The sequence below is a fragment of the Meriones unguiculatus genome, chromosome 7, assembly GCF_030254825.1.
Source record: "Meriones unguiculatus strain TT.TT164.6M chromosome 7, Bangor_MerUng_6.1, whole genome shotgun sequence".
In the NCBI taxonomy this organism is placed as follows: Eukaryota; Metazoa; Chordata; class Mammalia; order Rodentia; family Muridae; genus Meriones; species Meriones unguiculatus.
This window is the reverse complement of record NC_083355.1, coordinates 1,150,718-1,391,628: the sequence shown is the minus strand read 5'-3', so window position 1 is coordinate 1,391,628 and position 240,911 is coordinate 1,150,718. Positions and strand designations below refer to the sequence as shown.

General features: G+C 47.6%; 3 protein-coding genes, 1 long non-coding RNA gene and 1 pseudogene across 10 annotated transcripts; 2 read left to right on the top strand and 3 right to left on the bottom strand.

The window, feature by feature from the left end:
• The first annotated feature begins 1,076 nt into the window (after positions 1-1,076).
• On the top strand, positions 1,077-164,594 carry Tbcd (tubulin folding cofactor D). Of its 2 annotated transcripts, none has more exons than XM_021654200.2 (39): positions 1,077-1,356; positions 2,646-2,696; positions 4,914-5,011; positions 5,985-6,086; positions 6,985-7,131; positions 7,510-7,565; positions 17,626-17,758; positions 40,084-40,129; positions 41,802-41,934; positions 44,134-44,276; positions 46,202-46,262; positions 47,396-47,470; positions 50,244-50,338; positions 85,550-85,706; positions 97,255-97,312; positions 100,538-100,567; positions 106,635-106,720; positions 117,830-117,910; positions 120,450-120,523; positions 121,214-121,331; positions 123,753-123,813; positions 124,953-124,975; positions 129,809-129,840; positions 137,769-137,831; positions 138,620-138,696; positions 139,977-140,058; positions 142,047-142,165; positions 143,959-144,050; positions 144,695-144,835; positions 150,843-150,926; positions 151,828-151,986; positions 152,060-152,198; positions 152,438-152,559; positions 154,573-154,650; positions 158,324-158,413; positions 158,952-159,039; positions 159,667-159,776; positions 161,262-161,346; positions 164,346-164,594. In XM_021654200.2, exons 1-39 carry the CDS (start codon positions 1,146-1,148, stop codon positions 164,361-164,363), a joined length of 3,618 nt encoding a protein of 1,205 aa, XP_021509875.1. In that variant the 5' UTR covers positions 1,077-1,145; the 3' UTR covers positions 164,364-164,594. The 2 variants fall into 2 exon arrangements, with proteins under 2 accessions (XP_021509875.1, XP_021509878.1); XM_021654203.2 differs by lacking the exon at positions 1,077-1,356 and adding an exon at positions 1,410-1,700.
• On the bottom strand, positions 56,551-66,176 carry Znf750 (zinc finger protein 750). Its single transcript, XM_021654204.2, has 3 exons — positions 65,618-66,176; positions 59,097-60,703; positions 56,551-58,979 (listed from the first exon to the last, which is right to left on the bottom strand). Exons 2-3 carry the CDS (start codon positions 60,521-60,523, stop codon positions 58,274-58,276), a joined length of 2,133 nt encoding a protein of 710 aa, XP_021509879.1. The 5' UTR covers positions 60,524-60,703; positions 65,618-66,176; the 3' UTR covers positions 56,551-58,273.
• LOC110558992 (small ribosomal subunit protein eS7-like) lies at positions 71,524-83,799 on the bottom strand (annotated as a pseudogene).
• Positions 158,464-218,857, bottom strand: B3gntl1 (UDP-GlcNAc:betaGal beta-1,3-N-acetylglucosaminyltransferase like 1). 4 transcript variants are annotated; one of them, XR_009592639.1, is made up of 13 exons: positions 218,661-218,857; positions 216,938-217,054; positions 216,751-216,850; positions 200,414-200,478; positions 193,629-193,694; positions 186,600-186,695; positions 178,070-178,165; positions 177,162-177,286; positions 170,345-170,480; positions 170,185-170,253; positions 169,740-169,814; positions 165,942-166,112; positions 158,464-161,828 (listed from the first exon to the last, which is right to left on the bottom strand). XR_009592639.1 is itself a non-coding variant. In XM_021654206.2 (13 exons), exons 1-12 carry the CDS (start codon positions 218,706-218,708, stop codon positions 166,032-166,034), a joined length of 1,074 nt encoding a protein of 357 aa, XP_021509881.1. In that variant the 5' UTR covers positions 218,709-218,857; the 3' UTR covers positions 158,464-161,828; positions 166,019-166,031. The 4 variants fall into 4 exon arrangements, 3 of the variants coding, with proteins under 3 accessions (XP_021509881.1, XP_060242189.1, XP_060242191.1); XM_021654206.2 differs by having other exon boundaries at positions 166,019-166,112; XM_060386206.1 differs by lacking the exons at positions 200,414-200,478; positions 218,661-218,857 and having other exon boundaries at positions 166,019-166,112; positions 216,938-217,052.
• Positions 170,488-179,442, top strand: LOC132655071 (uncharacterized). Of its 3 annotated transcripts, none has more exons than XR_009592642.1 (3): positions 170,488-170,807; positions 174,366-175,287; positions 175,779-179,442. It is a non-coding gene; the product is annotated as an uncharacterized LOC132655071 (long non-coding RNA). The 3 variants fall into 3 exon arrangements; XR_009592641.1 differs by lacking the exon at positions 170,488-170,807 and having other exon boundaries at positions 170,924-174,484; positions 175,232-175,287; XR_009592640.1 differs by lacking the exon at positions 170,488-170,807 and having other exon boundaries at positions 170,924-175,287.
• Positions 218,858-240,911: the final 22,054 nt, after the last annotated feature.

The window sequence follows — 240,911 nt, the reverse complement described above, 5'->3', positions numbered from 1 at the left end:
CACTTTTGTTTTATTTTTCAGACATTATCTGGTGTGTTCATGCACTCAAATATGTGTGTATAGGTTAGAGTACAGCCCTTGGTTCTCTTTTTCCGCCACGTGTGGACCAAATTTGTTGATACCCTACAACATATCTGTGAAGACTGCTCTGGTACGGATTTAGCCAATAGAAATTCTTTATTAGTCAGCCAGTGACCACACTGGGTGTTCGGGATCTCAGCATGACCCTGAACCTTTCTCAGAGTCAGATTTTAAGCACAAAAACCATGTTCTGGTAACATACTTCAGTTAACAACATCTGGCCAGAAGCAGAACTACAGAAGCCAAAAGCAAGGTTAGTACATTCAGAGACTTTTCCAGACCTACGGACTTTGAAGGAGCTTGTTTTCAGTATGTCTGCCGGGGGCTGTCTACATGCTAAATTTTGCGGCCTGAACGGCACTTTAATCTTGGAGTCAGTGGTGCGAAGGTCTGGGGCCCTCTTACACACTCAGATCCCGAGGCTTAGGGCAGGAGGCTTTGCTTAAGCTGTCTCAGCGCTCCAGCACTCCGCTTTCCTGGGACGCCTGTTCTGAGGTGAACACAGGCCCAGCAGTGTGCAGTCCACACCCCTTTGCAAGGACTGCGCCGGGTGGCCAGGAAGGTTCACCCTGGAACAACACCCCTCACCCCACCAGACTGCCTCCTGCTTCTCAGTCCTCGCCAACCCTACGCCCCACACTCAGGATCCACCCTCTTATGCGCACAGACAGCTCTCTTCCATTGTGGCCCTTTCTACCAGCTCAGTTTTCTACGCTGTCCACGCCAGCTCAAAACATCAGAGTTTCCGCCCCACTCTCCAGCCCAGTGCTTTCCTTAACTGTCCACACGCTCCCCAGGCAGTCTCTGCTGCCCTAATCCGTTCCTCGCCCGCTGCAAGGCTCAGAGCAGCCTCAGGCTGCACCTCTGCCCGCCTCCGCCCATTTCCTGCAGAACACCCGAGGCTTCGTTTCCCCGGCGACGCCCTCCACTGACGAGCGCGTTCTTCGCGGCCGAGCCGACTTCGCGCGAGCTGTTTTGTCCGCTGGCGCGCGCCGTAGCCGGGGTCGAAGGTCTCCGGGCGGAGCTGGCGGCTCTCGTGCGGCGCCTCTCTCCCGGTTGCCGGTATGGTTCAGGAGGAGGCTGCTGTCGGGATGGTCCTGAGCGAGGAGCCGGCTGCGAGCGCCGCGGAGGAGGACGTGGAGGATGACGCGCTGGTCCGCGGCGCCGCCCTGGAGGCGTTCGGCGAGAGTGCGGAGACCCGCGCGCTGCTCAGCAGCCTGCCGGCGGTGCACGGCGAGCGCGCAGCCCGGGAGGTGGCGGAGGAGCGCTTCCGCGGTGCGGCGGGCCCCGGGTTGCTTTCCTGCCCGCCGGCTCACCTGGGACCGCTCGAGGATAGGCAGGGCACGAGCGGGGTTGCTGAGAACCAATGCCACCTCCCGCGCTCGTGGCAGGCGAAGGGGAGCCTGGCCTGGGGGCTGTGCGCCTGCGGGGTCCGCTCTGAGGCCGTGACTCTGCAGTCACAGCGCCGGACCTCGGTTCCGGGCGGGGCAGGAGAATGGACAGTGCCGTTAGGTTTCTTTAGTAGTTCTAATTCCCCACGTTTAGGTAGGCCTTTACAGTCGTTTGTAATGGTTTTTGTCAACTTGACAAACGTAGACCCACCTCGGAAGAAAGCTCAAGTGAGTAATTGCCACCATCAGGTTGGCTTGTAGGCGACGTCTTTGCAGTATTCTCTTAATTACTGATTGATGAGGGACAGCCCAGCCCACTGTGGGCGGTACCATCCCTGGTCCTGTGGGTCTGGGCTGTTTAAGAAAGATAGCTGAACTTGAGCCTGGGGAGCAAGTAAGCAGGCAACACTCCTCCAAAGTTCCTGCTTCTGCTGCTTAAATTCATTCTTTCACTTTCCTCACTGATGGGCTGTGAAAGCCAAATAAACCCTTTCTTCCTCAGGTTGGTTTTGGTCAGTTTTGTCACAGCAACAGAACAACCGGGACAGTGTCCAAATGAGCCCTTTGATAATTATTTTGTACTTGAGCAAAATCATTGTTATGGATTCTTTAGCTAAAAAAATTCTCTCCACAGTGTTTTTTGGTTTGGAGTGATGGGGCTGTAGTTTTGGAGAAAAACTGGGTGGTGGGTTTAGTTGAGGGACTCTGAAGTGACAGGTGAGAATTGCAGAGGCAGAGAATCATTAGGTTGGGTAGAAACATTAATTTGCTGGTCTGGTTGGAAAGCAGGTGGCCAGGGTTAGGGAGATTGTAGTTCATTGGCTTTGAAGATTGCTGGAATGGAAGGGCATCATGCTTGCTTAGAGGTACGCATTGAAGACGTGGAGGGGTGGAGAGAGGCGAAAGGGGTGGGAAAGAAAATCAGTTGGTGTCAGAAGATGTGTGAGAAGAGGATCCAAGAGGAGGGTACACTGAGCAGGAGGTGTGGTCGCACTGGTGCTCAGGAACCTGGCAGGTGTTGTACAGCTGTGTAGCATCTGCCAGCAAGAAGTCAGGTGTGTCCCTGGGCACTGCAAGGGCTAGGAAGAGGGAGCGGTCCCATTAAAGTTACTGAGAGGCAACAGAAGAGTTTCTAAGGCTCACCTGATTTCACTTTCATTATTTTTCTTTTAGTAATTATGGACAAATACCAGGAGCAGCCCCACCTCTTGGACCCACACCTTGGTAAGCATAGAATCTGGTGATTTTGATGGTTCAATATTAGATGATTGTGAAGGTCCTACCAGAGGAAGTTGTCAGATGAAGTGTCCCTGGAGCAGTGTCTGTTTTTTTTTTTTTTTTTTTTTTTTTTGTCTTCCATTTGTTTTTATGGACTAGTGATAATGGTGAATTGCTGGAAGTTCAGATATCAATCTAGATTGTGTGCACATGTGTGTAAGCTTGTAAGCTACTTTCTGCTTATTGCTGTTTAAAGAACACATCTTTTCTCCTTATGAGTGTTTAGTCTGTTATTTGTGAATGGTAATTGTAAAGCAGTGTCATGTGCTTTACAGTGGTCCCATTTTTACCTCCACAGCAGCTGATGAGGTTGTCTGTCATCTCCATTCTGTAGATAGAGACACTGAGGCTCGGATTTTAGTATCAGGAGAGTGTTGTACCTGCTAGCCTCTGAGCCAGACAGCCACCATCTGTGGAGTTCAGCTGTGCACACTTGCAGAAGATTGTCCCAGCTGGGCTTGTTTTCTGTTTACATCCCCTCATATGGAGGCAGGAAGGATCATAAGACTATCACCTGAGTACCCATGGCTCTTTACCACCTGTTTTAGGCAACTCTGCCCAAATTGCAGGTGGGTCTTGGGGCGAGCCTTAGTTCTCAGCCTGTGGGTTTGCGACCCCCCCTTGGGGTCACATGTCAAATATCCTGCATATCAGATATTTATTTTACGACTCATAACAGTAGTTAAGTTACAGTTATGAAGTAGCAATGAAATAACTTTATGGTTTGGAGTCACCGCAACATGAGGAACTATATTAAAGGATCACAGTAGAGACCCATTGTTCTCTACTTTGACTCTACATTACCTTTGTCCCTTTGTCTCTGGGATTAAAGGTAGAGGGCCATTGTTCATTCTGTCTGTCTGTCTGTCTAATCTATGTAATCTACAGGCCCTAGAGTATATAGGCCAGCTCTCCAGCCCTGAAATGCCATTTTAAGTCTGTATTCAGTACTCATATTTACCAGCTTTGGATTTTAGACCTGTTTCCTTTGTCCCTGTACATGCTTTTTTTTTTCCTGCAACATTTGTTTTCCTTAGTTGCTTTATCATATATTTTGTCTAGCATCACGCCTATTTATTTTTACTATTTTATAGTTACTCATTAATGCAGATGAACGTCATCGTTGTTTTTTTCACTCTTCAGACCTGGCAGAGCTCCTTGGAGCTTTGTTCAATACACAGATTCATATGGAGGAGATGTTTTTATGAGATTCTGATGGACCTATTATGAATAATACTGCTTTAAACTTGCATGTACCATCTTTGGGTGGACATGTTTTTGTTTTTCTTAGGTGACTGTCTTTAAGGGTAGAATTTCTGGGTTGTATAGGAAACGTGTGTCACGCTGTGCTATAAAAGTTGAGTCATTATGCATCCTCCGAACAATGTCTGACATCCCTCTACTTTATAGTCTCTCTAGTCGGTCTTTGATTGTGTGGGCAAGCAGTCTCAGCCCACTGTGCTCTTACTCTGCACTAGTCAGGTTCAAATTGTAATCGTTTTTATTAAGAGCAATGACAGCACATGGTCTGTTTTGTTGGATTTTCCACATGTGTTTGAATGAAAGTTGTGTTACAGAAAACAAACAAGAACCCTAATCAAACAAAAGGAAATAAAAAATGAGGAACTGTAATTTTTGTGTATGTATTCTTTAAAATACATCCTTCATAAAGCAAAGAGTGGCCCCACCCCATAGTGACCACTAGGTCTTCAGGACCACTTCATGGTGCCCTCGGAAGACTTGCAGGACACAGATGAGGGTGTGCTTGGTGATGTGTAAGGGGCTGTTTTGGGCATTGGGTTGGCCGGGGGCCAGTAGGATAGTCAGTAGAGAAAGGCTGGAGCTCTTGTATTACATGGCTGTCATGCAACAGCCTTGCTGAACTCTCTTCTCGTCTCTGTGCTCTGTCTTGCTTTAACTTCTCCCTGTACTGGGCTTTGAAGGAGAAGGTTGTAGCGTGCATGACCCTCTGCCTCCTCTCTTTCCTATCTGCATTAGTTCAACCTAGACTATTGGTAAATCAGATCAGTTTAAACAGGCATCGTCTGTAAAACACAGGATCAGATACCAACTTTAGGTATTTTCCCTGTATTTTAAAAATGGGAGTATGTGTTAAAATGCGTAGTTTTCTTTCAGAGATGGCTTTTATCTGTTTTTCCCTAGAGTGGATGATGAACTCATTGGTGGACCTAGTACAGGAGGAGACATCACAGCCTGCCCTCACACATCTGGCTTTTAAATTTCTTTATGTCATCACCAAGGTAACATTTGTGTAGCACTGTAGAGTGGACAGATACTTTTCTCATCTAATTGCTCTAGAAGTAACCTTAAGACTTATTTCTTGGGGAACACACCTTGTGGGTTTTCATCCCCTTTTTAGTCTGTGTTGGGTCTCAGGTCTTAGTGTTCTCAGGGTCCTTTAGTTTTAAGGAAAAAGCAGAAAACCTTGATAGAGATAGAAGTGCTGCCTTTTTTGTTTTGAGACGGGCTCACTATGTAGCTCTGACTGTCCTAGAACTCGTTCTGTAGACCAGGCTGGCCTCAAACTCAAGAGACCCGCCTGCCTCTGCCTCCTGGGGTTAAAGTTCTGGGGTTAAAGGCATGCGTCACCACCTTACAGCAGTAGGAGTGCTTCTGTAGCTATAGTGTGTGTAGAGTGGGGACGAATTTACTCTGAACCTTACACCACCCCTCTGAGGAAGAAGGTCTGGGGCTGATGGTCTGCTTTTTCTGCAAGGTCCCTAGTGATGCCATCTGCTGGCCCCAGACTTAGAGATGAGGGAATGGCTGGGAGTCATCTCTGTGTGAAGTTTGTGAGTCTCAGGGAGCGTGTTTTAGCGTTGTTACCGTGTAGCAGGGTGAGGTCTTTGGCTGTTGATAGAATGCTGCATGTTTTATAGAAGAGTTACTGGGCCATTTGATATTCATAGGGACTTCGTTTTCATAAGTGTTAGAGAGTAAGCTCTGAACATGGTAGAGGCAGAAGCTTTTGGTTTGTAGCATACTTACATCTGATGCACAGTATGACTTGTCAGCCAAATTGGGACAGAACATATTTATTGAATAAAGATGTCTTTCTTGCCCCTTTGGTTTTGCTGAGTTGTGGCACAACAGTGTGACAGAATCTCCTCAGCCATTGAAGGCATAGACTGTGGTTGTTGATGGTGGTTTTGCTGCTCTGTTTTCTGATTGTGGTTTATATTGTGTATGTTCTAATGTCTTTTTATTTGGCAGGTCCGTGGATATAAAGTCTTTCTGCGTCTGTTTCCTCACGAAGTGGCTGATGTTCAGCGTGTGTTAGACATGTTCACAGGTCAGAACCCTAAAGACCACGAGGTGAGCCATCCCCAGCCCTTCCTGCTGGCGCCACTGCCACTGCAGCTCAAATTCTTTGGTTTTTATCTTAGGCTGTTTTTAAAAATTCCTTCTGCTGCTTTATCGTCTGCACACGCTGCTTTAAGTTATTCTCCTTTAGAATCTACCTTTTAGAAAGCAAAGAGCATGGCTTTTAATTCAGTGTAATTGTGCTAGGTCACCATCGTCGTCCATGGTGCCCTGGGAAGGCTCACGGGGCATTAGCTGTGCTGATTGTGATAGTGGGCTTGGAGATGTCTCAGGGCCTGTGGTAGGCATTGGGTTGGTGGGAAGGCCACCAGGGTGGTCAGTAGAGTGTGGTTGGATTTATCTCTCTCTCTCTTTTTAATTAGTAATTGGGATAGGTTCTTGTTATGTAGCCCAGACTAACCTGGAACTTACTATGTGGTATAGGCTGGTTTTGAACTTGATCCTCAGCCTCCTGAATGTTGGGATTATATGTGAGTGAATGCTTGGCAGCTTTCCTCTTTTTTTTTTTTTTTTTTTAAAGATTTATTTATTATGTATGCAGTATTCTGCCTGTATATATGGCTGCAGGCCGGAAGAGGGCACCAGATCTTATTATAGATGGTTGTTAGCCATTATGTGGTTGCTGGGAATTGAACTCAGGACCTCTGGAAGAGCAACCCTTGCTCTTAACCACTGAGCCATATCTCTAGCCCCCCCCCACCTTTTAATTTTTTGAGATCATGTTTTACTGTGTAGCCCTGGCTGGCCTGGAACTTGTTATGTGACTTGGGCTGGCTTGGAGCAATTTAACTGCCTTGCCTTTGTGGTTTGAGGAACCAGGGTATACACCATCAGACTCGGTAGCTCTGTCTGTTCTTGGAATCGTCCTGACTGTGATTTAACTCCTTAGACATGGGAAACGCGCTACATGCTTTTATTGTGGCTCTCTGTGACCTGCTTGATCCCTTTTGATTTGTCGCGCCTTGATGGGAACCTTTCCACTCAACCTGGAGAAACTCGAATCCCCATAATGGACCGTATTCTGCAGATAGCAGAGGTAACTATGATCACATGCTCTTAACAGTGAGTTTGTGCTTGTTCGTACTTAGGTTGTCTCGACGTGAGTGTTTAGTTGGATAAACTTTTGGTGTGTGCATTTATATTTAACTGAAATAACTGCTTTCAGTGATACCTCACTTTGAAACTGGGGTCTATGTAGAGGCCAGATGAACTATTCCAGCAAATCTCATTTCTTTACAGATAATGCAGACATTTATTAAGCATAATCATGATATATAAGGAGTTTTAGGGGCAATGGTTAGAGAAACGACTCATTTTACGTTAATTTTGAATATTGTGTAAATACCCCATAATTGTAGGAAGTCTAGAAAATAAAGCTAAGAATACTAAGTTGAAACGTGTCACATTCTTGCAGTCTTACTTGGTGGTCAGTGACAAGGCTCGAGATGCAGCCGCTGTCCTTGTGTCCAGGTAAGTCTGAGCTGTACGTGGCTGTTGACCGAGACGTGACTGTACGTTCTCAGTCTGTCTGTCTCACACACTTACATGTTTGGTGTGTGTCTGCGTGTCTGTTCTCGGATGAAGTCTCTCTAAGATCTTTATCCGGCATAACCCGGGTGCCCTCCCTGAGGGAGCAGATAGCTCTGGGTGGTCGTAGAGAACGTCAGAATCCGAAGTGCTCACCCTTGTGCTGCCTTGGCTTGTAGAGCGACTGGCACTCGTTTGTGACCCTCAGAGGGGGCTCTTGCTCAGTGTAGGGCTTGTGGGATTCCTTAATGTGCATTTGGGGCTTGGCTTGCCTGGTGCTGGTTTCGGGTTTAGAAGGAAACCTGCTAGGCCCTTGAAGAGAGGTACGCTTAGCGCAAGGGCAGCTGGGATTCCCCGTGAGGCAGCAGCAGTTGTGAGTTTGAGAGTCGCCTCAGAAGCAGTTGATGCTGGGGCTCAGAGACCATGGACACGCATGGATGCGGTTTGGGAATACAGTCCTCAGACAGGATTATGCTGTAGTTCGCCGGGTGAAATCCTGGGCTCTGAAAAAATCTTACAGATATTCTGTGTAGCTAAAAATACAAGCAGGAAATGGATTATCTGGGAATAAGGTGATCAGCACAGCCTGCTTGTTATGCTCAGTGAAGGCTGACTAAACCCGTGAAATCTGCAATGTTAGGATCCTTTAAACATGCTGTTCCTGGAAGGTTTCAGACGCTGGATTTATTCCCTACACCTTTCCCTAACTCCTCCCAAACCATCCTCTCCTCCTGCTGTTGTGTGACACTGTTGGGGAGACCTGAACAAATGTCTGCTCGCTCCAGACAGGGAATTAGGAATGGCAGATAAAAGTACAGATGCCCAACTTGGGCAATGAGGGAGTTTTATTGCGATTATAAGTATGGGTGATGGGCTGGAGAGATGGCTCAGAGGTTAAGAGCACTGGCTGCTCTTCCAGAGGTCCTGAGTTCAATTCCCGGCACCCACATGGTGGCTCACAACCATCTACAATGAGGTCTAGTGCCCTCTTCTGGTGTGCAGGTGTACATGCAAAACAACATTGTATACATAATAAATAAGTAAATTAAAAAAAAAAAAAAGTAATGGTGAGGGTTCCTCACAGGAGCAGAATGACCTGGTGAAAGCCTCCTCAGGAAAGCCCACTCCAGCATGGTTGACTGCTGAGGAGAACTGCGCAGCTGCAGGCAGCTCCGATCAGTCGTCCTTGCTCACGTGTGTGCGTGGGAAGGCTGCAGGACGTTTTTGTATAGGTTGTCACAGCCACCTTTCTTTAGAACGGCATGCTGCTCTACTTCCTTTCTAACATTCTGTGTCCTTTTTTGCATTAGATTTAATCCTTTTTCTTAAAAAGAATTTTTTTTTGTTGTTCAATTTGTTGTATTTTATATGTATAGGGCTTTACATGCATCTGTGTTCTTATATCATGTGTTTACATTGCTTGTGGAGGTCAGAAGAGTGTTAATCCCATGGAGCTAGAGTTACAGATGGTTGTAATCCACCATGTAGGTTCTGGAAATGAAGCCCTAGGTCCTCTTTCGGAAGAACAGTCAGTGCTCTTAACCTCTGAGCCATTTCTCCAGCACCAGTATTCTGTGTCTTGATATATATACACATATACATACTATAGACATATTTTATATATATAGTATATATATAATTTTATCTGTGAGGAAATGGAGATGCAAAACCTGCCATTCTATACTTTGTATTCCTTTTTGTTCTCTTAAACAACAACAACAAAAAACTGTGGATTTCAATGTTGCTCATACATTCGTAGGTATAGGGTAGTCCACACCCTTAAAGAGGACTGGTTTTCCCTCTTTTGGAAGCCATCAGCTGTCTATAGCTCCTCAGTTAGGTGTTGATGCTCATGAGCTGCCTCCCCTTCATGGTGTAATGTTGACTGGCTTGATTTGTGCAGGTGAGTTCAAGAGAGGAATGGTCTGTCGTCTCCAGAAGACGCACTGTGTGTGTTACAGGCATCCCGTCTGTGACTGAGCACTCCATTGATGCTTTTCCGCATTTTGATCAGTTGTGAGTTTCTGTATTAATCACTGTCATTGCACAGAGAAACTTGTGTGGTAAGGTTGAGCACTGTACTAATCTCTGGGCAGAGGTAATGAATTTAGAGGACAGTATGAGAGTGTGTCCATTTAGCAGGGTCCCATGAGCTTCCTGGCCATGAGTTCTTGACCATATTTACAGTCCAGGCATGTGTTTCCTCTTGTGGAAATTAGGAAATTAGGCAGTAAGTGCAGCCAGCAAGCAGTTGGTTACACCTGTAATTCATGTGGCTATTGTGCCTATGGGCACATCTTGCTGTTCAGGTCAGTGTTGTAGTTCACAGGGTTCAAGGCTGGGTACAATTGTTGATGACTCCTGCACCAATCCCCAGAAACCTTCATGCTGAGGGTGAGTTGTACTGGCTGTGGGCTTAAGGCCAAGTATTTAGAAGGCAGTTTGATTTCTACGGTTTTTTTTTTTTTTTTTTTTTTTTTTTTTTTTTTTTTCAAAATAGTGCTAGTAGCGCCTGTGCTTTCCCAAGCCATGGGTTATTGACATGAGTTCCTTTTTGTGGAGTGGGCCTTAAATTCATGTAGAAAGCTGTTGGTTATACCTGTACTAGTCAAGCCTTTGGTACACCAATGGTTCTACACCAGGCCAATCACTGTAGCACTCTGACAGCTGGCCAGCAAGGAGGAAGCTGCCAGGTCAGTATGGTTTGCTTTCCTATGTCCTGTGATTAAAGTGTGTGGTGTCCTTAGCAGTACAGTCCTACTGTCACATTACATTGAGGATCTACAAGCAGTGGCAGTAGCCTGTATTGTTTGGTGGGGTCTCTGGGACCCTTCCTGTCATTGTCAGGATATTGTAGCAGAGCTATTTAGACAGTAACATACAGAAAAAAGCAGGAACTCTGTTACAGAAAGATAAGGAGGTCTGGTATATGATGACGCACAGATTTAGTTTGAGCACCTAGAAGGCAGAGGCAGATGAATCTTTGAGTTTAAGGCCAGCCTGATTCATACAGTGAGTTCTATGCTAACCCAAGCTACACTGTTAAACTTGGTCATGAAAAACAAAACAACACCAAAAAGACAAGGAGGATAGAGTTTTACTCCTTATATTTTCTCATAAATTGTATGTTATTTTTACGTGTGTGGGTATTTGGCCTGCATGTGTGTCTGTGCAGTATGTGCATGCAGTGCCCTCGGAGGCCAGAAGAGGACAGTGGATCCGTTGGGACCGGAGTTACAAATGCTCATCGGTCACCACGTGGGTGCTGGACATTGAACCCCGATCTTCCGCAAGAACAGCCAGTGCTCTTGACCACTGAGCCCACGCTTCAGCTTCCAGCTTTACTCCTGGTGGCATCAGCTTGAAAGGAGCAGCTACTGTTCTCTGCTTATGTTTACTGGCCGTGCAGGGTTTATGCTTATGCCCCTGCAGTGCTGGGCTTACGAGGGTGAAGCAGGACAGTCACATGAGCTTTGGAGGTCATTGTCGGCTATTAATGCCCTCTCTAAAGAAAAAAAAAGTACCAGAGAAAAAAGCAGGTGTATTTCATACTTTATGAAGAGATGGGAACAGAAAATTAGAAAAGTCCTACATAGGAACTGTAGTGACACATTCTGTCTTTCTGTCTTTTTCATGCTGTAGTTAGACTGAACACAGGTGGCAGTCTCACAAGGCAGCATCCTGCTTTTCTGTTGGTTTTCATAACATCTGTTGACTCTGTGCATGCGTGTGTCAGGCCTGTGATTGCCTGTGTCACCTCTGTCATTAGGAGAGCATGACAAAAGCCCATTTTGAAATCTAGGTTGTTTTCTGTGGATAGACCTAAGAGGTGGAAATCTTGGGCTCCAGCGTTCTGCTGTGCAGTGCCTCTCTTGAGCCCTGGGGGTGCTAGCCAGCCTGGAGAATACCCTGGTCTGAGCTGGACCAAGTATGTCTTCTTTATTGAAACTATTCGGTTGGTTTGTGTCAGCGATATTTGCGTTGCTGGGACCAACGTTGAGAAAACCTCACTGCAGAGACGAGAGTGAGTAGCTCAAGCCATGGTGGCAGGAGCAAGCGCTGGGGGGGCTGTTTACGTGCAGTGCGCAGCAGAGAGCACCCAGAGCCCAGCTATGACGCCTCAGGGCTGCTCCTCTGCTCTCAGTGACCCCAGATGCTCTACGGCCTTTCCCTTGTGCCGTCAGCTGGGGAACAAGCGCGCGGAATGTCAGTGTGAGAGACATTTTAGATTCAAACCATGAAGATAACCAGTTGCTCAGGTTTCCCCGCTTTCTCTTGTTCTAAGCGCCATAGGCTGTTTTTGCGAATTTGGATATTTTCGCTCCATCTTTTAGTTAATTTGAATAAGGTTTTATTGACCTATTGATTTTTCTCAAAGAACCAACTCTTTGTTTCATTGATTCTTTGTCGTATTCTCTTTGTCATTTCTGTTTTATTGATTTTAGCCCTGAGTTTGAATATTTCTCGCCATCTACTCTTTTTGGGTGTGATTTCTTCTTTTTGTTCTAGAGTTTTCAGGTGTGCTATTAAGTTGCTAGACTGAGATCTTTCCATCTTAAAGTTCGATTTATCTGTCTATCTGTCTGTCTATCTATCTATCTATCTATCTATCTATCTATCTATCATGTAGGTGCTTCGTGTTATAAACTTGTCTCTTAGAACTGCTTTTATTGTGTCTCCTAAGTTTGGGTGTGCTGTGTATTTATTTTCATTGTATTCTAGAACCTTTCTTTCTGGCTTGACCCCTTTTTCCTTCAGCAGAGAGTTCTGTTTCCACTAGTTTTGAAACAGTTGTTGTTTCTGTTTGTTGGTGCCCAGCTTTAAGCAGTTATGGTCTGATAGGGTGCAGGAAGTTACTCCAGTTTTCTTGTATCTGTTGAGACTTGCTTTGTGTCTGCAATATATAGTCAGTTTTGGAGAAAGTTCCAGGAGGTGTAGAGAAGGAGGAAATACAGGGCCAAGCATCTCAGTGTGAGGGAAGGTCATCCCAACAGTTTGGGTGAAATGTCTTAGTATCCTTTAGGTCCATTTGGTGTATAAAGACTGCTGGCTCCAGCATTTCTGTGGTTAGTTTTTGTCTGGATGACTTCTCTTTGGTGAGAGTGCTGGATTGATAGCTTCTGCCAATATGTGATTCAAGTTGTAATAGTTTCTTTATAAATGTGGGTGCCCCTGTGTTTGGGGGATCGATGTTAAGAATTGAAATGTCATCTTGGATTTTTTTCCTTTGACTGTTGTGTCCTTCGCTATCTCTTCTGTTTTGTTTTGGGAGTCTATGTTAGATACTGAAATGGACGCACCCGCTGGGTATGGTGGCACAGCCCTTAGTCCCAGAACTTAGGAAGCAGAGGCAGGCGGATCTCTGAATCGGAGGCCAGCCTAATCTACAGAGTGAGTTTCAGGTCAGCCAGGGATACACAGAGAAACCTTGTCTCAGCACACACACATGCATGCACGCACAAAACAAACAAAATAATCTAAAAAACCAAATCCTCCAAAATGGCAATAGCAGGGTGCTTTATAGGTTCATTTGCTTGGAATATCTTTGGAATATCTTCTTACCCTGAGGAAATATCTTTCTTAGATTTTGAGCTATGTTTCTTGGATACAGCAGGAGGATGGATCCTGTTTTTGCTTCTATTCTGTTAGTTTGTGTCTTTTTATTGGGGAATTTAGACCATTGCTACTGAGATAGACCAGTGACTAGTGATTGTTAACTTGTTATTTTGTTGGTGTGGGTGTGTGCACATGTGCGTGGGTGCTTGTCTGCTTCCCTTTTGTTTTGCTGGTCTAAGATTTTATTCCCTGTGTTTTCATTGTTGTAGTTAATCTCTTAAGGTTGGAATTTTCCTGCTAGCACCTTATGTAAGGCAGGATTTGAAGATAAATATTGCTTAAATTTAACTTTATCGTGTAATATCTTATTTCTCCATCTATGGTGGTTGAAAATTTTGCTGCGTGTAGTAGTTTGGGTTGGCATCTGTGGTCTCAGAGTCTGCAGCACATCTGTCCAGGACGTTCTGGCTTTTAGAGTCTCCATGGAGAAGTCAGGGGTAATTCTGACAAGTCTGCCTTTAAATGTTACTTAGTCTTTTTTCTTGAAGGCTTTGATATTCGCTCTTATGGTTAGTGTTGTGATTATTATGTGTTTAGAGGACTTCCTTTTCTGGTTCAATCTATTTTGGTGTTCTGTGTGCTTCTTGTACCTTTCATAGGCGTCTCCTTCCTGAGGTTAGGAAAGTTTTCTTCTATGGTTTTGTTGAAAAAATTTTCTGGGCCTTTGAGCTGGATTTCTTCTTCTTCTATTCCTATTATTACTAGATTTCGTCTTTTCGTAGTGTCCCAGATTTCCTGGATGTTTTGTGCCAGGAGTTTTTAGATGTAACATTTTCTTTGGTGTATTTATATCTTCTATCATATCTTCTATGCTTAAGATTCTCTCTTCCATCTCTTGTATTCTGTTGGTGAAGCTTCCTTTCTGTAGTTCCTGTTTGACTTCCTAAAATTTTCATTTCCAGAATTTTCTCAAAATTTTTTAATGATTTTTTGAGACAGGGTTTGTGTAGCCCTGGCTCTCCTGAGATTAGCTCTGTAGACCAGGCTGGTCTCAAACTCACAGAGGTCTGCCTGCCTCTGCCTCCCTAGTGCTAGGATTAATGGTGTGTCTCACCACTGCCTGGCTTGTCTTTTTTTTTTTTTTTTTTTTAATTTAATTTTTATTTTTAGGTCTTGAAGAGTTTTATTTATTTCCTTCCACTGTCTGTTACTGTTTTCCTGGGTTTTGTCACGGGATTGATTTATTTCCTTTTTAAGTACCTCTATTTTCTTTACACATGTTGTTTTAAGGTCTTTTTCTTGTGCTTCAGCTATGTTGGAATATTCGGGGCCAGCTGTGGTAGGGTTGTTGGGCTCCAGTGGAGATGTATTGTCTTGGATGTTATGATAGGGTTTTTATGATGGCATCCAGGCATCTGGGAATGCAGTGATCATAGGTCAAGATGCTTGATTATATCTGGTTTTGTCATTGTTGGGTGGGTGTTTTGTTTGTTTCTGTTTCTACTTTTAGATTTTAGTGGAGTGTGATGGCTGTGTGTTGCCTGCTAGAAAATTTTCTATGGACCTGTGTGGTACTTGGAATAAAAATGGCTCCCACAGGCCTACAAGGAATGGCACTGTTTGGAGGTGTGGCCTTGTTGGAGAAGAGTGTCTCAGTCACTTCCTGTTGCCTGCTGATCCTGATAGAGAACTCTAAGCTTCTCAGCATGATGCCATGCATGCTTCCCATCATGAAGATAATGGACTAAACTTCTAAAACTGCAAGCCAGCACTAATTAAACTTTTTCCTTTACAAAGTTGTTTGTGTCATGCTGTCTCTTCACAGCAATAAAGCCCTAGGACAACCTGATAGGTGTGGTCACTGGGGGTTCCAGGTAAAATATGTTTCTGAGTATTGGGAGCTGACACTTAGGATTGGAGATAGGCTAGAGGTCTTAGGGCTCAGAGGAGGAAACTGCTTATTTTGCCTCCTTGGAATGGGGTAGACAGTGAAGCGAGGTCACCCCAGCAGGTCTGCTCCATACAGAGCCGGGGATGAGGTGGAGGGGTTGGATCTGGAGGAACAGAAGGAGAGGAGCAGATCTCCAGACAGCCTGCGTGGTTCCCTGAATCAACAAGTGCAGGGTGGGTGGTCTGAGGCCCTAGGACTTAAAGCCTTGATGGTTCTCAGGAACGCCAGGGCCTGCAGTTTTCATCTCTGGCTCTTCATAGCCTCTGTCTTGAGGTCTCAGTTTCCTACTCTTGTCTTCTCTGTACTTCTGCTGTCATTCCTGCTGCAGCCATGTGCTTGGCCTGGATAGCTGCTGATGGCTGCTGTTAGAGTTGTTGCTGTTCAAAGGCAGCTACTTTTTGTTAATTCTAGTTTCTGTTGCCGCCAACCACCAGTATTATGTGTTGAGCGTATATATTAAAGCTGGCAGTTTTTATCTAACCCAGCTAGCCCCAGATAATCGAGACAGAGGCTTTAGTCTTATTTACATTTTTTGTCCACAATAACTGAGCAATATTAGTGTAAGTTAACCCTCTAAGCTAATCTAACTACCTCCTAGCCAAAATCCCCGAGACACTTGCATTTTAAGGCTTTCTCTGCTCTAGCTGTTTTCCCATGTTGTCTCCTGGGCCTCTCCTCATGGCCAAATGTCTCTTTACCCTTCCCTCCCCTTGCTGGAAATGGAAGTGTAGCCCCTTTTCTCTCTTCTGCTCAGCTGTTGGCCTGGCAGCTTTATAGACAAATCAGAGAATAAATGGGGAGCAGTGTTTACACAACCTTGAGACAGGAGATTCTTGGAATAAGCATTACCATGCCATGTTTGGCAGAGCAGTGAGCATCTGAGTAATGCAAGGATAATCTTTACAGAGTGCACAGTGGCACTGCTAGCACTTATGGCTCTGCCTCTTTTTAGTTGTCAGTGCAGCTAGATGTTCTGGTGCTTTTGCAGCTTAGCCTGCTGATGGCTCAACTTTGCTTTTTCTGTAGCTGTCAGATTGGAAGCTTGTAATAAGGCAAGTGTCCTTTCGTTCTCCTAATGTTTAATGGTGTATTTTGCTATGGGAGTGAATCTATGTATATGAACCCTGGCAGGAAGAAGGCAGAAGACCAATACCAGACTATGTAGGTGCTGCTTGGGGAAAAGCTGTGGTCATCCACCACCTAGAATGAACAGGAGGGACACTGAGGTCGGGCAAGAATATGGACCTTAGACCCTTGGGGGTGTCCTGTGAGGTGTGGCCCATGGGAGGGGGGTTAGCACTCATCGGATGAGGAAGAGTGCCATCTGTCCACTGTGCTGGCTGTGCATGTTCTGGGAGGAGCCAGGCCTCAGTATGCTGCTACCACCCAGTAGATGCTGAGAGAGTTTGTTAACCATCGCTATCTGACTGCACTAGACAGGTGTGACCACGACTGGGATAGGTCCTAGTGTGGACAGATGGTCAGAGCACAGAGTAGAATCTTCTCTGAACTGTGGACTCATAACCTGCTGGCTGGTGCTTCATGTGACGCTCTGGGTGTTGCAGGTGGAGTACCTCAAATTGGCCCCTCTGTCCGCAGGACTCATAGCTTCCCTTCTCTGCAGACAGTTGTATCATTCGCAAAGAACCACCGTATGGCCACCTGCTGACGTCTCAGTTTCCATGCTCCTACCTGATACTGTAGTTACGACATTCATCAGACCTGCTGCCTGGCCTGCCTGGGCCCTTTGGTCCCTGGTCCCCATACTTAGAGCTATCATCTCCTCATAGCTCCTTTTCATCCTGACACAGAGCTCTCCTGTCTGATTGGTGTCCTTCCTTGGTCAGTTCTCCCCTGAAAGTGCCCTTGAGGTTGTCTTTGAGCCTTTTTTGGGGAGGCAGCACCTTCTGTTTCTTTTCTAGTTTCTCATTGTCTTCATTGTCATCTTCTCTCCCTCTCTTTCTTTCTCCTCTTCCTTCTTCCCATTTTCCTCCTCCTTGTGTATTTTCACTATTATAGGACCCGTCTAGACTCCGTGAGCCAGAGGTCTGGGCTCACACTGTCAGCTGGATGTTGGGTGCAGCGTGAGGTGGAGGTTGTGTGGCCTGTAGAGGTTGCGGTAGAGAGAGGTCCTGGGGTTGGGGTTGGCTGTTGGACAGGGTTGATGAGGATGTATGCTGAGGTTAAGGGATATATACTTGGAAGGACTTGTTGCTGAGAATTAGGTGGAAGTTCTCTGGCTGTGGTGGGATTGAAGATGTCCATTGGTTTGTGAAGCTGCTGGTTGGGTTGGGGCCCAGAAGGGAAGGAGGCAGGTGGTGAGATCTTGAGAGATCCTGATGGGGAATCAGGGCCTTGGTTTCCTAGAGAGAGGGCCATGTTCATAGGCAGCTGACCTGTTTAGGGAGGAGATGTGTGTGGTGGGTGGTGGGATGTGGGTGAGTTTTCAATATTGGGGTCTCACTGAGCATCTCCTGTGCTTGTGTTTCCCTGCAGGTTTATCACACGTCCTGATGTCAAACAGAGGAAGATGGCCAGCTTTCTGGACTGGAGCCTGTGCACCTTGGCCCATTCTTCCTTCCAGACCATTGAGGGTGTCATTGCCATGGATGGGATGCTGCAGGCCCTGGTAAGCACTGCTCCAGGGACAGCATATGGAGCTGTGGGACTGTAGAAATTGTGACTGTGCCCAAACTGATGGTTTGTCTTGAAACTGTTGGTTCCATTCACTCTACATCCGAGTGATTAGAAAGAACATGGTGGCATTCGTTTGCATCAAAGGATCGTGGTTTCATTTTCTACTGCTGTGTGCTTAGTATATGAGACTGGCCTGGAGTGGTGGCTCACCGGAGAAAGCTGAAGAACTGTGCTTCACCATTAGAGGGCAGTGGTGCCTGCAGAACTGCAGCCACGTCCTTGGGGGTTTAGTTTTGTTGCGGAGCAGCTAGTCTAAGAAGGCAGAGGGCTTGAAATCTGATCCTGTTTGGATATGAGGATTACAAAGCCCTAGTACCTAAGTTTAGATACAGACATTGGGACATACCCACTGTGCCCAGCCTGCCTATTGCTGGTCTACTCTGCCTGTCGGGTGTGTGGCCTTTTACTACTGACAAGAAGAAAAGCTCTAGTGTGGAAGCACAGAGGATGTCGCCTCGTGAACAAGGCTAGGAACCTTCTGGACCGGTATTCAGGAGGTCACAGATGGGCCCCTGGGGCTTTGTTTGGTTTAGATGGTCCGTATTCAGAAGGTCATGGTGTCTCTCCAAGGATGTTTCTAGAGTTAATGTTTACAAGGTCACAGAGGCTCTCTAAGGCCAGAGTCAGCATTCTAGAGGAAGGCATGGCTAGCTCTGTAAGGCCATGGTCCTAGGGTTTGCCATTCTAGAGAGTTGGAGATAGCCTTCTGAAACTGTAGGCTGCAGGTCAGAAGCCTCTTCCCGTTTTTCTTCAGTGGATGAGATTTGAGAGTAGTTCTTGTCCTTGTCTTTGCAGTGGAAGCTGAGAGGTCATTCAGAAGTAGGAGCCTTTGGGAAAGTTGGAAGGCAATCAGTCATACCGGCCTCATGGGTTTGGGTTTCTGCACACCTTAACGCCAGGTGGGAGGTGTCAGGGCCAGGTGCCAGTAACCTGGGAAGGGAGCAGGCCTGAGGGTGGGAAGGTGGGCAGGGGCCTCTGTGGACCCATTCCGTCTGTCTCTGCAGCTGTGTATGGCTCCTGCCTGTGGGAATGAGAAATGGGTGGTATCTCGTTATTTCCCGCTGTATTATCATTGCCTTCAGCGGTCTGCCATTCAGCATGCACAGGAAGGAAACCTGGGAAAATGAGATGTTTCTTATGTCCCGTGCTTCTACTCTGCTGTGTCACGGGAGATTAAAGTCAGGGCATGATTTGCTTGCTATGAAGACTTGTCCCTTCAGTGGGCCCTTGATTGTGTTATGTCCACAAAGCTGTCCAGCCCCCACAGCCCCTGCAGTGTGCCGCCTACTACATAGTGGCCACAGGGCAGTGGCCACCGCCCTGCAGAGGTGACCTTTCACATGTACAGAATCGTGGAGGGGGGCTTTTGTCATGAATACAGCATCCGTGGGGTCTGTCCACGCCATGGTATGTGTGTGTTCTTCACTCCTTTCTTACGGCCAGAAAATGTTTCATTATGTGACTAGTTTTGATTGTTGTGATTAATGCCACTGGGAACATAAAAAGAGTTGTGTGTGTGTGTTTTTTTTTTAAATTTATGTTTATAATTTTCTTGGGTATGTATCAGTAGTTTTTTTTTTAATGTGTGTGATAATATTTAACTCAGCAGATAGTACTGAGAGGTGTTTTATATTTCTCAGGTCATAGTATGCACTCTCTCTCTCTCTCCCTTTTCTTCTCCCCTTTTTCCTCTCCCCCTCTCTTTCTGATGGTGTCAAACCAAGACCCTTAAACATGCTAGGCAAGCACTGAACCATCTAGCTTTACCTAACCCCTGATAGGGTTTTGTTTTCTGGTTTTTGTTTTTTGTTTTTTTGCATACTATTTTATTTTTGAAGCCTCTTTTTTAAAATTATGGCTGTGGAGCTCAAGAGACAGCCCACTTTCGGCCTTTCCAGAGGCTCCTAGCTCAGGTCCCAGCACCCAAGTTGGGAGGTACACAACTCCCTGTTACTAGTCCAGGAGATCTGTAACTAGTCCAGGAGATCTGTAGCTAGTCCAGGAAGTCTGTGACTAGTCCGGGAGATCTGTAACTAGTCCAGGAGATCTGTAACTAGTCCAGGAGATCTGTAACTAGTCCAGGAGATCTGGTGCCGTCTCTTGGCTTCTGGGGGCACTTACACACATGTGGACAGATATACACAGATGTACACACATATATTCACAAATAGAAATAAATCTTTAGAAAAATTATGGTTGCCTCTACTTATCAGTTATAGTAAGCACATGTCCACATACGCAAAATAAATATTAAAAAAAATGATTGTTTTGTCATACTGATGAAATGTGAGGTTCTACCTATGGAGACATCTTTGGGGTTTGCAAGTACAGATGCATAGTCCATGCCCTGGCAGGCTTTTGTTGCAGCTGCGTAGAGAGGTTTTATTGTGGTTTTCATATTGATTACAGCAGTAGAGGTTGGTGTAAGCTGTGTCTTACCCTGAAGGATAGTGTGAGGAAGGAAGAAGGAACGATGGGCAGAGCTCACAGCTGTGTGCCCACCATGCTGTTGATTTATAAATCATGGTAGGTGTTGTACATTTGTGTTTTAGGCAACTCTGGTGAAGAGTAGATAGAAATGGTTAATTTGAAAGATTTGGGTGTAAGTAGGTTCTTGGTATTTTGGCATGAATCTTTAAAAAAAATTCTTTTTACATTTGTTTGTTGTATGTGTGTATGATGTACCTGTTGGTGATCCAAGTGCTCTTAATTGTTCAGCCCTTTCTTTCCCTCCCTTTTTCCCTCCCTCCCTCCCTTCCTTTCTTCCTTCCTTTTTTCCTTCCTTCCTTTTTGAGCCCAGGACCAGCGGCAGCAGCGGTAATAACAACAACAATAATAACTTCAAAACAACTTGTTGAAGGTTTTCTGTGTCCACTGTGTGGTTCCAGGGATTGAACTCAGTCTTTAACCTTGCAACTAACTGAGCTGTCTCGTGGGTGTGTGTGTGTGTGTGTGGGTGTGTGTGTGGGTATGTGTGTGTGTGGCCCTCACTGTCTTGGAACTCCTCTGTAGACCAGGCTGGGCTTGAACTCAGAGATCTGCCTACTTTTGCCTCTTGGGAGATGGGATTAAAGGTGTGTACCACCATGACTGGCTTCCTACCCATTCTTTCTGGGGTTAGGGATGGTGAGAAGGAGCTTGCTTTACAGCTCAGATTAACTTTTGTTAGCAAGGGTTATGAGTGTGTATCACTGTGCCTAGCTAGCAGTCTGCATTTTTGAGGGGCTTTAGGGTCTTCAGCTGCCTTACTTGCCAGCCTGGTTCAGGAGTTTCTCTGCTCTGCGGTGCTGCCCATGGCAATAGAGATTGTGGTTGGCAGGGTAAAAAGGCTTCTTGCTTAGGGGAGGTAGACGCCTGTGGAGGTGGTGATGCCCAGCCCGGTAGCTGAAGTGGAGGTCCTGGCCAGAGTGCCTGTGGCCGTTCACAGTGGCTACTGTTAGTCTAGTTTTATGTACTTTGCCCACAGCCTTTTGTTGTTTTTGATCACCTGCTTCTTGTTTCTCTGTGTAGTTCCCAGCTTTTCTGTTTCTCCTTATTTGGGAGGTGTGTGGAACATAAGTTTCGTGCGGATGCTGTAGGCTGGCTGCTGCTCCACTCCTTGCCAGTTATGCCAGTGGGTTGAGATTCCTTTTGGTGACTTAAGCCAGGTAGACATGTGTGCCTTTTATTTGGATATCTTCAAATTCCAGTGTTGAGGGAGAGAAATTCTCTCTTTTCTTTCCTCCTGAGGTGTAAAAAGAGTTCCCAGAGGCTTAGAAAGCTGAGTCTCTTAACCACCCCTCACCCCACCCCCAGCTGGGTGTGTTGGCAAGGGAGGAGAAGATGAGCCCCGAGTCTGCCGTTGGGCCAGAGTGCTTTGCTGGTTTGGCAGCAGCATCTCTGCTCTATCTGGAGAGCTTTGCCCTGAGGATGGTGAGCAATTGTCTGACGCAGACACCTGAAATCCTGGGAAGTGGATGAATGAAACTGCTGCGGCTCAGCAGCTGTGGCGGCCTCTTCTCCTGAGGCTCAGGTGCCGTGCTTGCCCACAGAAGCTTCTGAAGTCCCTGCTGCTTGGGGCAGCCTTGTCTCCGCAGTCTCCCATGGCTTCCTTTTCTCTTTGGAGGGTCACTTAGGTCCGATCTGGCTCCAGGGCAGAAGGAAGTTAGGCTCAGTGGGTGGAGCAGTTTCACCATGGGCTTGTCAGACCTGAAGGCAGAGGGCTGGGTGTCCTGTGCATGATGAAACTTGCAGGTGTATTGTGCTTCAGGATTGCATGTTTCCTTTGATGCACTTGGCTTTGTTTTTATCCACCTGTTCATTAGTGTGGGTTAGGCGAAACAGGTGAACTCTGAACAAGTCACATCGAAACTAGGATTGATTTCCCTCGAAGCATAGTCCTCTCGCAGCATTGATTCTTAACTCTTGTGGGAAGGAAACAAGTGTTTGGCAACTTCATTTCTCTGGAAGGCCCCTTTACTCTTGAATATTAGTGTTAATGCAGATTGAGGAAATTTGAGCATAGAAAACATGATTTAAAATAAAAACATTGTCACTTAAATGTATTTTACCTTTGCTTACTGGTTAATGGTTGTGTGCTTGTAGTTTTCCCTCAGATCTGAAGGTTCTGACCACTGTGGCATCTCTGCATTTCCTGCAGTGCTCATGATGGTGAAGGAACTTCTGTTCCCAAAGATAGGCTGCTGGTAGGGAAGGTCCTGCCTGTGTGAAGGGGAGGCAGGAGGTGTTTGTTAACATGGCATCTTCTTCACAGTCAAGCTTTTTCTTATTTCCTATTTTTAAATTTCCAAAATTTGCCAGGCATGGTGGCGTATGACTTTAATCCCAGTACTCAGGAAGAAGAAGCAGGCGAATCTCTGAGTTTGAGGCCAGCCTGGTCTATATAGAGAGTTCCAGGACAGCCAAGGCTACACAGAGAAAGAAAAACAAAAATCAACAAAATTGAAAATTTATTTTATTACTGACTAAAGGTGTAATTCTTACTAGACGTATGGTTTGGGGTAGCTGAGTGTCAGACACCACTTGTCCAGCATGTGGAAGCCCTGGCTAACCCATCACTGAGAAAAACAAGAAGCCACAAAATTTTACCAAAACCCAGAAACCCCACAAACCATGGAATTAGCTCTCAAGGAAGCCAAGGGCAGCAGGGTCCACAGGTGCAGGCAGTCTCCAGGAGACACGTTGGAGAGGCGCTTTCTTGCCGTGCTTAAAGGATGAAAGGATCGGGGGCTGGGCTCCAGTGACTGTGGACTAGATTACCTATGTGGGTAGGCATGAGGAACCAGTATCCTGGACTTGGCCCTGCCTGGGCCTTCAGCTACCTGACCAGCCTTCCTGGTCCTGGCCTCTAAATAGGCTTTAGCTATACTTGGATTTCATCTCTCCTAGTGGCCTGAGGCAGAGGTGTGGTACCTTGCTCTATCAGGAAGAGAAGTGCCAATCCTCTCTTGCCTAGAGCAGGTGCAGACTAACTTATCAGCACTGGCCATGCTTTTTAGACAGAGCTTAGCTTGCCATGGTCCTGTGGGCTTTGGCCTCTTTTTTGTGGGCTCCTTCGGAGCCTTGTTTCTGGAGGTGCTCAGGCTCATTGTGCCAAGGGCAGACAGAATGTCTGGATGGTTGCGTCTTGGTGCTCAGGGCAGCTTTTCTTTTCACTTTATTTATTTTTATTTATATATTTTGTGGCTGTGGTCTGGTGTATGTGCCACAGCATTCATGTGGGAGCCGACCTGCAGAAGGGATTCTCACCTTTAACCATATGAGTCCTAGGGATTGAACTCAGGCTTGGCAGCAGCAAGTGCCTTTAGCCACTGGGCCGTCTTCCTAGTCCCAAGAGTAGGGCTCTGGGTGAAGAAAATGCACGCCAGTCCGGGGATGAGGCACTGAATGCTGTGTTTCTGTAGAATCAGGAAAAAGCCCGTGAGTTAGGCTTTGAGTAGACCGTGAACAGCTTGCTCTGGCTGTGTCTGACTTCAGGTAGCTCAGCGTTTTACATAGGGGAGCCCTGTGGGAACCTGCATGTACCTGCAGGGAAGGACTCTGTAGGTCAGAGGCCTCATCTTCCTCATCCCTGTGAGCAGAAAGAAAGTGTTGTCAGTCCACCTGCTGGCGTGAGCTGGGTCAGCTCTGGAGGCTGAGGAGACCGCACTACCTTTAGCCTTGGCTTGCGCTTGTTGCCGCGGGCCTTTGGGCACCTCACGGCTCCACCTCCCTCCTCTCTCTCACTTGGCCCATGGGCAGGTGTTGCTATCTGCTTGCCCATACTTTCCTTGGCCTTTCTTCTCACATGCTTCCCTCAGGCCTTTGGCTGTTGACACCTCATGTCTGATTTGCCCTTGATGTTTGTTTCCTGCTCTCTGTCCTTGTTAGAGCCTCATTCTGTGGGCAGTGGAGTCACAGCTTCACCTCCTGCCTCTGGTCCAACCACTTGTCCTCCTTAGTTTCATGACTGTAGAAATTTGACTGTGTGTGTGTGTGTATGTGTGTATGAGTGTGAGTGTGCACAAGAGAGACAGAGACAGAGAGCGACAGACAGACAGACTCACTGAGACTAAGATTGTCTCTGGCTGTGTTCTCCGTGCCTGCTATGTTGTTTGGGTTTCATTGTCCTGTCAAGAGTGTCACTTGTCCTTCTAGCTACTCCTCCATGCTGCCTTCTTCCCGTACCACAAGTCTTCATCCTGAAGTATGGTCCTGAGTCCTTTTGCCCTCACTCAAGCCTGTTCCATCTGCTGTGCCTGGTCTAGATCTCCTGATAGGATGACAGGCAGCCTACTCTGCCCTACCTCCATGGGGTACGGCCTTGTTTGCTGGGTTCCCTGAGGTGTATGCTGTTCCTTGGTCAAGACAGGGTTCTCTGTATTTGGTAGGCTGCCCCTGGAGGGAACAGGAGGTGAGAAGCATGAGCGGGAGGGCCCACCAAGGACAGGCTGGGGTGTCCTCCTGTCCTCTGAGCCCAGAGGGTGCCAGTGAGGAATTAGACCAAGTTTTCCAAGCTGGGCAGTGCACACTGCGTCTTTCGTGCTTGTGTGTGGACTGGGGAACTCAACCAATGAAGCTTTGAACATCTTTGTGGTTGGTGACCTATGTCTGCTCATTTGGAGAAGCTGGGCCACCAGCCAGCCCTCTGTTGCTGAGTCATTCTATCACTGGAACAACAAAGTGTCTGTATCAGCTCCTGAAGTTGATTCCCCTGTGTTGAGCTTGAGCGGCTGCTGCTTTGTTCTGACAGTTGGTTCTTGTCAGCATTTAGAGAACGTTGTGGTTTGTGTGTACAGAGCAGCTGTCCTTTACACCAGGCCGTTCTGGTAGCCCAGCTTGCCAGGAGAGTTCTCCACCCCAGCACCTTCCTGCTCCCTCAGGTTGTGGCAAAGGGTCTAAGACCTGTGTGGGCCTTGGTGCTACCCCCACCACCTTGACAGTGTTCTTGTGTAATCCAGGCTTGCTTTGAATTAACTCGTCCTCCTATCTCCAGCTCTGGAGATTACAGACATGTACCACAGTGCCCTTTTTGATCCATCTAACACTTGTCAGCCAAAGGCGTTACTGGCTCCAGGGTTAGCTGTCATTGGTGCTGTGTTGAAGACGCGGTTTTTGGTACAGCTGTTCAGCCTTTCCTTCCCTCACTTCCCTCACTTCCATGTGGGGCCAGACTGACCTTGCCTGCTTTACGGAAGTTTGGGTTTTAATCTCTGCCCTCAGGTGCCTCAGCCATGCTGGGTATTTCTCCTGTGCCCAGCTACTTGGCTCTGTATGCACGGCTTCTGCCTTTGAGCCTGGGAAGCTCCGTGTTGTGGGGGTACCCTTAGTCCTGGGCTCTCAGTGGGGGGACTATTTCCGTACTTTCCCCATTTATCAGTTGATCGAGAAATGGTTGTTTTTACTTGAGAAGTACTCGAAAGTGAAATAAGTAGCGATAACACAGACTTGAGGGGCTGGATTTATCTGCCCTCCACACTGGCCATTTTCCTATTGTCTACGGTCTGTCCTATGGGTGAGTTTTCATTTTACATCTTGGAGATTGCAGTAAGTAATTGTGTGTGTGGTTGTTTTTTCTGTCCTTGCTGGTAATCTAGCACTCAAAGGCCGAGGCAGGAGGATATTGAGTTTGAGGTCATCTTGGGCTGTTCAGGGAAGAAAGACCCTGTCTCATATAAATGAATAAACAAATCTGAACTTGATGCATGAAATTCTTCTGTCAATGGCAATTCTTTCATTATATGGTAGGGGAAGGGTCCTGCCTTGCTTCTCCAGTAAGGAAAGAAACACCCTTTCCTGGAAGTCTTGCTTCGGGGATATGGCCAAACCTGGAGCTGCTCAGTTAGGTGGGTTACACCCTGAGAATTTGGCCGGATCTCGGAGTTCAGAAGTGGCCCGGAGGTAGAGCACAGAGCCACTCACACTAGAAATCTTCGGTTTTGTTTGCGCTCGCAGAGCTGCTCAGAGAGAGTGGGGCCTTGCGGAGGGTACCAGTACACAATGCCAGCAGTCTCCTTGTCGGGCAGGCGGTGCCCGGCCTGGAGCCTCTCCTGGGTCTGCCCTGTGTCCAGCCACCCTCTTCCCAGTGTCAGTGCTGCTGTTCTTGGGACAGTGAGTCCTTCAAGGCACCTCTCACTTCTCCCTGTTAGAGCCAGTAGGTGTGCTAGACCTTACATATTTGGGTGCTGCTTTGTGCTGAGAGTTTCCACAGTCCTTGAGGGAGGGGCTCTGGAGTGAACTGTCCTGGATGCCTTTGCACTGGGGAGGAAGTCAGTGAGAGCAGAGTCTCTAGTCGAGGCGAGTACCTGGCTTTGCCTGCTGCTCCGCCTGGGGTTGTGGGTTTTAGTTGTCTTTTTCTGCCTGGGTTTTGATCTCCTATGTGACATGTTTAAAAGTGCTTTATAGTTCTTTACTCTGGTTTGCTAAGCCTTTCATGATGGAGAACTTTCTTAGTGTTAAGACAAAATCAAGGAGCATCGTTTTTGCCCTGTGCCTTGTCCCATATGTGAAGTGGTATGGGTACCGTAGTGTCTTCTGGTGTGTGTGTGAGAGAGAGAGAGAAGATGGAACTCTCATATGTAAAATAAATAAATATTAAATAAATACTGTCCTCATGAGAGACCATAACAAGAGCTGTAACGAAGTACTTCAGGGACCTGTTCCTCTAAGGCTGGGCTCTGAGCCTGCTCTCCCGCTGGTCAGTGCTCCCAAGGTCTCAGACTTCAGGGACCTGTTCCTCTAAGGCTGTGCTCTGAGACTGCTCTCCTGCTGGTCATTGCCCCCACAGTTTCAGATTGTGGCTTCTTAGAGACCTTGCACATCAGTGACAGCCACACCTGAGTTCCAGCTCCGGGACCTTTCTCCACCGGCCTGGGGTGGAGTTGCTTTTCTTGGCTTGAACTTGGCAGTGCCTTCAGGGAGCCTCAAACCAGCACCTCTTGCTTGGCAGCAGGGTGAACTTGCTTCTGTGTGGCTCTTCAGCCTGTGATTTACAGGGCTTGGAGAGTGTGCCCCAGGGAGGGACGTGAGCTTGGGTGGGTAGAATGGAGGGGCGTGGTGGTGCTTTAGGATGATTACTGGGAAACTTGTTTTGTTTGCACCTTACCCTGCACTAGTTTCTAGAACAACAAAAACAGACATGGTTGCTCCTCCTGTGCCGAGAGGTGTTTTTTTTCCGAACTGTTGGTGGTGTAATTGCCTTAGTGTTGCCTGTGCTTTTTCTGAAAGCAGGTGGCTCTAGTTTGGTTCCTGTTTCATTCATCCACAAAAGTGGAGTGTGGTGTGTGTGTGTATGCCCAGGTTCTTTTGATGCTGAGAGTCACTGTCCCCAGGGTAGGGCAAGCACTGAGCAGCATTTGAAAGAAGTAAATTTTTTTAAATGAAGTATAGCCCATGCTAGCTGTAAACTTGTGGTCCTCCTGCTACACAACCTTCTAAGTGTTGTGAAGATGACTTGTAGGTGAAAAATCAAAGTCCTGTATTTCTTCTTTTTTCTTTCAGGGGAAGGTTTCCCTTTATTTTTTTCTTGGGTGCTACATGAAGAGTTGCTATCTTCATGACTTCCTCTGAATGTGTACTCTTGTGTCATCTTGGAAATCTAGCTTGAAACTTCTAAAATGGCTCAGGGTGGAAAGAGTTGGTACTATACTTAGGAAGGTACACACTGTTGTTTCTCCGTTTTCCAGGTGCTGGCAGGCAGCCAGACCATGCTGGGAGTTTGGCTTGTGTGGGGCAGGGGGCAGTAGGAGCTGAGCTAGGCATTTGCAGGCGAGTGAGAGTGCCACATGACTCTGTCCTCTGCCAGTGCATCTTCCTCCCACTGTACCAGCTTGGCCTGCTGTCTTGCACATTGTCCCTCTCTGCCCCAAGATGGCGAGCTTATGGGGCCAGCTCCATTTGTGTCTGAGGTTTCCTCGTTTCTCCTTTGGGCGTGGATTTGAGTCTCCCACATGCCGAGGCTGTCCTATGCACTGGTCCAGCACTGCTGTGTTTTGGTGCTCTTTGACCCCCGCATGAATATTCCATATTTCTGCTTGAGAGATATTGATTGATTAAGTGTGAGCTTTCTGTGTAAAATACATGGTACTTGATGTGTTTGAACTTTGGTGAAGTAACTTCTGGTTTTCTCTCACATAAACTGAATGTAGGGAAGAATTCTTTAAAATTTTTTCTTTTTAGTTATTTTTAATTACAATTTTCATACATTGCTACATAGAGAAACCCTGTCTTGAAAAAAAAACCCATAATTTATACAATATATTTTGATCGTTTTTTTCCTGTCCCCCAGCTCTTTCCTACCTACTCAACTTTATATTCTTTCTTTTCCACAACAAAACAAAAAATCTTCCCACAAAAACACGAAAGTGAAATCATAACAACAAGTAAAAGACCAGTAGTAAGACAGGAAATGCCAAAACAAAATGGAACAAAACGCCCCTTCCCCCAAATAATCCACAAAAGACCCATCATGGTTGTTTTGTGTGGGTCAGCTACTCACAGCATGGTGCCTGCTCTGGAGTGTGGTTGAGGTACCCAGCGACCTCATGGAGAGATCTGATTTCCCCTTTGCCAGCATTGTTTGTTGTTTGCAAGTAGCTCCTTGGTGAGGCTGGAACTCTGTGTCTGCTTCCCGCTTCCCCGGGAGTGATGGGATCTGTCTGGCCTGAACGTGCAGGTCTTGCATGTATGGCCACAGTCTTCGTGTTCATGTGTGTTAGCCCTGCTGTGCTGTGAGACTGTTTCCTTGGAGCCATCAGTCACTTCTGGCTCTTGTGGTAGTTCCACATTGTCTCCATTGATCCTTGATCGTTGAAGGGTGGGGCTTGATAGAGACATCTCTTTTGGGATCAAGTTCTTCAAAGTCCTTCTGTGCACATTGTCCAGTTGTGGGTCTCTCTTAGTTCTTGTCCACCCTGATGTGAGCTGAGAAGGCACTGACCAGTGTTCGAGCCCAGGGAGCAGTTCTTAATTAGATTTTGCACAGAGAATATGTCTATGTTTACCTAGCAAGGGAGCATTATAATACAGATCTTTGTTCTTTGGGAATGTGTTTGAGAATAAGGGAGATGAACTTTAGGATGGCGAAGTGAGGTGGGCACTGTTATCATTCTGCATGGACTAGGAAAGGAGATGAGGCCTAGCCTCAGCCCCTGTGGCAATGGTGGCCCCTGTTGTAGGACAGTTGTGCCCAGCCTCACTTGGGGAGACTGGCTCCGGCTTGTCTATGCAGCACAGATGGAGTATGAGGAAGCTTTACTGAGTCTTTTTTATTTTGTGTGTGTGTGTGTGTGTGTGTGTGTGTGTGTGTGTTGCTGGGAATGAATGCAGGACTTTGCACATAGTAGGTAAACACTTTACCACTAAAACACATGCACACACGCACTTTAAAGTTTGTTTTTTTAAGCTGAGTGTAGAATGAATGATGCCTGTAATCTAAGCATTCTGGAGGTGGAGGCAGGAGTAATATTAGAGGTTTCTGAGTAGCCTTGGCAGTAGCCTGAGGTCCTGTCTGAAAACAATAAACAACAGCAGCAAAATTAGAAAAAGACAAAAACAGAAAACATATTTTTTTAATTTTTCTTCTTCTTTTGAGACAGGGTTTGTCTGTGTAGCCTTGACTGTCCTGGACTCACTTTGTGGACCAGACTGGCCTGGAACTCACAGAGATCCACCTGCCTCTGCCTCCCTGAGTGCTGGGATCACAGGCGTGCGCCACCATGCCCAGCCAGAAAAGATCTTACTAATGGCCTACTTCAAAGGTCCTGCCTCTTTCCAAAGATTGTTCCCCTCAGGGCTAGCGGTGCTGCCACTGTGCCGCCATGCTGTGTGGTGTGCTGCCCGCATGCTTTCCGATTCTGCTTCCCATTACTCTGCTTCTTCAGAAGTTGAACTTAGATCTCATGACCTCCCACTTGGGTCCTTTTGCTTAGCAACATCTTTGCCTCAGCATTCTTGCAAGGAGGACCTGGAACTTTTCCTATCACCTACTCCTGCCCAGTTCCGCCCTGTCTTGACACTGCACTGTCCGGGTGGTAATGTGCACTGCACGTAACCTCTCTGGTTAGGCGGGCAGACTGTCTTCAGTGTAACCCGGCATCCTTGTCACTGAGAACAACAGTCTCCTCTCCATCCTTATCCCTACACTTCTTATATACAGGACAGATTTTGGGTCACGGGGTTTGTGTGGGGGTTGATGTCCCTTCACCGGAAGTCCCGCCTCGCTACAGGAGGTGGCGACTTCAGGCACCATGTCCCCCTCTGCTTAGGATCCTCACCTAGGGGCACCCTTTTAGTCTCCTGGGGCCTCTCCAGTCCATGAGATGGGCCCCCCTCAATTTCTGTTCTTTCTCCCAGCTTCCCCACCCTACCCATTCCTGGTTCCTATCCCTGGGCCTCTCCCTACTTTTTCTCCCATCCACTTCCCTCCTTCTGTCCACTCTATGTAACATGGTTATTCTGCACTTTATGGCTCACATCCACTTTTGAGTGAGTAAATGCCATGTGTGTCTTTCTGGTTCTGGGCTGTCTCACTCATGGTGATATTTTCTAGTTCTAGCCTGCAAATTTCATCATGTCCTTTATTTAAAAAAAAAAAAATAGCTGAGTAGAATTCTATTGTGTAAATGTGCCACATTTTCTTAGCTATTCTTTGGTTGAGGGACATCTAGGTTGTTTCTAGTTTCTGGCTATTATGAATAAAGCTGCTATGAACATAGTTGAACAAGTGTCCTTGTGGTATGGCGGAGTGTCTTTTGGGTATATGCTAAAAGAGTGGTAAAGCTGGGTCTTGAGGTAGAGCTATTCCCAATTTTCTGAGAAAGCACCATATTGCTTTCCATAGTGGTCATACAAGTTTGTACTCCCACCAATAATGGTGTTCCTCTTGCTGCACATCCTCTCCAGCATGTGCTGTCACTTGAGTTTTTGATTTTAGCCATTCTGATGGGTGTAAGGTGAAATCTCAGAGTCGTTTTGATTTGCATTTTCCTGGTGGCTATGGACGTTGAGCCTTTTTTTTTAAGTTTTATTTTTTTTATATTAATTACAGTTTATTCACTTTGTAGTCCAGCTGTGGTCCCCTCCCTCATTCCCTCCCTACCCCACCCTCCCTCCCTCATCTCCTCCCATGCCCCTCTCCAAGTCCACTGATAGGTGAGGTCCTTCTCCCCTTCCATCTGACCCTAGTCTTTCAGATCTCATCAGGACTGCGTTGTGCCTTTAAGTGTTTCTTGGCTATTAGAGATTCCTTTGTTGAGAATTCTCAGTTTAACTCTGTAACCCATTTCTTAATTGGATTATTTGGTTTGTTGGTGTTTAATTTCTTGAGTTCTTCATATATTCTGGATATTAGCCCTCTGTCAGATGAAGGATTAGTGAAGATCTTCTCCCAGTCTGTAGGCTATCCTTTTGCTCTGTTGATAGTGATAATTAAAGGAATCTGTAGATTGCTTTTGGTAAGATGGCCATTTTAACTATGTTAATTCTTCCAATCTGTGAACATTGGAGATCTTTCAATCTTCTGATATCTTCTTCAACTTTCTTGAAAGACTTGAAGTTCTTGTCATACAGGTCTTTCACTTGCTTGGTTAGAGTCACACCAAGATATTTTATATTATTTGTGGCTATTGTAAAGGGTATTGATTTCTCAGTTTCTTTCTTAGCTTGCTTATTGCTTTTATAAAGTAAAGCTACTGATTTTTTTTTTTTTGAGTTAATTTTGTATCTAGCCACTTTGCTGAAGGTGTTTATAAGCTGTAGGAGTTATCTGGTAGAATTTTGGAGGTCACTTATGTATGATATTATATCATCTGTGAATAGTGATACTTCGACTTTTTCCTCTCCATTTATCCATGTATCCCTTTATCTGTTGTCCTATTGCTCTAACTAGAACATCATGTACTATATTGAATAGATATGGAGAGAGTGGGCAGCCTTGTCTTCTTGTCCCTGATTTTAGTGGACTTACTTCAGGTTTCTCTCCATTTAATTTTATGTTGGCTATTGGCGTACAGTATATTGCCTTTATTGTGTTTCAGTATGCACTCTGTGTCTCTCATTTTTCCAAGACTTTTAACATGAACCAGTGTTGGATTTTGTCAAAGGTTTTTTAGCATCTAAGGAGATGATCATTTTTTGTTTGTTTTGTTATTTTTCGGTTTGTTTATATGGTGGATCACATTGATGGATTTTTGCATATTGAAGTACCTTGCATCCCTGCTATGAAGCCTACTTGATCATCGTGGATGATGTGTCTTCTTCCTTTTCTCTTCTCTTCTCTTCTCTTCTCTTCTCTTCTCTTCTCTTCTCTTCTCTTCTCTTCTCTTCTCTTCTCTTCTCTTCTCTTCTCTCTTTTCTTTTCTGTTGTAGGTGTTGATTAATATTTACTATTGTTGAAATGTATACACCTTGCCCTTGTTCATTCAAATGCCCTTTCTCCTCCCACTCATTTCCTGTCCTCTGGCTCCTCCTCTCTTTTCTGTCCTCTGGCTCCTCCCCCTCCTTGCTCAACATTGTGGCTAGTTGCTTTATTTTGGCCTGTTTACACAAAGTTGAGAAAGGACGTTTAGAATAAGAATCACGATGCAATATCCAGATTGAAACCAGAGTGTGTGTGGGGAGGAGAAATCAGCATTTGAATGAACAAGGGTAAGGTGTATACATTTCCAAAGAACATTATACTACCACTTTTCCTTTTCTTTTTTCTTTCTTCTTCTTGGCCTACTTGATCATGGTGGGTGATGTTTTTCTTTTTCTTCTTTCTCCTCCTCCTCTTCTTCTTTTGAGATAGGGTTTCTCTTTGTAGCCATGGCTCACTTTGTAGACTAGGCTGGACTCACTTTGTAGACCAGGCTGGCCTCAAACTCACAGAGATCTGCCTGCCTCTGCCTCCCTGAGTGCTGGGACTACAGGCATGTGTCAGTGTGTCGGGTGGTGGATGATATTTTTGATGTGTTCTTGCATTCGGTTTGCAATTATCTTATTGAGTACTTTTGTGTCAGTGTTCATAAGGGAGACAGGGTTTCTCTGTGTAGCCCTAGTTGTTCTAGAACTTATGTTGTAGACCAGCTGACCTCAAACTCACAGAGATCTGCCTGCCTCTGTCTCCCAAGTGCTGGGATTAAAGGTGTGCACAGCCACCACCTGGCTGAGTTTGGATATGTTGTTCTCTCATTTTCATTGAATTCTAGAAAGTTTAATTTCTTTATTTCTACCCTGACCCAGCCTTTATTGAGTAGAGAGTTGTTCAGCTTCCATTTGTTTGTAGGCTTTCTGTTGTTGCTGTTGTTCTTGAAGTCCAGCTTTAATCTATGGTGGTCTGATAAAATACAAAGAGTTACTTCAGTTTTCTTGTATTTGTTGAGGCTTGCTTTGTGACTGAGTATATGTTCAATTTTAGAGAAGGTTTTGTGAGATGTTGAGAAGAAGGCATATTCTTTTGTGTTTGGGCATTCTGTAGATATCTGTTAGGGCCATTTGTTCATAATGTCTAGTAGTTTCATTATTTCTCTGTTTAGCTTCTGTCTCAATGACCTGTCCATTAGCAGTGTTGAAGTCTACCACTGTTTAATGTGTATGGTTTTGCTGGAGCCCGCTGGCAGATTCGAATGGTTCTTGAGTTGGGACTGAAATTCAGTTCTTGAGGACTGAAATTAATAAACCAACAAACATCACATGGGACCTTTCCGAGAGGCTCTAGTGGAAACTAAACACCTTGCTTTAGTCCAGACTCCTTTAAGCCAGAGCAAATGCCCCTCAGGACAAATGAGTAAATTTACGAGGAAGTCAAGCAAAAGGTGTGTCCTAGACAAGGACACCCCACCTGCTGTCTCAAACAAAAGGTGAAATAGACTTGGAAATGCTTCACTGACTCCAAATGAAGGCCAGTCTTTCTGCTGAGATCTAAATATCAAAGCAAGCTGGAAGGACCAGTGGCTTCCAACAGGTCTCCCTTTTTAATTTATTAAAAATTGACCATAACTTAAGAGCTATGGAACAGAAGATTGTGCCTGTCTTAGGTTGTCTCTCTTGTATATATTTCTGTCCATCATTGGTACATGAATTCCATCCTTCATGCCCTGTCTTAGGTTGAATACACCTCAGAGAAATTTTACTTGTGTTTGGCTACTAATCTCTGCTAGGGAAGACACTGGGGATTAACTTTATGCAGATCGGCTCAGCTTTAACATTCTAAAAGACCTTCTGGAAGGTTTCAATTGGCACGAATGGGAGATGTGCTCCTAATAACAAGCCAAATCCAAAGTAACACTTTAAGTCCATAAAAGTGACTTAAAAGAGGACTCCTTTGTAAATACCAAGTCTGAGAAACATTCACAGGAACCATAGTAAAAGGCTGTTGAACAACCAGAACCATTTGAAAGCTTAAAAATAGTTTGTTAGTTTACATTGCTGGCAAGAAACATTAAAGTTTGAATCTTGTTAACATTTCCAAACAACAACACGTAAGGAGAATGTACATGGGCCGTTCGTTACAAGGCCTCCCAAGAGTTTCTGAAGCAAGCTTGTTTTGGTCTGCTGAAAACCAAAATCAGACCAAAGTCCCATAGTCAGTCTTCTTTCCCATTCTTCCTGTTTTTGTTGAGAATTCTGATTATCAGACTAATCAAGTCCAGTCACGTTGTATCTAAAAGGTTTATCTGCAAAATATCCAGTGAGCAGAATGAAACAAAGGTGAGTCAGGAGCATAAGTCCAACACAGGTCTCCATTCACTGTCAGGATAGAATTCACGATTGTCTGCAGGGGGGGAACATCCTCCTTCCGGGGAACATTTCCTGCAAATTGCACCAGTCTTTCTGGGATCCACCTGGCTCCTTCTGCGTCCTGTGGATAAACACAAATTTACCCTCTTGCCCATATTAATATGGGGTCAGGGCCTTGCCATATTCCAGTAATTGGATCTTTCCATTTTACTTGGGCCTTTCTTTTGCTGAAATAATGCCTCTTTAATATTCTTCCCATGTAGGGTGGCAGTCATAGCTACTCCTTGAGTATAAGACAGCCCAATGTCAGAACATAACCTAATATAATAAAAAATATCTCCTCTCTTCCTAAAGGGTCTCAAAGCTGCTTGGCAGGTACTGTTAGGATTCTCATAAGCCAACTGTTTTACTAATAGTAATCCAGAATTTTTATCACTTATAAGTCTGCTTACTGCTTGCATTAATCTTGCCACAAAATCTTGAAATAACTCATCAGGTCCCTGACAGATTTTAGACAGATCCTCCACTTGTCTACTTGTTTGCGGAAGTTTATTCTAGGCCTTTTGGGCAGCAGCATCCACTTGAGCATAAACTGCCACATGAAAATCCAATTGCTGTCCTGTTTCCCTATAGATCCCTTCCCCAGCAAGCATGTCATAAGTTATAGTAATTCCTTGAGCTTGATTATGTTCAGCTGTAAATCGACAGTGCTCTGCAAATTCTGATTTCCATAATAAATGATCTCCTCCTGATAAGCATGCTCTTGTTAATTGTTTTTAGTCCCCTGGTCTTGCATGTGGAGCATAGGTGTTCAGAACTGAGATGTCGTATTGGTGGACTTCTCCTTTGATGAGTGTGAGGTACCCTTCCTCATCTCTTTTGATTCATTTTGGTTGAAAGTCTATTTTATTAGATAGTAGAAAGGCTACTCCAGTTGCTTCTTGGGTTTGCTTGGAAATCTTTTTCCAGCCCTTTACTCTGAGGTTATGTCTATCTTTGTTGCTGAGGTGTATTTCTTGTATGCAGCAGATTGATGGATCCTGTTTTCATATTTATTATGTTAGCCTGTGTCTTTTTATTAGGGAATTGGTTCCATCGATGTTGAGTAATATTAATGACTAGTGATTGTTAATTCCTGGTAGCTGGATGTTGATGTTAGTTTTGTGTGTGTGGGGGTGTGGGTGTGTATGTGTATGTGTGGTGCTTCCCTTCTGGTTTTGCTGGTGTGGTGTTGTTTCCTGTGTTTTCTTGGGTGTAATTAGCCTCCTTTGGTTAGCGTTTTCCTTTTAGTATCTTCTATAGGTGTGGATTTGTGGATAGATACTGCTTAAATTTGGTTTTGTCATAGAATATCTATGGTGATTAAAATTTTTGCTGGGTCTAGTACTCTGCGCTGGCATCTGTGCTCTCCTAGAGACCATAAGACATCTGCCCAGGCCCTTCTGGCTTTTAGGATCTCTGTTGAGAAGTTGAGTGTAATTCTGATAGGTCTGCCTTTATGCTAGTTGGTCTTTTTCCGTTGCTGCGTTTAAAATTCTTCTTTGTTTTGTACATTTAGTGTTTTGATTATTATGTAGTCGGAGGATTTTCTTTTCTGGCCCAATCTATTTGGTGTTTTGTAAGCTTCTTGTATATTTATAGGCATTTCTTTTTTCAGGTTGTGGAAATTTCCTTCTATGGTTTTGTGGAAAATATTTTCTGGACCTTGGACATAGGAATCTTCTCTTCCTGTCATTCTTAGGTTTCATCTTTTTATAGTGTCCCAGATTTCTTGGATGTTTTGTGTCAGAAAGTTTTTTGATTTAATATTTTCTTTGACTGATATATTGATTTTATCAATCTTACCTTCTTTGCCTAAGATTCTTTCTTCCATTTCTTATATTCCGTTGGTGATACTTGCATCTATAGTTTCTGTTCTCTTCCCTAGGTTTTCCGTCATCAGGATTCCCACATTTTGTGTTTTCTCTATTGCTTCTATTTCCATTTTCAGGTCTTGAACAGTTTTATTCATTTCCTTCACCTATTTGATTGTTTTTTCCTGTATTTATTTCTTTTTCTTTAAATTTTTTATTTTATGTGCATTAGTGTGAAGGTGTCAGATCCTGTGGAACTGGAGTACAGACAATTTTGAGTTGCCATTTGGGTGCCGGGAATTGAACCCAGGCCTTTGGAAGGGCAGGCAGTGCTCTTAACCACTGAGCCATCTCTCCAGCCCCTGCGTTAATGAATTAATTTAGTTCCTCCTTAAAGACTTCTATCATCTTTAGAAGATTAGATTTAAGGTCATCTTCTTGTGCTTCAGCTGTATTAAAGCATGGTGTAGTAGGACAGCTCTGCTCTGGTGGTGCCATATTGTCCTGGCTCTTGTTGATAGTGTTCTTATGTTGCCTTTTAGTCATTTGGTTGTACCTGGTGCCAGCTGGGGTACCAGGGCTGGAGGCAGACATGGGTCGGAAAATGGAACACAGGGGGGCAGGTGTGGTTTACTGCTGTTTAAGGGTGTGCTTTAAGGGGGAGGGGGCTAACGTGGTTGTTCCTGGGGACCAGCAGGCCTTCTCCAGAAGGCAGGCAGAGTCCTGGGTTTTCCTGGGGTTGATAGGCTTCCTCGGGAGGGTGGGTATGGAGGCTGGAGCTCAGGGGACAGAGTCAACTCACCCATTCTGGCTGTGCGCACTTTTATGCTAATTTACACTCTTTGTGTGTTTACATGTATTTTGTGCTTATGTTCATTTGCCTGTTTGTTGAGACATGGTTCTTCCTATGTTGCTCTGGCTACCTTGGAACTTGCTATACAGACAAGGGTAGCTTTGAACTTGTGATCCTCCTGGCTCTGTCTCTCAAGTATTAGGATTATAGGCATGAGCCACTATATGTGCTTATGGTTTTCATTTGTGTAAATGTGTAGAATCGCTGTAGTACCTGTGCTCTAGTGCAAGAAAACTGGTGTTCCAGTGAGAAGAACCAGAATTCTAGTGAGGATCAGTGTTCTAGATAGGGCCACTGTTCTAGTGTGAGAGAACTAGTGTTCTTATCTGACAGAAGATGACATCCAGAATATATAAAGAACTCAAGAAGTTAAACAGCAACAAATCAAGCAATCCAATTAAAAAATGGGGTACAGAGCTAAACAGAGAATTCTCAATAGAGGAATATCGAATGGCAGAGAAACACTTAAAGAAATGTTCAGTGCCCTTAATCATCTGGGAAATTCAAATCAAAACGACCCTGAGATTTCACCTCACACCCATCAGAATGGCTAAGATCAAAAACTCAAATGACAATACAAGCTGGAGAGGTTGTGGAGAAAGGGGAACTCTCCTCCACTGCTGGTGGGAATGTAAACTGGTACAACCACTTTGGAAATTAATCTGGTGTTTTCTCAGACAAGTAGAAATAGCGCTACCTCCGGATCCAGCCATACCACTCCTAGGCATATGTCCAAAAGAGGCTCAAGTATACTACAAGGACATTTGCTCAACCATGTTTGTGGCAGCTTTATTTGTAATAGCCAGAATCTGGAAACGACCCTCAACAGAGGAATGGATACAGAAATTGTGGTACATTTACACAATGGAATACTACTCAGCAATTAAAAACAAGGAAATCATGAAATTTGTAGACAAATGGTGGGAACTAGAAAAGATCACCCTGAGTGAGATATCCCAGAACCAGAAAGACAGACAGGGTATATACTCACTCATAAGTGGATATTAGACGTATGATATAGGATAAACATACTAAAATCTGTACACCTAAAGAAGCTAATCAAGGAGGACTCTGGTTAAAATGCTCAATCCTCATTCAGAAAGGCAGAGAGGATGGGCATCAAAAGGAGAAACCAGGGAACAGGACAGGAGCCTACCACAGAGGGCCTCTGAAAGACTCTACCCAGCAGGGTATCAAAGCAGGTGCTGAGACTCATAGCCATAGATTGGGCAGAGTTGAAGGGAATCTTATGAAAGAAGGGGGAGATAGAAAGAACTGGAGGGGACAGGAACGCCACAAGGAAAGCAACAGAACCAAAAAATCTGGGCCCATCGGACTTTCCTAGGACTGATACTCCAATCAAGGACCATTCATGGAGAAAACCTAGAAACCCTGCACAGATGTAGCCCATGGCAGCTCAGAGTCCAAGTGGGTTCCCTAAGGAAAGTAAGGGAAAGAGGGAGTATCTCTGATATGAACTCAGTGGCTGGCTCTGGGCTGGGGGCAGCCTTACCAGTCCACAGAGGAGGAGAGTGCAGCCAGTCCTGATAAGACCTGATAGGCTAGGGTCAGATGGAAGGGGAAGAGGACCTTCCCTATCAGTGGACTTGGGGAGGGACATGGTAGGAGATGAGGGAGAAAAGGTGAGGTTGGGAGGGGAAAAGGGAGGGAACTACAGGTGGGATACAAAGTGAATAAACTTTAATTAATTAAAATAAAAAATATTGTGTGTGTGTGTGTGTGTGTTTGTGTGTGTGAGTAAATGTGGGTATATGCTGCCATAGTACATATGAGGAGGTCAAGAACAAATTCCGAGAGTTGGGAGAACCATTGTTGTAAGGAGCAGTAACCCAATGAGGACCAATGTGTTAGGATGCTAGTGAGAGAGAATTAGCACGAGTGAAGATGAGATTGTTCTCTGGCTGCCGCCCTCCAGGTTCATTTGTGCTGTGTGCAGAGTCTGCATGTGATGTGGCTGCCATCAGGAGCCAGATCCAGGGGTCAACTGTGGCGGAGAGTGGACCTCCTCCTGGGTTAACTAAGGTGGTGAGAGGGGAGGAAAGATTTCCATGGCCTCTCACTTGTACGGATCCTTTTATCTGTAGCTATTGGTGAGACTTTTCCTCCTCTTGCTCGTTCTGCAGTTAGGATCTGAGCTCAGAACTAGCCTCCCTTGATGTGCTCTTGATGTGAGGGCTGTTGGAGATCTGCATGCAGCTCTGCCTCGAGCTGAATCTCCTCACCTGGTGTTGGTGGTGTATGCGCAGCAAAGATTCTGGAAGATGCAATGAGTTTGTTCTGATAATGTCTGTACATTCAAACATGCATTTAAGACATGCTGTTTTTTTTTTTCAGGCTCAAATATTTAAGCATGGAAAACGTGAAGATTGTCTACCCTATGGTAAGATTAGTTTAAAGAAGAATATGTTTGTGTTGTGAGTTTGTGGGTATATAACCAAGTATGCTGCTCTTAACAGTTTTACTCAAGCATGTAAGAACCGGTAGCTTTATGTATTTGGGGTATGTTATAGCTTTTTGATTTTCTATTTTGTGTTCCTTGAGAAACTATTCTACTTATTTGAAATATAGAAAATTTCTGAAGGCTTTGTAGTGGATATCTAGGTTTTGCAGTGTCATAAGTGCCCTGATGTAATTCTGGAGGGGCCTGGTAATAGTAAGCGTGGCCTGAGGTCACCTGGGACCTTAGCAGCTTTGTTTTTCCATGCCCTCCATTGCCTCATTCCCCTTCCCTGTCACTCATCCCTTCTCCCACCACCTTCCCTTACCACCTCCTCTCATTCCGTCTCCATCATCTTCCGTCTGATCATCACAGCATCCTCTCCATGCTCTCATCCTCCCTTCCTCTCTAGCTTGCCATTACTTTATTTCCTGCCCATCACCTCCTCATTTCCCAACGAATTATCCCTACTTCCCACCCCTCATTCCCTCTTCCCATTGCCTCACCTGCCCTTTCCATCATCTCATACTCTTACTCCAGTGGTTTATTTTCCCTCCTCACTCATTCCCTCAAGTCACTTCCTCTTTTCTGTACTCTCATCTCTGATTCCCATCAGTTCATTCCCCTTCCTCATTCTACATCTGTCCCCTCTTTCCCACCTTTATTGTATCCTTTCACTCTTTCCATTGTCTTTTCCTGATTCCCCTCCCCTGTGACTTCATCACTTCATTCTTTTTCCTTCTTCCTCCCTGTCACTTCACTTTCCCTCCTATGCTCCCTCCTTTTCAGGTCTCCAACACCATTTTGTTACCTCATCCATTGTCTCCATGGCATAACCTCACATTCTTCCTCTCATCGACTCACATCTCCTTCTTGTCATCTCATCCTCCCTTCCTGTTGCTTCGTATCCTTTCCCCACCCCTCATCTTCTCCTCTTGTTTCTGTCACACAGGCCTGGCTTAATCTGCGATTTTTGTACTGGCTCCATCCCACCCTGTCTTCTTTCTTCCTCACCCTTATATGATTGGTCTCAGTCTTGTCTATTTTTATTTCAAGCCCATCTCTGAGACCTACCCTTTGCTTCTTATCCTAGGCTTTAGTTTTGTCTACAGAATGCCATTCTGTTCACTTTAGTCCCGTGCAAGGCCTTTGTAGCCCAGAGTCGCATGTGAGAGAGATCTTGCCATTATGTTCTCCTCAGGCTCAATTTCCAATTTCCTCCTGCATCATTGCCTCCATTCCAGCACAGTGCTGAGAGAGCACCCTGTGAACAAAACACAACCCAGAAGCCTTGGTACACTTGAATGACTGCTTTTGCCCACACTTATTCCTGTGTCATGTCCCCTGTCCCTCAGGCTCTGCATGATTGCTTGTAGCAAGATGGCTTCCCCTATGCTCTGGGCCTTTCCTAATTTTTTTGCTGCATGGTGAGGACACTAAGTAGGTGTCACTGTAGCTGTTGTTGGCAGATAACCTGGGGAGAAAGAGGTCTTGTGGCCAGGGCTCAGGGATTCAGGGTGGCTTATCTGCCACCTGCCTTGGGCCTGTGGGATTGGCTTGTTTCAGGGATGCATGCTCCCTCCTGCCGCATCAAGTTGTGTGTTCTTGTCTGCAGCCAGCACTGTGCTCCAGTGCCTTGATGGATGCAGACTTCCCGAGAGCAATCAGACTTTGCTGCGGAAGCTCGGGGTGAAGCTTGTCCAGAGGCTGGGGCTGACTTTCCTGAAGCCAAAGGTGGCCACATGGAGGTAAGTTAGGCCTGTGACCTTGCGTTCATCTCAAGAGGAGGGGCTGTGTGGGCTGAACAGCAGACAATGTCTTCTGCTCTCGTTTTCTGTTGGTGTCTGACTGTCTCCGGTTTTGAAGGGAGTGCTTTTCCTTTCGGCTGTTTCCTGACTCAGTATGTTCTGCTGGAGTGGCTGAAGCTTGAGTGGTGATGGAGAAGCTTGTGCGGCCTTTTTCTGAGGTGCTGCTCAGTTTTAGCTGCAGGTTGTTGGTTTGGGCTCTTTGGGACCAGCTTTCTGATAAGTTATCTCAGAGAAAACTCTATTAAAGGATTATTTAGAGATGGAAGTGTCTTTTCCTATGGATGGACACAGTCTCTTCTAATAGCCTCACATTATAGGTTTTGTTTTCTTTTTCTTTTGAGACAGCCTGGCTTTTGTAGCCCAGGGTAGCCTTGAATTCACATTCCTCCTGCCTCAGCCGTAGTGCTGGGGTTCTAGGCATGAGCCACCATGTCTAGAAGGTGCTACTGTTATTACTATTAATAGTATTTTTGTGGTGCTGGAGCTTGAACCCAGGGTTTCATGGAAGCACTCTACTACTGAGCTGCATTCACTTATTAATGTGCGTGATTTGGGAAGATTTATTTAAGTGTAGTTAAAGCCTTTTCCAAAGTGTAATGGATTCCAAAGAAGTATGTTGTGGTGTGATGTCTTACTGAGCTACCACTAACGTGTCCAGTACACACTTCACTCTAGGTTGTTTAGGCTACATTGTAATCATCTATTCTCAGAACATCACAGAAAATTTCTCAAGAGACAAAGCCAGTAGGATGTTGACACAGTATGGAAGTCGGGAAACCTAAGATCTGAAGGGTAAATGGCTAGAGCCGCTGCTGAGAAGCTGACAGGTGGGGAGGCCACCTCCTGTTTGGCCAAGGCTGTTGGACAGGACTCGCCTTTACTAGAGCTGGCTTATGTGTTCAGAAGTGTACTCAGAGACACACCAGATGTGTTCAGTTAACACACATTAGATTAATTAGATCTTGGCGGTCATGGTGGCGTACACGCCTAAAGTTAGCACCTGTGTAGTGTGCTCTTCAAGATTGTGCTATTTTTGCGGCAGTCCTGACAGTGCTGATGAATGAAATCTAATGTTGGCAGTTTTTAATCTAACCCAGCTTGCTCCAGATAATGGAGACCGAGACTTTAGTTTTATTCAATAATTTTTATGTCAGTAACTGAGCAATGTTAATCTCTTTTGGCCCTTTATGCTACTCTAACTACTTTCTAGCCAGGATCCCCTATGCTTGCATTTTAAGGCTTTCGCAATTCCAGCTGTTTTCTCGTGTATCTCCTTAAGACTGAGTGAATCTTTACCCCTCCACTGGCTGGAAACTGAAGTCCAGCCTGAGCTGATCAGCTTAGTTGACAAATCACAGAATACACGGGGAGCAGGAGCAGTGTTTACGCAGACTTGAGAATACCCATGACCATGCCATGTCCGATTGCAGCCAGAATGGGGACAGAGAAAAGAGCATTTGACTAATGCAAGGATACTCCTTACACAGTGGCATTATGCCAGCACAGTGTCTGTGGGGCAGAGGCCATGGATCGCGCACATCAGTGTCTGCCAGGGCAGGAAGCGCCTTGGTCCACATGGGCCTCTCCGTAGGGTAGAGAGCCGCACAGAAGCTGCCTTCCTGTTTGACTTCACTCTGCAGCTGAGCTTTGGCTACTCTGGCATGCTGACTCTTAGGGAGTTGCTCGGTCAAGGCTAAACAGATGGTGCAGTGGTGACCATGAGCCACGGTATCATTGATTCCCCTTGTCTTGTTCCCAGGCAAGTGGAGATCTGTTCAGGTAAGGAGTGGACCTTGTGGCCTGGGCTGAGGCCAGAAGGCTTGCAGTTAAGGATGAGGCCCTGATATCTCCCATGTGTACCCTGTGGCCAGGCTTTGCCATTACCTTCTGCCATGAAGCTTTGTTATGGAAGGCTCTTCAGGATTAGGGCATGAATCTGGTCTAGGTTGGATTTCCTTCAGGTTTGTACTGATAATATCACATCAGCAGTCTTCCTTTCTTCCAGTCTGTGTGGTGTGAGAGATTTTCGCAGGATTATGTATAATTCTCAGGGATGCTAAGATGATGACATCAGTTACCAAAAAAAATATTTTTAGGCCAGGTTGACCCTACCAAGCTAAGCTTGTATATTCTGCATAGGTATCAGCGTGGCTGTCGGTCTTTGGCTGCCAACCTGCAGCTCTGTGCCCCACGTACGATCGAGCAGAAGCCGCTGTCTCATAGATTAACCTCTGATGGTGATGAAGACTATGATGTTCCAGAGGGCGTGGAAGGTGTGATAGGTGAGTGGAGCCTACAGCAGGCATCATGCATGCCTCTCCAGGCTTTCCCTCTCTGGCTTCCCTCCCTTGTTTCTCTCCTGGTCACCTGAGACTTCACCCAGCTCACTGCCCTGACCTCTGCGTGGACACTTGCTCCAGTAGCCCCAGCTTTCCTCTTTCTCCTCAGCCCCCTGCAGTGCCTTTCTGCAGCTTGACTCTTAGGTTGCTCCCCTGTGTGTCTTCACAGACACAGGGCTCCCAGGGAAATGGACTTGGACCATGGGACTTGTGTCCCAGCCTCCACTTTCTTATCTTGTCCAAGCGTGCTTTCCTGAGGCATCATCGCAAGCTACTTTAGGTCTCCACACTTATCAGGAGTCTTGACCTGGAGTCTGTTCGCAGTCAGCCCGTCACTGTGTCCAGCCTCAGGCTCACTACTGTCCACTCACTCTTCCTGCGTTCCTGCCTCATGCTGTGTGGGACCCTCAACCAATACTTCCTGGCTAGGAGGTGCACAGCCAGCTGGCCATCTCTCTTGCATGTTCTGTCCACTCATTCTCTTTCCACAGACTTGTCTACACTGTCTCCTCGACTGCAGCGGTGTTGCTCACAAACATTTGTTCTCTGATCCCGGTGCTCCCTGGGATTCTCTTCCTTGGTTGCTGTGGCACAGCGCCTGTCCTTGACTCCCTCTGAGCCATCGTGCATTCCCAGAGTCAGGTTGACTTTCCCTGCTCCTTCTCCGTTGTTGCCTGCCTGCCTGCCTCGGCCATATTCCTTTACACTCTGCTCCCCTGAGACCACCTGGCTGCTGACTTGTTTCTTCCTACTCTGACCCTGTAGCTGGTTGTCCATGTCAGTTCTTTTGGGGTTTGCCCTTTGGCCAGCACTTGGACCATACTTGGCTTTCAGGGATACGTGATCTGGGATAACCTCACAACTGCCTTGTTGCTGATCCTCCCAAATGTCATGTTTTTCTGTGGAGGCCATCTGGGATGTTTGTTTCTTTTGACTCCCCTTCTATGGTTTACAGAAGCCTTCACCTGGGGAGCGACTGCTCCCTGATGATTGTCCTATTGGGGTGGCTCCATTTGTTAGAAAGTGGCAGAAGTGCCCTTTTCTATGATTGTTTAAAACAGTTCTTGTAATTACATTTAAAATCCAGGATTGGAGAGGTAGCTCAGCTGCTTAGAATACCTGCTGGTTTGGTTCTCAGTACCTACAAGATGGCTCAGTCATCTGTAACTCCAGTTCCAGGGGATCTGACTCCTCTTTTGACTTCTGCAGGTACCAGGCATGCACATGGGGTGTGTGTATATATGTACACACACACACACACACACACACACACACACACACACACAAAATACATAGGATAACATTTAAAATAAAACTAAGACCTCTTGAGCATTCAAGATGGCTCAGTGGGTAAAGGGACCAAACTTGACAACTCAAGTGTTATCCCTGGGACATATGTGGTGGGGAGAGAACTAGTTCCTAAAAGTTGTCCTCTAGTCTCCACATTCTTATGGTGGCATGCCCAAGCCACACATTCCTTCACTAATGTAAAGAAATAATATGGTAAGACTCTTATTTTTTAGAGAAAGGGTCTCACTGTATAGCCCTGGCTGGCCTAGAACTCTGTGTAGATCAGGCTGGCCTTGAACGCAGTAGAAATCTGCCTGCCTTCGCCTCCTGAGTGGTGGGATTTCCAAACTGTCTTTGAGGCAGTCGTTCTGCCCCGGCTTCTCAAGTGCTGAGGCTGTAGGCATGTGTGGAAATAAGATTCTCCGCATAGTTCCCACCGTGTCGTCTTTGGAGCACATCGGGTGCACAGTGGCACAGTTACTCCTACACTGTGAAGTGCAGGGTTGGTGGGATGGCTTATGTGTAAGCAAGAGGACAAAGAGGTGTGTAGCCTGTTGGTTTGTGTCTTGTCCTTACAGAGCAGCTGCTGGTTGGCTTGAAGGACAAGGACACTGTGGTGCGCTGGTCTGCAGCCAAAGGGTGAGTATGAAGTACTGAGTGAGGGCAGGCACTGGGTGAGGGCAGGTGCTGAGTGGCAGCGGGAGGAGCAGCTGTGTCGCAGTGTGCTCTTCATTTCTTAAAAATTTTACATGAGCTTTGAGAGTTGTAAATACTTTGTAGATTTTCAAATGATAGAACCATTGTCTTATAGAATGTACATTTAAAGATAATTACAGGTTGAGTCTGTGGTACATACCTTTACCCCAGCACTTGCAAGGCAGAAACAGGCAGATTGCTATTTAAAGCCAGCTGGATCTATGGAGGACATTGTAGGCCAGTCGGGGCTACATGGTGAGACCCTGTCTCAAAGAACCAAAAATTAAAAAACAAACAAACAAACAAAAAACAACAAAACAAAACAAAAAACTGAGTTAAATTGGAGCCCTCCAGCGCTTGCTGCTTGTGTCTTTAGAGACGGCCCACCCACAGCCCAAAGTGAGCTTTTGCCTCTGGCTGCTTGGTGGCAGTTTGCAGTTTACAGGAGGCAGTGTGTCAGAAACTGTCTGTTTTGGAATGATGGGATGTACAGTAGGAAAACTAGCAGAAAACGTTCTAGTTGGGATTTCTTTGGGCAGTGTGGAGAGAAGAAAGTGTGGTGTGAGGCCAACCGTAGCAGTAGTTCATTCACACAAGTCAGGTGTTTAGGTTGTTGAAGAGACTGTGGTCAATAGAAAGTGAGGCAGTGCTGTTTCTTGCTCACAGCTTTCCCTGGCGCCACAGGTGAGAAGCTCTCTTCAGACTCAAGAGGGAATTTTATTTATGTCAACAGTAGATGTGTGTCCTGCTGAGAGGGATAGACCACGCACAGTGAGGCAGGCTGGGACCTGACTTCAGGGTTCCGGCTTTTCTCTGTGCAGGACCTGGGCTGGCCTACTGTGGCAGTAAGGCAGCCGGCTGAGAGGGCCTCGGCTGGAGCCAGCAGCGATCCTCTAGTGCTCAGGTGCTGTTGTCACCGAGGAGTTCCGTGTCCATATTACTCTGGGGAAAGGTGGCCAGGAATCACCTGCCTTGTCCTTGGCGTGGTTCCTGAGCAGTTTCAAGGCTTGTCCTCCTCTGGGGAATAGCAGACTTACTCAGGATGGTAATGCTGATAAACTGCTTCTCTTTTTCAGAATTGGCCGGATGGCTGGAAGGCTTCCCAGAGAGCTGGCTGATGAGGTGGTGGGGTCTGTGTTGGACTGTTTCAGGTAGGTTGTCACCCTCAGAGGCAAACCTGTGGCTTTTTGCTCTTGTGTATTATATTTTCTTTCAGTTGAGCTATTTATAAAAAAATAAACCCTGAAGCTTTATTTTTTTCTTTTCAGGTTAAATTTGACAACTTCAGTTATCTGATATGTTGTTCAACACCATTATATATCTAAGATCTTTAGAAAGAGATGGAGTCAGTTTTGAAACCATGCAAATGTAGGTCTGAATCTTCAAGTGTAGGTTTCGGCCTGTACTGTGGGTGGGCAGAGCTTCTTAGAATGCGGGAATGTTCTGGGTCTGTGCCTCGTATTGCTCTTTCCCAGAGTGGATATTAAGATTCTCCAGTGCCTGAGGCCTGGATTTAGAGTTATGGTGAACTGAAGTTTAGCCTCTCAGGACGTTGTGAGTGTGTGGGACACATGGCCTGTGTGTGTGATGGCGTAGGGTATGATCCTGGGGCCGCACACTGCTAGTGTGCATGCATACACAGGAACCTTGGTTCTGTTTCTGTCCCAGTGAATGTTTTTCTAAGGTTACGGTTTCTTTCTGGACTTTGGAAGTCGAGGGTGGGAAGGGGCATACACCTTGTCTAGATGCTCGCTTTGCATGGCTCTGTGTTGGCAGCACCGATCTGGGCTTTCTGTTCTGTGTGACTGTGGCCGGCTGGCAGGAAGTATATCATCAGCACTTTGAGCCCTCCAGCGCTTGCTGCTTGTGTCTTTAGAGACAGCCCACCCACAGCCCGAAGTGAGCCTTCGCCTCGGGCTGCTTGGTGGCAGTTTGCAGTTTACAGGAGGCAGTGTGTCAGAGACTGTCTGTTTTGGAATGATGTGTAGTAGGAAAACTAGCAGAAAACGTTCTAGTTGGGATTTCTTTGGGCAGTGTGGAGAGAAGAAAATGTGTATAGCTTCTTTTCTCAAGATTCTGTGGATTTGTTTTAGACCTTGGCACTCCTTCCTGGAGGTCACAGGATGGATGTGCTGGTGATAGCCTGGACTTTTTGCTGGCTTCTGGGGGCAGCCAGGTCTTTTTGCTCTTCAGTTGAGCAGAGATTTAGGAAGGTCTGGGATTTCAGCATTTTCCAGCCTTCCCTGAGTTTCTAGTACTGTTGTTGCCCATCCCCCTTAGGGTGTTTCTGACATTTCCTCTGGTCGCTTAGAACTTTTTAATCCAGGTGTGGTTCCCCCCCCCAACCTTTTTACATTTTTTTCCTCTAATTTCTCTGGCACTCTGAGCCCAGACTCTGTTCCTTCTTCTTGGCTTGTAGTCTTGGTCTGATATTGGACCCTAGCTCACTTAACCTTCTTATGGGTCTGTTGTTTTAATAGCTGGAAGATACAGAAGTATATCCTGTTGTTTGTGCCTGTGTTCTTGAGAGAGCAAGGGCGTTACTACTCTTGAATCCTCAGTGCAGTTGGAGCAAGCATCCTGTTGGAGGGTTAGGATGTTGGGTCTGTGCAGAGGCCTGAATCTCCCAGCCCTTGTCCTCCAGCCGATTAATGGCATCCAGGCATTCTGTGCTTTCTCTCTCTGGAGCCCTAGGATTGGGAGCCTAGGCTCGGATTTGAGATAATAGCTTGCCCTTAGCACTTGGCCAGTGTTTCTTTCTGTGCCCCTGTGATGTGCATTTCCATGTTTATTTTGGCAACAAAATACAGAAACTTCTGAGCAGCCCTGACCAGTCTGAGAACAGTCACTCACACTGTAATAACGATAAGCCACACCCTGAAGAGAACTTTTGAATACAATGATTTTAAATATAAAATGTTATTTGGGAGACCCTATTTCAGTTGGATGCAAAATTGGGTTCTTGTAGTCCCAGCTACTTGGGAGGCTGAAGTAGGAGGCTTGTTTGAGCCTACGAGATTGTAATCAGCCCGAGAAAATAGCCAAACTTACCTCCACACCTTTGAAAAAGACCTTTAAGTGCTCGTTCCCTCCCTCCCTCACTCACTCCTTCCTTTCCTCCCTCCCTCCATCCCTCCCTTATTCCTTCCTTCTCTCCTTCCCTCCCTCCTCACTCCTTTTCTTTCCTTCCTTCCTTCCTTCCTTCCTTCCTTCCTTCCTTCCTTCCTTCCTCTGTCCCTCCCTCCCTCCCCACTCCTTCCCTCCCTCCTTCTCCTCCCCTTCCTTCCTTCCTTCCTTCCTTCCTTCCTTCCTTCCTTCCTTCCTTCCTTCCTTCCCTCCCTCCCTCCCTCCCTCCCTCCCTCCCTCCCTCCCTCCCTCCTTCCTTTCTTTTGATGGGCTGTCATGTATCTCAACAGTCTAGTCTTGACCTTAATGTGCTTGGGATGGCCTTAAACTTCTGATCTTCCTGCCTTTGCCTCCCAGGCACTGGGATTAGATGGACACAGTAGTCCATCTTATTTTATCATTATTTTAATCTCCAATGTTATTACTCAAGTAACTGGGTGCCATTTAAAGGCATCCCCCCGTTCCTTTCCGGCTAATGTCCTCTGAGTTGGATGGACTCTGCCATCTCGTGAGAGTGGACTGAGGCTGGAGGCATGGGGGTATAGCGGCTGGACGCCATGTCAGGCAGGTGTCTCTGCGCTGTTCTTGAGCTGACCTAAGTCTTTTCATTATTATTGGGTGTTGTAAAGAGTAGTATTGATGAGGTAATTATGTTCATATTAAGTTTGAGAGTCTTATTGTCTTGCCAAGAAGTAATGGTTTTAGGAAGGCTTTTGGGCCCAGAATATGGACCAGCTTGTGTTTCTTGCAAAATTGTGGGCTTTAAACCTGAAGTTGACGTTAGAATTCTGGTTTCAGTTTTCAGGAGACGGATAAAGCATGGCATGGTGGATGCCTGGCACTGGCGGAACTGGGTAGACGAGGCCTGTTGTTGCCATCCAGACTCTCAGAGGGTAAGTAGCTGAAGTGCATGGATCTGCATCCTCAGGGCCGCTGAAACCTGGTGGGCCTCCTCAGTGTGGCTAGCCATGGACACCATGGCCCCTGGTGTCCATCGTATCTCTCAGGCTTCTTTTTTATGCCTGCCTTTATAGTTCACCAATTACATCTTCAGCCTCTTGTAGCTGCATGCTGTGTACATCCTGTGTGCCGGACGTGGAGGGTTGTGGGCCCTGGAAATAGTTGATTTTCTTGTCTTTAGAACTGCTTTTGACTCTTGAAGGGTGCTGTCATCCACTGAGAGCACCGGAAGCTGTAGGGCTTGGTGCCCTCACAGCGCATTACGTTGCTCGCAGTGACAGCGTCTTGACGGGTGACATGGCTTGTGGCAGTAGTGGAGCTGAGCTTCAGGATGGACATAGAAAGACGGTGAACTCAGGCCAGCCGTTGGGTCCTGATGAGGTAGAGTCAGAGAATAAGGCTGTGGGAGTGTGCCACTAGCTGGTTGGTGGGGCTGTCTTTGTTAGTAGCTGGAGGTGCCTTGTAAGTGGAAGGGGGAGGAGTGCAAAAGAAGGGAAGATCCTCCCTGAGAGTGTGCTGCAGAGATTGTGCAGGGTGTGGTTTTTGTCCAGAGCGGTGGTCCTCGACCTTTCTAACCTTTTAATACACTTCCTTCTGTTATGGTGTCCCCAACCATAAAATTATTTTGTTGGTGCTTCAACAATATGAATTGCTGCTGTTATAAATCATAATGTAAGTATTTGCTGTGCAACCCTGTGAAAGGGTAGAACTGCTGCTCATGGCACTGGATCACCGGCGTGCCCCACCAGTGCCCAGCTCTGCTGTCAGCGCTGGGCACTGGATCACCGGCGTACCCCACCAGGGCCCAGCTCTGCTGTCAGCACTGGGCACTGGATCACCAGCGTGCCCCACCAGGGCCCAACTCTGCTGTCAGCACTGGGCACTGGATCACAAGGCCACAGAGGAAGAGGATGGATGCAGGCAGTCCAGAGGAGACTAGATAGTCTGTGGCCAGTTGGTGAGGGAGGAGAGTTCTCCCTTTCTGAGGACTAGGGAGGGGGATGGGGGAAGAGGGAGGAAGGGTGGGAACAGGAGGAGACGAGGGAGGGGGCTACAGTTGGAAGACAAGGTGAATAAATTAAAAAAATAAAAACAAAAAAATAACAAAACAAAATGCAGTTTTATTGTAACAGTTTACGCACGGCATAGTCTACCCCCTTACAGTTTATAGTGGTCTCTGGCACATGGGGTGACATCATGGAATTGAACTTGAGAACATTTTCGCTGCCCCAGGCTGAGATCCTGTGCTGCAGAGCAACCACTCTCACCTACTCTCCAGCCCTCGGCAAGCTCTGGTCCTGTTTGCTGTTCTGTGTTGCCCTTTTCAGACATTTCATGTGGGCACTTGGTGTTTGTTCTTTTGTGTCTGAACTTTGTGTAATTTCTGATGATCACGGTGTAGTGCTCCCTTCCTTTTCTGCTGATGGGGAGTCCACTGTATGGGAGCACTGCATTTTGCTTAGTCACTTTAAGAAACCATTTGGTTGCCTACATCTTACGACTTTTTGAGTAATGCTTTAATGAACATTTGTTTATGAGTTTCTGTGTAGACTTGTTATCATTTGTCCTGAGTGTAGACTTGGGAATAGCCAGATCCCTTTTGTTTGTTTGTTTTAGCTTTTCTTCTTCCTTAGACATTGTATCCTGACCAGTTTTCCCTCCTCCACTTCTCCCAGTCCCTTTCCCTACCTCCCTCTTCCCCAGATCAACACCTCCTCTTTTTCCCTTAAAAGAAAGAAAGAAAGAAAGAAAGAAAGAAAGAAAGAAAAAAAGAAAGGAAAAAAGAAAAAAGAAAAAGAAAAAAGAAAGCAAAGGAAAGAAAGAGCAGGCCTTCCAGGGATATGGCCTAACATGATATGATGAGACTGGTCTAAGCCCTCAGATGATGGCCTGATGTGGCAGCCCAGCAGGAAGAAGAGTTCAAAGCGCAGGCAAAAGAGTCAGATGCTCCCCACAGACTCAGTCCCAGCAGCCATGTGTTAAGGCCCGTCTTTCCTTACACCCTCATCACTATTTGTTTTGCCTTCCTTCTTTTTAAAACAATGATTCCTATCATAGTTGCTGTGGAATGTCAGTTGTCTTCACATGGTTTGATTTGTGTGTCCCTGATGCTGCTCCAAGGTGTTGCTAGGTGGTGGCTGTGTTTATAGCTAAGACTGCCTTGTCAGGAATTGTGGTAAGTGTGGCAAAGCCACACTGGTGTGTCAGAAGGCCCGCAGTGTTTGGGAGCAGTGGGAGGGTTTTCTAGACCATCAGGCCCATCTCATGGGGTCCCCAGGTCTTTGCGGGCAGCTCGGCTCTGGGAACCTGGTTCCTGAGGTGCTACGCACTGCTGTGCTGTGCCGTTGGGGCTAGTGCTGCGTCTCTTTGGTTCTCTGCTGTAGGACTAGCGTGTGCGTGCCACATCTCAGGACCTTCAACACCATTTATCCCGCCAGCCGGACGGTCAGAAGTGAGAAATGTCAAGCTGTTGTTTCCAGTCGTAAAGCATCATGTGGAGGAAATTAGTCAGGGATCTTTCTGTTGGGAGCTGTCCTCCTGTCCTGCAGTCTCCATGTGAACTGAGCCAGGGACATACTGTACTGTCTCCTGATGGGGGAAGTATCATGTCGGGCAAGGGTGGCAGGGACTCTGGAACCTTTGTGAAGGTGGTTGGCATTAACATTGCTCATCTTAGGATTTTTTTTAATGCTTTTCTTTTAGACCTCACACCATTCCTGAGAGTGCTCTTGTTTGCTTAAAGTCATAGCTGAGGGCACACAGCTGAACACTTGGTTTGGCTCATAGCTGCTGTATACCATAAGGCTTTCTGTCAGTTTAGCAAACATGAATAGAAAGTAAAAGCACTCCAATTCCAGCATTTGGAAAGTGGAGGCAAGAGAATCAGGGTTCCGTGCTGTTCTTGGTCACACTGAGCTTGAGGTTACCTAGACCAAGTCTCTTAAAAAGGACGAGAAGGAAAAGCGCGCATGTAGGATAGGCCTGATAGGCTTGTTCTAGGAGGGTGAAGTGCACAAGAGCATGCTGGGAGGCAACATTTGCTTCTTCCTGTGTGCGGGCCAAAGCTGGAGGTCAGATCAGCTTTACCACAGCCCTAGAGTAGACTGGCTCCATCACTGGGCTAAGTCTCAAGGAAGGACTTTTAAAGAGTTCTGCCAGGTTATCGTCATGTACATACATGGGACACTTTCACATAGATTTCCCCACACCTTGTGTCTGCGTTTGTTTTTGATCTATATTTTGGTGAATAAAGACTTGGGCCATTATTGAAGGATCTTTATTTCAAGTGGCCCAGATGTTTTATAGGGGAATGGGATGGAGGGGATTGCTTTTTAAACCTTTTTTTTTTTTTTTTTTGTTTTTTTGTTTTTTGTTTTTGTGCCTTCTGGGTGTATAGATTCCTGTCTTTCATCCAAACTTTTGATGTACTCAGCCTTGACTTTCTTCAATATTCCACCTGCCATGTTTCCCCCTCTTGCTCTGCGATTTGAACTTTGACATGTGGCTGTCAAAGTTCACAAAGGGACTCTGTTGTGTCCCTTGGGTCTCTTAGGTTCTAGTCCTCTACCTTTATTATTTTTGTCCCTGTTCCTCATACTAGGTGATTTCAGTTTCTTGTCTTTATGTTCACTGATTTTGCCTTTTACTCGTACAACATTGACTGTAAGGGCCCTGGATTAATTACTCTCCTTATTACTGTGACAAGATACCTGACAGAAGTAGTTCAGAGGAAGGGTTTATTTTGCTCATATGTTTTAAGAGTATAGTCTGTCTTGGTCAGGGAAGGCATACCAGCAGGAGTGTGAGGTACCTGGACACATGGCATCCATAGTCAGGAAGCAGAGAGAGGTGAATGCTGGTACTCAGCTCACGTCTCCCCGTTTACATAGTCTGGGTCCCCTGCTTGTGGAGTGGGGCATCCCACATTTAGCTAACTCAACCTAGAAACTCCCTCGTAGATAGACCCAGAGACTTGTCTCCTAAAGAATTCCAGACCCTGTCAGGTTGTCACACTGTCAGTCATCACACCCGCTAGAAAACCTTCGTCTCAGCTGCTGACTTTCCAATTTCAGAACTTCTGTTTAGTTGCTGTAATTTCTGTCTTTGGTTGATACTTTGAGCTTGATACGGCCTTTGGTTTCCTTTGAGCACTTTAAATGTCTTTGGTAAGTTCAAAATGTCTGGGCTGCTTCACTGGAAAAAACCCTGTGTTTGGGTTATACTTTCCTGTTCATTTTCTGCCTTGCAGTTTTTTGTTTTTGTTGAAAACACAATATTTTGAATGTTTTAATAGCATCTCCAAAAGAAAACCTCCCCAGCACAACCAGGTGCTTGCTCTTAAATGTATTGAGTCATCTGAATTCACTGTCCCAGTCACTGCCTCGTGTTTGGTTCCTGCACTCTGCCTTGTGTCTCAGCATCAGGCTTGATGTGATGGAGTATCAGTGAGCACGGGAGCTAAGTATCTTCCTTCCTTAAGCATTCTCTGGTTTTCATAACTGTTTGATTAGTTTCCAGAGTTCTGCAAAAGTTGATCCTATCAGTTTTGACCAGCCTAGCACTTCAGCACAGAGGTTCCTGTTTTGTCCCATTGCATGGTATCATTCAACAAGGAAAATTTGGATAGTATTATGACATCTACCTGGGTTCTCTTAACTAGCAAATGCCACATAGGATTAAATATGTGAGAATTTTATTAGGAAGATGCTTGTGAAAGAGATGTGCTGGGAGAGGAGGCAGGAAGGCTGGAGATGTCCATTGGCCCAGATGATACACATGTGGGGTGTCTGGCATGGTGTCTCCCAGGCAAACAGGTTTCTGGGCAGGGCCATTTGGCCAGTGCCCAGAGTTGCACTGTTGTTGAGTTTGTAGCATTTGTGCCATTTTGAGCTACTAGACACCTGAGTTTGTAAGAAAATGGAAGACTATGATGTCACACCTTTGATTTTGCTTCTGTTGTCCTTTGGAACTGTGCTTTGTGGGAGTGTCTGCGTATGTCCGTCTGTCCTTTCCTGTCCTGTAGAAGGTGGTATGGGAAGAGGACACATCACAGCAGATCACTGTTGGGATTATTTAGAAAGGGGTTTTGTTTTTTGCTTTAATATATAAATTGAGATACAGTTTACCTTTCACTTTGCTCACTAAAAATCTAATTCAGTAAATTTTGTTGTATTACTCATTTCTTTAAAAAACTTACGCTTAAAACTAGATAAAACAGAAATTTGTTGTTGTAGCCATTTCCAAGCATTTTGCTCATTGGCATTAGATGTGTTCATGATATTGGGCAACTCTTCCATGCATGTGGCTCTAAAACATCTATTCCAAACAGAGGACTTTTCTCCTGCCCCATGTGACTCCAGTCTGCTTCCTAGTTCTATGGTTTTGCCCATTCTTGGGTCTTCATGTAAGTACAAAGTATGTACAAAATTTTGCCATTTTTGGTTGGCCCATTTCATAGAGTGTAATGATCTCAAGACTCATATGTTAGTGTGTGTGCGCATCTCCTCCTCTTGTATGGCTGGGTAGCGCTCCGCCATGTCTGCCCCTCCCGTAAGCCCATCTCCTGGCTGCTGTGGAGAGGAAGCAAGAGTGTCTCTTTGAGATATGTTTTCAGGTCTATATAGTGTACCTGGCAGGTTATGTATTGATTCTGTTTAACTTTTGAAAGCTTGTTTTTGTTGTTTTGTTTTTGTCTGTCTGTAAAGTGAAGAGCTTTTACTTTTAAGTCAGTGATATGAATGTAGAGAGGTAGTGATTCGGAAACAAGTAAGACCTAGTGTACTTTTTGGTTTGTTTGTTTGTTTGTTTTTTAAATCTAGTTTCAGGGAATCCTTTTGTTTTATAGATAGAATGTCTACTCTAGTTGTCATGGGTATGCTGTTGAAAGTGAGCTACTGTCCTCGGATGGTGCTGTTTTCCATGGCGGGTCTGTGAGCTGAGGCCCACTGTACCGTGTACAGACCAGTTTCCTGGAGGATGAGCACCCCCTGTTTGGTTGAGCAGCTCATGTTTCCCCCAGGCCTGGTGGCAGCTAGCCAGCTTCTTCTTGTTGCCATTTAAGATTCTATAGGCAGTGGGTGAGCTGTCTGTCACACTCCTTCCGAGTCTTGGGGCCTGAGTGGAAGGCTGAGTTCTTATCTGGGTTAAGCATGCTAAGAGGACTTTGTAAGTGCCAGGCTTTGGGTCATGAGCATGGAGCATAATGCTTGATTGATCATTCCCCTTTCCTGAAGGCTTTTACTTATTGGGAGCAGGAAGGATCATGTTTTTGTTCTTTGCCAAACATATTGGTGTATGTTTGGCAAACGTTAAAAAAAAAAAAAAGTCAGGGTAGAAAATAAGATTTGTTGGTATTTGTTGATTTTATGTCATAAGAGAGTAAGTTTGGGTTAGTGTATGTGGTGGTTTGGATGGACCCAAAGGACTCTCCTAGTTCCTTGGATGGAAGGGGCCCCTCCTGCCTCACCAGGTTGTAACGGGGGCTGCATCCATGAGTGGGAAACCTGCAGCACTGGCCTTATGTATCCCATAACAGTTGTGAAAAGCCCTGCATCCCTTTTATATATTGTATGTGAAGTTTTGTATGCATTTAACAAGCTTCACAGTGTTTCTCTGTTCCTGATGTCATCGGAAGGTAGAATACTGGTCGGCCTCCCTGGGCATCCTCTGTTGGGGCTGGCTGGGGGCTGGGAGCTGCTGGCTGAACAAAGAGGTTTCTCAACAAGGAACCATGGATCCCTGTGTCAGTGCCTACAGCGTGGCTCTAGCTCACAGGGTGAAAGGTTGCCTTTGTCCAGAAGTAGAAGGGGGGTTACTGAGGAGGGAGAAAGGTAGAACCCTGCCCATGTAGTGTTAGTTGCCAGGTCTCCTGATCTTGTTCTCAAGGCAGCCTGGGCTCAGGCCTCCTGAGTGGTCTTTGAAAAGCCCCAGGAGTGAAGATTCGTACATGCCTGGGCTCTATGGCCACTAGCTTATTTACTGACCCCAGAAGCACTTTCTTGGTTTCATTGCTTCCTCAGTGTCAACTCTTTCTCGCTGAATGTTATGGCAAAATACTCTCAAGAATACCATAGAGCTTATGTTGGTCTTTGCTTTATGTGTTCTCAAAGTTCACACATGAGTTTATTGGAAAAATCAACATGCACATCACTGTAGGGAGTGGACCGTGAAGCTAAGTGACATCATAAGCAAGTAGAGTAAGTTGATCAGACCTTCACCAGTAACGCGTTTCCCTGAGGGAGAGAAGTTACTCATGGAGTCGCTTCTGATGTTTGCGGATGGCTTAGGCAGAGCTAAGCACAGCACTTTTTACACGCAACACTTGATGCCCAAGCTGAAGATGCTTCCGCATCAAACACATAACTGTGCCTAACAGGAAAAGAGTAAAACAGTGACGTTTTCCAGTGCTGAAAAACAGTACATGTGAAAAGTCTTTTTTTTTTTTTTGTGAACTGACCCACGCTGCTGAGCTAGGTTTTAATTCTGTATGTTTTCCTGGTGAGTCACAAACAGAAAAGCACAGTTTAATTCCTCAATCTTGGAGAGCATAAGCTACTCAGATTTTTTTTTAATAACCAGAAGTAGAAACACCTTTTAATATTTATCTTAATGTTTACAAAAAAACTGAACAAGATTACAGCCTTTTGTCTTTTTTTTTTTTTTGAGAAGAAAAGAGAAACTATTTATAAAAATTGATAAAAAGTGGAGGAAAACTGGGTATACTGGTTGGCCCAGCACGTAGGAGGCCGAGGCAGGAAGATCACAAGTTTGATGCCAGCTTGAGCAACGTGGCAAGACTGCACCTCCTCCAAAAAAGCAAAAAAGTGAGGCTGCTGCTTGGAGCACGGTGTGAAGGCATCCGTGAGGCCTCAGGACACCCGGGTTCTTCTGCGGAGAGTGAGCACTCTTGGTGCGGTCTCATTCAGCTTTGGCTTTTTAGCTCCTTGCTGGGATCTTCCTGTATCCCTTTGACTTGTCCTCTTTTGTGCTTTGGGTCTGAGGTCACACTGAGCTCCCTGGTTCTCTGTAGAACTGAGGGTGGTTCTGTCTTGACAGGTGGATTCCTGGGCTGTGCTCTCCTCCTCGCCCACTCGGACATTCCCTGGGCTGTAGGCTGCCAGCTGACAGAGAGCTACAGCTGCTGTCTGCTTCTGTTCATCGCTGCTGTCTACTGTGTGGACATCTGGGGCCGTCCTGCTGTGGACCTTGTCTTGCTGTGTCTGCACATGGCTTGTCCTGTCTTCAGAACCTTCCGTCTCAGCCTTTAGAACAGCAGCAGGTTCTGCACCTTGTGGTGGCCCGGGGAGGACAGGCCTTGGAGCCCAGGCATTACAGGGGTCCTTTACAGAGAGGTTGAGTGGCAGGTCTTGCAGCCCTGAGACGCCCTGGGCATCTGCCTGTGCATTGCCTGCATACGTGGGTCCATGAGTGGCTGCAGGGCTTGTCTCCAGTTTCTTGGAGAGATTGAGGGGGCCTATTCTGGAGTGGTCCTCTGGGCTGGAGGGCGGGGCTTCTGTGATGAGAGAGGTACTGCTCCCTATGTGGGCTGGAGGGTCACTGTTCATGGCCTGAAGGCTAGAAGAAAGCAAGAGAAATCTTAGGAAAATGATCATGTAAAGCATTTTGAGCAAGTGTGAATTTGGTGTTGAACAAAATTACATTGGAGATTTTTTGAAAAAGGAAGTTTCTTACCTTTTTGGAGACTCTGTTCTGTTGGCAGGAAGCTGAGAATGAGGACTTTCTGAACTCCTCTGGACAGGTTTGCAGGCGGTGGGGCTCTGCTCAGGCTGCTGGAGTCGCTCCAGGGTTCCTGAGGAGGCTGCTTTGTTTGAGAGGTCACACAAGCCTTCGAATGTTTGGCTTGTTTGTGTGAAGTTGGTCGGGCTTGGCCTTCCTGGTGAGCCTGTGGCAGCAGTCCCTGCTCGGGGGCTCATTTTGGCCTCTTCTGCATCCCTTTGCCCATCTTTAGAAGGATCTTTTGCCTTAGGAACTGGACTTTCCTTCTCAAATTCTGTGTGTTTTCTGTGGGAGTTTGAAAGGTTTAACTCTGAGGGACTTGAGGCTGGGTAAGCCAGGGCTGCTTCTTCAAGCAGGCGGGAGCTTTGGTCTCGTGTGATGCCCGGGACGGGTGGAAGCCTGAGGCTGTAGGACGGAAAGGCAGACTCCGGCCTGTAAAATCCATAAGGGATTGGCAGGTTAGCCTGGTACTGCTGGAAAAATCTGTAGTGGTCGTATGTTGACGGAGATGTGTTCAAGTGCTTGGGGATTGGCCCGGGATGAGACAGGAAGTGTCTTTGGTCTTGGGCCCCATAGACGGACAACAACGTGGCCTCGCACTCAGGAGTGTTCCCCGTCAGGAGGTAGGGCGAGTAGATGGCAGCCAGCCCGGGCTCTGTGTAGAAGGGATGTGGGTAGTCTGGGATTGCAGGGTGCATGTAGGGGGAGATGGCACCAAACCCCTTTGTAGATGGGATTTTATGTGGAAACTCAGGTGGGAGGAATGGGGAGCCAGCTTTCCAGGGGTAACCAGGAGTATGGAATGCAGACTTGGCATGGAAAGGGGTGGCTTTGGTGGTAGAGTTGCTTAATGCCAGCATTTCAGGAGCCTCTGTGTCTTCTGGACCTCTAAGTCTGTGCTCCCCAACGGGAACAAATGCTGAAGGCCTAACCCCACTGTCGAGGCAAGGCTGGGGGCTGACAATGGCTTCTGGTGTCATTTCTTTCTGTAGGGCTGGTTTCTGGGGACTCTTGTGGGTTCCCCGACCCGGTATTTCTAGGTTCTCTTTGGCATCTTCCTTTGCTGAGCCCTGCTGAGACTTTGGATCAAAGCTGGAGAGTCCATTTGCGAGAGACTTAGAAGTAGCTGGCTTTGAGGGGGGCTCTGTCTGGTGGGTCAGCTTAGGGTCCAACGAGCTGGATTTGGGACACTTGGGAATGCGATCTTGTTCCGACACTAAAGTGATAGAGTTTTTACAGAGGCCGTACTTCATGTGATTGAAAAGATGTGACTTCTCGTTGCATGTAAAAGGACACTGGAAGCATTTGTACTTAAATGGCTTTCCTGGGGGCCGTGGAATATAGTGTGGCTTTTTTGGTTTCCGTTCCTTTAGGAGACTCATTGTCCTGGGTGTTTGGACTCTGGTCTGCTCAGTGTGTGGTCACTGCTGACTCTTTGACCAAGTTGTGGTGACTTTGAAGGAACTGAGTCCTGGTCGTCGTCTTGCTGAGTACTTTATTTGAAGCCAGCTGCACGGGCTCAGGGCCTGATAAGGGAAGTTTCTTTCATGTGGCACCTAAAACTGTGAAGGCAGATAGACACTGGTATCAGGTGCAGGGTTAGTGGGTCAGTGTCTGCATTGTCACACTAAGGGCAGACTCGGAGCCTAGTACCTTTAGAAATCAGATGAGCCCTGCATCCTTTCTGGTCTGCTCTGTTGGTTGCCAGAATTGCCTGGGGACCAAGAGAGCACAGGGTTAAAGGTGACCCTTTGAGTTTTGGGGACCCTTACCCTGCAATCTGGACTTTGCCTTGGTCCATTTCTTTGGGGCTTCCGATAGTGTTCCGAAGCAGAGACCTCTCTGCTCTATGGGAGCAAGCGCTTAGTGAGTGTGCGGCGGCACCGTTAGTTTAGCGCTGCAAGGCCCTGTTCAGCTGTGCTGCTGCTTCGCACTGTGTGCGAGTATCAAAGTAAAAATATTTAAGACACAGGACTTCATTTACTGCTTCTAAAATCACAAATGAGAGACTGACTTTGTCAGCAAGCATTATGCTGTGTGTGTGGGGGTGGAGGTGCTCAGGTTCATAGCTTCATGCTGGGTAGACGTTCTGCTGCTGAACTGCATCCTTAGCTCTAGTGAGCAGCGTTTACGTTGGCTCAATACAAATGGGATGCTATATTTAGGTCGACTCAGTTTGCAGTGCTGTGAGGATGAGTTGCAAGCCCACGAGTGACTTTTATGCCCTGCTACTCATCAGTGCTTGGGAATAACTCACAGATTTGCCCTCCCTTCCTCGGATATGCCTTCTCAAGTGGTTGGTATTCAGGTGGAGGAAGGAAGCCACCTGTACCAGGTGTCCCTGTTGTCATACCTCACAGCGCTTCCTACGCAAAACTGAGTGCTTAGGAAGCTGCCTGCCCGGACTTCCTGGCTGACTCTGGGTGGAAGCTTGGGTAGAGCATGAAGAATTGAGGCCAGGTACCTTCATTTGGGTAGGGTATATGAAAAGGGAAAGGCCTCCTGCTAAGTAGTTTAAACAACTTAAAAATAATATTCAGTGAAGAAAAGTGTTTTCAGCTACAAAGTTTGTGAAAAACATGTAAAGCCATGCCCTCTGGACCTAGCCAGACACTTGCGTGTAAGCCATACCTTTAGAAACAGATCTAAAGGCTTAGGATTAGTCAGACCCTTGTCTGTCTTCCCTGTTCTCAGTATGCGTGTGTATAGTGGGCAGTGGGGTGGGGTAGCCAGCCGCAGGGACAGATTGTTTATATCCTGAGGGTGCGGCCTGGTTTTATTTGGTTTGTTTGTTTGTGTGTGTGTGTGCATTAAATATATGTATAAATAAATAATAGATGTATTAGATATAAAGAACTATGTATGGCACTGTGGTGCACACCAGCAGTTCTCTCACTTAGAGAAGGGTAAGGCAGAGGGTGTCAAGTTCAAGGCCTGCCTATGCTGCTTTGCAAGATTTTTTTTTTCTAAAAAAAAAAAAGGAACAAGCCCAGGAAGAGCCGAAGTGCACTGCTCCAGCTGCCCTATTACCGTAATTTAGGGCCGTTAAATAGTTGTTTGTGAGAACCATGGCTCGGTTGATACTGAGTCTACTCCCACAGTCCACTGGGAGAGTGCACAGCATCGAGAAGGAAGCACACATATTAGAGAAGACTGTCAGGTCCGTGGCCGGGAGGAAGCCAGGCTCCTGGGCTCTTGTGGAAGAGTGGGGACTGGGCTGTCAAAGGGACCTTTACTTGTGCTGCAGAAGCTACAAGGCACCCTGTCAAAACTGCTCATACTAACACTTAATAATGGCCTTGTGACTTCCCCCTCTTATTAAAAGCAAAAATGTGAAGAAATTGTCTGTGGGCCCAGCTTGTACCTGGAGTGCATTTTCCCTGCCTGTCAGGGAACCTGAGAAGCCTTGTCTGACTAGCTGATGAGGGCAGCTCGATAAGTCAGTGGGGCTTGTGCTGGCACGCTCATTACACTCTTGATTCTGAAGGCGTGAGAACCTCTGCAATTCAGGTTCCCATGGCTGTATAGGATATGTCATGGCACAGATCTGAGAGGGATGATTTCATCACTAGCTGGGAGCGTCACGATCAAAACGATGACAGTTGCAAACATTTATCGACTGTGAGCTGCTTCCTAGTTGCTAGGATGGACAGTACACTGTGTGCACTGGACAGGCTAGGAAGACAAAAGACCCCCCCCCCCCCCCGGATGAAAGGAGGTAGCAATGGGCCTTCACGGATGCAACCTTAGTAAATGCTACTGATGGTTTTGGGCAGAAGTAAACACACCGCTATGGTTAAACAGTGGACAGAGCTTAAATAAGTGCATTGTCGTGGTAAGTTTTCTTATGTCTCTTACAAGAGGCAAGGAGATTACAAATCACTGTATGTTGTTCTAAAGAATAACTAAGAAATAATTATTACTTTGTGTGTGTGAATGTATGAGTGTGTGTGTGTGAGAGAGCGAGTGTGGGAAATGCTGTCTCAAGTTTTGGGTTGAGCAGGCGGTGGGACAAGCTCCAGTGGCTCCTGTGCAGGGCTCCAGAGCGAGGTTTACACAGACTGAAAGGGAGTGAGTGGAGACACGGAGGCAGAGCTGGAGGACTTTGAGTAACTTTGGATAAACTGACCCCTCAGGATTTCACAATTGCTAATAAAAGCGGAGAGCTCGCTGCTTGGAGGCAGGTGTCAGTCGGGTGTAACTCATCTATAAAACTACTGTGTTAGAGAAGTAAGTGGGATAAAATTGATGCCTTTGTAAGCTTTTGAATGGTGGTGCCAGTCTGTGAGTAGTTCTCTGTCCTACCCAAGTGAGGTTTATGAGTATGAAGAAACTAACCCACAGCCATGACCATATCCAGGCACATAACGTCTGTGGGCACGGAGGCTTACAACAAGTCCTGTTTGGTCAGTTTATACCTGCTGGACTTTGTACTGTCTGGCAGCTGCTGGTGTTAAATATTCCCAAAAGAGCACGTTGTTGCCAAAACAGTAAAGCCTAAAACTTTGACTATTTACAGTAAGTTTGGATTTGTATTCAAAGGTGAAGCTTTTCCTAAAGGCATAAGAAGGGTATGTGGCTGTCTCTTTTTGGGGGTGGGCCTGTTACTACTTTGGGAATACATCTCTGGAAGGCTATATGTGGAGTTACGGCTGTCTGAGAACTATAGTGTTAGCATGTTTGAGGCCGACACAGTTCCAGAGGAGTTTACCTCTTTCCCTTTCACTTCCCATATGATAGTCAGGGGTTTCATGAGGGTATCTTCCCACAGACACCCAGCTTGGGCCAAGGAATTTTGGCAGAGAGCTTTCAGGTATCTTCTGTCTTCCTTGGGGAAGCCCTGTTCTCAATCATGCCTCCCAAGACCCGAGACTTCCTTCTCTGAATCGTCTTGCGATGCAGTGTAGACTCTGTACAGTAGTACAGGGGCCTGAAAACAAGTACAGTTCCCAGCTTAAGAGCTGTCCCAGTTTTCTGCCGACACACATCAGCTGTGTGACCTGAGACTTCAATATCTCTTCTATTCGACTGCTTGACTTTGCCTTTGGAAAGGGCCCTGGGCTGAGCGCACCTTCCTGCTGCCCACAGCGTGCCATCTGGGATACCTGCCCACACACTGAGCGCTATGGTTTCGGTTGGCCACAGGGTTCTGTTTGTCTTTAAAGTACTAAACTTGAGCAGATCGGAGCTGCTGGTGTCAAGGCAATAGTGAGTGGCTGGCATGCTCTAAAAGTCTCTAAAGGCCTTGCACTTACAAATCAGACACGAGAAAGAGTGATTTGAAAGAACTCTGATAGGGCACAATGGGGTAATTACAGCTTTGCTTTATAGGACAGTGATGTGACGGGCTAGGTAGCTATGTTTGTCCTGTGAGCTGACCTGCAATCAAGACGGTGCTGTAATCGTCCTCCTGCTGGTGTCCAGCTGTCTGGCACAGAGCCGCACAGGTGGAACATCGTGAAGGGCACGCTATAATTACAGCACTGTGATGTGGCGTTCTTGCACCACTCAAGGGCACGCCACTGTCCTCTACCCACGGGGTGTCGCAACAACGAGATTTGTGAGTTTTACTTCAGTCGAGCTTTTTCAGACCTGGCCACCACTCCCTCCTAAACTTTCTGTTCTTTAAGATGAAGGTGAACTTAGGACGGCCGTACCCTTAGCAGAAAGCAGTTTTCTGGAATATGTTTGGAAGAAAAGGTCCAGAGAGCAGATGGGCCCTGTTGTGTGGCACACAGCTCCCAGACCAGCACTGCACCAGAGCTCACCTTGCTTCTGTTTCCTTAACACGCCAGTCTAAAATACCAGAGAGCCTTTGCTAATACTCAGCAAACACTGGGATAACAAATGCAGGCATTTCTGCTCAAATGAAACCTGATTTGGTCAGATTTGGCCAATTATTTACTCAGTAATTTTCATACACATTTATGGGAAGTTTCATATAAGAATAACACACTTTGCCCCCCCCACCCGTGTGTAACCTTAACCAAACAAAACCTTAAACTTTGTTGGCATCTTGTTTTTGAAAGGCTTTGTCAAAGCAGCACTTGTTTTAAACTTGAAAAGTTGTAGATCGTAAACTAGAAACAAAACCCAGCATTGTACAGTTCTCTAACTATGTGAGGTTTGCCTCTTTATGTTGGATTTATTGTAGTTTCCTTGAAGAGCAGGCAGCAATGAAGCAATATTATAAATTCATATTTTGGTTTATTTTTTTTTAAAATAAATTTATAGCAGAAAAGAAGGCTTGATTTCATTTCTGAATATGCTTGCTTATATTCTTGGACTAAAGTACCAAACCCATTAGGAGTTTTGTAATTGTGCTCTGCGTCCCTAAGATGCACCTGCCGGGCTCTGAGTAACCCTTAGGGAACAGAGTAGGAAAGAGCAGACAGCAAGCGATTTACCCAGACAGATACCCAGACACACTATTGAGTAGTTTTGAAAGAAAACTTGAAGAAATCGTAAGCACTTACCAGAGGTGGGCAGTGCTGGGATGCGGAGTCTTTCTGTGCAGGGTGCTGAGGGTTGAGGAGCAGGATCTGTTCTCACGCTGGCTCGCTGGCTCGGTGAAACTGGAGCCGGCTGTTCCAGTGGGAGGGATTTAAGTGTAGGAGTTGAGCCCTCAGGGCGTAGAGATGCACCTGATATTCCCCTGCCTGCAGCTACAGTTCAAGTGTTTGCACCCACTGAGCTCCACACAGCCTCACTGAGCAGGGACCCAGAGAGCCCTGTGCCACCCCAGGCACCCCATGGGGCCCTAGACTCACTGTGTGTGGGCCCCGTGTGGGCTGCCTAGTTGCCGAGCAGTCAGGCTTCAGGATGCAGAGTATAGTGCCGCTGTGCTTGTCTTAGAAGCCTTTGCCGTTCATTAGAGACCCAGGTGTGGAATGCCCCTCCAGTACCCCGGCACACACAGCGGAGACCACACTCTATTCTGGAATACTTGTCACCAGAGACAACACTCACAGTGCTCTTGCTGTGAGGCTGGAGGAGCCTCCAACCACCTTTGCGAATTCCACCCTTCTTCCCGAGGGTTTTTGTTGAGGTCACCGGGAGACCCAGGGTGGCAAAGAGGATGCTAACCTCGCTGCCTCGTCACAGGGACCTGCCGGGACATGCCCAGGGCCTGTACTGCTTGTGGAGCTGACATGTGCTGTCTGTCATTTGGGCGTCGGCAGTGTGTACACTTTCACACCCCCTCTCTAAGCACTAACTCAGATTTTACATTTTGGAGTCCCCCCCCTTCCCCATTTACTTATTTGTTCTGAGGCTTGCACAGGCTGCAGTGAAGGCTGGAATGTAATGTCAGTTTGGGGACAGGGAAAGGATGGTGTGATGGTTGCCAGGCTCTTGGTCATATCTGAAGCTGCTGGCAAGGGCCAGAGCACCAAAACACAAGGGCAGGTTCCCTAGGGTTGGAGCACTGCCGCCCCCCCCCCCATCCCGTTTAAGACTGAAGATTGTACTTGGCTTCACCTTTGTGTTTAATTCTTTAAAACTTAATTCAGTTACATTTGTCTCATTTATACGAGGAATTAAAAACAAGTGCTTTCTTACAAGAACAGCAGTTCCCTGGGATTCCTCTCGTCTTGCTAGGTAGCAAATTATGCTCTGGCTTGAGATTTTCACCAGCTTTCTGAACAGGGCTTCTGGGCAGTTCTCTGTGGGTGTTTACTGAGGCTGTCCAGTATGGTGCTGTTTGTCCCCTGGTTGCTCTGCCTCTTTAGAGGGTTCCATAGAAGATGAGAGCCCGTGGGTATCTCAGGACTTGAAGAGAGCAAAGTAGGAGGCCAGATTGAGAATTACCATCATCCATTTCTGCTGCACTTTTGTTGTGGGGCAGCTGGGGCAAGCCGGGCTCAGGGGAAGGTTAGTAGGAACTTGCTGGATGTCTGACCCTTTCCCACACTCCCACTCACCTTTCACTGAGTATTTGTTATTTACTCCTTGATTCTAATTTGATTTCAGATATTTTTAATTGACTTGCTTAGTGGCAAAAGAGGCTTAAGTCCCCTGCCTCTGTGCCACCTCCTACATCCTCCTGGGGGCTCTCCCTCCCTTCTGTCTTGGGGACTGTACTCCTCGAATCCGTGCCACCTTCTTGCTTGGGTCAGTCCTGTCTTTGCTGCTGTATAGCTTCTGCATTTCCTTCCCTCTTCCTTCTAACTCCTGGGTGTTTTGTTTTCTGCATTTCATAGTGTAAATAATGCTCTACTCATCCCCTGAGTACTTGGACATTGATTTAATGCAGTTTTACAACGTCAAAGAAAGGTCCTCACGCAGCTCTGGTCTGAAGAGTGGCATTTAATGATCACTTCCTGTTTTAAAGCCCAGCCTTGCCACCATTTTCCTACATGATTTGGCATCTGTGGCCTGATGGCATCCAGGTGCTCCAGATTTTGATGAAGGGCAATCTCTAGCTTTATGAGATTTCTCATAAAGTCTCAGTTTCCTTAACTGTATCTTCTAACGTTTCCATGAAATATATTCGACAGGATCTCTGGTTTGATACCTTGTTGTAACTTCTCTGCGTATTTCAGTGATGATTTCTGATGGGATGGGAGGGCTTGGGGACTGTATGCAGGGATTCAACTCTGTCTCCTGCAGGGCTTGGCTTCCTTAGTGCTTGCAGTTGAAAGAACTGAGTTGATGGTAGCTGTGACCTTGGGCTTTTTATGGGTTCTGTTGGGTAGGTCAGGGAGTGGCCGGGCCGCTTTGGTCCTTCCTGGAAGGCTCTTGTGCTTGTAGCCTCCTGATGCGTCTCCTCCTGCTGAGTTCCCTATCCTCGTTGCCCTCTTAGCTTATTCCTTCTAGAGTGAAGGAAGGGGCTGGAGAGAGCTTAGCATAAAAAGCACTGGCTATTGTATCAGAGGACCCAGGTTCAATTCCCAGCACCCACCTGGTGGCTCAGAACTTATCTGTAGCTACTGTCCCAGGGATGTGATGCCCTCTTCTGGTCTCTGAGGGCACCAGGCATCGTCATACATGCAGGCAAATCACCCAGATGTTTATTTTAAAAAAGGCAGTTTGGTGGTTTTTGTTTTTACCTTTGGTGAGGTCTGAAGCCTTATGTTTGTTCTCAGTCCTCTATGTGACCTAGATGTCTTGATCAAGTTTCTGAGAGGGGGAGGGGACTGGGCGTGGCAGTTGGTCTTCAGTGAGCTCTTCCCTGTGGCTCCTTGTGCTGAGGGCCACTTGCCTCAGTCCGTGTAGTCACAGGAACGGCAGTGCACCTGATTTACCAAAGTTAGGTGAGCACAGAACGGAGGGTTAGGTAACCTCCAGGAACCTAGGCTGGGAGGTGACAGTTGCATCATGTGGCGTGGGAGGGAAGCTGTGGGGCTGAGTGCAGACAGGTGCTGTGGGGTGTAGGTAGTGCCGGAGTCCAGCCAGCCGCACCAGACCCTCTTGGCTCCTGCTCCGCAGGGTGCGGAAGGCAGCAGTGCAGTCCCCGTAGCATGGGCATTCCTCCGCGGCGTGGCATGGCCCGAGTTTCCTTCCTGTCCCTTCCATCCTTTCACCTGTGCTTCGGCTAGGCTGATAGTCTCCTTTGATGCAACTCAGGGCTGTGTGGTGTGTAAGAGGGGTCAGCATACACTTGGCCAGGCCTGGTCAGTCGTTTCATGCAGCAGCCTCTCTCACAGAACATCTTTGAAGAAGGAAGGGAATCAGTTATATTTTTTACCTCCTTACAAATAGTCAGAAGATGATTTTTATCTCTTAATTTTTTTATGCTTTTTTTTTTGTGGGGAACATCTGGAAAGTAAAAAGGAAATGGGAATTGCTTTAGTGATGTCACAGGCCTGGTTTCAGCTTCTCAGTGTCCTGTGGTGCCCCAGGGGCAGTTCTAGGCAGGTCTGTACCGGTACCATGACTGGGATAGGAGTACAGGGCCCTTGGGTGGCAGAAGGACAGCACAGCTCCTGCCCAGTTCCAGATTCCGGGGGAGGTGTACAGGGTTTTGAGGTTTGTGGCAGTCTTGTACTTCTGAGCTTTAGGAGGAGTAGCAGAAGGCCCAGGGCCTGTCCCAGGTCTTAGGAGTCTGTTTTCAGCCTTGCGTCCCTGACTTCTTTCCCATTGAAGAGGCTGTCTCTTAGGGTTTCTTAGTTTTAATTTCTTTTCAGTTAGAGTTGTAGTAGTGAGAGGCTATCCAAAGAAACAAATTATTCTGCCAAGTTCCTGAGAGTCCTGGTCTAAAGCTAGCCCTGAGGTGTTGGATGGCCCTTCCCAGCACCCCTTCATCTTCTTCCCAAGCCTCTCTCCTAGTTTATCTGTATTAAGGTAAGCCCTGGCTGGGCTGTGGAAAGCTCTGTTTCTAGTGGTCTGGACACTTTCCTAGACTTGGGTTTGGCCCTAGGCACTGCTCTTGTTTTGCTCAAAGCCAAAGGCCAGACCTGAAGCTGTAGCCCAGGGGCCCAGTGCTGCCAGTCAGTAGACAGAGCTGCTCAGCTTCTGCAGGCCCAGCAGGGCATCTGGCCAAGGTGGGGGTGATCCGCTTTCCTCCCTCTTTGCTCTTACTGCCCAGAACCTCTCCAGGATGGCTAGCCAGATGTGGGCTGTGATCACTGGTTACTGGCCAGTGGGCCTGTGCCCCATCCCACAGCCTTAGGGTCCTCACTTGCCACAAGGCAGGAGGTGGACATGTTAATGTGGCCCTTAGTGCTGCCAGGCAGACTTTAGGACTCAGGTGTGTCCAGCCTTTTGACACTGGAACACAACGTTCTCGTCTACAGAGTTCACGCTCGAGAACCTGCAACCGAATTATCCCCCCCCCCAAAAAAAAAGCAAAACAACAAGAAAACCCTCCATGTGTTAAGCAGTTTTACAGTTTTGTGTAGGGCCAGGGCTGCATCTAACGCTTTCCTTGGCCGTGCGAACTCCATAGGCTGGTTCTTGAGCATGCCTGGCAGCAGTGTCCTTGGTTTCTCATTTGAAACAAAACTAAGACTATCGTTGGGTTTCATTTACTCTGTTCTTAGTTTGGCGGTGCAGAGTTGGGCAGTTCTGGTGAGATGGGGCCGAAGTGTGTGAGCAAGTTTCAGTGTTTGTCGTCTGTTTTTCTGAGGGGGACCTGAAGGCTCGGGTGTGTGATACCATCGCTTCAGTTTTAATTTCGTTATTATGGTGATGCCACTCTGAGCTTTTATAGATTGGAGATAATTTATTTTGTTGAGTAGGTAGGTAGGACACTTTCTCTACAAGGACCAGTGAGGGTAAGTGGTCTTGCTCATGGTGACTGTGGCTGGAGGCCTGGCTGCACAGAATGTGGCCTGTGGGCAGCTTGTTCAGGGCACATGTTCTTTCTCCTGGCTCTTTTGCCTCTGAGCTGTGTGGAACTGGGTTCCTTGTGGCTCTTTAAGCACCTTCAGGGTGAATGATCGAGGGTGAAAGGCTTTTTTGTTTGTGTTTGTGTAAACAGTCCCTGGCTCTTCCCACCCCTCCTGGTGTTGGTCGGCGCCAATGCTCTGTGTCTAAAGGGAAACCTGAAACTCTGTGCAGCGGCTCGCTTTGTCTTTGATTGGGAAACTCAGTTTGGGTTTGTGAACTTGGGCCAAGTCTCAAGGATTCCCACAGTTTTCCTCACCTGCTTGCTCCCCCAGAGCAGTGCAGCTCAGGGCCTTGTCTTCTGGCCCTGCTTGGGACTTGTTGCTCTTCCAGGTGTAGCCCAGGATCGTGGTCTCCTGGGCCCGTTTGCTCTGCTCACAGCCTTAGACAGAAGGTAATCTGAACAGGGACAGGGAAAGGTGAAAAACTGACATGAAGATTTCTTTTTCCCCCTCATGCTACACATACTACTAGTATAAGAAATATGATAGTAATCCTGGTGAATAGGCAGAGATGTGCATTGAGCTCACCCCGTCTTCTCTCTCTGGCCTCTCCACAGCAGTGTGTCTGCTCGTCTGCTGTGATGCTTTGTTTGCCAAGCTTGATCTTCAGGGTTATGCTTTCTGCTTGGCTGTGTCCTGAGCCCATCACTCCCTGTCTGCTGCAGTGGTGTCTTTTACTTTTTCAAGATGGTCATTTTGATTTCCTCCTTTTCTGTGTGATGGTTTTCTTAACTGTAGCCCAGGCTGCCCTCGAACTCACTGAGATCCACCTGCCTCTGCTTCCCGAGTGCTGAACTTAAAGGTGTGTTCTACCAAGCCTGGCAGTTTCATCTTTTATTTAAATTTTTCCTGTAGTGTTCTACAAAATTGTTCTTTGGATTTGTGTATACATGTGTGAATGCCCATGTATGTGAATGAACATGTATGTAAACACAGGTGTGAAGAGGTCAGAGGACAATCTCAGGTGACATTCCTCGTTCACTTTTCTTAAAGGTCTGATCTTCATTAATTAATTAATTAACTACGAATGACACTTTATTCAGTTATTTTCTTTACAACTGAAAATCTGGGAATTCCAACTTATCCTTTTCCTGTGAGCTTTTTACACACACTAGAAAAAGTTTCACCTGTGTGCTCCCCATTGTTCTGTGCTTTGTGAGCCGGCTGCCATCAGTTTCACATGGATCCTCTTACCCACAGTTTCTCTTGGGAAGACCAAGGATGGCATTGGGTGTTGCAGTCAGGTGCGGCTTTGGGGGGCTCCTGCGTATTTTTACGAGGCTTTTCCGGGTTGTTTTGGGCAGAATTCTCCTCCGAGCAATGAAGACTATGTGCTTCCACTGAACTTTTTCTCCAATTCACAAACTAGCCAGACTTGGATTTTTCTGGAAAGATTTCAGCCAAGGAACTGGTACAGACATTATAATAGCTTTCTGACCATCATCAACTTCAGTTTCCTTGGCCACGGTGATATTGAGTTGCTGCAGCAGCTGCCCTGGAGATCTGAGTTCACCTCAAGCTGGAGCAGAGATCTGCCTGGTTTATCACCACTGGGCTTCACAATCTTGGCACGAAGCTGAACATGGCTTTGTCCTTGTGGTGCGCTGGTTTAGAAAGCGCCAAAGCTCTTGTGAGACAAAGAGATTTTATTTTTAATTTTGTACAGGTGTCTGTGGAGGCCCAGAAGAAGGGTGTTGGATGTGGAAATGGAGTTAAAGGCTGTTGGTGAGCCACTCAGTGTGGGTGCTGGGAACTGAACTTGAGTCTCATTCAAGAGTCAGAGGTGCTCATAGCCACTGAGCCAGCCCTCTAGCCTTCCACCTTGCCTTCCACCTTCTGAAGCAGGTACTCTCATTGGCCTGGAGCATCTCTGGTAGGCTAGGATGGCTGCCCAGTCTTCGTCTTCTCAGAACTGAGGTTACAGCACACACCACTACGCCTGGCGTTGTTATTATTATTAATATTATTATTATATAAACAAAACAAAACATGGGGTTCTGGGGGCTGAACTCAGGTCCTTTCACTCTTGCAAGGCTTTTCTTTACTGATGGGGCCATCTTCCAGACTCACTGAGCACTTTACAGTGAGTGATTGGGTGACATGTGGGATAGAGGATTGCACAGCCTTTGCTTCTGTCTTGTTCCAAGACATTTTTCTCAGCACAGAAGACGCCAGAGCCCAGCCATAGTCACCGTACCCTTCCCTAACACTGACAACTCCCAGTTTGTTTTCAGTATCTTGAATTAGTAAGTTAGAACTTTTGGATCAGGCTCCTTTTGCCGAATACAGTGAATTCAAAGTTCACCCGTGTTTCAGAACTTCATTCCTTTTTAAAGATGGAATGCATTGATGTTTGGGTTGTCTCCTCCTGGCTGTCACAGTTTTGCTGTGGACACTTCTACAGTAGTCGTGGTTGGTTGCAGTTTCCCTGTCTTCCCTCTAGTGCTCACCACGTGGCAGTGCCCTTCCACCCTGCTGCCCTTCACGGCACAGGGCTGTCCTACACCTCTAGTAGTTCGCACCCCAGTCGTCCTTCTGAAAAACGGAGGCCAACTTTTATGCCCAATCTGATGGGTAAGAAGGAGCACGCTGATGCAATTTTGGCTTGCATTTGTCTCCGTAACTAATGATACTGAGCATCTTCTCATGTATTTGTTGCTGTCTGTGTGTCTGTTTGGGCAAATGTCTCTTCAAGAGGTACATATGTTTTGGCTGGGTATGGTGGCAGACACGTTAACCATCTGAGCACTCAGGATAATGAGGCAAGTAGAACACACATTGGAGAACACCATGGTCTACCCAGCTGATGTCTCCAAAGAAGCACAGCTCAAAGAAAACCAGCAGCCCATACCTGGTATGTATGTGGGGGTGGAGGTGCTGTCGAGAGAGGTTTGTGTTTGAGATAGAATGTGTTTCGTGGTGACCTTAAACTTGTGGTCCACCTGCCCCATTCTGCCTCGTGCCATGCCTGGGGAGGGTATGTAGTATGGAGACTAAACCCTTGGTAGATTTGCAGGTATTTTCTGTTACCCTGTTGGTCTTTGTATACCCTCGACAGTGTCTGTGTCACATCAATCTGTAGTTACCATTCTCTTTAGTGTATTTTGTTTGTTTGTGCACAGCATAGGAATGTGTCTAAATACACGCACACATGCGTTGAGGATGGGCTTTTAACTGGACGTGGTGGGTTACACCTTTAATCTGAACATCTGGGAAACAGTGCTAAGTGGATTTCTGTGATTTCAAAGTGAGCCAGGGCTAGTGAGACCCACCTCAAAAACAAAACAAAACCCCCAAACCTTTAAAAGTGTCTTTAATCCTTTTACTATTATTTCACAATTATTTAGTTAGAATTGGCATTCTGTGTGTAATAATGTATTGTTAGGTGAAGGAAGGTGTCAAGGAAGTATGTGTCTCAGTTCTTCTTGCTCATGTGCCTCTATGGGTCATGTACATCATAAAGCCTGTCTACTTGTGTTACCTGATTTGGTTTGTTTGTTTTCGAAAGTGGATATCAGCGTAGGGCCAGACCTGAGCTGTGTATGGCGTGGGTGATACTGTCCTATTTGGCTCTGTAGTACACTCAGGGTGCCTGTCCACCCACACCTTTCTATAATTTTAGAGGTTTTGATGGTGTTTATGCCATTTGATGAAAAAAATTGAAGTTGCATTTATTTTTATTTTGTATGTCTTTCATGCAAGTTGTGTACACATATGGAGGTCAAGGGGCAGCTTTTGGGATGTTTTCTTCTAACATGTAGACCTCTGGGATAGAACTTAAATTGTCAGGTTGGGCACAAACACCTTGACCTCTCTTGCTGGCCGATTGATGTAAAATATTTTATTGAGAAATCTTGCTACGTAACCAGAACCTTCCACTTGCTGAGCTTACTTTCCCACTGACCAATCTTGTCTTCTGTGATTTCCTGGCCAGCCTTCCTGGTAGTGGAGGTGACATGTGGCCTTCTGATTTTCCTGGGGAGTTGTGCAGCTGATTTTGTTGGCTGGAGAACCCAGGGTCTAGAACTTGAGGTTAGCTGTGGCAGCAGGACGCTGAAACTGCTCCACGTAGTTCCTGGGCCCTGCATGTCTGGCAGAGCGGAGAAAGCTGAGAGCGGACCTTGGTGTGCCTTTGTGGGCGCTCCATGTGTTTGTTCTCTATTCTTATTTTTATGCTTGCCAGTCCTGTTGTGTGAAGGGCCTATTGTGAACAGATTACTGTAGCTCCTGAGACCCACTGGCTTGCTTCACCCTGGTACATTGGGCTTATGGGGATGAGGGAAGGGGCTTGAGGTGCATGTAGCCGGTAGATAGGAGCTCTTAGCTTCTACGTGGGCGTCCGGGCTTTGTCCTTGGTCTTGAGTCCAGGCGTAGTGCACTCACACTTGGCCCCATAAGGTGATAGTGACTTCAAGGCTGTGTCTTCTATGTAACTCACCCTTTTGTGGCTGTGACAAAGTGCCTGACATAAGAGGAAAGGTTTATTGTGGCTCAAGTTTCAGATAGGTCAGTCCAAGATTGGCTAGACCTGTTCATTCCTTTGGCTTAAGCTGAGACAAAATAGCATGGTGGTGCCAGTATATGGAGGAAGAAGGTATGGCTTGTCTCAGGGTGCCCAAGAGGGAGGGAGGGAGGGAGAGGTGTTTGGCCCTTAAATAGCTACCCCTTCACTGACCTATTTCCTCCAAAAGCTTCTGCCTCCTAAAGCGCCTCCTCTTCCCAGTAATGTCATCACATTAAACATCTGTCAGTAGATTAATGTATTAAGCCAGCACCCTCCTGATTTGGTCACCTTGCAGTGATTGGCTCCAACAGCTGGGAACCTAGTCTGTAATACATGAGCCTTTCCGTTTGGTTTGGACACTTCTAAACCACAATCATCCTCCTTCAGCGACTTGGTTTTCCAGAGAAAATGAGTGCAGGAAGAATGAATGTTGTACGCCTGTGAGCTGTCCCTGCCTGTGATGGGCACTCCTGCCCCAACCCAAAGCTTTCTTTATGGAGTCCCGCCGGGAATACAAGGGATGGCGGTTAGAATTCATAATTGCAGATACTAACTGAGCATCCTTTGGAATCGGTAGCCACGGCCAGCTGCTGGCAGTGTGTTGGTAGGAAGCCCGCATTCTTAGCGGGCTGTACACACTAGGCCATGGCCAGGAAAGTTGTTAGATAGGTGGAATGGCGACACCAGACCCTCTCAATCACTTAGTTAAAGGTGGGTGCCAGGCTTGAGGTTAACCATGACTAAGGACTTGCTACCATGTTAGATGTGCCCTCTGTGACCTTGGGTCACCTGCTCTTCCTGGAGTCTTGTGCATCTCTTGCAATATTGCCTTGGGTTAGGGCACTTCTCTGACACTGCAATCTCCTGGGATCCTGCTGTCTCTGAGACATCTGTGACGTTCCAAAAGGCTAGAGACAGGGTCACTGTCTTGGGCCACTGGTGGCCTGGCCCTTGGGGCTGGGGACCCTGGCTGTAAGTCAGGTAGAACTGGTCTCGACTTCCTGGTTTAGCCTTTAATCCTCCTGGACGCTGTTTTTGCTTCTTATGCTGTTGCGCTTGCCACTCTGTCATTAGCTGTGGGTGTTTCTGAGCCAGCAGCACAGCATCAGCAGAGGTGCATGCCCTTGCTCGGGCTGCATGGCCCTGCCATGCCACACCCTTCCTCCGTGGTGGCCTGTGTTGGTGTCAGGAGGCAGGTCCTTGCCTCTGGGACAGTGGCTAGGGTGGTAACAGAAGGAACCATGGCAGAGATAAAGGGAGCCAGGGAGGTCATGTTGAAAATGACCTCCAGGAGTGCTTACTTGGCAAAGCACCACTAGGATCACTTGAAAAGACCAGTGCAGTCCTGAGTGTAAACCTGGGCAGGTTTGGCCAGGCTGGAGGTTAGCACTTGAGTGTCTTTGAGAGCTAGCAGATATGCTGGCTGGCTGATGATGGAGAAGGTATTGAGTCTTTTTGTCAGCTTGGTGGCCTTTTCCTGTGCCTTTGCTGGGCGCCACTAAACTTCTGGCAGGACCTCTAACCACATCCCATGAACTTGTTTGTTGTATTACTTGTGTGTTTTGGCAGTTGTGAGAAGCTTACCCCCTTGCACTGTGTTGAAGGGTTTGTGTTCTGCTTCCCTGGGGGGGCCATACTGACCTTGCTTGGATATCCCAACTTGATTTTGTTTGGATAATACAGGATGGGGTTCATGGGGCTGTTGGCATGTCTAGTCATGCCAGCACAGAGCACAGAGAAGGGAAGGTGCAGTTGTGGAATCCCATGTGGACCTGTGTTGTGGGGCCTGTGGAACTGTGTACATACCCAGTCATGGGCAGCTGGGATGTGGCCGGTGCGCACGCTGTGTCATGGGCAGGTGCCGTAAAGTCTGTGGGGTGTTTGAGCATTCTGTCAAGACAAGAAAGATGGAATCCAAGGGACAGGATAACCCGGAAGGCTTACCTGTTTGCCTTTCAGTCCAGCATTCAGGGGAAACCTCTCATGAGCTTATTTAGGCAGAGGCCTCCAGTCATCTTGTCTAGGCTCTAAGTTTAGGCCTCAGTTGGCCTATACCTGGTAAAGGGGAAAGTGAATTGGGTGTTCCCATGGACGTCTGGCTTTTCCCGCCAGCCTCATCTGTCATCTTTTTTTGGTCGGTTGCTGTCAGAGCACCTGATGGCACTTGGATCCCGTATTTCATTTGTAGCAGCTGCAGCTCATTTCCCCCTCTTCCGAACCCACTTGTCATATGGAACAGTGTCTTGTCTATGAAGATGACTTTTCAGTCTTCTGAAAGGGCAGATAGCGAAGACCTGTTGTGCCACCTTCGTGGTAGCTGTTACTTCCAGGGTGTAGACGTGGCTGGGAGGTGGCTACCGCCTTGGACGGAGAGGTAGTTACTGCTGCCTTTGGTTGTCTGGCATGCAGGGAACACTGCCAGGGCGGGTGTGCCTTACCTGGTGAGAGAAGCACAGAGCCCTGGGGAACGTTCTGACTTCTCCCTTGTCTTGAAAACTTACATGCTCACTCTTGGTGTCTCCTAACCCTCTGGAATACATCGAGGCACAAGAGAACACTTTTTCCTCCCTCTCTGTCACCACGACCATGTGGGCTCTCACAGAAGCCATTTTATTTGTTTGGTTTTGGGGTGCGTGTGCGTGTGTTTTAAAGACGGTTCATTCACTGGCTCAGGGCGACCCAGAACTCACAGAAATCCACTTGGTAATTCCAGCTTTCTGAGTGCTGGAATTACAGTGTTGAGCTATCAAGCCTGGCCTCACCTGGAAGCTCTGCTGTGCATGCTGGGACATTCTCTCAGACATCTGTGAGTGTAGCCCAGTGGCTGTTTTGTTGGTGTCCTAGATTCCTAACCATTCACCAATGCCTTCTCCATGTCTCTGCTAATGTCTGGAGAAGGCCTCTGGCCTTTCCCTGTAGGCAGGGGCTGAGCCATGTGTATTCAGGATTCCTTTCAGAGTCTTGTGCTTTTCTTGATGCAGTTCCTTTGGGTGCCTGTAACAAAACGCCTCATTCTGAACAATTACTTTGTGATTGTTTGGAGATGGGAGTCCCAGATGAAGTAGCTAGCACCTTGTGAGTGAGACAAAGACCCCTTCCTCATATTGCTGTGTCCTTGCGTGAGGAAGGGGCTTCTGAGCTTGTGAGGCCTTCACACCCTGATCCTAGGTCCCACTGGACCAACACTTAAGTGCATATGTTTCAGGTCATGACCTTTGGAGGGACACGGATATTCTAACTACAGAACATTGTTTCCTTGCGCCTCTACTGCATATGTATCTTGTGGTTAATGAGAGGGATGTCATCGTTACATCTGCACAAATACAACCTGTGCTGGGGTCAAGGCATTGCTTGCGTATCCAGATGATATTTGGGCTGCTTTTTTGGGTGCTTCTTAGATCACTATCATCTTGTACACCCTAGGCTTCTGCTTGGACCTCAGCATGCTTTGACTTTTGTGCAAGTTACTCTTCATTGCTGTGACAGTATGCCTGAGAAAAGGCTGTCAGGGAGGGAAGGTTTCCTTTGGCTTGTGAGACCAAGGTTTCACACAGGACCAGTTGGTCCTGTGGTATGAAACAAACCATCATGGCAGGGCCATCATGATACACTAGGGCCAGAAAACAAACCCAGGAAAAAGCTGAGGCAAGACATCTAGTATTTTAAAGCATTCCCTGGTGGCCTACTTCCTCCAGCCAGGCCCCACTGGCCAGGCATGGTGAGGCCATCAGTATCCACTGCTAAAGTTAGCACCGTAGTGAGCCATTCATCTCAGAAGTCCTTTGGGGGTGTACTTAATATCCAAATCAGTAATAGCTCTCCTCCTCTTCCTCCCCCTCCTTCTCCTTTTCCTTCTCCTCCTTCTCCTTTTCCTCCCCCTCCTCCCCCTCCTCTTCTCCTTCCTTCTCCTCCTCCTCCTCTTTTTTTCTTCTTTCTACTTTGTTTCATTCTGAAGAAATTAAAGGTTTACAAGATTGCAGAGAAGTGTTCAGGAAGACCCAGTGTGTTTTTCAGAACTACAGTGTCCTAACCAGAAGGTTGGCCTCGGGGCACAGACTGTAATTAGCAGAGATTTCCAGATGGGTGTGTGTGTGTGTGTGTGTGTGTGTGTGTGTGTGCGCGCGTGTGCATGCATGTGCATGCCCTCGCACATGCATGCTCACATGCTATCGGTCCCAGATGTGACTCTACATAAACTACCCGCATAGCTGAGATTTTAATATAGTGTTACACAGGGCTTGTGTTATCATCTGCCATCTTCCCTCTGTTCTCTACTCCCATCAGGTCCATTAGGAGTGTTGTGTTTATAGGTGCCTCACACTTCTTACTAGCATTATGTGCATTTCATCTGATTCTCCAGCCAATAGGGATGCAAGTGTGTATGGGCATTTTACCAGTGTGTTTCTGTCATTGTTTCCAGAAGAATCTGCTGTACCACCCAGGAGGCTGGTATCGACGGTTGGACTTACTTAGAGTTTAGTTTCTAAAGAGCCTCCCCTAGTGAGACTTACCTGGAGTGGAAGTGTCTTCTCCTGTGACTGGCTGTCTTGTGGGGAAGCAGCTTTGGAGTGAGGGGCACTGCCAAGCTGGTAGCTGTGCACCTGCCTGTGGGAGTTTCTCATGGGATCTTCAGGACGCCTGGCTGGGTTGTGTGCCAGGTGGGCCTTGGCTCTTGGCTATATAGCTGGAGGGTTCCTGGGACCCAGATGAATGCAGAACCTTTTTCTAGATTAAATGTTGGCTTAATGTAATGACCTATTCAGTAGGTAAATCGCAGAAGTGCCCCTGGAGAGTGCAGAGCCAGGTGAGATCTGGGAATGTGTATCCTGCAGCATGAACTCCCCAAGTGCAGGTGAGTTGTTCCTGGCTCTTCGAGGGAGGCCAGATGCACTTGTGTGCACCTCTCTTCCCACACAGTTGAGGATTCCATAGGCCGGATGCTGCCGCTGCAGGTCAGTGAGGGGTCTCTGAGGCCACTCTGGCATGGCCCATGGGACATTTACCCATAGGTCTGTGGAGCTTGATGTGCTGTGCATCATTCTTCCTATCTTCAGCACATTCAAGGACATCTTTCTTGAGCAAGATAGAAGACATTCTTAAGGCCAGTACGATGGCTGGTGGTGCAAGGGGCAGGTCCCGCAGACTCACCTGATCCCGGGGGCTAGGACTGTGAGGCTCAGGCTCAGTGGGCCGGTTTCAGAGTCTGAGTACGGCTCCCCTCATAGGATGAGGTGGCTCAGAATATTGCGTGGATTTCAGCCTAGCGTGGGAGACACTGCTCTCCCTGGTATGTCCGTCTGTCTGTGGCCAGCACCTTGCCTGTTGTTGGCCTCCTGGGCTGCATTGGAGGACTTGACTTTCCATACGTTTTTTTTCATACTCTCCTCTTGGGATTGCTCAGGCCACTGTGTACCTTCATCTCCCAGAGTTCTTTATCATCGTGTTTGAATTGGGAAGGTCGACCAAAGCCTGGGGCTTGCAGCAGACATACCTCAGACCCTGTACAACCCGTGATTGCTCAGTGTGATAACTTGTTTTAGGTTAGTGTGCTGAGTGGCTGTTGGGATGTAACTGTGCGGTGATGTGTATGGGCTGGTGGTTTCTGCTTATGCACAGGATGCCTGTACAGACCCCGCAGGGAGGAATGTGGGGCTCTGTGGGTTAAATTGCTTTTCTCACCTGGAGGCTGCTTCTTCCTTAGGCAGGCTGCGTTAAACAAATGCCATGCTGTCTAGAGAGAGGGTGTTTAAATTACCTTGCTGGACTCCCAAGTTGCCAAAAGGAAGCCCTCTGGGGTATGATATATATATTTGACATGCATTTGCAGTGTGTAATTGGAACCATGAGAAAGGTTTTTGTTCAGAGCTATGAACAGTTTCCTTATTTTAAACCTGTTGAGTCTGGAAAGCTGTTTCTGAATTTCTGTGTGATAACGATTATATAAAGGGTGAAGGGAAAGAGTTTCTTGTTCCAAATCACCATTGCCCTGAGCCCAGCTTTGTGAGTGCCCAGTGCCCTTGTAGCCACTAAAGATACCCTGGCTTTTGTTTCCTAGATCCCTGAATAGCAGAGCTGGAAACCCAATGCCTTCTTTTCCCACAGCAGAGGCTGGGCACAGCCCAGGAGGTCATCCACAGAAGTGCTACCCTAGGAGCAGCAGAAGTGGGCCCAACCTGTCTTCTCATGCCGCGTTGCTGCTCTTACCACCTTGGGATGAATCGGAGGCAGTAGTCAAGTCTGGCATCCCTATTTTTTTTTTTTTTTTTTTTTTTTTTTTTTATATATATATAGGCCCTGTCGTTGCTGTCTTTCCCTAGTTGTTCTTTCTGCAAATCAGTTCGTTTGCGGTGACCCGTATCACAGCAGCCAGCCCTGACTGGGCCAGCCCCCACTTAGCAGCCAGCCCTGACTGGGCCAGCCTGCACTCAGCAGCCAGCCCTTGCTGTTGGCTGCCTCGCGCCATGCTGTTTATCAGCTCCCGGTGTTTGCTGTGGGCCTGTGGAGGCTTTTAGTGTCTCCGCACACGGAAGGCCAGGATGCGGTCCTTGGAGATTGCTGACTGGGCTGTAGGCCACATTAGATGCAGACCAGTCAGGTTTTTGCTGGGCAACATTGGCATCTGTGGGTGGCTGTGGGGCCGGAAGCCCTGATGAGCTTTACTTTCTGCTTTTCTAAGTTAGAATTAAAGAAGAATGTAGGCATGGGAGGCCCAACGTCTTGTGATAGCTGAAGGTCCTGGCTCTGCCTGGAGATAGGCAAGATGAGAGTGGGTACTTGCAGCCTGGGACTCCCGCCTATCAGGTGAGATGGGCAGTTGGAACAACCAGGTGTCCTCCTAGGCAGTTGGTTCTCTGAACGGTAAACAGGATTACACCCTGAGGAAGTCTTTCAAGACCAGTCACTTGATTTTCTCATGAGAAGGGCTAATTTCCAAAATTATCTCACTTCAGCTGGGGACAGAAACTTGGGCATTCTGCCTGGGTCCTGTGGTGATCGAGGTTTGTACCTGCCTGTTGGGTTGCTCTTGGGTGGCACCAGACGTTTTCCTGGTGCGGTGCAGGAGAAATGTGGGGTGGGCACGGAGAATGCTGACACTGCCACTCGTAGTTGTCTGTCTGGAAATTAGTTTTGTCCTGCGGAGTGATAAGTTGACACTTAGAGAACACATTCAGATTTCCCTGAGGCCAGAGGCTCGCTGGCTGGCCTTGCCCAGAGCATCTGGGCTATGGTACCTACATGAGCTCCAGGGAGTTCAGCTGGCAATGACACCACATATATGGATACTAGCTTCCCACAGGTGCCACAGCCAATTTTCTTGACATTGTTGGCTCCCTAGTGGGCAGCCCTGTTAATTAACAGAGTTGTGAATTTGAACAACATACTAGCAAACAGCTCAGCTAGGCCTGTTTTGATAGAACAGAGGGCCTTTTCATCAATGAGATTGGATATAATTCAAGTTAAGACAATTGTAGATCTAATTCCTGATCTACAGCAGCCGTGATGGTTCTTTTTTGCTAGGTCTATATTTAACCATTAGTTCCATGTTTGGGGAAACATCAGGTGGGTACAGGAGTAATAAATAGTCGTTCAGCTTCTGTCTTGCTGCTAATCTGCTTCTTGCTCCAGAGAGTCTCCCAGGGATGGAGAGTGGAGGGGGAGGGAGGGAGAGAGAGAGAGAGAGAGAGAGAGAGAGAGAGAGAGAGAGAGAGAGAGAGGGAGGAGAGGGAGAGGAGGGAGTCTCTGGGACATACTTTGCAATGGATTTCCAGTGGAGAGGGGGACTGTAAGGCTAGTTGAGAGCTCAGTAGGAGCTGTAGGGACCTCAAGAATGACCCAGAGGAGCCAGCCTTTGTAACCACAGGTACCTCCAGCATGATGGGAGGTGGGGCTGGGCCAAGCCGTTGGAATGTGGGGGCTGTTCCTGTGGGTGGGCTGACTCAGAGATTGGCTGTAAAGAGACCAGGAATAGCTTGGCTCTGGGGTGGCTACTTACTGGGCACGGCGTGATGCCCATGACTTCAGGGTGGCCACTTATGTGAGAAAGTGCTGGGACATCTAGAGGCCGCAGTCTGCTCCAAGTCAGATGTCCTGATGCTGTGCTGTTCAAGAAGTGAGACTTCTCAGGGGGATACATCTTATTGGGGTTCTTAAGCTGGGTGACCTCAGCATCTTCATGAGGGTGCACTACATAGCATGTTGCTCCCGTAGGATGTGTGTGTCCAGGCCTCTCAGCTACCGCTTGTCCTGTACACACTTTACAGCGCCTCCCCCCCCCCCCCGTACCACAAGTATATGAACTAGATTTCGTTGAACCGTGACTACTTTTGATATTTATGTAGAACAGTCCTTAGAAGCAAAAAGGCAGAGCTTTGGTTTTATGACATTGCCAGTCTTTCAGGATTTTTTGTTTTTGTTTTTTTGCCTTTATATTTCCAGGTAACTGTTTTCTGGTGGATAATCGCACATGCAAGAGATGGGTACTTCACCCCCCCCCCCGCCCCCGAGAGTGGTGCCAACAGGTTGGGGGCTCTGAGGGTGGCATGCAGTCTTGGAAATGGTGTGCTCCGTCTGTCTCACCTTTGGAGTCTCGGACCCTTGCATGTCCTTTGTATCTGCTGCTAGTAACTGACTAAATTTTTGATTCCTGTATCTGCTGTGAATCCTGCCTTGATGGCCTTCAGTGTTTGTGTCCAGCTCCCACCGTAAGGGTGATCACAGAACCCCAAATTGTTTTGGAATCTCCTGCCATGTCATAGAACACGCAGCTGTGGACACTGCCAGACTGTGACGCTGGCAGGACGTTCCTGTGTCTCTGCTTAGGCATGGTGCTGGAAACTGAACTTGCTGGGCACCTGGGCTCTGTGCCACTGAACCGCATTCCTGGTCCTCCAGTCTTATTTTGAACACACGTAAACACCACCAGTGAGAGGCGTGTAGTGTTCCTTACTGCAGTGTAGTGTCTGTCTGTGCCACAGCAAACACACGTCCACCCACAGCCTCCTATGCACAGTAAAGAAATGAAATTCCCTTATGTGATGTAGTAAATGAGAAGGTTCAGCCTCGAGAAGTGTACCCATCTTTAATAAGCGGCTATTCATAAATGCAGGAATACACAGAACAGATTCAGTAACATTTGTTATTTTTTGTGGTGTGTGTACACAGGTGTGCACATACGCATATATACGTGTGTTTGTGGAGGCCAGAGGTAGTGTTGGGTGTCTTCTCTTTCTATAGTGTTTTTAACACGAGAGTCTTCCCCGAATCTGGAGTTGTCCCTGTCCAGCAGGCCCCAGGGATCCTCTTATCGCCGCGTCTCCGGTGCTAGGATTACAGGGGTGCAGCTCTATGCCTGGCTTTTATGTGCGTGCTGGCGCCCTCATGCTTGTGTGGCAAGCACTTTACTGACACTTCCTCAGCCCTTTTTAATTGATTTTTTTGTTGGTATATAGCTGTTCCACACAGTGCTGGATTTCATAAGGACATTTTCATCAGTGTTTTGTTGTTTGTGTGTGTGTGGTGTGTGCGTGTACGTGTGTGTGTGCTTGGGCATGCATGTGCAAGTCAGGTCAATGTCAGGTATCTTTAGTCTGTCGATGTCCATCTTCTTTTTTGACAGGTTCTCTCACGGATCCTGGAACTCATTGAGCTGGCTAGGCTGGCTGTCGGTTACACATCTTAACGTGCTTAGCTTTTGTATGGTGTTGTCTGTCTACATTGCAGACACTTTATTGACTGAAACCCTTGATTTGGTCTTACTTATGGTGGAATAAAACTTAATGGTTTAGATGTACCATATATATTTTTAATCCATTTTTCTCTTGCTGGATATCATCTAGGTCGGCTCTGTAACTTAACTGTTTTGAACAGTGCTGCAAATAAACTTGGGTGAATGTGCTGGGCACGGTGGCACACACATTTAATCCCTACACTAGGGAAGCTGAAGCAGGCAGACCTTAAGGCTGGCTTTGCCTGATTTACATAGTAAGTTCAAGGCTAGTTGTCGGTTGGTTGTATGTTTTCACTAGAACCAGAAGAGAAGTTCATGTGACCCCATCTCTTGGCTCCTGTGGACACTCAAGATGGTGAAACAGGCTGACAGTCGTATGCACATGGGGGATCTGGGGGCGGCTGTGTGTGTCTGCTCCTCAGTCCTGGACCTTCCAAGACCCTCTCTAGGCAGGCTGCTTCCTCCCTCCCCAAGCTTGCTGAAGTCTTCAGTAACTAGACTTGGGTTGGTTTCCCGTGGCTTCACGTCCTTCCTCATCTGTGAGTGTCACCGTCACTTCTCATAAATATACGGTCCTTTCTGTCCTGTGGTGGGCTTCTGAGTTTTGCACTCTCCTGGCATGACCACAACGTGGCAACCTAGCTGTGTGTGCGCTTTGAAGAACTGGCATTCCTTTGTATGGTTCTTGGGAAATTCAAAAATGCTTCTTCGCCGTTGAGCTGGTGGACTCGTCTTCCTTTCAGTTTTGTGTGGTTTTTGAGCAGATTTTGACTCTTGTGATCTGGACACATGGCTTGTCTGTGCTCCAGCCTCATGGTGTGCTGTCATTGTTTTTGTCTCCTGCCAGTTGTCACAGTGATCTTGAAGGCGCTGACCTATGATGAGAAGCGGGGTGCCTGCAGCGTTGGGGCCAACGTCAGGGACGCTGCCTGCTATGTGTGCTGGGCTTTCGCGCGTGCCTACGAGCCTCAGGAGTTGACGCCGTTCGTGATGGCCATCTCAAGGTAAAGCCTGGTGGTTGTGCTGAAGGATGGTTGTGGCACATGGCAGACATGCCTCAGACAAACATACCTCTGCCCAGAACCTGTTGGCCTCACTCAGGTAAGCCGTTCTCTACGACCAGCTGCCAGTGTCCGCATCCCTGGGCTCTCTGCTCCTCCTCCTCATCGCACGGGGCGGAGAGGGTCAGCATCCCTGGGCTCTCTGCTCCTCCTCCTCATCGCACGGGGCGGAGAGGGTCAGCATCCCTGGGCTCTCTGCTCCTCCTCCTCATCTTACGGGGCGGAGAGGGTCAGCATCCCTGGGCTCTCTGCTCCTCCTCCTCATCGCACGGGGCGGAGAGGGTCAGCATCCCTGGGCTCTCTGCTCCTCCTCCTCATCGCACGGGGCGGAGAGGGTCAGCATCCCTGGGCTCTCTGCTCCTCCTCCTCATCGCACGGGGCGGAGAGGGTCAGCATCCCTGGGCTCTCTGCTCCTCCTCCTCATCTTACGGGGCGGAGAGGGTCAGCATCCCTGGGCTCTCTGCTCCTCCTCCTCATCGCACGGGGCGGAGAGGGTCAGCATCCCTGGGCTCTCTGCTCCTCCTCCTCATCGCACGGGGCGGAGAGGGTCAGCATCCCTGGGCTCTCTGCTCCTCCTCCTCATCGCACGGGGCGGAGAGGGTCAGCATCCCTGGGCTCTCTGCTCCTCCTCCTCATCTTACGGGGCGGAGAGGGTCAGCATCCCTGGGCTCTCTGCTCCTCCTCCTCATCGCACGGGGCGGAGAGGGTCAGCATCCCTGGGCTCTCTGCTCCTCCTCCTCATCGCACGGGGCGGAGAGGGTCAGCATCCCTGGGCTCTCTGCTCCTCCTCCTCATCGCACGGGGCGGAGAGGGTCAGCATCCCTGGGCTCTCTGCTCCTCCTCCTCATCTTACGGGGCGGAGAGGGTCAGCATCCCTGGGCTCTCTGCTCCTCCTCCTCATCGCACGGGGCGGAGAGGGTCAGCATCCCTGGGCTCTCTGCTCCTCCTCCTCATCGCACGGGGCGGAGAGGGTCAGCATCCCTGGGCTCTCTGCTCCTCCTCCTCATCGCACGGGGCGGAGAGGGTCAGCATCCCTGGGCTCTCTGCTCCTCCTCCTCATCGCACGGGGCGGAGAGGGTCAGCATCCCTGGGCTCTCTGCTCCTCCTCCTTATCGCACGGGGCGGAGAGTGTCCGCATCCCTGGGCTCTCTGCTCCTCCTCCTCATCTTACGGGGCGGAGAGGGTCAGCATCCCTGGGCTCTCTGCTCCTCCTCCTTATCGCACGGGGCGGAGAGGGTCAGCATCCCTGGGCTCTCTGCTCCTCCTCCTCATCTTACGGGGCGGAGAGGGTCAGCATCCCTGGGCTCTCTGCTCCTCCTCCTCATCGCACGGGGCGGAGAGGGTCAGCATCCCTGGGCTCTCTGCTCCTCCTTATCGCACGGGGCGGAGAGGGTCAGCATCCCTGGGCTCTCTGCTCCTCCTCCTTATCGTACGGGGCGGAGAGGGTCAGCATCCCTGGGCTCTCTGCTCCTCCTCCTTATCGCACGGGGCGGAGAGGGTCAGCATCCCTGGGCTCTCTGCTCCTCCTCCTCATCTTACGGGGCGGAGAGGGTCAGCATCCCTGGGCTCTCTGCTCCTCCTCCTCATCGCACGGGGCGGAGAGGGTCAGCATCCCTGGGCTCTCTGCTCCTCCTCCTTATCGCACGGGGCGGAGAGGGTCAGCATCCCTGGGCTCTCTGCTCCTCCTCCTCATCTTACGGGGCGGAGAGGGTCAGCATCCCTGGGCTCTCTGCTCCTCCTCCTCATCGCACGGGGCGGAGAGGGTCAGCATCCCTGGGCTCTCTGCTCCTCCTTCTCATCGCACGGGGCGGAGAGGGTCAGCATCCCTGGGCTCTCTGCTCCTCCTTCTCATCGCACGGGGCGGAGAGGGTCAGCATCCCTGGGCTCTCTGCTCCTCCTTCTCATCTTACGGGGCGGAGAGGGTCAGCATCCCTGGGCTCTCTGCTCCTCCTTCTCATCTTACGGGGCGGAGAGGGTCAGCATCCCTGGGCTCTCTGCTCCTCCTTCTCATCGCACGGGGCGGAGAGGGTCAGCATCCCTGGGCTCTCTGCTCCTCCTTCTCATCGCACGGGGCGGAGAGGGTCAGCATCCCTGGGCTCTCTGCTCCTCCTTCTCATCTTACGGGGCGGAGAGTGTCAGCATCCCTGGGCTCTCTGCTCCTCCTTCTCATCGCACGGGGCGGAGAGGGTCAGCATCCCTGGGCTCTCTGCTCCTCCTTCTCATCGCACGGGGCGGAGAGGGTCAGCATCCCTGGGCTCTCTGCTCCTCCTTCTCATCGCACGGGGCGGAGAGGGTCAGCATCCCTGGGCTCTCTGCTCCTCCTTCTCATCGCACGGGGCGGAGAGGGTCAGCATCCCTGGGCTCTCTGCTCCTCCTTCTCATCTTACGGGGCGGAGAGGGTCAGCATCCCTGGGCTCTCTGCTCCTCCTTCTCATCGCACGGGGCGGAGAGGGTCTGCTCTGTGGAGAGATAGGCTCCAAACACAGCTGTCCAGGGAAGCAGATGGGCTCCAGGCCCTACTTCAGACCCGGCTGAATATTTAGAGATGACACGCATAGAGGACAGGTCAAACCATAGGTCTCGCCCATGTGGGCACAGAATGACTTGGACTGAGAGGACCCATTACGACACTCGTAGCATGGTGGACACACTGAACTACTTGGTGCCCACCTTCGGCTCCTAAGAAAGAAGCAGAATGAAGCTCACACTCAAAAAAGTTGAGCCCCTGCCGGATGTTATGTGCCAGTGCTGTATAAAAACTGAAGAGTCACCTGTGTTGAGACTTGTTCTGCATCTTTCCAAGGGAAAGGAAAAAGAAAAAAATGCTCCTGAAAGTCAGGCAGTCTACCTCTGGCACCATGCCAGAGGCATGGAGTTCCAGAGGTCACTAGTGAGACCCTACAGACCTTGAGCTACTGCCCACCCCGGGGCCCTGCCCCACGAGGTCCTGGAGTCTAGTGACCACGTACCTGCACTCTTCTTCTAGAATGCTTCCTACCCAGCAGAGCTCTCTTCTTCTCTTTACACGGGAAGTTGCTGAGTGAAGGGGAGGGGTAAGTGTAGTGCTCACAGAACTCAGGACAGCAGGACAGACAGAAGCAGCCTATTCCTATGCCTCCCACAGTTCTGAAAGCGTGAGCCAGATGCTGAGTTTTCAGGACCCCTGCAACATCCTTTTGGTGCTGCTCTCCCCCACTTCATTCCAAGGCACAGCTGGAGAAGATTCCTTCTGGACCTCTAACATGCGCCACCTGCTCTCCAAAAGGAGCTGTTCCATTTCATGGAGCATAAACATATACCAGTGGTATATGAGAACAAAGATATATGCATGTTCAAAGAGAACAAGACGTGCATGGTGGTCAGGAAGCTGTACTGTTGGTTGTAGACTTGTCTGTGCGTGGGAAGGGACAAGAGCCCCACTGTCCAGGGGCTTCTGCTGAGCCTTTGGCCCCATCTGTGTCTGTGAGCTCTGTTTCCCACTCCATTGCCCTGTGGTGGGATGCTGTGCATCCTCTGTGTGCTGTTTATGTGGCTTTGAGGAAGGTTCGTGCAGCTGCTTTCATGTCCTCATCTTCAGCTTCCTGGCAGTATATTGTGTAAGTAGCAAACAGTTCTTCTCTTGTTTGCACGTGTCCCCGAGCAGTGGCGCACCTTTCCAGTGGTGTCATCCAGTTTGGGTCTATAGGGCTCTGTCTTGTGGGTAGCTGCTGTCTTTGCTCCTTTTTTTATTTTTTCCTGACGATGAAAAGAGGTTGAGTGTTGAGTAGGCAGAGAGCCAGGTGTGACCCTGACATGGCTCTGATGAGCTGCCAGGACACTGAAGGACTGGGGCAACCCTTGGCTCTGACGTGCAGTTGTTTCCTGTTTCAAAGTAAAAACAATCCGACATATTCCGTTCAGTCTAACAGGATGCTATGCCATGTCCTTCTACCTCTTCTGATGCAGGAGGTAGGAAGGCAGGATGGCCTGAGGGAGGGAATAGGGTAATGGGAACAGGTGCTGGTCCGTTGGCCTGGGAGCATGCAGCCATGTCAGGGGGAGTGTGGCTATCTCACCGTTCTCCTTTGTTGAATGTGAGGACTCCAGGCCGTTCTGCTGCTTTTGAAGGCTAGAGGTGCAGGTGAGAGGTCCAGCCATCTTCCTCATGATTGGAAGGACCTGTGGGGCGTCTGGACCAGAGTGAAAAGCCAGGCCACACAGTTCCCACAGAGTGCCTGGCTTCACTTCATGCTGAGACCCTGTATCACAACACTGATTGATCTCTGGGTGGATTTTGTAAGGAACGAGCCATCTTTGGAAAGCATGGCTGATCGTCTGGGCAGTGGTGGCGCACACCTCTAATCCCAGCCATTGGGAGGCAGAGGCAGGTGGCTCTCGGAGCCTGGTCTACAGAGCAGGTTCTAGGACAGCCAGGGCTGCACAGAGAAACCCTGTCTCAAAAAACCTCAGAGAGAGAGAGAGAGAGACAGACAGACACACACACACACACACACACACACACACACACACACACACACACACGGCTGGTAGGCATGGTGTGACTCTGAAGTTAGCTACTGTGATTTGGTATTACGGCTGCAGGTGGGTCTTGGGCTGTGGCCTGTCTTCTCCAACCCTAGCTTTTCCCATACAGCAGTATGGTGAGGAACTTCCATTGCTGCTGAAGGAACCTTTTGCTTCAGGGTCATCCTTTACTACTCAGGGAAGAAAAGGCAGCTGCACTTCAGAGCCAAGAGTCCTTCCACCTTTCATAATCTCCTGGCACTTCATCAGAGTTGTGTCAGGGTCACACCTGGGTCTGTGTCTATCTCCTGTTCAACGTTCAACCTCTTTTCATGCTCAGGAAAAACAAAAGGCCACTCTGAGCTGGCCTGCATATGCTCTTGGCTGTGAGGTTTACTATCTGAGGACTGGAGAAGGTGGCCAGATTGAGCTGGGCATGGTCTTCCCAGAGCTTAGGTGACCTGAGCTTGCTGTGAGTGTGGGATGGCCCATGCGGGGGTGTGAAGTCCTCTTCATGCTGGGTTGAGACGTTGGGTGTGCAGTGGAGAATCTTAGTGGGTGGTGAAGGAGTGGCCTTCGTGTTATGTACAGCTTAGGCTCTGGAGTGACCCTGCATTTCCTGGCCAAGGAGTAGCTGGTGTGCAGCAGTCTCTAGCTGTAGAAACTCCTGTGGGTCTACTTGTTTCTTTGGGCTTGCGGAGTTCCGACTTGCTGACTTGTGGGACCAAGCTCAGGGGTTGCTGGCAAGTTCATGTCTGTGTGTTGCACATGGAAACTGCAGTGTCTGGCTGCTGGCAGCCAGCCCTCTCTTTCACAGATGCCTGATTCTCCTGAGCTGGCAGCCAGCCGACAGTGGTAGCTGCTACAGAGTTTCTTCTGAGAAGGCTTCTTCTGGCCCCTTTGCCCACACCTGCCTCCGATGGGCAGCAGTGCCCTTTGGAGCCACACTGCTGCAGATTTCTAGCCGGTTGGACAGGTTCTGAGGAACCTGTGCCTGGCCCTTCCTGGCCCATCTGACTCCAGGCATCAGCGGGGGAGGGCACCTGGTGAGTCAGGTGCGCCAGTGAGCTGGGGGCACGCACTACCTCCCGCCTGGAGCTCTGTGCTGTCTGAGTATCGGTCGGGTGTGCCCTGCAGACCTGCCTGAGAGGTTCGTCATGAGTGACCATGCCTTTTAATTATCAGGTTTTAAGCCCATTAATTCTGGCACATGATAAAATCTTGGTACCTTTACTTTCACAAACTCCTCAGTGGATCCTGTAAAAGTACAGTTGAGATCCAAATATAGTTCCCAGAATAATACAGAATATCTGTCAGAAAGAACCAGGGAGAGGCCTCTGAAGAGGCCTCCCGTGCCTTGGAGCTGCTGACGCAGTGGACAGCCTTGTTTAACTTTTGGTTGAAGAAATGGGATTGGTAGTTCTCCCCCGCACAGTGTTAACTTTGCCTTTGGAATTAAAAAAGATTTTAAGGTGTATTTTTATCTTTTTGAAATTCTTTCGATTGCCCTTGAAAACCATCTTTCTTTGGCTTTGAGCAAAAAGACAGGTGGAGCAGGAATGACTGTTTTGTGGCACAAGTCTGGCTTTCTGAAAAGCCCAGTGCAGCTTAGGAGCAGTAAGATGTGAATTGAAAATGAGATGACTGTATAGTACCCACACGATTCTTTCTAACCAGAAGTCAAAATCCCATCTATAGGAAGGAAAGAAAGCAAACTGTCTGCCCTGCCAGAACGCTCTGCCTGTCACCTTCCAGTGATTTCCTCACCTGAAACTCTTTTGTAAGCTGAGCTCCTGTTGACGTTTACTCCGCCCAGGCCCGCCTGTGCCAGGGGCACCTCCTGACTCTCACCTCCACTGTGCAAACCGGCAGGGCAGCGTGGGCTGCCTGTGAATGGCCTGGGATTGGCTCTGGAGGATCTCTTCCTCTAGGGCAAGATTGTCCTGAAAAAAAGAAAAAAAAAAAAAGAAAAAAAAAAAAAAAGGAAATAGCAAGCATTGCTCAAAGCTATGTCTTATTCTTCTCAGCTTCTCTGAATGGCGCAGCTTCCAGAGAGAGGAAAACTTCTGTTTTGAGGAGAAGGCCGGCAATTTTGGTCTGTCAGCCCCAGCTTTGTGCTGGCTTGGCTTTGACCCCAAAGGACGTGGTTCTGCTATGTCTTAGGGAAGTTCAGTAAGATGCATGGCTCATATTTTAATGCAATTTGCAACTTAAAAAAACCACAGATGGACAGTGAGTTATTAGTGTTCTCTTTAAAAAATTACTTCAGAATGGAAGTTCTGTATTATTTCCTGTAGAAGCAAGTGTGCTTGCTTTTGAGTGCTGCGCATATCGCACACATAAAAAATGAGTGTGGGTGATTGCTGTTCTCACTGTGTGTGCTGAGCTGAGGTGTGAGGAGAGGGCAGGCTGAAGCTTGCCGCTGTCCCTTGGCTTACAGCAGAGAGAGGATCCCTTCTGTGTTGGGAAATGCTGGTGAGCTATCACACAGCTTCCCCAGAGAAATCAAGCAGGTGGACACACCCACAAGTACCTCTCTTCAGATGGTGGCTCTCACTGTGGGTGCCAGGTGTTGTTCTTTAGGTTTTCTCTGAAGTGAGAGGCATAGTGACTTTGACTCTGGGACATCTTGCTGTGGACGACTGAGGCCCAAGTGACGGTTAGTACACATGGAAGCAGTGATCTAGGACAACACTTTCTTCTTTCTGTTTGACTAATATCACTAAACCTCTTTGCACTTGAAACTTATTTGTGTTTCTAAATAAGCCAGTCTTGTTCTGAAAGTAGGGAGTCAGTTTTAAGGATGTAGTCCAGAGACAGAGGTACGACTCGGTGGCCAGGAGTCCTAGCTGCTCTTCCAAAGGACTGGGGTTTAGTTCTAGCCCTCCACGGGCAGCTCACAACTGTCTGTAACTCCAGCCCCAGGGAATGTGAAGCATCCTCAGGCTCAGCACACATACATGTGGACACATACGCAAAAAAAAAAAAGTTAAAACATTTAGCCCAAATTGAAAGTCTTTTAAAATCTGCTGTAGTCAGGCAGGGTGGTGCACATCTTTAATCCCAGCACCGGGGAGGCAGAGGCAGGAGGGTGTCTGTGAGTTTGAGGCCAGCCTGGTCTACAGAGCGAGTTCTGGAACTCACTACACAGAAATCCTGTCTCAAAAAACAAACAAAAAACTTGTACTCATAAGTATATGAAGATTTGTTTTCATTAAGTAGAAGCGTACTTTTACTTAAAAAAGCAGCATTTTCCAGTATAATCTCTAAAGTTTGATGACACATGTAAATCCTGACGCATGCTTGTAATGTTAGCCCTTGAGAGGCTAAGGCGGAGAATTACTACTGTGGGTTCAAGGCAGCCAGGGCCACAGAGTGAATTCCTATCTTGATACCCTCCTTTAAAAAGAAAAAAAAAAAAAAAAAAAAAAAAGATTAATGAAGCAGCAACTGCCAGCATTTGCTTGAGGAAACGCTGGCTTGATGGTGTGTGAGCCATTCCTTTTCTTGCTGTGTTGATACCTGTTACATCCAGGCTCTCTGTGCTGACAGCCTGTACTGGACTCCGACTCCATGCCCCCATCTTTGTGTCTTGTGGCTCACTTTGCTTGCTCATACCTTGGAGAGGTCGGCATGGCATAGCTTGTGTTGTGTTCAGTTTCAGCAGCAACCCCACTGCCCAGAGAAGAATAGTTGTGAGGTTCCTAGACTCTGAGGAGCGTGCATGCAGGGCTCTGGGGAGCACACAGACCGGCCGGCATGGCTGTGGGAAGGGTGGCCCCAGAAGCAGGTAGGTGGCCAGGTCTGCTGCGGCTGCCTTCCTACTGCGCACGGTCCCCGTGGAGCGAGCTTCTCGTGCTGATGCTGAGCGTAGGAGAGAGGCCTACCCATACATGTGTGGTGCCCCTCAGCCTCCCATATACTTGAGAAGCACAAGGAGGGTGAGGAGGGCCCCTAGTGACGGCTCCCCTATCTCTACTCTTATCAGGTCACATCTGCAGCTGCACAGCTGCCTAGTCACCTGTGGAAAGAGTTTTAGGAGAAAAGGTGGTGTGGGCAGAGCCCTGAAACAGGGAAAGCTGACCTCATCCTCTGCTGACGTACAGCGGTGGCTCTAGCACCATACCTAGCTGAAGCCGGCTACATACCTGTCGGGGTTTTCCTCGTCCCATCCTATGCCGAGTGCCTGGAGGGGTAGAATGTGGAGAGCTTTATTTTCTGGGTAGTCTGACTCCTCTAGAGTCCACACTGGGCTCTGGCATGGTTGAAACTGGGCTCTGGTCAGCCTGCCAGGGCAGAGTCGGCTGTCTGCAGGCAGACAGTCTTGGAGCAGTGCTGAGGACGCTTGACTGGGGATTTAGGAGGTCAGGTAAAAGGGACATGTCCATGACATTGGAGAGGGCAGAGCTGTCTGGAGGGGATTGCGGGTGTTTTCTGTGTTCATCCTCTCTCTTCACTAGTCAGTGGTTCATGGCTTGACATAGTAGCCGAGGCAGGTACATGAACAGGAAATGCCAAGAGTTCAGCGCTGCAAGACCTTTCAATATCATCAGCTGGAGCCTCCATTTCCTCTAGACAGACATTAAGGAAAGCAGAAATTCTTAATTTCTTTATCTAGAAAAACATCGTTTTGAATAGCAAGGCTGTAATATAGAACAGTACTTAAATTTCCGTTTTAAGAGCATATTTAGAATAAATGCCAAATGTACTCGTTAAAAAAAAAATTAGAGTATCTTCTACTTAATGTTGACAATTTTCTATATGGACACATTGTAATGTGTCTTGATATTTCTACCCACACTCCACTCTCCTGGCAACCCTGGCCAGGCTCCTACCCACCTCCAGGCCCTCTTCTTTTTCTGCAGTCCAGCAAATCCAGTTAATGCTGAAGTGTTGGCTGCTCAGTTTGTCTGGATCTTGAGTAGGTCTTGTGTAGATAACTATAGGAGCCGTGAGCTCAAGAGTGCGATGGCCATTTCATGTCCAGAAGACAAGAGTTCACAGTGCTCTTCCTGTACTCCAGCTCTTACATTCTTTCTGCCCTGTCTTCTGAGATGTTCCTGGATCTGGGCCGGGGAGGTCAGATGTGTACACACACACCAGTAGATATTTGGCTTAAGTTCCTGGGAGACCACATGTATATAGGCCTCAGTTTTGTGACCTGAAGACTGTTCCCAAAAGCTGCTGTGATGTGTTAGGCAGAAACAGTTTAAAAATGTTGAAACGATGAGGTAGGATGAGCTCTCTGTTATAAATCAGAGTTCCCCTCTTCTTACTGTGACTTACTGGTGCGATTACCACACACCAGGAAAGTTGTGTCCCTGCCCCTCTCCTGTTTATGTCTTGGAATTACAGAGCAGCACTTTGTCATCTTCTGTTGTGCTGGTCCTCTCTTGTGGCAGTTTTGGCTGCCTGGCACATGTCTGCTTAGCACCATTCCTAAGTTCCCTTTCCCTGAGCGCAGGGTTCCAACCTCATGTGGAGGCTACTTGTCCCTGCCTAGGCCCATAGGAGGTAGTGGCCCCAGAGTGTAGGAGTGAGTGGGATAGGCCTCTGGCCTTCCACCTGGTTCCTGGGCGTGGAGTCGTGCCCACTGCTTGGCTGGCAAAGTTGAGAAGGAGTTCGAAGGACAGACTTGGCTGGCCTGTGGTCCTTAGGTCTTGCACCGTGCTGTTCCCTGAGACTCTCCCCGGGGCTCCAAGGGATGTGGGGACCTAGATGGGGAAATGCCTCCCTGGGAAGCATCTCCCTTGAGGGTGTGACCCAGAGCAGTAACTGGTGGTAGGATGCGGGAGAGCCGAGAGACAGGAGATAGGAAGGGCTCTCTAGATTCTGACAGGAAGTTTGGTACATAAGAAAGAGACTTAAAGCTGTTGAGTGTCAGGAGAGCTGGGAAAAGTTGGATTGTTGTGGTGCTGTTGCTTCTGGCTGTAGGAAAGGTTGGGACTTAATGGCTGCCTTCTCTGTGGTATTTCCATGGTGACTGCTGTCCCTGGCTGACTGTTCTCACTACCATAGCAAGTGTCCCTCGAAGGACACTTCTTTGTAAAGAAAGGCTTATTTTGACTGTGGTCTGGGTCCAAGGCCAAGAGGCTGCCTGTATTGCTGGCCCCCTTGCAATCAGAGTCTTGAGGCAACACTGAAGACTCTTAAAGGGGACAGATTGCAGAGTGTGTGGTGTGTGTCCTCCTTGTAGAGCCCAGAGGATCCGTTTTGGGTCTTCATCCTGCTGACCTCATCTGATCTTCATCATGTCTGTGTCTCTCAACCCCAGATACTGCCACTGCATGCCCCATCATGCCTCACATGGTTAAGCCCGTGGGAAATGTTGAAACCGTATGTTTGGGTGCTGCATGGGGCAAGCTGCCTGTCGGCTGCACAGAGCTCTTGCTGTTGAGTATGGTTTGGAAGGCATAGGCAGCTGGGGTGTAGGAGTGTTAGTGTCAGCCGCCCAGTTGCGACCATTTGCATACTGCCAATTCTCATTCTCTAGTACCATTCATTTTTTCATCTTGTTGGTTACACATGATCTCAGTGGGGAAAAGGCATTATTCTCCAAGGCACTGGAGGCTCAGGGTATGCCATCTAAGGAGAGGTTGCTTTGATCTGCTGTAGCCTCCTGAACTTCCTGCTTCCTGCTGCCTGTGAGGCTCACCTAGATGTCCAGCAAGTGAGCAAATGAATGAACAGTGGAAGGATATCCCATGGTCTGTGCCCATGCCTGAGTACACGGAGGTCAGAAGACAACTTTGGGTATCATCATCTGGAATTTTGCCCACCTCTTTTGAGACATGGTCTCCTGCCAGCCTGGTGTTCAGCCATTAGGGTAGATGCAGCAGTCCCCGAGGTCCTCCTGTCACCTTCCCAGTACAGGATTATAAGCGTGCACCACCCCTTCAACACTGTATGAGGGGTCTCGTGCTTGCAAGACAAGCAGTTTACTGACAGTGTATTTCATTTTAACTAACCATTTTCCTTGTTGTTACAGTGCTCTGGTCATTGCTACCGTGTTTGACCGAAATGTGAACTGCAGAAGAGCAGCCTCTGTAAGTTCGGTTGTCTGCACTGCATTCCCTTTCTGGAGGTGGGGTCCTGTATGTGGGCCCCTGTCTCCTTGGAAAGCTCACACCCCAAGGCCTCAGAGGAGATCGGCTGAAAGAACCCAGTAAAGCAGTCACCACAGTAGCACTTGTAGGGATTTACTGTGAGATTCTTGGTTTGAATCAAGCATAGGTGAATGGACTTCTATTCTTGAGAACATTGACAAACCGAGTCCAACATAAAAGAAAGGACTATGCACAAGTGGAAATTAGAACAAGAATAAAAGGTTGGTCCAAAGGTTGAAAAACAGCTACAGAGTAGTTGTACAAAAGCTAAAAAGTCACTTGACTACCTCAAAACCAAATACCTATTCATGATTTAAAAAGCACAGCCACACAGTATTTCATTGGATGCTTCATTCTAATTCGTTCTTTCTTTTCTCATTTGCCTTTTATTTTGACACTATCGAGAGTTCCCTGAGGAGTTACAAGATTTCAGTGAAGTCTGCTTACCCTTTCCTCTGTTCTCCTCTGGGCAACATCGCAGTTGTACTAAGACAGCTCAGTAGTCTTAGTCAGGACTCCTAGTTGTTTGTGTCCTGTGTGCGTGCGTCCTATATGTCAGTTCTGTGTGGCTGCATCTCACACATACCTGTGAATCCTTTACAATTCCGGCACACAGTAGTCATTGCCACAGAGGTCCCTGTATGATCCTTTTAAACATGGCTGCTTCTCAGCTGCTAGCAGCCATTAATTTACTTTTCAATTTTGTAATGCTTTTACATTGCTAAAGTACCAGTCTTTGGGACTGGAACTCTCACTGGGTGTCTTCAGTATGTTGGGAAGTTCCTGGCCATCTCCTGCCATGGGAGGATTTGTTCTTTGCCTGAGCCTTGGTTTGTTGGGCCGCTTACCTGTAGAAGGACATCTGGGTTGCTGCTGGCTGAGGGTTATTATGAGCACTTTCATGGAGTCTTGTGGAGCACAGTTTCTGTTTCTTAGGGTATATGCCTGGAGTACAGTTTCTGGGTCCCATCTTCTAACTTTGCGGGGTGACTGTACTGCCATGTGTTCTCCCCGTCTTCGCTGAGCCGTGGTGGGGAGTGCCTGGTTTTTCCTGGCCACGGTGCTGTTTTGGTTGTGCCGTTAAGTGTGTGGTGGTTTTGGTTTCCTTTTCTCCAGTGATGCTGAGTCTGTTTGGGGCGCTCCTTCGTTACCTGTGTCCTCCTGCATGAGATGTGCTTCTTCAAGTCCTAGTCCTTGTCTAATTGAATGGTTAGTTTATTGGTGAGCTTGAGAGTTCTTTATGGTTTCTAGATATTCGTCTTTTATATTGTATGTGTGTTTTGCAAATCTCTAGTCTATAGTTGTTTTCATCCTCCATAGTTTATGGGTTGTTTTCACCCTCTGTAGTCTGTGATTGTTTTCATTCTCCAACAGCATCTCTAAAACAGGTTTTAGTCTTGTTTCAGTGTAAAGGCTATAAACCACTTAACCTTGTTCCCAGCATCCTTCTGTCTTCTGTCTGTGCTAGTGGCATATTCTGTAGTGAAGTCCATGTGGTCTGTCTTCACATTGTGTTAGGTGATCTCCTAACCTCTCGTTTTCAAGATGGTTTCAGTATCAATCTGGTATTAATTTTTACTTTGTTTGAAGATACCCCTGCTTATAAGTGTTACATTATATTTAAGTTGGTGTTGTGTCATTTTACATCACCTTTCTTTGGTGTTGTCAAGGGCTGGGCAGTAGTGGTACAAGCCTTTAATCCCAGTACTTGGGAGGCAGAGACAGGCAGCTCTCTGAGTTCAAGGCCAGCCTGGTCTACAGAGCAATTTCTAGGTTAGCTGGACTACACAGATAAGTACTCTCTTGAAAAAGCAAAAGAATTGGTTGCATGGGTCTGGAGCAGTGTCTCAGTGGTTAAGAATATTGGCTGCTTTTCCAGAGGACCTAGTTTGGTTTTCAGCACCCACGTGGCAGCTCACAAGCAACCATCCATCACAACGGTTCTAGGTGACCAGACATCTTCTTTTGACCTCCCTGAACACTAGGCATGTATGGGACGCACATACATATAAGAAGGCAAAACAGTCACATATACAGGAAAAAAAGTAAATTTAAAGGGGGGGGGGTTTGGAAAAGTCACAAAATGGTAAACAGCAAAAAGCATCTGTTTTCCCCCATTTTAGAAACTCCTGAGGGTCACTTAAGGGCAAGTCACCCAATACTTTGGCCCTGCCATGAGGCTCTGTCCTGGAGATACCACACATTTTTGTCCTGGTGCTTACCAGTCCTGTGGGGTTGGTGCATAGTTCCTGGGGTCCTCTGGTTCGACATGCTCTCTTTTTTGTGCATCTGTGAGTACTTTGACCCCCCCAACCCATGTTGGAATGTCTGCTTAGGTAAGGGGTGTCTCTTCTGTTACCCCTGCGTTTCCCCTCTGCCTGTTCTCACCTCTGCTTGCTAGGATGGTGCATGTTGTGTATAGCTCTGCTCCGGCTCCGTATGAAGCTGGTGTCTACACCTGTCTCTAGACCTGGTTGGAACTCAGTTGTGGATGTTTTGGGCAAAGTTCAAAACCCTCCTGGGCAATAAACCAGGCTTGAGGCTCATTGTCACCTTGTTCAGACAGTCCTGGGTAGGAAAGTGTGGGAGGCAGGGAAAGTTGTCACCGAAGAAAGAAGTGTCATCTGTTAAAGGTTTACCTAGAAGTACTTAATTTTGCTCAAGTTCAGATGGGACATTTTCAGCCCCGATTCTGTGTCTGGCATTTAAGCCTCAGGTAGTTCAGAGAGCTGGATGGAGACAGGTGTGTCCTAGGAGGCAGTTCTGAGGGTTTGGAGATGGTGGTGAATTGTGGCCGCGGAGTTCCCAAAGATGAGCGTTTAGGAGTGGCTTCTACTTGTGGACCTGTGTAGTTTGTTCTCAGTTGAATTCTGGGACCTTCGTTGGGGTGTTAGTGTGAAAATGTGTTCCCAGTGAAAAGCCACCTTCAGGTTGTATCTGATCTCACAAATGGAATTCTTAAACTGTGGTTTTAAAGAGCACTAGGACATAAAAACAGTGACAAACCACCCTCAGGGCTCTGGTCAGCCAACAAAGAGGACTTTTATTTAAAAAGTAAAGCCATGGGTCATTTACACTGTACTGTGTTTGTTTTGAATTTATCTTCTGATGTTTAGCAGAAGCAAACCTCACTCACCTCCTGTGTTTGTTCTTTTTGCTCCTTAGGCTGCCTTCCAGGAGAATGTGGGGAGACAGGTAAGGCCACTTTATAAATCTTTATTTCTGAAACTTCCTGTAGGCTTACAGGCCGGAATCTTGACAGCTTTAGTTTCACATCTTCTTGTATTGTTGGGTGGGTAATGAATGAGCCTCACCTCAGAGCAAGCTAATAAACATGACAATTCTGACCCAAGTGCTGCCATGACGCGATCAGGGAGCACTGGTCTCCGTGCATCTTTCAGGAGACCCTGTGTAGGAATGTTTCATGCAGGGCAGGATCTTGTCTCACATACTGCTGTAGGCTGTGCATGTATCAGGCACCACGTGGCTTGTCGGAGGTGAGTCCCTGGACCCTGTAGGCTTTGGCCATTCCCTAGCTTGTGCTTGGAGGCAGTTCTGCCTCACCTTCCAGAAGCCTTGGCCCCACAGCTGCTCTTGATGTTCACTAGGGCTGTAGTTGTGTTTGGGGTCGTCTAAATTGTGCCGTTGAGTCTTGACACCCATTTATAGGCCTCGAAAGTCTTTTTGAGCCGGGGCAGTGGTGCACATCTGTAATCCCAGCACTTGGGGAGGCAGAGGCAGGCAGATCTCTGTGAGATCAAGGCCAGCCTGGTCTACAAAGTGAGTCCAGGACATCCAGAGCTACACAGAGAAACCCTGTCTTAATCCTCCCTACCCCCCCCCAAAAAAAAAAAAAAACAACTTCAAAAAAGAAAGTGGTTTTGATTCCTTCCTGTGTAAGATTCTGGAACATTTGGGGTCTGTGGTCAGTCTGGCAAGAGGCTGGAGAGAGGCTAGGGTAGTGGTTTTCAACCTGTGAGCCACTATCCCTTGTGGGTGGTTGAATGACCCTTTTCACAGGGCTCGGCTAAGACTATCGAAAACAGATACTTACATTATGATTCATAATAGTAGCAAAATTACAATTGTGAAGCAACAAAGTAATTTGTGGTTGGGGATCACTACAACATGAGGAGCTGTATTAAAGGGTTGCAGCATTAGAAAGGGTGACAACCACTGGGTTAGGGTCTTGGCAAGGGGTCAGCTACCAAGATGAGTATGGACAGGGAGAAAGAGTCTCAGGGTCCCTGAGAGAAACCAGCTAAGAATGCTCACTCTAGGGTTTTGTCTTAGAGTTTTATTGGTGTAAAGAGACACCATGCCTGCGGCAACTCTTACAAAGCAAAATATTGAATTGTGGCTGGCTTACAGTTTAAAGGGTTAGTCCATTATTGCTACGGTGGGCAGACATGGTGCTGGAGAGGTGGCTGAGACTTCTACATCTCATGAGCAGGCAGCAACAAGAGACTGTGAGCCACTAGACCTGGCTTGAGCTTCTGACCCCAAAGCCCACCCCGTGATGCACTTCCTGTGACAAAGATACACCTACTCCAACAAGACCACACCTCCTAGTAGTGCTGATGCTAAAGTATGCTGCCAATGTCTCTCTCCTTTAGCAAGGCTCCAGGGTTCAGGGTAGGATCTGGAACAGGATGTGGAATTCTAGTTCAGTTTATCTCTTGGGTCTCTAAGGTGATGGCTCAGGCAACTGATCATGACTGAAAGAAAGAAAGAGGGGAGGGAGCCCAGGATTCTTTCTGTAGGACCAGGGACTACGAAAGGAGGAAAGTTTAACCCCCCCTTCCCTCCAGGGGATTGTAAAGGGGGCTCTTTGATCTGAGGTTAGCCCCCATGTAGGAGCAGGCCGCTTTGGAGGCCTCTGCAGCCTGCTAGTTAAGTCCTGGTCTGCTAACTTACCGGTAAATTGATAAGGAAAAGGAAAGAGAAGAAAAAGTAAGAAAAGACCATTAATGCACACACAGTCAAGGGGAAGGGTCGATGAAGTAAAAAACTTAAACTTGACCCTCAGATCCCCAGTTTACAAATGAGGGTGATGATTCTTGCCAGCATCTCCTCTGTAGAAAGTGTAGCAAGTATAGGCTGCCAGTTCCATAGTGTCAGCCCACACACACAGACAGACATAGAGGCCTGTACATATTCATACACACATTCAATGGATGATACAAAAGGAGCTCTTTACATACAGACAGGCAGTTGACACACACTCATATAACATATGTACAAGAAACAGACAGATGGACATATTTACATGCAAACGTATCTATACACATGTTTTTGTATTTACAACTCATGGATGAAGCGAATTCCAGTGGGCTTCTACCCCAGTGGGCTTCCATTAATGTTTATTGTCTGGTCTCAGCTTGTATCCTTCTGAGACAAAGGAATTAAATCCTCATAGTCAGAAACGCAATTAATCACAAAAATAGATGAATTCTAAAATACAACAGGTTACATGTTTTAAAATTAAACATTTCTTGTCTATGTGTCCATTATGTAAGTTCATAGTGAGTTCAGAGTGACAAAGGTTAACAAGGCCTTAAGATTAACAGGGCCCAATATATGTCTTTTCAGTGAGGACTGACCTGGCTGCAGATTTTTCAGCTATCTCTTAGTAAGTTCAGGACAATAATTTTATCTGTTTTTCATTCTAAGAAACAAAGTAAATTTAAAATGACAGTATATAATGCCAAAAGGTGACAAGGTATAAGGAATTATGACAGAACAGTTTGAATATATTCTGACATTAAGGTTTGTACTTAATTAGACAATGCTTGGTAGTCCTATTGTTATTTGGGTTCATGGGAAATTTAAACCTAAATTTATGGTGCATACAAGGATTCATGGTGCCATCTGAAGTAAAAAATCTGTTTCAAGGCTCTTTCTATCCAATGAAGTTTATGTGTCAGTAACAAGCAAAAAAAAAAAAAAAAAAAAAAAAAAAAAAAAAAAAATCACAGAATTCCTAGCAGATTTAGTTATTCTGTAGGAGGGGGCTGAAAAAGCCACTTGGATCAATGTAGGAGTCATTATCAAGAATTATAAAATCATTCTGAGAATGATTCTGCAAGAATCTGCCTGGCAGAGAAAAGCAGTTACATCAGAGCATAGGCAATGAAGAATAGATATATTTTTATGCCATAAAATTGTGTGTGTATACACACACACACACACACACACACACACACACACACACATACACATGAAGGGTATGGGAAATAAAGGCATGGAAAGACAATCAGCATCAAGAAGCAATCTAGAGATGAGCTACCCAGGGACTTTGCTTCCTAGGTCACACCTATCATAGACAGCGCGTCGCTGGGCCACTGCCAGGTACCTCACTTGCTTGTCTCGAGTCCATTCCTGAATCATTGGCTCCTGACACCTTGTAACCAAGCATGCAAACACAGGAGTCTGGGGGCCATTCCTATTCAAACCACCACAGGTTTCTTGATAGAACGTAGCCTGGGAGCTTGTTAATGCTACAAGTGAGGAAGGCAGAAGGATGGCAAGGCACTGTAATGATGTGCAGAGTAGTCTGTGTGTGAAGGATGATGGGTTAGAGAAGCCTAGGCAAGATGGATGTGCTCTAGGTAAGGTTTTAGTGGAGTGGCTGGGTCAGAATATTGTCAGTAGCCAAGTGTTTACAGTAGAGGATGCTGGGAGTAGTGCAGGAAGTAATAGGGCTGCCCAGTGAGTGACTCAGGGGAGCTGACTCCTCCACTTGAGTTGGTCTGCTTATGATGTAGGTCTTGACACAAGATTTGAATAGATCTTGCCTGCCTGCCGTCCTGGCCAAGACCCCCAAGTGGCTAGTTGAGTGGGCTTCCCACCAGGTGTGTGTGTGTGTGTGTGAATGTATGTATGCTCTGTTCTCTTCCTGCAGCCTAAAAGTCTGTGCGGGTTATTAGCCAGGGGGCAGCTGCCATGTCTAGGTCCAGCATGAGGCCGCATGGTTCTGTGGCTGCTTGGAGTGTTCTGGGTCACATCTCTGTGCAGGTGGCCCGCCCAGATCCCAGACTACCTGAATTCAAGTGAGAAAGCTGGGGTATAGGGTGCTGAGGTCCCTCTCTGGGGAGGAGAGGACAGCCATCTAGCTAGGCAGGGTCTTTGCTTACTGCTTATTTTGGTGCTGAGTGATATGGGTCCTGCTGAGCACAATTTAGACCTCTCCATTCTTCTTGGTCACAGCCAAACCTGTGCTCCCACATATGTGCCCAGTCATGTGCTATTTTCCTGTGACACAGACTGCAGTAGCACCTTTGCTGGGCTGTGGGCTTCTCTCTCACTGTTACAAATGAGTCTGGGGTCTCCTTGGTAAGTAACTACACAATCCAAAGCATTTGCTAAAGCAAAACTTTTCATTTCCGCAAAATGGGGCAAAGCCACTCCTCCAGTAAGCAAGCACGCCTCAGGGGTCGCACTCTGCTTTTAACTTCACGTCAGGGGTCAGGGCCTCACTCTGAGTGGTTCAGCTTTTAGATCGTGCCTCTGTTACTTGGTTCCCTAATTCAGAATGGACCAGCGTTTTGCTAGGGAGAATGAAATTTGAATGTGTATCTTGACTTTAAGAATACACTAATCTGGAGGGATCTAGCCAAATGGTGTCTTTACTAATTTCCTTAAACATGGAGCTTCTGTCTTCTTTTAGTTCTATAGAAATCACATTTCATTTAAGCACACTTTTCACACCATCACACAGAAATGTGAGAAGCGAACAGAAAATGTGCAGTGTGGCAGGGCCGGGAGCCACACTCTAGTGGTCCTACTCCAGCTCAAGCTGACTTTCTGGTTCATCGTTCTCTTCTCAGGCAGAGGGTTGGGGCACCTTCCCTGTGTCTCAAGCGGGCTGTTCACAGGGCAGCGTTCGTGGAGTTGTGAGATACTGACAGGCCCCGGATCAGCTCGGGAGGGTGAAGGCCTTGAGGACGGTGATGAAGGCAGGTTTCGTGGAGGAGGAGAGTTGCTTCCTCCACTGCCTATATTTTCTATCCCTGGCTGGAGACGGTGGCTGTTCCTCTCAGTCTGTGCCTAGGGCACTCCTAAGGCAGATGTCAGCGAGCAGGAGGGTGGCAGAGCTCAGATGTTTGAGTTGGGCCTGGGCCTTTCGCTCTTCCGGTTTCCAGGTGGGTGATACATTCCATTACTTCCTTAGACTAACTGGCTTTTTTTTAATGTAGTATGAGGGCTGATTGTCACCATGGTAATAAATAGCCTCAATTTCATATAAAATTTCAGACACAAATTGTAGATTTCTTTGTTGTCATTTCTTTTTATCTGGTCACACACATACATATGCTAGAAGATGCAGCTCTGTGATGTGCTGGCTGCTGTGCAGAGGACATGCCTTGTCTTTGAGTAGATTGCTCCCTGTGTGAGTTACAGGGATGTAGAGGCAGGTGCTGGTGCTGGGTGCCTGTTGCTTTTCTTGGCTTTTGCTTCTCAGACCTGTGTCAGCTGTGTGCACAGATTGGGAGTCTCCTGCTGCGGGATGGAGCCACTTCTGGACAGTAGCTGTAGCGCTGTCTAGGCTTGGCTACGACTGTCTACATTTATATTTTTTAAGAAAGTTATTTATAAGTTTCTAGACTGTAGTTTTTTTTTGTTCTTTGTTTTTTGTTTTTTTTTTTTAACCACACGTGATAATATTAGGTAACACCAATAGTATGACAGTTTTAGGGTTGAGGTCCTATACTAGGAGGATTTTCGCTGGGTGAGGATGCAGGGGCCTGCCTCCTGTGTTTGAGTTTGGGGACTGGTGGCTGCTTTTCTTGATACTTTCAGAGGTTGGCTATTAGCCCTGAGAGTAGTTGTTTCTGTCAGCCTCATCCATCCTCATCTATCCTCATGGCAGCTAGTGAGGTGTAGGCCCTAGGCTAGGTTTCAAACCCGGGTGGGGGGGTGGGGAGTAGGGGCTTGCCTCCCGTCCATTGGCCTTCCTGCCTCAACAGGCTCTAGGGGACTGTGCTGTTATCTTTGTGAACAGAAAGGGGGACCGAGCACAGTGACCACTTCAGCACTGCGGAGATGAGTGTCTCTAGAGGAAGGACTTCTATAGCCTCTGAAACTGAAGCAGCTGGGTGTGAAGGGTGAGCTGGACTGAGTACAGCATGTGGCCAGGCAGGCAGGAGGAACTCGGACTCACCAGTGAGGCATTCCATGGGCCCAGGTGTGCGTAAGTAAGCAGTCACCTCAGTTGCTATTTCTCACCTCTTCTTTGTCCTCTGCTTTTGCTTTTTCTCAGGGTACTTTCCCTCACGGAATTGATATTTTGACCACAGCAGACTACTTTGCAGTTGGTAACATATCTCACTGTTTCCTGGCTATAAGGTAAGGATTAATGTGTGTGACAGAACTGTAATAGTCTCTCTGACTTGGGTGTCGAAAATCACCTTTTACATTTCCTTCTCCATTATGCTGTGTTCTACGTACCACTTACGTTGTAGAAGGGAAAAACTGAGTGGGCACAGTTACTGAAAACGCTGTCATACCAACTTCATACTGCTACTGGCCACGTGCTATTGCTCCTGCGTCAGTGTGCCAGGCAGGGCTTCACATCTTCGCTATTCATGGTCTTGGTTCTGTCCTTCTGGGTTGGTGCTGTTCTGCCTTGGTACCACACAGGGAATGGCCACTAGCACAGCTGCGCGTGCCCTTCTGGGGGACGGCTTTCCCACCAGGTGTCACAAAGGTATTGATCTTTTCGAGTGATGTTTTAGAGGCGAAGTGACCGTGGAGCTGTTTGTTTGTTTGTTTGTTTGTTTCAATAAAAATATGTTTCCAAGTTGAAATTATCTGATTGTTTATCAAATGAATAAGAAAGATAATCAGGCCAAGGAATAAAAATTAACACCCTTAACTGCTGTTTTCAGAAATCATATCAAATTATTTTTCCTTGTTTAACTTACGTACTAGGGAGCAGTTTCACACTGTATACTGAGGTGAAAAGGGTGTAGTTTTGTTTTTGTTTTAGGAGAATTAGCAGAAACATGCTAAGCATGGTTTTTAAAAGTTCCTGACCATTTTAAACCCTGGGGCTAGGTTTCCTGATAGTTCTACTGTGCAGAGCATGCAGAATTTACACTTCTCCATAACCAGCCTTGACAGACTTAAAGAACACAAGCAAATCACAACTAAAAATAACAGAAAGTAACCAGCCTCCGTCCCTGGAACAGTGTAACTGACCTTGCCGTCACCTGCATGCCCTTACCCTCTAGCCAGAACTTCATGTCCTGCGTCCATGTGGGTTTCTTCTGTGATTATTAGTGCTAAATGTTGTCTGTGAGGCTCTGTGCCCTTTCTCGGAGTGTCTTAGGTAAAATAACTGGTAGTGAAGTTTGAATCTGGCAAATTTTACTTGTTGCTAAGGTTTCTACAGCAGTCTAAAGCTTAAATACTTTCTCACGTCCCTTCTGGACGTGACAGAGCATGGCCTAGCCCGGCTTCAGTGCTGTCTTGAGAGCAGTCTGAAGGGCTTAACCCTATCCGAGCACCACAGACCCCCTGGCCAAGGCTACATCTCCCTGCCTGCCATTTCTCTCTCGGCCTGGGTCCTGGACGGCAGGATTCACAGGGATAGTGGCAGGTGACTGACAGCCAGGTGTGGGGCCTCAGCAAGCAGGGAGGTCAAGCATGAATATAGTTTGTCCTGGGGTCCCTGTGGTAAGTAATTTCATGTCAATTTAACACAAGCTAAAGTCATCTGAAATGAGGAAACTACAATTAATAAAATACCTTTATACAGATCTGGCTGTAGGCAAGCCGGCAAGGCATTTTCTGAATTAGTAATTGATGAGGTAGAGCCTAGCCTCCTGTGGGTGGGACCATCCCTGCACTGGTGGGCCTGAGTTCTGTAAGAAAGGAGGTGGAGCAAGCCAGTAAGCAGCACCCTCCGTGGGCTCTGCATCAGCTCCTGCCTCTAAGTTCCTTTGCGTTCCTTTCCTGTCTTCCTTCAGTGATAAATGCTGTGTAACTATAAGCTAAATAAACCCTTTGCTCCCCAGGTTGCTTTGGGCATAGTTTATCACAGCAATAGAAGCCCAAACTAAGACCGTCCCCAGTGCGCTATGCTTGTTCTGGACTGTTTATACTTTTTATTCTGCTGAATAAACACAGTCTGGAAGCTGATCCACTGGAGCAGGCGGTATTGGGGTACTAGGCTGTGAAGGGCAGAAGATGAACAGAGGCCATGAGGAAGGGAGTGGGTTCCTGCTAGGTACTGGGAGAGGGTGGGCTCTCTGCTCTGTTGAACTTGGGGCCCTGTAACTATCCTCAGCTGAGACAGGCTCCAGGCTGCTGTGGAGGAGGTGCCTTGGAACCTGGTGGTCTACTGTGTGGACCAGAATCAAAAGTGGTGGATGGTCCCTTGGGAAGACATTAGATGAGATACTGCAGCTGACTCAGCACTGTAGGTTATAGTGCTCACCTTTGAGTGTTAAGGACATCTGGTAGATTGAAGGTGCTCAGCATACGCGTTTTGATATGTTGTGATGTGTCTAAGTCTAGAATTCACACGGTGAATGACATAGTGAAGCCTGTGGCCGTCTGATGTGTGCCTGGTGGGAATTTGAGGATTCTGTCCCTGAATGCTGTGATCCCCTGTTGTGAGTGCCTCTGTATTGTGATGTCTGTGTTGCTCTGGTGGTATTCAGCTTGCTTACTGTGGTGCCTGCTGATCAGTAGTCAGGCATTTTTGAGTTTTTTATTATGAATAAAAGGCTCTTGTAAACACTTATTTAGAAATCTTTATGTGGATAGGGTAAATCAGCTCACACACTAGCTCAAATGATCCAGTTTGTTCCATATGTATTTTAATTCTCTTATGCAGAGACTAACAGCAGACTTACCTTTGTGTAGAATTGGTTTTGACTTCTCCATATGTTCCTGAGATTGGCCAATCTCTGAATATCGTACCTTTCGGAACGTTTCATCTTTGCTACTGACCCATGCTGGACATATTTTCATGTGCCTATTGGCCTTTTTTTTCCCCCCGGCGTGTGTGTGTTTGTGTGTGTGTGTGTGTGTCTTTGTGTTTGAGACAGGGTTTCTCTGTGTAGCTTTAGTCATCCTGGACTCTCTTTGTAAACCAGGTTAGCCTCAAACTCACAGAGATCTGCCTGTCTCTAGCTTACTGGCCTTTTCTTTCTTTCTTTCTTTCTTTTTTTTTTTTTTGGTGGTGTTCCTAGGCAAACGCGGGCCAGTTTTTCATTGAGTTTTATTTTTCTTCTTATATATATATATATATATATTTTTTTTTTTAGTGCAGATTTTTGCCAACTCTGCCTCTTCATTTCTGTATGTCATGTTTAGTAGTCTTATTGATGTGTAGCTGACACAAATTGCTTGCATACGAAGTATAAAGCCAAGTCTGACAGAGGAAGATAGACTGCCAGGGAAGCTGCCAGGGCATGAGCACACTGCTTACCAGCAAACTCTGTTTTTATTCCAGCTTGCTTTTCGCTTTTCTCTAATTTCCTTCCTTTAGCATGATTGTTTTACAATTCATTCACTTTATGTGTTGGGTCAGGAAGTTCAGGGGGCTGGAGAGAGGTCTCCGTGGTTAAGAGTATCGCTGTTCTTGCAGAAGATCTGAGTTAGGTTCCCAGTACCTATGTCAGAACGCTCACAGCTGCCTGTAACTCTAGCTAGAAGAGATCCAATGCCCTTTTCTGGCTTCCGCAAGGACCCACACAAATGTGGAATATGCTAAGACAGGTCGCATGCACATCTGCATGAGTACAGCTGTGTGATGAGCCTGCTTGACCTAGCCTGCCCACACTATATCTGGGCTCCAGGCCTAGTCTAGGTCGCACATCCTGTGTTCTGATCCAGTCACCTGTGTCCTCCCCACCCCAAGTCCCCAAGTCACAGAGCCTGTGTGCTGGCCTGACTTGGTGACTGTTTGAGACGCTTGGCCATCCATGCCACCTGCACACTCCCCAGGCACAGGTAGGGTAAATCAGCTCCCACACTAGCCCAGACAGGTCCAGTTTGTTCCATTTGTATGCCTTTTGCTGATTTCTGAACTGAAGTCACTCTGTTGCTCCAGTCCACCCACCAAGAGTCACCAGTTATATAGAAATGAGAATTTCCAAGATGAACTCAAGGATATAGAATTTAAAAGAACAGTCATGAACTTTATCAAAGGATTAAAAAAAGTTAATGATGCAAACATACAACTCATTTAACTTAAAGAGAATAACTGCCTCAGTGATGCCCCCAAAGCAGAAATGTACAGCAGAAGTTGATGCTGACAATTCAGGACTGGAAAACTGACTTCAGTAAAGAAATAGAAATACTGAAGAGAGCTCAAGCTGAAATGAAGGTGGAATTGTACAACTCAGTACAACTTAGAAAACCCAGAGGAAAAGCCTCACAACTAGACTAGATCAAGTAGAAGATAGAATGTTGATACTTAGAAATAAAGTAGAGGAATTAGACCACACAGGCGACAATTTTGAAAAAAATTTTAATTAAAAAAATTTTGGGTGGTACAAGTGTGTGTGGTTAAGACAGGGTTTCTGTGTATAACACTGTCTGTCCTGGAACTTGCTCTGTAGGCCAGGCTGGCCTGAAACTCAGAGCTCTGTCTGCCTTTGCCTCCCCAGTGCTAGCATTAAAGCTGTGTGCCACCACTGCCTGGACTGAAAAAAATTTTTTTAACACACTAAAGGAACATGTTGGAAATGTGGAACATCATAAAAGACAAAATCTTCAAATTATAAGTATAGAAGGAGAAGAGTTCTAGGTCAGTGGCATAGACCAGATCTTCAGGAGGATTGAAGAACATTTCCCTAAATTAGGGAAAGGCATACCCACAAAGATACAAGGAGCACACAAATACCAAGGAGATGACCGGAAAAGGAACTCCCCATGGCACATTATAGTTAATACACTAGATCTACAGAACAAGAAGGGGCTAGTGAAAGCTACAAGAGAAAACCTACAAGTTACATATAAAGGAAAACCTATTAGGATGATAGCCAATTTCTCAGTGGGAACCTTGAAAGCCAGAAGAGCCCAAAGCATGTTCTAAAAGGCCGTGGATGCTAACCTAGACTTCTGTACCAGAAAACTATCTGCCATAGTTGAAAGAGAAAGAAAAACTTTCCACGATATAAGCAGCCTAAAAGAATGCATTTTCACCAAACTTAACCTTGAGAGAGAGAGCGAGAGTGAGACAGAATATGGAGAGCAACATTTCAGACTAAAGAGAAGAATAAGACCATATATAGAAAGAACCAGTGAAGTTATAATTTCTAAAACACTAAACACACAAACAACAAAAAACAAGAAAAAAAAATCAGAATGACAGCCAAGCCATCAATACTTTTCAGTTAATAGCTAAATATTAGTGCCACTTACTTTCCATCAAAAGTCATGGGTTAGGTGAATGGATTAAGAAACAAAATCCATATTTCTGTTATTTATAAGAAACTCAACTTACTTTCAGAGATGGGAACCACCTTAAAGTGAAAGGATGGAAAGAATAAACAAATTGGACCAAGAAGCAAGTAGGTATTGCTCTCCTATTATCTGATAAAATAGATGTTAAAGTAAAATAAATCAGAAGAAATTAGGAAGGACACTTCATTCTAAAGAAGGGAACAATTAACCAAGAAGCTAGCACAATCCTAAATATACATTTATCAATTTCTTATGCACCTAATTTCATACAAAGTGTAGTGCTAGATTTCAAGACACAGATTAACTTCAACTTAGTAGGTGCTTTTAGTACCCCCTTTTCAACAGACGAGCCATGAAAATAGAAACATCAGAATCCAAATAGCATTGTGCATCAAGTGGCCCTAACATATTTCTATGTAATATTCCACCCAAACATCAAAGAATACACATTTTGCTCAGCAGCCCATGGAAGCATCTCTCAAATAGAAAACAAATCTTAAGAGATTCAGAAAATTTGAAGTAACTCTGTGTATCCTATTTAGCCACAATACAATAAACTTAAAATAGACAGCAAATGAATCTCTAGTAAATACACAGCCTCATGGTGGAGATTAAACAGTGCATTGCTGAGTGACAAATGCATCAAAGTAGAAACCAAGAAAGAAATGAAACAATTTGTGTAATTAAAAATAAAACATAACAAAACCTTGGATATATTAAAAACAGTCCTGAGAAGGAAATTTATAAGCCACCTATGTTAAAAAATCAGAGCACAAATAAATGACTTAGCCAGGAGTGGTGGTGGCACATGCCTGTAATACCAGCACTTGGGAGGCAAGGGCAGAGGCAGGCCAATTTCTGTGAGTTCAAGACCAGCGTGTGAGTCCAGGACAGCCAAGGCTGCACAGAGAAACCTTGTCTCCAAAAACCAAAACCAAAATCAAGACCAACAAAAATCCCCCATGAATATAAGAAATAAAACAACAATAATACAAAGACTAGATGAGTCTAGGAGCTGGTTCTTTGAGAAGATAAAGAAGATTGAGAGACCCTTGACCCAACTAACCAAAAGAAAAAGGATTACTCAAATTAACAGTCCGATATAAGCAGTGAAACTTTACAACAGACACCAAAGAAAGAACAGAATATCATATTTCTTGAAGAGGAATACTTTAAAAAGGTATATACTCTATTAAGTTAGAAGAATCTAAAAGTAGGTGAGTATCTAGACTCATCCAGAACACCAGAGTTAAACCGGGAGGAGATCAGTGTTTTAGTAGATCCATAACAAATGAGGAGATTTAACAATAATAATAATGATAACGATAAGCCTTCCCACTAAAAGAGGCCCGGATGGCCTCACAGCAGAGCTCTGTCAGGCTGGTAAAGGTTTGCGCTTATTCCGCGTCTGTGCACCGTGTGCACACTGATGCAGCGGGGGTCGAGAGTATCTTAGAGAGCTGAGGGCCACCGTGTAGCTGGGTGCTGAAGATGGAAACTGCCTGCCGCTAGAGCAATACATGCTGTTCCCTGCTCAGCTGTCTCTCCAGCTACTACACCAATACTTCTTAAATTCTTACAAAATAAAACAAACAAATAAAAAAGCCAAAAACAGAAGGAGCACTTCCAAATTGCTCTATGAAACCAGTAAAACTAGTACCAAAACCAGGTAAAGATACAGCAAAAAAAGAGAAAATTATAAGCCAGTTTCCCTGATGACTATAGATGTAAAAATCCTGAATAAAATACTTGGATGCAGAATACATATACATATATGTATATGCAAGCATATGCATGTGTGTGCGCATGCCTGTGTGCGTGCGTATGTGTGTGTGTGTGTGTGTGTGTGTGTGTATCCAACATGCTTCATGATCAAAGTTCTAGAGAGAGAGACTAGAGGGGACATAGCTCAACATAATTAAGACTATACGTGACATACCCATAACCAGCAACATCCTAAATGGAGAAAAACTTGGACTCGGTCCCATTAAAATCAGGGAGAGAGAGGACTGTCTACTGTCTCCACCCCCTTTCAGCAGTGCGTTCAGTGCTGTTTAAGAGGACGAGAATTAAAGGAACACAGATAGGAAAAGGCAAATTATCTGTTAGCAAATGATGTATTATAAAGAGATTTCAGAAATTCTGATTTCTAGAAATGTCAACATTTTAGCAAAGTTGGAAGGATGCAAAATCATCATATAAAAAAAAGCCTTTTTATGTACCAGCAACAAACACTCTGAGAGATTATGGAAATACTCCTATTAATAATAGCTTTAAAAATATCTAGGAGTAAACCTAACCAAAGAGGCTTCTACAATGAAAACTTTAACTCTGAAGAAAGATCAAGAAAAAACAATGGACGATTGGTAGAATTGCTGTGCTCATGGATTGGTAGAACTGATATTGTGAAAATGACGATACTGCCAAAAGGAATGTATAGATTCAGTGCAGACCCAAGCAAAATCCCCCAGATATTTTTCAGACACAAAAACATTAGTAAAATTCATATGAAGCCACAAAACTTCCAAATACCCAAAGAAATCCAGAAGAAAAAGAGGAAAAAGAAGAGACACCAGTGACAGAAGGGTTAGCACACCAGGCTTCATGCTGTATTACGGAGCCATAATAGTATAAACTGCATGGTCCTGGCACAGAACATACGTCAGCCATTGCAACAAGACAGACCAAACATGAGTACATTATAGTCATCTCATATTTATAATTATATAATTATAAATTGTGAGTAATTATAGCCATCTCATATTTTACAAAGATACCCAACGTTACATTAAAGAGACGACAGTATCTTCAACAAATGGTACTGTGAATACTGGATATATCTCCATGTAGAAGAATGAAATTAGACCTGCACAAAAATCAATTCTAAGTGGATCAAAGTGTCAAATACGAAACCTCAAATGCTGAAGCTGCTGAAAGAACACTGTATACCAAAGAACTTTGTGAATATGACTTTGTTTAGGAATTAAGGCCAGCACTTGACAAATGGAACCTTATAAAATTAAAAGCCTCTATACAGCAAAAGAAAAGATGGAAAAGTGGGAGAATCTTTGCCAATTGCACATCTGATAAGACTATTAATGGTCTGAATATATAAAGAACTAAAAATCAAGGAAACAATCCAATTTTAAAAATGGGCCATGGATATGAACAAAATAAATAAAATGCCTAAGAAATATTGTAATAGAAATGTAAAAGTGTGCTAGTCTTTAGTAGTTATGGAAATGTAAATCAAAACTACTTTGACAGTTGATTTTACCCCAGTGGCTCCAATCAGGAAAACAGTTGACAAGTGTTATGGAGAAGGGAGCCCTCGTTGACTGTTGGTGGGATTGCACACTGGCTAGGAAGTCAATGTGTCATTGATCAGGAGCCCCAGCTGTGCCACTCTCTGGGAGATACCGAAGGCTCTGTTCATACCACAGATAGGTGCTCAGCTGTGTTCCTTGCCACCCTGTTCATAATGGCTAGCAAGTGGAAACAACCTTTTCACTGATGAATGGATGATGAAAATGTGGTACAGACACACAGTGGAATTCTCTTTAGCTCTAAGGAAAAATGAGACCATGAAATTTGCAGATAAATGGATAGGAGTAGAAAATATTATCCCGAATAAGGTAATCTAGTTCCTGACAGACAGATACTGTATGTTCTCTCTGGTTGTGGGGCCTCCTTTCTAATCGTTACCTAAGAAATCAGGAAAGTGAAAAGAGACCACGGTCGGGGGAGTGTAGAAGGATCTCTGGGGAGAGGTGTGTTAGGTCACGGGGGAAAGTGGGGAAAATGTGTGGAGGCCTTTACCTGGTGAGGGGCTGGGGGGGGGGGAAGTAATCCTAAGGGTGGTTGAAAATCAATAGGGAAACATTTTATGTTTACTTAAAAATGCAAAGTGTATGTGGTACATATTCAAGGAATTTAAAGGAGGTTATACCGCTTAGTTGTAATGCTGCCTCCAAAAGTCACAGACGATATCAGCTACTTTTCTGTTGCTGTGATTAAATGCTATGCCCAAGACAACTTTTAGAAGAAAGAGATTAATTGGGCTTATGGTTCCAGAGGGATAAGACTCCATTGTGGCAGCAAGCGGCAGGCATCTCAGCCGAGAACAAGAAGCATAGTCGGTGGGGCCTTTTATCTTGCAGCCCACCCCAATGACATGCTTCCTCCAGAAGGTCACACCTACCTAAATGTTCCAGAACAGCGCTACTACCTAGGGACCAAGTGTTCAAAGGTCCGAGACCGTGGGGACATTTTTCACTCAAACTGCCTTGTTATTTAACGAAGACCCCAGGGCAGGAACCCTCATTAGTTACGGGTTAGGGAAGTTACAAGAGACTTCCAGGTGAGCTCGTTTATTGCTGCTGCCCCAGTCACCTTCTGGAACTGGAAGGTGAGACCCTGCTGCTGAAGATACAGTGCCCTTGTTGGAGTTGAGCTGGCACCAACTTGGAATGATCCTCCCTGGGGTCCAGCCTTCACAGCATCTGAAGGCACTATGCAAGCTACTAAGGGAGAAAAGCCATTAACATTTCTGTTCAGCTGAGAAGACTGTGAACCACAAGAGTGGTCACACGGCAAAATATGTGCAGGGGAACAATAGTGGCACTTATATTTTGGGGGCAATGAACAACAGTCTAATTGGACTTAAGGCCTGTTCAGTAGGAGACACTGGTACTGTCAACCTAGCCAACTACCCGTGCCTGGTGAGGTCATGGTCCTAAAGGAGAGCCTGCAACTGCCATTTTTCTGAAGCAGTATAATTCCCAACTGCTTTCTAAATACCTATCCTTATATTTATAGAGACTATAGCGCTTACCTCAAACCAAAGAAACTTCTTTTTGCAGCGGAGAGTCCATTCCAGAAATCCACAACTGGTGAAAATGTGGAGACTGACTGTCCTTGGTACTGGTCCTCAGTTGAGCTGTAGCACAGCTCATACTCCAAGGCTCAGGCAACATCATGGAAGAGGAGGTGGCAAGGTTTTCAGAGGACTAGAAGGTATTCTGTGAGATAGTGTCTTCTCTGTGGGACAGGGAAGTGTACGTTTGAAAGCTTAACAGCAGTTTGCCTCAACAAGACCTGCACCATGACACCTCCAGTTCACATTCCAGTGTAGATGGGGAAAATCACACAAGGCTCCATCTCCAGATGAATAGCTACAGGTAGTTAATGGCTGCTGGCAGGGAGAATCAGTCTTCTCCAGGAACAAGCCTCCTGGTAGGTTATCTAACCCCAAGTGGCTATTAACCCTTAAGCATATTAAATGAAACCAGCAACACTAAACTAACTCAGCAGGTTATATTTACACATATCCACCCATCAGTAATTGAAGAGGTCATGAGGTTCTAAGGAAGTTGGAGGGCAGACAGTGGGAGTTGTATGAAATTGCTTAAAAAAAAAAAACAAAAAAACCCCAAAAAACCACAAACTTAAAAAGCCAAATCAAATGGAATAGAAATAACTTTAAAACAACAACAAAGCCAGGTTTGATGGTGCACTGCCTCCAGTCACAGCGCTTGGGAGACAGGCGTCATGATCTCTGTGAGTCTGGTGCCAGCCTAGGCTTCATAGCGAGTTTCAGGCCAGCCAGGGGTACACAGTCAGACTCCGGCTTCAGACGTGAAGTCCGTTCTTCTGTGCTGTTGCGTGCCCATGGCATGGATGGGTAAGCGCTTAGCCTCCATCAGCTGCACGTGCATGGAGTGCTGCTCCAGGCCTGGTCCTGGGTCTGCTGCTGTGTGCACCGTTTCTAGGCTAATGCTCTCCTGTCTTGAGTAACTGCAGGTGCAGGGAACGTTGGGGTCATCAAGGAATGGCCAAACTATTTTTCAGTGTAATTGCTTTAGTTTTTATTGTCAAGCACAGTGTATGAAGGTCTGGCTCCTTCATGTTCTGTTGTATTTTTAATTTTTAAATAATACATAACAATTTCTTAAGAGGGATTGATAAATATATGTGTCAGTGTACCTGCTCATACTTGCCCCTTTCTATAGCTCTTAATACTTTGTTTTTCAGTGTGTTTATTGCTGGCTTCCAGGAATACACCAAGCCAATGATTGACCACCTGGTCTCCGTGAAAATCAACCATTGGGATGGGTAGGTTTTGTGCTATTGTGACTCTGAAAATTCCTTTTTTCTCCCCCAATGGGAGAAGTTTAATTGAGCTTATAAGTTCATTCGTCTGTTTTCCCATCATAGAAAAACTATTTTAAAATAATTATTTCTGAGAAGTAATGAAAATTTCAGTTTCTGTGTGTGGCATGCTTGTTACTGGTCTAGCCGTCTAGTTTCACTTCTGGAGCTGTTGGTCAGGCAAGTCCAACATGTAATTGCTCCAGAATACCCACGTCAACGTCTAACAGGGAAACTACAGCCTGGAGACGGGCAGTCTAGGCACCTGCAATAGCCTGGTCTTCCCAGTAGGTTGATTTGATTCTATTCTGATTCTGTTCGGCTTGGCCTCCCTAGGTATTTTATATGTTGTAACTTAAGAGCCAAGCAGACATTTTGTTTATTTGTTTTTGTTTTTCGAGACAGAGTTTCTCTGTGTAGCCCTGGCTGTCCTGGAACTCACTCCATAGACCATGCTGGCTTGGAACTCACAGAGATCCGCCTGCCTCTACCTCCCAAGTGCTGCAGTTAAAGGCATGTGCCACCACTGTCCAGTCAGCTGAGCAGACTTTAATGGTAGCTTTCATAGTTAAAGTGGATGGGGCCATCTTGGTATTTCATAGGTGGTTCAGTGTGTCTTCAAAGAGGAAAGGCAAGTGTGTGACTCAGAGGAAAGCAGTGACAGTGTTTTGCTACTGTCTCTAGGCAGGCCTGGTCAGTCACTGCAGTATAATCATGGTGTCCCTTCTAAATCCCAGAGTCTTAAGTGGGTCTTTGTAGTCCACTGGGGACTGTGTTCAGCTACAAAACAGATGCTGAGACTCACAACCAAACATCGGGTGATGTGTAGGGAGTCTTGTGGAAAAGTGGGAGGAAAGAGAAAAGGACCTGGAAGTGACAGGAGCTCCACAAGAAAACCAACAGGGCCAACTAACCAGGGCTTGCTGAGACTGAAGCACCAACCAAGGACCATGCAGGAACTGGACCTAGGCCCCCTACACAGATGTAGCAGATGGCCAGCTTGGGCCTCATGTGGGTCCTCTAGTAAGGGATGTGGGGACTCCATCACGCTCAGACTCACTTGCCAGCTTTTCGATCACTTCCCCCTGAGGAGACGGTCTTGCCTGCTCACAGGGGAAGAGGCCAGGTGCAGTCCTATGCAATTTGATGAGCTGGGCTGGATGGGAAAGGGAGCTCCCTGTTTCTAAGGAAAAGGGAGGGGGTTACAACAAGGATGTAAAGTGAATAAACTAAAATAAAAATATTTTTTAAAAAACACATTGTAAATATGCAATTCATGAGTTAGACTAAGGTTTTGAACTTTTGAAATCTCTGACTGATTTTCAGTTGTTCTTCCCTGTGTTTTGAGTTAGGCTTTCTGTTTAGCTGCATGTACACCTGTAAGTTTTCATCTTCCTGGTATATCTGCCATTATGAAATGTTCCTCTTTGTTTCATAGATTTTGTTTCAAGTGTGACATGATTGTGAAATGTGTGCATGGACTGTCAGCCTTCTCTTTAAAGGGGCAGACTCTCAGTGCCCTAGGTCTCTGTCTCATCTATGTATTATTCTTTCTCATTTTTTTTAAAAGATTAGTTTTAATTAACAAAATAAGAAAATAGTGAAAACATTTGCAGAGTTATGCCTGAATTGGGATTTTAGTTATGAAAAATGTTCATAATTAATTTATGCTAATTGTGATTGAATTTATATCTACAGAATGTATGTTTATATTTATATATTGTGCCAGTATGAAAAATTATTTTCAACAAGCCAGTAAATAATGTTCAGTGTTTAAAACTATAAAAAGATACACTAATGTCTCAGTAGCACAAACTGCATACTAAAATTTTATGCTTTTCTTTTAAATATGAAACCCAATTAACAACACAAATGAAAGTTTTTAAGTAATCTTTTCAATGTATTATTTTGCATGCTATTTTCCACATAAATAATATATTTTAACTAATCAATGTAAAATATTGTACAGTAGATTTTCCACTAGCCCTTTTCAAAAGAAAAAAGTACACTTTGCAAATAATGCACTCTATTACTTGAGGAAGGAAAAAATACATCACTCATATAGAATGAGTTTTTATGGTAAAGTATTTTACCCTAAGTATTCATAAAGACTAGTCAAGTGTGGTAGTGAGAAGGGGGAAAGTGTAGAACAGGAGTTCAATCTGTAACTGACTGTGGACTAACTCACTACCTTTGGACTATTCTTTCTCTTTATATGGTCCTTAAAAATATAAAAACTATCTTTAACTTAGAGCTAACAAAAGAAACCTTTGGCAGTCTTTGACACTCTGCCTACACATTGTAATTTGTGTTATCACAAGTGTCAGAATTCTTTTCCTTTTTAGTTAAATAATATTCCCTTGTCCGTGTCGATCACATTTTGCTTATCTGTTCATCTCCTGAGAGATGCTTGGGTGCTTCTGTCTCAAGGTTGCTGTGCAGAGTGCTGGTATGAGTGTGATGTGGGCATCACTCCTTACTAACAGCCACTGTTGCTTCCCAGGGCCATCCGCGAGCTGTCGGCAAAGGCTCTGCACAACCTGACCCCACAAGCCCCCGAGTACATGGCCGCTCATGGTAGGTGTGCACCATGCGCCCCTCCCCCGTGCATGCACAGCCGAAAGACGTGCTGTGCTCCTAGTGGACGAAGATGTCCTGTATCTGTTGCTGAAGACAAAGCCTAAGTCAGGGCTAAGTCAGGGTAGAGCATGAAGACAAGCGCAGCATTGTCCAGAGGCGGCTTCAGGCAGCTTCAGGCGCAGGTGCCGTCTGCACACTGACGGACTGTGGTTGCACTGCGCATGTTAAGAGTGATGGTGAATTCTAGGGGCTCAGTTGAGTTTTTGGTGCCTCGAAATTGGTTTGTACCTAGAATTTAGAACCCATTTAGCCTTTTCATCCCTAAATGTCAGAGGTCGAAGTTTTTTTGCTCTTTTTGGGAAGAAATAATGAGTGGAAGTTCTGTCACCTCTCATGAATGTGTGGGCTTTGCTCTACCTGCCACTTCCCAGCAGGTAGAGGTGCAGATGGGAAAGCCTGCAGGCGCGCAGGTTTGTAAGCCTTTTCCTCAGCTGTCCCTCACTGGGCGTCTGGGGACCTGGCTGTGTGTACGGATTCATAAGCTGTGTCCTGCCACACTGCTTGGTTGCTCAGGAGGGAGCTCTGCCCACCAGAGACAGTGGTGGTGACCCCGATGGAGGTGACTTTCAGAGGAAATGCTTGTGAGTCATGTGTTGTTCCGTGTGTCTGTCAACCCAACCCCTGCAGTGTTCCCAGCTCTGTTGTCGATGACGCTGAGTCCAGATCTGCACACACGACACGGGGCCATCCTCGCCTGTGCGGAGGTCACCTATGCCCTGCACAGACTGGCTGCACAGAGGGACAGGTAGGTGGTGTCGCCTGCGAAGCCGGTTGTAATGGTGATTGTGGTGCGGGAGCAGCTTGACTGCGCTGATGTTGGTCGTTGGTGTTTTATGTCGAGGGGGTCAGTGGTTGGGGCTGCTCCCTCTTTCAGGGCAGGGCTGCTGCTTGGCAGTCACAAGGCTTCGGGGCCACCTCTGCTATCTGCTGTCTCCTCGTCCTCCCAAGAGTGTGACCCAGACAACAAGAGCCAAGACACCTCTTCAGAGGTGGCACTGAGCAGCTCACTTGTCCCTCTGCAAGTGAGTGTGTATCTGTGTGCATGTGATGTGTACTTGTGTGCCACAGAACACACACAGAGCTCACAGGAAACACTGGGCATCTTCCTCATCTTCCACCTTGCTTGAGACAGCGTCTTGCTGCGCAGGAAGCTAGCTGCCCTGTGAGTTTCGGCTGATTCTCTGGTCTGTACCTCCCATCTGCCTGGGATTACAAACAAATGCACTCCTGTGTCTGGAGCTCTAAGCTCAGTGTATTTGACTTGTGGGGTAAAGTATTTTCTTCATCAGTCTTCTCCTCGGCCCCCATTTGTCATGTTAATAATTTAAATTACTTGAAATTTAATAATTTAAATTACTTGAGTGAGGCAGCAGTGGCACATACCTTTAACCTAGCCACTTGGGTGGCAGAGGCAGGCAGATCTCTAAGTTCCAAGATAGTCAGGGATACACAGAGAAACCCTGTGGGGCAGGGGGCAAGAGAGGTAAATTTGGGAGTTTGCCTTGAGTGTTTCTCCTCATGGCAGCATCTGTAACATAACTGCAGAGCAGAAGTGCATGCACGGTGGATCTTGCCAGAGCTTGTCGTTTCCTACGCCACTGTGCAGTTGCCTCTCAAAGGTAAGGCCTTGGTGCTAGGCGTAACCCGCCCTTCCCTTCAAGCTTGAGACCCGGACTTAGGTCATTTCCTGTTGAGTTGTGGCTCCCTTGCTCAGGTGACAGCAGATGGGTACATGGACTTCATTTTTGCCTCTCAGTCCCAAGGAATACTGGTTGTCCCTGGGCCCCAGAACGCAGCTCACATTCTCTGTGGGTGGAACGGATACCTACTGTTGGTGACCTTGCTGTATTTGGTTGCAGTAAAAGGCACATGCACCGTGGCATTCCTCAGCAGTGTGTTGTGATGGTGCAGGACATCTGAGACCCGTCCCAAGCTGTCGGCTCTCTTTGTGGCCCCAGGGTGTTAGGCAGTACGTGGTTCTGCTCAACAGCATGAGCTTTTAGGCCCCGGGGCACTGGGACTCTGTATGGGTGTGCCCAGCACCCAGCAGACCAGGTCTCTCAGGGAGCTAGAGTTAGTTACCACAGCTCTGCCCAGCAAGTAGTGGACAGTGGACCCCCAGGGTGCTGTGGCTGTGCATGGTTCACAGGTGATCGCAGACCCGTAAGGAGTTGACATGGCACAGCTCTGCCTAGGGCATGCCATAGCTCAGAAGAAAGCAGATGTTAAGTGTGAACCGTGCTTTATCCTATGGCACCATGTGAGTCAGGCAAGGCAGAGCTCCCTGGGGAGCAGCAGCCTTTCTAAGGACACAGAAGGCCCCCTGGAGGGGGTTTACCTCTTCCACGCTGTCAGCAGGAGCCTGACGTTCAGTAAGGGCACTTCTGTCTTGATCACAAGCTTGTGTCTGTCTTCAGCAAATTGACTGGAGGTCAGAGCATAAAGGTAACACTCTCAGATGCCTACCTGTGTACCCAACACAGATGGTGCGTGCACGCGTGTGTGTGCAGATGTACCTGTCCATGTGTGTATGTGTGGAGGCCTGAGATTGGCATTGGATAGGTTACCTTCCCTGGTTGCTCTCTGTGTTATTATTTGCTTATATTTTAAATTATATTTAGGGGCTAGAGACATGGCTCAGTGGTAAAGAGCATTAGCAAAAGACCCAGGTTCAGTCCCAGCACCCAGATGATGGCTCACAAACTTTTGTAACTCCAGTTTTAGGAACGCTAATACCTTCTTCTGGATTCCATGGGCATCAGTCATTCATATGGTACATATACACATACAATCTGGTAAAAATGCTCATACATATAAAAAAATGTTGAAATTACACTTACTTATTTTAGAGAGGGAGAAGCAGAAACATGAGTTTGCCGTGATGCACCTGTGGAAGTCAGAGTACAACTTGAGGGAATCATTTCTCACCTGGGACCTTGTGGGTCCCAGGGGATGAACTTAGGATATTGGGCTTGGCAGCAAGTGTCTGCACCCACTGAGCCATCTCCGCAGCGCCCAACACAGCTTTATTTAAGGCAGAAGTGGGACATCTTCAGATTGTGGGAGCATGAACAGAAGCTATCTTTCTGAGCCTGTGTACTTTTTTCTGGGAACTTGGCTCCAGCTTAACCCTTATTAACTCAGAGTCCTGTCTCACCTTCTGCAGGCCTGTCACAGACTATCTGGACGAGAACACAGTGCAGCGCCTGAAGCAGATCCACCAGCAGGTCTGTGTGGCCCACCTGGAAAGAATCACTCATCTTGGGTTGACAAGGGCATGGTGGCCCTGTGGGCTTTTCCACCATCATTACTCCTGTGGGGTTTATCTGAAATTGGTAGTTGGGCTAGCCTTGTTCTCTGGGGCAGAGTCCATCTAGCTGGGTGGGCATCGTGATCTCTGGGTCTCAGTGCAGGCCTTACCAGGAGTTCCCAGCTGAGGGATGGCCATGTGCCCTGTTTGGAGCAGGAAGGCCTTCTGGAGGGGAGGCACCCATGGACAAAGGCCTTTGGTTTCTGCCTGTGCTCCTGGGGCCTGGAATTTAATGCTGAATTTTGCACATTTGTGGGGGGGGGGGAGGCACGAAGAAAGCATGTATGGTTCTGGGATTTTGAGATTCTCAAAGCCTTCTATGACATAAAAGAAAAAAAGTAATTTAATTCTAAGGAATTAAATGTTTTGTTGTTTCTTGTAAATATTTTTCTATTTCTTACGATTTTCCTCTTTCTATAATAACAAACCGTCTTAGATCATCATGACTATGGTGAGGCTGTTTCGTTAGTTTTACATTTCTTGCTTTAAAGTGGAGCCCAGCATTCTTCCCCAGGGTTGGAAGTAAGGGCGCTCAGGCAGCAGCCCCATGTGGTGGCTGAGAATATGGAGCCCTGTGTCCTCTGACCAGGGTTCCCTGTTTCTGAGGAGCATGCAGAGCTGGCTGCTGTCTTTATTTTTGTGAGAATTACAGATCCGTGTGAAAGGTCAGAAGAGCTGATAAGTGATGTGAATGCCGAGCAAGTGGCGGATGTGCTCATAGCAGTGGACTAAGTTACTTCTGAGTTTGAAGACAGGAAACACCAGAGCCATTTGGCAGGATTAGTTTATGCCTGAGAGGCCATCGGTGGACCAGGCTGAAAGGGCACCCTCTGTGTTCATGTGTGTGCCTTAGTTTTTCAGAGATACGTACCTGAAGAACCTAAGCAAGGCCAGGCACAATGAGGTGGCCTTTGTCCTACCTTCCTGGTTGACTTTCTGGCAACTAAAAGCTCTGCTCTGTCATCCTGCCATCATTCTTGTGTTCATAATAGTCACTATTATATACATAACAAACTATTTAACCTAAATGACTGACTTTTGATTCTTTAATTTTAGCTTTGTGATCGTCACCTCTATAGGTAAGCCTACAGAATTAAAACAACTTAGGTGTTTAATGGAAATGTGTGTTGTCTAGAATAGCTTCTTCATTGAAGCACTTGAGTTACATTTGTGTGTGTGTTTGTGTGTGTAAAACATAGGCCATACGCACAAGTGGAGGTCACAGGACAACTTGTAGGCGTTGGTTCTTTTCTTCCGTCTGTGGGTTCCAGGTGAGACTTGGTGAAAGGAGCCTGTGCGTGCTGAGCTATTTTGCTATCCCTTGCTGTACTGTTAAGTAGCTAATAGCTCGCCTTCATAGATCTCACTATTGTCTGTTCACCTTGAAGATGTGCAGCTGTCACTCAGCCCAGTATTCAAGGGCACGAAGGTTGCAGCTCTTTGGTGTCTTTAGGCTTTTTTGGAAGCTAAAGTGACAGGTCATATCACCCCATATTTCACTGTGTCCTTGGCAGTTCTGTGACTGAAGGGCAGTTCTGTCCTGCCCAGATGAGCAGGTGTTGCCTCCCTGCTCTTGTTGGCTGTTGGCTCTTGGGCCCAGAGCTCTTGAGTGCTTGCTCTCTGCAGTCTTCCTTCTTTAGAGGCTGTGCAGGTAGGATAATATGTAAAGCTTTTAGGTCTGTTTTTTTTTTCTCTCTCTCTCTCTTAGTGTGTGATTTATCCATATTATTGTGTATATTATTTTCCTGTTTTGTTTTATTTTACACTGGGTCTTACTATGCCTCACTCTGTTCTTTTAAAAATACTCACTTTAATCTTATGTACATTGGTGTTTTTTCTGATGTCTGTCTGTAGACAACACATATGCCCAAGGAAGCCAGAAGGTGTCTGATTTCCTGCACATGGTTTTTAGCTGCTTCGTGGGCACTGGGAATTAAACCTGGATCCTCTGGAGAAGTAGCCAGTGTTTTTGACTATGGAGCCATTTTTCCAGGCCTGAGAACTCCTGTTTTTTGTTTTGTTTTGTTTTTTACTTAAGGTAGGGTCTCTTTATGTTGCCTTGGCTGTCCCAGGACTCACTGGGTAGATGCTGGCTTGGACTTACAGAGATCAATCTGTCCCCCGAGTCCTGGTAAGACATACACCACCACACTTGGCCCTGCCGCACTGGCGGTTCTCCCATGCTGGGAGTCTTTCATGCCTGTTTTGTTTGTTTGCTTTTGTTTTTCTGTTCCCCAGGAAGCAACGTGCATTCTTAGGGTATCATCTCAATTCATGGTACAGTATGGAATGAAACTGCTGGGCATATCAGCATGTGTCTTGGTGTACATGGGTATCCCTTTTCTTGGGTGCCTCGCGTTGGTTTTGCTGGGTCATGTGGTCGGTGTGTATTTTTAAGATACTAATAGGTTGCAAAGCTCTCCTCTGTGGCCTAACAGGACTGCTCCTCCCTTCGGGGGTGGGGAGACCAAAGAGCCAGTCATTGAGTTCCTGTTAGAAATAGTCCCTGTTCCCCTCACTTTGGGAAACCAATTGGTTACTGAGCTACCACAGGCTACATCTGAGTGGAGGTTCTAGGTTATATCCATACATGGTCCTTGGTTGAATGTCAGTCTCAGAAAAGACCCTGTGCCCAGATATATTTGGTCCTTGTGGAGCTCCTATCCTTTCCCCATCAGACCCTGAAGATACCTGATAAAACAGGATCAGATGAATGGGGAGGAGGTCCCCCCTATCAGTGGACTTGGAAAGGGGCACGGTGGAGATGAGGGAGGGAGGGAGGGACTGGGAGGGAATGAGGGATCGGGACATGGCTGGGATACAGAGTTAATAAAATGTAACTGATAAAAAAAAATAAATAAAAAAAAAAAAAGAAAAAAAAAAAAGATACTAATAGGTTTCTTCATCTATCACCCAACCCAACCCTTAGCCCTGTGTCCTAGCCTTTTTCACACCACCGTCTTTGTATTTTGCAGTGGCATACTGTAGTGATACTGTTCCTAGTTTGTTTTGTGTGTGCGATTTACGTGTCCCCAGTGACTAGGTGATGCTGAGTATCCTGTGGTGATGAGCACTACCTGTCTTCCTGTGGAGTGACCCATTTTGTCCCCCACCCTTTGAAACAGGGTCTTTTTATGTAGCCTTGGCTACCCTGGAACTCCCAGTGTAGACTAGGCTCGCCTGAGACTCACGGAGATCTTCCTGCCTCCCAAGTGCGTCTGCCACCACGTCCAGCCCTCATTCGGTTTCTTAAAAATATTCACTGTCTGTCTTGATGAGCAGTGAGAGTTCTGTATATTCTGGATTTGGTTCTGTAAGATGCAAGATTTCCCTGGTTTCCTCCCACTGTTTAATTTCTTGCTGTGTTGTTTCTTTTTTGGTACAGGACTGAGCACTTGCTGTCCTGTACTCTTGAAGTGGGAAGCCTCACCTCCTGTGCACCTTACTGACTTTTCCGCCTTTGGGAGCAGACAGAGATGTTGGGTGCATGCAGTGAATTGTGCAGTGCCTGGGGTCTTTTGAGGGGCCTCTGGGCCTGTCAGAACTGTCTGTCACATAAGTCTCACCATCTTAACCACTTCTTTCTGTGAGGACTTTGAAATGTTTTTCTTGCTTGCTTTTGTTATAGTCTGCTCCTGAACCTGTGCAGGTTTGAGTAAAATTCCTTGCCTTTTTTTTTTTTCCCAGCAGTAGAATGAAATGGCTTCCAGAAAACTTACTAAAATAGTTTAATTTGGGGACCTGGAAAGATGGCTCAGCAGTTAAGAGCACTTGCTGCTTTTCTAGAGGACCCAGTTTTAATTCCCAGCATCCATATGGCACCTTGCAACCATGTGTAACTCCAGTTTTGGGGATTTAGTGCCCTTTCATGGTCTCCATGGGCACCAGGCTTGCAAATGGCACTCAGAAATATATGCAGACAAAACACCCATTCATATAAAAGTAGTTTTCTGATCCATTTACAGTGTTTGCCTAAGGCTCCACTGTTGAAGTAGTGTGAAGATTAGGAGAACACTGTGATTTTAGTTGGAGAGCTTGTAAGCCACGGTGTCAGAGTCCCCAGACGGGAGCCTCGGCACCCCGTGTGGATGGTGGTGGCCGTGCTGCTGCAGAGGTCTGTCAGGGTGCTTCTGAGCAGTGTTGGAAGGCACACGTGCTGTCTGTCCTGCAGATGTATTAAGCTCTTTGAATAGTTTACATATGGTGATTATGCTCATCAGTTTTAATTTGTAAGATCTGGCAAACTGTGACAGAGGTATAGGCTGCAACTACCACCCTAGGGTAGACAGACTGTCATGGTGCTCGGTCACCTCGGGACCACCCCCTTGGTCTCTGCAGTCCATGCCTTTCCCAGCCAGCTTTCTGCTGCTCTAGGTTAAAATGTTTCTTCTGCTCTTTTTAATCTTCGGTTATTACATTTGTCATGATTTTTTTTTTAACATATGCAAGCTCTTAAAAATTTCTTCATTTTCTCTGTCTTTCCCCCACTTTCCCTCCTCCTTCTGCCTTACATTTACTTCCATCCTTTTAGACAATATGAGCATACAGTGCTTGCATTAATGACCTCATGTGTGGATTTTATCAGCTTGAGTATTTCTGTGTTGTTGACTCTTTTAGTGGTGGCCATATTTTCCTGGTAGTTCTCCATTAATTTCCATTTTCTGAAATTCCCATTTTTGGACTTGGTCTGTGTGTGTGTGTATAAAATTATGATTTTGTTTGAATAAGACTACATCAAAGCCTTTGTCCAAAGCAGTGCCAGCCTGCTTCTGATACACAGCTACTATGAGCATCTTGCCATGGTCCTTCCTTCCTGGCTGATGGAGCTTGCTCTCAGCCTGAGTAGATCTCAGGCGTGTCCTGCCTTCTTTCTTGTGCTTTCTTCTAGGCTAGAGTCCATCCTGGCACATGTGGCTGAGTGTCAGCCACAGTCCTCACCTGCTCTTCGTACCTATGCTGTAGGCTCTCTGGCCTTGATGGCCTCACCCACTGCCCACCCTTCTCTTTCCAGCCTGTCTTGACAGGACAGCCAGGGTTCTACTTGGGTTCACCCACATCTGCCCGTGGAAATTTCTGTGGTGGTGCTCTGAGGGACTAGAAGCCGCCATGCTGTGCAGGCTTCCAGAGTCTGCATGTATCCCACTTTCTTTTTTTTTCCCCTGGTTTCCTAATTGTTTAATGCAGATTTTGTTCGTGTTTGGCCTAGGAACCAAAGCCTCCCAAGCCAGTGCTGCTTTCTCATTTGAGCGCTTTCCATCTTCTGCTGGTAGCACTACTGGTCAGGTAGCTTCTGGCAGGCAGGAAAGCTGATGGATGAGCATTATTGTACCATGTGAAGATCATCTTGGTATTGTTGTGAAGTGTGGTTAAGTAGCATTTGGGATTTTTTTCTGTGTTCTAGGTCAGTGATGACCAACTGTCCTTTGAAACCCCAAAGGACAGGAGTCTGCCAGAGGATGGTCTTGTCATAGTGCTTTCTTTTCTTTCTTTTTTCTTTCTTTCTTTCTTTCTTTCTTTCTTTCTTTCTTTCTTTCTTTCTCTCTCTCTCTCTCTCTTTCTCTCCCTTCCTTCCTTCCTTCCTTCCTTCCTTCCTTCCTTCCTTCCTTCCTCCCTCCCTCCCTCCCTCCCTCCCTCCCTCCCTCCCTCCCTCCTTCCTTCCTTCCTCTCTCTCTTTTCTTCCTTCCTTTCTCTCTCTTTCCTTCCTTCTTTTCTCTCTCTCTTTCCTTCCTTCCTTCCTTCCTTTCTCTCTCTCCTTCCTCCCCCCCCCCAAAAAAAAATATAGCTCATACTTTTAGGAACAAAATCTCCTATTTAAAACTGTCATAGTTTTTGCTGCCTGAAGTTGTATCTATGGCTTGGTGGGGTGTTTTATGTGTAAAAGATTTTAACTGTCTATTTCCTTTGGTTTTCAGGGGTCTGGGAGGAGAGCTTATGAGACAAGCAGGTAGGTCTGGCGCCAGATGCTGCTGTCCTTCATTCCATTAGGGGGAAGCGTGTCCTGAGGCCAGGCCAGGCCTCCCAGAACTGGGTGGTAACTGTTCCATTCTGTTGGAAATCTTGCCCTTGGCTTGTCCCGGGATTCTGTGAACATGCTCCCTTTCTGCTCATGTTCTACTATGTTCAATTACTCCATTTCACAGCTCTGGGGCTCTGATCTGTCTTGCATGCCATAGGACTGGTAGCTGTGGGTGGTCAGCTGCAGATTTCTTCTTTACACTGTGTTGTAAGTGCTGCAGAGCAAGGAGTGCTTGTTTCCCAGATGGTGTCCATAGGGATTTCACAACGTAGTAACGTGAGATCCCTAGTTAGCTGAATGTGACAGCAAACTCAGGTTCTTGCTGGCTTATCTGAAGGGTATCCCCAGATATCCTGGCCAGTACTGGCCACATTGGTGGCTAAGATTCTGGTTTGGGTGGGTAGCAGGTTTTGGTGTGCTGGTTTGGCCCACATTGAGACTAGTCAGAACTGTCAGTGTCACCCTTGAACTGCCCTGCAAGTCCGGGCAGCAGTTCCAAGTGGGCTCTGGCTGCCTTGGGGGAGAGCCCTCTCCCTGCCCTCATAGCCTGGTCATCTGGAGGCTGTATACAGTCTACACTCAGAGGGCGTGGGTGTTCGGCTGTGGAGGTTACAGGCAGGTCTGCTGTGAGTCCTGCTATTACCCGTGCGGGGGTCAGAGTCTCATGCATGGGTGGTCTTCGAGAGCCCCTGCATTAGGATGGAGAGCTTGAGGCTCTCTGGATCAGTCTGAGAGCGGTGCCTGCTGCAGTGCCCTCATGCTGTTACCTCTGCCACCAAGAGCTGGCAGTTGACAGTCAGAGCAGAGCAGAGGCAACAGCACCTAGAGGCACAGGGGTCCTGACAGGCTGCTCAGTATGTGTCCCAGACTGCCTGTACAAGGGAGTGGCCAGTGCCAAGGAAAACCAGAACTGAGCCCAAGCAGTGTCTGCAGAAGTCCCATACAGGAAGACAGGATCTGTGTGCTGGATGTGCCACACTATGGAACCCTCATCCAGAGCTTCCCGAGGAAGGCAGTGAGCACGTGTATAAAATAGAGAGCACTGAGGCCAGTGGCAGCTAGAGGACTCTGCTGTGTCCGGAGCGGACATGGTGAGGACCCATAGCATGTTGGTCTTGGAGCTACTGGACATATATGTCCTGCCCCTCATAGATCTCAGCCACTCATAGATTAAGAGCTGTTTTGGAGTCAGTGGGTTAGAACTCCCCACACCGGGAAGTGGCTGAAGAAAAGCTGAGTGGGGGGTAAGGCTTTAAGAGCCTTTCTATAGCTGTCCCTGTGGCTCTCAGGTGAGGTTCAGTGGCTCCTGTGCTACCAGGACTTCTGTGGTAAAGCAATGAGTTTTTCTTTCTGTTCCTTTCTTCTGTTTGTTTGTTTTGAAGCGATACATTCAGGTTGAGTGTTTGAAGTCTGCTATCAGTGCACTGGGTAGCAGCTAGCCTCACAGTCTGGAGCTGGTTCTCACTGATGTTGCTCCTGGTGTTGCTGCCAGCATAGAGGCTTTTCTTGCATCTGAGCGTCCATAAACGGCTGCTTCTATAGGTCTGAGTTACTGGTCAGACGGTCATCAGGAGGGCCAGGTTGAGCCACACTTGTGCTGCACCTTTGGAGATTGCCAGCTGAATTCAGGAGAGCGTATCCAGTTTCAGGCACCCACAGCTGAGATGACAGGTCTTTGTTGCCTTCTGTGTCCCTTTCACACCTCTTACCTACCCCATGGGGCATGAGCCTGCAACAGCCACTTTCTTCAGATGTGCAGAGGTACCAGCTCCACTTTGTCTTACACATGTCAGCTTAGGGGTCTGGGTTTGATGGTTAATGTGGAATGCTGGAACTGTAGCCATACGGCCTCTGGCCAAGATGGGAGTGTGATTTTCTTAGATCCCTGTTAGCAAAGCAAAACAACAGTAACAACAAATTTCTTACTTTGAAACACCTACTAACTCATGGTAAGTTCCAATAGTAGCAGAGCTATGTGTCTTTGTGAGCTGCTCCCAGTGGTGATGTCTTTTGTAATACCATGTTCTTGGAGCCAGGATATGGACAGGGTGCCATCTTGCTTCCTAGATCACGGTATGATTGTTTCACCACTGTCTCATATATAGCTTTGTCTAGCCTGGATCCCACTGTGTAGACCCTGCTGGCCTCAAACTTGCACTGATGTTCCCCCATCTCCTGGGTGCTAGGATTACTAGCATTTGCAGACAGTGGGTGGCTCCTGTCACTGTTTATCTGGCGATGTGAACATCTTTTTGAAAGATTCTGTTTTGTGTTTGTGTGTATTTGTGTCAATGGTATGTGCATATGAGTGTGGAAGAACACAGCAGATCCTTGAAGGTGGAGTTATAGGAAGTTGTAAGCTGTTTGATACGGGTGCTGAGAACTCCAGTCCTTGGGAAGATCAGTAAGCATTCCTGACAGCTGAGCCACCTTTCAGCCTTTTTAACATCTTCTTATGGCATGGCCTTTTTGTTTCTTTTTCTAAGCTGATAAAATATACTTAAAATTCATATGTAGGACAGACCTCCAAGAAAAGTAATTTTAAAGATAATGAGGACTGCTGGGCACGGTGACACAGGCCTTTCATCCCAGCACTTGGGAGGGAGAGGAAGGTGGATCTTTGTGAGTTTGAGGCCAGCCTGGTCTCCAAAGCAAGTCCAGGACAGCCAGGACTACAAAGAAATTCTGTCTTGAAAAACCAAACCAACCAACCAACCAACCAACCAACCAAACAAACAAACAAACAAAAACCCGTAGAAATAATGAGGACTTGAATTCCCAGCACTTTAACCATTTCATAAACTGTTCAGAAAGAATGCTATTTACTGGGCACAGGGTGATTGTGGAACATGGGATTGAATTCATGTCAAAGTGTTCACAGTCTCTGTGAAAGGGCTTTTCATTGGATGGATAATATTGCTACTCTTGGTCATGGGAAAGAATAAAATTGTGTATTCTTGCCTCACACAGAGTCCAAACCATCTTGTGATTCCTTAAAAACTTGAGTTTGAAAAATATAACCAGAAAAATTTCAAAAAGACTTGAAGACATTATTTCTTTAACATGTTACTTGATTTGGAAATTTTCAAATTTGCACAAAGGTAAAGACAAGTGGTATGATAATTCCAGATGCACAAGTTAAACTTACTGTTTATTTTTTGGTTTTGCTTTATTAATTAATTAATTTACTTTATATTCTGATCCAGCTCCCCCTCCTTTCTTTCCTTCCAGTCCCTCCCTTTCACTTTCCTCCCCCCTTCTCAGAAAAAAGGGGCCTCCCATAGATGTTAACCCACCTTGGCATATCAAGTTGCAGTAGGTGAGGTGTATCTTCTCCTGTTGAGGCTAAACAAGACAACCCAGTTAGGGGAAAGGGATCTAGAGGCAGGCAACAGAGTCAGAGCCCTGCTCCTGCTGTTAGGACACCTGTTCTCTGAGGTAATGTCTATCTTTGTTGCTGGGGTGTATTTCTTGTATGCAGCAGAATGTTGGATCCTGTTTAAACATCCATTCTGTTAGCCTGTGTCTTTTTATTGGGGAATTTGTTCCATTGATGTTGAGAGATATTAATACCCAATGATTATTAATGATTATTTGATGTTGGTGGTGATTGTGTGTGTGTGTCCATTCCTTCTTTTGGTTTTGCTGGTGTGGACTTACTTATTTCCTGTATTTTCCTGGGTTCCAGTTTTTCTTCTAGTATCTTCTGTAGGTCTGGATTTATGGATAGATACTGTTTAAATTTGGTTTTGTCTTGGACTATCTTGTTTTCTCCATCTATGTTGATTGAGAAAATTTTGATGGGTATAGTAGTCTGGGCATCTGTGGTCTCTTAGAGACTGCAAGACGTCTGCCCAGGTCTTTCTGGCTTTTAGAGTCTCTGTTGAGAAGGTGGATGTAGTTCTGATTGATCTGCCTTCATATATTACTTGACCTTTTTCCTTTGCAGCTTTTAAAGTTCTCCCTTTATTCTGTACATTTAATGTTTTGATTATTATGGATTTTGCATGTTTTTCCCCTTGGCTTCTCTTTCCTCTCAATCTTATGACCTGAGTGGCCTGGGTTCTTGTGACCAGTGAGGCTTCAGATCTTGTTGTAGGATGTCTTCACTAGGATTTTTGTGTCCTAAAGTTGCCTCTGAGACCCATATTACCGGGAGTCCCTGGTGCCTGTGTGGCCTCTGAGAAAGCAGGCAGGGTTGTGGGGCAGGTTATGGGGTGCAGTTTACTGCTGTTGGGTGTGCTTTCAGAGGAGTTGGTGGGCATGGGTTTGGCAGGGAGCAGGGAGAATCTTCCCTGTTATCCCTGGAGCCTGTAGGCCTCCAGGAATACAGGCGGGATAGTGGGCAGGAAATGGAGCACAGGTTATGGGGTGCGGTTTACTGCTGTTGGGCGTGTTTTCAGGGGAGTTGGTAGGCAAGGCCTTAGGGCGGGGTCTTACCTGCTGTCTGTTCTGCTAGTAGGCCTGTGGGAATGCTGGCAGAGTTGTGAGGGGGAAATGAAGCCTACTGTTGATACTTTCCTGCTCCCTAGCACCTGCAGATTTCTAAAGCAGGTCTCATGTCAGCAGAGTTTTTCTGACTGCTAAGATGGCTTGGTTTTGTAGCTTTTGCATTATACCACCTAGCATAATTAATAGTACTTCCTTAACACAGAAATGAAGCAAAACATGTTGTCGCTATATGGAAGAATATATTATGTAAAAAGTTCATAGACAAATATAAATACACAGATATGAGTAATAAATGTTGATACATGTATTTCACATGTAGTAGAAAGGCTCTTTAAAATGGCCAGTTAAAATAAGTGATTTGTAGAAGGGATCTAGGGCAGGCCAGATACCGGTAAACTGGTGGTTGGGAAATGGTAGTTTTTGCATCAGTCAGAGAAGTTCATTTTTCAGGCTTTCCTCACTGAGTGGAAAGCACATGGAGCTGCGATGTGGGGCAAGGGTTTTCTGTCCTAACGACAGAAGTATGTTGGTGACAGAAACAGGCCAGGGTTGTCTCACGGAGAAAAATTGCTGTGGTTTCTTTATTGGCATTTGCAGTGTGGATTTTACTTGGAAGTATGCCCACTCTCTTTTCTGCATCCTGTAAATTTTCTGGGTTGATGGGCAGTCTTATTCTGGCAGGTGTGTGTACAGCCACTTGCTTTGCATTCAAGAGAATGGTCAGCTTGGTCCATCTGGGAGAAGAATGAACGGACTGCTTTGTATCCATATTATAGCATTTGCACATCTATGGAAGAGCTTCTGCAAGGGTGGTTCTGTTGTTGCTAGGCACAGGATCATCTACAAAGGTACCAATGCTTCTAGAGGTCTCTTTCCTGCTGGCCCTCTCGCCATTGTAGCTGTTGTGGGCCATGCCCTAGTTTTGACTCTTGTGGATCATAAGCTATGGAAAAAGATAGGCTTTACTCTGAGGGCCATCAGGGTCCCTGAGCCGCCCCTCGGCTGACTGGATGAGGGTCTACACTGTGAACACTGTGCTCTTGAGCCTGTTGCTCTGGTGCCCCAATGTGTGAAGCCTGCTGTCATGGACGTTCAGGTGGGAAGGAGAGGAGGACTGTCCCTATGTGGGAAGAAGAGGTACTTGGTGGTGGACTTAAGAAAAAAAATGTCTGTTGAAAGCATCGGGTTCTCATTTGAGGGGTGACAGTCAAAATGCAGCATGTTGAGTGGTCAGCAGAATGGTAAGGGCATGTATTTGCTTTACACTTTTTATATAGTTTTTGAAGAATTACAAATTATTCAGAAGAAAAACCACTAAACCTATTTTCATTTTAGTGTAGTGCATGTGACGAGACCAGCTGGGCTGTTGTAGCAGTGTGAGGAGGAGGAGGGTAAGCAGGCACTGGTGAACAGGGGAACAGGTATGAGGTGGGAGGGCTGAGTGGTCATTCTGGGGGCCTGTGAGGGAGCGGACCTAAGTGACGCCCTTGGGGAACAAGTGAGACGGCCCCAAGGAGCAGCCTAGACCCCTGTTTCACTGGGGCAAACCAGGTCTCCCGTGAACTGGTGGCTGGAATAGTAATTCCGGGTGGGTCAGAGGAGCTCATCTTTCAGGTTGTCTTCCCTGGTGTAAGTTACCTGGTGCAGCTATGCCAGTTGCCCCATGTGCGAAGGCGCTGAGGAGCGGGTGTGAGGAGAGACTGAGTAGTCACCTCGGGCAGGAGGTGTAAGGAGAGGGCCTGGCTGTGCCCACCTGTGTCACCTGGGTCTGTTCTTGGTCCTCTTCATTACAAGGGAGACTTCATCCCTATCCTGTTGGCTGACATGAGATTCTAGTTTTGTAGAGAAAAGAAATTGACACTTAAAATTCTTTTCTGCGTTGTCATACGATGCTACAATGTGGAAAAGCAAGTGGGAATGGCCAGCACAAGGGAGAGAGAGGCAGGTGTGTGCATCTAAGGTTGGGTGGTCAGGACTGCTGATGGACTAAGCAGGGTCCATCCGGCAGAGACTGGCGGCTCTAAGGAATGGCTGCTTTTGCTGGTCTCCCACCAGGCTCCTCCTCTGATGGAGGTGTGCAGATGCTATTGCATCTGACCCAGAACCTTGAACTGTCATTTCTGTGTAATTAAGTCCCATGCCAAACAGTTGTGATCCTACCAGTGGGTGCAGCTGTCATTTTACAATGTCAACACAACAACACAAATCAACACAACAGCACTAATAGATGACTGCATGTACTAGAACTGTAGGCTCAAACCCCATTTGGACCTATCTTGAGAGCAGTGGGCTTTATCACTCTTAATTCTCACCATCTGCAGCATGGAGCTGCCCTGCATTGTGCTTCCATAATGACCTTAAGCCTTATGCCTTTTACAACCCCTTATGTCTGTTACATGTCCAACATCCATGGGTCCCTGGTGCCCATCTGCCCCACACCCATGGATCTCTGGTGCTTACCAGCTCTGTATTTCTGAACCCCAGGTACTCACTGTCCTGTACTAGTGTGACCCAAGTGCTCACCTTCCTTATACCTGTGGACTTGAGGCCCACCTTCCTTAACACTTACGGAACCTGCTACAAACCCCAGGTGCTTACCTGTCCTATACTGTGTGCCTCTAGGTGTTCACCCAAGCCCTCTGACTATGCAGCCAATTGAGACTTTGTTCTTTGGGGAATATGTATTGGGGTCCAAGACAGGTTTGTTTCCTTTGTAGGTTATAATGTTTGTTTTGTTGTGGTTGTCCTTTTGTGAGACTGACTGAACTCAGGGCCCTGGATCAGCTACTGTTTTTGTTGCTAGTACAAAACATCAGGAAAAACAACAGTATAAGGAAGGAGAGGCTTATTTTGGCTCACTGGTTAAGGGAACAGACCCATCATGGTGGGAAAGGGAGGCAGTGAGGGCAGCTGTAGTTGTGGCTGCAGGAGTGTGAGGAGCTGTTTGTGTAGCATGTGCAGTTAGGAATGACAGAGGATGGACGTTAATGCTCTGTTTTCTGTGGTCATGGAGAGAAAACCATGGAATGGTGCCACTTCCACTCAGGGTAGGTCTTTTCTCCCTTGGGAAGCTTCTCTAGAAATCTCAGGGCTCATGCTGGGCTAAGGGACAGTTCTGCCACTGAGCTGTCCCTCAGTCATGAAAAGTGCCCTTAACCTTATGCGGGTCTCTGGGTTCACACAGGTTCTTTAAGGGGGCTCCTCAAGCTTCTGTATCCAAGATAGGTCTGGAGTTTCTTCTTCCTGGTGTCTATCTGGGGAGATATCCTGGCCAGCTTGAAAGGTGGGTGGGAAAGTAGGTGCTGGTTATGCGCTGTTTGAGATATAGTGAGGTCAGCTATAAGAGAGGCTTTTGGAAAATAATGTTTTGGGTTTTGTTTTGTTTTTTTTTCCTTTTTCCATAGTGTGCGTCTTAATAGAGAATTTGTCACTTTCCAGAATGCCCTTTAAAGGTGACACCGTTATTGGTAAGTGCTTTCCTCAACAACACAAATAATATTTCCTTACACTGTTACTCAAATTACAAAATAAGAGATGAACCTGCCAGTGTGGTTGGATGAAGGATTATAGTTGAAAGGGTCACAGCATTGGTATAGTTTGTCTTGAATTTGCTGCAGACTTCTGCCACCCTCTTCCAGAAAGAAGGAGAGGGAGTCCTTCTGGGATCCTTTATTAGCTCTATTAGCTGTGCCTCTGCCTGTCACCACTGTACCCAATCCTGGACATTCGTCCTTTAGATAGATGAAAGTCTAGATGACCAGGTACTTAAGTGGTCCTTATTGCTATACAGAGGGCAGTTCTCTTCAGGCCTGCCCTACCCTAATCTGAAGTTACTAATTTTATTAAACTGAACAGACTGAGTGTGTCTCCAACTCATTTATTGGATGTAGCTGAGTTGAAGTTGGGTGTAAATTATCAGGGACCAGGAGAGATTGTCTGAGGCAGAGATAGAAAAGGATCACTTGAAGCTTGCAACAAGCAGAACATTCCCAAACATGATGTGAAAGTCTTTGGTTTACAGGGAATGGCGTTTTTCTCATGGTGGTGGCAGCAGGGTGTTGGGGAACTGATTTTTAGCAGCCTGAGGTGGGCTTCCTCCTGGAACTTGGGCCCTCGGGCTTTTGTGCAGTCTGAAGAATATTTCTCTGGGATGCAGAGGTCACCATCTGCTGTAAGACTAAGTAGAAGATGTTTGTGTCAGTACTCAGTGTCAGCTGAGTACTCTGAGGAGGCTGTATCTTTACTCTTCTGGCAGATGGTTGGCAGTGGCTGATCAATGACACTCTGAGGAGTCTTCACCTTGTTTCAAGCCATTCCAGACAGCAGATCAAGGTATGCTCAGTGAGATTTCTTTCCCCTGTGTAGAGTGATACCAATGCTGCCTGAAGTGTCTATCTCAGCAGCCCTTTTGTGACTGACGTGTCCGGAGCACCATCACTGACTGGGCCTGTGTGATTCACACTGGGAGCCTAGAATGACCATTGGTAGCCAGCAGTTTTATTCTTTCTCACTACACTTTGTCTTGACCAAAGTCTTTTTCTCAATTTTGACAGTAATGGTTTGTTTAGGTCATGCCTGAATTCTGGTGAGCTGTCTGTTAGATTTGGAAGCTATTCATATGAAGATGAGAAAAACACAAAGGAGACACTCTTGAACAACTAGATGCTAGAGCTTATGCTCATGTTTTGCGGTCAGGTGGCCTTGGAAGAGCAGAGTTATGATATGTAACACATCTTTTTGGGCAGTAAGCTGTGATTGTTGATGTTTTGGAAAGGCAGAGATGTGCCAGGTGAGGAAGCACACTCATGCCTCCAGGAGCCCCTGACAACCCGTTTTTCCTTCTTCCTGGGTAGATTTGGAGGCCACGTGGTTGATGCTCAGAATTTTCTTTTAAAACACTATTCATCATCATGTCTCAGCAGCCACAATTATGATGCTCTTTGCTGCCTGGTTAGTACATATGGCATCCCTGTGGTGTGCTCGGGAACCTCCCCGTGCTGGTCTCCACCCCATCCCTCCTCAGTTCCTTTCTCCTTGGTTTGGGGAGGGGTTGAGCGGAAGGCTTGAATTGAGCTGGACTCACACTGTAGGCTGTGGAGGCAGGGATCCAGGGAGTCGTCATGCCGTCCCCTGATCTGAGTGACAGTGCACCTCTGTCCTCCATCAAGATCACTGGACTGAGACTGACTTCAGCTCTGTCTGTGCTACGTACCCTCCTGGGAGATGCCAGTGGTCCCTCCTATTCTCTAAGCCAGGTTCCACCAGTGCTGTCTTGACCCCTTGTCCACAAACAATACACTCCATTCCCGAATTGTTTCTTCTGGGAAGGGAAACAGTGTTTTTGTTGTATCTTAATTGTGCCATATGAGAATACACAGAAATTGTGCTTTATGGAAGAAGTACAGCATTCTCACGTTAGGTTTACTAGTACAGAGAATTTAACATTTGACAAAGGCTGATGGACTTATAAGAGAAGCCAGAGTGTGGCAATGACATACTTTGATTTTTTTTTTTTAACATATTCACTGTGCCCTATTGCCGTGACTTTTGCATTTGTAGCTGAGGTCTTCTCAGGCAGACCCTTTTTTCATTCATGTCCTCTTCTGTTCTAGGAGGTGGCTGTTTCTGCCCTGGCCGCCCTCTGCAGTGAATACTACATGGAGCAGCCTGGGGAGACAGACTGTGCCATCAGGAGTGAGTGAGCTGTATGCTGGGCCCTAAGCCGGGATCCATAGTAGAGACAGAAGCTGTGAAGCCCAGGAGGCATGGGCTGAGTTGGCCATAGAAGCAACCCTGTCTGATCACCTTTCTGGAGTTGATCTCTCAGGGCCTACCCAGCTCGTGCCAGGCAGCTGGGCTATAGGAAGAGGGGGGGTCTTGGTCACACAGTGGCCTTCACATAGCTCCTCCTGAGCTGCTGGGGTTCAGGACGCACTCTTGGATCCATATGGACAGCACAGGTGCCTCAGGGAGCATCTTCATCTCGGATCAGGGAGCTTTCCCGGGGTCTGACTTCCGAGAGACCCTGCATAAACGCCGTCGTTTGTCCAGGAGTCTGCACCTACTGGTGTGACTTTACAAAAATATAAAATTAACTTGAAGTTCACCTTCCAGCAGGTGCCGTCTGTGTATTGTGTGTCCATCTGTTTGTTCATGTGTGTACACAGAAGCCAGCTATTCGTGTGGGGGTGGGTCTTCTCAGTTCGTTTTCACTCTTTTTTTTTCTTTTCTTTTCTTTTTTGAGTTAAGTCTTTCACTGAACTTGAGGCTCACCAGTTATGCTGGCCAATGACACCCAGAGATGCTCTCCAGTGCTGGGATTATAGGCATATGCCACCATCCCTGCCTTTTTTATGTGGTTGTTGGGGATTTAAACCCACGTCCTCATGCTTAAACAGCAAGCACTGTATGGACTGAGCCATCTTCCCAGCTCCCTAGCAGACTTTTTCTTTAAAAAAAAAAAAAATCTTTTTATTTTACAGGTGTCTTGCCTGCATGTATGTCTCTATCCCTTTGTGTGTGTGATGCCCACAGGGGCCAGGAGAGGGTGTCAGCTCCTCTGGAAGTGGAGTTAGATGGTTGTGAGTCAATGACAGACTTTAAACTAGTAATTTTTACAGTATTCCTTAACCATAGGCAATTCTATTCAGAGATAGTAACATTTTATGTAGTCTGTCTTTTAAAAGAAGAGCAACAATGCCTCATTGTACTTCTCAAACAGAAAGTGCCATGTCATGCATGTCTGTTTAAAAAGAAATGGTATCCCCAAATAACCACTGGTGTACTGAGTAGGTAGACTAAAAAGAGGATTTCCCCCCACATGGCTGCTGAAGTGAACTTAGCCTGACATGTCTGAATTGAGTGTTATACTTTTCTGACCCTACATCTGAGGATGGATAGAATGTATTTCCATGGTTTCTCTGTGAATTGGTTCGGGCAGCCGGTGATGGCCAAAGTCTGACGGGCAGGACGCGGTGTCTGGCCACCTGCAGCTTGCTGAGCTGCCTTGGAGAAGAATGGAACTGGCTGCTCAGCTTCGGAATTCTCCCCTCACCCTGCTCTGAGCCACCAGCGTCTCAGTTTCTCTTTCTCTTTTGAGATCTTTGTTCCTGTAACTACATCCATGGCCCTGTGTGCTGGACCAGCCTGGTGCTCTGCTCCTCTTTTTGCCCCAGAATTGCTCAGTCACAGTCCCAAAGCATTGCCATCAGCTCGGAACTGTATTTACTCCTTTCTTAGTATTATCAGCATGCTGTGTTTATCATAAACATTTATGTTCTTAGTAAGTAAAGGCGAGAGTTCTGAGTGTGTCTGCTATTCTTATAACCATCTCAATTTATTTCTCTAATGATGAAGCCAGGTAGTTAAAATTCCTTATGAAAGCCGGGTTTTGTGGTGCATATCTATAATCCCAGCTGAGCTATCAAAGCTTTCTATCCTTGGGGAGGACAGAGCTTTGTGTGTTCAAGATCAGCTTGGTTTAAATAGAGAGACTTTGTCCCAAACAAACAAAACCTTAAGGAAACTTTAAAACCACCATCTACAATTTTTCTTGTATGTTGTGTATTACTTTGAAGTTATATCTGCATGAGAGAGTTGTTCTGGCTTGCCTGGTGCATCCGAATTGTTTCTAAGGGGTACCACTGGCCAGGGGCCACTTCTAAACATTTCTTTCTTTTCAGGGGAGCTGATTTCACAGTACCTGGCTGAGCTCCAGAGCCCAGAGGAGATGACCCGCTGTGGCTTTTCCTCAGCCTTGGGCGCCCTCCCAGGTTTCCTTCTTCGGGGTCATCTGCAGCAGGTAAGGGTGCTGATAGCTACCTGATCTGCACACCTCTGGTTGGGAAGGAATTCCAGGCAGTAGTATGTGTGGCCATGTAAGGCAGTGGCTGCTGGACCTGGACTCCAGTGTGTGTGCTAACCTGCTCTTGCAGACATGTGAGGCAGCTGTGCTTGAGTCTGTAGAGTGGGAAGGTGCCGTGGCTGCCGGGATGAGGAAACAGTCGCCTGTATGCAGTAGCTAGTGCCCTGCATGTGTCTTCAATTCTTGTAACCGTCTCAATTTATTTCCCTAATAATTAAGTTGTGTAGCTAAGATTCCTTATGAAATTCTTTGTACCTTACATGCCTTGTGTCCTGCCTTGTTTGTAGTCACGGTGGGAGGTAGGCTGGGTATAGGCAGAGGCTGCCAGCCCCATGGCTCAGCCTGGGGACTTGTGGGCTCTGCCTGAGCTTCCGAGTATATCATATATTATTGTTTTGCTTTCTTTTGGGGCACTCTTACCCTATGAAGGCAGTGGCAGCCTGGACAGAGCAGGGTGGTCTGTGCTCTGTCCTATTAGGGGCCAAGTGGGCCTCTCAGCCTTAACAGACTTCTCATCCAGCCCCTTGTGATCTGGAGAGGCCAAGAGAGATATTTCCTCTGCCGGATCCAGCATTGAAAGCAGCTGAGCTGAGAGGCTTCTATCTAAGTTTTCACCCCAGGTGACAAACGAGGCCTCTGCCTCCCTCAGTACCATTTTCTCACGCTGTTTCGTCTGCTCTGAGATTGGCCTGCTCTTTGATGTGGTCTGTCCTTCTCAGCATCCTACATCACTTTTCCTTGTCTGAGCTCTGGGCATTCTTCCTGCCTGGCTCTGGAGACTTTCCCCTTTCCCCACTTAGCTAGTCCATTAAGCTCATGCACTTTTTTTTTTCCCTCTGAATCGAAACACCTGGCTTGGTGCTGCCAACTCACCCCCAAGGTCTCCTTGCTACTGTCTGTCCCCCTGCCACACAGCTGGGATGCAAAAGGACAAACTCTCCACATAGGCTTCTGTGTGCTGGGGCTTTGATGACATTCTGAGTAGGCCTCTTTATCCTTGTACAAAGCCTAATGTAGCTGTTGTAATGACTGAGTTCGCCCTGGGGTTTATCCACTTGAAATGTGGATAAAAATGACATAGATTTTAGAATTGAACTGTCAGTTCAAGAAGTAATCGCCCTGGGCCTAAAAGGTGGCTCAGTAAAGAAAAATCACTTGCTGGGCAAGCCTGGTGATTCAAGTTTGACCCCTAGAACCTGTGTAAAGGTCGGGAGGACCAGTTCCACAGCACTGTTCTCTCACAGCCTCATATAGGCACAGCATATTTGATTATATATACACACAAACAAGGCCAGGATGTAACTATCGTTGCTCATTCGTTGCTGGGAGCAGAATCCCAACTGTCCCCTGTCCAAGATGGAAAGATCTTGTAGGGATGAGGTCAGGCCCATAGCAGTTGTGGGGGTTCGGTGCCGCAGAGGGGAGGCTGTGGGATGATCCCCTTCATATCTCCTTCCAGAGACGAATCAGGGCATGTTGTCTTATGCGGGAGGTGGCTCCTGTGAGCTGCCTAGCAAAATCCACCATGGTACTGTGTCCTACAGAGCCACATCTCTGTCTGAAATAGAAGTGTGTTGAGAGCCACACCTGGTGGTACACACAAAACACTGAGGATGGTGAGACAGGAGGGTTCTCAAGTTCAAGGCCAGACTGGGGTACTTACTGAGACTATCTAAAAAATGTGTTTACTTTGTAGCTGATACTCCTTTTTGGGACCCTCTTGCCCTCAGGTTCTCTCAGGTCTGAGGACAGTCACCTTTACTACTCCCAAGGATGTGAGCTTTGCTGAGGCCAGGAGAGACAGTTTGAAGGCGATCTCAAGGTGAGCCTCTGGCCTGGCAGGTGGGCATCGACAGGCATCACCTGGATTATCTGTCAGGACAGCACAGAGCAGAAGTGCAGAGGTGTTTCATTACTTCTCGCTTTATCTTTTCCTTTCAGAACCTTACCAACAAACATTTGTGTCTTCATCTGAAAGTCACCTCAGAAACTGAGGAACAGTAGTTTGAGGCTAGCCTTGGCAGCACTGAGGCCTTATCTGAAACCAAATACAAACTAAACCATCATGTGGGCCTTATCTGAAACCAAATACAAACTAAACCATCATGAGGCTGGCAAAGGGAGCAATGCCTGGATCTTGTGTCTTAGTGGCCTCTGTTTGTAGATGCAGTGTGTAGGGCCTGTCTGCCTCTTCTAGCTCCCCGTGGTCCTGTAAGTCCTTTCACTCCTCTTACTTCTCGCAGCAGGATTAACTTTTTATCAGGGTGGAAGACAGAAAAAGCCAGCTACCTGGCAGACTGTGGGGGCGGTGAAGGTGACTTCTCCACCTGCAGTGGGAAGGGTGCTCTGGGCCCCTAAATCTGCCCCTGAGGTGCCCATGCCATGCTGAGTGTTCCCCTCAGCAAGACACTTCAGGCCATTGTAATGTGAAGGATGAGCTCACAGCCATGCATATTTCAATTTCAGGATTTGCCAGACGGTTGGTGTGAAAGCAGAGGGACCTCCGGATGAAGTCATGTGCAAAGAGAACGTTTCTGAGGTTTATGCGGCATTGCTGAACTGCATGAGCGATTACACCACAGACAGCAGAGGGGATGTGGGAGCCTGGTATGGACAGTGTTTGTAGTATGACTCCCTTGCTGTCCCTGAATGTTCTGAGCTAAGAAAGGGCATTGAAACAGTAGGCATGAAGTCACTGTAGAAACTCTTGAGGAGCTACCTGACGTCTCAGGTGAGCAGCAATGAGCTTGTGCTTTCCTGTTCTGTTGCTCAGGCATCCATAGTCCTTTCAGTCGGCCTCACTGTCTTTCCTTCTTCCACCTGTAGGGCAAGCTCTTGCCCAGGTTGTAGAAACACCTTGTAGGAGAGAAAGCAAGGCTACTGCTGCTGCTGTGTACGTCGCCTCACGCTGTGGGCAATGTTGTGCTGAGTTCAGAAGCTTATAGAAGATGCTGTCTTGATTGTGGTCAAATCATGGAGATAGCATGTTATACCTTGTATAGGATGTTCCAGACTCTGTATTTTAACATGTTCTTCCTGCCTCTTCATTTTCCCTTCCTCTCATTCTGGGCGCTTGGCCAGTTGTTCTCCTCACATCCCATTGCCTCTCTGGTTACCCCACCTCACAGATAATTTTGAAGATTCCCCCGTGACTTCACACTCCAGAAACTCAAGCGCTGTCACATGTCAAACAGGTCCTGAAGGTCTCTTCATTTTGTACAACTTTTTGTCATTGTTGCTCTTCCTTGGTTGTGTAAATGCTATCAGCCTATGCTCTGCTCACCGACTCATCCTTTATTTATTTTCTACCATTAAGCTCCTTTGATAGTTTTAATTTCATGTAACATTGGCCATTAATTTGAATTTGCACTGGGTCTCTCCAGTTCCTATTTGTTGGCATTTCCTGTCTTCTCCTTCATTGTGAACATCTTCCTCCTCCCTAGGACAGCTCCCTCCAGGTCTGCCAGCTGCTGTGCATGGAGGTGTCTGAATCTTTGTTTAGAGACAGAGACACAGGAAGGGCCTCCATGTTACATCAGAGCCTGGAGGAGGGAGGCTTTGAGGGTCTGCACGGCCGTTTCCCGCCTTGCCAAGATCTACCCTGGCACAGCTGCAGTGTGACTCCACAGCTGAAAGACATCCCCACTTGCCTGCCTTCCTTGGCGCCTGTCTCTTAGCAAGATGCTCCCGAGGAACAGCTCCTTTGCTCTGACCTCAAGTGCTCCTCATTGGCAGTGGCGGTCTTGTCTTGCTTGAGCCTGGTTGTCTTTCTCCTTGAGAAGGGTCTATCTTCTGGGTTGTGGCATGTCATGTGGGCTGGAGTGCCCTGGACATGTCTTGGGGTTCAGACCCTTCCAGAACGTGCCACAGGCTTACCCGCAGGCAGCAGCCTAAGCTGGCATTTGAGACTGGCCTACATGTGCTAGTCACTTGGCCTGTGATAGATACTGGCAGGTCCTAGGCTTCTTCTCTGAGGCCCCCGAGTTCCCAGGAGGTCTGGCTGACCTGGATTCCTTCTTGCAGTTCAAGACTGAAATGGTGAGTGTTGAGTACGTTTTCCGTGGAAGAGGTTAACAAACATATTTACCCAGTATAGGGCACTGAAGACAGGCCAAGGAACAACTCTACCAAAGTCTAGCTTAGTGGGTTGCTGGACTTGCTCACAGGGGACAGGAAGGAGCCACTTACATGGACAACTCAAAGGCAGCCGTGTCACTGAGAAGCACTCCCAGCAGGATCGACAGCTCTGGAGACTTCTGCTTGTGGGCAGCCCTGCCGGCTGCAGTCTTCTCCCTGGCCATTTTCACTGCTTTTGTAATCTTGGGGCGGAAGCCTTAGGAATCCTGTAATAGTCTGAGCTTCCTAAGTGTCATTAGCTCCCTGAGCCTTATACATTTTGATAGCTTCCTGTGCCTCCCCCCCCCTCCAGAGCAATTTCAGTTTGGAGCCAACAGGCGCACAGCAGTGTGCTTCTTCGCGGTCTGTCTGGCAGGAGACGCAGAGCAGAGCAGAAGGACTGGTGTGGGCGTCTTCCTCAGGCCCGGCCCTCTGCGGCACTTCTTCTCTGTTAGCCCCACCTGCAGAGGTGGGCCTCCAGGGCTCTGTTACTCACGCGTCAGTGCAGAATTGCTGCTATTGAGTGGTGCCGTCCCAAACACGCTTTTGTTTTTTTCCCTTCTAACAATATGTTATATTTGTTTATTTGTTTAATCACTTCACAGACTGATCCCAGCCCCCTCCCTGTCTCCTCCTAGTCCTACCCTCACACACTTCTCCCTCTATCTCCCCCTCCTTCTTCTTAGAGAAGGGGCAGTCCCCAAAGGTTACTAGTCTGCCCTGGCACTTCAATTTGAAGTAGGACTAAGTGTATCTTCTCCTGTGGAGGCCTGACAAGGCAGCCCAGCTAGGGGAATGGATCCAGAGGCAGACAACAGAGTCAGAGACAGCTCCTGCTCCCATTGTTAGGGGACCTATATGTTGACCATATGGTGCTGCATATTTGTAAGGGCTCTCAGTTCAGCCCATGCTTGCTCTTCGGGTCAGCGGGGAGAGTGCCTAGCAGGGGAGGCATCTCTGGGACAGGGGAGACCCCTGGCAGTCTATAGGGGTGACCCTAGCTGAAACACCCAGCTGAGTTTAAAGAGACTGAAGTTGCCACCTCAGTGGAGGGAGGGGACACCAACCCACCCATAAAGCCTCCAACCTAAAATTTTCCTGCCTCCAAGAAGTGTAGGGATGAAGACGGAGCAGAGGTTGAGGGAATGGCACACCAGTGACTGGCCCAACCTGAGACCTACTCTACGGGAGAGAGCCAGCCCCTGTCACTATTAAGGACACTCTGCTCTGCTCTGCTCACAGACAGGAGCCTAGCAGAACTGTCTTCTGAGGGGCTTCATCCAGCAGCTGATGGAAACAGATGCAGAGACCCACAGCCAAACAACAGGCTGAGCTCAGGGAGTCTTGTAGAAGAGTGGGAGGAAGGATTGTGGGGGCAACAGGGGTCAGGGACACCACAAGAAGACCTTCAGAGTAGACTAACCTGGGCCCATGGGGGCTCACAGAGATGAATCACCAACCAAAGAGCAGGCACGGGCTGAATCCAGACACTGTTTTTTTTTTTTTTTAATTCTTTCATTTTTTTGAGATTATAATTATTTCTCCTCTTTCTTTCCTCTCATCAAACTCCCATATACCCTTCTCCTTGCTCTTTCAAATTCATGGCCTCCCTTTTCATTAGTTGCTGTTAATGCACTGTGTGTGTGTGTTTGTGTATGTGAGCGAGAGAGTGTGTGAGGGAGATGAGCGTGTGTGTGTGTGTTTGAGCGTGTGATGAAAGAGAGAGAGACAGACAGACAGGCTGTTTCTCCTCTTCCCAGCATTCCTTAGTTGCTTACAGTTCTTCATATAGGACTGAGCCCTCAGGGCTCTGCTGACCCAGTGCATGTTAGCATGTCTGTTGTCCTTGCTCAGCTCAGCTTTAGGTGGTGAGCCTCTACAGGAGACATCAGTTCACAGCAGAGCCCTTATCCCTCTGGGTCTCGCCGTCTCTTGGCCTCCTCTTCCGCAAGGCTCCCCAAGGCTTAGAGCCTCCCAGTGTTCTTACTGCACGTGTGCACTTGGGACTCGGCCCCACACATCTACATTTTGATGGTTGTGATTTTCTCTGCAGGTCTCTGTTGCAAAGAGAAGTTTCCTTGGTGAGGGGTGAGAATGCGCTTATGTGTGTGTATAAGGACCAGCGTTTAGAATGTAGTTAGGGCTGTGCTGGTTTAGTATAGTGGCAACTGTAGGTCCTCCTTCAAGATCCATGACTTCATAAACCCTGGATAGTTGGCTGGGTTTCCAGGGTAAGGCATGATCCTTCTTATTGAGCAGGCCAAAAGTTAGCTGCCCACACTGAAGGAGGGGGTTAAAATAACAGTAAGGAGTCTGAACAGTCACATGGGATTATAAAAAAAATCTGTAATACATCTAAGTTGGCATATAAATAAATACAGTTTAAGTAAAGCTTTCCCATTTGGGATGGCAGTTTTCTCTCCAAGAGCCACGGACCATCTACTAAACCCTAACAGCTCACGAGAAGGCCTCTTGAGTTGTTAGTTGGGGTTGATCAAGAGTCCTAAAATACTGCAGCCTATTTCTGTTGCCCCGATTGCCCCCGAGAGCTGGAAGGTAAGTCCCTGTTGCTACAGACATCATGAGTGTCAGACACAGGGCCCAGCGGCCTCTGAGCTGGAACTGACCTGAAGGCATTCTCCCTGAGGACTAATTTTCACGGAGAAGGCTCCATGCAAGCTTCCGGAGGATGGAAGTAACCAACAGCCTACCCAGCCATAGTGCCTGTGAAACGCAGCAGTCAGCATGGCATGATAAGCCTGGGTACATTAGTGCCACACACGTTGACACTCTTAAATTCAACAGCATCTAGACCCTTCTCAGAGGCTGCAGTTGTTTTTGAGTTTCAGACTTTTTCATTTATTTTCCCTGTGTTCTTCATAGTTTTCATAGACAGTTATTGTAAAGTCTGAACATTTGGTCAGTCTGTTTTGGTTGCTTCTGTTATTTCTGGTATTTGTTGGCTCTTATTTACTGTTTAGTTTTTAACTGGATGTCATTAGTTGTACTTAGGTTGCAGGTCTTTGTGTTATATGGTTTTCTTTTAGCAAATGATGATAGTGGCCAGCCAAATATCACAGAAGTGTACTCTTTTCATGACCAGGTTACTGAGAGTGGAAGGGCTTTACAGAGAGGGGTCCGCCAGGTCTGAACAGACCCGGTGGTGAAGACTGGGCTTTGTGACAATGGTCTCATTAAATTGCCCTTGCTCCCAGGACTAAGCTTAGCATCACTAAGCATACCTGTGGTGTGATTTTTACTCAGGGGCTCCTGAGGTTCAGGACCCAGTTCTTTTTCGTATTCCTGTGTTCAGCAGATGCAGCCTCTCCAATAGCTGGCTTCTGCCGTGTTGTTCGGAGCATCCATGCATCACGGCTTGAGAGGTGGCAGGCAGTGGGAGACAGACGTACACTCACTCCACGCTGTGTCTGTGTACCTATAGACCCTGGCGCTTTTCAGGCTTCCTGTGTTCCTGGCATACTTTCCAGATGTGCACCTGTGCCCCTCAGCACATGTCACAGTCTACCACTCCTTTGTCCCTGGTACTTTTGGAAGATGTCCTACCCTTCCCTGGCACTTTGTGCAGATGTTTTCCTCGCTTTATAGACCTCCCTCGCCACACCGCCGGCGCCCACTGCAGGGATGCACCCCTGTGTTTCTGCAGCACACCTTCCCAGGCTTGCCTTGTGTCCACTGGCCCTCATCTGACTTCAGAGAGTCCCCTGGGACCCTGGCCTGCACTTCTGTCAGTGAGCTCCCCTTGAAGGGCCTCATAGCGGGAACCTGGTTTAGACCATAGAGAGTTTAATTATGCAAGGATGACCTCAGGCCTGAGGGTTTGCATCTTTTTCCTAACTCTGGTTGAATGCATCTGAATCCCAGTTTAAATGGCTGCCTTTGCCCTGGAATTAGAGCAGTATTTTTTTCTTTGATAAGAACTAATGGCAGACAGTTCTGTTGAGCGGGAATGTCCAGGATGGATATGAGTGTTGGTTGCTCTCTGTTTGGGGAGAAACAGAAGTGCCAGCCTTGTACAGAGAGAGACTACAGGGGCCAGCTTCACATGGGCGGCGGCTGTGGGAAATGTCTGCGTGGTAGTGTGTGCACACGTGTGCTTTGCTGAGACTTGTCCAGTCTATCTGCAGGTGTTAAGAATGAATTCTTATGGTGGGGTGGGGGGGTCCTCTTGCTTGACAGTATGAGAGACAGCACATCCCTTGTTCCCCAGTCAAGGGATTTAAGTAAAGACTGCCAGCTGCTAGCCTTAGGCTTCTCTGAGATTTTGGGATTTCTGTAGTCTCTGAAACTTTCCCTGTGTTTGGTTCTTCTGGAACTAAGCTTGTGTGTGGCCAGTGAGTGTCTCAAGACAAATGTTTTGTTTCCCCGTCATGGGCTGCTTGTAGAGTCTATGCTTATAAGACCCAATGAGTGTGGTTGGTGGAACCAGGGCTTGGAATCCTTGTCCTAGACTGACCTTCTCATGCCTCCTTATCCACAGGGTCCGTGAGGCTGCCATGACCAGTCTCATGGACTTGACACTTTTACTGGCACAGACGGAGCCATTGCTGATTGAGGCCCACATGTGAGTATCTGAGGCCAGGTGGGGCTGCCCTGGAGTCTCCATGCCTTCTCAGACTAGCTTCTCCGACTTCGGTTCCTGACCATACACAGTCTATGGGTCATGGCCATGGTCCTTCTCCTGTTGCATGTCAGGATACACACACTTCCCAACCCATACCAGGACCTCCTTTGATCTGGCCTGTTTAACAGTCAGCTTCAGAGGGTGAGGTTGTGGGGTTCTGTAGCTGCAGTTCATTCCAGGATGGGCTAACCTCATTGGGTCCAGCCCCTGTGGTTTCAGCCTCTTCAGTCAGACTGCGGGAGGCCCTAAGTTCTATCTTCTGTGTGCCATACTGTCTTAACCCCGGCCTCTCATCCTTCCCTCACTGACCTGCAACACTGTTGCTTCTCCCTCTTGCCCCGGAGTGCATCAGCATTCACATGTGCCTATTGTGTGGCTCCTGAGGTGCTGGGCTGGACAGGATGCAGTCACACCCACCCTGTGTTGGTTGGTTTTACGTCAACTTGGCATAGATTATTTGGAATTGAGAAAATAGTCCATAAGATAGGCCTGTAATGAGTTGTGAGGGAGGTACCATTCCTGGGAAGGTAGTCCTGAGTTCTAAAGTAGGCCAAGCGAGCCATGGAGAGCAAGCTAGTAAGGATTCATTCCTCCATGGCCTCTGCTTCAGTTTTGCCGCCAGCCTTGACTCTTGCCCTGACTTCCTTTAGTGACGGAGTGTGACCTAAGAACTGTGAGCTGAAAATAAGCCCTTCCTTTCCAGATTGCTTTTGGTCATGGTGTTTTATCCCAGCAATAAAAACCCTAACCGACACCCATCCTGCTGTGGCTTCAGCAGCTGCTGACAATAGCTGAGCACATATTCCCAGGCTGGCCTCACACATGCGCCCTCTGTTTGCAGCTGTGAGCGTGTCATGTGTTGCGTTGCCCAGCAGGCAAGTGAGAAGATTGATCGGTTCCGTGCTCATGCTGCCCGGGTATTCCTGACTCTCTTGCACTTCGACAGCCCTCCCATTCCCCATGTTCCCCACCGCAGAGAACTGGAAAGTCTGTTTCCCAGGTACTGTCAGAGCTGGATCCCCTTGTAGCCCAGTCCTTCCAAGCATGGCTTTGAGGAAGTCACTTTCTTTCAGGTCTGACGTGGCCACTGTGAACTGGAATGCGCCTTCCCAGGCCTTCCCTCTCATCACCCAGCTCTTGGGACTGCCTACCTACAGATACCATGTCCTGATGGGGCTGGCCGTGTCTGTGGGTGGCTTGACAGAGTCTACGGTGAGGAGGCATCTGCTCTGCAGAACAAGGGATACAGGGAACTCTTTGCAGAGGGTTCTGTCCCAGATGTGTGCACTTTCCATGTTCACTGTCTCACCAGCCAGCACCTGTAAGACCCTCGTGTCTCTGGTGTGCAGCTGTTTCTGTCCGGCTCCAAGCATTTGCTGTCATTGTAGCAGCCCTGGGGAACCAAGGCAGCAGCCAGTCATGCTGTGCTACAATACTGCTTTTTGTTGTAGGTCAGACATTCTACACAGAGCCTCTTTGAGTATATGAAGGGGATTCAGAAGGATGCTCAGGTCCTGGAGAGCTTCAGTGAGACCCTCCTAAAGGTTTTTGAGGACAACCTCTTGAATGACAGGTGAGTGGTGTCTTTGGGCTGGGAGCTCTACATGGTCCTGTGCCCTGATCCTACTTCCACAGAGCCCAGGTTTTCCTGGGACACATTTGTCATGGTAGATGGAACGCAGGGCACAGCAGCTGTCAGGTCCTGCTGCCTCCCAGGGTCTAGCCTCAACACCCGCCTCCTGCAAACTGCGGCAGCTCATTCATTGCTGGTTCCTGGGCCTAGCACTCATCTCCAGCAGTCCCTTTCCCTTGATGCACTCTGGGCAGAAAAATGACTCTGTGTGTGTGTGTGTGTACGTACGTACATATTCAGAACGCCAAGTGAAGTGGAATGAGGTTCTAGTATGTAGCACTACTCCCCACCCATTCCTGTCTACAGTAGCCCCTCTGAGTTATAAGAAATCTGAAAGGTGACACATGAAGTCTGTGGGTGGTTTCTTGGGGTATATCCACCACACATCCTTTCTTGCTCACCAGGGTTTCCTCCTGCTCCACGGAGTCCTCCCAACTGTTCACTCCGGCAGCCACTCATCCACTGTTGGCAAAGTCAAGGAGGCGTTTTGTAGAGCTCCATTTAAACAGGCAGCACAGTCACCTTCTGTCCCGCTTGTTGCCCAGTCAGTGCCTGCTGTGGGCGGGAACTGACTCATTTGTTGGGGCACTTGATGTCAGGGCTACAGTGGACCTGCAGGAATGAATCTGTGGGTGCCCATTGCTCATCAAGTAGTGGACAACCATGTCACCTGTATTGCTTGTCAAGGTCTGTGAAGCTGCTGGCCCTGTCTGTCCCATGTCTCCCCAGCATTTGTGCTCAGTCTCTGGGGTGGCTGTTCTGTTGGATACTCAGGTGTGGGACACTGTTGGGCACCTCCTAGTGTCTGAGCTGTCCTGTTCCTTGCCAGTTGTTTAGCTGGGGCTTCCTTCCCACTGTTGTTTTGGATACTTTCTCTGCTCTGGGCATGTCCTGGTCAGATCCATAGTTTTCAGGACCCAGCTGTCTTGTGCTTAGTGGCCCATGTTGTTGGTGAGAAATCTTTGCCTAATTTGGAGGTTGTAGCCAGTCTTTGGCTAGTTTGCGGGTTCTTTTTTCCACCTGATTTACTCCCTATCACTTGATAGGAAAGAAAGGACAAAGGGAGCAGAAAAAGATAGAAATCCTTGACTCTAATAATGTCTTTATTTCTTCTCTAAGCATGACTGCTAACAACCAAAAACAGCCCCGCAGAATGACCACCAACCACCAACCAAAAACACCTATTGGGGCTCTAGCATTTATTACCCCCTGAAAAGTTCCCAGAATTCCAAATGTCACACAATTACAGAAATAATCTGCAGCTGGCAAAATCACGCTTTTGCTAGAACACAAGGCAAATCATAGTCATCTGCTTCGAAGCAGCCCCGTGCCACACACCTGGGATTAAAACAAAAACATATAATATTGCTGTGTTTTTTAAAGAAACCAGAAATTCCAGAATTCTCAGTACAGGAGGGCCTAGAGAGCTCCTCAGATGCTCTTCCAGAAGTTTCAGCTTTGGGTTCTGTCAGCGCTGCAGTCTATTTTGAGGCAGGTCTGTGTGCTTGCAGTTTAATCTTGCAAATGGCTGCACAGTTGCTCAGCACTGTGTGCTAGAGTGCTCACTGCAGTGGCCCCGCACCTTGTCAAAACCACCAAGTGTACAGGTGAACTGGACTCTGCCATCTGCACATCTCTGTCAGGAATCCTGCTCTTCTCCTCACTGTAGGCAATTCCTGAGAGAAGCCACACTGGCTCTGGCTTTGTTCTTACTTTCCATATTTTGGCATTCTTGTAAGAATTACAATACAAATACAACTACAATACTGGTGTCTGTTTCTAGGAATTTGACAAGACTCTCTTGACTCCTGTCCCATCTAGGAAGAGCTGTTGTGTTGTTAGGGGTTTCTTTTTGTTTGTTTTGAACTTGACATGTTCTTGGCCCTCACGTGGGTGGCTTTCAGTTCTTAGGTGCTTGAGTGGGTCTCATGTTTGCTTATCTTCTGTTCTCAGAGTGTCTATATCACTGCTGAAAATGTTGGACCAGCTGTTGGCCAATGGGTGCTTCGACATCTTTACCGCTGAGGAGAAGTAAGTATCTGCTCCCTTAGTGCTCCCTGTCTGGTGAAGCCTAGTTGCCCTAACTGCAAAGATTTTATTGATTTGGTGTCTCAAATCAATAACTGACTAGCTTCAGACTCATGATCTTGCCCCATTATCCTTGCATGTGCTGGGATTACCAGCCTGTGGCTACCACATCTGGCTGTTATTTTAACGAGAGAACACTTGGCTCAGGACTCGGAGAGCAGGCAGCAGACTCGGGTGAAGTAGTGCCCTGCCGCCTGGGCAGGAAGGTGGACTTGGACAGGTTAGGTGGCTCACCCAGAGCCGGTAGGCAGAGAGGACTGGAAGGTGATGAGGTTAAGATGATAAAGGCCGGATGGATACAGGGCAGTATGTGGGCTCTATTAAGGGACCTGGGAGCGTGGCTGTGCCCATCACAGCTGGACAGAGGCTACGGGGCACAGGGCACAGTAGAATCAGCTGCTTCCTACTGTGTGTGGTTTGTGGCTCCTCAGCCTCCTGTCCAGGGAGCAGGCAGCCTTGCTGCATGATCTCTCTCTCTTTAAGCCCTGGAGCAATCTAAGTGCCAGACTGGCTTCCTGTATGAGTGATACCGCCTTGGTGGTTCCTGTGAATGCCTGTGATCTTCACCAAATTCTCTCTTGTTGGTTTTGGACAGCTTTGTAGTTGATGAAGATTTCTGAGTATCTACAGCACCAAAGATAAGTTACTTAGAAACTGCCTGCTAATTTTGCTTTTGAACTAACTGGTGGATTCAAATCAACCAGTTGATCTTCCTCCCTTTTTTACTACTGTTCACTTTCTATTTGCTGCCCCAGTAAGTTCTGTGCCCAGTGGTTTTTTTGTTTGTTTGTTTTTTAATTTATACAGCACGCCAGAAGAGGGCACCAGATATCACTATAGATGGTTATAAGCCACCCTGTGGTTGCTGGGAATTGAACTCAGGACCTTTGGAAGAGCAGCCAATGCTCTTAACTTCTGAGCCAACTCTCCAGCTCCCGTCTTTGCCCAGTTTTCCTGTAATTTTCTGGTGTCCCTTTTATTTTTTATTTATTTTTCCTTTCCTCCCTGGCTCTGGGGCAATGTCTTTGTACTTAAATGGGGACCAGCATTCAGGTGAACCGTAAGGCTGGGCGCTCCTGTCTTGGTGCTCTGCCCTGAGATCTTGTATCCATCCCACATGCAGGGCTACTGTGGACCAGCTTGTTTTGCTTATAGTCTCTGGTGTCTTTGGTTTTTTTACCTGTTTGTCAAGGAGGTTAGATCTGTCTCTGCTGTATGCTGTATGGCTTTTAATCTGACACCACACGATTCCTCTGGTGTTCTAGAACCTGCTGCTGGGACAGCTTAAATGCACAGGCGTGAAGCCTGGCTGTGACACTCCTTCCACATTGCTACCTTCATCTTGGAAAATATTCTAAGGATTTGACATGTCTCTATGTCAGGAATCCTGCTCTTCTCCGGCTTAAAATTTTCAAAATAAGATAGTAGGAAAATATTTCATGATACAGATTTTAAATTTCTATTTGGTTTTTGCTTTATGGATTTAAAATTTTTGGCACACAGAAATGCAGGGCTGACTCTCATTAAATGATTGTTTTGGAAGAGCTCCTGCTTACACTCTGCTCTGACTTTGTTTAAACTTGGGATTGCAGTTTTTTGTTTTCATCATTATTTCTTTGTTTTTTGTGTGTTGGTTGCTAATAGTATATATAGTTTTGTGAAATTTCAACCTGACAAGCTGACTTTTTAACTGGGTCCAGAAATCTGTTCCCTTTAATCTTACTAGTTTTCTCATTACAGTAGTTTTCTGGTTGTTCCATGGTTTTCTTTTCCTTTGAGTAGCAAAATCACTTCCCCCATTTCATTTCCTTCGTTTGTTTGGATCATTTTACTATTTTCTATGCTCATGGATAGTGAGTTCCTGATATTATTTCTATTCACTGTGTTTTTGCACAGTTAATGCTTGAATAAAAAAAAAGAGAACTAAAAGGAGGACATGAATGCTGCTAGGTATGGTGAAGGACGTTTGTTACAGATAAAGGCAGCTTCTCTCCGTGTCTAAGACAGCCTTTAAGGGCAGAGTTACCACCCAGGTGACAAATCTCACAACTAGAAGACATTATTTCACTTGTCTCTGCTGCCTCCTGTATGTCCAGCTGTGCCCTCATGAGCAACTGTGGTCCTCTCCTCAGCTGTTCTCCTTGCTAGTGTTTTTTTCTTATAAATCATCCTGTCTCTTCATCAGTCTCTTCCTGAAGATCCCTACTTTTAAGTTCACTTATAGAATTGTTTAACACGTTTTCAGGGGCTAATTTCCATAGTTTGGTATTTCCATATCTATTGTATTACACTTCCTTCTCTGTGGCCCTGTGTCCACCAGTCTACAGTTATGACCAGAAGGTATGTCCACTCTGCATCTTAGCTGTGTCTGGGTATTGTGCTTGCAGAACAGCCTGGAAGTGAGAGAGGCCTGGGCAGAGTGGACGTTCAGCCGCTAGGACTTGAGTGTGCCTTTTCCAGGCACTGTGGGCTTTCTTGACTGCCTAGAGAGGATGTACACTGGAGGGTAGAGGCAGGTCCACACGTCTGCCTCTCCTGGGAGTGCCTTCTGAGTGCTAGTGTAATCACCCCCTGCTCCTAGATGCTCTGAATCTAGGTTTACCTCCTTGGAGCTGGGCAGCATATGGGCGTCAGGTTGGGGCCATGTTAGGAATATTTGTTGGGGTTGAGGTAGTAACTGGCTGTTACTGATCAGGCCTGAGAGTGTCTGGCAGGACAAAGGAACTGGACAGTGGCTGACCCATGAAAATGTTGCAAACAGATGTGAGAGTAAGGGAGCCATAGCAGCTGAAAACTTTCTGGCCTGTGTGTCTCTTTCACAGCAGAAATCTTTAGACCAGCAGGTGTGGCTGGGAAGCCATGGCACCTCACTCAGACAGAGATTAGGCCAAGTTCCTTGGAGGGCTCTTGCCTCTTGGGATTAGCTCAGTGGGAGTCTGTAAGGAACCCTGGTGTCTGAACTCACAGGACTTCCGAGGACCACAAAGTGTCTGTGTCTGTGTTACCTGTAAGTTCAGAAGAGCACTGCTGCTGTGCAGTGTCCTATGGGGAGGCTGGCTGAGGACAGAGTCCTTGTGCAAGCTGGGATGGCAAGCAATAGCCCTCAGCAAACAAGCACTTCAGGGAGCTAGCCAGGGAGGAGTTACAGCCCATGTGACCCGGGCCAGCCAGGGCTGAGCTGGTGGCTACGGTGGTGCACTGGCCCAGTATTGGTAGTCACTGGAGGTGACCTGGACTGTTCCTCCAACCCAGGCTTATCACATTGTTTCTTTCCACGAACTAGCTCTTGCTGGTATGGTCTTTTTTGTCTATGGTTGCTTGGTTATGATCAAATCATGACGGGCCAGGCCTGCCCCTTTCCCCCACAGGTGTTGAGTACCATGGGTGATGTGGGTAATGGAGCATCTTATGGGTAATGAGGTAGAACATCTCTTCTCTGCTGTGCATGTTGGGAACCAAAAAAAGTGGCTGAGGTCACATGGCCCGGCACCTTGGGGCCAGCTGGCCTTCAGGTCACTTGGTACGAGCAGCACCACTGTCTGCAGCTGCAGCATGTGTCATATTTACCGTGTATTCCTGTGAAAGAGCTACTTACAATAATGTTTTCTCCTTTAAGCCACCCCTTTTGTGTGAAGTTGCTCACGCTTTGTAAGGAAGAAATCAAGAAATCAAAAGACATCCAGAAACTCCGGTCAAGCATTGCGGTGTAAGTTTTAAGTGCTCCTGGGTGGAGACAGAGACAGGAGAACTTGGTGGTTCCTGGTGGAAGATAGAGTTTAATCACAAAGCTGCTTAAAAAGGGAGTGTGGGAGTGCTCATTTAGAGAAGGAAAGGGCAGACCGTTACCGTCAGCAGTGGCGGCTACGGATCAGAACAGGAAAGCTGGGTCTCCATTTGTCACTTGCTCAGGAGCCTTGCTGGCCCTGTAGCTGCCCAAAGGCCATCATAGGCTCTGATACACCTATGCTAGTGTAGGGATCTGGGACATGGGCACGTACACACGGGCACAGGAAACTGGAGCAATCACGTGAGGTATACAAACATGCGCACAGGAGAGTGTTTGAGTCTGGACACACAGGCGCACACTGGCCAGCACCCGATCTCGTGTATAGGGGAGCACGTGTGCACACATGACTGTAGGTCACACGGAGCACACTAGCGCACAGCGCACGTGTGGATATAGAGGTATGCGCATATTGGCACAGGACTCAAGGGTTACTGTGTCCTTTTTGGGTCTCCCTTAGGCTCTGTGGAATGGTGCAGTTCAGCGGTGATGTGAGAAAGAAGGTTCTTCTGCAGCTGTTCCTTCTCCTTGGCCACCCTTTTCCCGTGGTGAGTGTGCCTGCCCTACCTCAAGGCCATCTGCCTAGGACCCAGATCTGCGTGGCCTTTAACAGTGACTTTAGAAATGAACAGGCTGAGATGATGCGCCTGTGGGGATGGTTTGCAGGCGTAGGCAGCCCTGGGATTCGGCCATCAACTGGCTGGTGTTGGTAGGAATGGAATGTGGGTGCTGGCACTGGGTAGAGACGCATTGCTGAGGGTAGGGTATTATGATCCTAACAGGGCAGGGTCAGGATTCTCCTCTTTTACCCAAGAACTCTTAAAAGAGTCAGGGACCTTTACAGTGGGTTTTTGAGACAGAGTGGATGACCGCATGGCTTACCGTGTTTGCTAGAGATGTACATTACTAGAGGTAGATCAGACCTCATACGAAGTAGTTTGTCACAGGACATAAACCAGAAAAGACAGCAAGATAGACAGATTCCCTTGGAGGAGTCCGTACTGCACTTCTGACAAAGGCCGAGGTCCCTCCTCTCTGCCGCATGTCTGTGATGGCAGCAGGATCTGGGCTGGGGCCGAGTCTTTTTCCTCCTTTCATGGACCTTCCTAAGACCCCCGTGGGGCTTCCCAGGTGGTGATGGGTTTCCTCCTGTTGACCTGCTGATCTTGCTGCAGATCCGGAAGACCACAGCGAGCCAGGTGTATGAGATGGTGCTGACCTACAGTGACTTGGTAGACCCTGCTGTGCTTGACGAGGCCATGTCTGTGCTCAGCGACACAGCCTGGTAAGTGGGCCTGCCTGAGCCCCGTCGCTTCTGCTGAGAGGGGAGACCTCCCCGACACTCAGCGGCTCGGGGCTACCTCACAGCTTCACAAAGGCTTGAGGACACACTCTGGGAGCTTCAGGCGGGAAAATGTTCAGTGTGCAATTGCTTTTCTCCTCTTGTGAGCAAGGTGGCTAGGGTGGTTAACACTTCCGCTTGTCAGAAGGTGGTGGTCCTCAGTAACGAGTGTAAGGCCAGCAGAAGCCACCAAGCGGATGTCAGCAACCACAAGGCCTGTGTGGTCTCTTCCGTTTTAACAGCCTCAGAGACTTGTCTCCAAAGTCAAGAGGTGCAGGAGTGGGTGGGGGAGTACAGCCCGTTGGTGTGGGTCACAGGTTCTAGGCTGGGCCGGGAAACAGCTGTGGTCACAACAGCAAGGACTTATGACCTGTGATCCAGGCAGTGCACATGCATGGTCCTGCATGCATTTATCCGCAGGTTTGCAGATGACATACATGAAGCTGCTGATGTAAACCCACAGTCATGTGTATGTGCACATACCCACAGAACTGTCGCTTGTGCACAGGTGTGCTTCAAGCTGGCCTGTCCCGTTCTAGACACACTATTTGAGAGGCGCAGGCAGGTGGCCCAGGTTATTGCCACTGCCTGTGGACACTGTCCCTCAGACTGCTAGAGGGAGAGTGCTGGCAGACGTGCCGGGATTGACCGGGTTGCTTCCGCAAGTCAGGGCTTGTGTTACTCACGCCCGCCCCTCGGAACAGTGACATCCCTAGGAACTCATGCTAGGATGTGGCCTTCCTGCCTAGATGAGAGCTGTGACCGGGAAGCGCAGAGCTCACTTTTTCTGCCAGTAGGACCTCTGCTCAGTGCCTTCTGGGGAGACAGTGGACATTGCTTCCAACATTTTTTTTAGAAAAAGGTTTCTTTATTCTGAATACAATGTTCTATCTACATGTCCACCTGCACACTCATCCTGAGTAAGGACATCAGGGATGAGAGGAACTTCTTTGTGCTTAATAACGTGTATGCATGTGTGTCAGGGCTTGTGTGCATGTGAGTGCAGTTGCCTATGGAGGCCAGAAAAGGGTGTCTAGTTCCCCTGGAGCTGAGGTTGCAGATGGCTGTGAGTTGCCCCCTGTAGGTGCTGGGAACTCTACTCCTCCAGAGCACAGTACCTGGTTTATAGAGGAGCTGCCCTTATAACGTCTTTACATACAAAAGAAGCCATGCACAGTACCTTTCAGCCGCATTACGTCTTCTAATGAAAGCAAGCGATGGCTGAATACGTAGAGCTGCAGAGGCTTTAGCCTGAGGTAGAATTTCTTCTGGGTGAGCCCCTAAAACAGGGTGTGGCTTAGTCCTGTGAAAGAGGTTTTCTTGGTGTCTACACTGGGGGTAGGGTTTTTTGCTCCAACATCACCAGATCTCATGGGGTGGGGGAGCTGGACCATGTGCCACGGGGCACTCAGATGCTTTCCTCTTTAGGGATGCAGAGCTTCCAGTTGTAAGAGAGCAACGGAATCACCTGTGTGACCTCCTTGGCGTGCCCAGACCTCAGCTCGTTCCAAAGGTAATACTCTAGGATTCTGAGGACATATGGCACCTGTGTCATCTGCTCTGAGCTTTGGGTCCCACGGTCAGTATTCATCTCGGCTGTGAACTTTTCCAGACCAGCTGGGAGTGCTGTTTCTCCAGAGGGGGCAGGTTCTGTCCTCACAGTGTGGTGCTGGGTAGTCAGCTGTTGGAGGCCCCGTGCTGTCTCAGCGTCTGTCTTCTGGGAAAGAAGCTTCCCCTGTGTGGCAGGCGGCGTTGGCGCCCTCCTCATACCCTGCCTGGATGTATACGTCCTGTAAGGGGCTGTCTCCCTCCAAGGACACCTGTGCCGCCTTCATGGACTCCTGTCCCACTGGGGCCTTCTTGGCTGCCTGTGCTGTCTTGGCCTTGCTGTGTTTCTAGAGCCCTCGTGCTGAGGTTGCATGTTAAGTTGTGAAAGCTTCGATCTGTTGATACCTTGGGCTCTCTTCCTGTTTTGAGGCTGTCTGTCTGTAGGGACTTCAAAAAATTGTACGTATTGACTTTTTCATCCCAGAATCCTGCTCCTAGCTTCTTGCTCCTCCCACCCCTTTGTACGTGGTCTCTGGGACTGTGCAGAAGCACCAGCTGAGGGCGTCCCACCCACAAAGGGTTGGGCTCTCCACATCAACAGTAATTAAGGAACTGCCCAGCAAGCTTGCCTACAGCCTTAAACTTACAAAGGTGTTTCTCAAATGAGAGGTCCTCTTCCCAGTGACTCTAGCTTGTGTCAAGCTGCCATAAAACTAGCCAGTCCACACAAGCTTCTGAAAGCTTGATATGGTGGGAAGGTCACGTTCTGCTTCCTGTGTCAGCCAGCCCCACTGCAGCGTCCCGTGCCCACTTGGTACTTTCTTTGTACACTGATGACGCTGTCTGTGCAAACTGTACGGTGGAGGAACTGTGGGCCTCACAGCAGGTGTGCTCACAGCCCATTTCCACTTTTATTCTGGCCAAGATGGTTTTCACTCTTTTTGATCCTCTCAGAACTAGTTTGTCAGTTTAGAACTGGCCAGCTAGGTTGGCCCAGGACCATGTTGGGGTTAGAGGGAGCTGAGGTCCCTGAGTGCCCCTAGACCCCGGGCACTCACTGGGCTTATGAGTGACCCTTGGAAGGTCACTTAAAGTTGTTTGTGACTGGTCCCCAGTTCTTGGAACAGCTCAAGCTCCACCTGCATCTCCGATTAGAAAGGTCCCATGTTAGTTTAATGGGTTTGAGGTTTTCTTGAGCACTTCCTTCTGATCACCTCTCTACACCTTTTGATTTTGATTGCTGTGACAAAACACTATGACGAGGGCAACTTGATGAAAGAGAGTGTTGTGTCAGGGCTATGGTTTGAGTCGATGGTGGCAGAGCAAAGAACAGCTGGGAGCCCCTATCTTGATCCATACCCAGACAACACTGGAAATGGAATCATCTGAAACCTCAAAAGCCTACTCCCAGTTGCATATCCCCAAGAAGGCCACACTCCTTCCCAAACTGTACCACCAGGTGGGGGATAGGGTATTCAAACATGAGCCTACGGGGCCTGCTCTCACACCACTCCCTCCATCTACTAGGTCCTGTCTGTCCTCCATAGCTTACCTTCCTGGGATGGCTTTCATTCTCAGCCTGATGACCCCACCCCTGTGTCCGAGCCTGTAGGGGCACCTGGTGTCTTTTGATCAACTAGGTGTGCTGATCAAATGGACAAGTGTGTGGTCTTGCTTTCCTAGCCAGAAGCCACTGTTAGATATTGGCTGTGGTGTAGGCCTCAGGGCCTTTCCATTTGTTCCCACCCTTGACCTTGGGCTCCCCGTGGAACCTGCGTCCTTCGGGAGCCTCACGCTGAGTCCTGCAGGTGAGTGGGGAACAGAGAAACACTCTAATTGGCCAGTCCCCAGCCTCGGGTGGGGCCTGGCCTGCAGCCTTCCCAGTGCCTATTAGCGTGGCCCATGTGGCCTGTGGGCCTCCCTCCCTTGCAGACCTCGTTTGCTGCCTTGCTGCAACTTAGGAGGTGAGCCTTGAAGGCCTCCGTGGCTGGCATTCTCGGGGTTACTCAGGTGCACATAAGCAAGCCTTAGGCAGCTTTGCTAGGCTGTGTCTCATATGTTCCCTCTCGTTTCAGGGTGAGATCTCAGTTCTCTGCCATTCTGAGGAAACTTTTCAGTTGTAAAATTTTCTGTGTAGGACAGAGTGAGGCATTAGCCACACTGTCATCTTGCTCCTCCAGTCACTGACAGTAGTGCTCTGCATTTGTCTTAAGTGCCCTTTGTTAAACGTTGGGGTGCATTTTGAAGAGTAGGTGTTCCTACTCTGGACAACTCTTTTTGCCCAGTGTCCTCTGGTTGGCACTTTCGGTGTCTACGAATGTTATAGTCAAGATTGTCTTAACATCACTTAAAAATCCTTGTTAATTAGTGTTTCATGAATTCATGTTTACTGTATAATTACAGGCAAGTTTACATCCGTCTTCTTTGTTTCCCGTTTGACCTTCCTGTTTAATGTTTCCTTCTCCCTTATCTGGATTTCATTTCCTACCCTGTTGACATATTTCAGTTATTTTCTTCTGTCCCTGATTACCCTTGGGCCAGCACTCTTTCTTGACACACTACACTATCCCTGGCCTTGACCTCCAGCTGTCTGAACTAGTTTGTCTTAACCCTGTGGCCTTGGTATTTAGCTAACATGGTCTTGCTGGTCAGCTACTTTCCCCCTCACTGTTCTCTTTGCTTTGGTGATCTCCAGCTTTGTACCCTGAGCTCCTGTCACCTGTGCCATGTTGGAAGAGATTTGTATTTTCCCTCTCGTGTGTGCTAGCTCTACTGGCTTTGTATACCCAACTCTCCCCAGATGGAGCTAAGGTGTGGTCCCACATGCGGAGAGTGAACGTGAGTTTAACTGTGCCCTTCACGTTGTTGGGAAGACCTTGAACGTGTGTGCAGGCAGCCCTTAGCTATCTATAGTTCAGAGACGGTGGGGTCGGGACTGGCCTGACACTGCCATGCTCTTTACAGCCTGCTCCAGGAAGCTGAGCCATTGCCTACCTAGCTGGGATTTCCTGCCCTGAGGCTCCACAAGCTTTACCATCATGGAAACTTGGTGCACAGACCTGTGAGAACCGTGACACCTGCTGCTGGCTGGATTGGGAGGTCACAGAGAGCCGTGTGCACGCCTGCTGTGCTCTGGTGGCTTGTCACCCACATTTGCCCGTGCTGTTGCTGTTCTAACACAGTTGTGCTTTTCATTAAATCATGTACCAGAAAGCCCAGGCTCTGCCTGTCTCTGAGACTTATGTGCAGAAGGAACTGGACGACCCACTGTGGGCCCCCTCAGTGCTTCGCTGTGCTCCAGGCACAGAGATCTGGGTAGGGTGGGAAGCGCTGTGTAGACACAGTGGCAGGCAGCTCTCCTCCCAACAAGCTGAGCCAGCCACGTCACCAGCAACACTTAACGTCCTAAGTGAGAGAGATCAGAGTCCGCCCTCCCTGTGGGAATATGGATGACAACTCTGGTCCTGAGGTCTGGATCTTCTGTACCTCCCATCCCAGGGCCTGCATGCCTACCTCATGCCTGTCTCTTAGGCCCCTCTGTATGCCAGGCCTGGAGAAAGCACTGCTGAGAACTGTTGAGGCTGGAACAGAATTCAAGGTAACTGCTCATGGAGGTGAAGTGGCCCAGGGCCTCAAGCCAAGGCCTGTAACAGTATGTACTCACTCCGCTTAACACTCATGGAGCCGGACTTGACAGCACCCAGGCTGCTGCCTTTACTGGGAGTCACTTTCCAGGGCTGGGTAGACAGGGACCTGGCTCATACATCATGCCAGTCTCACACACCTCTCCTGAGCTCACCTGATGAGGCCACGTATGACAGGCATTGCTGTCAGGTCTGCTGTGAAAGAGCAGGCAACTTCTGGCAGCAGGACTAACTTTCTAAATGATTTATTTATTTTTATTACATGTAGTTACAGGCAGTTGTGAGCTGCCATGTGGGTGCTGGGAAATGAAGCAGGTACTCTGGAAGAGCAACCAGTGCTCTTAACTACCTGTCCTCTAGAATTAAATATTTTTAGTATTATTCTAAAAACAATTCCAGGCATGACGTGGAGACCTACTAGTTTCCACCAGAGCTGCTGATGACACTCCAGCAGAGCAGCGCCCCTTTCCGTGGGATTTAGTGATGAAGTAAAGGACACTGTTCCTGGCCAGCCGCCTTCACGTGCACATCCCACCCCCAGGCAACTGTTCCCCTGGATGCCTGGTGCTCTGTAAATATATACATATATATACTCTCTCCTGTAAGTTGCTTCTTGTTTGGTATTTGGTCACAGCAATAAGAAAGGTAGCTAGAATACTTGGTTTGAAAAATAAAGAGAAGCTTAGATTAAGAGTCAATTCTAGAACCCAGAACTTTTTGCACACTCCTACTTTTAAAAAGAAAACTTTTTTTTTCTTTTTTTAAATGACCAGATCGTTGGTTAAAGTTACAAACACAGGAAATTTGCTTAAAGCGGTGCCTGGAAGATTGAAGCTCAGATTATGTTGCAGAAATGAAACGGTGAAAATTAGTGCACTAAACATGAGGGTGGAAGTGGGAGGAAGTAGTGACTTACTGAAAGTTGTCTGTGAAGGGGAAGCAAGGCAGACAACAGGGCTTAGAGCCTGCAGAGGTGCTGCAGTGTAGACCCACCTGGGTGGCAGTCTCAGCTGAAGTGAACAAAGTCCTGGCCTTCCTGCAGGTGCAGTGACTTCAGGTTGTCTTCAAACTGGCCCCCTGTGAGGTCCTGAGGAGAAAAGGATCCAGCTCAGTCAGGCTTCCTCTTGCAGAGGCTCAGGGTCAGGGGCTGTGATGAGGTCACTGAATCTGCCTGCTGGGTGGCTCCCAGTGAACCGCTGCTCTGACAGGAAGAGGCCTGGAGGAGGGCACAGGCCAGGGAGGGTGGCGGCACTGCTGGCCACGGATGGGGGTGAGGGACGCAGAGGGACCTTTCCCCCTGGTGCTGGCCCTCTACAGAAGGCCGTTAAGCCACTCTCAGTGTTGCCCGGGCGGAGTCGCCTTTCCTCCTGTTAGGGGACGCTGTGTACTCTGTGCTTTCCCATCTCTGCAGGCTCTGCCAAGCGCCCACCTTCTGATTTCTCTCACCCATCATCCCCCAGTCCCCGAAGGAAGCAAGAACCATTATCTTGCTGAAGAACAGCCCACCTGTGGCAGATGGGGCAGTCTGGAAGGATGGAGGAGGGGCCATTCTGTTCCTCAAGTCAACACAAGAAGCCAGACTCTAGAGCCTTGACTCTACCTTGTCCCAACGCTACTAATGCCTGGAAAAGCAGAAATGTCCATGGTGGCCACACTCACTGCCCTTCCTGTTTCCCTCTCACTTCCCTCTGTTCCCTTCCTCATATTTGGAGAAATGTCAGGTTTGGGCCAGGATAGCTCAGAAGCCCCCCCCCTCGGGAGAATTGCCTAACCCTAACCCTGGTGAACACAACAGTGCTCAGACACCCCGAGCGTTTAACATGTTCCTGAGAGAACAAAGGGCAGCCATGAAAAGGAGAGGGTGTTTGGAGGACACGAAGCCAACGATGGTTGGCACCGGAGTTGTGGAGGACCCTGCACCCAAGTTTCCACAGCCGAGTGGCACTCAGCCTTCAGCCCGAATTCCCACAACCGCAGCAGGAAAGTTCTCCAGAAGGGTCAGACACACACCCGAGTCCCACATAGGTGGCCTTCGGAGGTATCACAGCCTGACTTCCACTTCTGGGATAAACCAGAGGACTGGGAGCTCACGGCAGCATGAGACAACTGAATGCTAGAGATGACTCCGACAAGCCAAGCCGGGTCCCGACACGCCAAGCTCCGAGTCTGCAGCATGTACGATCATATGTGGGTGCTGAGAAGCAGCAGATGTAAGAACAGCGAGTTGGAGTCCGTTCACAAGTGGCAGCGGACAGCTGTGTGTGTGCACAGTGCTGTGCTGATGTCGGGGTCTCGTGCCAGCCGGGGCCATCGGGCTGTGAGCTGCGTGGGTCTCTTCTCTGCACCTGGGCACATCCTCTGCATTCCGGTAAATCTAAAGCAGGTGGCGGCTAAGTGTGGCCTGGCGGCTAGTGCTTGCCACCTGTGTCGTCAAGGGCCACAAAACAGTTTATTTAAATAAGAAAATTCTGGAGTGAGGACGAGTAGCCCCCTCTGGTGAGCACTGGAATGTGAGCAAGTGTGAGCAGGGAAGCGGAGAGGCGGAGAGAGAGAGAGAGAGCAGGGAGCATGGCCGTCATGGCCAGGGCGCTCCCTGTGAAGAGCGCCGGCTGCCTGATGTGTGAGGCTCAGACAGATGTACAAAACAGAAAAGTTGGGGTTCCTAGTTAATCTTTCCAACAAAATAGCTTCTCATTGTATCACAGATAAATTGAGAAGAGAAGTCTAGGTGTGGATGTGGGCAGTGCTGTGTAAAGCCTGACCAGTCACCTCAGGAGGAGTCAAACTTCCACAGAGGAGAGTCAAGAGAACTTGCATGCGATCCACCGCCACTGTAGAGGCTGGGTGTGGCGGCACACACCTGCAGTCCCAGGAAGGGCGTCTAGAGCGGAAGACGCTCGGGGGCGGGCGGGCTAGGCAGTCTTGCTGAATCAGGGAGTACCAGGTTCAGTGAGAGAACCTGTCTGATGATGGTGATGATGCAGAGAGCACTAGAAGACAGCTTCAACTTCCAACTCCACCAGCACAAACATAGGCCACACACGTGCACATACGCGAAAAGAATATTCAAAACACGCAACACATCACAGGTAGGTCTGCCTGTCTCACTGTGTTGGAAGATGCTCCAAACTGCTAGCAGTGGGGACAGGGCTGAGGAGGCCCTCCACTCCCATCGCATCGCCAGCTCAATGCTGTATGTCCCGACTGTTCCCTGTTCGGCTATTAGTCCTCTGCTACCGTGTGACATCACTCTACAGGAGACACAGGCGGGCAGACACATCTCACTCTGCGGGCTCGTCCCCAGGCCTGACCCACCATAACCTGAAATGAACTGTCCCACCTGGGAACCACGGTCGGAAACACAGGCTGAAGTCTGAACACAGGTCAGACTTCCAGACCGTCTCAACAGCATGGCCCACCGCCTGCTCTCCGTGACCCAACAGCTGTGGGGTTCGCTGCCCCTGGAGCCCGAGCTGCCCTTTCTAAGGGCCCACCACACCAGCTGCTGGCAATAGGGTGACAACTCTCCTCGGGGCAGGCTGCTGACATTCAGGATGGCCATGCCCTCTCACCTGGTGGGTGGAAGGAATGCTGACTGTCCCCTGCTGGATTCAGAGGCCAATGGGGAGCAGGTACAGTTTGACATGAGTGGCTGAGGTACAGGCTCTGCTTCTCTCTGCCTCAGCCCGCAACCAGGAGCTTCTCAGTACAAAGACCCATTTTACTACAATGAGGAAGAACTGGGACCGGAAATAGGAAATCCTGACCAGCAGGATTCCACAAGGTTGTAACGGGGAGCAAGTCACCTGGACAAGACACACTGGCCCAACACATACCCCCTCCAGATTGGCCGCAGCGTGAGGGATGCTCTGCTAAGGAACGTTAGTTACGCACAGGAAAGAACTTCCTCTGAGGGACACCAGCCTGTCATCGTAAAATCAGCTATGTCAGCTGGGCGGCAGTGGTGCGCGCCTGTCACCCCAGCACTTGGGAGGCAGAGGCAGGTGGATGTCTGTAAGTTTGAGGCCAGGCGGGTCTATAGAGTGAGTTCCAGAACAGCCAGAAATGTCTGGAACAGTGTCCAGAGCAGATGAAGAAGGGTTAGCCTTGGCTCTAGCAAGAAGTGTGCTGTCTTGTCATTTTCAGCCTGGCAACAACTGTTGGAGACCCATTTCCTGGAAAGACTGTGGAATTCTTTTTAGCATTGACCACAAGTAACCTGTTTCCACAGAAGTTGCCTGGATGCCTGGCGCCTATGCCCATATGACCTAAAGCAGAGAAACCAGATGAACCAAAGAAGCGTCCTGTGGCCCCACTGGTCACCCCCAGGCTGTTACTACATGTGGGCAAGGCTGCTCTTTTACTAACATGAACCACAGCATCTTGAACGTGGCTGCTGGGCTCAGAACCAGGGTTTTCAGTGTTTAGAGGAAGGAATGAGAACAGCTTTATATACGGTGTAACTAGGTTTTCCCACCTCAGCCCTCCCCTGCAGTGCCCACAGGCCACTCCCCACCCCACAGAGCAGCAGCTGCTTCTAACCTAGCTCAGGGTATTCTTATGGCCACAGCTAACACTGGATTTACAGTGAGGGTATAGGTATATAGGTAGTGAGCTACGCCCGACGCCCATGCTTGGGTCTTGTCCTTGCTTGTGAGCACACAGAGTGGGCAGGCAGATACCCAGGAGCCCTGCACCCATAGCCAACACTCACCAACTTCACACAGATGACAAACGGCGGCCGGGCAGCTTGGAAATGCAGAATGGGGACCTTCGGCTTGGGTCTTTCCTACAGAGATGGTGCCAGCGTGAGTCACTACAGCTTTACACAGGAGCTCCCAAAGACCTGCCCTAGCCACAGCCTCTGCTCACCAGAGCTGGTGATTAGGTGGCAGATGGGAGTCTTGGGCCAGTTGGGACAGGACAGATGGCTGTACCCGAGCTCTGGAAGCCCCAGCCACCTGATGGCCACAGGAGAAACCAACTGTGGTAGGCCAACATGGAGACCCAGACTGAGGGAGTCTGTAGCCAGTTCCCAAGGGCAGGGCTGTCGTAAGGGATCCTGGAGACTCTAGGGAGCTGAGGGTGCATCTGTTGGGCAGAGCCCAAGGGAGTGTGAGGCAAAGCTGGCTGGCACGGAAGACCCTTTTCCTACACACCTGAGAGTCCTCATGGCAGTAGAAGCCCTTCCTGATCTTGTTCTCATCAACGTCACAGAAGGCCACCACCTGAGGACGCATATGAGCCAGCAGGTTACATGGTGGCGGCTGTAAGGGAGTCAGGATCGTGGCCGGCAGGATGAGGAGGAAAGGCCCCTACCTTGCGCCGGCTGGCTGCGGTCAGGCTGCGGTATAACCTACGCCCCTGCTTGCCTGCATTCCAGATGGTGAAGGACTTCCAGTGAGGCAGGACTTGTTCCTCCAGGAAGTGGACACGATGGGTCCAGATGGTCATTCTGTAGCCAAGCAGAGGGGAAAGCTAGAGTTGGCTAGATGCTGTGGCCTCCAGAGCACCTCACCCATTAGTCCTGGGGGCAGTGAGTGGCATACATGCACACTCAGGGAGGGCACCAAGTTCCAATCACATGCAAGGGAGACCTAGCCCTGTTCGCACACCTCCGGTCACAGCAAGAGGTCACCATGTAAGCCAATGCCCTTTGGGAAGCTTTAGCTTCTCACGTTGGCCCTGCTTTCTAGGTGGGACCCTGAGGACTGCAGACCGGATGGAGAGGGCCTCTCCGTACTGCCAGACCCAGCACACGTGTGGCTCCGGTACTTGGCAGGTGTGTATACACCTGTGCACACACAACGGTTCATGCAAAAGCCAATGGTTGGCACCAGGTATTTTTATCATTCTTCACCTTTTTTTTTTTTTTTTTAAGATAGGGCCAAACCTGGAGCTCAGCAATTCAATAAGACTAGCTAGCCATCAGGCTCCAGGAATCTGCTCTCCTCCCTGGCACTAGGATTACAGGTGCGTGTTCCTGCAGCAAGCACTTCACTGACAGAGCCGTCTCCCCAGGCCCAAAGTTCTAGCTGTGAACTAATCCCTTGAGCTAGAAAGTGTGAAGGGAGTTGCAGTGGACCCAGCAACCCAGATTAGTCAATACTCACAAAAAAGGCCTGGGTAAAAAGTCACGTTCACACCCGGAAGTAAACTTTCTGCCTCCGCTGGCCCTTCCCTCAGATAGTCCCAGTCGCCCCTTTCTGGACACAGACTGACCTGCTCCCAGGCAGCCCGCCCCTGCATGCAGATCTCCAGAGCTGGTTCCTTCTCAGCCCCCCTAAGCTCCACTCACCTGCTGCCCCTCATCTTAGGGCCAAGCCTTCCAATCCCGTCTCTGCCCAGACCCCAGCACCCTGGTCCTCTGCGTGGAACCTCCCTTGGACCTCATGTGTCACAACCTACATCAGAGCATGTTCTGCCTGTTCAGCATTTTCCTTAGACCTCCCAAGTGAAACTTTCTAATTAGGGTTGTGCTGAGCTCAGTGATTCTGGCAAGGGATTCCCTAGGGGTGCCAGGGAACCATATCCGTGGACCCCAGGGACCACAGGACCCCAGTCCTGTCTATGGCTGCAGTGACCTTCCTAAGGTCACAAACAGGATGCTTCAGCTCCACACAGGATACCTTGTTGCAGCCAAACCATCACCCAAGAAAATGAAGACCTCAGAGTAAGCCTTGATTTCACAACAAAGGCCGTGTGCAAGGAGCACACACGTCACAAATCTCACAAGCCAAGAAAGGGCCTCTGATTGCTATCCCTCAGCAAACTTCAGTGTGATGGTCCCAGAGCTTTAGTATGGGAACAGGAGGCAACAAGATAAGAGTCAAAGGCAAAAAAGCAAGACTTGCCTTTTGGGGCATCCAAGCAGCAGAGGGGGTCACACGTATCTGCCTAAGTGTGGATGAGGGAACTCCAGGCACAGGCTGCTCAGACCCCGTGGTATGCCAGCAAGCCAACCTCCAGCCCCATCCTGACCACAGATGTCCCCGTCCCTTTTGCCTTTAGCAAGGGCCCTTGCAAGAGACCTGCTGGGATACAGCCCACTAGTAGGGTTCATGGCTACAGATAAGAGATGGGGCAGGGTTCCTCTGTCATCTCTTCAAGGGATATCCCGTCGAGAGGGCTGCTTGTCCTCATCTGACCTTTAGAGGACTACCTGAGAGCCGGGCCCCACAGCCGTGGTTACCATAACAGATCTGTTCTGTTCGGTGCCCGAGCAAGACATTGGGTGCTGTATGTGTAAGTATGCACCAGATCCAGACATGGGGTACTGTATGCGTAAGTATGCACCAGATCCGTGTCTATATGCATAGTGCGTTTTCATGGAATGAGAGCACGTGTGCAGCGAGTGCCCATGTGCATTTCTGTGTGTGTGTGGCATGTACACAGGTAAATAAATGTGCAACAGCAGCTCCTGTTAGAGACTAGGTGTAGGTGACACACTGGTGACGTCCCACCCACACTGACTGGTTAACAGGGTCTCTCTGTGGGAGAAGAACCTTCCTGATCCTGCAGGCTCAATCTGAAGTTTATTTGCAGGATGGTGGGTTAACTGTACTGTGAGGGCACCTGGTTCCCCAAACACTGAGCACCAATGACTTTCTGCAGGAATTACAAACATGTCCACCAGGCCTGGCTTCTGAGTCTGTTAGCTCGCTAACAGAGCAGGCAATTATAAAAAGGTACACTGCAGACTCTCGGGCGCGCCATGCACTGGCCCTGCTCCTGGGAGTCCGCCTAGAGGGCAGGCCACCTGGTGCCCAGCACATCCATCTCTCCGTGCTAAGGAACCATCAACATAGGGGCAATAGCTAAGGGAACTGGTGTTCCTGGACCTCTGTGCCCGAGCCGCTGGGACTTTCTGGGAAGAGGCTGAAATATTAGACTCAACACTGAACTAGCACAAAGCTGATCGAGGGCCCTTTCCCACCCACCAGCCACTACTTACCCTCAGTCACCTTCGTGCTAATTCAGCTAGTACAGACTAGAGAGTACAGGCAACATGTGTGCCAGAAGAGGCCAAACATATGTCTGTAAGATGACACATCAGTAAAAGGACAAAGAGGAGGAAGTGACAGCAAACTAGGTTGAGCTGCTCACAAGTTTAAGGAATGTTTGATTTCCTGGAGATGGCATTCTCAGATCCTTTGGTATCTGGTATTCCACAAAGAGAAATGATGCAAATTTGGCTCATTTTGAGCTTGAAATAAAAATGACAGAATCAAAGCATTGCCACCTGAAGTCGGGGCAAATGCAACGCTTGAGCCTCAGGTTATAATTACAGCTCACAGCTTAAAGACTTTAATCCAACACAGAAACTCACGTTAGATCACTTATTTTTGTGCTGTGGGTGGCAAAGCTTACTGTGCAAACACGAAGGCGTAAGCACTGCACACACCGCCACTCTGGGCCTGCTGGGTGGGCTGCAGGTCACCACCCAGGTGGCTCCAGCTTCATGGACGACAAGGGAGGGGCCTCCCACACAAATGACCACATGATCTCCCGCTCACGTGGCCTGCAGAATAACGTGACACAAATGTACAGTGGTTCAGCCAGCCTGTAGAGTCACCAGCAGGTACCAGCAGAAGCACCGTGGTGTGGTGCCCAGACAGCCGCCACGGTGCTTTTCATTCAGTTGGCCCCTGTCAGAGGACAGGGAAATAGTGCTGTGTCTCAGATACAGGGGGATGTAACCTGGCCCGGTTTTCACAGCAGCCCCTGCTCTTGCTGTGGGTCTGTTTCACGTGCTGCCCCTACCTTGAGGTTTGATCAACTAGTGAGAAGCACAGCCTACCACTCATTCTCTTCTACAGCTGACGCCAGGACCCAGTCGTTCCAAAGCACTGAGCTGGTTTCCCTCCCAAAGCCCACAGCTTCCTCCTCTATTTCCTAAAGTGATCTTGATAAGACTGGCACAGCGTCTTCCTTGACCATGTCATCAGACACCTCAAGAAAATCCCCTGGCCCAGCTTTCCTTTGTGAATGTTCTCAAATTACTAAATTAAAATTTACGTTTCCCCTGCATATCCTGCAGGCAGAGGTTTCTGTTGATGCTCCCCTCTCCACCAGGAGTCCTGTCTGGTTAGAGGCTGGCCTCCCCAGTCTCCATGACCCCCACACCAGGGGTTCCAGCTAGAATCACCCCCACATCCTCCCAGGAGCCCACTCTTCGGGTCTCGGCTTGTCTAAGAGATGCCCCCACCCATGGTTAGCCCTCTCTCTGCAAGCCCTCTGTCCTCTCGCCTGCCCACCCTACATCTGATCCCCATCCCTTCCCTCAGCTCCCACTCCTATCCTGCTCCCTCTCTCCAACCACTTCTGTTGACTATTCTAGCTCCCCTTCTGAGTGAGACTCCTGCATCTTCTCTTGGGCCCTCCTTGTCTCTTGGCATCTTTGGATCTGTGGATTATAGCATGGATGTCCTGTACTATATGGCTATCATCCACTTATAAGTGAGTATATACCATGTGTGTCTTTCTGAGTCTGGGTTACCTCACTCAGGATGGTCTTTTCTAGTTCCTTCCATTTGCCTGCAAATTTCATGATGTCCTTGTTTTTAATAGCTGAGTAGTGATCCATCCACCATATAAATTTATCCACAATTTCTATCCATTCTTCGGTTGAGGGACATCTGGGCTGTTTCCAGTTTCTGGCTATTATGAATAGAGATGCTATGAACATAATTGAGCAAATGTCCTTGTGTGGTGGGGCATCTCTTGGGTATATGCCCAGGAGTGGTAAAACTGGCAGAGATAGAGGGAGTGTGCAACCAATGCCTGGCCCAACCGGAGACTCACTCCACAGGAAAGAGCCACACAATGAAAACTCGACACAATGGATTCACTCTGTGTTTGCAGACGGGAGCCTTGCATAGCTGTCCTCTGAGAGGCTCTACCCAGCACTGGATTGAAACGGAAACTGAGACTCACAGCCAACATTGGGCAGAGCATAGGAAGCCCTGTAAGGGGGGGGGGGGAATAGAACAACCCAAAGGGGACAGGAGCTCCACAAGACCAATAGTCCCCACTCACCTGGGCCCAGAGGGCCTTGCGGAGACTGAAGCACCAACCAGCACCATGCGTGCACTAGACCTAGGCTCTCTACACATATACCCAATGGGCAGCTTAGCCTCCCTGTAGGTCCCCTGGAAAGGGGATCAGGAGCGGTCTCTGACAAGCTCTCTGTTGCGTGCTTTTCAGTCACTTTCCCCTGGAAAGGCAGCCTTGCCAGGACACTGAAAGAGGAAGTTCACAAGGTACTGATAAGGGTGTGCTGGGGTGGGTTTTCGGGGTGAGGGTGGGGTGGAGTGTGTCACTCCTTTTCTGAGGGGCAGAGGTTAGGGTAAAGTGGGAGGGATGGAGGGGAGCAGTCAGGAAGAGAGGAGGGAGGGGGCTTTGATTGAGTTTTTAAGATTTACTTTTTGGTTAAATATCTGTGGGGCTGCTAGTATTGCTAATTCTCTATTTTATTTTGACATCAATCTTGCTAGTTTACCAGTTTCTGTTTTCCTCTTCTATCCTTGGCCTCTCCTCCTTTATCTGGGGTCTATTTTGCTGTTGTTTTACTGACTCCTGCTGAAGGCTGTAGACTATACATTTTTTCCTAATTTCCTTTGTGATTTTTCCTTTGGCTACTTAATTTTCAAATGTTAGATTTTTCAAGATACTGTAATGCTTTCTAACTTGCTGCTTTGGTTGCTAAAGGTAAAATGTTTCAGTTATGCCACTCCCTCTGTTGAAATCCTAGCCCCAGAGATAGGAGGACGTGAGGTCTTGACTTCCCAGAGAGTATGCCGCCTCCCCTGGGATGTGAGAGCACCGCAGAAAGATGCCCCTTGGGAACAACCTACAGAGCCCTGAGAAACAAGTACCCACGGACAAATGCTGCCGGCCTCGCACACGCTGTCACAGGAGACGGGGCAGTTGAGACGTCCCTGACACATCCTGTGCAACCTTAGCCATTTAAAGTCTGTTAAGACTGATTCCATGCTGAGTCCACAGCTCCGAGAATGCCGACTGAGTCCCGCTAGTCCGCAGGATCGCTGGTCTCGTCTCAGCAATTACGTGCTTCGCGTGTGTCTGTTAGGTGGCAGGAAAGACGGACTAAACCTGCACTACCCTGTGCACTTGTCTGCGGCTTCACTATGTGTCTCGAGATTCTCCCAGGACCGTCCTCTGAGCATGTTTCCTGTGGGCTGGTCCCACCAGTGCCTCCTGACAGCAACTCCTGCAAGATGCTTCTCTAATGCTGTGACGAAGTTCAGATACAAAGAGGGCAGGTTCTGTTGTACATGAACTGAATCTGGTAAATGCTACAGGCCCAAAGTCCAGGGGCCTCAGAGTCAGTGGGATGCTGGAAGCTGAAGCCTGGGTAGTAGATAGAAGATGCTCAGGAGGGAACTCCCCCCCCAGACAGCTCCACCCAGATCAAGCGCATAACCACTACCACCCTACAGCTGGAAGTACAGAACTATAAACCCATGTCTTCAGAGGCCACTTCCCCCAGTGCCCAGGGGCTATACAGAGGGGACCATCTTGCAGCAGAAACACCACTCCCTCCATAGTGACAGTGTCTCATACATGGTGCAGACTGAAGAATTAACAAGCTCACTCTTTTCCCCTTCCCACATCTTTCATCAGTGGGCCTGGAGGGCCAGGGACAGCCAAAGAAAAGTGAAAGGAGATACTTAGCTATGGAGACTCAGCTCAGCTACCCGCTGTGGCAACTCCTTCCGCCACGGGGCTTGCCAGCTTGTCAGGCCCCTCTTGGGTCTCATAGTGAGCCATGCTAGGCTTAGGCAAACGAGAACCAAGTTGAGAGCAAGCCTTCATCTCGCACAACTAGGGAAGCTGATGTTTGGCTTTGCATGGATATTCCCTGACCTCTGTGGAACAGGATACCCAGCAGCCCTGAACGACCCCTACAAGGTGACACAGCATACTCTGACCCCACCCTAACCTCCTTGGTGGCATGCCCTGTAACCCACCATTATGAGCTTCATGGAAGAGCCCCGTCTCCACCACCCTGGGCCCAGTCACATCAGTGACCCACAAGTAGTCTGGCTATCCCAGCACCCCACCTGTTCGTGGACCGTCCAGGCATTCCCAGAACTTAGTACGTTCTACTTACTCCAGGACTGAGTGTGTAGCTGCACACAGGTGGTATCGGTAGAGGAGCAGGTGCTGGTCCACCCGGAAGACGCCGCCCCCTTTCCTGAGGTGCTCATAAAAGAATAGAAGATCCTCTGGAACCCCCTGCAGACGCAAGAGGACAGCGCTCATCTCTCTGGGCGACTCCGGCTGTCACATGCTGTGTGACAGGGTGTTCTGTTGAGAGCCAAGCATGGTGGCACTTGTCGCCCCAGCTATCTGGGAGGCAGAGCTCACAGGATGGCTTGAACCTGGACACTAGTGCTCAACCTGGACGGCACAGCAGGTGTTGCCCCGGTAAAAGAAAAGAATCTGCTCTGACACTCAAGGGTGGTGTGGGGCGCGTGGGTCACATGCCTGGAATGGAGATTAGCAACTTGTTTTTCTCAGCAGTTAAGACAGACGGGAGGGTGCAGCAGAGGATAAGCTGGATGAGTCTCAAGTCCCTATTCTGCCTTAAATTCTACTCTGTGGGTCAGCAAAGGTCTGTGGGTTAACTATCAACAGAAACACCATTGATAATCAGTGGGCAGAGCGGCCTCTCAGCTGCATGGCCTTGAGACTGGAAAGCCCAGTAATGTGCAGAAGAGGGGAGAGCAAGCTGGCTTCCTAAGAGGCCTTCAGGGAGGCACTGAACAGGCCAGAGGTTTGGTGGAAGCAAGGAAGGCTGAGATACGAGGGAGTAAAGCTACCACCCACAGGGTCGTCTGTTACAAGGCTGTACTTGATCACCATGGGCAGAAGGGGGCAGTGTTGAGCCAAGAACTAGGCAATGAGCAGGAGTGCTGGGCGGAGGCTGAGTCATTTCCTGAACCCTAGCCTGCAGGCGCCCCTCCCCCAACTCAGGGGACTCCACAGAGAACCCAACTTCTCCTGGGTGGCGCTTACCTGTCCTCCTTCATCAAATGGGCCCACGTGGGAGAACCAGGCTCGTGAGCAGAACCAGGTAGGCATGATCACCGTGGGGCCATGGGAGGTGAACACCTGAGAGCAATCAGCAACGACGACAACAGGAAAGAACAGCTTGTTAGAAACAGCCCGGTCTCAGGGCTCATCAAGAAAGTGACAAAAGAGGCATGCCCCTGCTTTGCGGGAACAAGCAGTCAGAGCGCTCTACAGCGACCAGCCCATAAAAGGAACAGGTGGAAATTGACCAAGGCCACTTCCAGGTCCCCACTCTTCAGCTGTTGCTAAGCATGCGAGGGGCCTCTGCTTATGCAGGACAGTGGCGCTGTGCGCGTGAACTGACAGCGAGCACCTGCTTGATTAGCACGAAAGGGTACCAGCAGTGACTAGATAATGAAGCTTCCTAGAATGGCATAAATATCAGAGGTGACTCAAGACAGAAAATCTGAGTAATTTCTAACGAGCCTGAAACTTGAGCTTTCCCACAAAGAAAATTCCAGCCAGGCGGGGCTCTGGCAAACACTGCCAAATGCTTAGAGAACCAAACCCCTCTTTACAAGCGCGTCTGGTGACAGTTGAGCAGAGAAGCCTTTCTAAACCACTAGGTACCAAAGCCAGGGGAGAACAGCTAGTGTGTTCCTCACGAATAGGGCCGACCAAATGCCAGCGAACCGAGTCCATCTGCCGCCGAGGAGGACCATACCACGTCAGGATAAATGCACCCCAAAGACTGAGGACAAAAAGCCAAATGTGCTGAAGCACTGGGGAACCGGTGCTGTCAGAAGGATCCGCTGAGGTAACGTGACCCGGCCCGGGGCCGCACACTCAGTAAGTCTCGCCTCCGCCACTCGCCCTTCGGGGTCTCCATGCACCGGGACACACTGCGAAGTTTCCCGCACACTGCTCCGCTTCCTCAGGAGCCACCGCCTAGGCACCCTTTAACCCCCCCCACCAGAATGTTTTTATTAAAAGGCACTTCCCTGGGACACCCTCCCTAGAGCTTTCTGCTGCTGCACTTGTCACACCGGCCTGCAGTCACCTGCTTATGATTTGCCTCAGCACTGGGCCTTCCTGCAGGCAGAGACGTGTCTGGTTGATTTCTGAGCCTCGGTACCCAGCCTGCCCCTCCTGGAATAGCAAGATTTCATTCAAGAAGCTTGCATTACTTTGACTATACATGGTCTGGGCCCAGCTGCAGCTGATCCCAGGACAAAAGTCTGTATCAGAAAGGGCAAACGAGTAGCTCAATCTTGTTGGAGGTAGCAACGAACACCTGTAAGCATTTCTGAGGTGCAGTGGCATATCGATGTACACACACATGAATAAATAATAAAAAGAAAAATGTGTAAATTGTGCTCAGTGGATAAAAGTCCTTGCTCCCAAGCCTGAGGGATTGAGTCCAATCTCTGAGAACTGATGTGGTAGGAGAAAAGTCTCTCCCAAGCTGTCCTTTGACCTCTGCATGTGGGTAACAGCAGGAGCGTGCTCACACACAGAATCAACCAACCAAATCAATGTTTAAGCAACTTTAAAACCTGTAATCTCAGCACTCAGGAGGCTGGGGCTGGAAAATTAGGAGTTTAAGGCCAACCTGGGCTACATGACACTATCTAAAAAAAAAGTCAGCTCTCAAAGGAGACAGCAGGGAGGGGATGGAGCATCTCTCAAACAGGTCTGCCTTGGAAGGAGAAAAAGGGATACACAGCCCTAACTCCTGTGTCACCTGCTTCAAACACCCTGCCCTGCTTAGTGGCCCCCTTTCTCTGCTACCTCCTGGGACAGTAGCCAGTGTCTAGGAATGTCTTTGGCATGGTGATCACCTCACCACTGCAACACTCAAATCTCTATAGTGGCCGTGTCCATATGAGTGGTGGACGTCAGCTATGTGGCTAGGTTCCAGTCTGTGGTGGCTGAGCAGGCCTGGTAGCAGTGTTGACCACCTGTCTTAGTTAGGGTTTCTGGTGCTGTGAAGAAACACCATGACCATGACAGTTCTTAGAAATGAGCTGGCTTACAGTTTCAGAGCTTTAGTCCATTACTGTCCTGGCAGGCATCACCCAGGGTACAGGCAGAAATGCTGGACAAGGAACTGAGACTCCTCCATCCTGCTTGGCAGAGAGCAGGAAGAGACTGTGAGCCACCACGCCTGGTTTTGAGCTTCTGAGACCTCAAAGCCCACTCCCTAGCCCTCTCCAACAAAGCCCTAACCCTAACCCTGACTCCTAACAGTGCACTCTCTATGGACCTATGGGGGTCATTTTCATTCAAACCATTGTACCACCACACCACACCCCGGGTACAGAGATCCCTGCTAGTCTAGTTCCCACCTCTCTGAAGGCTTTTTCAGTCCCTGCTGGAGGACAGCCTCCCAGCTTCTGTTCCAAAGAAATGGCTGTCAAAAAAATAAAATAAAATGAGGTGTGTTATCTTTTCTCTCCTTTTTTTTTGGGTGGGGGGACAAAGATGTCGATTTCTTTCCATATGTCCCCAAAAGGATGTCAGTGGGCTGCTTCAGTGGGCAACCAGGGGCAGACTGCTCAGTGGAGGAGGTGCAGGCGACCAGCGTCTGGGGGGCTAGGATCCATGAGTGCCTGCTAAGTTTCTATGTCCACCTCAGCAAAGGCAAGTTCAGGCCGTTGTTAGAACTCTCCTAAGTTGAACGCCGCCCCCACGGGGAGTGGGGAGGAGCTGAACTCCGGACCAAACCCTGAAGAGCCCTGCCTGACTCCCTGTCCCACTGGCCCCTGAGGGAGACTCCTCCCCGTGGAACAAGAGCCCACTCTCAGGGCCATTATCAAGTTGTTCACCATCACTGCCCATCCAGGCTCCTGCAGCTGGAATCCTTGGGTCTCAGATTGAATGTAGGTGTCCAAAGAGACAGAACCAGAGGTTTCCAAAGCTGAAGCCCCACAGGAGAGGCCTTAGAGCCTTGAGTGCTACTCTCTGGAGCTCCTGATGAGGTCTGTGACCCAGGGGAAAGTGGCTTTCACATCTAAACTACTAGCCAAAGATGGTACACGCCTTTAACCCCAGCCTTCAGGAGACAGAGGCCTCCCTTCTCTTTCTCTTGCTTTATCGCTCATTGGACTCCCAAGCACTACACTGAAGAAAGAGCAGAGCGGACCCGTGTCTCCCCGCCGACCTCGTCTGATATTCTCTCTTGCTCGAGCGTGGCGCTCCACCTTCCCTACACTGAGGTTTGTTCCTTCTCTTACTAGTTTCTTTGCGGCTCTTTTCTTGAAGGGATGGTGGACTTGGTCCAGGCTAAGTAAGGCTGAACACAGCACATCAGTCTGTAAAATTACGCACTTACATTCCTGGCCACACAGAAATGTAGGCATATAACACACATACTGCCAAAGACACACGTACACATGCACAAAATGACTGGCTGCTGCGTGTTGGACTTGGCCATACAGGACAAGCCACGTCACAGCAATCAGTAGGGTTCTGGAGACTTACCTAGCCTGGGTAAGAGGGCAGCTCCAGTGACTCTGGCCCTTCAGTCAGGTGCTAAATTCAGAGTTTTGTTTTTGCCTGGAATTTTTGTAGTTTTTTAAGTTTGGTTTCTGACAAAACAGTACTTTCAAGGCTTCAAATGCTTTGGAAACCTGCTGGTTATTGGTTCTATTATCTTGTAAACTGCTGTTTATTCTGGGACTAATTCTATGTTTTCACCTGTTATGGTGTAAAATGTAATATGTTTAGTGGGCAAGTGAGCTGGGTCCCCAAATAGGGCTGCAACTGGGCAGCAGGTGATTCACTCTGAGCACACACATTTGAGGACCCTGCAGGATATAAAACAGCCTGACCATTCGCTTTTACCACTACAGCAGCCCACAAGAGCAAGAAAGCCGGAGAGGACCGGAGGCCTTGACCAACTCATCACTGACTCAGGACATGGTTTCCCTCAGGAGACAGGAGATGTTAGGCCTGTGACTCATTACAAGCAGCCCAAAGTTGCCCTAGACAAAACCAACCTTTGGCAGTTTCAGAGAGGTATAGATCCAAGGCATAAAACTAGTCACTCCTGCTGGTGAACAAGAGATGGGTGTCAGGCACCTAATCACTTCAGAACCTCATTTCTCTCTCTGCTACCTTGAGGACACAGAGAGGGTCATGGGTGCAGGCTTCCTGGTACCCCCAGGAAGAGGGCTCTCCACCTTACCCAGGTCGGCATCAAGGTACCTGGCCTGGGCACTTGAGCTCACTGCAACAGGGCTTCTTCCTCACAGGGAGATGAGGAGAAAGAAAGACACCCTGCTGGGCACAACAGAGTTATGGTGCCTTCCTCTGGGTCATGAAACACTTGGACCAGCTCCGTGGACCACAGGTATCACAGTAACCAGGAAAGGCCTCCCACATTCCCAAGCACAGGTGGAGCTTTAGGAGCTTTAGGAGCTGGGACCAGAAAGTTTGTAACATACATGCATGCACATGTACACTTGCACACACACAGCCATCTATAGAGCTAGAAAAATACTCTAATGTGAAATTAAAATTTCATGGTGTTTAGATTTAGGAAGACTCAGACACTAATAAAAACTTCCCTTCTCCATTACACACTGCAGAGCAAGTTTTGAACGCTCCTAGGCTGACCTAGACTGTAGTGTGCTTGGCCGGTTCCGCCTGTGTTTTACGACACTCCCCTGTAAGCGAGAAGGACCAGCACACTCAGTACTTCAGCACACGCACTGTCGAAAGCCTCTCGGGTGCTGATGCACTGCAATGAGGTAGAGACCACTGGGCTACGACGAAGTACATCCACACTGCAGGCCAGCTCTCACTGTCTCACTACAGCCAAGAAGCTTCAAATGAAAACACTGCACAAGCCTCAGCTCTGGCAGGTCAAGAGGCCCTAATGGCCTCTCATGTCTACACACAATAGGGTCCCTGGGTCACCAGACCCCACAACACAGGGATCACACCCAATGCCTTCTAAATCAGCAGTAATTTTTTTTTTTTAATTAATTTTGTTAAAGATCTTCAAATGAGTAGATTACAGAGTGGTCAGTCACGAAGAGACCTAGGCCTAGTAGTGAAACCCTCAAATTTACAAACAATAAAACTGAGCCTTAGGAAGCTTAAGGTGTCCCTGACCCTTGACTCAGGGTACAGGAATCCCTGAATCCTGACTTTCTAACAGGGATGTCCTTCATCTCTGGCCTCACAGGAGGGACAGCCCAAGCTTCTACCAAGGCTGAGTGCATGCAGGGCGACGCCTGTCAGGACCACTGTCTACGCCTGGTAACGTGTTGAACACCGTGGCCCTAGAATGCACTTCTATCTTTCCTCCTAGACTTCAACCAGATCCTGACAGTGAGCAGGATGGCCTGTTAGCTCAAAGCAATGACAAGAGTCCTTGGGAAGCCCAGGGCCAGTGTCCACAAGATGCCCAGCTGAAGCAGACGCCCAGTGGAAAGGGCCAGTCAACAGAACAGACCCTGCCCCAGCTGGCTAGGAGTGGAGCAGTGTGAAAGAGAGGGCTAGAACTGCAGCGGCAGGTCTAGAAGGAGGTAGAAGCTGCTGGCTAACTATGTCAACGTTCCGAAGGGCTGCTGAAACGGAGAAGCGATCCCCATGGTGGAAAGGCTATCCACAAGCCGACACTGCTTTACTGAAAGCTGAGCCCATGGGCATGCAGAAAGATTTTCTATGAGAGCTGAAGACTCGGGCTCTGCCAGCAAAGACAAGAAGAGAGGAACGGAGACTGTACTAGGGCCGTCTGAACCCCAGGTAGAAAAGGGTGCACACCGCATAATCATGGTAACTCCACACATTACAGCAGTTGGATCCTTAAAGGAACGGAGACCTTCGTGCTACATAACACAAGAGCAGGTGAGGCCTGGGCCCAGTGTCTCAGGAGCACGCAGTGTGCTGGGGAAGCCTGGGGCTGTCCATGACATGACCTTGTTCTCTGTAATCTGTAAAGTTTCTCAAACTTAGAAAAAAAAAGTTTACAGAAGTCATGCTCTGCAAACAGGAGAGATAAACAAAAGGGTTTGTAACGGTCTGCCCAGCCATCCCCCTGGCACCTCCTAATACTACAGTTACCCCAGTAATTAAGAGTCTGGAAGAAAGGCAGGCCCTGCGAAACAGGCAAGGGGCATATAAGGAAGCATGGTAGACAGTCAGACCCTTCCTTTTCTAGGACTGACTCTGCATCTGGGAGGACGTTACTAAGCAGGGAAGCCGCAAGCAGCAGTCCCCAGCAGGCGCCACTTACGCCATACTCGTGTGAGGCATTTACCACTGAAGCCCCTGAGCCCAGTTTTGGAGTTGCATGTGGCCAAAGACAGTCCTGACATGTTGCCACACCCTGAGGCTCTTGCTATATAAGCCACCTCAAGGCCCTGACCATTTGGGACCCTATGAGGTAGACAGGCACCCACACCACACTCTTGCAAACCACACCCAAAGCTTGGTCTCCCTCCTGTAATCTTGGAAGTAACAGGGAGGCCTATCACAAATAACTTGGACTCTCAGAAAATAGCAGGTGGCCCCAGTACTACTCCACTGCCAGAGAGGTCTCCAAGCAGGCCTGTCCATTCGTGGTTGGAAGCACCAAGACAAGTGTTGGCCTCTGACGGCTTCTGGGAAATGCCAGACCACCCCAGTTCTCCTTGGCATTGGGCAGACCCCTCTGCACAGGTCAGCTACCAAAGTCACCACAGTCCTCATTGACAGAAGAGAGCACGGGCTCCACGTCCTGGCACCACTGTGCTGCTGTCTTTCCACTTACAGACCTCTGGCATGGGACGGAGTTCCTTCTGCCTCCTGGGTCAGCTCTTTAGCTCTTCAGGACATGCACCTGTCACCTGATCTTATGCCCTCCATCTAAACTAGCCTTCCAATTTTATGAGGCATCCTCCAATAAATTTCTGGTAAATGTTTTGTGAATATCTGACCCTCTGAGAAAGGGTCTGAGTACACACTCACACACTGGCAGGGACAGAGTTCCACACGCAGTAGCTCCTACGGTGTGGCACACCCCTCAAGCCCAGCACCCAGGAGGCAGAAAAGTGGGCCTCTGTGCTTTCTGCGGCCAGCCTGTCTAGCAGCAAGTTCCAGTCAGTCAGGGCTACATAGTAAAACTCTTAAAAAAAAAAACAAAAACAAAAACAAAACCAATTAATTCAGTATTTTCTATGTGGATTTTGAAGCTTAAACCTAAAAGATATAAAGCATTCTATAGTCAGAAAAGCCACCTGGGACACCTAGGAAGGAGGAAACAGGACGCTGAATGACAAGGAAGTGAGCTGAGGAGTGGGAATTAACTTGCTAAAAACAAAACAAAACAACAACAACAAAAAAAAAACCCAAAAAAAACAAAAAACAAAAAACTTTTCCTAGTAGTATTCAAAGTTCCTTATTTCTTAACAGCTAAGGCTATTTTTATATTAACTTTTCTAGCTACTGTACAAAATAACTGTTTTATAACAGTATTTTCCCACATGTACCCCATTATTTTCTCTAGGTTTTCCTCTATCCCAATTTATTTACATAATATCTAAGCCTATTTAAAATAAAATAATATCATGCCTGCAAACTGCACTCAGGAGACTACACAGGAGGATTTTGAGTCGGAGGCTAGCCTGGGCTACATAGTAAGACCTTCTCTCAAAATAATAAAAACTTAACAAAATTAAAACCAAGTTTTCCATATACACAAAACCTAACCCTGTAGGGGCAGATTCTGAATTCAAAATGGGAGTTCACTATGGAGAATGGAAGTTTCTCACAGAAGACACAACAGTGACCCATGTCCGCAGCCACTCTGATGTACTGCACAATGGTCCCCTAGTAAGGCTGTCCTTCTACCTCCCACAGGCACAGCTCCACCAGTCACAGATAGCCCAATGTCTGACTGCACATGCTCAAGAATTCACTAAGAGTAACTCTTTCATTCAAGCCTGCATGCAGTCAGTGACAAGAATATGAAGCCAGGGCTGTGTGGCAGATGCTGGGCCTTGGCTTATACAGGAAGGATTTTTCCAACCAAGTGACAAGTCAGCCCCCTCCTTGCCTGAGGGGATGGTTGGGGATCGTACAGAGGAGCTATAATCATTGACTCATGGCGCCCACAAGTCCTCATTCAGCAGAGTTGGTGAGACCCAGGTCAGTGGCCATTAGGGGGGCCTGTCTGGTCTCACACCGGTCCACCAGTGTTACAGCTGTCCTGTCTCCTCCTGTATGCACTCTTCACCCAGAGCCACAGGCACCCTTGGTCTGCTGTCATGGCCACTCTCTGGCCACTGCGGCTGACAGTGCTATGCAGATCCCCTGGGGCACACTGCATAGAGACTGCTGCTCTTTGGATTCTGAGCAACACCACCTGAGATAGTGTCCTATACTGACCTAACCCCTTAGCACTCCAAACAACATGCTGAGCCCCAACTAGACATGGAGATGAGTGAAGATACAAAGAGCACACCCTGACACCCTGACAGGTGTCAAGAAGCTGGACGTGGTCCGAGGGGACTCAAACCTGAAGCATGTGAGCTTATACAACCTGTGTAAGCAGCTGATCGGAAGTCAACTGGTTGATCCAACGTGTGTATCGCTCTGTGGAGTCTGGCGGGTCCCTCCTCACTTGACATCCTATAATCTGTGGGGGAAAAAAAACAAATACATTTTAAGGTTTTGTAAGTATGTATGAAATCCATGGACTGGGGGCTGATTTAAGCCAAAACCCCTGGCATCAAGGGCAAGAGAGACGAGGATGCTAGGCCCACAGGCCCAGTCCTAAGGAGTGTCTTAAGAGTAAACAATTAATACTAGCCTCAGCTGGACTTACACACGACAAACAGAGTTTTCCTGCTTTGATGCAGTCAGATTAAGATGACCCAAACATAAGCTCCCAACGCCTGACTGTTTTTATCAGCTCCCTCTGTGAAGGGCTGGTAACTGAGAAGTTAGCACCAGTCACTGGGCCCCGTTCTGGGCTCCGCCTTGGGAGGCAGCACCACGAAGATGCGTTGGAATTACAAGCCCGTGTCCTCCAAAAGTGTCTTTCTGTCCAGAGTTTTCTCTTTACAAGACGGCGCCTTGATTCCCATACTTCCTTTCCAAAGAAAAGATGGTATTGTGTGGTGGTCTGAGTAAGAAAGGGCCCATAGGCTCACAGCTTTGACTGCTTGGCCATCACATACAGGTTGCAAATATTATAGCCCCAGTGAAGGACTGCAGCGCAGTCTGACGTCAGAAACTGACAGTGGAGCAAAGGTCTTACCTTATTACCACCTCAGAACCTGTCCCTACCCCAGAACGTGCCCACTTCAGAACACGTTCAGCAACGTTCCTACAATTACTTCTTGATTTCAGGCAAAAAGCACCTTGTGTAGATCGTGGAGGTTGTGTTCAGATACCATTTCACAGTAGAGGACTGGTGGTTCTGGATGTGTGGGTGGGGGCGTTATGGCAAGAGCAGTAGAGTGTTTTTCCTGGTTGGCAGGCGGCATTAGGCCCGTTTATGAGAAGCACAGACCTGGTGGGGCCTCTCCAGAAGACACTGTACTTTTCACACAGGGTCAGTTTTCCCTGGGCCACTGGTTTACACCAAATGACTCAATGTCCTCTTTCTCCTTTCCTCTCCCCGCCCTCTCTTCATTTCCTTTTATTTTTAATAGTGTCTTCCTACTAGGCTAGCCTCAAACTCGGCCTCGGCTCGTGGTTACTTGGACCACAGGTATGTACACCACGCCAGGCTAGCTCCCTCTGTCAGAGAAGACTGATGTGAGGGCACCCAGTCCTTGCATGATCCCCAGGGCTGCTTTGGGAGGCCCAAAGTCTCCTTCTGTTGGCTCATTTCTGAAGCTCATCTGAGTGCCCCAGAGCTACCATGTGAAGCTCTGGCTGCCCTTCCTGGGAAAGATGAGCAAGTAGCACCCTCCACGCCTGGCTTCCAGTGTAGCCCAGATTACAATACACAGTAACGTGACACACCCTGTCCCTATAGGACCCTGTAATCCCCGAAGGACCAAAGATGTCGGAAAGTATTTCCTAGCTGTTTCAGCGTCCATTTAAAATTAAATTGCTCTGACCACTTCCATATCTTGAGGGAGGCCTCATGCTTTCCTACCCCAGCCTGGGTTTGGGGCTTGTGCTCTTGGCTGACATGACAGTCTGGTTCTCCAGGACTTCCTCAGATGAATCCTGCAGAACAGACACTGCACAGCAGACCCAGAAACCCCCTGACACCGTGCTTCCTCTGACCAGCTGACTTCTCTCCTCACCAGGGTCACTTCTTGAACTGTCACTCAGGTTGAGAAAACTGCCACTATAGTCTCTGGGAGTGTTTTGGCTTCACATGCAAAATAACAGTGGTGGCACCGAACCTGAGGTAAAGCTCCTGTGTTCTGGGAAGAGCAAGGGTTGGCATGGTGGCTTGAATGGAAATGTCCCTAATATGTGAGGCGTTTGAAGACTTGGCCTCCAGCTGGTGGCACTCTTTGGGGAGGGTTAGGAGGTGCGCCATGATGGAGAACATGGCAGTGGGGGTGGGCACTGGGGGTTTAAAGCCTCACCCTACTTCAGGTTCACGTGGAACTGGTCTTTGCTGCTCTGTGGGCTCTTCTTTTTCCCACCCTTTATCCTTCCAGTTTCACACCCCAACACTAGATAGGAGAGGAAAAAGGATGGAGGGGAGAGGGGAATTAGGAAAACCCCTGAATCTTATTTCTTTCCTTTTGTTTCTTCTTTGACCATGGCTACTAACAAACCAAAACAACCTCCCTAAAGATCCACCAACCCCACCTATCGGGCCCCTAACATTTATCTACTCTCTGAAAAGTTCCCAGAATTCCAGTCATGCAACCACAGAAATTATCTGCAGCTGGAAAAGCCACACTTCTGCTACAGCAGGAGGCAAATCATGGCCACCAGCTGCGAACAGTTCAAAGCAGCCTCATCTCCCTACCCTGGGATTAAAACAAGAGCACATTTTAATATTTCTGTGTTTTTGAAAGAAACCAAAATTCCAGAATTCTCAAAGCTGCCACTGGCTCCCTCTCTGCTTCATGTACCTCCGCCTCCTGCGCCAGGTGCCACACCTTGCTGTGCCTCCCCACCACATGCCCTCCAGAACCAAAAGCCAACACTCGCTCTCTCTCCTAAGTTGCCCAGGTCAGGGTCACAACAAAAAAGTAACCGACACATTTGGTGATGGTGTTTAGGCCTCATACAATGAACAAGATTCTGTGAAACTGCAGTTGGGTTGAGGTTCTTCCATCACTGGGTAGACACGTCAGTGAAATTCTACCTGGGGGCAAAGCTCACACCATACTGTGTGCACAAGAGCAGAAGAGACTATCCAGGAATGAGGCTCCTGCTTGGCTAGATGGTTAAGTGGTGTACAGGAGTAAAGCTTTCACGTCACTGCGTAGAGTTTGTTGAGACTGTCCGGGGGGTGCGGTTCCTGACTTACAAAGACGATGAAGGTCAGTGAGGCTCTACCCCACAAGACGAAAGTCAGTAAGACCATAAATACAGTTAGGTGAAGTTCCTGCCTCACAGGTTACAGTGAGACTACAGCTGGAGGGACGTTCAGTCAGAGTTCAGGACTTGGATTGAAAGAATAGGAAATGCTCGCTCTGATGTCTTTTGTAGTGAGAATTCTGGAATTTTGGTTTTCCTTAAAAACACATGCACAAATATAAGAATATGTTTTGGTTTTAACCCCAGGGGTGGGGCCTGGGGCTGCTTCGCAGCAGCTGACTGTGATTTGCCTCGTGCTCTAGCAGAGGTGTGATTTTGCAGCTGCAGCTAGTGTGACATTTAGAACTTTTCAGAGGGCGTGTAAACTAGGGCCCCAGGAGGCGAGGCTTATGGCTGGTCATTCAGGGGTGGGGGTCGCAGTGTGTTAGTAGTTGTGCTCAAAGAAGAAACAAGAAGAAACAAATTTGATTCGGGGATCTCTGTCTCTCCTCTATCCTTCTTTCCAGTGATAGGGGATGAAACCACAGGGATAAAGGCTGGGAAAAAGGAGAATTTACAAAGTAGCAAATCAGCTAGAGTCTTTGAAACCCCTTTCCGGACTGTGAGATAATGAGAAATCTTACCCTGCAGAGAAAGACCCTGGGAGAGGAAGGTTGGGGGCCAACTCTTCTGTCACTGCTGTTTTCGTGCTATTTCTAAGATTGAGCTTGATTTTTGGGATCTACTGGATACTGCTGACAGTGACAGCAGACATGTGCACATCCCATGTGTAAGGACCCTGAAGAGAACAATAAGCCATACAGCATTTATCTGCACAGAAGCCACTCTCCTCCATGCTTGTGAGGCCAAACGGGATAGTACTGTCCTGTCTTTACGCTTTCCTCCATGCCTCCACTCAGAAGTCTATTAAGGCCAGCCCTTGTGGCCATTTGAGAATGCAGTAGAGCCAACATGAGGCTTCCTACACTACTCCATCCGCTCCAGAAATGATTTAGAATTAAAAAAAAAAAAAAAAAAAAATCACATTTTGAGCTGCTAATAATGCCCAGAACATAAAATCCAACAATTTCTACAGTGACTAAACAATGGAAGACTGTAAGAGTTGCCATCAGGGGTCTTCCCTTCCTAAGCAAACTGTTTTCTTGCAAATGGCTTAGCAGTAACAACAGGGTAGGAGCAGAGTGCCAACATTCATTTCATTCCTTCTGAACAAACTAAACATAATAATCAATATAGCCACCAACCAGCAAGTGCAGATTAGGACTTTGTTTTTTTTTTTGTTTGTTTGTTTTGTTTTTTAAGATTTTATTTATTTATTTCGAATGTTTTATCTGCATGTACACCTGCATGCCAGAAGAGAGCAGTAGAAGGTATAGATGGTTGTGAGCCACCATGTGGTTGCTGGGAATTGAACTCAGGACCTCTGGAAGAGCAGTCAAGAGCTCTTAACCACCGAGCCATCTCACCAGCCCCAGATTAGGACTTTGTAAACCATGAATCAGTAACCACTTCTTCTCAGGCTAAGTCTGTTACAGAGCCGACCGGTCCTAGCATTCTGAGTTATGAAGGTTGAAAGGAAAACACAACACAAGGTTCTTAACTGAAAGCTGGACAGAGTAGCTAAGAATTCAATGAAGCGGAGCATGGAAAGTCATGACCTAGAGCCGTAAGCAGTATACAAAAGTGCAAATCAAGGCTGTGTTGGAGGTTGGTCTGATACGTGTTATTGGCCCTCAAGATCTGATTACACCTATCCTTGTTGTATAAACTTGCCTAAGTCATTATACCTGATTGGTTGATTAAACAGCCAATACCTGGGCAGGGCAGAATGGGGCAGGCGTGGCTAAGGTTCCAGGGCTTTTGGGTTCAGGAGAGACTCATGGGAGAAACAGACAATGGGAAGAGAGGAGGAAGGAAGACGCTACAATGGGTTAGTGTGGAAAAGAAACCACGTGGGCGAGGAGAAAGGACTCCAATAAGGTGTGAAAAGGCCCAGATGAAGAATACAAGCAAGTACCATGGGATTATTACAACTAAGAAACACACCTGCCTGCAGAGCTTGTGTCTCTGCCCTAAGACTGTCTACTAGAAGGGGTTCTGAGATCTATGTTAAAGCTGGACATCTGCCCTATCCACAAAGTGGCTAAAGGGCCAGAAGCAGCAGCAAGGGCAGGTTGGAAAGGCAGAGTGAGGCAGGCAGTCTGAGTGACAGGGACTGATGGGGTGCATACCCTGCCTGCACCAACCCCTGGCCCCCAAGAGTCACAGAGCTGCCCAGAAACCTTTCTGCGCCACTCATGTTTATACATCAACAATTCTTCTGCACCAGCTCCAGGTACAGAAGTCTTCCGGCTCTGACTTCAAACAGGGCAGGGAACTCCCTGTCCAGGAAAGGCAGACCTGAGGGCCGTGTCAATACCCCAAGTGCCGGTGGCAAGTCCTCAGAATCAAAGGGAGGGGAAGGTGAGAAATGAGTAAAAGGTGCCAAGCCTGTAAGAGCAAACACTGTGAGCTACATTCAGAGCTCACAGAACAATGCCTGCTGGAGGGTGACCAGCTGTCCTGACCAGAAGAGGGTGAACTGAATGCCTAAAAGTATCCTTTGGGAAGGTTGTTTTATGGGCTTTTTCCTTTGAATAACTTGCTTATCAGGGCCAGTGTAATACGGAGATAAAAGCCAGTGTAGGCCAACTTGACCTCACACGGAGTCAAATGCCCTGGTATGCGGCAGCAGCCTGGACTGGCTGAGTGGCTACATGGGAAAGGGGACCACTGCATCATAAAGCAAGCAATGGGAGAGACAGAAAAGGGCAGGGGAAGAGCGAAAGAAACCCTTCTATCTGCTTCAGTGTGACAAGTGCTTTCCAAAATGATAAATGAAAAGGATAAGAAGGCAGTGAACATTAAGGGGACATAGAAAGAGAAAGGAGCCCTTCACCCAGGAAGGAGTTTGCTTGAAGTCTTTCTACAGCTGCGAGTCAAGAATTCCAGTATAATTAATAAAAATCTGTTATGAAGGTCCACTACAGAGAGACAATTTGTTTTTTTTTTTTTTTCACAGAGATCCTTCATAAGAGAATGTTAAGATACCAACAGATCGCGCTTCAGGCCTAAGCATGGATGGCCGTGCTGCACTTGGCCTACTCCTTTTCCAGCTGTAAAACTTCAGTTTTCTGAAGTTGCACAAGAGTGTAAACTTTGTTTACAGTAAGACGTGTCTTAATTTCCTATAACCTAACGTAGTAAAGCTTCCCTCAACTCTTCCGACCTATTGCTTTGCCTTATCAGTCTTTAATTCCGTTCAATATACCTCAGGAACTACTCTCTGCTCTCATTTACAAAGAGAGACTAAAAAAGAAAAAAGAATTTCTTAGAATAATTTACACATTGTAACTTCAGAAGCCACCAACATCATATGTAGAGCTACTGATGAGGTCCTAAAGTGACTCTCTTGAGAAGTCTATACCCATCCTTGGGAGTACAGGATCTTCCCAAACACTTTTCTATTGATATCCTGCCTAAATCTGTTAAAAACTCCTTAATAAACTCCAACTCTAATTCACAGTGACTTGTCCTGAAATTCTTTTCTTTAGAATTTAAGAACTCTAATCTCACTTAGTGGAGCTCTCTCAAAAGAGCTCCTCAGTCTGCTATAGGTGAAGCTGGGTTTCCAGCTCCTCCTCCCGCTGCCACTAACCAAGAGCACGTCCATCTCCAAAGGGCTCACAAACCTGGCCGTCACAAACCTCCCTGATTCGTCCACTGTAAACAGACTCTTCTTAATCCCAAGGGCTATCTCTATTAAAAAAATTACTAGTGCCAAGTGAGAGTGGTGCATGTCTTTAACCCTAGTACTATTAGGAGGCACAGGCAGGCAGAACTCTGTGAGTTCAAGGCCAGCCTGGTCTACAGAGTGAGTTCTAGGACAGCCAAGGCTATACAGAGAAAGCCTGTCTTGAAACAAACAAAAAAACAATAACACAACACAAACCAACCACCTCAAAACAAACAAACAAAACACACACACACATAAACACACATACACACACACAAACTGGCATTTCATGAAAAGTGGTGACACTACAGAAAAAGGTGTTGTACTCACACTCGTTGGGTGCTGAACAGCAGCTTCATATTGTAGCCTCACTCTCTGGGGCATCATAACATCATCCTGTATAAAGAGCACATTCTAAATTAACATCAGGCAACTCCAACACAGCACACACACAGCCTAAGACCACAACGGCAAACAGCCTGAGTCGGCAATTCAGATATCCATATGCACCCTCTTTGTCATCAAGAAAAAGCAATTAATGTGATTGGTGAGACAAAGGAAAATTCTGGCAGTCTAAATACGGCTCAGAACAAAGGACAGCAAGGACACTCACGTGCCTGTGTAAAGTATCACAGTGGTTCTCAGAGATGTTTCTGCATCAGCCAGTAAAGCTAGAGGTACAGAGAATCCCTGAGACTTAGCAAGTTCACCATCCCTGTAGAAAAGGTCCTCTACCCAGGTAAGATTCGAACAGTTCTTTCAAGACATGAAGAAACAAACTGCACACATTTCTGCTCTCAAGGTGCACTTGGTGTGAAAGCAGTCATAGCTGCTCAGATCAGTCAATCCAGGACAAAAGAAGACACGGCATCACTTCACATATTTAAATTCAAACCCTAGAAAGATTAACTGCATTATTTAATAAATGCACACATAATGAAAACAGCAAAGAAAAGTGAGGACAGTGTGGCCCTAACAGCCCACACTGAGGTCCCTTGGGCAGGGCGACCCTGGCAGGAACAGCATGGCAGGTCCATCCGGTGTCGACAATACGCAGCCCTTACACGTGTTCTGCAAAACAAGGTTCTGTGCATTCTCCACAGGAATGCTTCATTCCACAGTAAAGTAAGCTACTTTTCAGTAGCCAATCAACAAAGACTGAAGTATTTAAAGGGATGTGGGAGTAGGTGACAGGAAAATACGTCTAAAATAATGCTCAATGACTGGGGCCACCTGCCACTTTCCCGATGCTCACAAACAGATGAATAAAGGAGTTATGGTACGTGCCCAGGTGGCTGACCTGGGAATCTGGGGCAACAGATGACTACAGGGACTGAGGAGGAGCAGTGTGCAGGCAATTTCTTAGTCTCTTAGTTACCATGCTATGCAACTAAAGCCGGTAAGAAACCACAACATAATCCAGGTAGGACGATAAACAGTCCAACTCCACTGAGGTGCTCGGTAAAGGACTGTCAGACAGAGAATTGTGAAATGGAGCCAGAAGGAAGTAAAGAACTTTCCATTGCCAGCACCTCATGCGTCTGCCACGCTGCTGCTCCCAGACACTTTCTGCTCAGAGGGACCTCAGGTTTGGGCTGTTAGGGCCACACTGTCCTCACTTTACTGTTCTCATTACGTGTGCATCTATTAAATAATGTGGTAGTTCTCTTAGCTTTTGAATTTAAGCGTGTGGATACTGATTTGAGCAGCTTTAACTATGACCATGTGACCAATTACAGAAACGAGGCTATCGGAGTTATAATACAGTCCACCTTAATTTGTTACAAACACATTAAGCACACTTCTTTGTTTTCTTCCTTTTCCATATCACTGGAGGACTGTGATGCTTTGGGGAAGAGCCTGCACATGTTCAGCTGTAAGCGGCACAGCCACACCTAACCCTGGCTGCACCAAGTGTTACTGAAGGAGGCATGTACGCACGCCAGCTTAGCATAGGGTGGACATGTGATAATTAGTTGTTTTTTTTTTTTTTCAATGCAGTTTATTCAGGAACATTGAACAATCCTCGGACCCTGGGGAAAGCCAGCCCCCAGCTTAAATAGCCTCTGGGTAGCCAACCCAGGCGTGCCACGGGGGCAATGCAGATAGGTCCACATACATGGAAGCAAGCCAGATCCTCGGCCTTAGCCAAATGTGGAGTTGTTCGTGACAGAGAGCACTCACCATCGGGAAGGTGGAAGGCGGAAACCAGCTCCATCTTTAAGGCATAGCATTCCGCAGCTCTCTACAGTTTCCCCTTTTTGTTTTAGACGCATCAGGCAAGAGTAGAGGTCTGATCTCTGATATTAGAAATAAATTGGGACTTTGTACCGATGTTCATTTAGGTGTCATCCACCCAAAGAGCATCAGACCGTCCAATACCTTTTTCTCAGAGGCGGGACCTGGGGCATCAACCTGCATGCAATCAGACATGCTCTTCTCTGGGTCCAAAGCGGCTGACCCTGAGTGCAGTGCTTAGCCTCGCATCCTGAGCGTATCATTTTAGCTTTTTATGGTATCCAACCATGCTTGGGGAGAATGTCCTGCTTCAATGGCTGTAAAGGCCTGAATGATCATGGCTGCGTGATAATTAGTTTTATGTGTTAACTCGACTGCCTAACGTGGCACGATGCTTATTTTGTGAAGGTGGATCCGGAAGAGATTAGCATTTTTATCAATGGACTGAGACCAGCCCCTACTCCATGCCCACCTTCTCTTCAGCTTCTCTGGGTTCTGACTGATACAGAGGGAATTAAGCAAGACTCCAATTTTACAGCTCAGAAATCTATGCAAAAAGCACAAATGCTCAGTGTTGCTCTCATGAGCCGAAAGAATATTCAAATATGGTTTCAACTACTTCTGCTGTTGAGAGTCAGCAGCTACCATAAGAACAAAGAGAGAACAAAAGGAATTAATACACTCATTGGCCAAATGGCTGAGAAGCTAAAGAAGATGTGAACAGACACTCCATCCAGAGTGGACAGAGAAGTAAGTACTAAACCTTATATGGTGACTAGTAATATTAAATAAGCTCTGTTTTCCTGAGACCACCAGAAAGAGAAGAAAGTGACCAAGAGACTGGAGAATGAAAAAGTCTTTTTTGAAACTGAAAACAAGGGAGAACTTTGCTAACAAGCCAGGAAGCGTTACTGCAAGGAGAAGGTAACGCCAAACTGACCCACTAGCTTTTCCCTCTGTGGGCAGGCTCACTGTGCCAAGTTCACAGGAGTCAGCTGGCATTTGAAATGCAAAGTAGAAGGGCTAAGAGGCCAAAAATGCAAGATGCTGTCAGCATCAACCATGAAAGCAGACACATTCACCTCAGGGCGCATGCCAAGGAATATTACCTGGAACTTTCTTCTCACAGTGAGAGGTAAATTTGAAACATTCTACACACAATTGACATTCCTGGATATGCATAAAATTCCCAGAGGGGCTGAAATTCCACAGTTATGAACAGGGAATCATCACTGTGGAATGATGGGGCAGCCTGGGAAAAGAAACTAGAAGCATCATAGAAAGGGTATAAAGAGCCTGGGGAGACAGTCATGAGCATTTTCTGCTTTTCTAAAAGCTGGAGTTCAGTTCCCAGCACCAACCTATCAAATGGATCACAGCCAGATCCTCAGGACCCAACACCCTCTTTTGGCCTCCTTGGGCAACCACACACATTGTGTACATGAACACACGTAGACACACACACAGACACACTTGTTTAATTTAAAAAAAAAGCAGTAACTAAGAATGAAATGCTATCGAATTCTGACATAAAAATACCTGAGGAAAGGCTGCTAGTCAAGAGAACTGAGGAGAATAAAGGACAGGCTTCCAGTGAGTCTCTCCGAGCCAGGCACCCTTGAGATGACAGGGGCAGAGAGGCCTTGGGGAAACACTAACAGTGAAAACGTTAGTGACCACTGCAAACTGTGCCTGCCCCAGAGAACACGCGGAGCTTGTTCCAAGTCTTCCCGTGTTTGGTTTGGGGTGAGATAAGGACACTTAGGGAGAAACCTCCTGGTCATGTCTAACCGCTGTGAACTGAACTATGGAGGAGGAATGCACAACCCAGCCACTTCCTGAGCCTGCTCTGAAGAGCAGTGTCCAGGGATGACGAACCCCACAATACTCTGATCTGTGGGGTTTCCCCTTCTCAGCAATGCGCCTTCGACGGTAGGTGACGTCTGACACTGGTTCCCCACCTCAGGTGGTTGAGTCTCTCCGCAAAGGTCCTGTCTAACTCCAACACCTGTGGCTCCTTCTTTGAAGATCCAGATAAAACTGGGACAGAAGCCACAGAACGTCAGCATACTGGACAGACAACTCTCACGTGCTACTGGATGGCAAGGCAAATCACTGACAATCCACTGCTATTCTGTGGGCCAAGCAAAACATGCTAGTGACTATTTCCCAAAGCCGAAGCTCTCCACACATCTCCTCCGTCCCTGTCAAACTGCACATTCCCCAGACGCCTGCATAGCAGCACCATACTGACTCCCCTGACACTGCAGCGTGCAAGTGCATGCCGTGATTTCCACCTCCACAAGTCATATACTCGCGGCCCTACCTCGTCTCTCTCACTTTCTTCCATAGAACCCAGAAGAGGACGAAGGAGCTGACTCAGCTCCGCTTCTCTTCAGTCCTGCAACCCTGAAGACCTCTGCAAGGCCTTGCCCCCCAACACAACCTTCCACTGTCTGGAGGAGCACGGACCCTGGCTGTGGGCTCACAGCCTTCAAGAACATGCCCAGTTCACGTGCCATGGACTCGGATACAAATGGGGAGTTCCCAAGTAATCAGCTGATGGGCGCACAGAACACAGGGAAAAACAAGCAAAAAATCACTCTACTGGAAGGGACACAGTAAAGGACACGGGTGAACAGCCAGGTGAGGAGGCAGACACAGTGAGGTCCTCGGGATCCAAGCACAGGGCTTTCTAATCCCAGGGGACTGGGGTGAACTTTCACATGTCTTCCAGAAACTTTCCGTGCTCCTGTTTAGAGAGATTACAGAGGCTGCACCAGGCAGGTGTGATTTACTGGTCCAATCTCCAGCCCTGGTCTCCTCCCTGGCAACTGGGGCTGAAAGCGCTATGCTTTTAACTCTAGGTCTGGTTTCTGGCAGACAGCCCCATCCTGACCAGTAGCCCATCTAATTACCGCTGAGCACAAATGACATTTTCTGGGTGCTCTATTTGGATTTAGAGTATCTCCCTAATGCTGTGTGTGTAAGGTTCTGAGCTTATTACTGTAAGGAAGTATGGAAGATTGAAGAGGTGGGACCTCATTTTAATGGAGGGTTCTTTACTGGGATGTACTTCAATAGCATTTTTTAAAGACTTTTATTATTTGTCAGAGTAACTTCCATTTATTTATTTATTTCCCCAAGAAAAGAAAGGGTTTCTCTGTGTAGCCGTGGCTGTCTTAGACTCACTTTGCAGACCGAGCAGGCCTTGAACTCACAGCAACCCTCCTGGATCTGCCTCCCCGAGTGCTGGAATGACAGGCGTACACCGCTGTGCCTGCCTGTAACTTCCATTTTAAAAATGTAAGTCCACCTAAATTATAGACTCACTCACGTGAAATTTTGTAGTTCCCTGCAGAAAGCTAGCTATAAGCGAGAAAAGTAACCAAAGAGACAGAGAGATACAAGCCTCAGGTCCCAGTTCTTCCTCCCATTTTCATGTCTCTCATGAACTTCCAGAGCCAAAAGGCTCAGCATGAACAGCTTGTTTTCTGTTTTCAGTTTAGGGGAATAGCCAGCACCTGAAGGTGGAACCAAAACTTCAGGGTAAAGCACAGTAGAGCGGCGGCCCACACAGATCCTGTTCTCCAGACACCTGCACTGAGCCCACAACAGTGACATTCCTCACCTGCTTCCTAAAGCTGAAGCGGGTTCTACAGAGCCAACACCACGGCTGTGCTATAAATAACTGCACACTACAACAGATACGTCAAATACAAAAATCACACACGGTATGTGACAGAAAACTTCCTCATCCAGCTGGCAACATCTGTCTTCAGTTACTGACAAACGTGCTGTCTAAATTCAGTAAAGTCGACACATGCAGAACTTTGACTTCGAAATGTCAGCCTTGCCCAGGCAGCCCTGTGGGCCAGTCCTCCTCCTGCCCCTTGCATGGAGAGGAGGCTCCATCTCCCGGTCTATGCGTCCTCCCACCTCCACGTACCCGGAATCAACCAACTGAAACGAACTTTACTTGCACAGCTGCATACGCCAATGGCCACATCCCCACGGGCCCTGGTGTGCGTGTTTCCAAGAAGCCAGGAGCCCAACCTGTGAGATACTTTAGATACATACAAGTTGCATCTTTTGAGACAGACCTTGTTGTTTTTATTCTACCTGCGCTTCTGAGGACAGCACGATTCACACAGTCTCTGTTCATCCATTACAGCCAATTGTCCTACTCCTAAGGGCCCGTAACCGTGACCATCCTCTGACAGTCTGCTAGTATTCTTCACCAGGACTCAGCCAGCACACAGTAACTGGTTTCTACTTTCTGTCATAATGAACAGCATAAGGATATCTGCACACAAATCTTCCCCCCCAGATACCAAGAGGTGAGAATTAGGAGTTGAGGACACAAGCACTTTAAGTTCTTGAACAAAATGCACAATCATGCTGTCAAGTGGTACCAATTCACACTGTCTGAAACACTATCTACATTTTGGAAACACTTAATTTGCTTTGTGGAAGTATCTTGCTAATTTAATTTGTTTGATCACAAATTAAAATTTTAATATAACTTTGATTTGAGCCTACCTGTCACCTATCTATAAACTTCTTACCTCTACCTTCAAATCTGCTTCATGTTTTTCTCTAGTTATCATGAACTATTTCCATTTCTTAATCCCTTAAGCAGCATATTTGCTAGAATTTTGCTTATCTTAATGTCCTTTGTATTCTCTGTGGTCCTATTTTACATATTAATTATTTTTAATTAAGTGCCATGCAGCACATAGCAACAACGTATTAAACTTGACTACTGAGAGTCATAATAACATATCTAAAAACAATTTTAAGAACCTACTAAAATTCACAATAATTATTTGGTCAATATATACAAACCACTGTAAACAAAACAGAGAACTACTTACTGAATCCAAAAAGCAAAGATAAGACCCTGTGCTCTGTGCAATCGCTTGGTTTTTAGAATATCCAACTGTTAGAAAAAGAGAAAACAGCTTTTTTAGAATTCAATTTTCAACAGCATAAAGCTAAGTGTACTTCAAGAAAGCTAAGGTCATTTCACACTACTACCAAAACTTCAGGTACAGTTTTGAAGGAATGAAAAGAGGGTAAACAGAAAGCAGTGGCCATGTTTAGTGATAATATTATAGAAGGTGAAGAATAAGTCATGATGGCATCTGGAACAATATTAAAATAAAAGTGAAATATCCTTGGGAAGTGTGCAAAAGTCTGGAAGAACGCAAAGCCTACTTATGTGTGACTAGCTGCTAAATGCCTCAGCTTGAATACCTCATGAGTGGCTGGTTGAGCACTGTGGCCTGGAGAGTGACTGCCAATGTCTGCCACATCTGAGGGTGTGCACACCCAACCTAGGTCACTGCCCGAGTATGCACTGAGCATCACTACTCAGTACAGACCCAAGAGAACTTTAGCCATGATTAGTCATCCTGAAAGTCCGGAGCTGGGGCTGCCTAACCTTATACTCGACAGAAAACCAACAACAACTTACTTGACAGTGGACAACCCAGGGTTTCACACAGCGATGGCGGTGAGTTTTACCACAGTATCAAGCACAGGGGTCAGACCCAAAGAGGCAGAGACTGCAGGGGACTCAGAACTCAGCAAAGAGGTCACTCTGGGCTAAAGAGCTGGGAATGTGGTTATCCTGGATGGAGAAACCAATTTGGCTCGGGCTGTGCCTTATTCCCAAGGAAAAGATATTGAAGTGTTTAAAAAACAAAAACAAAAAAACAACCTGTTTCCTTTAAAGAGGTTACAGCTGAGTTGTAAAAGATAAAAGAAGCAAACAAACAAGAAAGTCCACAGCAACAACTAAATGAATGGTGCTGAAAAAGCATAAGAGCGTAAAAGACAAAAATCACCACAAAGAAAATCAGAGAGAACCATGCTGAATTGACACCGACAGAAAATGCAGTAGTGCATCATGCTTACAATGGAAGGACAGACCACTCTTGGAGAGGCTAACTATTAGCGATACTTTTTATACGGTTTTATTTTGGTTCCTTATGCCTCTTCCTCCATTTTCCACCACAGTCCCTTCCAACCACCCCAAGTACAGGGTAGGATGGAAAGGAGGTTAGTGGGGAGGGGAGATAGTTAGTTAGGGGGAGGTTAGGCTACTTCCTGCTGGTTAGAGTCGTGGGGTTCCTTAGAGCAAGTCCAACACTTGTTTCAGGAGATCTCCAACATCTCATCCGGCTGCATGAACAGCAACCAGGAGCAGCAGGGTGGACACCAGCAGCCGCCTTCTTTCTCAGAGCCTCTTCTCTCTCTGGGCCCTGGCATTTATTCTCTCAGAGTCCTCAGATTTAAACTATCTGCAGCTGGCAAAGAGCTCCTCTCAGAGCCCACACCAGGCAAACAGTTTGCTGCCGTGGACCATCAGAATCAGTCCCACATCCCACACCTGGGACCAAAACAAAAACATGTTTATATCCACAACAGCTGACTGTTGGGGTAAGAGGGATCAACTTCGCCCTATGGACAGGAGAGTTGCAGAGGCTCGGAGGCTAAGGGCACTGAGCAAAAAGTGACACAAGCTCAGCAGGGCGGCCAAAGGCAGATCCATTAGAGTTCAGCCCAGAAGAGGGCACTGACGGGCCTTAAGGAAGATGGACTCTGTTCCTAAAAGGGAGACCACCAATACCAGAATCACACTCACCAGATGGCTACAGTCTTGATGCTGAGAAAATTCACACAAAGAAAATGTGTAGAGTTGAAACAATCTCTTTGGTATCTGAAGTTAAAACAAGCTGAAGAGAGTTCTCAGTCCTGATGAAACACCAGTCAAAAATGCATTTCAGCCAATTCTAACAACCTCTGCTATAAGGAAGGTCTCTCCCACAGGGTCTATTAGTACAAAAGAGCTACACACACACACACACAAACAGAGGAGGGGGAGCAATGCTATGGCTGAGATGTAAGACACAAGACATAGGAAGCTGCCCCCTTCACTCATACCCCTAAGATCCAACTTCTGCAGGGTTCAGATAAAGTAGCAGTTTAATTTCCAGCATTCATCTCTAGAATTTGGCCAGTCCAAACCAGTTAGCAATGGCCCCAGATTCTGAAGAACTATAAACAAAAGCAAAGGAGAAAATGACCATGAAAGATACTGTGATGCCACCCACCCTGAGACAGGTTTGCGACCACCAGGAAACCCCAGGCATCCCTGCAGAGCAGGACAAGCATGCAGAATATATACCTCCTGAGAACCTCAACGACAGAGACATGAACACATTTTTAACAAGCACACTAACATTAACAGAACTCTATTACAAAAGTTGCTTATGGAAAGTCAGATTTCAAGAGAAACCGAATCCTTCAACTGTATAATGAAGGCAATTCTAGCTCACTGAGGATGCTACAAGTTTCTCACAATAAATCCTGTGTTTGGCAAAGACAAGGAATTTGCTCTAATATTATTGCCTTGAAGAAAGTCAAATGTTTGTGTGGGGGCTCCATGTTTGGGGAAGCCAGTTCCTTTGTGTGAGTAGCTGGTTGTCATGGTTCCAACAGGAAAAACCCAGCTCCATGGAGATATTAACATGCCTCACTCCTGGGGAGGAGCAGGAGGCAGTGGGTCATTCTGCCTTTAGCAAAAAGCCACAGGACGAAGTGTCTTTCTGTTGTTATGTGGTCCTAACCCACTGCAAATAACCCAGCATGCCTGAAAACAGAACCTTTAAACTTATGTTATGTAATGACTAAGGTAACATGTCCTACTTAAAATATCTCCAAAGAACCAGCTAAACTCTGCTGTGCCACATAGGAGTCTCATTCCCTTCCCATGACAACGCGGTGCTGTCATCTCCACCTGGGGTCCTTAGTTTTACAGTGACCTTGTCGTAGACAGAACACATTCAGAGACGATGTGACTCGGTGACAAGCAATGCAGGGTTTATGAGAGACAAAATCTGTTTTTAACGTGGAGACAAGAAACATCAGTTATCAAAATTCCTTATTCGTTCAATAAATAAAAAATGCAAAAAAATATCAAAGAACATTTAAACAACAAATTCATGTTTCAGAAGTCAAAGCATACATTCTATAGTATAGCTTTCTATTTCAATCTAAAGATAATAAAAGTAGGAAATAATGCCCAGAAAATACTAACATTTTCCAGATGCACAAGATGAAAATGGATGGAAAGAGTGCAGCCAGAACCGGCCATCATTGCTCAGATACTGTTCATCTTTGAGACAAGGTCTCTCATGAGCCTGGATCTCACTAAGCAGGCTGTGGTGCTATCCTAGGACTGGTCTTTCTCCAGACATGCCACCACACTCAGCTTTTTGGACACAGGTTCTGGGAATTAAACCTGGGTCTCCACACTTGTAAGAGAACACTTTACTGACTCAGCCACCTCTTCAGCCTGAGAAAGTAGTTTTATTTAAATTTTGTTTTAAATGTTGTTCATGATGTTCTGCTTCCTCAAACAGCAACACTTCTTAGGACTCATCTTGACAGAACAGGTTCTGCTGAGTCTTAGCAGCCCACAAGTGCTGACCTCAGCTTCCAATATCTGTCCTGTACTTCACCCAGAACAACAAACACTGGCAGGAGACCAAAAAGGACAGTAACATCAGCGCCGGAGGCTTTCAGACTGGGAGCACGTAAAGTATAAGCTACTTTCAGAAAGCAGACAATCTATGCTTACTGAGAATGGATAGAAATGTTCCTATCTTCCAAGGGTACCTCAGGGTTCTAAGACACTGAGAGCCAGTATCCTGCGCTACCTAGAGGAGTGTCTACATATTGGGGGATGATGACAGCCCTGCCCCAAAGCCTGAGAGGAGGACTGTGTGAGCTCACAGGTGACGTACACTCTAAGAAGCATCAAGTAATGCAAACATGGCAGCACAGGCCTATAATAACAGGAGGCTGAGGCAAGAGGACTGCCCGAGGCTGATGCCAGCCTGGGCACATGACAAGATGGTGAGGAAGGAAGAAGGAAGGGAGGAAAGAAGGGAAAGAAGGAAGGGAAGGAGGGAAGGAGGGAGGGAGGGAGGAAGAGAGGGAGGGAGGAAAGGAGGAAGGGAGGAAGAGAGGGAGGGAGGGAGGGACTTAAAGTATCACAGATGGTTTCAAATACAGCCAATACTGTATTTGATGCAAACAGCCATCTCTTGGCAAATAACTTACCAGCTCTACACTGGTATAAGTGTACAGCTGGTAAGATGGCTTAGTGAGCAAAAGTGCTTGCCACCAGCGCTGTAGATGTTAGTGTGGTTCTAGAACCCACATGGCAGAAAGAGAGTTACCCTCTGCCCTACACTCATACCCACTCACACTGTAAATCAGTGTTTAAAATGTTAAATTTCTTTTTATTAAAAAGAGCTCATAGCATCCATCACTAGGAGAGACCTGGCCTTGCCCTTTTCTCATCTCAAGCACTATATGAGGCACACCCTCTTCAAGTCCAAGACCTCGAAGTCTCTGACTCATCACAAGGAGAAGAAACACTAAAGGCAAATCATTTAACCTTGAAAAATTTCAAAACTGAGGTACTGACTACCTTTTACGGAATCTTTCAAAGGTAATGAGGTGATCCTTTATAATTATGAGAAAAACTATTTTGCCCCTAGAATTCTTTGCCCCGACACACTACGTGGGACTTAAGAAGGCATTGCAGACAAGAAGGAATCTTAAATACTTTACCATCTATACCCTGGCACAAAGATTACTTTAAGTAGTGGCTCCAGAAAACTGAAAAGGACATGTATGAAAAAAACATTTTCAAAGGGAAAGAGAGAGGAAACAACATGTGACCAGAAACCAGAGTAAGTGTTACTGTGGAAGCAAGATGTCCACAGCTCCATGAGGGTGTTAACATTCGGGAAATCCAGGCCCAGGGAACTGCATCTCCTTCTGTGTCGGCACCTAGCACACAGCACTGAGTCACATGTTTACACTATTTCTATAGTCTGTCTGCTGGAATCTTCCTACTGGAAAAGCAAGTAGTGCGAGAGGGCAGGAGAATAGAACCTCAACAAGCTTCAGCAATGTAACTGCTTTATAACCACAAAAGCTCCAGACGAACAGATCTTAACTAGCTAAAGCAGACATTTATCTGTGAAAAGCAGTTTTTGTCTGGGGAGTGTTTTTGGTCTGGTAGGCCTTCATCACCAAGAGGAGGGGTAGGAGAAGGGAAAGTGCAGCAAGGCCGTCTCATCCCAGACTCTAGCTGGCTACCAAGTGATCGTTTCTTTCCCTCCAGCAAGTCAGGAGCATTCCGGACTCCGCCATCATCAAGGTCTTGTCGCAGTACAATTCTAGACTTCTCACACCAAGCAAAATAGAGAAGTAAACGTTAGGAAAATAAATAAAGAATAACGTCTAATCAGGATTAAACCATCTACTAAGAAAGTCCAAAATAATGTGTGAAAATCTAAGAAGAGGTAGAGGAGGCAGTAAACTGATACAGTTGGTTAATTTCACCCCAGGATTTGAAGAATGAAAACTGGGTGACAAGATGGCAGTACGGTCAGAAACCTGACAGTACTTTCAGGGAAATCACTTCTCAACCGTACAGAACAGGAGGGACCAATCCTTCTCTTCTCCGTGAGCATCTGGAAAAGGGAAATGAACTACATGGAAGGAGAAAAGAAGGAAATGAGGGAAAGAAGAAGAGGGAGGTGAGAAGGAAGGAGGGGAAGGCAGACAGGCAAAGAGCTTCAAGATGGCTGCGGGGGGCACCACCCATAGGGGAGAACCGCAGCCAACAGCAGGGAATCATACTTACGTGAGCAACCACAGAGCCACCTGCCAACATTCACACTGTTAGAAAGGACAGAAAATCTGGAAGGACAATCACTACAAGAATGTTTGCAGAAGTCCTTCAGGCAGAAGGACAATAGTAAGACAGGAATCAGTTTCTAAATAAAGCAAAGGAGAACACTGGAAAAAGACATATGAGGAAATGTAAGAAATCGCTTCTTTGTTCATATCCCTCTCATGAAGCTGTAAACTAAATTAGACAACACACATAAGGCAAGTGTAAAAGTGTGAGGTAGTAGCAGCAGCAGTGGCCGAGGCCATGTGCAAGCAAGTGCCACTCTACAGGCCCTGACTCTGGCATACACACTCAAAGGAAAGTTGCAGAAAGTTAAAGACACACATATACTGTAGGCCCTAGGCTGACCTCTAAGATAGCAGAGCAAGGAGTCACACTATAAGCTAATAAGACTAAAGTTCTGCTGCAGCATGACAGCACGAAAACGCCCCAGAAAAGCTGCCTAGAAGTACTGACAAAACACCATTTGTGGCCTCTAAAAACTACTACTCTAAAGTATACAGCAAATGAAGAAACAATCATCAAAAGAATCTCCTCAAACTCAGTGCGTACAGTGGATATCTACAGTGTAGACCAGGCTGGCTCCCTCTCTTTCCCTCCCAGCTCTGCAAAGTGGAAGCCAAAAGCAACAGAGACATGAGGTTGGTTCTCCTGGTTCCCAGACGCAAGAGGCTATTACACTGACTCCTTGTCAACTTGACATACAAACACATCACTGTTAAGCCATAACCCTTCCTTTTTAGTTTTTCCCCAAGATCACATATTAACAGCAACATTACAATATAAATACTCCAAGTTTTAAAAATCCCACGGTCTTTAAAAATTCAGGCTCTTTAAAATAGCTAGTCTCTTTAAAATTCAAAGTCTCTCCATGGTGGGGTCCTGTAAAATCAAAAATAAATTAGATACTTTACTTCAAGAGGAAAGAACCAGAATCTGAATAGAGCAAAACTAAACTCCAAAAAAGTATAAATATCTCAGTGCCTAGTGTCTAGGATTCACACATGATGTTCTAGGCTCCTGCACAGGGCTCGGGTCGCCTCTCCAGCTCTGTCTCCTGCAGCGCACACAGCCTGTCTTCTAGGCTGTGGCTGGCTCCATCCCACTGCCGCTGCTTTTCTTGGTGATCATCTCCAAAATGCTGCAGTTCGTTGCTACAACTAGGCTGCACCTTCACCAGCAGGCACCCTGGGCTCTCCTCAGGCACACCAACCCAGCCACACAATGTCAAAACTCAGCTGCTCTCAGTGACCCCTTCATGCCTTCAAAACCAATACCACCTGGATGACTCCTACACTACAAAGTTCAGCTGCCAGCACGAGGAACAACCCGGCAAAAATCTGTACCACAGCTTCTGTATGCTGTGGAAACACTTACCCGAAGAAACACTTCCCAGAAGACATCACCTCAACGATGCTGGTTTCCTCTAATCACAGCTGATTCTTCAGCTCCAACTGCCAACACCCACTGTCCCAGCAAAGCAAAGTTTTAACTTTTTGATTCCTTTGCCAATCAAGCCCCAGGTGACCAGACACCACAGATTCTTCACATAAAATTCCCAGTGGAGTTTTCTCACCCTGTGAAATTTCACAGGCCAGGCCTCCACTGTCTGCACTGCTCTCAACATTCTCATCCTCCAAGCTCCTACAGAACAGCTCACTGAGCACTCAATCCTCAGTAGTTTTTCTAGCCCAAAGTTCCAAAGTCCTTCCACAATTCTCCCAAAACCAAAATGGTCAGGTCTGTTACAACAACACCTCATTATCCTGGTACCAACTTCTGTCTTAGCTAGGGTTACTATTTCGATGAGGAGGGAAGAGTTTATTTGTCTTACACTTCCACATCACAGCCCATACTGAAGGAAGGTGGGACAGAAACTCAAGCAGAGCTGGAACCTTGAGGTAGGAGCTGAATGCAGAGGCCATGGAGGGGTGCTGCTTACTTGCTTGCTCAGGCTGCTTTCTTGTAGAACACAGGACCACCGGCCCAAGGATGGCACCACCCACAATGGACTGGTCTGGTCCCTCCTTCATCAATCACTAATTAAGAAATGCCCTACAGGCCAGGCGGTAGTGTCATGTGCCTTTAATTCCAGCATTTGAAAAGCAGAGGCATGTGGATTTCTGAGTTTGAGGTCAACCTGGTCTACAGAGAATTCCAGGACAGCCAAGGCTACACAGAGAAACCCTGTCTTGAAAAAACAAAACAAAACAAAACAAAAAATAAAAAAGAAAGAGAGAAAGGAAAGGAAGGAAGAAAGGGGAAAAAGAAATGCCCCACGGCCAGATGTTATGGAGGCATTTTCTCAGTTGAGGTTCCCTCCTTTCGATTCCTCTACCTTATGCCAAGCTGGCATGAATCCAGTCAACACACTTCTCATCCTGACCCAGCTGCCCAGTGTGAACTAAGTCCCAGGTGGGCTGGCGAGGACTAGGAATCCCGGATGAGAACTTCCCAGACCCCTGAAATGGCAGCTCCTTCTGTCTTGGCAGTAATGTCCTTGAGAAAACTAGGGCTCTGGGTGTCCTTACCTCAGGTCACATGGCAGGCATCCCATGGTGACAGACAAGCTGAGCTGACGTCAGGGATTGCTGTCCAGCTAGCCACAAGCCCTCAGCTCCTTTAACAAGTTTGGGCAGAAAGAAGCTTCTATTATCTCATCGGCAGCACAGAACTGTGACTGGACCTTGTGTCTGAGACCATGACTATGGCAACCCTTATAAAAGAAAGCGTTTAATTGGGGCTTGCTTATAGTTTCAAGGTTTAGTCCATCGCCAGCATGGCAAGAAGCATGGCAGCATGTAAGCAGACGGGGTAGCTGAAAGTTCTACATCTAGATCCAGAGACAGCAGGAAGAAGGAAGAAAGGGACGCTGGGCCTGGCTTGAGCTTTTAAAAGCCCAAAGCCTATCCCTAGTGACACAATTCCTTTAACAAGGCCACATCTCCTAATCCCTCTCAAGTAGCACCACTCCCTAATGACCAAACATACGAGCCTATGGAGTCCATTTTTATCAAACTGCCACAATGGCCAAGGGGAATTAGGCTTAGCAGAGCATAGGCCACAAAGGCATGGACCTCACATGTAACAATGTGGTGATAACCCAGGCCTGGGTGTCCCAAAGGACTACAGAGGTGATGGGGACAGGAGCCTAACAGATTTACTACTGAAAACATTGACCTCGGAAACTATCCCTTCAAAGGGGCCTACATTTGACTGGATTAGACTCTGCAGCAATTTATGCCCCATGGTGTCATTAAACAAAAACAAAAAACTGAGCAGCCAGTGGTTACTGGAGCTGAGGGTGTGGAAAGAGAGAAGTTCCTGGTCCAACGAAGACCACTGCCATCCTAGGGAACTTGCGTCTGAGTGGGATCACTAAGAAAGTGAGCAATTCCAGCAGCAACCAGACATCCACCATCTATACCGTCATTTTCCAGCAGAACACAGAAGGCACGAGAAGAAACAGGAAAGCAAGCCCTACATTCAGGGCAAAGGGCAAGTGGCAGAAACTTCCAGTAAGAACAGCCAGACATCAGGTTTACAGCTGAGATTCAGAGCAGCCACTACAAATACATTAAATGCAAAGAAAGCTATGATTATAGAAATAAAGCTGTAACAATGTCATATTTTTCAAAATAGCACTAATAAAAATACAGAATTAAGAATAAAGAACCAAATAAAAAAATTCTAAAGTGGCAACATAGTAACAAAAATTGACTTTTAGTTGTAGACTCCAGACAACATTGACACTGGCAGAATTTGGAAACTTGAAAACAGATAAAGATTTTGCTACTTTAAGAACAAAGAAAAAGAAGGGGAAAAACCAGAGAATAAGGAACCCACTAAGCACACATGTACACATGGCGTATATGCTGCAGGGGGTGGAAAGAAATAAGCAGAAAAATTCATAGGCGACTTAACAGCCGAACCCGGCCCAGATACAGTCAAACACACAGCAATCAACACCTAGAAAGCCAAACAAACTCCATCTAGGAAAACAAACAAGTCACAACAGAGAAAAAATGCCAAAAGATATAATGAACTCTGCACAGTCGCCAGGAGGGAACGACGTGTCACTTGCAGGGTGCATTCATCAGGAGTTGAGGGGACAACAGACAGACGAGTACATGCTAAAAGAGCATTTATCAGATTGACTTTAACATACGTCTGGGTAGCCTGCCAATGGCTAACCGTTGCTTAAATTCCATCCCTGGCAAAAACATAAACACCACCTTCCCCTCCTCCTAAGGTCCCAGCAAACAGAGGTATGATGTCACCAAAGTTCACCTGGGGGAAATGATGAATTTATTAAACTTACAGAGAAATGAGTGAGGGGTTACAGGCAGGATCTGGCCTTGCACCCAGCAGCTTCCGCAGGGCTGCGCAGACGGAGGCCCTCTCCTGCTCTAACCTTCCGCCAAGACACCATTAATTAGGACAAAATTGAAAACAAGTTGTTGGGAGGGTTAGCTGGATATCTTCCAAGCTTTCCTTCTATGTGGGAGGCTCAGCTGTGACGATCTCTTCCTTCTATGTGGGAGGCTCAGCTGTGACGATCTCTTCCTTCTCTGTGGAAAGGCTCAGCTGTGACGATCTCTTCCTTCTCTCTCTTGGGAGCAGGCTCTGCACAACTGACAACGGCAGTACTTTGGCAGAGACAGCATTCCCGTACAACACTGTCCCACACTGGAGAGGCTGTGAACCCTGTCCAGGAAGCTGGCTACAGCAGTATCCAATCTGGTGCTAAAGGCCCAGAGGATTCCTAGAGAGTGTCAATCTTCAGTACGCATGAGACTCTCAGGCCGGGTTTTGACATTAGACAAGGATGGCAGCAGCAGCGCCAGCAGCAACAGGTAGGTGAACTTGCCAGGGAGCATTAAGGAGTCAGGCAAAAAGCAAAGTTTCCTTCTTCTACCTCCTTTTATGTAGCCTGCCACCTGGAGGTGCTACCCACATTCAGGGTGGGTCTTCTCACTTCAAGCAACATGCTCCAGAAAACCCCTGGCAGGCCCGTTCAGCAGCTTATCCACTGACTGTAGATCCAGTCAGTGGATAAGCAGGAGTAAGCACTGCACAGGGTTTCCTTTTCACCGCTGTGACCAAACACTCCAGCCTAAAGCATCTTAGCGAAGGAAAGGCTTTCTCCGCTCCAGGCCTCCAGGGCAGAGTCCATCACTGTGGAAGTCCGTGCAGAAACCACGCAGAGGCTTCCAGCGCAAGCCCGAGAGGACACTACGTGCTGGCTCACTCTATGTGCAGCTAGTTTCAGTACACAGCCCAGGGAACGAGCCCGCCTTCCCCGCCTGAGTTAACAACTAGGACCGTCCCTCACAGACAACCCCTTTACAGAGCAATCTGACCTGGCAATTCCTCGATTGAGAGCCCTTCTCAGATGACTCCAGCAGTGTGGCGCTGACAGTGAAAGCCACTATGACGCAGGAAGCTGCAATGACGCTAACAGCTGGCTGACTAGAAGCGAGAGGGCCGGAGGACTCCATCACAGACAACAGACACCGTCACCCAGAGTCTCCTTCTCAAAGGGAAAGACAAATGAAGACACTCCCAGATAACGCTGAGAAAACCACTAAAGTTCTTTAGGCTGAAAAGATTGACAAGACCTCAATCCAGTCAAAACCCAGAACCCAGTGAAGGCTGAACACAGCATTGTAGAAGGTAGTGTGAATGCGTAGCATTTCAACTTCCACTAACTGACTTAGAGAGTGACTGTGTAAGGAGCCGAGCGGGAAGGAGGGGTCACTTGGCATGTAGGTTTGATCCCCAGAACCCACGTAAAAGACCCAATGGGCAGTGTCTGCTAGGTGTACCTGTTAGAGTGACCTAATTTAACTCTGGCTTAGCAATCTCTGATGCACTTCCATAATAGCCAGAAGAGGCTGGGCATCCTGGGAGTCCACCTACTTCCTAAGATCACCTGACTTCTGGATAATCACCAAATGCTTCACGGTGTGGCAGAAATGTGGGCTCCAACATACATGCATGTTTCTCTGAGGGAAGGCGGTGAGGCTGATAGCCAAGAACAGCGTGTACCCAAGCCATCCCGAGGCACCTGGAAAACAACTCAGCTCTTGAGAAACAGGCAGCTTGGGGGAGTTTGGGCTTTGTGTTGACCAACGAAAAAGACCTCAGTGAGATCGAGGCTACGCTGCTGGCCAACGAGGTGCAAGCTACTCCCTGTACTGGCACCACTGCCCCTTACAAAGCTACTGTGGGGGCTTACAGCACGGGCCCAGGAACTTCTTCCTCCAGGCTTCAGGCACTAACACTCAAATTGCTGAGGCTACTACTAAAATTTTAAGTGGCATGCAGCTGATAAAGACTGGGTATCTTCGCTTTGGGCTGATCAAGCAGCAGGTGTTTAACTATGGCAGCAACCCTAAAATGATCGACACCCCAGAAGAAACTGCATTCTTGCTTCTTAGGGAAGGCATTTGCTCAGGGCCAAGTCCTGTCATCAGTGGGTACAAGTAGGTCCTGGCTTTGTCTTTAGAGACTGAGTATACCGTTCACTTTCTGAAAGGGTCAATTCTTGGCTGGTCCATCTGCACTTGTGGCCGCTGTCCCTAGGGCTGCCAAGAAGAGTTCGGAGGAGTCCCGTGAAGATAAAGGGCTTGGTCTCTGGCCATTACCCCGAAAAGCAACCAACTCAGCCAATATTCTTTTTGAGAAATGTAAAAAAGCCAAGCACAGTGTTAAATGCCTATGATCTTGGCTCTGGGAATCACAGACAGGAAGAGTGTCAGCCAGCTAGTCTTGGCCAGTCAGTGAACACCAGTGTTATATTAGGTCACTAATATTTACTATTGATATATCTTCTGGTAAAGCTTGCCGTTAATCCTAAACAGCTGTATAACCAAATCACCACATAGAGACTGGGTTTATTTAATTAACCTAATACACAATGCTGGGCAATCACTACCTCCAAGCCCACGTAGTTTCTACCATTCAGATTTCCCACATTATACTTGCTTTTTGTGAACTCTTCGGTCTGGTTCATTCTCCACAATCTCTTCTCCAGCCCTGCTCTCCTAGCTCTGCCCCCGCCCTTGTGCCTCCCACTCTTTTCCTGCCCTCTGGCTCCTCCCCTCTCCCACCTCCTTTCCCTTGCTCAACATAGTGGCTGTTTGCTTTATTTTGGATGTTTACACAAAGTTGAGACAGGTGATGCTAAGAATAAGTATCACAATGCAATGTCTGGATTGAAACCAGAGAGTGGGGAGAGAAATCAGCATTTGAATGAACAAGGGTATACATCCCAAAAGAACATAATACCAACACACCAGGGTTAGTGAGAGACCTTGTCTCAAACAATAAGGTTGAAAATGACAGACGTCTAACATGAACATGTGCACGACACAGACACACACCCTTAACAAGATTCCCGCAAACTGAATTCCACAGTCCACTAGAAAGACTGCACAGCATGACTGACTGGGACTTACCCAATGCACAAATGGTTCAACACTGGACTTCAGTGCAACACATAATCTAGTATGATGAAGGAAAAAAAATCAGCTTCTCCAATTGATGCCAAAAAAATAAAATCACTTCACAAAATCCATCCCAACTCCTTTTATTAAAAATAAGATATTCAATAAACCATCAATATAAGAGGACTTCCTCAGTTGAATAAAAAACAGTTGCAAACCCCATAGCTAGTCTCACACTCAACAGTGGAAGGCTGTAAGCTTTACCCTAGTGTCAGGGTACAGATAAGGATGCCCAAGTTTACCACGTCAAGACTTACTAGAACTTTTAACCCAATCAATTAAACAAGAAAAGGAAAATGTCAAAATCAGGAGCTAGGCATGGTGGCACATGCCTAAAGCATAATGCCCAGGATACTTAGCAGAAAGATCATGGGTTTAAGGCCACCATAGCCTGGGCTACAAGGAACACACACACATGAGCACATGAACACACGCACATGCACACACACACATCACAGTAAGAAGGAAAACTACTGCTATCTCAATTATTACATGACACTATCTTTAAAAAGAAAAGAAAAGCTATTAGTGCTTATAAACAAATTAATCAAAGCTGTTAGATCTACAGTATCAATGCTAATGAAAATGAGCAGTCCAAGAAGGAAATTAAGAAAACAATTTACCTGGTTGAAATATATATCAATAGCTGAGTGTTTGCTTGTATGTGCAAACAGAAAACACACAAAAAGCTACAATAGCTAAAAACAGGCTTCAGGGATAAGGATGCCACACAGAACAATGGAGAGCTCACGCACCTGTGGTTAACTGATGTTCGACAAGAGTTAACTTGACAGCTGGGCGGTGGTGGTGCACAGCTGTGATCCCAGCACTTGGGCAGAGGGATCTCTGAGTCTGAGGCCAGCCTGACCTATAGGGTGAGTTCCAGGACAGCCAGAGCTACACAGAGAAAAAGGGGTGGGGGTGGGGCGCACATGCTGTCGATGACTGGATATGGCCCAGTGCTTACGAGCACCAACTGCTCTTCCAGAGAACCAAAGCTCAACCCCCAGCACCCAGGAAGCTCAGTCTCCGGGAATCTGACGCCATCTTTGGCCTCCACGGCACCTCCAGGCACACTCACACAGTGCACAGACACACAAAGGCCGAACACCCATAAACACTAAAAAGCAAGGAAACGCTGAATGCTACTGAAATGAGATAACACCTACAAACTTTCCAAAAAAGATGTTTAGTCAGGGGACAAACATTTATATCAACTGAGCTGTCATTTATGAAAATTAACTCAAAATAGATTGAAGACTAAATATAAGCGCTAAAAGAATAAAAATCTCTAAAGTGAACAAAGGAGAAATTTCTTTACAACCTTGACCTAGTAATGGCTGTTTTAGATATTGACACCAAAAGACATACCATGAAGAAAAACTAAACTGGACATCAGCTGTAAACGTTTGTGTACTAAAGGAAACTGCCATAAGAGACTAAAAGGATAACTCCAAAAACATAAGAAAATGTATGTAAATATCTATCTAATAATGCTTTGGTCCGCCATATATATGTATAAACACACACATATACACATTGTTCCTACAGCTCAGCAATGAAAAGACCCAAGTAAGCAAAGGACAAAGAGTTGAATTTCTCCAAGGATACACATAGCCAGAGCGCACATGGAAGGTTCAACATCATTAACCACTTGGAAACGCAGACAGACCCACAATGAAACGCTGCACACGCACTAGAATGGCTACAACAGTAATTATAGAAGAAAATAACAGGTGACAGTCAGGATGTGAGTAAAACTGGAACCACTGGAAAGCATAAAATGGTACTACCACCGAGATGACCAGTTTTGCAGTTCTTCAACTTGGTAAATACAAAATTAGAAGGCATATGCTCAACAGATTTGAAAAACAATGTTTATATATTCAAAACAGTTGGAGAACCAGTGTTCAAACAAAAATAGTTGTATTTCTGCTACACAAATACTTGTATTGGCACCATTGATGAGAATTTTCAAAAAATGGAAGAATCTAAATGCCCAATCAATGTATAAACAAAATATAGCTCATCTGTACAACTGAATTATTCTCTAATAAGGAATGAAATATTAATATGTTACAATAGATTAATATTAATAAAACTGTGCTTAAGGAATTAAGTTAGTTATAAGAGTGCATATTATGGTTGCATTGATATTAAATGTCCAGAACTGACAAATCTGCAGACATGAACTACATCAGCGATTGCCTTGAACCAGAGTAACCCATGCCCTTAAGAGAAAGCCAGACATTCAAGATCAATGCACTAGCAGATTTGGTATCTGGTGAAGGCTGCTTTTTGGTTCACAGTGGTTATTTTTCCTTTGTCCTCGCACATGAAAAGTGTAAAGGGCTATGTGGGGCATCTTCTCTAAAGCACTAGTCCTATTTCCATTCATGAGTCTCCACCCGATGACCCATCGCCTCTCAAGACCACACCTCCTAAACCTACACATGGGTTGGGAGTGGACACAAACACTGAGACAGCAATAAACCTTTTCCAAAGAATGAGAAACTGGCTGGTGGGAGGCAGCGGTAGGCAGAGGCAGAAAGAGCTCTGTGAGTTCCAGAGAGAGAGAGAAACTGAGGCCCATTTGGTTCTCAGTGGGCAGCAGACCTAACCACCAGACCTGAAGATCACAGGGTACTTTTCTCTAGACTGACAATATGAAATCATTTAAGTTTGCAGGCTGAGCCAGGCAGTAGTGGCATATGCCTTTAATCCCAGCACCAGGGAGCAGAGACAAGCAGATCTTTGTTAGCTCAAGGCCAGCCTGGCCTACAGATTGAGTTCCAGGACAGCCAGAGCTGTTACACAGAGAAACCCTTTCTCAAAAAACAAAACAAAACAAAAACAAACAAACAAAAAACAAGTTGGTAGGTTTCTAAGAAATCAAAATTACAATCTGCTCTGTTACCTCCTCTGGGAGAAGGAGAGTCATGGCCTCCAGTGACGACAGAGATGCCGGAATCCTCCAGTTTTACCTTCCAGTTTTCAATGATGGTTCTCGACTTGTCCTGTAAGTATGACACAGCAGGTCAGGAAAGTTCCCTCAAATGTAGTTTGTAAAACATTCACTCACCCAACAGCTGCCCCATAAATACCTTGCTGGCATCATTAAAAACCGAGAGCTCCATGGTGCCGTCAAAGTCCTGCTGTAAAACAGACATCAAGCACTCCTCCAGCCACTGCTCGGCATTGTGCACCGGGAGGACAATGGTCTAGAAGTCAGAGAAACGAGTTAACAAACAGCCCTGGGGAACTGCACGCCCTTCACCACCTGTGAAATGTTATTCCAGAAAACGAGGCCCTGGCCTTCAGGTGGCCTAGCCCAACAAACCAAAGATATCTGTTCCTCCTAAGCTCTTGACAGTCATTTGGTCCATAATATTTAATAGGTCTTAGGTTCCCCTTAAGTTCTTGGTGCTTTTAAAGAAGTGCTCCATTTATTCATCTGCTGTTATGTGTACACATGACCCCTGGTGGGAAGTGTCTTTACCCACTCATCTACCTATTCCCCTCTAGATGCTTTTGGAAGGGGGGACTAAAAAGCATCAAAATGACCCCTAATTCAATGGCAAATTCATCATTTTAAGCATGAGGCAAAAAGCATCACCTATCCCCTGCTCATGAGAACCAGACTCCAACAGAGTGACCTCACAGGGGTCATCACGGCTCATCCAAAAGCCGCTGGACCAAGAGGACACGTACAGGCCTTTAATCTTTGTCCATATGTGAATTCAGGCACCAGCACAAAGTCAAAAATTCCTAAAGTGGTGTGGAATAAAATCACTGAAAACTTAGTAACAGAAAGAAGAGTTGTCATGGCACTGTCTCACCTTTATATCACAGTAAGCAGTAAGAACAGCCACAGAAATTAACAGTTGGCATCACCCCTGAGGCTAATGTGCAAAAAGTGGAGCTGTTTCTGAGCAGGAAAACCAACAGTTTAGGTAGGTGTGAACATATACACACATATATGTACATGTTACATAGCTACATGTAACAGACAAGGCCTACAAATAATGTAGATAATACCTACATTATTAAAGATAGCGTATAATCTACAGCTTTAAATTACTGAATCTGAACACGGCTATACAAAGCTTATAAGTGAGTGTTGAAGGCATAGTGTACCAAGTTCTTGAAGGAAACGCTCTCAAGAGCTGATGATCCAAAAGTCGCATTTCATCCTGTTTGTGCTTGTTCTTAGACTTCTTATTCGTCATTTATTTGAGCTTCTGGGGACTGAACCCAGGGCCTTGCACATGCATGTCACAGTTACACCCCAGTCCTCTGGACTTACTTTATAAAGAGAACATGTTTAATTTTCTCAAGACCTACAAGATTTAAAATGAAGAAGGGTGTGGTGACGCATACTCGTTATCAGTAAACCGCACGCAGTTTCAAGGTTAGCGTTGCAGGCCAGCCAGAGATACTGACCTAACAACATAAAAATGATACAATGTATATTTTTTCTGACGATAGGCCTTGATTTACCGGTTCCCAATCTCAGTAAGACGGGCATGAAACCTACAATCCACTTGGCGCTGGGCCTGTGAATCACACCGACCCTGACATCTAACCCACCAGCTGGGTAGGTGGACCTGGGGGTTGGCAGGGGTGGGGACGCTAGAGTGCCGGGCAGGTAGGTGTGCAGGTTTGTGTTCGGCAGGAGCTCGGGCTCCCGTGCCATAGGCCCACCAGGGAATGGTGGGAGCCCTCCAAGCTAGGGCAACGTTCAGAGGATGAATCCCGGGTCGGGGTGGGAGAAAGAGCAACAGAGGGGGCGAAGGGAGGCGCCGTGTGTCACCCCGCCATACCTACCACTAGGGCCGGGGGGCCGCGCGGAGTGGCGTTCTCCGGGAGCTGCATGGCGGGACGCCACCGCCCTCCTTTGGCACGCGCGGCCTGCCCGGGAGCCCGAGCGCGCACGGCCAGCTCCGGGAGGTGGTGCGCGGACCACTTCCGCTCGGCGCGGAGCCATGCGGCTCCCCTGCCCGGCCGGAGGCAGGTTTCGGGCCTTGCGGGGCGGGGTCAGCTGACAGCCGCGTGCTATTGGTGCAGAGGCCCGTCCGTCAGCGGGAAGGCGGTGCTTCGAGCGCAGCGGGCGAGCCGGACAGCCGGGGAGGCCGCGGCGCGGGGAGGAGGCGGGCCCAGCGTGGGCGGGCGTGAGCGGGCAGGGTTGGTTTCCGGAACCCGGGGCTGCGGGCCGTCCACAGCCGAGGCTCTCCGGGCTTTGCGGCTTCTTGGCCTGCGGAAGTCCTCTCGCCCCACCTGAGGGAAGTAAGCGCCCACCGGAGCCCACGGGCAAACGAATGTTGTGGAAATACTTCAGAGCGGGGGAGCTTGCGAGGGGCGCCTCCCTGTGCAAGTAGGGGTGACTTAAAAATCCGAACCCGACCACCCGAGCTTGGGCCTACAACTTTGAAAGGGGAAATGGCAATAAGTTGAAAACAGGCGACATTTCATCTGAGTCGTTTGGTCTGACTGCTCCCGGCGGGGAAGAAGGCCCCACGCGGTGGGAGGATCTGGGCCGCCTCTGTCTGGAGTGGGCCGACGGCACCTACTTTGTATGGATCCAGCGCGCTCAAGTGTGTCGCCTGCGTTCGAGGCACGAAGCTCCATCAAAGCCGATGGCTGAGTTCCTCTGCTACACAGAGATGCACGGGCCCCTGGAGGGTGACCAGAGAAGGGGGTGTTCTATGAACTGGGGGAGTCCCCAAGTTGGAAGTCCCACACTGTCGAAAGGTCTCAGGAAATTGCTTTCAAAAGACAGGTGACAGTCCCTGGGCTGCGTGAATGACAGTAGGAGGCTGAAAGGGGATGGGAACGCAGATCCAGGAGAGGGTCCTCAGAGAAAACACCTGGGTGCCAGTGCGGGTGACCACTTGCATTTCTCTTCCAGAGTGCTCTTCTGACTTACGCTTGTGCCTGCAGTGTCTCTGAAAGGAGTGTATTTTAAGATGGCATATTTTGGTCATCTACACCTTCCATTTCTGAGGGGTGACACTGAGGTCACCCACTGGCCTTGGCACCAAGCAGCCCTCAAGAGTTTCCACACTTAAAAATAGCAGGGGACGGGGAGGAGAGGTGGCTCAACGGATAAAGGCCCTGGCTGCCAAGCCTTAAAACCCGGCTTTGAGCCCTGGCACCCACGCAGTGTCAAGGAGAGAGCCTACTGCACAGATATCCTCCGACCTCCAAACATACAGGCTCTGGCTCCTCCACGCCCACGCCCCGACACATGTGCCAGATAACAAAATAAAATGTAATTTAAAAATGGCAAGAGGTCCCAGCAAAGCTTTAGAGGACTGCAGCGCTGGTCCCCTGCTCAGATGTAGCTGATAGGCAGCTCAGTCTCCATGTGGGTTCCCTAGTAAGGGGATCAGGGGCACCCTCTGCTAGTAAGGGGATCAGGGGCACCCTCTGACATGGACTCTGTTGCCTGCTCCTCGATCACTTCCCCCTGGCAGAGTGGCCTTGCCAGGCTACAGAGGAAGGGATTCAGGCAGTCCTGATGAGCTTTGATAGGCTGGGATCAGTTGGTAAGGGAGGAGGGCTCCCCCTTTCTGAGGACTAGGGGAAGAGGGAGGTAGGATGGGACTGGGATGAGTGAATAAATTTTTTAAAAATCTAAATTTAAATAAAAATATCAGAGAAAATTTAAAAGAAATACTTTCCTCAGTAGAAAACAGTGACCTGGTTCCCCTCTCCCCCAGGAAAGAATCTACATAGTCCCTGGCAGTTCAGCAAAGTTCAGCAAAAACCTAGTACCCTTAGCAATCTATCAGCTTAACCTTAAGGGATGCCATGGTGCCCAACCTGTCTCTAAAGCCTGTTCTAGGCATTGCCAAGCTTATTCCTGCCTGTATAAACAGTGTTCACTCTCTTCCATGAAGCTGGAACAGGGCTATGAAAGAACCTCTGCAGGTCACTGTGAGAGCTTTCCAACTCACCCCACAGGTGACAAAAACTGTGAGAGCCCTGTAAATCGGTGTGCTTTGGCTAGCACTCTGCCCCTCTTACCTAGGCTCACCCACTCAGGTTACTACTCTTAATTGCTTTTAAACTCAGGCATGTGGGCATGTCTATGAGCACCTCTCTCACAGGAAAAAAAAATGTTTTCTTTTAAAAATTAAGATCAAATGCAAAATATTCTACAGCTTCTTAGAAAGCAAAGCACTATATCATGTATGGTATTTTTACTGAAACTGCATCTTATCTGAAAAGCCAGTAGAAAGTAGAAAGCACTAAATGAGTGGAAATACAACCTTATCTTTAAGTCTAACCAAAGCAATCTGAGAATTTTTTTAAAGACCCTGTGTTCCCTCGGAGTTAACGGGTAGGGAATAGTTTAATCTTAAATGGTGTAGTAGTAAGTAGCATTCTGGCTCCCGGAACGGGCTGGAGATCAGGAGTCAGAGGTAAGGAGGCACAGGGAGCTTCTGCACCTTTGCAGCACCTGGCATTTGGAGTGGGCTGGAGCCACTTGTGTCTCACACACACGCGTGGAGGCCAGAAGAGGGAGCTGGATCTCCTAGAACTCGAGTTACAGATGGCTATGAACAGACTTGGGGTGCTGGAGTCAAACGCAGGTCCTCACAAGAACAACCAGTGCTCTTCATGATGAGCCTTCTTGATGGCCCTGCTATTGTGCAGGTTCCCCCGATATGGAAACATCCATTCTTCAGGGAAGCTTCTTAAGCAGGAAGGCCAACAACTCAAAATAGCTTCAGAAAGTTCCTAAAACTGGCCAGACTCACTAGGTCCCTCCCTGCCAGATTAAAAAAAAATCAAAGCTGAGGAAGTCCCTCTCAAACTAAAGGAAGCTGAGCTGCAAAGAAGATTGAGCCAGACCTTGAAGAAGTGGAAACCAGCCAAGCTCCTGGAACTGAGACACCCAGAAAGTATTCCTTTCCAACCTGTCGAGCTGCCTGTAGGCTGGGCAGTGTGCTCCAGGTTCCCAGATTTTGTGAGCTGTCACTCATGCTGGGGTGAGCCTTGGTTATGTAGCTGTCTTTGAGTCATTTCTCCTCCTGAAAGCAACCTTAATAAAACTCATTGGTTCACCAAATTGGACTTGAGTGGTGTCTGTGCTTTAATCTGTCATGACAAAGGGTGAGTAGACATTTGTGTTCCATCTCCCCAGGAAAAGTCTTGGCACACAACACCTGGAAGCTCCTTTTTGCAAACATTAAGCTCCTGGTGGTAGCAGGTGCTGTTCTGAAATCCAAGGTGGTGGAACCGAAGCTTGGCCCCTTGAGGTAGGTGGTCTCATCAAAACACCACCAAAGGACCAGGCTATGCAGGCTGGTACTATCGCAGGCAGAAGATGGGAAGTGAACAGGGTGTTGTGTTTACTGTGTCAAAAGTGTGTGGTCTTGAATCAGAGGAAAGAAGAGCAGGGATAAAGGATATGGATGAGCAATTATGAGCATCTGAACAAGAGTGATACCAAACTCCTGAAGCTGCAGCTTAATGCTGCGTGTACAGGAGGTGGGGGAAAGCTACCTGTGCCTATTTAGAGGTCTCAGTGCTAACTGCCAGGACTTAAAGGGAGAGCAAACTGCTGTGGTCTGAAATGTCGTGTCTCCCAGGCCCATGTATGGGATGTTAGATGGGGCTTCTTAGGAGGTACTTACTTCATGGAATTAGTTGCCACAATGAGACACTTAGGGAGCCTGTGCATCTTCTGCCATGTGAGGACAACAAGAGGCGCCTCTCTGAGGATGTTGCCCTCGCCAAACACTGAGACTCCTGGTATATTGATCATGGATTCCCAGCCTTCAGAACTATGGAAAATAAAATTCTACTCTTCATAATTTATGTAGACTATGTCTGGTGGTGGTGGGGCACGCCTCTAATCCCAGCACTCAGGAAGCAGAGCCAAGCAGATTCTGATTAAAAGAACAAACTGATCCATAGAGTGAGTTCCAGTATAGCCAGGTTTATACAGAGAAATCCTGTCTCGAAAAACCAAAGTAATTAAAAAATAACTTACCCAGACTATGATATTTTGCTATCGCACTCCAAACACACCAGATGCTAGTTTCTAAAGTTTGTAACTTCACGATGCTGGTACCAGACTCAAAGACTCAGTGCAGATCTACTTTACAAGACTTGGGCATTCCTGGGCCCTCAGTGACGGTCTGTCAGGCACACAAGCAGCAAAGGCCAAGATGAAAGCTTTAAAGCAATAGCCAGGTGGGCTCTCAGTCAAAGCCTCAAGACCTCCACTGTTGTTTCTGGGACAGACCTCAATTTACTGAGGAGTGAACCTCTTCTGCTCAAAGTCAGGATGCCTGGACTGTAGAAAACTGCACCTCTCCAGAAACCTTCAATTCTCAAGACAAAGACAGGCTAAGGGCATATAAAGCTCCCTTTTCTATCCTACCTCATATTTTATAGGCTAGTTATGACTATTCCTCACACTTGGAATTTAAAGTTTTGTTCATGATGCTTTTTAGAAATATAATCTACAGGAAATAGACTTGCTGTGGACATGACCCCAAGAGTTCTGTCAGCAGCACGTGCCCCTTGGGGATGAGAGTTCTGATAAGGCAACCCTGAGAGGTAGTCAGAGAATAACTATGTGGTTAGGATGTGTTTCTGAAGGAGGGCAAGCCCCTGTTGTGCAGCAGTTTGCCTTCCATCTTGGAGGGCAACTTCTTCAGACACAGAATATGAAAGGGGAAGCACGACAACCGCATAGCTGATGACACGGTGTTCTAAGCTGCACTGGCTGGTATTGTGTCGACTTGACACAAGCCAGAGTCATCAGAGGAAGGAGCCTCAGCTGAGGAAACGCCTCCACAGGATCCAGCTGTAAGGCATTCTTCAATTAGTGATCAGTGGGGGAGGGCCCAGCCCATGGAGGGTGGTGCCATCCCTGAGCTGGTGGTCCTGGGTTCTGTAAGAAAGCAGGCTGAGCAAGCTGTGGGGAGCAAGCCAGTAAGCAGCACCCTCCATGGCCTCTGCTTCAGCTCCTGCAGCCAGGATCCTGTCCTGTTTGAGTTCCTGTCCTGACTTCCTTCAGTGGTATGGAAGTGTAAAACAAATAAACCTTTTCCTCGCCAATTTGCTTTTTGGTCACAGTGTTCCATGACAGCAATAGAAACCCTAACTAAGGTACAGGGGAGATGAAACACACTCCATCCTCAGGGATGCTCTTTAACACAGAAAGTGAATGGCTCAAAATTGCGTCAGGAAGTCCTCAAAGCTGACCAGATTCACTAGGCTCCTCCTTCCCCAAGAGCGTATAAATAGCAAAAATTGTTGAGAGTCATCCTTAGACAAACTCACTCCCCCCAGAGGGAGCAGAAGCCAGATGCCTTAGGGTTTTTATTGCTGTGATCAAACCAAAAGTAATTCGAGGGGAAAGGGTTTGTTTCAGCTAACAGTTCCACAGCACCGCCATCACTGAAGTCAGCAGGAATCTGGAGGCAGGAAATGATGCAAAGGCCATAGAGAAGAGCTAATTACTTGCTCCCCATAGACGTGCTCAGCCTGCTTCTATTTTACACCCCAGGATCATCTGGCCATGGCTGGCACCACCCACGATGGGCTGGACCTTCCCACATCCATCACGGGCACCACAGGTTGTCTTCAGGCCAACCTGGTGGCCGTTTTCTCAGCCGAGCTTCCCTCTTCCCAATGACTCAAGCTGTGTCAAGATGTCAGAAAACTAGCTAGCACACCAGTTCAGCCTCTGGAAGAAGCATAGACCAGCCCAGCAGTTCAGAAGAAACAGAGACCAGCCAAACAGCATGGAAGAACCAGAGACCAGCTCAGCTTCCGGGAAGAGGCTCAGACCAGCTAAGCCAGGTGGAAAGGACACTCTAACCTGTGGAGCTGCCTCCAGGCTATACAGTGCGCTCGGGCTTCCAGCTTCTCTGAATGGTCATCCATGCTGGGGTAGGCTTTGCTAATGCAGCTGTGTTTGAGTCAGTTCCGCTCCTGTGACCCTCCCTTCACCGATACTTCTGTAACTAATACTAATAAAATTCACTGGTTCACTGAGTGTGACTGTGGTGGTGTCTGTCTGTACTTTAGTCTGTCGTCAGGTCTCCCCAGGAATCATGTCATACAACAGTCCCCGGGAGCGCATGAGCCACGCTCATCATTGCCTGTCAGCCACATGAGAGAGTCAGACTATCCAGGAGCTAACAGCTGAGACCAGCTCCTCTGGAAGGAAGGGTTGGTGTGCGCGACAAGCTGCCCCCGCTTTCAAGGGTTTCCAGTGCTGCCCTGACACTACCCAATATCAGCTGCTATCTCTGCAAGTCACAACTTTAAACACCAAAGGGCAAAGCCTGCTCAAAGCCACCAGCCTTTCCCATTCCCTGGCATAGTTACTGGACCAGGCAGCCCTGACCCTTCCGGTCATGACCTCTGATGGGGTGGCTTTCTTCTCACATGGGCCCCCTAGAAGCCATGGGAAATGGTTTGAGGGTGTGGCTGAAGCTTCCAAGACCACAGGCAGATCCTGAGAAGGGAAAATGAAGCCTGTGGTGCCTAGACTGTAATAGTGATCTCTGCAGGCACTCAGAACTGTCTTGTGACAAAGCTATGGACATCCCTGGGGCCTCCTGTGGGGATAAGTGTCTTTACCCAGAGCCCCATTTCAGGAAAGGATAAATCTGCTATGGCGGGAAGAGGCATTCTCTGTAGAAACTCTATGCATAGAAATCCCGTGTGGAGTATTTGTCTTGAGCTGGGTTCTACACTTCCCTCCCTACAGCCAGGAAAACAGAGCGTGAGCCAGAGGCTTACATGTGGAGCATTTCTGTTCGCAGACTACGGTACAGCCTCTGGTGCTGCACGGGAGGGGCCAGAACATGTGGACTCCAGGAAGTCTATAGCAGTGTTGAACCCCAGGCCTTCCCTGTGTCTAGAGAACTGTCTACCTCCTGAGGCTGGAATGGTTGGGTCTAATCTAAGCCTCTTTGTGGCTCCTAAAGGATCTACGATGTCCTGAGCCTGGGCCCATCCAGCCACTGTCTTAGATTTCTATTGCTGTGATAAAACACCATGCCCAAAAGGAACTCGGAGGCAAAGGGTTTATTTCCTTTACGCTCCCACATCACGGTTCATCATTAAAGGAAGTCAAGGCTGAAATTCAAGAAAGGAACTTGGAGACAGATACCGAAGCAGAAGCTACAGAGCAGTGCTGCTTAGGCTTGTTCTGCCTGTTCTCTTAAACCATCCTGAGCCGCCCGCCCAGGCACGGCACTGTCCACAGTGGGTGGGGCCCTTCCACGTCAATCATTAATCAAGAAATGTTCTACAGACTTGCAGATAGCCATTTTCTTAGTTAAGATCCCCTCTTTCTAGGTAAGTCCAGACTCGTGTCAGGTTGACAAAAACCAACCAAGACCCCTTCTGGAGTCAGGATAAGGACAAAGGGTAGGCCATGCTTGATGAAGGAGCCTGACCCACATTTGGAATAAGAACATAAAAGCATCTTCACTTGCAAAAGGAACTACCCTGTTGTGCACACAGCACTTGAGGATGGTTTGGGGGTTAAAGGTCAGATGCCCTTCCAGGTCTACGATAATTTAGGGTAAGATGTCAGGTCCCATCAGGGTGGTGTGGGTGTACAGCAAGCTACATTATCTAATTAACTTGAACGGTTTGTTTGATGGAGTGGCAGGAATGGCCTAGGACTAACATCTTATTATATTCAGTGAGATGTTCTTCTCTAAAGTGTGAGCAAGAAAGTGTCTTCCATGAGCTACAATAATACATTTAACTCCTTAACATAAAATGCCATGTCCATAACAGTCTTGGGATCAATGAACGACAGAGAACATGGAGAGGTAGGAGGCCAGAGATTCTCGGAGCAACATGGTGTTCCCCCAGGCCTCAGGAGGGAAAGCAGTGTTGCCAATATGGCTGCCAACGCTAGTGATCTTAAGAAGTTGATCGCCTCCACTTCTGATGGGACTTAAAAGTAGAACTGCCTCAGGATCTTCCTTAGCAGTCCCTGACCTCACAGAAGGAATTTGCTGAGAAGTAAGCTTCATCACCAAATAACTTGTAGCTCCATTACATCCAGGACGTTGCTAAAGTGTGTTTATTGAAACCTCTTTTGGTCCATAGCCACACTAGCTAATGGGAAAGGCTGGCACTGGACAGGAGCCTGGGGAGGAGGCGTAGCGCAAAGGAGCTACACCAATAGATAAGTATAGGGTTGTAGTGGATTAGGCCTCGAAAAGGAAACTCAATTTATCCAACTACAAAGAACTCAGAAAGAACTCAGGCTAAACCACAAGTCCCTAGACCCAAAGAGGAGCCGTTCCACAGTCATTCCAGGCTACAATCCGCTGGGCACGGCTGCCCCTGTACTTTTCCTGTTTCCTCTTACCCCCACACCTTCTAGGGACACCTTTCCAAACTGTGTATCTGTGCTGGCAGGTTCCACGTCAGCTCGATGCAAGCCAAAGACATATCCAGGAAGAGGGAATCTTAACTGCGAAAACGCCTCCATCGTATTAGCTTGCGGGCAAGTCTGTGGTACAGTTTTGACTGGTGACTGATACAGGTGGGCCCAGCTTATGACTGGTGGTGCCAACCCTGGGCAGGTGGTCCCAGGTGCTGTAAAAGAGCAGGTTGAGCAAGCTAGTTATCAGCACTCTTCCCTGGCCTCTATCAGTGCCTGCCATCGCATTCCTGCCCTGTTTGGGTTCCTGCCTTGTCTTCTCTGGTACCATGAGCTGAAATAAACCCTTTCCTCCCTGAGCTGCCTTTGACCGTGGTGTTTTCTCACAGAAACAGAAACCCTAACTAAGGCGATATCAAATTCAGTCACTCAGATGAGTGTTGTCTGTGACCTGTACCTTACCCCCTCTACTTGAGAGCTGCTTTAGGCCACCCCCACCCGCACTGTCTGCTCATCCCCTCTACAGGAAGTCTTTCTATTAAGGGCCTTCCAACCCTGAGCTGCCGGCTCTGTGGGGGCAGGGACAGGGTCTTTTTTGTGCACTGCCAAGTCCCCTCTCGCTGGCGGAGCCCAAGGATCACGTGAGCTGGATGCTGATGCAGGTCTAGAATTCTGGGGCCTGGAAGCATCACAGGCAGCAGGGAGGGAAGGGCTGGCTCCTTAAGACAGACCTGGGAGCATCTGGGGACTGACTCCTGAGAATAGGCTAGGCATGTTCCTCTAGTCCAAGAGGTCATCTGCGGTGCTGACTGAAGGCGGCTTCGTACCCAAACAGTTCTGATCCTAATCGCCTCCCGCAGGCCCTGTTAGGAGCAATGGGAGACATGGCCCAGTGCTGCCAGCCCCAGGAGAGGGGAGACAAGTACTTAAACAAACCTGGGGTTCTTGACTTGCTCCACAGAAAGGAAGTACAAGATGAGACACCATGAAGCAAACTCAAAATTTATTAAGGAGAAGTTAATTGTGGAGAAACTGAGGTATGAGAATTGTGTAGTTTAAAGCCAGCTGGGGCTACATAGTGAGTTCCAGGGAAGCCTGGGATCAATAGGGAGATCCTGTCCCCCAGAAAACAAAATAAATAAAAGGTCTTATCACAGCTGTAAGTCCAGCAGCAAGAGGGGGAAAGAGATGTAAGAGGAGAGCGTAAGCAGCCTATATTGTGTGAGAACATCTTAAAAGAGAGAGAGAGAGAGAAAGTGTGTGTGTGTGAGAGAGAGAGAGAGAGAGTGTGTATGTGTGTGTGAATGATTTTGGTAGCCCTTGAAGTTTTATTGTTCAAGGGGTTTATGATACCAAAGATTCTAAGGAATTGTTACTTAGTGAGATCATAGATGGTTTCTGAGTGTACTATACAAGTGTACACGCTGATAAGATGGAAACAGGTCAAGAAAGTCAAGGGAATCCTTGTTACATGTAGATCTCTCTCTCACTTGCACACACACACACACACACACACATACGCATGCACACACAATCGTATTTGTGAAAGTCTCTGATATTCATCCAGCAAGAGTGAGGCACTCTTTCTCTTTCCATATCCCTTTTATCTTCCCTGTCTGTCTATCCTGCCTCATTTCAACCTCTAAATACCATCAATATGTGTGTAACTTTAGGGACAAAGCTTCTAACACATGGATTGTGGGGGCACTAACCATAGCGGTTTGCTTGAGGGACAAAGGTGCACTTTGTCCTGAGATTAATAAGTGTAAGGAGTCCTATAAATTGTGGCTGTGTTAAACAAATGAGAGGCTATAAATTCTAGGATGGCCCCCAGGACTCAGGGTTTCCTGGCTCAAGAACAGGTTTTGGCTTTGTATTGTGCCTGAGACACTTACAAAGGGCCTTGGGATGCGCTGGGTGGGATCTTCGCAGAGCTGGTGCAAGGCCCCTGGACCATCCCATTGGCAGCCAAAGGGTTTCTCAGCAGCTTGACAGCGTTGTCCCTCTCCTAGAAACGAGAGAGAGGGGCTCGCTTTGCTGCAGGTAAACCATGGTCTTCCCAGAGCCTCCCTGATTTCCCTGGGGCAATGGCGGGTCAGGCTCCCTGACTGCTGGAGGTCATCAGCGAGGTCAATGTTGCTCACTAGCCTGTTGGGTTACTTAACATCCTTCTCTTTCCGCTTAATGTCTGCTCTCCTAAACAGTGCAGCCCTTGGGGGGAGAGAGGGTAAGAGGCTTCAAGCTTCACCAAGAGTTGCGGGCACCTGAGAGAATAACTGTGGCAGCCGCCCTAGTTGGTCTCACAAGCCCTGCTTCAGTTATCTTCACAGGCACTGGGCCCTTAGAGTGCCTGCGCTTCTGCCTTAGTTTCCCTGCTCTGCTGCCAGGCACATAGACCTCAGGGAAACACAACATGCATTTCCAGTTTATTTTAAGGGACACGGAAAAGTATAACGACAAGCAGATGCGTGCACATGTTGAGTACCAAGACTCCGATGAACAGGCCCTCTGGCCCGAGGAATTAGGCTGGCCACTTCTGGCGCCCTCACATGCCCACCAGCCTCATTGTTTAGGGGCCTTCTCACTACAGCAAAAGTTGCTTCTGACCTCCGCTGAGGGGAGCCGCCTTACCAGGCCACAGAGGAAGACAATGTAGCCAGTCCTGAGCAGATAGGCTAGGGTCAGAGGGAAGGGAGGTGGTCCTCCCCTATCAGCGGACTGGGGGAGGGGCATGAGAGGAGATGAGGGAGGGAGGCTGGCATTGGGAGGGGATGAGGGAAAGGGCTACAGCTGAGATACAAAGTGAATAAATTGTAATTTATAATAAAAAAAAATTTTTTAAAGTTGCTTCTGTTTTCAAGGAAATTCCAAAAGATTTCAGATCTTAGTCAGGAACTGGGACAGAGACCAAATATGTATTTCTTATTATGTTACACTAGTGTCCATAATCTTTGGACACCTACTCAGCACATCTCAGAATGACCCATTGGTCAAAAACATCACTCCTGTGGGACCATCACTCCCTGAGAAAATTCAAGTTGTAGAAGCCTGACTTTATTAGACACACCCGTAGGAATCAGATTTCACCTCAGCCGCCCACGACCCAGGGTCACCCAGTACCAGGAATGCCAAGTTTAGTCCTGACACACGCCACCGCCCAGCTACCCTTTCCTGAGTGAGGAACTTAAGGACGTCCTCACAGCTGCTCCTGTTAACCAGTATTTCTTTTGTTGTTTTTTCATCTGTATTTTGTATGGCAAAGATGCATTACTTCTGCCATACTTGAGCCTCAGGCCTCCCAGCCAGCCCTCCCTCTGTCCTTATTCAGGCCACGAGCAGCCGCAGCAGGGAAGATGTTAGGAAACAGAGGTGTGAGTAAAGGACGCCTGGACACCCAGCAAAAGCCTGGAGTGGGTCGGGTCTGCAACCAGGGTTGCCTCCAAGGAGCACCGAGCTGCAAGGCTGCCGCTTCTCCTATGGCCTGTGGGTAATGGTGAGGACGGAACCCTGGGCTGTGGCAGAGGTAAAGGCTTCGGATGCTAGCCCATTAGTTTCCTTCCCTGGACTATGAGCTGGACCCTGCAGCGCTGAGCTTTCATGATAAACGGGGAAGGCACTGACGTTGATGCTCACATGGGTAACCTCCCAGGCAAAGATCTCCTGGGCCATCTCCCCTCCAGGGCTGTTTTCTTGCGGTGGAAATCTAGAGCCATAGCATTATGCCTTGTTGGCCTCTCTGGCCACTAGGGGCTAGAGCCTGAGCGTGAGCGGTTGGGGGACCCAACCCCAGGCCCTCCTCACTCCTCTGGCTACAGTCAGCTCTCATTGTATCTATCTTGTTTCCAGAGGTTGTTTGTGTCTGAGGACCATACTTGAGCAGAGCAGTCGCAGACTGGGGCCTGATGTTGGAAGTGAATGGACTTGTATTAGATCAGGTTTAAAATGAGAAGACCTAGCGGGCCAAGTTGCAGTGCTTGGCGGCACATGGCTCTGTGTCTGGAGGCCATGGTCCCCGGGGGAGAGCTACTATTTTTGTCTTCTGAGGTTTAGTACTTCCTGCCTGGATGCTTTGGAAGTCCAGGAAACACATGAGGTTTAGCTGAGGGAAAGTGCTTCCCAAAGCATGAGCTTTGGGTGTGTGTGTTGGGGGGGGGGAGGCTTTTTTCTTCGTGGCGCTGGAGAACTAGCAAGAATTGGCAATACGGCCAGTAAAATCCCCATGGGACATACAGGAGGTTATCTTCCCCAGTTCACCTTTTCCAGACGAAAATATCCTCAAACTTTATTTAAATTATAATTTTAGGATGGAAAATAAGTCAAAGTTATTTTTGGCTATGGAAATCACTTGTGCACAAACTGAGAATGTAAGGGATCAGAACCCTTAAAGTAAAGCCAAGACAGACGGCTTGTAAAATCAGCATTCCACTCTGGGGGCGGGGTGCGTCATGTACTGCTGGAGTTCAGGCAGCCATGCTCACCTTGCAGATGCTGGAACAGAATCCTGCTGGGAGCTCTGGAGTAGGCTCTTCTGGTCAGACCTATTCTGAGAAAACAGCGGAAACTCTTCCCACAAAACTAACATGAGTGCTAGTGTAGCCAGTGTTTGCTATTTTGTGGGTTCCTTACTTTCTTCCACCCTTCTCTACCCTTATTCCACTCTTCTAACCCCCCAACCCTAGGAAGAAGAGAAAGAAGAAAAGGGGCCATCATTATCATTAGACTGTTTCCTGCTGATTAGGGGCATGGAGTTCCTTGGGGCAGGTTTGATCTTAGCATCAGGATATTCAATTTCTTCTTTTCCTTTCTTTGCTCACGACCACTTGAAAAACCACAACAGCAACCAGCAACAACAACCACCACCAGCAGCAGCAGGAGGAGCAAAAGTAGCAGGAGGAGAAGGAGCAGCAGCAGCAGGAACAGCAGTAGGAGCAGCAGCAGGAGGAGCAGAAGTAGCAGGAGGAGAAGGAACAGCAGCAGCAGGAGCAGCAAGAGGAGCAGCAGCAGGAGGAGGAGCAGCAGCAGCAACAACAGCAGGAGCAGCTGGTGTCCACATCCTTAGGGTGATGTCTAGGAGTGGATGAGGATCAGGTATTCAGATATTCAGCACCAAGGGAACATTGTACAGGGTACCCTTGTCTTGGATGATGTGCTTTTGAAGTCAGGATCCGCAGACGTCCTCTGGTAGGGAATCCTTGAGCCTCTACCATGGGTAGTACTTGCTGGACCTCACTGACCAAGACATAATCTACCACATGGCCTTGAAAGCTGCTATCTGAAGAAAGGAGCAGGTGCTAGCTGGCCAGCTGTGAAACTTTTTGAGAAGACTGGGGTAGTGGCAGGGTAGAGATGGAATACCCAACACCCAGCCCAGTTGTGAATGTCACCATAACCTCCTTCCTAAAGATGACGTTGGGTTTTCAGCTTCTCAGCTTACTCTGAGCTGCACTAAAGAGTGGAGATTGTGGGGCTGTGGGGCTATGGAGGCCATGAAACCATAAAGGGTCAGAAGCAGGTAAAACTGAGCTGGGCTTGGAGATGTCCAGGAAAGTAATCTAGGGATGGTTGTCACCAAGGGAGATGGCAGCCATTCTGCCCACCCTTGCTAGACTTCAAAGAAATGAGAACAGACAGCAGTCAAAACTATCCAAAAAGGGCTTCCTGATGACACTTTCACTCCTTCCTCTTCTCTGGGCCAGAGCCTCTCTGGGCTCTACTCATTCTGCTGGAGTAACCAGCAGACTATGGACATGCAAGCATGGCACCCAGCCCCCAACTCTGCAGTGTGCTATTTTGAAGTTCAGTTTGAAAGGCAGGCATTATCCTACATAGCAGTCAGCACTAGGCTGCCCACCAGCACTCTACAGTTTGTACTGAAAAGTGAACCAGACTAACATAGAGTAAAAGTCACACATAACCACAAACATAGAGAAACACACTTAGCATCCAGGGAGTCCAAGACAACACATATTGACAGGTGGCTACACCAAGGTAAATGGAGGCATCCTTTCATCTTCACCTCTCTAGAACAGTCAATCATTTTTCAACAGGCACACATATTTATAGGTAAAAAGAGTGCTTAAGCCTTTCAATTAGCACTACAGATGAAAACACAAGTCCTATTCTTTCCCACCTTGCTTCATCTGTGACATACTTACGGCTTCTAGAGGGCGCTGATTCCAGGGGCTAGGTATGGAGACAGGTATCAAATTCAGAAGGTGTGTGGGACAGCTGCTGGGCACGGGGCCAGAGGAAACAGACTCCAGAAGGCAGTATGGGAATGGACATTACCACTCTCTGTGTCTGGTGGTCACAGATGATCTAGTACGACAGTCCAGGGGAGACCTCCCGTGACCTTCCTCTCGTCCAGCACTTCCACTGCGGTACTGTCAGTTTACTTGAATGGAAACCAGCTTCATTGGCCACTGGTAGTTTCCTCATGTCAGGGGTGAATATCTGTCAATTGTCCACATCCAGAATCTACCTGGGGTACTCTCCTTCCAGCAATATCCCTGATCTGAGCCCAGGGAAAGCCCTCAGGCTGAAGCTGTCTTCCTGGTCAATAATGTCCCCCAGAATCTGGAAAAACTGGTTTCCTTTTCTCATCCCTGTCTTTTTTCTTTTCTTCTTTTAATTTTTTCACTTTGTTTATTACAGTTTATTCACTTTGTATCCCAGCTGTAGCCCCCTCCCTCATCTCCTACTAGTCCCACCCTCCCTCCCTCTTTCTACACCCCATCCATGTCCTTCCCCTAGTTCACTGATAGGGAAGGTCCTCCTCCCCTACTATCTGACCCTAGCTTATCAGGTCTCATCAGGACTGTCTAGATCCTCTTTCTCTGTGGCCTAGTTAGGCCATCTCACCAGGGGGAAGTGATCAAAGAGCTGGCCATTGAGTCTATGTCAGAGACAGCCCCTGCTCTCCTTACTAGGGAACCCACTGGACACTGAGCTGTCATGAGCTACATCTGAGCAGGGGGTCTAGGCCCTCTCCATGCATGGTCCTTGGTTGATTCATCAGTCTCTGCAGGACCCCCTGGGCCCAGATTTTTTGGTGCTGTTGCTCTCCTTGTGGAACTCCTGTCCCCTCCAGGTCTTTCTGTAACCCCCTTTTCCAAAAGATTCTCAGCACTCTGCCCAGAGTTTGGCTATGAATCACAGCATCTGCTTTGATACCCTGCTGAGTAGAGCCCTGTGTGGAAGGCTCCTGTCCTGCTCTCTCTCTTCTCCTACTTCCAATGTCTATCTCCTCTCTTCTTTCTAAAATACTTTTTCTTGCTATAACAGCAAAACCTAATTATTGTAGAAATTTAGAAAAAATATTAAAGGATGTCATAGAAGTTAATTATCTTTCTCATCTGGGCAGATGTAACACTTTGTAAGCCCCTCAAGGTGGGTAAGTGGCCACACCCCGCTCTTAAGGATCTCCAACCACCAGGCTTTGCCCACACAACACTGATTATAATGGCCAGACCCAGCCCCCAAGACACAAGTGGCAAAGCTCTGCCCTACAGGCAAATCCTAGAACTTGCCCCAAGACTAGGCAGCCAAGCCCTGCCCTACAGGCAAATCCTGGAGCTTGCCCCAAGACCAGGCCACAAAATCCCACCAATCCCAGGACACTCTGAAAAGCTCTGCCCCCAAGAAACCCTAGATAAAGCCTGCCTCTCACTCAGTTCTTTGCTGCTTCTCTCCTGAACAGAGGTAGCCAACTTCTTCTGTTTGTCCCAATAAGATTTGTAGAAAAATGATTATAGTTTAGCATTTATTCAAATGCTTCTTAAATGCAGCAGTTCTTATTTAGCCCACTATTATATAAATAAAGAACCTGTTAGATTTTTTAATGTGCCTTACACATTGGGGCTGGGTAGGACTTAACCCCTAAGCTAGCTTGTTATCTCCCAGACACGCATCCCATCCAAAATCTCTGTAAATACTTGCACATGCTCCATTTGGGCTGTTTCTCTCCATCATGCCAGTCCTCAGAGCAAGCTCCTCCAGGCCATGTGTTTCTTGTTCATGCTAACCCATGGAGACCTCTCTTCTATTCTTCCTTCCTTCCTTGGTTCCTTGATTCCTTGTTTCCTTCCTTCCTTCCTTCCTTTCCTGTACCTCTCTCTTCTGTGATCCTTCTGTCCTCCAAGCCTGAAAACCTTAGCGCCACCTACCTCTCTTCTGCCTAGCCCAAGCATAAGACATTTTATTGTCCAATCGGGGTAATTTGGGAGGCAAGGTTACACGGAGTCACCTGGTGTGCGCGAGCACTTGCTTGTAGAACAGTGAAGATCTTGGAGGACAAGCAATTAACACTGGAAAAGCTCCAGGTCAACCACAGCACATTCTTCTGTATGAAGTTTGTGGTGGCCTGTGACTGTGGTATCCCTGGGCTCCTGACTGCCAGGAAACCCCTCTCTTCAGAGCTGTAACGCTAACATTGGTACTGTGACTCGGATAGGCTCTCGTGGTCCCTGTGGTCCCTTTTGGGGTCTGAGCCACACTGGGACCCTAACCTTCATCGCCAGTTCACCTGCCCAGACTCACTGGCCAGCTCACCAATCCCTTGACAGCTCATGTACCACCAGCAGCAAAGTTTCCTCTTTGCTAGTGTAAACACTCCCTGAGTCCTGGAAAACATGGAGCATCTGGTACTCTTCAAGGCACAGATACCCCAGCCATAGCCCTCTTCACCTGACCCCATACCCCCACACTTACAGCTGCAACCCTACAGTTTCCTTAGGCACAACTGGGCCATTGCACCCTTCCTGTCCTCATTTCCTGCCTTTCCTTCAGAGATGCCCATAAATTCACAGCTCCTCTAGGCCCTCATGGCCATTGGGACCTCACTCCTGACCCTTTCCAGTAGATGAGATTGTCTTCTAGAGCTTAGTTCTCATCTTCACCTGTAGGCTTAGATTTTTCAAACAACTACTTTATTTAAAGTTCTTAAACGACTTTACCTCCCTTCCAACGGCCCCCTGCCCACCTCCCAAACTCCCGACCTTAGAGAAGAGATTAGTAGGGAAAGAGGCTGTAAACCCCTTTTATCTACTTCCTGCTGATAAGGGTCGATGGGTTCTTTGGGGATTACCAAACTTAGTCGTCAGGATACCAGCAGTCTAGTCAAACAGCCAAGCAGCAGCGGCAACATGAGTCAGTAGAAGTGGAACAATTCAGTAGAAGCAAGAGGCTAGGCTGCCCAAATGGTGTAAGTCCACCAAAGGGTCAAAACTCCAAAACGCCAAAGCAGCATGAGCAGTTCTCTGGAGCATTTCTCTCTGTGAAGACCAGTGAAGGATCCAAAGCGTTGCCAAGTGTAGCAACACAAAAGCTTCTGTGGGTTTCTGTTTATCTCTTCTCTGAGTCCACACAAGGATGTTTTCCAGCTCACAAAAACCCTAGCACAAGCGCCTTTTCACAGGGGTTGTTTTTGGGGTGGAGAGGGGGGACATTCCCACATCCCACACTTGGGACCAAAACAAAAAAACATATTTTCATGACACAACTGAGTTTCCAAAGAAACCAGAATCTCCACTTCACTTGCCTTCTGGCCGCCTCACTTTTGACCTTCCCAAAAGCCCTGGTAACAGGCATCAAGTCTCTCCTTGGACTCAGCCAGGCTTAGTCCCTGACACACCTACCCCCACCCTGACTGAGGGTGGTGATAACCCACTGAAGAGCTTGCATCTTCCTTTGGTCCTCTCTGAGTCCTGGCCTCCATGACATCTTTTCTCCCTGTACTGTCTCTCGTCCACGGGATGGTGTCTTCCGTACCTTCTCATTCCCCTCTCAAATGTCTCTTTCTAACCTCCAGCCTCTCCACCTGGCACTCAACCTGAAGACACCCAAATTTATTTACTTTTGTCATCAAATTTGGTCTCAATACCCTTTAAATAATAAATCCAAATGGCTACCCAATGGCACCCTAGATCCCAATATTATTTGGGACCTTTAAAATACTGCAAATGGTTAGGAAAATGGAAAAATATTCCACATTCCTTTTTCTTTGCTCCAAGCTGTGTTCGTTTTTGTCTGGTCATCTAAGCGTGTGCCCCCTCCCCCCACAACTGTACAAGTCTCCAGTCTTTCAAGCCAGACCTTGCTGGAGAGGGAGAAATCAAAGGTGCAGGCCAGCTGCAGGGTGGACGGCCCACACTCCTCCCTGGCTGGTGCACCTCCCAGCTTCCTCCTGCGGCATCCTCTTTCTATAGCCAGAGCTCAAAAACTTCCTATTTCTAAGCCTTCTTTGTTCTCAACTTCCTGAATTCAGTTTTATAGGAATTCAGGTGTCTTTTAGGTAGGAGTGGCATCAGACTGTTGTTTTGTGCTGTCCTTTGTCAATTAAAAGCTGGCTCTGGAGCTGAAATATGCCTCCCTCTACTCTAGGCCCAAGCATGCTATTTAACATTTTCCACCAAGATCTCTGTCCTGAGTATGTGACAGAGAAAGAAGAGCAAAACGAAACAGAAGGACAGACTATTCCCAATGGTGCTGTTGATTCTCATCTCATACTCTTTGTTTTTGTTTATAAGATTGTTGTGTAAACTTTCTGTACCTCAAAATGTGTAAGCACATTGGGTATGATTAAAAATCTGTAAAATCTGTAACAAAGGGGTTAACTTAAAACTTGTAACACTAAGGTTAATAGCTAAAAAATCTGTACATAGGTAATCTTAAAGGAAACGTGGCTTTCCGCCATTGTAGCTCCTGTCCCCAATGTTGGCATGGAGGCAGCATGTGGCTGTCAGTCATCTTTGCTAGGGTTGGAAAGGATGGAAATGATGTGACTTCACTCCCATCTTAACTAAAAGTGACCACATGGTATAAGCCAACCAAGAAAAAAAATAATAAAACAACCCTCCTAGTTATGAAGCCTAAACCAGAGGGGTCCTCCATATTTGCAATCATGCTAATGAGCTTCTCTCTCACTATCCGCCTAACCCCACAGTCCCTTCTCTTCCTTCCCGGCCTCTTCGGCCTCCCTTTCTCTCTCCTCAGTGATGGGCTACCCAAATCAAACTTCTCAGGTGCCCACTTTCAGCCCACTGGCAGCCCCTATTCCTCTTGCTTCTTGTTCCGCCATGCTCTAACTCCCCTAACCTGGTCAGCGTTCTCCTGTCACGGGAAGTTGCCAGGATGGATGACTTAGTCAGAGCACATCTCTTTTCCTCATCAAGCAAACTCTCTCCGATAGAAAAACATTGGCGTCTTATTCTCTACAGAAGGCTGGAATATTAGGAAACTCCCTGACATAGGGGACAAAATGACTACCTACAGTGCCCGTTGGCATACTAGGAAAAGTACCCATTAGAACCAAATAGACCCAACTCTATCAACAAGTAGATTAGTTAGCTAAAGTAGTTCTACAATATGATAGGGAACTTGACCTACTCTGTATAAAATAAAAAGGTTATTATATGACTTCAAGAAAACAATCCTTATAAAACACTTAGAAACCATTAGTGCTAATATGAGTACATGCTACCACTGGAACAGCAGGCCTAACTTTACTAGCAAAGTTTTTTTTCTTTCAGTTCATCCAAAAGCTCCAACAGGTAGCCCAGACCATCCTTAGCTCTCCAGGGCCAGACAGACTCGCTGGCCACTGTGATACCACAGAATCGGTGAGGATTAGATTTACTAACAGCAGAGAAGAGCGGCCTTTGCCTCTTCCTCAGGGAGGAATGTTGCTTTTATGTCAACCAATCAGGCTTAGTAAAAAACAAGATCTGACAACTCCAGACAGGTCTCAAAAATCATAAGGAACTACTTGATGCCCTGGCCGGTGGGTCACTGACAGTCCAATATGAAACTGGATATTCCTCTTAACTCCCTTTCTCCTCCCTTTCTTAATCCTGCTAGTCACACCCTGCCTCATAAACTTCTTGTTTAGATTTCTTCAACAAAAGATTCAAAAGATTTCTAAACAGACTTTTAATCAGTTGCTACTGTAGGATTACTTACCCATAACTACAGAGCTTGAGACCTGAAACTTCCAATTATACCTGGATGGCCAGGCCTGACCTCAAGGACCACCAGTGGCCAGTTGTCCCCAGTCCCAGAATACCCTAAAAGCTGGGCCCACCCCTCAAGGCACACAAGTGGCCAGACTCTGCCTGTGAGGACCTCCAACCACCATGTTCTGTCTACAAAATCCTCTAATGGCCATTCCTTGGCTCCCAACTGGCAGAATACCTTCCCCTCAGAGCTGAAACACACACACTATATAAAGATGTGTTGTTGTTTTCTTCCTACTAATGTGATTTCACTATGTTCCCCGTTACACAGCTTGTGCTACCCTCCCAGGGACAGGCTGCCCAGAGTTTCCTCTCAGCCGAGCTAGGCCTCTTCATAATGCCCACATCCACAGCACTAACACTTTTGGGGAAAGGTGTGTATTTAGACCACCTTCTCCTGTCAGCACAATAGGAGTATATGTTGGCTATTCATACCTACAGGGATGACTTTCCCTGCCACACAGACTTCTGCTGTAAGCACCACCTCTGGGGACCTCTAGCTTCCAGGTCCAGCCCTAGACTACCCTGGCTGCCAGGCCTGACTCCTCAAAGGTTGAGCAACCAGGCCCCCGCCCTGAGGAGCTCCAACAGCCAGACCCTGCCCTGAGGGGCTCCAACGGCCAGATCCTGCCCTGAGGAGCTCCAACAGCCAGACCCTGCCCTGAAGAGCTCCAACAGCCAGATCCTGCCCTGAGGAGCTCCAACAGCCAGACCCTGTCCCCACTAGATTTCTCCAACCCTTGAGGCAGGAGAGAAGCTGGGCTCCACCCTACAGAAAAATAAATCCATCAGTCTCTGATCTTGCCCCACGCTCAGGCCACCCTGAAAAGCTCCCCACAAGAAACCCTATATAAATCCTGTCTTCTGCTCAATTCTCTGCTGCTTCTTGCCTAAGCAGAGCAGCCAACCCTTCTGGGTTTTCCCTCCCAGTAAGTCTGTCATGTGCGGGTTGTGTGCAGTGTGCTTTTGTGGTATTCTTTGGCTCCTGGCTGCCAGGATACCTTCCCATCTGGGCTGTAACATTTACGGTATACCCACTAACCCTGGTTGTCCAAGTGGCACAAAGACTGCAAAGTTGTGAGCAGAGCTTGGATAGGGGATTCCTATGGGCCTAGAGGCCTCTGTGGATTTTGTCTAGCTCCCTCAGTGAGGTAGAAAAAGTGGAAGACTTATGGAGAAGCCAATCTGGTAAATAGTATAGGAGAGGAGTGTGAGGGGAGAGAGTCCAGGGTCTATAGCCTCTTGGGCCCAGCCAGATGCTCAGTCTACCACCACAGCCTAAAAGAGAGTTCCTCTGAGCTTCTTCACTTCTAAAAATGTATATAGGGCCCAGAATCTGTGCCCTAAAGACAAGGAGATTAAGATAGAGGTAGAACTGGAGCTTGGACACCATGTTTGGTGCCTGAGACCCATGTTGTGGCAAGGGCTCTCTGAACCTACTGTGTGGGCCGAAAGTTCTCCCTCTCCCTGGTTGGGGCCATGCTGAAGAGCAGGCTTCCTTCTCACAATTATAACCACTCTCGTGGTCAGAAACTCATGGGGGTTCCTAACGTATGTGTTTTCTCCGCCTGACGGCACACAGGTGACACAGAAGGCGTGTGTGGGTCAGCGTCACCCCTGCCTGTCTTGCTGAGGTCCAACTTGATATTAGGCCATCTCCATGTCCTGTCCCCACATCTTTGT

Bases quoted from the DNA above. Each gene is read 5' to 3' on its own strand.
- Tbcd (XM_021654200.2), top strand. From the start codon at position 1,146: ATGGTTCAGGAGGAGGCTGCTGTCGGGATGGTCCTGAGCGAGGAGCCG. The intron at 50,339-85,549 runs GTAAGTAGCTGA...GTCTCCTGCCAG, and splicing joins GCCATCCAGACTCTCAGAGG to TTGTCACAGTGATCTTGAAG. The intron at 106,721-117,829 runs GTAAGGATTAAT...TTTGTTTTTCAG, and splicing joins CACTGTTTCCTGGCTATAAG to TGTGTTTATTGCTGGCTTCC.
- B3gntl1 (XM_021654206.2), bottom strand. From the start codon at position 218,708: ATGCAGCTCCCGGAGAACGCCACTCCGCGCGGCCCCCCGGCCCTAGTG. The intron at 216,851-216,937 runs GTATTTATGGGG...TCATACTTACAG, and splicing joins TTTTTAATGATGCCAGCAAG to GACAAGTCGAGAACCATCAT. The intron at 170,481-177,161 runs GTAAGTAGAACG...GCTTGGCTACAG, and splicing joins GCTACACACTCAGTCCTGGA to AATGACCATCTGGACCCATC.
- Znf750 (XM_021654204.2), bottom strand. From the start codon at position 60,523: ATGAGTCTCCTAAAGGAACGGAAACCAAAAAAGCCACACTATATTCCA. The intron at 58,980-59,096 runs GTAAGAAACTTC...GCTTTCTTCTAG, and splicing joins AGAACAGAGTCTCCAAAAAG to CCTTCAGGCCATGAACAGTG.